Genomic DNA, 288,358 nt, shown 5'->3' on the forward strand with positions numbered 1-288,358 from the left:
GTTACAGGGTATACGTTTCCGTCGCCCCCCTTTACCTAAATACTCTTCGACTTGGGATGTTAATATCCTTCTGGATCTCTTTCTTTCTTGGGAGGATAATGAATTTTTGTCTCTTAAATTATTATCTTTCAAACTCACTGTCTTACTCTGCCTAATTTCTGTCAAACGCGTTTCGGATGTCAGGGCCTTAGACATCTCCCGTCGACAATACTCTCCAGAAGGAGTTATCTTTACGATTCATCGTCGCACTAAAACTAATTTACATTCTGTATCTTATCCAGCTTTTCCTCATCATCACAAACTCTGCGTGGTTAGGTGCCTTCGTTGTTATGAATCTAAAACGGCACTTTTGAGATCAGAATCTTCTTCACAACTTCTAATATCTTTCTGTAAACCCCATAAACCGGTTTCTTCTTGTACTCTAGCCCGTTGGGTTAAGCTTACCATGGAAATGGCTGGCATTGACATTTCTAAATTTGGTCCACATTCTACCAGAGGAGCAGTTTCGACAAAATTGTTTCAATCCGGAGCTTCTCTCTCAGACATCCTTAAAGCGGCAAATTGGTCATCCGGGTCGACGTTTAAAACATTTTATTTTAAACCTGAATCTCACGTTTCTATGGTCTTATTATAGTTTGTTATCATATTAATGTTTTATGATTTGTATTGACATGTATACTTATACTCTTGTTTTATTTCAGCTTTAAACTAGCATAATACGAAGCGTCTTGTTTTTATATAAAATTTAAGATTTTCCTACCCTTGGTGAAGGAAAATATAGATTTTATTAAACACAAGACGCGAGTATTATCCCTCCCTTAAAACCCATCCCTATAATTCTTTATATTCTGTTTATATTCACAGCCTCCTAAGACCATCTTCTGGCGCGGAACCTGTTCCGGATTATTAAAGACTGCCTCCATACCTTGGTTTTTTCCTGCTGTTCCCGTTCTGATTTGAAGTTTTTCTATCCCATTTGGGACGGTTATGTTCACTGCAAAGAAGAGGAAGTGATGAAGGCGACAGTTATTGATATGTATTGTACTGTGTGCTGATTGGCTACGGTGGCATAGCACCATAGGCTACGCCATATACTACGTTTTCAAAGTTTTCTGTATACTTTTTCTTTTGCTGCTGAGTCAAGTAAAAGAGGTTTAAGCATAATACTCGCGTCTTGTGTATAATAAAATCTATATTTTCCTTCACCAAGGATAGGAAAATCTTCAATTTGTGGATGAAAATAACAAAACAATAACACGGACCCTCGGAATAAAGGACACTCAGGCACATCACACCAGTGATTACCTTCAGAAGTTAGTGGAGGGTGTTCTAGAAGATTTTGAAATTAAAAAGGAACAGATTTTATGTGTTGTGACAGATAACGCTTCTAACATGTTGAGCACAATTGAGAAGATGAACGCAAATGAAGAAGGTAACAAACAGATATTAGTTAGAGGAAGAAAGCTCTGCAAGTACTGGAGAAAGTTTAGAAACTGATGAGAATGCTGACTTTTTTTAGACAACTTTGTTGAAGAAGCATTGAAGCTTGCTACTATTTATCATATGCGATGTGCTGTTCATACACTGCAACTTGCCATAAGAGATGGATTAAAAGATCGCCATGCAGCTACACTAATTGGCAAATTACGGCAAGTAACTGTTGCAACCAGGGCCCCGAAAACAGATGCAATTTTGAAAAGACATGCAGGAAAAGGAGCCATTTTGGATCAAACAACTCGCTGGGGAAGCACTTTTTTAATGGTGAAGCGTTTGCTTGAACTTAAACACTACATAGATGAAATGGACAATGAAAATCTTGCATTAACTGAAAGCCAGTGGACACAAACAAAAGAGCTGGAGAACCTTCTTTCTCACCCCTTCACTGTCACCAAGAGGTTGCAATGTGACGATCTAACCCCGGGTAAATTCCTCTTGGAATGGAAGAGCCTGTTATATCGCCTGAACGAAAATGGAGGGTTAATAGCTGAGGGCATTGCATCTTCAATGATGAAAAGAGAGAGTCTTTTGCTGGAAAATGAAATCTTGTTAGCGGCTATTTATGTCGACCCAATGAGCCGACTTTTGTTGAACAGTGAACAGACTGCTACTGGGAAAAAGGCCCTCTATGATGTAGCAGTTGGCATGAAGGGATTATGACCTGAAATACCTTCACAGGAGGATGAAGTTCTTTTAAGCAATAGTGGTAACTCAGGATCATCTTCTTCAATGAAGAATTAGACTTTGATTCCTTCTTAGACAAAATGGAAGTTGCTAAAGGAAAGCGATGTCGCATAAGCATTACATAACCAGTAAATTCCAACAGGAGTTTTATAAAGCACTAAAAGAAGTTGAAAAGTATGATCACTCATCAAAACTTCCTGTTGAAGAAGCCATCCTTGTTTATCCAGAGATCGTTAGTAAAGTGGCCAGAATAGTTACTGCAATGCCACCCACCCAAGTCAGTGTCGAAAGATTATTTTCAGCCCTAAAAATAATAAAGTCTGACTTAAGAGCCTCTATGAAAGAGGATCTGGCAGAGGCAATTCTCTTCCTTAGAACTCTACATTGAATTGATTTGCATTATAACGACATTTCAAGATTAATATAAACCATTTCTTGGTTTTACAGATTTAGTTTTTTGGTTCATATAGATAAGCTTTGTTTTTGTTCTAAAACAACCAAATAATGTGGTTTGTATTTTTGAAATGGTAAAGTTCCTGTTCCTGATGTTTATGCCTGCTGCTACTATCAGCCACTTGATTAATAATATTAATTAAAAAAAAATAATAAAACTTTGTTGTTTTCATTGTGTTTGTCTTTTGCTTAAATTGTTCAATACAGTAGAGTGTTGGCTTCCCAGCCAGTAGTCCTGTGGTAATGACATGTATGTTGCCTTTCTTTCCTTCAAGGAATGTATAAAATACATTTGCATATTAATACAGAGGAGTCGGGGAGTCAGAAGTACAAAAAACTGAGGAGTCGGAACATTTATCTACCGACTCCACTGCCCTGGTATTAACTCCCTGTAGGCAGTAGCAGCCTCCTATAAGTAGGGGTTACTCTCTGTAGCTAGGTCCCATTATACATGGTAGCCCCCTTTATAATGTTTCAGTCCCCAGTATATAGTTGCAGCCCCCTATATGTAGTAGTAGAAGTCCCCACTTAAAGTAATAGCAGCCCCATTTAGGTAGTAGCAGCAGCCCCTCTAGGTAGTAGTAGTAGAAGCCCCATTTAGGTAGTAGTAGTAGCAGCTTCCTTTAGGCAGTAGAAGTAGCAGCCCACTTTAGGTAGGTAGTAGTAGCAGCAGCGCCTTTTAGGTTTACACATACACACATCTATCATACATAGACACATCATACAAACATCACACATACATAGACACATAATACATACATAATCATACAGACACACACATCATACAGTACATACATCTGTCTAGCTTACACACATCTATCATACATACACACATTATAAATTCACACATCCTACACATATAATACATACACAATCCTACATACACACATCATACATACATCCGTCTAGCTTATACACATAAATCATACATACACACATCTGTCTAGCTTACACACATTTATCATACATACACACATCATTATAATAACACATCATACATGTGGTCTCAAATGGCTGGAGGTGCTCAACCCCAAAAGCGGTTGTGCATTTATACTGGGGAGCAGATCCTGCCCTTGTAGTCCGTTGCTAGGGGCGATCCCCAGCATAAAAATGCATGCAGTGGAGGATGCCTGCAGCAAACTACAAGTGCCACAATAGAACCTACACCAGATAGACGGTGTGGATGTGTAACAATTAGAATAAAACAATACAGGAATAAGGGTGCACTACTGTGGTAGATGTATACAATGACATTGGCTATCCCTCATTACTGATGTTAAAATTGAGACATTCGCCAGTATATCCTTATATGAAGGACATACCAGAGCCCGCACACCAATGCCAAGGTTTCTCAAAATGGTACGGGACCTAACGCTAATCCTACCTGTGCGTGATAAGCAAAACAGGGGCCAGTGGGCAATTACGGCAGCATTCGGTCGACTCACAGCCTCCTCCCAGGTACCCTCCAGCGTGACTGAGCACACATACAATGGGAGGAGGGAGGCAAGCTGCAGCCCCACCTGAGTTGGCTAATATAGGTGCATGGCCTCACAGGTGCTACCCTAATGCTGCCTGGAAGATATTCAAGGCAAATTAACTATGGAGTTTACACACCTCCAAGTATAAAATTTAAAAAAAGAACAAAAAAGTGTTCTCAAATGGCTGGAGGTGCTCAACCCCAAATGCGGTTGTGCATTTATACTGGGGGAGCAGATCCTGCCCTTGTAGTCCGTTGCTAGGGGCGATCCCCAGCATAAAAATGCATACAATGGAGGATGCCTGCAGAGGACTACAAGTGCCACAATAGAATCCTACACCAGATAGACGGTGTGGATGTGTAACAATTAGAATAATACAATACAGGAATATGGGTGCACTACTGTGGTAGTTGTATACAATGACATTGGCTATCCCTCAACACTGATGTTAAAATTGAGACATTCGCCGGTATATCCTTATATGAAGGACATACCAGAGCCTGCACACCAATGCCAAGGTTTCTCAAAATGGCGCGGGACCTAACGCTAATCCTACCTGTGCGTTATAATCAAAACAGGGGCCAGTGGGCAATTACGGCAGCATTCGGTCGACTCGCAGCCTCCTCCCAGGTACCCTCCAGCGTGACTGAGCACACATACAATGGGAGGAGGGAGGCAAGCTGCAAGCCCCACCTGAGTTGGCTAATATAGGTGCATGGCCTCACATGCACCTATATTAGCGTTGGTGTGCGGGCTCCCGTATGTCCATCATATAAGGATATACTGGCGAATGTCTCAATTTTTACATCAGTGCTGAGGGATAGCCAATGTCATTGTTTACATCTACCACAGTAGTGCACCCATATTCCTGTATTGTAATATACACACACACATCATACAATCTCACACATCATACATATAACCGCCACCGCCCCCCCACATCATACATTTCATACATACACACATCATACATAGACACACATCACCGCCCCCACATCATACATTTCATACATACATACACACACAAACATCATACATACATACAATGCAAAAGAAAGAAATCACGGGGGCACTCACATTTCATACATACATATATACCCCTCATTCCTACACACATCATACAAACACACACTAATGAAAAAGCCCCTCCTCCAATAAAAATGTAAATCGTCCCTTTCCCCCCCAGAAAGTGTAAAAAAAAAAAAGTTAATAAACATATTTGGTATGACCGAGTGCGTAAATGTCCGAACTATCAAAATATGATGTTACTGATCCCGTACAGTGAACGGCGTACACGTAAAAAAATAAAATAAAAATTGTCAAGAATTGCTGCTTTTTTTTGTCACATAATATTCCAAATAAAATAAAAATAACGTTATTAAAAGTTGAGATGAGCGAATTTTTGAAAAATTCAATTTGATTAAAAACAGCTAATTCTGGCCTACAGAGAGGCTCAATAGCTAATTCTGGCCTACAGAGAGGCTCAATAGGGGTGTAGAACACTTTGCCTTGTCCTAACACGCATAGGGACTGTGCTGTGTTAGTGAAATAATACTGTTATTCAGTATGACAAGCAGATTACAGGCATCGCTATTAGAATCACTGACGCAGAGCGTCTGGATGTGGCAGTTTTTTCATGTAATTTTTATTTAATTTATTCTAATTTTTTGATTACCCATTCTGGTTAGCATCGAGCTGGCGGTCCGCCAGGCAAGATTCCACCTGTTCCAGCCCCTGCCTCTCAGCGCCCCGCTGACTGTGAAAGTGCGAATGTTTCATTTAATCAGTTATGGTTCATTGTTATCGCTCCAAGGTGTTTCATTGGATTCTTGTGATAATTCCACAGGTAATATGACGTCGACGACCAAAGGGCCTCAGTCTTGAAAAGATGACATCGATTTTTTTAAATGTAATATTTATATTAGATTCCAAAATTTTATGTCCCGGTGTTTACTTTGAACTAATACTGTATGACCACAAAACCCAATCTAACAAGGAGTCCCATGACAGCACAGTGACAGAGCATAGAGGTGGCAGCAGCACGAGGAGACCATAATCTGGCAAAATGACAGGAATTGGCGGCAGCAAGAGGTGACAATAGGGCTTCACAATCCCTAAGATTAAAAGATGAATTTTCTAATTTAAATTGAAGATTTATAGTAGCCAGTGCTACCATAATTTTTTTTAGGTAATGTCCCAGGTCCAGCAGCATCAGTAAACCATATAGTGGCTTAATGACACAGCCTGGAGCTGGCAGTAGCATGAGGAGACCATATAGTGGCTGAATGACACAGCGTGGAGGTGTTGGCAGCATGAGCAGACCATATAGTGGCTGAATGACACAGCCTGGAGCTGGCGGCAGCATGAGGAGACAATAGTGCTTCACAATCCCTAAGATTAAAAGATGAATTTTCAAATTTAACTTGAAGATTTATAGTAGCTAGTGCTACCATAAAAAAATTTTGGTAATGTCCCAGGCCCTGCAGCATCAGTAAACCATATAGTGGCTGAATGACACCGTTTGGAGCTGGCGGCAGCATGAGAAGACAACAGGGCTTCACAATCCCTAAGATTAACCCCTTAATGACTAAGGTCATTGTGGCCTTAACCCCTTAAAGGGTAGCTCCCACCATCACGATTTTTTTTTTCTGTCCCTGCCTATTGCCCTTCTATCCCTAACACCCTCCCTGCCTTTATTTAATTTTTTTACTATTTTTAAAATGGCATTTTGTCTGCCTGGTAGTGTGCAGACTACCAGGCAGACTTCCCCAGCAGGCACCACGTCACTGATGCCTGCTGGGGCCGGCACTTCCGCCCTTAGTTCTCTTAACAGGGTGCCTCCAGCTGTTTCACCACTACAACTCCCAGCATGCCCTGACATCTATTGGCTGTCAGGGCATGCTGGGAGTTGTAGTGGTAAAACAACTGGAGGCACCCAGGACAGGAGTTTCATGGGGGAAGGAGTGAGCCAGGAGCCGATGCGGGATGGACGGGTGCGGGGGAGCCTCTTCCTGCTGCTCGGTAAGTAACACCCAAACACCCCCCCCCCCCCCGCACCTTGCAGCAGTGCCCCCCATCCCCCCCCGTACCTTGCAGCAGCGCCCCCGGTACCTTGCAGCAGCGCCCCCCCTTCCCCCCTGCACCTTGCAGCAGCGCCACCGTACCTTGCAGCAGCACCCCACGTACCTTGCAGCAGCGCCCAGCGCCCCCCGCACCTTGCTGGAGCAGCCAACCCCCCGCGCCACCCGCACCTTGCAGCAGGGCCGTCGGCGAGTGCGGGAAGCCGATGCGCAGCCCTGGCTGTTACTGCGCATGCGCAAAATTTCGACTGATGCCCTGCAGGAATCAGTTGGAATTTTGCAGTGACGTCACTCCGCACTGCATTCGGCCACTAGGAGGGCGCCCCCTAGTGGCCGAATTTCAAATTGCTTTTAAAATGTTTTAAAAGCATTTTTTTTATTAAAAGTATATTAGAGATATGTTGTAGTACTTAAGTACTACAACATATCAAAAATAATTTTTCATGACAGTGCCCATTTAAGGACGCAGGGTTTTTCCGTTTTTGTATTTTAATTTTTTCCTCATCACCTTCTAAAAATCATAACGCTTTCAATTTTGCACATACAATTCCATATGATGGCTTATTTTTTGCGCCACCAATTCTACTTTGCAGTGACAGTCATTTTACCCAAAAATCCATGGCAAAACGGAAAAAAAATGTATCATGCGATAAAATTGAAGAAAAAATTTCATTTTGTAACTTTTGGGGGCTTCCGTCTCTATGCAGTGCATTTTTCGGTAAAAATAACACCTTATCTTTATTCTGTAGGTCCATACGGTTAAAATGATATCCTACTTATATAGGTTGGATATTGTCGTACTTCGGAAAAAAATCATAACTACATGCAGGAAAATTTATATTTAAAAAATTCTCATCTTCTAACCCCTATAACTTTTTTATTTTTCCGTGTACGGGCCGGTATGAGGACTAATTTTTTGCGCAGTGTTCTGAATACCATTTTTGTATTGATCAGACTTTTTAATCGCTTTTGATTCCAAAGTCCAAAATAGCTTATTTTTGGTCACTTTTTATATCATGAAAAGTGAATAACTTTTCATGATATAAAAAGTGACCAAAAATAAGCTATTTTGGACTTTGGAATTTTTTTGCGCGTACGCCATTGACCGTGCAATTTAATTAACTATATATTTTTATAGTTCGGACATTTCTGCACGCGGCGATACCACATATGTTTATTTTATTTACACAGTTTTCGGGTTAAATGACCTTTGTTAACTTTTTTTTTTTCACTTTTTTTTTGCAGTGCTATAGCTCCCACAGGGAGCTATAGCACTGCACACACTGATCTCTTATGCTGATCCCTACAAAGCCATAGCTTTGCATGGATCAGCGAGATAGGGGCTCGATTGCTCAAGCCTGTAGCTCAGGCTTGGAGCAATCAAACCCATATCAGATGTGGCGGAGACACGTAAGGGGATCTCCGCTCACGTCCTAGCTGATCAAATCGCGATGACACGGTGTGACCCCGTTTTAAACACCGGGACCGGGCGTAGGGTGTACAGGTATGCCCTGCGTCCTTAAGAGGTTAAGGACCAGAGCATTTTTTGCACATCTGACCACAGTCACTTTAAGCATTAAAAGGGGTATTCCAGGCAAAACCTTTTTTAATATATATCAACTGGCTCCGGAAAGTTAAACAGATTTGTAAATTACTTCTATTAAAATAATCTTAATCCTTCCAATAGTTATCAGCTTCTGAAGTTTTCTGTCTAACTGCTCAATGATGATGTCACGTCCCGGGAGCTGTGCATGATGGGAGAATATCCCCATAGGAACTGCACAGCTCCCGGGACGTGAGTCATCAGCGAGCAATTAGACAGAAAACAACAACTCAACTTCAGAAGCTAATAACTATTGGAAGGATTAAGATTTTTTAATAGAAGTAATTTACAAATCTGTTTAACTTTCCGGAGCCAGTTGATATATAAAAAAAAGTTTTGGCCTGGAATACCCCTTTAAACAGATTTACAAATCTGTTTAAAGGGGTATTCCAGGCCAAAACTTTTTTTTATATATCAACTGGCTCTGGAAAGTTAAACAGATTTGTAAATTACTTCTATTAAAAAATCTTAAAGGGGTACATATGCATCTATCATTAGGTAAGTATTGAGTCTTAGATATCCATATGTATGCATAAGTCCATATGGATATCTAAGACTCAATACTTACCTAATGATAGATGCATATGACCGGTTAACTGTGGATTCTTTGCCCAGTATCAGTAGTGATTATGCAAATCTTATCAGCTCGCGCATCTAGTTATGCGCAGCCGGAGACATATAGTGGCTATACAGCAACATTGAATTAAGCGCACGGTTTGTGCGAACTATAGCTAGATAGTATGCCATCGGAGGCGGAGACCATGAAGAACGGGTGAGTGGATGTTTACTAACAAGCGCCTAGCAACCACACAGGCGCAGTAGCATGTTGAGACGGAATCTTTTTCTAACAGTGGGCGCAGACTTACTTCGCACAGCGCGTCAGAAGGGGATCGCTGCCTCCAAAAGGTGAGCGATTCTGTCAATCATGGCTAGGTTTGTCCTGATTGGCAAATGATGGTGGATAGATACAATTGGATAGCATTGGGAATGATGTATCTCACACTGATTGGTCCTTGCTAAAACCCATCATCAGTTCAGTTGATGGATTGGTTCAGTAACCCTTGGTGTATACAATCCCCTTCCTGTGATGTCACAGGGGAGGTTTTAAAACCCCTAGAATCAGCGTTTTTTAACCAGTGCCCGCTTACCTCTTGATAAAGCTGGTGGTCCAGCGAAACATGTCGAGGGGGGCAGTGTGAAAGATTTTAATATAGGCAGCCATCTGTCCAAATATCCAGTTTAGTGGTGTTCTCCAGTCACCGTTATCTGGTGTAATCAACATCCAATACTGAACCAGTTGGTCATTTCACATTTATTAGGAAAGTGGATTACAGTGGCTCCTAGTATTTTAATATATAAATTGCGTGCGTACAATACAATAAAGATTGCACTTTTAACTCACGTCCTTAGGGTATATGGGAAGAATGGGTATTTTTTGGTTCATCTTTGGATGATCTATAGGAATTTATTGGATATTTTGACCCTCCATATACCGGTCTCTCTCCTCCTTTTCGGCCATGGAAGGTGGCAGCTACACCGGAGTGGAGCCGGAGGGGCCCCTGTGGTCCCTGGAGCCCCGGACTCCCCTCAGGCGGCTGCTGAAGAAGGACGTGCGGAGCCCCTTCCAGCTGCGCTTCTCCCTGCACCAGGCCCACCCCCAGCCCGGGGCTCTGCTGGCTGCCGCCACCCAGGACAGGAGCTTCATGGGGGAATGAGTGAGCCGGGAGCCGATGCGAGAGGGATGGGTGCGGGGGAGCCTCTTCCTGCCGCTCAGTGAGTTCCACCCGACCCCCCCCCCCCCCCCCGTACCTTGCAGCAGGGCCGTCGGCGAGTGCGGGGAGCCGATGCGCAGCCCTGGATGTTCCTGCGCATTTGCAAAATTATGACTGGTGCCCTGCCGGAATCAGTCGGAATTTTGCAGTGACGTCACTCCGCACTGCATTCTGCCACTAGGAGGGCGACCATAGTGGCCGAATTTCTAATTGCTTTTAAAATGTTTTAAAAGCATTTTTTTTCAATAAAAGTATATTAGAGATATGTTGTAGTACTTAAGTACTACAACATATCAAAAAAAAAAATTCATGACAGTGCCCATTTTTAGTGACAGTGGTCAGAATTGCAAAAAATGCTCTGGTCCTTAAAGGGGTACTCCGCACCCCTAGACATCTTATCCCTTATCCAAAGGATAGGGAATAAGATGTCAGATCGTGGGGGTCCCGCTGCTGGGGACCCCCGGGATCTCGGCTGCAGCACCCACTTGCACGTCCCGCCCCCTCAATGCAAGTCTATGGGAGGGGGAGTGACGGACCTCCCATAGACTTACATTGAGGGGGCGGGGCATGACATCACATGGGGCGGAGTCGTGACGTCACGCTCTGCCGCCATTGTGGTCGGGATCCGAAGCCTCCAGCATTGCTGGTGTGAGGTGGAAGCCGTACAGGTGGGTGCTGCAGCCGAGATCCCGGGGGTCCCTAGCAGCGGGACCCCCGCGATCTGACATCTTATACCCTATCCTTTGGATAAGGGATAAGATGTCTAGGGGTGCGGAGTACCCCTTTAAGGTCAAAATGGGCTCGGTCCCCAAGGGGTTAAAGGGGTATTCCAGGCCAAAACTTTTTTTTTATATATCAACTGGCTCCGGAAAGTTAAACAGATTTGTAAATTACTTCTATAAAAAAAATCTTAATCCTTCCAATAGTTATTAGCTTCTGAAGTTGAGTTATTGTTTTCTGTCTAACTGCTCTCTGATGACTCACGTCCCGGGAGCTGTGCAGTTCCTATGGGGATATTCTCCCATCATGCACAGCTCCCGGGACGTGACATCATCATTGAGCAGTTAGACAGAAAACTTCAGAAGCTGATAACTATTGGAAGGATTAAGATTTTTTAATAGAAGTAATTTACAAATCTGTTTAACTTTCCGGAGCCAGTTGATATATATAAAAAAAACGGTTTTGCCTGGAATACCCCTTTAATGTACAATACTAAAAATGTCTCAATTCAGGACTGTTATCTCGTAGTCAGTATGTATATATTCCAGTCCAAATCAATACTGAAATGTGTATTGTTAATACTAATTGTTTTTCCTTTCCACTGTGCACAGGGTTCTCTTGTGGCCAGAGAGAGCACCTGGTAAATCTAAATAGCTCCTTAAAGTAGATAGGGGATAAGATGTCTTAGGGCAGGAGTACCCCTTTAAGTGGAAGTTATCATGTCAGTACCTCAATATACAAAAAAAAAATCTATGTTTTGGGGAGAAGTAGCAAAAAGTTGATGGGCCCCGTAGCACAGGCATCTGGGTAGAAAGCATCTGGCAGCCCGATCCAAAATATGTCATATAAAAAAGGAAAATAGTGTGTCTATGGTTTCATATGTATTTTCAGTGTTCATAGGTTTAAAGTATCAGTAACAGTAATATAAGGGTTAAAGGACAACTGCAGCATTATTACACTTATCCCCTATCCACAGTATAAGGGATAAGTGATTGATTGCGGGGGGGGGGGGGGGTCCGATCGCTGGGATCCCCGCATTAGTGCTCAGTGAGAGCGCTAGTGCGCGTAGAGTCGACCTAGAGAGGTCGACGATTACGCCCCCTCCCCGTACAGTTCTATGGGAGAGGCACAAACGCTGCCTCCCCGCCTCTCCCATAGAACAACATGGAGGAGGTGTGTAGGCCGCGACGTCACGCTGTGGCCGGCACACCTCTCGCACGGGAGAGCAGTGGCCCGTGCAGGAGATCGCGGGGGTCCCAGCGCTCGGACCCCCGCGATCAGACACTTATCCCCTATCCTGTGGTTAGGGGATAAGTAGTATTTTGCCACAGATGTCCTTTTAAGTGTTGGTACACAGGTACAAATGACCCTTTGCAACAAACCGTTACAATAACCGTTACTTCCTTCATGACTTGGTTTACATTCTATTGTAAGGACATACAAATATTACATTTGCATTATTCTCTATGGGCATTCCATTCTGGTCCATTATTCTCTATGGGCATTCCATTCTGGTCCATTATTCTCTATGGGCATTCCATTCTGGTCCATTATTCTCTATGGGGATTCCATTCTGGTCCATTATTCTCTATGGGCATTCCATTCTGGTCCATTATTCTCTATGGGGATTCCATTCTGGTCCATTATTCTCTATGGGGATTCCGTTTTGGTCCATTATTCTCTATGGGCATTCCATTCTGGTCCATTATTCTCTATGGGCATTCCATTCTGGTCCATTATTCTCTATGGGCATTCCATTCTGGTCCATTATTCTCTATGGGGATTCCATTCTGGTCCATTATTCTCTATGGGCATTCCATTCTGGTCCATTATTCTCTATGGGGATTCCATTCTGGTCCATTATTCTCTATGGGGATTCCGTTTTGGTCCATTATTCTTTATGGGCATTCCATTCTAGTCCATTATTCTCTATGGGGATTCCATTCTGGTCCATTATTCTCTATGGGGATTCCGTTTTGGTCCATTATTCTCTATGGGCATTCCATTCTGGTCCATTATTCTCTATGGGCATTCCATTCTGGTCCATTATTCTCTATGGGCATTCCATTCTGGTCCATTATTCTCTATGGGCATTCCATTCTGGTCCATTATTCTCTATGGGCATTCCATTCTGGTCCATTATTCTCTAAGGGCATTCCATTCTGGTCCATTGTTCTCTATGGGGATTCCATTCTGGTCCATTATTCTCTATGGGGATTCCGTTTTGGTCCATTATTCTCTATGGGCATTCCATTCTGGTCCATTATTCTCTATGGGCGTTCCATTCTGGTCCATTATTCTCTATGGGCATTCCATTCTGGTCCATTATTCTCTATGGGCATTCCATTCTGGTCCATTATTCTCTATGGGCATTCCATTCTGGTCCATTATTCCCCATGGGCATTCCATTCTGGTCCATTATTCTCTATGGGCATTCCATTCTGGTCCATTATTCTCTATGGGCATTCCATTCTGGTCCATTATTCCCCACGGGCATTCCATTCTGGTCCATTATTCTCTATGGGCATTCCATTCTGGTCCATTATTCTCTATGGGCATTCCATTCTGGTCCATTATTCTCTATGGGCATTCCATTCTGGTCCATTATTCTCTATGGGCATTCCATTCTGGTCCATTATTCTCTATGGGCATTCCATTCTGGTCCATTATTCTCTATGGGCATTCCATTCTGGTCCATTATTCTCTATGGGCATTCCATTCTGGTCCATTATTCTCTATGGGCATTCCATTCTGGTCCATTATTCTCTATGGGCATTCCATTCTGGTCCATTATTCTCTATGGGGATTCCATTCTGGTCCATTATTCTCTATGGGCATTCCATTCTGGTCCATTATTCTCTATGGGCATTCCACTTCCCTGTTAAAGTCTATGGGCATTCCATTCTGGTCCATTATTCCCCATGGGCATTCCACTCTGGTCCATTATTCTCTATGGGCATTCCATTCTGGTCCATTATTCTCTATGGGCATTCCATTCTGGTCCATTATTCTCTATGGGCATTCCATTCTGGTCCATTATTCTCTATGGGCATTCCATTCTGGTCCATTATTCTCTAAGGGCATTCCATTCTGGTCCATTATTCTCTATGGGCATTCCATTCTGGTCCATTATTCTCTATGGGCATTCCATTCTGGTCCATTATTCCCCATGGGCATTCCATTCTGGTCCATTATTCTCTATGGGCATTCCATTCTGGTCCATTATTCTCTATGGGCATTCCATTCTGGTCCATTATTCCCCATGGGCATTCCATTCTGGTCCATTATTCTCTATGGGCATTCCATTCTGGTCCATTATTCTCTATGGGCATTCCATTCTGGTCCATTATTCTCTATGGGCATTCCATTCTGGTCCATTATTCTCTATGGGCATTCCATTCTGGTCCATTATTCTCTATGGGCATTCCATTCTGGTCCATTATTCTCTATGGGCATTCCATTCTGGTCCATTATTCTCTATGGGCATTCCATTCTGGTCCATTATTCTCTATGGGCATTCCATTCTGGTCCATTATTCTCTATGGGCATTCCATTCTGGTCCATTATTCTCTATGGGCATTCCATTCTGGTCCATTATTCTCTATGGGCATTCCATTCTGGTCCATTATTCTCTATGGACATTCCATTCTGGTCCATTATTCTCTATGGGGATTCCATTCTGGTCCATTATTCTCTATGGGCATTCCATTCTGGTCCATTATTCTCTATGGGGATTCCATTCTGGTCCATTATTCCCTATGGGCATTCCATTCTGGTCCATTATTCTCTATGGGCATTCCATTCTGGTCCATTATTCTCTATGGGGATTCCATTCTGGTCCATTATTCTCTATGGGCATTCCACTCTGGTCCATTATTCTCTATGGGCATTCCATTCTGGTCCATTATTCTCTATGGGCATTCCATTCTGGTCCATTATTCCCTATGGGCATTCCACTCTGGTCCATTATTCTCTATGGGCATTCCACTTTGGTCCATTATTCTCTATGGGCATTCCATTCTGGTCCATTATTCTCTATGGGCATTCCATTCTGGTCCATTATTCTCTATGGGGATTCCATTCTGGTCCATTATTCTCTATGGGGATTCCATTCTGGTCCATTATTCTCTATGGGCATTCCACTTCCCTGTTAAAGTCTATGGGCATTCCTCACTGGCATTCCTTTTGGTATGTCCCTTTCTCAGGTATCTGCACTGGAAGCCTTTCTCCCAGCCTCTACTACATAGACCAGAATCTCTGTTCCCACGTGAGTGCAGGACACATCTCTTTCCCCGCACCGTGCACACACAGCGGTAACTGCCGGCCACTTCCTGCAGCTGGTGAGCTCAGTGTTTCCTCATTTCCGAGCTCCGGCGCAGGCGCAGTACACAGGAGCACAGCTCCGACCCGCCGTGTGGGTGTACTCGGTGCAGGCACAGTCCTCTCTCCTCTGGCATCTCACTTCCTGTGCCTGCATCTTGCTGCTTTTTATCTGAACGCCGAGGACTGCCGTGCAGCATGGAGATATCGGAGAGCATGAACAAGAAGGTGAAGCTGAGCAGCAAGCTGCAGAGCTGGGTGAGTGTGTGTGGCGGCCGCAAAGGACTCTGGGTGTCTGCTAACTTGTCCTGTACTACGTACACGTCAGTGCTTTCCAAGCGGTGTGTCTCTAGCTGTTGCAAAAAAAACTACAACTCCCAGCATGCCCGGACAGCCGAAGGCTGTCCGGGCATGCTGGGAGTTGTAGTTTTGCAACAGGTAAAGACACTCTGCCTGAAAAACCCTGATGCACATCTATACAGAATGCAGCCAGGCAATGCCAAGCAGGGATCCCTCTCATACTGAATGATGGCTGCACACCAAAACTTCTTTGTGGCATTGAAAGTGAAGGGCACCTATGACTAGCTGAGTTCTGTAATCCATTGTTATAACTGCCTGGCCTCCAAACCTTGGACCTCCAGGTGCAAAACTACAATTCCCAGCATGCCCGGACAGCCAACGGCTGTCCGGGCATGCTGGAATTTGTAGTTTTGCAACTGCTGTAGGTCCACGATTTGGAGACCACTTGTTTAGGGAATGTTCACACTGAGGAAAAAATGTTCTCACGTAAATTTTGGAGCAGAAATGCTGAAAGGAAGCAAAACTGGCACAGAAATAGAAGAGCCCATTGACTTCATGGGATTTTATTAGCGGGTTCTGCCTGAAGTATGGCCGTGCCAATTCCTCCATGGTGAAATAGGATTCCCTGCGGATATTACACTGTGTAAGCAGACTTGAAATCCCATTTAAACGAATAGGAGTCTGATGTAAGGCGGAATCTAATGTGGAATATGTGTCAAATTCCTCCTGAGTGTGAACTAGCCCTTATACAGAGATGAGCGGCCCTATGTACAGTGGGTTTTGTTCATCTCTCCACCTAGAATGGATCTTGTTCCCTAGGGGAGCGCGACTGTGCCAGCCAATCATAAGCCTGACATCATCGATGAGTGGCGCATCGCAGCTATGGTGATTGGCCAAGCGTGCCGTCACTTGCATTTGTCCAGGAAGATGAGGGCAGGAGTGTGACCAGGATGCAGAAGTCAGACCCCCCCCGGGATCAAACACATATCCCCTATCTGTGGATAGAGGGGTAAGTGTCTAAAAAGTTCAGTTCCCTGGAGTAACCTTATAAATTCGCGCCTATCTGACTGATTCAGATGAGTAAGTCACCTAGCAATCTGGAAACCCTCTTAGGGTATGTTCACACGCACGAAAATTGGGCAGAATGTCCGTACGGAATATTCCGCACGGATGTTCTGCTGCCGCAAAATCCCTTTGATTTTAATGGGATTCTGGGCCACTGTTCGAACATCTGGCGTGGAAATTCAGACTCTGGCGTCTTCAGAAATGTTCTTTGTTCGGATTCCCCAAGGAAATGCATAGCTGTCTATGAGATGGTGCTTTCTGAGCGGTCCTAGCGCCCGCAGGCTTGTCAAATGTGCGCACATTTTTTTTCCACACCTGAACACAGCCTAAGGCAATGTTCACACCTCAGAATGTCTGCATGGAAAATCTCTGTGCAGACATTCCGCAGACGCTAGGACTGCAGTGGAATATGCCGTTTCATAGACGGCTAGAAGTGCAGAGTTCGCAGAAAGAATGAACAGGTTCATTCTTTCTGCGGACACGAAAATCGGAATTTCTGTGGCAGAAACATCTGGCGCGGACACTCTGCCGCGTGCAGTTCAACGGGACTCTGCTGCAGCGGAACATGGTGCAGAATTCCAATGCGGAATTTGGCACGGATATTTCAACGTGTGAACATGGCCTTAGGGTATGTGCACGTGCTCGTAACTCCCAGCTAAGAAATCCACTGCTAGTAGTTATGTTACCATTAACTTCAACAGATTTACGATAGTGGCAGATTGGTATATTGATGGCGGACCTATTAAAGTGAATGGTTGGGCAACTTGGAGCGGATTTCTGAGCTGCAAGTTAAGAGCATGTGAACATATCATAAGAGCTTATATATATATATATATATATATATATATATATATATATATATATATCAAATGAAGGCAGCGGCACTCGCAGAATGTGGGTGAATTATTCACCCACATTCTGCGAGTGCCGCTGCCTTCATTTGATATTTACCTGGGACTTGGGACCGAGTCAACCAGCGAGCACCATCCTGCACATCGTAGTGCTGCCCGTTTCTTTCTACTATAGATAGATAGATAGATAGATAGATAGCCAGGTCTTTACAATAGTTTGGAATCAATAGTTCTGGCCAACTTATTCTTTGGTTATATAGATAGATAGATAGATAGATAGATGCAAATAAAAAAAATTCAGTATCTTGTAATACCTTTTTTATTGGACTAACAGAATTTTGTAGAGCCAAGCTTTCGGGATTCCTCCTTTTATCAAGTCCAAAGCAAATCTCCGATTTGCTTTGGACTTGATAAAGGGAGGAATCCCGAAAGCTTGTCTCTACAAAATTCTGTTAGTCCAATAAAAAAGGTATTACAAGATACTGTAACATTTTTTGATTTGCATCTGCATTACTGGACTAATATGGCTACTCAAATTTACTAAGATATATATATATATATATATATATATATATATATATATATATACATATATACACACACACACACAAAATGTTGTTTAATCTAAAACCTAACAATCCCCATTAAAATCACTGGGGTCTTTCGGGCTCTGTTAGTATCATCATGTGGCGGATCCATGATGGAGACCTGTTGTCACCTTTGTCATGTTGTTGTTAATGGGATTTACACCAAGGTGACAACAGGAGGTAGACTATGTGCATATGCTGCTGCTCACCTGACACTATAAGAAATCGTGTCAACATTGTGTGGTCAATGACTTGTGTCTCTAACAAAAGCTTTGACACTCCGAGACCTCACATTAGTCTCAGCATTGTTTGATCTAGTTACTGAAATGTGGCATGGCTTGTTAGATGTGGCACTAGCACAATGTCTGATTTATCAATTTGTCGTAAGAGAAAAAGGAGTGAGAAAACTTAGGCTTTCCGGACTGCAAATGAAAATTTAGATTTTAGTCATTTTGGACACACATGACCATGTTAAGGCATGTCTACCTGGGCAATCATAGCCTAAAGCTGCTGTTTAGCACCCAGTGTAAAAGAGGAACGTACTGTAATGTAACGGAATTTTTAGTATCCCCCCCATTAATAAGTAGTGGCAATTATGTTGGGGAATTGCTTACCTGACTTCCTTCATAGGCTGCATTCACACTATGGTTTATGCCATACGAGATTGAATCCAGCTGGCAAATGTGCCAATCGGGCTCTCCCGTATCCCAGCCGGCCCCGCATCTTTCATTTGAATGAGCCAACTGAAGTCAGATAGTGACTCCGATCGTCTTATTTTTGCCCCGTATCCGGTTTTGTGACTGGACTGAAAACCAAGGTATGCTGCAGTTTTCAGTCCGGCCAGAAAACCAGATATGGGGCAAAAATGAGCCGACCGGGGTCGCTATCTGACTCGGGGGGGGCTTGATTAAAATGAATGAGATGGGGGCCGGCTGGGATATGGGAGAGCCCGATTTTCTCATCCCCCAGCCAGATCTGGTCCCCGTATGGACAAAATCTAGCGTAAACCCAGCCTTAGAAATTGAATTTGAACAAGCATCTTCGGCTATGTTCACACGTTGGAATTTCCGTGCAGAATTTGGACGGAGCTGTGTACCGATCAGCTGAGAGGACAGTGGGAGAGCCCTTACCTGCCTCATCGCCGTCTGATCGTTGCTCTGAAGCTCCAGTCAGCCAAGGCATGCTGGAGCAGCAGAGCACCGATAACACTGATCAGTTCTATCCTATGGAATATAGTCCCTATGGGGACTATAAAATGCAAAAAAAAAAAAAAAAAAAATTCATAAATACATAAATATGATTTAACCCCTTTTCCAATAAAAAAAAAGTAAACAAAAATAAACATGTGGTATCGCTGTGTGCATAAATGTCCAAACTATAAAAATATAGGAGATGTATCAAGCGCCATAGTAGATTTTTTTTTTTGCGTAAAAAAGTTGCATGTTCTTGCGCACATTCGACTTTTCTGTACATGCTGAGACTTTTTGATTTTTGCTTATTCCAAAGCACATTTCTGAATTCTGGTGACATAGTAATTTATTTTTATTTTTTTACATTGCAGTGGTCATGTATTAATCAAATGCGATAGTCGCTATTTATGAAGAAAAAAGTAGTATCTCCATTTCAAAGTTGCGTAAGTATTCCAGGTCCAACCTGGCTTACAGAAAGTGCATACGTCTGCAGAAAAGGACGTTAACACCCACTTTAACAACTGGCGTTCACGTAAAAAAATAGCAAAGTCCAAAATTACGTATATTTTTCAGTCACATTGTAAACTCTAAAAATGAAAATTTGTAAAAAGCAATCAAAACAAAAATGGTACCAATAAAAACTACAGATCATAGCGCAAAAAAATTGCCCTCTTAAATCCAGTATACGGAAAAATAAAAAAAAGTAATAAGGGTCGGAAGAGGACATTTTTAAACATGCTAATTTTTGTAAAAAAATTTATAATGTTTTAAAAGAAGTAAAACAAAATAAAACCTATATAAGTTGGGTATCATTTTAATCGTATGGACCTACAGAATTAATGATAAGGTGCATAGAATTGGAATTCTCCAAAAGTTACAAAATGGTGCTTTTTTATTTATTTATTTTTATCAATTTTGCCTGACAAAAAATTTTTTTGTTTCGCCATAGATTTTGTGGTAAAATGATTGATGTCGTTACAAAGTAAAATTGATGTCACAATTCTGGTTTTGTATTTTATAACTTTTACACCATTTACCGTAGGGGATTAATAATGTTATATTTGAATAGTTTGGACAATTGCACACTCGCCGATACCTTATATGTTTATTGTTATTATGTTTACGTGTTTTTAAATGAAAATGGGAAAAAAAATTAAATGCAGAGCCGTGGATGGGCAGCAAGGAGAGGTAAGCCCTCCAGCTACCTCCACAATAGATCCCGATGACCAACAACCCCCCCCCCCCCCCCCGTGATCACATTGCGGGGTGGGAGGGGGGGAGACAATCCACGCGACTAGACCACCAGGGATGGATTAAAGCTCCCTTCAGACGCCACTGTCAGGTTTGACAGTGGCGATCTAAAGGGTTAATAGCCGGCTGCGACGATCTCTGCATGCCGGCTATTAGCGGCGGCCCCCAGCTACAGGAATCAGTCCATACACTCTGGTTTATGGGCTCTGACACTGTGAGGGACATGTGCAACCCTAAATACGGTATAGGAAACAAAATCTGAAAGGAGGACAGACCTCAAGTTAAAGGGGTATTCTGGTGGAAAACTTTTATTTTTATTTTTTATTTTTCTTAAATCAACTGGTGCCAGAAAGTTAAATAGATTTGAAAATGCCTTCTATTAAAAAAATCTTAATCCTGCCAGTACTTATAAGCTGCTGAATACTACTGAGGAAATTCTTTTCTTTTTGGAACACAGAGCTCTCTGCTGACATCACGAGCACAGTGCTCTCTGCTGACATCTCTGTCCATTTTAAGAACTGTCCTGTGTAGGAGAAAATCCCCATAGCAAACATATGCTGCTCTGAAATGGACAGAGATGTCAGCAGGGAGCAGGCTTCTTTCACACTGTATGTTAGGCTCCGTTACAAACGGACGTTATTGACTTTATTTTTTTTTTTTACTTTGACATTAACGTTCATTATTGTAAAGGAGCCTAATGGGTGTAATAACGGGCACACCTGTTATTCCGCTGGAAGATAGATAGCGGGAGAAAAGGATGGCACAGGCACAATTCCCCCCCCCCCGCTATCTTTTGACGAGCAGTAGCAGGAACATTTTAACGTGTGAATGAAGCCTTACTAGGGAATGTAATAAGGTCATTGCTCTCTGTTTTATTACTGGGCAGATCATGGTTACCTGGCTCAGTGTGTCTGTTCTTCTTTATTGACCTTGAGTATTATAAAGAGCAGTGAGGCATGCCATGTTCTTTCTAGTTACTGCCTATTTGTCAGGTCAGTAGTCAGTTTGTACTTCTGAGCTATTTATGTGTCGTGAATAGTAAATGCATAACATTTCTATGAGTTCGATGCACCTGAGAACAGTGTTCCTGGAATGTGTGGCTGATGGGTAGGTGTGCATTGTTTTACTGCCATTGGCTGCTTTACGATTGTGGTATGTTTCTGTCTTTTAAATGCTTTTGCTTATTCCAACATAGTGACAGCACTGGCATCGTTGGTCCATGTTCACATTGGCGTCAGGGTTTCTGTTGATTATTTTAATTTTATTAAAATTTTATATTTTTTTCGTCACGTACAAAAAACACACAGAGAAAGTTTCTTGTCAATTCTATTTAGCTGGCATCAGTCACTGTTCTGTCTGTGAATAGTCTGCAAGGCTGTATGTGAGATCACATGTGGTTCCAACTAATGCTGGGCGGTATACCGGTTCATACCGAATACCGAATTTTTTGCCCCTGCACAATATGATTTTTTCCCATATCGCAATAACTGTTGGGCCCCTCCCCCCCCTTGAATGAATTAATTATCATCCGCAGCGCGCTGTCCCCACATCGGGGAACTAATCATATGTTACCCGCGGGCATTGTTGCCGTTGTTCTGCTTCTCTCCCCCCCCCCCCCCCCCCCCCAATGAATTATCAGCCCAGCACTGCACTGTCCCCCACATCAGGGAACTAATTATATGTAAACCCGCAAGCGCCGCTCTCTTTGTCCTCCTGTGAGTTGCTGTCGCTGGAAATCTGTACTGTACTACATATTCCTTGTGCCCGGGCTGCAAAAATAAACTTTAATTTACCTTCCTACATTCCCCCCGTTGCTCCGGTAACGGCCTCACACTGGGGATGGGAACGTCACAGAGCCGTCAGCCGATCACCAGCCAGCTCCTTACATGACAGTGCGCTCAGCCAATCACCGGCTGAGGCAGGACATCGGGGGAACGTAGGAAGGTGAGAACCGCCATAACTTACAAAAATACCGTGATACACATTTTTGGTCTTACCGCCCGGCTCTAGCTCCAACTATGCCCCTTATGCAAATGACAGCCCTTTACTACATCAGAACACAGAAGTCTAATGTATTGTATTATTTTGTCCCCCCAGTCCCAAGATAAAAATGTTTTTGTACCCCATATGACTGTCATTGAACCCGTCAGGTGGGCGTCCGCCCACTTGACGGGTTCAATGACAGTCATATGGGGTACAAAAACATTTATATCTTGGTAATGGGGGGAAAAAATAATACATTAAAAACCAATGCCAATATGCAGTAAATTGGGATTTATTCCCTGCTGCCAGCAAAACCTTTTTCTCCATGCACTTGTTTAAGCTGGAGCAAACCTTCACAGTGTCTGCTTGTCTGCAGCAGGTTGTGCACTATAGAAAAAAACGACTGCAAAGAGTCGACTGTCACTGGGAATAGATGTAAGATGGATCCTTTACTTCTGCTTTTCGTTGGTTTACTGCTTTGGCTGCCCATGGATATGGCTCAGGAGGTGCAGTGATTTACATATCTCCTCTGTAAAAAAAGAGACCTGCTTGTTCTTTATTAAAATACACAAAACATGCTACGAGAGAGCAGTATAACACCGCGCATCTCCAACTTCCTGTAGTCTTATATGGCGATGTATAATAAAGTGTCAGCATGCTATGGTTTTTATAGATCACTTCGCCATCTGGGTTGTGTTGTTCCCTGGAAAGTGAGTGAAGGGCAGTGTCGCACTTTTTAGTGAGCCCATCACAACCATTGACGTGTTGCAATTAAAAATCTGCACCGCAGGTTAAATTCTACTACAGATTTTTTTTCTGCATCACGTGGATGAGATTAGAGATGAGCGAACTTACAGTAAATTCGAGTCGTCACGAACTTCTCGGCTCGGCAGTTGATGACTTATCCTGCATAAATTAGTTCAGCTTTCAGGTGCTCCGGTGGGCTGGAAAAGGTGGATACAGTCCTAGGAAAGAGTCTCCTAGGACTGTATCCACCTTTTCCAGCCCACCGGAGCACCTGAAAGCTGAACTAATTTATGCAGGATAAGTCATCAATTGCCGAGCCGAGAAGTTCGTGACGAATCGAATTTACTGTAAGTTCGCTCATCTCTAGATGAGATTTATTAATATGTAAAAATGGATTCCAGACATGATGGGTTAACAGGATGCTTATCCTGCAGCATTTAATACATTGCGAATGTTCTATATGTAAATAGATCCTTAAAGGAGAAGGATCATGTAAGAAAACGTATCCCCTATCCGTAGGATAAGGGACAAATTTTAGATTGCGGGGGATCCGAGCGCTGGGGCCCCCTCGATCTCCTGTTTGGAGCCCTGGTGCTCCTTCACAGTGGTGTGTCACAACCCCCGCCTGAAGTGGGGTCTGCCACACCCCCTCCATATAGTTTTATTGGAGAATCGTTTGGCAATCTTTGGCTCTCCCATGGAGCTATATAGAGGGGGCGTGGCTGCCCCAGTTTCAGGCAGGGGTTGTGACGCGCCGCTGTATAGGAGAGCTGGGGCTCCAAACAGGAGATTGGGGGCCCCAGCGATTGGACCCCCCCCCCCCCCCGCAAGCTAAAACCTATCCCCTATCCTTTGGATAGGGGATAAGTTTTCTTACATGCCACAGAGCCACAAATAAAGAAGCTGCAGAGTTAAATAAGCCCTTTTGCTCCTCCTCACTATGAAAGTATGTAAATAAATACAGAAGCAGCTAAAGGTCGTCCGCTTACTTTTCTTTGTTTTTTGCTTTTTGCTGACAGATTTGATAACAGATCAGCTGGTTTTCAGTTGGGCATCCTTTATGGTTAAATGGGCACTCCAGTGGAAAACATATATATATATATATATATATATATATATATATATATATATATATATATATATATATTTTTTTTTTTTATCAACTGGTGCCAGAAAGTTAAGCAGATTTGTAAATTACTTCTATAAAACAATCTTTACCCTTCCAGTACTTTTTAGCATCTGTATGCTACAGAACAAATTCTTTTTTTTGGGGATTTTCTTTTCTGTCATGACCACAGTGCTCTCTGCTGAGATCAGTTTCTGATACAGGCATCAGGTGTCAGCAGAAAGCACTGTGGACAAGACAAAAAAGAAATTCAAAAAGAAAAGAGTTTCCTCTGTAGCATACAGCTGCTAAAATGTACTGGAAGGGTAAAAAAAATGTTTTAATAGAAGTAATTAACAAATCTGTATAACTATCTGGCACCAGTTTAGTACCCCTTTAACCATAAAGGATGCCCAACTGGAAACCAGCTGATCGGTTATCAAATCTGTCAGCACAAAAACAAAGAAAAGTAAGCGGACGTTTTAACGGGATAAATAAACCAGTAAATGGCATGTAATAGTCTCAGCAGAGGGAAATGATTTGCTAAGATCGTGAGATGCACCCTACTAATACAGAATGCACCTCCTGATAAAGTTCCTGCAGATCAAGAGGAAAGGGATAGGTACAAACTGCATTTGCTTTACTTATAAGAAGGGTGAAACGTATAAAATAACAGATGTTAAAAACAGATTTCCCTAAAAAACGGTTTTCACTTCTGGAGGTTTTTTGATGAGGTATTAGAGCACCTAATGCACCAACCTATTAGGGCTCAGGGACATGTCACAGCCTTTTGCATGGAGTTTTAAATCCATTTGCATTTACTTTAAGTTTAGTTTATATAACTCACAACAAAATCTGCACCAAAATGCAAACAATTTGGTGGCGATTTTCTGTTGCAGACTTTGGTTCCAAAATACTGAAAACTTTCCTCTGTGGAAAATCTGCAGCATTTATGTTGCCTGTGGCCATACCCTGGTGCAGTGTTTCCTAACCAGGGTGCTTCCAGCTGTTGCAAAACTACAACTCCCATCATGCCCGGACAGCCAAAGGCTGTCCGGGCATGCTGGGAGTTGTAGTTTTGCAACAGCTGGAAACACCCCGGTTGGGAAACACTGCCCTGATGCTTCATTTATGGAAGCTCAGCCCATAAGTGTAGTAGAAGCCCTCCATTCTCTTACCCAACTCCAATATCCAGCCATATTTTATACCTAATTCTCATTGAAATGACATTTTCTCTGCTGCACATACCTGGTTGGTTGAGTATACTTTAGGGTTATGTTCACACATGCACAGATTTGATGCGCAGGATTTTCTGCTGCAGATTTCACTGTAAACTGACTGTACGTACCCTAGTGCGTACCAGCAGCTGCACTGACACACCACATACAGTACATTTTATTCTGAGACTATGGCCCAGATTTATCTAAGAATGTCTACGGTAGAGCTATTTTCCCACGTTTATTTGGGTGATGGGTTTGACTAGCGTGCATCTTATTTATCAAGAAGGTGTAGCAGGATGATGAATTTTGCGCAGCTCTTCTGTGGTGTGAAAAGCTCTAACACATACACTTTTTCTAGACTTTTTCTTGTGAGGGAGGGAAGTAGACACTTTCCCGGGTCCTGAATTTGGCAGGTTAGGTGTTTTTATTTACTTTCGCAGAGCTGCCTGGACATTTTTACTTGCATTTTAGACGCTGCAATCAAATTTGATTGCGGTGTCTAAGGCCATGTTCACACTACGGAATTCTCGCAGGCTGAATTCCGCGAGTGGAGATTCCGCCGGGCGGCCGCCTCCGAAAGTACTTCGGCGCTAGGGCCGTGGGGCACTGAGCTGTCACCATTGAGGGCTATGCAGAGCTTGCGGAATCCGTGCAAAGAATGACCATGTTGCGTGGAACAATTTCAGCGGCGGAATTGTCCGCCGCGGAAATTCCGCAGTGTGAACGGGTCTCGTGGGGACCCATTCACACTAATGTTAAGTTCACACCGCTGAATTCCGCTCCCGGAGTTCCTCTTTTGGAATTCCGCCAGAATTCCATAGTGTGAACATGGCCTAAGGGGTTAATGCCAGGCATCATCGCTGATGCCTGGCATTAAAGATGGGTCCTGGTGGCAGACAGCCACCAGAACCATCCAGCTATGATCCGCGCTCAGCTCCTGAGCATGTGTCATAGAAGGGGAGTGGGACGCTGTCGTCCACAAGGGGTTAAAGGTTGAATTGTAGAAGGTAGAAGTGATTCTCACGCCTACTGGTAGTTGATGTAGCTTTGCGCCTAAAAAAGTACCTTTGCGCACAAAATAGCGACTTTTGATAAAAGTCGCAAATTATAAGTACGGGACCACTGCATGGTCAAAAAGAAAAAGTTCTACGGGTAGGCAGAAAGAGTAAAACTGTCTATATCAAAAGACGCATAAAAGTCTCAAAATATGCTGCTTGCGTCTGAACTGCGCCAAAACATAGAAAAATTTTTTTTCTCTAAAAGCAATGATAAATCTCCCCCTATATGTTGGGTACAAAGGCCTGCACCAGACTTGTTACTATAATAGCCTTCTAAGGCTAGGTTCAGACTACGGAATTTCCACCTGCAATTTTGCTTTGAAATTGCAGGCGGAAATTCCGCTTTCTAAAATGTATAGTGTAGTGAATGATTTTCCGTTCACAAATTCACACTTCGGAATTTGTGAAGCGGAAAATCCGCTTAGAAACTATTGGAGACTGCAGTGTCCGCGCGGTCCTAGTGCCGACTGATTCAGCTGGCGCTGGCCGCACTTTGAATCTCCGGGTGGAAATTTTCTGCCTGGAGATTCCGTAGTCTGAACCTAGCCTAACAGAGTGGATTTATTGTTATCTGAGCTGCTTGTGGGAAAAATGAGGAAGTTTTGTTTTATAATCTGTTTCTTACATTTTAAACATAAATACTTTTAGGAAGTGTATCCTTTTTAAATGCTCATCACATTCTCTTTTTGCATGTTTCCATACTTTTCTGATCTTCATAAGAAAATTCCATGTGAAACCAGAGTAAAGTAAGAGTACATAATGGCCCTCATTTACTTTTGTAAACCCGACATGTTTTGTCGGGTTGTGCGCCAGATTCTGTCGCATTGCGCCAGAAATTCTGTCTGCGCCAGATTTTACGCCAGAATTTGCACCAGAATTGAAAAAACCTCGACTAACTCTCCATTTTGCTAAGAAAAAAGGGCGTGGCCACCAGGGGAAGGGGGCGTGGTCACAAAAAAGGCGTGTTCCCGACAGTTTTACAAACAAAAAAAAAACCCCAACATATTTACTAAGGTTTCCACAGAAAATGTGGTGGATTTGAGCTGAGGAAAACCAGACAGATCAGAGCAGGTGTAAAAAAAGCAAAGTGTAGGGAAAGTGGAAAATGTAGGGAAACCTCAATAAATACCGTGGGAAATAAATTGTAGATTATTAAAACCCACAAAGAAACCTACACTCCACCCTTAGTAAATAAGGGCCAATGGCCCTTATTTACTAAGAGTGTTGTGTAGTTTTCTGTGTGGGTTTTAATTCCCTACAAATTATTTTCCATGGTGTTTACTAGGGTTTTCCAACATTTTCCACTTTCCCTACATTTGGCTTTTTTTTACACATGCTCTGACCTGTCGGGTTTTCCTCAGCTCAAATCCACCACATTTTCTGTGGAAACCTTAGTAAATATGTTGGGTTTTTGTGAAAATGTGGGAACATGCCCATTTTCCTGACAGACACTTCTTCGGGTTTTCTCATTAAGATGGAGAGTTGGTTCGGTTTTTATTTTCTGGCGCAGACACAATTTTCTGGCGCAATGCGCCGGAATCTGCCACACAACCAGACTAAACATGTTGGGTTTACAATAGTAAATAAGGGCCAATATGGCCTCCTACAAACCATTCCCAAAGTGTGTCGGTGTGATGTTCTCTGGACTCAAGTTTGGTTTCACTAAATCCTATTAAAAACCCACCCATCGTTCACCATACAAAAAGGGTCGAAGCCTCTCCATGTCTTGCCATATAGTGGTGGCCACAGCGGATTTACTTTAGTAGACACTGTTCCACGTGTCACATTTTATAAACATAGGTCACATATTGTTTTCTTCCTCCTTTAGGGTATGCAGCGGTCAACCAATGTTACCTACCAAGCTCACCATGTCAGCAGGAACAAGAGAGGACAAGTTCTCGGAACAAGAAGTGGTTTTCGGGGCTGCACAGTGTGGCTGACAGGTACGGAATCCATTTATTGGTTGTACACGCAAAAGGGGCAACATTGGACATCTCACTATGAATGAAAGGCTCTATTAAAAACCAACTAATGCATAAACCTACACTGGCACTTGTCAGAAACAATGAAATGATCAGTCTTAAATGGCTACATGTATATCTTTTTTTATAGCATCTTCTTTATTAGTGTATACTGTTAAGATCAGAATCTAATGATAAATTCAGAAGATTTTTTTAATACATCATCTAACAGTAAATGAAAAATATGCAATGCAGTAGTAGGGGAGATACCCAGTGCTGGGACTTGTAGTCCTAAAGATGGGTGCTGATCTCTAACCCACCTTACAACTTTGGTGGTATCAGCTGACCATGTAATGTGTGAAGCGGCCTCTCCATCCTTCCACAGCTGATGCCTCCCTGGTGAGGTGTCTGGCTGTGACTTCCTCACCTCTCGCCATAGAAAACACAGGTATGCTCAGGTCACTGATAGATGTTACCTAGATTAATGTAGAGATTGGTGCAATATTACAAGTAACACTATGGGTACTGTGAGAGCTGCCTAGAATGTAATTTGAGTGTCATGTAAGAAAATATAAAATGTTTTTATTTTCTAGGAAATAAGGCTATTTATAGCATTATTCCTTTCAGTTCTGTATTCTATTGGATTTAAATGTATTTTCTTAGAAAAGAAAAAATCAGACATGTGGCAATATTTTTTTTATTAATAATTGTAAAATATTTAGTGTTTTATTCAGCCTTTTTTTAATGTTCTCTGTTCCCAGGTCTTTCTGGTGCTGGAAAGACAACTGTCAGCATGGCATTGGAGGAGTATTTGGTGTGTCACGGCATTCCTTGCTATACTTTAGATGGAGACAACATTCGGCATGGACTCAGCAAAAATCTTGGCTTCTCCCAGGAAGACAGAGAAGAAAATATTCGCCGCATTGCAGAAGTTGCCAAGCTGTTTGCTGATGCTGGCCTTGTTTGCATTGCTAGTTTCATATCTCCGTATGCCAAGGTGAATGTATCTTAGATATAAGTATTTTTTGCCTAAAAAAAAAAAAACTATCCGGTGCATGATGTTCCTGTCAAGAAGTGATATACCGTATTTATCGGGGTATACCACGCACCGGCCTATAACACGCACCCTCATTTTACCAAGGATATTTGGGTAAAAAAGTTTTTTACCCAAATATCCTTGGTAAAATGAGGGTGCGTGTGTGTGCATGCGTATACCCCGATACACCCCCAGGAAAGGCAGGGGGGTAGAGGCTGTCGCTGCCCGCTTCTCTCCCCCTGCCTTTCCTGGGGTCTAGAGCCCTGCTGCCGCCGCTTCTCTCCCGCTGGCTACCTGCGCCGCTGCCCGTTCTCTCCCCCTGACTAGCGGTGCCCCTGCCCGTTCTCTCCCCCTGACTAGCGGTGCCCCTGCCCGTTCTCCCCCCCTGACTATCGGTGCCGGCACCCCATTGCCGGCGCCGATAGCCAGGGGGAGAGAAGCTGCGCCGGCAATGGGGCAGCGGCGCCGACGGACAGGGGGGGAGAAGGGGCAGCGGCACCCATTGCCGGCGCCGCTGCCCCGTGCGCCGTGCAGCGCATAGCAATGACGCAGGGGACGCACACCGGAGGCCTGAAGCAGTGCGGACCCGACCCCGGTAACAGGTAATTATACAACCTGGGATGGAGGAGGCAACGGGGCAGCTGCGCCGGCAATGGGTGCCGCTGCCCCTTCTCTCCCCCTGTCTGTCAGCGCCGCTGCACCATTGCCACCGATAGCCAGGGGGAGAGAACGGGTAGCGGCACCGATAGCCAGAGGGAGAGAAGGGCCGGCAGCAGGGCTCTAGACCCCAGGGCAGGCAGGGGCAGAGAATCGGGCAGCGGTGGCGGTCTCTGTACCTGCAAAGCCGCTGCAGTTCATTGATTTAAAGCGCCCACTTTAAATCATTGAACTACAGCGGCTTATCGGCGTATAACATGCAGGTAGACTTAAGGCTAAAAATTTTAGCCTAAAAAGTGCGTGTCATACGCCGATAAATACGGTGAATAAAAATCCCCAGTTCATAGCCATGGTCCTCAGATGCTTAAAAGCAAGTCTTGAAGCTGTGGTTGGTAATTTTGGGGAGTTAGTAATCTACTGTGATAATACAGAAGGGCCTAAATATTCACTGTAATAAAAATACTTTGACAGTAAAATAAAACATTTTCCATAAAATTTTAAAACCATACATGTGGCTTGGAACCACAGGACCTTTTTTACTAGGTCCATTATTTATGTATCCCCTCACTATATTGGTGCTAAATTTTAAAACCATGTAAACACATTGGAAAGGTCTGTTGTAAATGCCTATCTTGTGTGTTTTTTTTTTTTTTTTTTTTTTTAAATATCAGTTACTCAAACGGTTCCTGTGAAATCACAGTTGGCGGTATACTATTGGAGAGTTTATTGATGTATACCTCTTCTGAAAGGCTGTAACAAAGCCCACTCTATAGGCATATAGTAAGATATGTCACTAATAGATCCCATTGTGAAGAAAAATAAAGATTCTGAACAGTCTGTGTTTACCTTTTCTATGGAATAGTTTGGGTAAATGCTGGCAACTGACACCACATTTCCCATGTCTTTTAGACCCTTTTAGGCACTATTCAGATGTGGGGGTGTGGCTTTGGTAAAAGGAGGATAGCTTAAACTGTGCCTCTAATGCAATGGGCAATTTTCAGTAAAATTAATTTACTGATTTTTGCTCATTTGGAGCTAAAATTGCAGTGCAACAGCCATAATAAATAAGAGGCATTGAACAGCTCCACATGCATCCCCCTCCTCGTTCAACTTGCCATCTTCTGTAGGGTAATAAAGAAAACAAATATCCCAATAGACTATGGTAAAACGCTGATGCTTCAGTCTAGCACTTTAGTCCGTAGTCCTGATTTGAATGGTTATCAAAGAGAAGCCTGAAGTGTCCTCATTATTTATACGCTCCAAAATTGAGACTTAACATTTAATAGATATTGTTTAAAATATACTCCAAATTGTCATCAGCCACAAATGTGTGCACAAAATAGCATAAATGATAATCAAAGAAAGATTAAATAGAAGGTTCCACGTTACCCTCAGCAAGATGAATCAAGGAAATTTGGACTAAATGACACAATGTATGCACAAAATAGCAGAAATGATAATCAAAGAAAGATAAAATAGAAGGTTCCACGTTACCCTCAGCAAGATGAATCAAGGAAATTTGGACTAAATATGACACAATGTATGCAGTCCTAAAATTAAATGTCATGGCCCCCCACTGTTTGTTTATTGATCTCACAACGCCCAACGCATTTCCCCACCCCTATTCATCAGAGGAATGAAAATAAGCAGGAGAGGTAATACAATTTCATGTAGATAATGTGGCTTAGATACTAAACACAGAAAAAAAAAAAAAAAGTGTGATACAACAGGTCCTATCTGGACCACTCACTCAGTTCCCACCAAGGCTGATAGATAGCCAGAAAGCTTCAAGGTTTACTGGATGGTAGATGCTCCCTAGTGAGAGCATCGGGGTTGCTTTTTTTTTCCCCTTCATATATGTTTATTGTGTAGAATTTTTCTTACAAAAAGTAAAATTATTTTCTGTGCAAGATACTAGTACTATTTAGCAAGACAGAATTTTACATTCATGGGTTTTATATTTATTATTTTATAAATTTTTATTTTCTAGGAAGCCTTTCACAGTAACTAAGCAGTCTATAGAAAAAAAAAAAAAACAAAGCAGCCTGCGCAACATTACTGATGACTATTTACCATTACTGTCTTTTTACAAGTGTTCATTTTTGATATTATACTTTTAATTAAAAGCATAACAGCCCTTGCTATATTTGTTTTTGTTTTTTAAGCAAAATAGGATTTTATATTCTCTATACATTTCAAGTACTATCTGGTACTTCTAAAGCCTGCAACACCATATTAACTCTCTTGCATATTTTGACCTTTTTTAGGATCGTAACAATGCCCGGCAAATTCATGAGGCTGCTAGTCTGCCGTTTTATGAAGTGTTTGTGGATGCCCCTTTGTATGTCTGTGAACAGCGAGATGTCAAAGGCCTGTATAAAATGGCAAGAGCTGGGGAAATCAAAGGTAAAGCTTCATCTGGAAATCCTCCAGATTCCTCTGCCAAGATGGGATAGCATAAGGAACTCTAGAAATTAGCCATTTTTTGGTTTCAGGCTATTATTCATAAAATAAAACTTCTTTCTTCTTCCCTTTTCTTTTCTCCTTTTAAACCAGGATCAATTTATGTACCAATATATTATCTCAGGTGCTCTTCAGAATTTGTGCGAATCTTTTTCTGGTCAGTGGAAATAATGCATTACTTTGTGTCCACATGGGAAGTGTGGGTGTCAGAAATTCCTGTAATGACTGTATAAGAACCCTCACGCAATAAAGGGCTAGGGGCAATTGTCATATCCTGTGTTTACTTACAGTTTAGATCATACTGTATGTAAACTGCAACTGTGCAGGTATACTGCATTATCCTTGCCATACTGTCGGTAGTATTCTGGAGCTGCATTCACAATTCTGTAGAATTCCTGATGGATTAGTATCTGTACTGAACATTTTGTACAATAAATGTTTGTAAAAAAAACTGTGCTCTCCTGTAATATCCTATATTACATTCAGTTAGATCAGTGGTTCTTAACCTGCGTTCGATCGAACCCCAGGGGTTCTGTGAGTCAGTCCCGGGCGTTCAGCGGGGGAGGTCACAACAGGACAAGCAAACCAAGCAGAGCCGGTGTTTGCCTGTCCTGGCAATACCCCCCCCCCCCCAATCACTATTAATGCAGGGCTGCAGGGAGTTAAGTTTAAAAACGCAGGGCCGCCGGGGCATAGCGCACGCCGGGACGTCAGTGACGTCCCGTGCGTGCTGCCATGGAAACTAGGGCGCCGAGGACCGGAGGATAGAGAAGGAGGCAGACGCGCGCTGGCCAGCTTGGTAAGTGACCAGCGGCACGTCATCTTCAGTGCTCCGACTACTGCTATAGCTGGAGCGGTGGTCGGAGCACTGAAGTGGGCAGTACACAGGCATACAGCCTCCAGCCATACACTGTATATGGCTGGAGGCTGTATGTCTGTAGGGGAACACTGTGTACATCAGTGGTCTTCAACCTGTGGACCTCCAGATGTTGCAAAACTACAGCTCCCAGCATGCCCGGACAGCCGTTGGCTGTCCGGGCATGCTGGGAGTTGTAGTTTTGCAACATCTGGAGGTCCGCAGGTTGAAGACCACTGCCTGCCTAATGTGGGGGGAACACTGCCTGCCTAATGTGGGGGGAACACTGCCTGCCTAATGTGGGGGGAACACTGCCTGCCTAATGTGGGGGGAACACTGCCTGCCTAATGTGGGGGGAACACTGCCTGCCTAATGTGGGGGGGGGGGGGGGAGAAACACTGCCTGCCTAATGTGGGGGGGAACACTGCCTGCCTAATGTGGGGGGGAACACTGCCTGCCTAATGTGGGGGGGAACACTGCCTGCCTAATGTGGGGGGGAACACTGCCTGCCTAATGTGGGGGGGAACACTGCCTGCCTAATGTGGGGGGGAACACTGCCTGCCTAATGTGGGGGGGGGGGACACTGCCTGCCTAATGTGGGGGGGGGGGAACACTGCCTGCCTAATGTGGGGGGGGAACACTGCCTGCCTAATGTGGGGGGGGGGAACACTGCCTGCCTAATGTGGGGGGAACACTGCCTGCCTAATGTGGGGGGGAACACTGCCTGCCTAATGTGGGGGGGGGGGGGGGGGAACACTGCCTGCCTAATGTGGGGGGGAACACTGCCTGCCTAATGTGGGGGGGAACACTGCCTGCCTAATGTGGGGGGAACACTGCCATTGTTGCGAAAATGACATGAGAGTGGCACTTACCAAGGTAAAGCCGCGCATTTCTGAACTGGTCTCTGAAAGATAACAGCAGAAGTCACACTGATTTGCAGTAAATATTCATTAGGTTTTTGTGTGAAAATCATGTTTTCATGGTTTTGTTCTTTGTTCTTAATGGTTTTGTTCATTTTGTGCACCTATGTATAAATATTTACCTCCTATGTTTTGAATTTGAAAAAATCCTATTTTATTTTTCCAATTAAGAGGGGGGGGTTCAGTGAATGCGCATATGAAACTGGTGGGGTTCAGTACCTCCAACAAGGTTAAGAACCACTGAGTTAGACTATTAGGCATGTTTATTGACATGCTTAAAATATAAATAGCTGTCTCCATATTTCACCTCGCCTTTAAAATAAAGTATACCCACTTCTCCCCCACACTGGCAGCCTCACTTACCCCATTACCACCCCTCCTAGACCGGCAGGAGCACAGTAATGCTGGAAGTGGGAGAGTTAGAAGCTCCTTATAAGATTATTTTTGAATTTACCTGCATTTCACACTTGGTTTCCCGACAACCACTAGAATGCAAGTTGCAGGATTTCTGCACTCATAGTCACTGATAATACTGCACTCATGGTCACTCCACTGATAATACAGGGCTGATATTGTGAGTGCAGTTCCTGCTTTGTGCTGGTGTGCGATCAGTTAACAACCAGCATCCTGCATCACACATTTGAAGAAAAGGTTGTCTTTCTGATATAACCTAGTTTGTCTGTTCTTTTTATCATTTCAATAAATATAATAAAAAATCTGAAAGTATGGGGCCTGTCAGGATGTGAGCTTTATGAGCAGTTCCCTGCATTTTTTCTTATCTGTAGCCTGCCCTTTTTATTTTGCAGTATATTGCCTTGTTAGGTACCTGCAATTGTACTTTACCACAGGCTAAATATGCTAGTTTAGATAAGATGATGTGGGTGCATATCTCTTGTTCAGGACCAGATGCTTCAGTCAGCTTTCTCTTCATTCACTTTTAGGTTTTACCGGAATTGATGCTGAATATGAGAAGCCTGAATCACCGGAGTTGGTCTTAAAAACAGATTCTTGTGACGTAAATGACTGCATCCAACAAGTTGTCGAGCTATTGCAAGAAATGGTAAAGAAATACTTAGAAAGTAATAGAAATAATCTATTTGCCTCTTATCCTATTTGATGTCGAAATTTTTTAGAGGGAATTATATTAACTGGTGTGCAACTGCAAATTTGTGTGCACAGTGTGTCTTTTATTTATTCATTTACTTTGTGTTCACTGACTTGCGCTAAAAGGAGGTATGGAAGTGTATATATGTGCGTTTCCCATTGACGTCCATGTTAAAAAAAAAAAAAAAAAAAAGTATGCAGTTGCAGTATGGTTTTTAAACCGGAGACAAAAACGTGGTCAACCACGGTTTTGACTCCGGTTTAAAAACCGTACTGCAACCACATACGTTTTTTTTAACATGGACGTCGATGGGAAACGCACATGTATACAATTCCATACGGGAAACCGTATACGGTTTTAACTTTGCACATGTGCATTTGCATCCTAAAGTCCCCACCCAACACCCCTCCCATTAAAAATGGACATAATTATCAAAAACAGACGGAACGGCCAGACATTCCTTAGTCAGCAAAATCTTATAAGGTTTTGGTGGTCTCATATGATCTTGCTGACTAGGGGCCACCTGGCCATGCCAGTGAGTGGATTTACTTTAGACTGGTGTTTCATACCAGGGTCTTATGTAAAAGGCTGTGCCATGTCAGCTGAGCTGGATTTATTAAGTCACATGCCTCCTGATAAATCTTGCCCATCTAGGGCTGGCCATCTAGCAGCCTCAGAAATTCACGCCAGCTTAGACCTAGTGTAGATTTTAACTATTAAAGGCAACCTGTACCCTGTGTAACGAGTGGCGAAACATAATAGAGGGTAATATCTTGTGTTCTACCATGCCTGGATATCCGCTGGTACATCTATATATATATGGAGGAAACTGCTTTTATAAATGTCACATGTACTATGTAAATGAGGCTTAAGTAGTCCGCTTGGCGTGCAGCTGCTGAAGTAGTCATGGCTCCCTGGGTTGTAATCACGCCTATTTAGACTCAAATAATGCCTAGGTATGATTGAGCAGCTCAGTCAGGGGCTGATGTCATTGCCCACAGGTAGGCTGTCAGCCATATCTGGATAGTCGTGATTTCTGCCCAGGGTACCGTGACTACTTCAGTTTTATTTACATATTGCGTGTGACATTTATGTAAGTTGTTTTTCTCCCCATTTACAGACGTGGTAGCAGACATCCAGCCATGGTAGAGTGTATAATGTTAATCTCTATTCGTTATATAGGTTTAAACTTAATCAAAAATTTGTTGCACAAGGATGATCACGCTCTCCTTAAAGTGAAGCCCCACCCACTAATGAAGTGCAGCGCAGAGCTGGAAAATAGCAATATTTTCATGCAGTGACTTTTTTCCGCTCTGCACCTGCTGCAGCCTATGATGAATTTACCTCTGTGTATATAATATATGAGCTCTGTGACATGACTGGTCTCATTGGTGTGGTGAGTTTGTGATTTTATTTTGTTTTTTTTAACCCTCTCTCTGGTAAGTTGTATATGCTTCCTTTGTAGTATGGAAAGAGTACTTGCAATTGTGCATCTTATGGTTCTTGCCTATTTTGAAACACAACTATTTATAGGTACAATAGTAGAAGGTTTGGCCGCTCTAGTGAACCATCTGATCACTTTACAATATCCTACCTATCTATCTGATATGTACAACCTTGTATGACGTCTAGAGATATTTTAATTTATATATTATTTGTAACAGTTTGGGGTAAAATCCACAACATGGATGTCTGTACACCTATATTGAAGGTCTAAACACCTGGTGCAAAGGAGACCCTGCCAGACATTTTCTATTAATCTCTACCCTCTGGGCACAACCTACCAAGGGATTAACTCCACTGTAAAAAAAAAAAAAAAACTACCACATTAATTTAATTTACTCTTGCTAGGTGACACTATTCCTAATTTAGATCTGCAATAAAGACTATAGGACCTAGGCACCACTGTAGCTACAATCTTCGGACCCACTGTGTCCAATCTGGCTGCGTATCAATACTAAATAACTTGATTGAGTGTTCATGTGAACAACCATGCAGACAGTGGAAGAAATGGAGCACTCACCCGATTACTTGCTTGAATAACTTGATGCTTTATTACATATTCGGATACATTCGTGCTGGGGAGCGGACAGAAGTGGTGGTGTGGTGTGGGGGGGGGGGTAGGTGGGCTTACACCACTGCTCCTCTCCGCTTCCCTGCACAAATGTATCTGAATATGTAATAAAGCATCAAGTTATTCAAGCAAGTAACCAGGTAAGTGCTCAGTTTCTTCTACTGTCTGCATTGTTGAGGACTATAGGATAGTTTGACCTCATAATCATTCCATATATCACTTCCCTGTCCTACAGAGCAAGACAGTACTGTTTTTAGTGAGAAAGTTAGCCTTATTCCCATCCAAAAAAGTATTCCGTAGAAAACTAAAAAAAAGGTAGGTACTGCTATTTACTTTTTTTTTTTTTTGTACTTCTTTGCGCACCGATTGCAGTATCTGGACTGTATTGTGGGTCCACTGCGTATGTGTATTTTTTTTTTATGGTCCCTCATACCCTAGGTAATTGGGATAGTGCAAGACTTGGACATGTATTACATACTCCTGAAAAAATAGAGAAATGGAGGAGCACTGTTAAAGGACTAATAGTTCAAAAGGATTCCTGATCCTTGATAGGTGCACAGCTTCAGGACCAGACCAGGTCCAGAATCAAGCAGGCAAATCTTCAGGAAGAAGCTGCACTCCACATATCCATAAGTGAATGACGGTAGTGCGTTTGTTGCAATGTTGTGGCTCAACAATAGAACCTTTCTCATACATAATGCAAATCACAGCATTTAAATACAATTAGCCCTCAATTACATATGCAAATGAATGAGGGGTGTATACATACAAAAATCCACTGTGTATGTTTTTATTGCCCCTCATACCCTAGGTAAGACTTAAACATTTATTTTATACTGCTGATGCTGATGCTGCATGTGACATTTTTAGCAGAATCTGTTAAACACTATGTTGTAGTTGTTCTTTTTCAGTGATTGTAAATGTGCAAGGAAAGCTCAGTGTATACCAGCCACAGTAAAGTGTTGAAAGGACCAGGACGTAGCCTATATTTAAATTAACATGTGTGGAGCGCATGCTCTAGGGGTGGGCTATGTAGTTGTAATTTCATGAGTGATACGATTATAGTGATATAAAGGTGTGGGGAAAATAACTCTAGCCCTCCCTACTAGGTTTTGTTTACTTGACTGGAGTGATGCTGTCATCCATGGAGCAAGCACTGGCCTCAGCAATATACTGCTTGGGGCTACCATATGGAAAACCCTCAAGTGTTCATTAGAAAAGCATTTTCATTGATGCCAATAAACAGCCCAATAGTGAGACAAAAGGAGTAACATGGTAAACGCACAGTGATGGTTGTGAAATCAGTTAATATGACAAGTTTGGGCTCATGTACGCAACTGTACTAAAGCTCTTAACAACCTTCTTGTGCAGTCCCTTCCACCAATAGATGTCTTCCTGACTTCACACACAGGCTTACAGGGTTTATTTTCTGGTAAATTCCATGAATTTGACATCATAAAAATCAGATTTTTCTTTGTCAAGCTTTGTAATACAGAGACTAACAAAGATGACATATAGCACACACTAAGGGTGCATTCACACCACGTTTTGTACATACGGGTGCCGGATCCGGTGGGGGGAGGGGCAAACCGGGCGCTCCCGTACCCCTGACGGATCAGCCCGTGACTCCATTTACTTAAATAGTCCGACCGGAGTCAAACGGTGACGTAGGATAAGTAAATGGAGTCATGGGTTTATGCGGCTTGGGTACGGGAGCGCCCGGTTTGCCCCTTTTTATTAGCTGTGGGATCTTTGTTGCTCCCTGCTCACTTTTGTGACCACATGACAGCTAAATCAGACCTTTTTTTGCCTAGAGAACTCACATAGAAATACACTACCACCCAGTGGTCCAAGGTGGTCCTTTCTACTTTGTGATCCCTGCTTTTGTCAGGAATTGGATTACTTTTATTTGATCAACAAGGAGAGTCCTGTAAAACAATATCTTACCACATTTTTAGTCAATACAAGGACTTGGCAGACCTTAGTTCCTAAGCTCTAATGTTAATATGTAGACCCATAAAGCTTCCTCTGCTGCAAATAATTGATGAACCATAAAAGTGTCAGCTGAATTCTCCTGCACCTCATCACCAGATGGCTAATAAAGGCAATGGGAATCTCATTCAGCCCTGTTTAGCCCCCTTTCTGGTACATATGTAAAGGAACTGCTGCTCTTTTCTCCACTAACAAAAGCTTCATATTAAAATCAGAAAATGTTGACAAAATGTGGCTTTCAAAGCAATCTTGAAGTTTTAAATGCACCTAAAAACGCACACACACACGGTAGGGCCAGGAGGTAATTCACAGATGTTCTCTTCCCCGTACTGTACATGTTGTGTTCTAGACAGTTCTGGCAAAGTATTTAAAAAAAAAAAAAGCTTGTATTTGACTTTAAAATGACAGTTTCCAGAAATAACATATAGTGTGTGTATGTGTGTGTGTATATATATATATATATATATATATATGTATGTGTGTGTGTGTGTGTGTATATATATATATATATATATATATATATATATATATATATATATACACATTTTTCAAGAAAATGAAGTATTTCTCACAGAAAAGGATTGCAGTAACACGTGTTTAGCTTTACACATGTGTATTCCCTTTGGGTGTATTGGAACTAAACCAAAAAGAGGAGGAAAAAAGCAAATTGGACATAATGTCACACCAAACTCCAAAAATGGGCTGGATAAAATTATTGGCACCCTTTCAAAATTGTGGAAAAATAAGATTGTTTCAAGCATGTGATGCTCACCTGAGGCAAGTAACAGGTGTGGGCAATATAAAAATAATACCTGAATGCAGATAAAAGGAGAGAAGTTCACTTAGTATTTGCATTGTGTGTGTGTGCCACACTAAGCATGGATAACAGAAAGAAGAGAAGAGAACTGTCTGAGGACTTGAGAAGCAAAATTGTGGAAAAATATGAACAATCTCAAGGTTACAAGTCCATCTCCAGAGATCTAGATTTGCCTTTGTCCACAGTGTGCAACCTAATCAAGAAGTTTGCGACCCATGGCACTGTAGCTAATCTCCCTGTGCGTGGATAGAAGAGAAAAATTGATGAAAGGTGTCAACACAGGATAGTCCGGATGGTGCATAAGCAGCCCCAAAAGTTCCAAAGATATTTAACACCTTAAGGACGCAGCCCCTTTTCACCTTAAGGACTGAGCCCTTTTTCGCAATTCTGACCACCGTCGCTTTACGAATTAATAACTTGAAAATGCTTTTACCGAATATTCTGATTCTGAGAGTTTTTTTGTGACATATTCTACTTTATTTTGGTGGTAAATTTTCGGCGTTACTTGCATCCTTTTTTGGTGAAAAATCCCAAAATTTCATGAAAATTTAGAAAATTTAGCATTTTTCTTACTTTGAAGCTCTCTACTTGTAAGGAAAATGGATATTCCAAATACATTTTATTTTTATTGACAAATACAATATGTCCACTTTATGTTGGCATCATAAAATGGACATATTTTTGATTTTCAAAAATGTCATGAAAATTGCAAAATCTGAAGGGACAGATGTTACAGAACTACAACTCCCAGCATGCCTGGGCAGTCTAGGAGAGTTGTAGTTTGGCAACATCTGGAGGGCTGCCATTTGGGCACCACTGTAACAGTGGTCTCCAAACTGTGACCATCCAGATGTTGCAAAACTACAACTCCCAGCATGCCCAGACAGCCGTTGGCTGCCACAGTAAAGTGGTTGTGGTTGCCACAGTAAAGATCACTTTACTTTCACTTTCATTCCCCCCCCCCCAGCGTGGTTTCCCTACCTGAGCCAGGATCCAGCAGTCTCCAGCGACGATCCGGGGTCCCCAGGCATCTTCTCCTCCAGGTACCGGCTTCCATCTTCTGTCCACGTTCCCCTCGACATCCAGGGGTGGGCAGAACGGGGGGTTGCCATGGTCCTGCCACTGTCCTGCCCTACCATTGGTCAGAATCAGTTCTGACCAATGGCAGGGGATAGGAGGAGATCGCAGCACTGCGACCTCGCTCCTATCCCTCAGGATGATCAGGGCTGTCACTGACAGCTCCATTCATCATCCCTATTTTCCGGGTGATCGGGTCACCAGAGCCTCGATCAGCCCGAAATAGCAGAAAATCGCATGTCTAAATTGACATGCGATTTTCTGCGGTCGCTGACATGGGGGGTCTCAGGACCCCCTGGGCGATGTGCCGGGATGCCTGCTGAATGATTTCAGCAGGCATTCCGGTCCGGTCCCCAACCGGCTAGCGGCGAGGACCAGAATTCCCACGGGCGTCCAGCATTCCAGCTGAGAGGTGTAAGAAGCTTATTGATAGTTATAGGAAGTGACTGATTTCAGCTATTTTTTCCAAAGGGTGTGCAACCAAATATGAAGTTAAGGGTGCCAACAATTTTGTCCAGACCATTTTTGGAGTTTGGTGTGACATTATGTCCAATTTGCTTTTTTTTCCTCCCTTTTTTGGTTTAGTTCCAATACACACAAAGGGAATAAACATGTGTATAGCAAAACATGTGCTACTGCAATCCTTTTCTGTGAGAAACACTTAATTTTCTTGAAAAATTTCAGGGGTGCCAACATTTATGGCTAAGACTGTACGTGTGTGTGTGTGTGTGTGTGTGTGTGTATATATATAACTTTAGATGGTTGTGTTGGCCGGTTTTTATTTAGTTTCAATTAATCATTGTCTTAGTCCTGGCCAGCGCCATAACAAGCTTTTTCTTAGAAGTGAAAGTGTAGAAAGTGTACAAGGAACCCTGTGATTGGTAATAAAGTTATCCACCATTATCCACCGGGATTCCTTAGCCAATAAGCTTACACTGTAATCTATTTTGGGGTATGATTTTCTTCTGCAGAGCTGTTTCTCTGCATGTAAGAGAACATCCGCATGTATTGATATGTGTGCATTAAATCTGTCTGCTAATCAACACGGCTGCAGTTGACTGATCACAGGGAGAAATTGATCCTAACAGTGGAGTCCCCATATATTGGACCTTTTTCTTCAAGATTCTAGTTTTGATGGGGCCAAGACAACTACCTTCCTTCTGTCATATTTCTCAACTCATACCTGAACACCTTTCCACAGTGAGGCATCGTGTGTGTTTCTGAAAGAGGCCACTGCTAGGAGGGAATACCATTGCAATGAAGGACTGTACTTAGTCTGTAACATCATTTATGTAGGTGGTACATAGATGTCATAGTAAAGCAGGGTTCAACAGTTCTGTTACTGGAAGATGCAGCTCCCCAGTGCAAAAACTGTAACAGGGCCCCCAGCTGTAATGCTTCAGTTATATCACTGGTTTATTCCTATAGGAAAGGATGTCCTTATGCATGTGTCTTTACAGAGAAAGAGGTTCTACGTTTGCTGTCTAAAGTGAAGACAAATAAGTCACAGGGGCCTGATGGGATACACCCAAAATTATTAAAAGAGCTTAGTGGTGAGCTAGCAAAACCGTTAACAGATTTATTTAACCAATCCCTGGTAACAGGAGTCGTCCCGGAAGATTCAAAATTAGCAAATGTCCTGCCCATTCACAAGAAAGGTAGTAGGGAGGAATCAAGCAACTATAGGCCAGTAAGTCTGACATCAATAGTGGGGAAATTAATGGAAACCCTACTAAAGGATAGGATTGTGGAACATCTAAAATCCCATGGATTGCAAGATGAAAAACATGGGTTTACTTCAGGGAGATCATGTCAAACAAATCTTATTGATTTTTTTTTTTTGACTCTGTGACTAAAATAATAGATGGTGGAGGGGCAGTAGACATCACATATCTAGATGACACTGTCCCACATAGAAGACTTATCAATAAACTACAGTCATTGAGCTTGGACTCCCATATTGTTGAGTGCATTAGGCAGTGGCTGAGTGAGAGACAACAGAGGGTTATAGTCGATGGAGAATATTCAGAGCAAGGTCTTGTCACCAGTGAGGACCTCAGGGATCTGTACTGGGACCAATATTGTTTAATATCTTCATTAGTGATATCGCAAAAGGTCTTGATGGTAAGGTCTGTCTTTTTGCTGATGACACAAAGATATGTAACAGGGTTGATGTTCCTGGAGGGATATGCCAAATGGAAAAGAATTTAGGAAAACTAGAAGAATGGTCAGAACTCTGGCAACTGAAATTTAATGGGGATAAGTGCAAGATAATGCACCTGGGGTGTAAAAACCCAAGGGCAGAATATAGAATATCTGACATCGTCCTAACCTCAGTATCTGAAGAGAGGGATTTAGGAGTAATTATTTCAGAAGACTGAAAGGTAGGAAGACATTGTAATAGAGCAGCAGGAAACACTAGCAGAATGCTTGGATGTATAGGGAGAGGTATAAGCAGTAGAAAGACGGAAGTGCTCATGCCGCTGTACAGAACATTGGTGAGGCCTCACTTGGAGTATTGTGCGCAGTACTGGAGGCCGTATCTACTGAAGGATATAGATACTCTAGAGAGAGTTCAAAGAAGAGCTACTAAAACTAGTACATGGATTGCAGGATAAAACTTACCAGGAAAGGTTAAAGGACCTTAACATGTATAGCTTGGAAGAAAGAATGGACAGAGGGGATATGATAGAGACTTTTAAATACATGAAGGGAATCAACACAGGAAAGGATATTTAAAAGAAGAAAAACTACCACAAGAGGACATAGTTTTAAATTAGAGGGGCAAAGGTTTAAAAGTAATATCAGGAAGTATTACTTTACTGAGAGAGTAGTGGATGCATGGAATAGCCTTCCTGCAGAAGGGGTCGCTGCAAATACAGTGAAGGAGTTTAAACATGCATGGGATAAGCATAAGGCTATCCTTCATATAAGATAGGACCAGGGACTATTCATAGTATTCAGATTATTGGGCAGACTAGATGGGCCAAATGGTTCTAATCTGCCGACACATTCTATGTTTCTTATGGGCCTGGATTCAACTGCTCCCTCTATAGTTACTGCCCTGTTCCTTAGTATAAGTTGGCTTCCTGTCAATTCACTATAAGCTTTAGCCTGCAGCCTGCCTAAATGTCTTATATGTGTATTACCTACATAACATTGAAAAGCGTGATAGAGCTCTGGTCCATAGGGTGTGAATTTTGACCTGTAATGTTTACATCAGGAATAGTGATACATTTGTATGGGAACCCAGCTTAACCCCCCCCTTGAATTTTTTGTTGAACATTGCTGAGATCATTCTACTACCTGATCAAGCCACCTTCTTCTGGTGCTCACATACCCATATTAGATACTTTGGACGGTGGACACAGGACGGCATGGACAGTGATCAGTCTTTGGCTACACAGCAAGTTGCAGTGGGCTCTGTTTTCTGATACCTTTCTATCAGCATTATTCTCTTCAGTAGTTTGTGCTACAGTAGCTCCTCTGTGGGATTAGACCAGACAGAATAGCCTTTGGTTCCCACACTTACCAGTTTGGTAGGTACTAAGCACAGCATACCTGGAACACCCCACAAGACCTGCTGTTCAGAGCTGCTCTGACCCAGTCACAAATCATTGTCAGGTTATGGAGTTATCCAGGTTCGCAAAGGGCCATAGCACTCAGCAAGCACTGCAGCCTCTTAAGGGTTTACCTAGCCTGTAAGGTCACACTATTTTAAAACGGTGGTAGAAGGTATTGCACAGTTTTCTCACTTAAGAGAATGGGAAAACACAATAAATTAGATAACGATCAATTTTTCAAGCTTGGATAATATATGGAAAGTTCTTTGCTTATGGGAAATTCTTTAACCCTTATTCAAGAATGGTATCACTCTGCTGGCCCTGAACAATAACACCAACATCAAGCAATTTTTTTTTATTTCTGTAAGTGCAAATCTTATGTTGTCCACTAGGTGTCATATTCAAGCTGCATTAGTTACATTAAGAATGTTGTAGAAAACTTAGGTTTCCATTTGCATAAGTATTTGATTTTAGTATTTACAAGACCAAAAATTGTGTAATCTCTGTGGACTACTACCATTTTAAATTTAAGTGGTTTTCCCAAAAAGTGATGGCATATTATTAATACTGGCTTTCTAAAAGATGAGTATAATTGTAGATGAAAATGAAACAGCAGAGCTATTTAGCACACCATTTAGACTGCTTTTTTCGTCTAAATTTTTCACATGAAAAGTCGAATACTGGCCCGACATTTCATTTACCAGATTTAAAGGAAAACTGTCACATATTTTCTCCCGCACTATCCACATGTACTGGTGGATAGTGCGGGAGACGCTGATTAAAACGAGCCCTACCTTGGTCTGATCCGCTCCGCCGTTCGCCCGCAATTGTAGTTTTAATCTCTGTGTATATCTGGCTGTAACTGGCAAAGGCGGTGCTTCTGCGGGCTGAGACTGACGTCAGCGCCGCTCATGACTACTCATCCCTCCCTCTGGTTAGGAGCGGTGAAGAGAGGGAGAACAGGAGGGATGAATATTCATGAGCGGCGCTGATGTCAGTGTACGTTAGCCCGCACAAGCACCACCTTTGCCAGTTACAGCCGGATATACACAGAGATTAAAACTACAAGTGCGGGCGAACGGCAGCGCGGATCAGACCAAGGTAGGGCTCATTTTAATCAGTGTCTCCCGCACTATCCACCAGTACATGTGGATAGTGCTGGAGAAAATATGTGACAGTTTTCCTTTAAATTTCATTACCATAAAGTATTCTTTTTTTAGAACACTTTGTGCAGCGGTCACTGATTTATCACAAAAAATGTTGCATGGGCCAGATTTAGAAATTATCACAGGGCAGGTCAACCCTGCCTTAGAACTATCGAAATGGCTCTATGCAACAATTGTATTAAAGCGGTACTCCGGTGCTTAGACATCTTATCCCCTATCCAAAGGATAGGGGATAAGATGCCTGATCGCGGGAGTCCCGCAGCTGGGGACCCCACGTCACACGCCGTCTGCCCTGTGGTCGCCGGTAATCAGACCCGGAGCGGAAACGCTCCGGGGACTGATTACTAATGGAGTGCCGCGTGCAAGATCACGGGGGTCCCCAGCGGCGGGACTCCCGCGATCAGGCATTTTATCCCCTATCCTTTTGGATAGGGGATAAGATGTTTAAGCACCGGAGAACCCCTTTAAGGTCCGTGCTACACTTTATACAATCTTCGCACGGCCGCCACATCTCTGCGACATTTAACAAGACTTAAGTAGAACAGTTCTGGGGTGAGTCATCAAAGTCTGTGTGCCATTTGATAAATTTGACAATTGACAAAAAGAGGGGCATTTATCAAATCTGTACTTTCTTCTGTATTGGCTTCCTTGCTGAAAAGTTGTAGAATTGGTGCCGGACGTGCGACAATTGTATTAAATGTCGTACAACCCTTAATACAATTGTCGCATAGTTATATAGGGCAGGGTTGAATTGCCCTGTGCTAACTTCTAAATTGGGACTTTGAGGTAAACAGTCCTCAAAAAGTCGCACAGGGCCAACCTGCTACCTTTTCCTGGGGTAAATTTAGACGAAAAAGCTGTCTAAACAGATGAATAAATTCCCCTCAAAGACTCCGGTCCCGTGGTTATATTACTTTAGACTCTCTTTGGGTGTTCTTACAAATTATGAATTCTTTAATTTGTAAAATATGTAAATATGCATCAGCAAAGAAAGGAATGACAAGCAGTACTGATTTCTGAAAAGAAGTTGTACTGGAATAGCATGCTTAGTTTCTGGATGTTGTTGATGCTAATAGTGTGATTAATCTAGCATTTCACTCAATGGTTTTTACCATAATGATGGCAATAATATTATTTCCCAATTACCCCAGTCCTGATGTAAAGAAAGTGGACTCTAGGTCTTGACACTCATGTAGAAGTGCTTGATAATAAAGCTGAGTAAGGCTCTTTGTACACAGCAGTCAAGTCTTCTGTTGGTGGTACACACTTATTATGTAGAACACCTATAGAAGGCTCAGACATATGTCACTGTAAAGCAATGTTTCCCAACCAGGGTCTCCAGCTGTTGCATTTGTAGCTGTTGCAACAGCTAGAGGCACTCTGGTTGGGAAACACTGCACCAAAGACACAGTGCCGTACGTCACCCTAAGTGTTCCATTGTAAAACCTATACTGTAGTGTTTTTTCTTTGTCAAGGCTCTATGACTAGCGAAGTTTAACTTTAGTGATACAGTACAGGTGGAAAAAGTTGTACAGATGCATGTGCCCTTTCCTTTGTCTGTTGTATGGGACCCTATAGATACATAAGGTATATGCCAGGAGCTTTTCTTTATGGATATATTACAGATATGGCTTAGACATGGTGTGCACTGAGCATTACATACACACGTGATTGTTTTGTTCTCCAATTTGTACTTAGTAATACTAATAAAGTCATACTAATTAACTTTAAGATAAGACACTAATGAAATATATCTATATATAAAACTCAACGTATGTATGTTCCAGCATCACGTCAAAACGGCTAAACATATTAACATGAAACTTGGCACACATGTTACTTATATGTCAACAACAAACATAGGATAGGTGATTTAACCCTTACTCACCCCCATTTGCCAGGGGCGGGTTTTTGTTTAATGTCCCATACAAGTCTATGGGAAATATGTTACTGCATAACTTCCAAACGGCTGGAGATATTTCGATAATACTTGGTCACATGTTACTTATATGTCCACTTAAAATATAGGATAGTTAATTTAACCCTTAACTACCCCCATTTGTGAGGGATGGGTTTTTTGTTTAAAGTCCCATGCAAATCAACGGGAAATGTATGTTACCACATAACTTCCGTACGGCTGGAGATATTTCAATACCTGGTACACATATTACGGGTCGGGGTAGTATGTCGGGATATGGGGTTTGGATATGACAACAATATATGAGGACGGGATATGAAGCCAAAAGCTTCCTCCTTTGTTTATTTTCCTCCCTAACAAGGATTAGGAAGGAAAAACCGGGCAACGGCGGGTACTCCACTAGTATATGTATGTATGTGTGTGTGTGTGTGTGTGTGTGTGTATATGTGTGTGTATATATGTGTATATATATATATATATATATATATATATATATATATATATTATATACACATCCTTAAAAATGTAGACTGTGGTATTCAAAGTATGTATATGTATATATATATATATATATATATATATATATATATATATATATATATATACACACATCCTTAAAAATATAGACTGTGGTATTCAAAGTAAGCTCCTGCTCCAAATGACCCCACACATTCCATAGCTCTGGACAACTTCCCCTGAGGAACAAATGGGGTCATTTGGAGCAAGTGCTTACTTTGAATACCACAGTCCACATTTTTTACGATCCATTATTGGTATCTACTGTTTTGTATGGGCCCTTTTTTTTGCTATATTTATTATGACACATTCCTAGGCACCAGTCACTTTTTAATATTATGTGCATTATTCATTTATGCTGTTTATAGGTTTTGTGAACACCAGGAATTGTTTACTACTATTTCATTGCCATACATACAGTAGTATGTTTATGGTGCACTGTGGATTTTGATCACTTGTACCAGCTTATTGTGCTCCTGGATGCATTTGCATTGTACGGCAGTCCTGTTGTAATTGATGCATAATATTCTTCAGGTATTGTATGGCTGCCTCACCAATTCTACTTTCTTGCCTGTACTGTCTCTCTATTGCTGATGTCAGGTAGGGCAGGAGATTAAAGGGGTACTCTGCCCCTAGACATTTTATCCCCTATCCAAAGGATAGGGTATAAGATGTCTGATCGCATGGGTCCCGCCGCTGGGGACCCCTGCGATCTCTCCTGCAGCACCCCCATTTCTCAACTGCACAGAGCGAGGATTGCTCTGTGGTGCAATGCAGGGGACGGAGTATCGTGACGTCAAGCCCTACCCCCTCAATGCAAGTCTATAGGAAATGGTGGGATGGCTGCCACACCCCCTCCCATAGACTTACATTGAGGGGATGTGACGTCAAGAGGGGTGGAGCCGTCACAATACTCGGCCCTGTCATCAGCTACAGAGCCATCCTTGCTCTGTGTAGCTGAGAAACAGGGGTGCTGCAGGAGAGATCTCGGGGGTCCCCAGTGGCGGGACCCCCGCAATCAGACATCTTATCCCCTATCCTTTGGATAGGGAATAAGATGTCTAGGGGCGGCTAACCCCTTTAATATTAAAGCTTTACATTAATTTTAGTGAAATAAATTGCACTCATAACATAGCCCATATGTTGATATAGAAAAAAGCAGCATTTAACGTAGCCCACTTCCCCCCCCCCCCCCCCAAAGTGGAGAATCCTTTTTCTCTCTCTTGGTCTCTGTCAGATTAGTTTCCTGGATCGCTCACTCTAATGTAATTCAAGTCTTACGGCTATTGATACTATCACTTGTAAGGCATCCAAACTTTCCTTTTCCCTTGACTTTGCCATAACTACACAACTTGGCAGTCCCAATCTATCTACCTTTGCACTGAAAAAAAAAAAAATTTATGCTGAGACATCTGATTTATGTCAAATGCTATTAAAGGTTTTAGCGGATCATACAACTGAATAACCTTTCCGAATTTTGACGTGCACGCAGAACATCACTGCTGCTCAAGCAAATGCCAATTGGGTTCCTAGAAGGCATTTTGAAGCTATTCTTCAGTATGTACCAGTGGTCACCAAATTGTGGACTTTCAGCTGTTGCAAAACTACAACTCCCGGGATGCCCGGACAGCCAATGGCTGTCCAGGCATCCTGGGAGTTGTAGTTTTGCAACAGCTGGAAGGCTGCTGTTGCATACCATGCCAACAAATATATAGATAGAATTGTTTAAATGTCACATGCCAGATGAACTGTAGTAGCTAATGACTACAAAGTGCTGCAAAGGTGAGGTGGGCTGGATAGGTGTGCTGATCAGCATTGTGGGAGATATAGATCAGCAGCTGTTTTGGAGAAGGTGGCCTATCTCTGTGCTAAAGACCAATTATGCACTTCTCAAAGAAGCTCCACGGAAAAAGTCTGCTTTTTATCAAAGAACAGCAAGCACTCTACAAAGTGCTTGTTCTCCTCCAGAGCGTTTGATGTACGGGGGTGCAGCAGTGTTGTATCTGGAATTTTTAACTCATCCCTTGTACTAATCATTTTCAGTTTCCAATTACAAGCAGCATATTTGGCCGAATCCAGGGTATACCTCATTGGTGCCGGGGCGTGTTGCTTTTCTTTTATGACAACAATTTCCAACCTTTTCATGCCTAATATTTATTGTGCGCTAAAGCAGCACTTGTATTTTTCTAACCAGAGTAATACTGTAATTGACTTCCTTAATCACAGTGAATCACTTTCTAATGTATTTGTTTCCTCAGCTGTCTGGTGTCAAAGTATACGCTTATGTATTTCCAGCACGTTTTAAGGGATATCACACCCAAAACACACAATGAGAATTTTAAGGCTATGTTCAAACATTTTGCCAATGCTGCCGCCCTGGCCAGAGGTTATAGCCGTCGGGATTTAGTGGAATCCCATTCTTATACAATAGTTGAGAACATGCGTGCTTTTCAAGTTGTGTGGTTTTTGTTCTCCTTTTGTTTTTCCCTGCACATGTAATAGATTTAAATTGTACTTGTCATTTGCAAAAACTCTTTATATAAATGTAGATAATACCATTATATGTATATGAGTAATATACATTGGTTGAAAAATATGTATATTTTTGGGTGAAAAAATGCTGTCTCTGCAGCTATTGCCTGTGTGTCTCTGAGGAGACCAAATACAGGAAGTGAGGGCGAGCCATGTAGGGCCCCTCAGGCTCCTAGCTTGTCAATCATCCTGCTGTGTGAACAGGGAGCATGTCACAGAGCCTCAGTGCACAGAGCCCTGCTAGTCCTCTGTACAGAGCCCTGCTTGCCCTCTGTGCACAGAGCCCTGCTTGCCCTCGGTGCGCAGAGCCCTGCTTGCCCTCGGTGCGCAGAGCCCTGCTTGCCCTCGGTGCGCAGAGCCCTGCTTGCCCTCGGTGCGCAGAGCCCTGCTTGCCCTCGGTGCGCAGAGCCCTGCTTGCCCTCGGTGCGCAGAGCCCTGCTTGCCCTCGGTGCGCAGAGCCCTGCTTGCCCTCGGTGCGCAGAGCCCTGCTTGCCCTCGGTGCGCAGAGCCCTGCTTGCCCTCGGTGCGCAGAGCCCTGCTTGCCCTCGGTGCGCAGAGCCCTGCTTGCCCTCGGTGCGCAGAGCCCTGCTTGCCCTCGGTGCGCAGAGCCCTGCTTGCCCTCGGTGCGCAGAGCCCTGCTTGCCCTCGGTGCGCAGAGCCCTGCTTGCCCTCGGTGCGCAGAGCCCTGCTTGCCCTCGGTGCGCAGAGCCCTGCTTGCCCTCGGTGCGCAGAGCCCTGCTTGCCCTCGGTGCGCAGAGCCCTGCTTGCCCTCGGTGCGCAGAGCCCTGCTTGCCCTCGGTGCGCAGAGCCCTGCTTGCCCTCGGTGCGCAGAGCCCTGCTTGCCCTCGGTGCGCAGAGCCCTGCTGGCCCTCGGTGCGCAGAGACCTGCTTTTCTGCCCACACTTTTTGTATTTGTTCTCCTCACAGAGACGCAAAGGCAATAGCTGCAGGGACAAAAATATACACTTTTTAACTACTGTATGATACAAATATACATATGTTATTTTCTACATTATATAAAAAGTTTTCGCTTACGACAGGTACACTTTAACCCCTTTAAGGACCCAGGGCGTATGGGTACGCCCTGGCTCCCTGGTACTTAAGCACCCAGGGCGTACCTGTACGCCCGTGGGAATTTCCTGGGAACTGGACCGGGATGACTGCTGATATCTATCAGCAGACATCCCATGCAAATGCCCAGGGGGGGTCCTGAGCAGTGGTCTCTAAACTGTAGCCCTCCAGATGTTGCAAAAGTACAACTCCCAGCATGCCTAGACTGGCGTTTGCTGTCTGGGCATGCTGGGATTTGTAGTTTTACAACTGCTGGAGGGCTACCGTTTTTAGATCACTGTGCAATGTTTTCTAAACCGTGTCCCTCTAAATCTTGCAAAACTACAAATCCCAGCATGCACGAACAGCAAACGACTGTCTTGCCATGCTGAGAGTTGTAGTTGTGTACCTCCAGCTATTGTATAACTACATCTCCCAGCATGCCCTTCGGCGATTAGTACATGCTGGGAGTTGTAGTTTTGCAACAGCTAGAGGCACACTGGTTGGAAAATACTGAGTTAGATAACAGAACTTAACTGAAGGTTTTCCAACCAGTGTGCCTCCAGCTGTTGCAAAAGTACAACTCCCAGCATGCACGGTTTGTCAGTGCATGTTGGGAGTCATAGATTTGCAACAGCTGGAGGTTTGCCCCCTCCCATGTGAATGTACAGGGTACATTCACATGGGCGGGTTTACAGTAATTTTACTGCTTCAAGTTTGAGCTGCGGCAGATTTTCCGCCGCAGCACAAACTACTAGCTGGAAACTCACCGTAAACCTCCGCCAGTACAAATGTACCCTAAAAACACAACACTACACTAACACATAATAAAGGGTAAAACATTACATATACAACCCTTTACACTGCCCCCCCCCCCCCCAATAAAAATGAAAAACGTATCGTACTGTAGTTTTTCCAAAACGGAGCCTCCAGCTGTTGCAAAACAACAACTCCCAAACTCCCAGCCTATGCAATCCCTAATTGAGTCTGCAAATGCGCATGGTGCTCTCTCACTTTGGAGCCCTGTTTGTATTTCAAGGAAACAGTTTAGGGCCACATATGGGGTGTTTCTTGGGAGAAATTACACTACAAATTTTGGGGGGCTTTTTCTGCTTTTATCCCTTATGAAAAGGAAAAGTTGGGGTCTACACCAGCCTGTTAGTGTAAAAAAAAGAAAAGAAAAAAATTTATACTAACATGCTGTTGTTACCCCATACTTTTTATTTTCACAAGAGGTAAAAGAAAAAAAGACCCCCAAAATTTGTAACACAATTTCTCCTGAGTATGGAAATACCCCATATGTGAGCATAAAATGCTCGGTGGGCACACAACAGGGCTCAGGAGTGAGAGCACACTATTTACATTTGCTGCCTAAATTGGTGATTTGCACAGGGGATGGCTGATTTTACAGCGGTTCTGACATAAACGCAAAAGAGAAAATACCCACATGTGACCCCATTTTGGAAACTACACCCCTCACGGAACGTAACAAGGGGTATAGTGAGCCTTAACACCCCACAGGTGTTTGACGAATTTTCGTTAAATTTGTATAAGAAGAAAAAAAAAATTAAAATGTTGGTGTTACCCTACATTTTTCATTTTCACAAGGGAAAATAGGAAAAAAGCCAAATTAGTAACCCCATATCTTCTGAGTAATGTGGATGTAAAGTGCTCTGCGGGCAAACTACAATGCTCAGAAGAGAGGGAGCGCCATCGGGCTTTTGGCGAGAAAATTTGTCCGGAATTGAGGGCCACGTGTGTTTACAAAGCCCCCATAGTGCCAGAACAATGGACCCCCCCCCCACAGATCCCCCCACATGTGACCCCATTTTGGAAACTACACCCCTCACGGAATGTTATAAGGGTTACAGTGAGCATTTACGCCCCACAGGTGTCTGACAGATTTTTGGAACAGTGGTCTGTGAAAAGGAAAAATTTAATTTTTCATTTGCTCAGCTCAATGTTTCAAAGATCTGTCAAACGCCAGTGGGGTGTAAATGATCACTGCACCCCTTATTAAATTCTGTGAGGGGTGTAGTTTCCAAAATGGGGTAACATGTGGGGGGTTCCACTGTTCTGGCACCACGGGGGGCTTTGTAAACGCACAAGGCCCTCGACTTCTATTCCAACCAAATTCTCTCTCCAAAAGCTCAATGGCGCTCCTTCTCTCCTGAGCATTTTAGTGCGCCAGCAAAGCACTTGACATCCACACATGGTGTATTTCCATACTCAGAAGAAATGGGGTTACAAATTATTATTTTTTTTGGGGGGTGGGGGGCATTTTCTCCTATTACCTCTTGTAAAAATGTAACATTTGGAGGAAAAACTACATTTTAGTGGAACAAATAAAGTTTTCATTTACACATCCGACTTTAACAAAAAGCCGTCCCCCTGTTACATTTTTTTTTTTTTTTTTTTTCTGTTCTGGTACCATAGGGGCTTCCTAAATGTGACATGCCCCCCAAACCATTTCAGCTAAATTTGCTTTCCAATAGCCAAATGTGACTCCTTCTCTTGTGCACTTGACGTCCACACATGGAACATTTTCATACTCAGAAGAGATGGGGTTACAAATTTTGGGGGACATTTTCTCCTATTACCCCTTGTAAAAATGTCAAATTTGGGGAAAACCAGCATTTTAGTGAAAAAAATTCATTTACACATCCAACTTTAACGAAAAGTCGTCAAACACCTGTGGGGTGTTAAGGGTCTCTGGACCCCTTTTTTTTTTTTTTTTGTTCTTCCGGCACCATAGGGGCTTCCTAAATGTGACATGCCCCCCCAAAAACCATTTCAGAAAAACTCTCTCTCCAAAATCCCATTGTCCCTCCTCCTGAGCCCTCTAGTGCACCCACAGAACACTTGACATACACATATGAGGTATTTCCTTACTCTTACATGTAAGAGTAAGTACTTCCTTACATAAAGTAGACATATTGTATGTGTGAATCAATATATAATTTATTTGGGATGTCCATTTTCCTTATAAGCAGAGAGTTTCAAAGTAAAAAAAAACGCTACATTTTTAAATTCTTCATGAAATTTTGGAATTTTTCACCAAGAAATTATGCAAGTATCGACATAATTTTACCACTAACATAAAGTAGAATATGTCACGAAAAAAAATCTCTGAATCAGGATGAAGAATAAAAGCATCCCAGAGTTATTAATACTTAAAGTGACAGTGGTCAGATGTGCAAAAAAATGGCCGAGTCCTTAAGGGGTTAAAGGGAAACAATTATTATTATTATTATTTTCAAGTCAACTGTTTCCAGAAAATGTAACAGATTTGTAAATGACTTCTATTAAAAAATCTTAATCCATCCAGTATCAGAGCTGCTGTATGCTCCACATGAAGTTGAGTTGTTCTTTTCTGTCTGGCCGCAGTGCTCTCTGCTGACACATCTGTCCATGTTAGGAACTTTCCAGAGTAGGAGCAAATCCCCATAGCAAACTTCTTCTGCTTCAGACAGTTCCTGACATGGACAGAGGTGTCAGCAGAGAGCACTGTTGTCAGACTGAAAAGAACTATACAACTTCCTCTGCAGTATAACAGCAGCTGATAAGTAGTAGAAGGATTAAGATTTTTTAATAGAAGTAATTTACAAATCTGTTTTAACGTTCTGGCACCAGTTGTTTTGAAAAAAAAAAAAAAATCACTGGACATGCCCTAGATATAATGTTTACAAATGATTAGCGCCTGCAGTGCTGTACAAAGATTGTTCTTAGATTTTGTCCTCCTAGTGGCTTACAATATATTTTATACTCAGATCTATCTCTATTGGGCAAACACAAAAAGCACTGATAGGGTATAGGCCGCATACATATATATATGTATGTGGACACCTCACCATGACATTTAAATGATCTTGATGAACATCTCATTACAAACCTACCTATACCATTAATATAGAGAACCCCCTCCCCTTGTGTTTTTTATCCTTCAGAAAAAAAAAAATTGTGCTTCCACACTGTTGGATCAAATGATCTGTTGTACAGTTTGTGTTCCAGTTCATCCCAAAACTGTTGAATGGGTGAAGGACAGGGCTGTGTGGAAGAAATGAAATGGCATGCACAAAGCCATGAGCATGGGCCCTTCCTAAACTGTTGCCACAAAGTTGACAGTATACAATTACAATAAGGGCCTAAGCTTTACAGGAAATAAGGGGTCTAGGCCAATCCCTAATAAACTGCCCTAGATCATTGTTACTACTTCACCAATTCTTACAGTAGGTGCTTTCTGGTAGGTAAAGTTCTCCGAGCATCCACCAAATGCAGACTTGTCTATCAAACTCCCAAGTGGTGAAATGTAATTCCTTACTCCAGAAAACACATTTCAGGGGTGTGGAAATTTAATTAAAAAAAACTACTTGTCCAAAGGACTAAATCTGAGCAAAATCTACTTGTCCTTCATGGCGATCTACTTGTCCTGGCCAATTTTTGCTTTTACACTCTCGTTTTTTCTTCCTCGCCCTATAATAGCCATAACTACCTACTATAATGATACCTTTTAATTTTTCAATAACATATTCTCCGAAGCAAAATATATATATGTAATCGGTGAAGTGAAATTGAAATAGTAAAAGATAATTTAGCAAATTTGGTGGTTTTCTTTTCTACGCCATTTACCTTGCAGTTGAGCGAACATGTTGTTTTGATACTTTAGGCCGGCCTCATTACAGCAATACCAGATTTGTATAGTTTCAGTCATGTTTGACTAATTTAAAAAAAATTCAGAACATTTTCGAATTTTTTTTATTTCCATTTTTTGACCCATGTAGCTGTGTTTATTATTATTTTTTTTTTACATTTACGTCATTTACCGTATGGGATACAAAATGTTATATTTTAATAGTTCGTACAATTATGCATGCAGCGATAATAAATGTTGATTATTATTATGTTTACATGTTTTATATTGGAAAAGGGGGTAATTTGAACTTTTAGCATGGAAGGGGTTAATGTGTCTTAAACTTTTATCAAAACTTTTTTTTTTTTACACTTTATTAGACTTTTAGGAGGAATCATTAGATTCCTCATACAGATCAATAGAGTTCTATTGAACTCCATTGATCTGTGTGCTCTGCACTCCATTGATAGAGCCTAGTCCAGCCAGGCTCTATCAATGACAGAGCCACGGGACAGCAGAGAACAGAGTTTATCCGTCTGGCTACCTCTATAATTGATTGCCCCCTTGCGATCGCGTTGGGGGGGGGGGGATGATCCACCCCACTAGCCCACCAGGGAGCATTCACATGTCCCTTTGGACGCCACTGTCAGCTTTGACAGTGGCGATCTAAAGTGTTAGTAGCCAGCCGCAGTGGCCACTGGCTACTGAGAACAGCCAGGGGCTGCAGAGTGTAGAGCGGGAACGAGTCGGGAGCCTGCTCCATGCACTCCTCTGAGCGCCGTCGTGCTTGTCAGGTCCCCAGCCCTGCTTGCCCGAAGCCGGGCTAAGGGCCGGAAAAATTCACCTGCCAAGCGCCCGGGACTGCATATCCTGGGTGTCTGAATTCCACATCCCTGCATTTCTACTGCTCCTTAGTCCAGTAGTGGTGTGTTTTACACCACTCCATCTAATACTTGGCATTGGGCATGCTGACATTATGCTTGCGTAGCTGCTCAGTAATGAAAGCCCATTTAATGAGGCTCCTTCTATACTGTTCTGCTGCTGCAGTTGGAACCCTGTAGTAAGTGATACAAAAGGGATTTTTTTCATTAACAAATGCATCTGAGATTTCCGCAATACTTTGAGTTTTTCATGATCTACTCCATCGTAGCTGAACTGTTGCTACTTCTAGATGCTTCAGCTGCATAACAGTACTAGCACTTACAGCTGACCGGGTCAGACCTAGCAGAGTAATGTATAACCCATACTATGAATGCTCATCTGTGAAGATTGGATGACTGAGTGCTTCATGTTATTAGGTGTGGTTATGGTTGCATTTGGTGTGACTCAAGCACCATATAGTGTATGTTACTGTGGGCCAGATTGTTGTTATAAAACCCTGGAACCTAAGACAAATAGTGAAACCCACAAGACCCTCCCCAAATAGTGCAAACAATAGAGTGTATCATCCTTAGATTCCACTTGTTTATGTTGAAACATTCCCTTTTCCCTTTCAGACTTTGAGAATGTGCACATTGCAACTTAATTTATTTGTGTCAGGTCTTTTTCCAGTGTTTTCATTCTTTTCTCTGTGCAGGCATCTGGCTGCCTTTTCTCTACTTTAAGTGTGCATGCTAAACCTCTCCAAGATGGTGCAGAATCTCCACTGCTAAACTCGGTAGACCCAGAATATTTTTTCAGTCCAGTACATTATGAATTTCCCCTGGAGTCCTCTTCAGGTTCATTGGCCGGGCACTGTAAAAATCTGTGTTCTTCCCATGATCTTAGCCACGGGCTCTGTCCAGAAAATATATTCACCTAAACCCACAGAACACTTGTTCTTATTATTTTTTCCTCAAGAAATATTAAACTCTAGAGCCAGAAAAAAAAACACTGTGAACTTTGATATTACATGTTGTTTTACCTCCCTTTCTTGATAAGTTCAATGCAATCGTTTAACAGATGAATATACTAATTTATTTCATGTTTCTTTCTTCAAATAGGATATAGTGCCGGTAGACGCGTCTTATGAAGTCAAGGAGTTGTATGTTCCTGAGAACAAACTTCAGCTGGCAAAGACGGATGCTGAAACCTTGCCGGCATTGAAAATAAATAAGGTGAATAGAGATTTCTGTAAACATATATTAAACTAAGTAATGGAACGGAAACCTGATTTTGGGAAAGGGTCGGGGGGACAAATGCAAGTGTGAACTGAACCTAAATATCTCTTATTCTCTTCCAATTATTTACATACAGGAAATATGTATAAGAGTGTAGGCAGTAGCAGTCTAGTCAGAATTAGGCCATGTTCACACACACATAGTAAGATCAGCAGTTTTTTTTCTTTGCAGCTGTCCATTTTTTTTGTTGCACATCTATTTTTTTCAGATGTAAAAGGCCACCGCTGTTTTTATTTTTTTATTTTTTTTATACCATGTGTGAACTTGGCCTTAAATAGAATAAAATGTTCAAAGTGTCTTATCTGTTTAGTGCCATGTATTATTTGAGGCTAAAACTACACTGTAATGACTGTTGGCCATATTTTTACCTGGAGGTGTTTAAACCTAAAGGTTTTGTACTTGTTCTTTCATGCCCATGTGTAAAAATGTTTTATATGCAGATGTCAATATATGTGGCTATGCTTGTCATATTGTATGATCACAGAATTTCTGCACTTCCTGAGCAGATTAAAAACACATTGAAAAACACCTAAAACTCCAGACATCTGCTTTTTATTTACCCCTACTGAGTCATTGTTAAATATGATAACAAGTGCCAGAAAAATGCAGCCTGTTGCACACTTATAGGAATACCACGGATGCAACTGCTCATGGATGAATCGATAAATATCTAGATTCTAAACATCTAGAATGCTGTAAAGATTTTTTTTTTACATGTTTAAGGTCTTAAGGACTAACTTTCTCAACAAAAATAATATGGCTTTTAACATTGTAATAGGATAAAACATTGTGAAATGTAATTACCAAATATGTAAAATAAACTTGTAAAATGTAAAACAGATTATTTTGTTTATTTGTATATACATATATAGATGTTACATTTTGTACTTGTCTTATTTAATGTTTGTTTGGTTCACTTGTACAGGTTGATATGCAATGGGTTCAGGTACTGGCGGAAGGCTGGGCAACACCTCTTAATGGCTTTATGAGAGAAAGGGAATACTTACAATGCCTTCACTTTGATTGTTTGTTAGATGGTAAGCAAATCCCTCTTTTAGCATTTATGGCTTTACTTATAAGGCGGTGGACACCTTTGCACTGAAATTTTTTATTGTTCATTTGTTCCCTGAATGCAAAATGAAGCAACTTTGTAAATAGTCTTCATTTAAAATTTCTAACCATTTAGCAGCTACATGGAGAAATATAAGATCAATCAGTCAGACAGACTTTTTGCCCTCTCACTATTAGAAAAAGCAGCAAGGTGTAGATGGTTATACACCAGCTCAGATTGCGCAAACAAAAGCTAATTTGCAAGGTAAAATAATATGGACTGTATAGAAGTTTAGAAAGAAAATAGAACGTGCAGCAAACTCTTTAAGAGAAACTAAGCGAAATCTTTAATAAAGACTAATGAGGAAAATTTTTATTGGAGTTAAGGACAAATGGAGTGTAAAAAGTGTTTTTGTGAGGTGTCCATAGCCTCCACTAGCTTTTACAGTTGTGTGCCTAGTTTAAAGGGAAACTGACAGCTGGTTCACCCACACCAAACCCAGTACACAGGCTTATAGTACAGGTGAACTGGAATTAAATAATGTATCCCTTACCTGGATTGGCGCTGCCGTTCTGGCAATACGCGCTGGATTAGCCTCCGTTGCTAATATGTAAATAGCCAGATTCGCAATGGAAACGGGATCCAGCATACCCAGCATCCCTTTCTCCTTTCCCTCTACACTGATATACCTGCCCACCTCATAAATTTACATGAGACTCTCTTTGCTTATGTGAGAGCAAGGTGGACAGGCATATCTGAGCAGAGTAGATGAAGGCAGGGAACTCTGTATGCTGGTCCCCACCTCCATTGCGCAAAACTGTCCATTTACAATTTGGCAATGGAGGCTAATACCGGGTGTATCTCTGGTACTGCGGCACTTAACTGGGTAAGTAATTTATTATTTTAATCCAGACTAGTTGCACTATAACCCTTAGAGGAGTGCCTCTAAGTCTTGCTGCAGCATGTACCAAACTTGTCTTTTCTCCCTCCTCCACTGTCAGGTGACTGTCAACACAATGTTCTCTTACTAGAACAATAATCTCAGAAAAGTATTAAACGGCAAATACTTTCTTAAATGCTTAAATAGCAGTCACTCGGTCTCTAGAGCTCCACCTTGCTCTGGAACAAATAATTATAGCATATATTACAGAGAATCCTACACTGCATAGAAATGAAAAGAGGATCTCACAGACCTGATCAGTCGCAACTTTTTCAATTATTTTCAAGTTGCATGTTTTTCATTAACATTACAGCATGTTAGTTCATTCAGAGTACGGAGCTATTGCACCCATGTCCATAGTCGGACCTGACGCTACGTTTTGGGGTGGTGCCCTTAATCATGTGCACAGGTGAGAGGACTTTAATACCTACTACAAAACATACTGGTATAAAATGGTTAATACAAGTTTTCTTCACGCTCCATTTTAAACCCGTTTTATAAATACACAATAGGCTAGGTAAAAGGTATTATTAAACGATAAATACACTCATAGAAAAACTCTAAACTTGCATGATTTGTTCAATCCTTTCGGCCCCATTGAATCTAACGTGTTTATCCAGTAAATTTTCCTCAGTAAACGCCATCTATTTTGGTCTTCGTTCACATTCACCGGTATCTCTTCCAAAATTAACCATCTAAGATCAGTCACATTATGATGAAATTGGGCAAAATGCTGTGCCACGGAGGTTTCCTCATGATTTGAGTCTGCATTGTGTTGTTTTTTTTACAGAATTTACTGATCATATTTTTATGTTCCGTTGTTCTGGTTTGCCTGACGTAAACTTTACCGCACGGACATTTTAACATGTAGATCACATTGCAGCTCAGACATGTATGAAACCCTTTTAGTTTTATCTTTGTTCCTTTCATTGCATGGTACACACTATGGCCGGCATTTCTCATTGTAGGTGTAAGTGAAGCATTTTTCTAAATCTTTTTTTTTTTTTTTGTGTGCTGGTAATGTGTAGGAGCACCAGATTTATTAAATGGTCACAGAACATTTGATAAATGTTGTGCAGGTCACATTTTCAGAAATTTCTCTCTTCACATACACCAAAAAGCTAAGCTAAGTCTGGGCTGGTGTAGTGTTAGAGACTTTTCAAATGGCTTTGCACCTTTTCACAAAAAGGTGCAGTTCATAAAACCCTTCCATATCGTGTATTGCCAAAATCAGTGGATTACAACCCAAAATCAGCAAAAATGTGTAAACCAAAAGGCGTAGGTACAAAAAAACCAGTCTAAAGACAATGATAAATGTCGGCCTATCTCCTCGCAGGATTGCATTACAGTTGACGCACCCCAAGCATGGAAAGGTTCACATTTTTTAGAAGCCAAAAAAGTTTGTCTTGAAGTTTTTTTTTTAAAACGATATCACTGTGAATTAATTTATCACCTATAGAGGGACCATTTTTATACGTGAACATCGGATTCTCTTTAAACAAACCTCCATACTTGGGATCCGCCATCATTATTTTCCAATACTTACTTATTCACTGTTCGTTTTATTAACCTAGAATGTTTGTCATAGGTCGAGATATACATGGTGCGGTTTTCAATGCGTTTTTTGTTTTCTCCTTTTTAAGTAGAGTTTCTCTTGTTTTGCCATCTACTTCTTTCACTGCTTTGTCTAATTTGTTTTTAGTATACCCTCTGAGAATTTTTTACAATTTGTTCTTGTTTTATAAGCTATTTCTGTATTGCATATTCTTTTTGCTCTAATAAGTTGACTTTTTGGCAATCCATTAAATGTTGTAGGGACAAGAAAGCTGTTTTTATGTAGTATATTACGGTATTTCTATCTGTATAGAGACCTGTTTCAAAACCACAATCATTTTTTTTTTTTTTTTAACCTCTACATCTAGACATTGTATAGTAGGATGATAATTCAATGTGAATTTAATAGTCTCATGTTGTGTGTTCCATAGGCTTGGAGAAAAAATTCTTCCCCGAATCTAAAGTAGTTTTTACACATAACATATTCCAACAAATGCATAAAAAAATAAATTTTCTGGCTACTTAACGAGACTTTTCTAGTTTCTCACACAAGACTTGCCTTCCTGTTGTGGGATATTTGTATATAAACTCTGCAAATCTAATGTGCAGAGAAAAGTGACATTTTCTGTTTTTATTTTTTCTAATCTAGATGAAAAAGTCCCTGTATCTTTAACGCCTTAAGGACCGGGCTTTTTCCGTTTTTTCATTTTCAATTTTTCCTCCTTAACTTAAAAAAATCATAACTCTTTAACATTTTCACCTAAAATTCTATATGATGGATTATTTCTTGCGTCACTAATTCTACTTTGTAATGACATTAGTCATTTTACCCAAAAATCTACGGTGAAACGGGAAAAAAAATCAATGTGCGACAAAATTGATGAAAAAACACTATTTTGTAAGTTTTGGGGGCTTCCGTTTTTACGCAGTACATTTTTTGACAAAAATGATACCTTATCTTTATTTTGTAGGTCCATACGGTTAAAATTATACCCTACTTATATAGGTTTGATTTTGTTGTACTTCTGGAAAAAATCATGAATACATGCAGGAAAATTAATACGTTTAAAATGGTCATCTTCTGACCCCTATAACTTTTTTATTTTTCCGTCTTCAGGGTGCTATGAGGGCTAATTTTTTTGCGCCGTGATCTGAAGTTTTTAGCGGTACCATTTTTGCTCTGATCAGTCTTTTTGATCACTTTTTATGAACTTTTTTGTGGTATAAAAAGTGATCAAAAATGCGCTATTTTGGACTTTGGAATTTTTTTGCGCGTACACCATTGAACATGCGGTTTAAAAAGCAGTATATTTTTATAATTCGGACATTTCCGCACGTAGCGATACCACATATGTTTATTTTTATTTACACTGTTTTTTTTTTATTCTTGGAAATGCCGGGTGATTCAAACTTTTATTAGGGGAAGGGATAATTGAAAGGGTTGATCATTTTTTTTTACACTTTTCTTATGCAATATTATAGCTCCCATAAGGGGCTATAACATTGCATTAACTGATCTTTTACACTCATTGATCCATCTCCATAGGAATGGATCAATCAGTGTTTTCGGCGATTGAATGCTCAAGCCTGGATCTCAGGCCTGAAGCATTCAATCGGCGATCGGACTGCAGGAAGGAAGGTAAGAGACCTTCCTCCTGTGCTACAGCTGTTCAGGATGTCGCGATTATACCGCGGCGATCCCGAACAGCTCCCTGAGCTAACCTGCACTTTTTACTTTCACTTTTAGCCGCGTGGCTCAGCTTTGAGCGCGCGGCTAAAGGGTTAATAGCGTGCGGCACCGCGATATATGGCAATATATGACACGTACATTAAAGTGAAGGGGGTTGGGGGGGAATGTCTCTCACTATTTGGGGGGTTGTGGAATAGCAGTCAGTCCTGTGCTTAGATGTGTGTGGGGGGGAGGTGTCAGCTCATCTTGTCTGTTTTCATGAAATTTCACCATAGTAGGAATGGTAAAAAAAAAAAATTTTTTAATGGATGTTAATTGAATAAAAAAAAAAAAAAAAAAATAGGAAGGAGGGGACTAGTAGACTAAAATGATTAACTGGAATACCCCTTTAACTATTTGGGGTACTTTACGTAACTAATGTTCATCTTTTGAAGTATACTGAAGTCTGCAGACTGTTCTTGCATAAACCAATCTATAAATTTGAAGTCATAATCCTTTTAAATGTCCAATGGCCTTAACAGACGAGAGAACCACATAGGAAAGATATAAATGTGCCCCTATTATGATGCATGGGTTTGGCAGGGGTTTATTTTCTTTCCCCAACTTACCCTATCATTAACCCTTTACCAGGCTTGACAAGAATCTAGGAGCCAGTAAAAGAAAAAGTTAGGAGCCAGGATGCAGCACGCAATGGCATGTCATGCAACAGGATGTTATGTGACATTATATGATCAGTCATTAATGTCTCCTTAGCTTTCCCTGTGTCACTGTCATTCATGTCCCCTCATTTCCTCCCCCCTGTGTGTCTTAGTCATTAGTGTTTATTAATCCCTCCCCTTTGTCGCAGTCATTACTGTCCCCTAATGTTCCCCTTTGTGTGTCAGTTATTTATGTCCCCTCATCTCCTCCTGTGTGTCAGTTATTACTGTCCCCCCTTCTCTTGCTGTCAAACACCTGTAAAACCAGAGCGCCAACCACTGGCAGAATGGGTGATCAGCACAGAAACATAGGTGGAGGTGAAAACCTGGGCGCCGCCATGAAATTCTTAGTCGCCATGGATTTGTCGCCCTGCGTTGGACCAAATTTTCCCTCCATTTTTCGCAGTTTTGAGAGTCTAGAGCATGTTCTCAACATCCAGTTGAGTCCTCCACAAAGGCCCTAAAAGGCATTCTTGTTAAGCTTCTATGACCTTGTTGATGGTTGAATGCCACATTTTTGTTTCTTAACCTAAATAAATAAAATCTTTTTTTTTTTATTATTATTTAATTTAGAAAAGTTACAGTGTGACATGAATACAACTTTTCTGGTGCTTAAGGCTAACTGTAGAGTATTTAAGGATTAGGGTGAGTAGATCAAATAGCTTTGCAGCAGTGTTGGGGGGTGTCAAACACCTTTTTAACTCCCCTTTTTAGCATTAGAAGTATGTTGGGATTGCCTGTAACCTATGATGTGACATGTGGTGCTCCATTACTCGCACATACATCCCTTCTCACTGAGGACTGCTTTCAATAATTGAAATCTAAAGGGATTGACCACAAACCAGGAGGAGTGGGAAGTGTAATATTCTATTTATTCCGAGACTGTTTGAAGTTAAAGTGTGAAAGACTTTCTGGATGGGCTGATAGCTGTCTCCTGAAAAATGCTATATGTAATCTGTGTGTCTGCAGACTGTAGAGTATGACTGCATGGCTTTGCTCGCACATGTGTTTTATGACATTTGTCTGCATATTTAGACAGATAAATGGCAACATTGCACATTGGAATAGCTCTTATTGCTGCACTGTTCTCTATAAATATGTTTTGTACATTTACTGAACTTACAGGGTGTAACCCTGAATTACAGAATATTGAATTCCAGCACATACCAATAGGTGAGAATACGTCTGGTTTTCATTGCTTTGAGCTGTTACAAAACTGCAACTCCCAGCATGCCCGGACAACCTGAGTAATAGTTGAGCAACAGCTGGAGGCACCCTATTTGGGAAAACACTGATATAGGGCATGTCATCATGTTTACTTTATTATTGTTCTATATAAAAAAAACAAAGAAAAATAATTTTTTTCAAATTACAGAAACGCTTTGATTTTCCATTTTTCTTCTCAGTCTCAGATATATCACTATTGGGCCTCCTGCACACCAGAATATTACAGGTCCATGCCACTTTTCAAGGGTAGGGTCACACGTTCCGTCTGCTGCATATTTTAGGGTCACACATTCCGTCTGCTGCATATTTTCCTACCCAGTGAAATAAGAGGGTAGTAAAATACACAGCTGATTTTGCTACCCATTGACTTCAGTGGGTGGGAAAATACACAGCAGCAAATATTCAGCAAAATACAACACGTCTGACCCTTCCCTTTAAGAAGGTCTGTAACTCTTAACTCTCTTGCCTATTCTTGAGATCAGGTGTGACAAGACACCGGTTCATGCAGGGCGGTGCAGTTGCTCGGGTAACTATACAATGCCCTATGAATTCCATTTCTTATTGTCAGGGCTTATGTATGGAAGTCACTGTGTATAATATGGTGACCTCACTACCTAGCTTAAGCCTGAGTCTAACCTCATGTTTGTCTACTTTAGGAGTTTACACTCTTTTATTTAATAAACAGGAAAAGAGGGGGTGATTTATTATTGGAAGCTTTTAAAATGTTTTTTTCTTTACACCTTTTTTTTTATTCCACCAAGGGGGCTTTTTTAAGCAATCATTAGTTTGCTTATACTAATCCATGCAAGGCTAATCATTTGTGACACGGGGTGCCGATCAGTCCTGTCAGTTTACTCTCTGCATGCAGAGGTTTAACTGCCGAGATTTGACTGAAGTCTGATGCTGGCAGTTATAGGCAGCTGTCAGATATATATTACAGCCCAGTTGTTTATTTACCATTTTTGTCAAAATAATATAAATTCAATGTTTATGTTTAAAATCTTACAAAGTCATACATCTTTGTCGAACAAAAAATAAAAGTTTCACTGCCATTCTGGCAGTGAAACTTTTATTTTTTGTTCGACAAAGATGTATGACTTTGCAAGATTTTTAAACATTTAATTTATATTATTAAAGAGAAAAAAAAAAAAAGATTTGTCTTAGGCCCATGTTGGCCTGACTCCATATTAACACTGAGTCTCTGAGGCTAGCCTGAAGCTCACAGACCAATAAGATAAGTGTTGGCTATTCCCACTTGATAAACCAATGTATATGACGCCAGCTGAACTGTTACCTGGGGAAATTTTTTTTTTATCTTAACAAGATTGATCCTAGAGATAAATGCAGCCAGAGGTTTCTAGTAGAAGCTTATCAATCTCTTCACATTGGCTGCTCCAAATATATGTATGTATTGGGGAGCTATATGTCATGAGCATTTTACTGACCCCTGTCTGATGAGTGAAGTGATGTAACATGCTCTTGGTTTTCTTTTGTGCCCTTATTCAGGAATTTTTTGATAAGCCCAATTCCTATCATGTTTTCTGGATATGTCACCAGTATAGTTGAGAATACGGGCAAAAGGGTATTTGAAAAGTATACTGAGGTGTACCCATTGACTTTAATAGACTGAATGTGGTCTACTAACTCTTGCGTTTAGGCATTGATGGGTGTTTATGTATTGACAAATGTCAGGAGACCTATAGTAAAGCACCGCTTGTGATTCCCATTAATGTCATGCTGCGCTGTGCTTTGTTTTACACACATTGTCTTGTATGTATGAATTACCCTATGAGCAGTCTCTATTTTGTTCTGTGGCATTGGCAACAGTATATTTTTACTCCCCACTTTCTCTTGAATTTTCTCCATTCATTTCTCTGGCTTTACAGTCACATCAAAAGAAGAGTGTAATCCTTGTAAAAAAAAAAGCTTTACAGTAAAAGTAAATGAGGTCAGATGCGAAGAGCTCACCCCATCATACTGATTTTATTTGTACACAGTAAAACTCTCCAGACACTTCATCCCTCCCCCAGACTCCCCCTGATTCTTTGACATGACACATTACTTAAGTTTAGTATGTGTCATACTGTGATATCAAAGCACTGAAAAAAATAGGAACAGTAGTGTCAGACCTTGTGACAAGCAGTCTGCAAAGTTCAGCTGGTTTTACCATGGTGTAAAGCTTCCCTTCCCAAAATCAAGTTTAAGTGATCAGTAATTTGTTTTAAATGGGTATTCCGGGCAAAAACATTTTATCCCCATCAAAAGGATAGGGGATAAGATGTCTGATCGCGGGGGGCCCGCTGCTGAGACCCCCTGCGATCTCCCTGCAGAACTCTCTTTCTATGCGGGTGCTGAATCTCCAGTTTCGGAAACCTCCGGGTTTCCGGGACTGGGGACGTGACGTCACACCCCCTCCATTTATGTCTATAGAAAGGGGCGTGGCGGAGGGAGATCGCGGGGGGTCCTAGCAGCGGGCCCCCCGCGATCAGAAATCTTATCCCCTATCCTTTTGATAGGGGATAAAATGTTTTTGCCCGGAATACCCCTTTAATGTTTTTTTCTTTATGCTCACCTGATTTGTCTGCATCTTTTCTTGGAACAGACAGTTCTAGCTGTTCCTACATTATTATAGTTATACAAATGAATGCATTCGACTTATTTGTGTTTTCACACATTCATTATTTTCCCACAGGGGGTGTCATCAACCTATCTGTGCCCGTTGTGCTGACAGCAACCAATGAGGACAAGCAAAGACTTGATGGCTGCACAGCTTTTGCACTGGTTTATGAAGGAAAGCGAGTGGCCATTTTACGTCATCCTGAATTTTATGAGCACAGGAAAGAGGAGCGTTGTGCCAGGCAATGGGGGACTACCTGCAAGGAGCACCCATATATTAAGGTCTGATTGACATCATATTGAACTTGAATTTACTTTTATTGATTAAACTCTGAAAGGAAACTATTTGTTGCTTACTGACCTAATACAAAAGGCTTCATTGATATGAACAAAATGGCTTGAATATTTTGAGAACATTTGAAATTTTACTGACGCTCTGCACTTACCCACCATCATAAAGCAACATTACACTGTAGTAATATTATAATTGTGCTCTAAACACTATGTAAAATACATTATTATAGTTTGTTTGTAGGTGATCTTGTTTCCAACATGACAAAGCAGTGTAGGGTTCCATAGCTGACAGACACTATCCCTGAGGAAAAAGCCTTGGAGAGGAAATATGGATCTGAGGCACCATTGTACATGTGCTGTGATGTTGCACGCTTATCTTATATGGATGTCTCAATAGACTTGACTGGCATCTACTGTCCGGAGCAATCCTGCAGAACTTGGGTTATTCACACTGCTCAGTCATATTGGAAACAATTTCACATACTCTCATGCAGCCGTAATTGAGACACATTGAAACGGACGCTTGTGGACTTATTGTATCTTAAGAACAATGTCTGCTGCACAATTAGGTTACTTTACCAGCAGAGGGTGCCCTTGTTGCATTTTTCATGCAGCTTTCGCAACTAAATTGATGACAAGGGACTATATTTATTTCAACAAATTGATCTTACTGGATTAGGTCAGAACATTAGCTACTGACCAGCATACTTCTAAAGCAAGAGATGTCTGACCACAGCCTTCTAAAACCTTAGAGCCTACTCATGAATCACATTTGAGATTGTTTGAGATCTTACAATAGAAAACACATTCCTAATGGAATTAGGAATGGGAAGATCTTAATGGTATTGTATTAGGTAGCATAACTGAACTACAAAATATCCATATTCAGAAAGTCCCGGTTTACTCCTTCCAGCAAAATGACATACCTGGTATATTGTTATGCCGACTAGAGTGTATAAATAAAGTGCGCTCACAAGCTGAACATGCTTCATACCCAGTGAGTACCAGATGCTATAGCCTTAGTAAACAGAAAGTATTATCAGTATATCAGTTGTAAAATAAAACCAGAACTATATAAATTGGGAAACATTGTAATCATATGGACTCACAGAATACAGATGTCAGTTTTACTGTAACTTGCTTGGCATAAAAACAAGCCCACACCCACCAAATGTTACAAAATAACTTTTTATCTTCCCAAATTTCACCCCACAAATAATAATTTTTTTTTGTTTCATGGTATATTTAATTGTTAAATGAACGGTATGATTAGAAAGTACTATAATACTCACAAAAAATAAGCCCTCTATATAATGCCTCTGGTGCCCTGCTCCTGTAAGCAGCATCACCCCGCACTAACCTGCTGGAACTGCAGTTTATTGCAGGTGACGCTGATCACAATGGTGTTCTCTGTATGTGACGAGGTTGCTGAGATATAACTGGAAATAGTCATGTGTAAATGAGGTCCTTTGGTGCCCTAGCCCCTTTGTGCTCTCATAACCCTGCCTGGCTGATACCTAAACACTCCATGCTGAGATCCTGTATCTTGGCATGGCCAGATCAGTGCATCCTTGCGCATGTGCCATTTTCATACTACACCCGGAAGCATAAGCAGCAAACGCATAAGAGTCAAAAAAGCAGCCATGGTTTACAAAGTAAGTAGCTTCTGTTGTCTACACCACAAAATGTTCTACTTTTTTCTCTGGTACTTTCTCTAAAAGTCTACTAATGCTGCCTAACATGGCAAAAGACAACTTAGCTTGTGAATGATGGCTTTTGAAGCAGATGCACACACAAATTCCGGGTTTAGTGTGGAAGCAGTGCATGTTTAGGGATGCTCTGGGCTGCTGGCATGCTGCTGGGGGTGTTATGAAGATTTAAAAAGAGGGTGTTATTTAGGAACCAGCTGAACAGGAGGACAAGTACATGCAAAGACATGGGAACTCACCCAGTGCACCAAAGGACATAATTTATATAAGACTATTTTTTCCTATAACTACGCCATGTACAATGATACCAAAAACACCCTTGTGATCAGCGACACCTCCACTAATCTTAACCCCTTAGGGACTTGTTTTTGCTTTTTCCTCCTTCCTTTCAAAAAATCATAACTCTATCAATTTTGCACCTACAGACCCATATAAGGGCTTGTTTTTTGCGTCACCAATTGTACTTTGCAATTACATCACTTATTTTATAATATAACCTTTGGCGAAACAAAAAAAAAAATTTTGTGAGGTGAAATTAAAAAAAAATGTAACTCTTGGGGCTCTCGTTTCTATGCAGTGTAATATTTGGTAAAAATGACACTTTATCTTTATTCTGTAGGGCCATACAGTTACAAGGATACCCAATTTTTGTAGGTTTTATTTTAATACTTTTAAAAAAAATTATAAACTACATGCACCAAAATTTGTATGTTTAAAATTGGCATCTTATGACCCCTTTAACTTTTTATTTTTCCATGTATGGGGCGATATGAGGGCTCATTTTTTGCGCCGTCATCTGTAGTTTTTATAGGTACCATTTTTGTTTTGAGTGGGACTTTTCGATCGCTTTTTATTAATATTTTTGTGGTAAATGAAGTGACCAAAAATGCACAATTTTGGACTTTGGTATTTTTTTACATGTACGCCATCGACCTTGTGGTTTAGCTAACCTAATATTTTAATAGTTCAGACATTTACGCACACGGCGGTACCACATATGTTTATTTTTATTCTTTATTTTATTTAAAAAATGGGAAAAGTGGGGCGATTTTAACAGTGAAGGGGTTAATGAAATTTTATTTTAAAGTTACACTTTTTTTTTTTTTGCCTAAAACATGCAATCTTCTGATTGCATATACTGATCAGTGCTCTGCCATTGCAAAGCACTGATCAGTGTAACCGGCCAGAGGTGGGACTTGCATCTAGGGAACATTTTATGGCATAATGTGGGGATATATACAATAACAAACAGCCAACAAATACCATAAAATAATTCATATATTATTGGTTACTAGTTTTTTTGTTTTTGTTTTTTGGGCCGTGAAATGGACATTACAGTAAAGCTTTTGCTCAACTTACACTGTTTATAAAATATTTTACATTTTCTATTCTAATTTTTCCTTTTTGTCTGGGCCTCACCTTGACTGGTTGGCCTTGTATATATTTTTAATTTTTTTTATTTCATTAGATACTTTGGAGAAACATATATACAACAGGCCCCACTGACTTCACATTTTCGGCTATTTTGGAGTACATTTAACAAAATCTCTTTATTCAGATATATACCTGTGGTGTATCTATGTCATGCCTCTAGCCTTTAATAGGTCACATACAGTCTATTAGTAACTACCATATTTTCCAGCGTATAAGACTACTTTTTAACCCTGTAAAATGTTCTCAAAAGTCGGGGGTCATCTTATACGCCAGGTGCTGCAGTTGGCCGGGATGCCCGGGATATGGATTTACTTCCCCCGTCACACTGGGGACATCCCTGTGTCCCGAAAGATCTTTTCGGGACACAAGGATGTCCCAGTTACCTTCCGGCCCCACGTTAACTTTAAAAACACAGGGGCTGCCAGAAGGTAGCACATGCAGGGATGTCACTGACATCCCGTGCATGCGCCCATAGCAGGAGCGGAGCAGCGAGGACGCGCGGGCATGGTAACTTACCAGCACGTCATCGTCGGTGCAACGACGACCGCTCCTTCGGTCCCGGGACCTACTGCTATGGCCTATAGGCCTTAGGCCGGAGGAGCAGAACTACAACCTAATGTGGAGGAACTATACTGCCAACCTAATGTGGAGAAACTACAACCTAATGTGGGGGAACTATACTTCCAACCTAATGTGGGGGAACTACAACCTAATGTGGGAGAACTATGCTGCCAACCTAATGTGGGGGAACTATACTGCCAACCTAATGTGAGGCGAACTACAACCTAATGTGGGAGAACTATGCTGACAACCTAATGTGGGGGGAACTATGCTGCCTACCTCATGTGGGGGAACAATGGTAAGGTACCGTATCGCGGTAGAGGGGTAGTCTTATACGGCGAGTATATCCCAAACTCTGTGTTTTAACTGTAAAAGTTGGGGTTCGTCTTATACGCCAGAAAATACGGTACTGTTTTTTAAACTTGAACATTTTGTGTATAGAACTTAAAATACTTCATGACTAAGCCTTTGCGTCCTGCAAACAAATAATACATTAAGCAGACCAAAATATACTCACTACACCTGGCCCAATAAATACTGGGTGCACCATAGTATATTACAGAATACCTTCTTGAAGTTATCCTAACAAAGTTGCCCCAAAACATATCAGTAGGACCTGCTAAGAATAGATGGCAGGTATTATTTTGTTAACTTGAATTGCCTGTGAATTGGTAACAGACAGTTACCTCCAGCTGGCTACCAATGTATCGTGTCCACCGTGGTGTGAGCAGCTCTAGGGCCAACAGTTCTTTAGTAGCAAAGTGAGATACCGTGCACAGAGAGAGAAGAGAATAATTCTTGGGCATATTCTTGGAGATTTCATTGGAAACCTGTTAATGTAAATGAAATGGCCACCAGCACAAACTTCACTTTTGTTTTTAGCAGTATGTATGTTCTATTTTATACAAAGTAATGCCTCCATTCTCCCTTTTAGTTGATTTTCATGAATGAATTTTCTTAATATATGATATTTGTTGGTTTGCTGCAGATGGTGATGGAGAGTGGAGAATGGTTGGTGGGTGGAGACCTGCAAGTCCTCGACCACATTTATTGGGGTGATGGATTAGATCAGTACAGGCTCACACCAGCTGAACTTAAGCAAAAGTTTAAAGATCTGAATGCGGGTAGGTTTATTGTCTTTTTCCCCTCTTATTTTACAGTGCCAAGTAAAGGACATAACATGTTTAACATTATGTGTTATCCCTTATACTTTTGACTGCAACAATAAAATACATAATGACCTCTAATGATACCCTTAGACTGAGAACTGTTTATGTTTTATATTTTATTAATCATTATTTTATGTCTATGTGGCCACTCGGACAAACAAAAATGTTTCCTATGTCTTTGCTATATTTCCATTGCTTTAATTAAGGCTATGAGAAAAAAAAAAAACCTTTTGCGTTGGCCTAGAGATATATTAAAAATGATTGATCACGAGAACAAACTGAGGGAAGTGCATGCTTAGTGCATTTTCTCCTGTCTTTCGGGTGACCAGGTTGGACTTATAATATAGGTTTATAGGACCATCCAAGTCTTATAGACACAGAGCAGAGAGAGAAGCCACTCATTCTCATGGTTGGTTGGGGAATGAACACACCTTCTTTTGAAATGTAATTTTTTTATATTGACAGTTATACTTTAAGCATATTTTACATGATATAACATGTATGAGATGACCCAGAAATGGAGGAAAGCCTCAGTGAAGGTATAAAATAACTGTAATTACACAATATAGCATAGATAGAATCTTTAGCAATGCAGTATTCCATCAGATGCCGATGAGGAATGCTTTTGAGACAGGTTTCTTACCACTATTGTAAAACGGGACTCGTCCTCTTGGTGGTATCATACTGCTACTCTTCCTTTTTACTTTTTTTTTTATTTATTTTTTTATGTGCTTCGATCAGCTTTACCATGATGTGCAGCAGAAAAACCTCTTTAAAGTTTTGAGATGATTTTCCAACTTTCACACTTCTTGAAAATGTCTCCTTTACTGTTCACAAAGCTTTACTAGTCCTTTTACGCAAGACTGTTTTCCCTCGCCATAACGGCTGCCTGTACTTAATTACTTTCAGAGGAGAACACATGTCCTTTATGTGAAATGGGAATTACAATTCACTGAATATAGATATTTTATGAAAACTTATAGTTACATTTATAGTACGTTTCGAAGTTATAGTGTGAAACAAGAAATTCATAATACCTTATTATTGAGATTCTGCTTCTAGGTTCCATTTTAGAGGTGGGTATGAAAACTGAATAAAGGTATCCATACACTAAAATCTGCTGAACCTGCCGCCTTTGGCGGGTTTGGCTGACAAGCTTAGGCTTTGTTCACACTGCATTTGTGTTTATGTGTAACACATACATTTTATTTTCCTTAAGGAGGGTAAAAAGGTATACCCTAACTGTTGCTCAAAAGAGATGCTGCTGTTTGCACCACGTGACCCTATTCTTGGAGGTATAAGCCAGTGGCTGAGCTGACTGCCTGGCTTACACCTTCCCTCCCAAAACTGTTTGGCTGTTGCTTACCCCTCCCCAGAGTTGCCTGGCTGCAGCCTCCCCCTCCCAATAAAAGAAATATGAACGTTCAGCCATCCAGGGCGTTTATGTGTATGGGAAGATCTGAAGAATTAACTGTTCTGCCGACGGTTATTAAAAATATATATCCACCTTAACCCCTTAAGGACCAAACCATTTTCACCTTAAAGGGGTATTCCATGCAAAAACTTTTTTTTATATATCAACTGGCTCCGGAAAGTTAAACAGATTTGTAAATTATTTCTATTAAAAAATCTTAAAGGGGTACTCCGGTGAAAACCTTTTTTCTTTTAAATCAACTGGTGGCAGAAAGTTAAACATATTTTTAATTACTTCTATTACAAAATCTTAATCCTTCCTGTACTTATTAGCTGCTGAATACTACCAGAGGAAATTCTTTTCTTTTGGAATGCTCTCTGATGACATCACGAGCACAGTTCTCTCTACTGACATTATTATAATAATAGTAACGCTTTATTTATTGTTGTCCTTAGTGGGATTTGAACCCAAGTCCCAAGCACTGCAAGGCAGCAGTGCTAACCACTGAGCCACCATGCTGCCCTTAGCATACATCTGCTATGCATCTGCTATGCATGGTTGCTAAAATGGACAGAGATGTCAGCAGAGAGCACTTTGCTCGTGATGTCATCAGGGTTCCAAAAAGAAAGGAATTTCCTCTGTAGCATTCAGCAGCTAATAAGTACAGGAAGGATTAAGATTTTTTAATAGAAGTAATTTACAAATGTTTAACTTTCTGCCACCAGTTGATTTAAAAGAAAAAAGGTTTTCACCGGAGTACCCCTTTAATCCTTCCAATAGTTATTAGCTTCTGAAGTTTTCTGTCTTAACTGCTCATTGATGATGTCACGTTCCGGGACGTGAGTCATCAGAGAGCAGTCAGACAGAAAACAACTCAACTTCAGAAGCTAATAAATATTGGAAGGATTAAGATTTTTTAATCAAAGTAATTTACAAATCTGTTTAACTTTCCGGAGCCAGTTGATATATTAAAAAAAAGGTTTTGGCCTGGAATACCCCTTTAAGGACCAGGACAATTTTATTTTTGCTTTTTCGTTTTTTCCTCTCCTTCTAAAATCCATAACTCTTTTATATTTCTATCTACAGACCCATATAAGGGCTTGTTTTTTGCGTGACCAATTGTTCTTTGTAATGAAACCTCTCATTATACCATAAAATGTACGACGAACCCCCCAAATTTCTTTTTAGGGAGGAAATTTAAATGAAAACCACAATTTTGCATATTTTGGAGGGTTTTGTTTTAACACAGTACACTTTATGGTAAAAATGACACGTGTTCTTTATTCTGTGGATCAATAAGATTAAAATGATACCCGTGGCTAGGGTCTTTTATATTTTTGTACCGCTTAAAAAAAAAATCTAAAACTTTTTGTGCAAAATCAGTAATCTAAAATCACCCTATTTTGACCACCTATAACTTTTTCATGTTTCCATATATAGGGCGGTATGAGGGCTCATTTTTGCGCCGTCATCTGTACTTTTTATTGATACCACATTTGCATACATAAAACTTAGGTCATTTTTTATTAATTTTTTTTTCTCTTTTACATTTACGCCATTCACCGTACGGGATCATTAACATTATATTTTGATAGTTTGGATATTTACGCAGGCGGCGATACCAAATATGTTTATAAAAAAAAAAAACGCATTTTGGGGGTAAAATGGGAAAACGGACAATTTAAATTTTTTATTGGGGGGAGGGGATGTTTGACTTTAGATTTTTACATTTTTCAACTTTTTTTTAACACTTTTTATGTCCCCATAGGGGACGATCTATAGCAATCATTTGATTGCTAATACTGTTCAGTGCTATGCATAGGACATAGCACCGATCAGTATTATCGGTCATCTTCTGCTCTGGTCTGCTCAATCTCAGACCAGAGCAGAAGACACCGGGAGACGACCGGAGCCAGGTGAGGGGACCTCCGGCCGCCACCCTGGATGATCGGATAGCCGCAGATGCTGGGATCTGTATTGATCACGGCATCTGAGGGGTTAATGGCGATCGCGGATGTCGGCCATTACGGGCGGTCACCACCTGCTGCTAGCAGCCGGAACCTGCCGTGTATGATGCGAGCACCGTTCCGATGCTCGCGGTCATACACAGGACGTAAATGTACGTCCTGGTGTGGGAAGTACCGCCAAGCCAGGACGTACATTTACGTCCGTGGTTGTTAAGGAGCTAAAGGGTGTTCCGAGTTGTATTATTGTTCAAAAAATGTGCCCTGTCTGGTGCATTACATGAAAACCCTAACTTCCTTTTTCCCGCCGCCATCCACATCTCTTCTTCTGTTTGGAGCCGACATATGCACACTCAGCCTATCAGTGACACAGCAGGCATTGCACATACAGATCCTAAACAGAAGAACCATTCTGTAACAGGACCAGCTCCAAAAGAATGGTGAGGGTGAGAGTGTGGAAATTAAAGGGGTACTCCACCTCTAAACATCTTATACCCCTATTCAAAGGATTGGGGATAAGAAGTATGATCATGGGGGGTCTCCGGGCCGGCACAGCGGTGTTCCGAACACGGAAACTTGGAGCTTCCATGTTTGTGATGTCACACCACGTCCCGTCCATTCATGTCTCCGAAAGTGGGTGATACATAGGCAGTGCACTGGATGACTGTGGTGCCACATGGGATCACAGGGGACATCTTATCCCCTATCCTTTGGGAAGGGGATGAGATGCTTTGGAGGGATTACCCTTTTAACCCCTTCTCGACCTATGACATACCTGTACGTCATGAGTGGGAAGGTGTTCCCGACCCATGACATACAGGTACGTCATGAACATTTTTGCCGCTAATCGCGGCATCCCGCAGCGCCCGGTAAGATGGTGGTTATCACTGATAGCCAGCCATCTTACCATGCGACCACAGGGGGTTTCATCCCCCAACCCCCCAGCGATCGCTGCTATCAGCTAGTCAAATCTGACTAGCTGATAGCAGCGTTTCGCTATGAGAATACTTAGCAGCGCGGTGTGTGAGTCCGAATCACGGGGATCTGGACACACACCGCTCTAAGTGTCCCTTTCCCATCCCCCGGCGTCACTTACCCGGCCATACGGTGTCCCGAGCGGTCCCGGCGCGAGCGGCGTCCTCCAGGCGGTCCCGGCGGTGAGTTTCCGGCAGCAGGGCGGCATCTTCATTGGCAGCAGTGAGATCACCGTAAAGCGATCTCACTGCTGCCTCTGGGAGTTTCAAAACTGCAACTCCAAGCATGCCCAGACAGCCTTTGGCTGTACAATTTTTCCATTTGCACAGTCCACTGTTTCAAATATCTGTCAAATGCCAGTGGGGTGTAAATGCTCACTGCACCCCTTATTAAATTCCATGAGGGGTGTAGTTTCCAAAATGGGGTCACATGTGGGGGGTCCACTATTCTGGCACCATAGGGGCTTCCTAAATGGGACATGCCCCCCAAAAACCTTTTCAGAAAAACTCACTCTCCAAAATCCCATTGTCGCTCCTTCCCTTCTGAGCCCTCTACTGCGCCTGACGAACACTTGACATACACATATGAGGTATTTCCTTACTCGAGAGAAATTGGGTTACAAATTTTAGGGTGATTTCTCTCCTTTTACCCCTTGTAAAAATTAAAAAATTGGGTCTACAAGAACATGCGAGTGTAAAAAATGAAGATTTAGAATTTTCTCCTTCACTTTGCTGCTATTCCTGTGAAACACCTAAAGGGTTAAAACACTTACTGAGTGTCATTTTGAATACTTTGGGGGGTGCAGTTTTTATAATGGGGTAATTTATAATGTATTTCTAACATGAAGACCCTTAAAATCCACTTCCAACCTGAACTGGTCCCTGAAAAAGTAAGATTTTGAAAATCTTGAGAAAAATTGGAAAATTGCTGCGGAACTTTGAAGCCCTCTGGTGTCTTCCAAAAGTAAAAACATGTCAACTTTATGATGCAAACATAAAGTAGACATGTTGTATTTGTGAATCAATATGTAATTTATTTGGAATATCCATTTTCCTTACAAGCAGAGACTTACAAAGTTAGAAAAATGCAACATTTTCTAAATGTTCATGAAATTTTGAGATTTTTTTACGAAGAAAGGATGCAAATATCAGTGAAATTTTACCTATAACATAAAGTAGAATATGTCACGAAAAAACTGTCTCGGAATCAGAATGATAAGTTAAAGCATCCCAGAGTTATTAATGTTTAAAGTAACAGTGGTCAGATTTTCAAAAAATGCCCAGGTCCTGAAGGTGAAAATGGGCTGGGTCATGAAGGGGTTAAATTGTACCTGTCGTTAACAAAATATTTTGATATAATGTAGATTATACCATTATATTTATATTTGTAATATACATTGATTAAAAATGTTGTATACTTTTGGGTGAAAATGTGCTGTCCCTGCAACTATTGCCTGTGTCTCTCTGTACAGAGACAAAATACAGGAAGTGAGGGCAGGCTCCTGGCTTGTCTATCATCCTGTGTGTCATAGAGCCTCACTACACAGAGCCCTGCCTGTCCTCAGTGCGCAGAGCCCCTGCCTGTCCTCGGTGCGCAGAGCCCCTGCATATCCTTGATGCGCAGAGCCCCTGCCTGTCCACCTACACTTCCTATTTGGACTCCTCACAGACAATAGCTGTAGGGACACAAATATACAAATTTTTAACCAATGTATGTTACAAATATACATATAATGGTATTATCTAAAAAAAAAATTAAAAAGCTTTTAAAAACAGGTACACTTTAACCTCTTAAGGACCCAGGGCGTACGGGGACGTCCCCGCACCCTGGGCCTTAAGGACCCAGGACGTCCCCGTACGTCCTGGCGTTTTCCGGTCTCTGCCGCTCGCCGGGCAGAGATCGGAACTGGATGCCTGCTGAAATCCTTCAGCAGGCATCCAGGGCAAACGCCGAGGGGGGCCATGTAGGCCCCCCATGTCGGCGATCGTCGCAAATCGCAAGGGAAATCGCCCTTGCGATCTGCGGCGATACCGGGCTGATCGGGTCTCTGGGACCCGACCGCCCGGTAATTTCGCATGATCCCGACTGTCACAGACAGCCAGGACCATGCTAAAGAATAGGAGCGAGGTGGCAAGCCTGCCACCTCCTCCTATTCCCTGCGATCTGTCGGTTAGTTAACTGACCAATCGCAGGAGGGGGGGGCGGTTACTTCCTCCCGTCCTGCCCGGCCCCTGAAAGTCCGGAGAGGACGGGAGGAAGACCGAAGGACGCTGCGGGGGACGGGGGAGTGCTGGGGACCGGCCCTGGTACTTACCTCGTCCCTGAAGACCCGGATCCCGGCGAGGAAGATGGCGGCGGCGGCGACAGGTGAGTAGATCTTCAGCCGCGGTCGGGCCCTTTACAGCAATGCACGTCGCCGTAAAGCGACATGCATTGCTGTAATAGGACCCTGTAAACTACAACTCCCAGCATGCCCAGACAGCCCTTGGCGTCTGGGCATGCTGGGAGTTGCAGTTTTGCAACATCTGGAGGTCCACAGTTTTTGGACCACTGTGCCCTTCCAGATGTTGCAAAACTACACATCCTCAGCATGCCCTTACTGTCCAGGCATGCTGGGAGTTGTAGTTCTGTAACATCTGGCCCTTCAGATGTTGCAGAACTACAACTCCCAGCATGCCTGGACAGTTTTGGCATACTGGGGGTTGTAGTTTTGCAACATCTGGAAGGGCACAGATTGGGAACCACTGTATTAGTGGTCTGCAAACTGTAGTCCTCCAGATGTTGCAAAACTACAACTCCAAGCATGCTGGGAGTTGTAGTTCGGCAACATCTGGCTCTAAAGAGGTTGCCGAACTACTACTCCCAGCATGCCTGAGAATGTTTTGGAGTTGTGGTGTTGAAACAGCTGGAGGCACACTGTTGGGAAACATTGTTTCCTAACTCAGTGTTTCCCAACCCGTGTGCCTCCAGCTGTTGCAAAACCACAACTCCCAAACATTCTCAGGCATGCTGGGAGTAGTAGTTTTGCAACAGCTGGAGGTCCCCCCCCTGTGAATGTACAGGGTACATTCACATGGGCAGGGGGCTTACAGTGAGTATCGGGATGCAAGTTTGCAATGCAGCAAATTTTGCGCGGCAGCTCAAGCTCGCTGTAATCCCCTGCCCGTGTGACTGTACCCTAAAAACACTACACTACACTTACACAAAATAAAATAAAAAGTAAAAAACACTACATATACACATACCCCTACACAGCCCCCCTCCCCTCCCCAATAAAAATGAAAGCGTCTGGTACACCACTGTTTTCAAAATGGAGCCTCCAGCTGTTGCAAAACAACAACTCCCAGTATTGCCGGACAGCCGTTGACTGTCCAGGCATGCTGGGAGTTTTGCAACAGCTGGAGGCACCCTGTTTGGGAATCACTGGTGTAGAATACCCCTATGTCCACCCCTATGCAAATCCCTAATTCAGGCCTCAAATGCACATGGCGCTCTCACTTTGGAGCCCTGTCGTATTTCAAGGCAACAGTTTAGGGACACATATGGGGTATCGCCGTACTCGGGAGAAATTGACTAACAAATCTTGGGGGTCTTTTTCTCCTTTCACCCCTTATGAAAAGGGGAAGTTGGGGTCTACACCAGCATGTTAGTGTAAAAAAAATAAACTTTTTACACTAACATGCTGGTGTTGCCCTATACTTTTCATTTTGACAAGAGGTAAAGGGGAAAAAAGCCCACCAAAATTTGTAACGCAATTTCTCCCGAGTACGGATATACCCCATATGTGGGCGCAAACTGCTCTGGGGGCGCACAACAAGGCCCAGAAGGGAGAGTGCGCCATGTACATTTGAGGCGATTTGCACAGGGGTGGCTGATTGTTACAGCGGTTTTGACAAACGCAAAAAAAAAAAAAACCACATGTGAACCCATTTCGGAAACTACACCCCTCACGGAATGTAATGAGGGGTGCAGTGAGAATTTACACCCCACAGGTGTCTGACAGATCTTTGGAAGAGTGGGCTGTGCAAATTAAAAATGTTGTACAGCCCACTGTTCCAAAGATATAACAGACACCAGTGGGGGGTAAATGCTCACTTTACGCCTTTTTACGTTCCTCAAGGGGTCTAGTTTCCAAAATGGCATGCCATGTGGGGGTTATTTTGCTGTCCTGGCACCATAGGGGCTTCCTAAATGCGACATGCCCCTCGAGCAAAATTTGCTCTCAAAAAGCCAAATATGACTCCTTCTCTTCTGAGCATTGTAGTTCGCCCGTAGTGCACTTCAGGTCAACTTATGGGGTACCTCCATACTCAGAAGAGATGGGGTTACAAATTTTGGGGGGTATTTTCTGCTACTAACCCTTGCAAAAATGTGAAATTTGGGGGTGGAAACACACCTTTTAGTGAAATTTTATTTTTATTTTTTTACATATGCAAAAGTCGTGAAACTCCTGTGGGGTATTAAGGCTCACTTTATTCCTTGTTACGTACCTCAAGGGGTCTAGTTTCCAAAATGGTATGCCATGTGGGGGATTTTTGCTGTTCTGGCACCATAGGGGCTTCCTAAATGCAACATGCCCCCCAAAAACCATTTCAAAAAAACGTACTCTCCAAAATCCCCTCGTCGCTCCTTCGCTTCTGAGCCCTCTACTGCGCCCGCCGAACACTTTACATAGACATATGAGGTATGTGCTTACTCAAGAGAAATTGGGCTACAAATATAAGTATACATTTTCTCCTTTTACCCCTTGTAAAAATTCAAAAATTGGGTCTACAAGAACATGCGAGTGTAAAAAATGGAGATTGTGAATTTTCTCCTTCACTTTGCTGCTATTCCTGTGAAACACCTAAAGGGTTAATACGCGGACTGAATGTCATTTTGAATACTTTGGGGGGTGCAGTTTTATAATGGGGTCATTTGTGGGGGTATTTCTAATATGAAGACCCTTCAAATCCACTTCAAACCTGAACTGGTTCATGAAAAATTGTGAGTTTGGAAATTTTGTGAAAAATTGGAAAATTGCTGCGGAACTTTGAAGCCCTCTGGTGTCTTCCAAAAGTAAAAACACGTCAATTTTAATGATGCAAACATAAAGTAGACATATTGTATATGTGAATAAAAAAAAAAAATTATTTGGAATATCCATTTTCCTTACAAGCAGAGAGCTTCAAAGTTAGAAAAATGCAAAATTTTCAAATTTTTCATAAAATTTTGGGATTTTTCACCAAGAAAGGATGCAAGTTACCATAAAATTTTACCACTATGTTAAAGTAGAATATGTCACGAAAAAACAATCTCGGAATCAGAATGATAACTAAAAGCATTTCCAGAGTTATAAATGTTTAAAGTGACAGTGGTCAGATGTGCAAAAAATGGCCGGGTCCTGAGGTGTAAAATGGCTGGGTCCTTAAGGGGTTAAGTATAGGGTTATTTTATGTTATGCATCAGATTAAAAATTTAAGGTTGGCTATTCAAACACTATTTGTTTGTAGCATTTATAGGAAAAGCTATAACTGTTAAGCTGTAGATTTTAACCTATGACCTTTTGGAGCCATTTTAATATCAGGGATGTGGAAATTCTATCGCCCGACGGCCGGGACAAGTAGTTTTGGGCGCCGGGCAGGTGAATTGTTTATAGATTTAGCCCTGTATCGGGCTAGCAGGGACAGACTGACATCCTCCTTATTTTTCTTTACTGCCGATGTGAGGCGCAGGAGCGGATGCAAGTCTACACCTCACAACGGCACTCAGAGTGTATGGAGGGGGCGGCGGCCCCCAGCTGACCGCAGAGCCCGAGGTCGCACGTTCGCATTACATAATTGAGCCACGCCCCCTTATCTAATCCTCCCGGAGGATGGAGGACGCAGCTACACATAACACAAGACGGGGAGAGAAAGGATGTCCACAGCTCGGCACACAGCTCCTCCCCTCCCCCGCACACAGCTCTATCCCTCCCCCAGCTCTTTCTTCACAGGACCTAATCCACCACGGGGAGGTTGCATGTTTGCACGGGGAAAACACAGAGCGAGCGGGGGGGGGGGGGGGGGGGGTGGGGGGCGGAGGGGAGAGAGGAGAGGACGTCCGGTGTGAGGGAGATTTTCAAACCCATGTAACCTCACACCGGCCGGGGACTACAACTCTGATGTCTACTCATGGCTGCTCAGGTGAGGGAGGGCAGAGAATGCAGGCGGCAGAAAGGGTGGTTGTATATGTAGGGGTGTGAGTGTATGTGTGATGTGTGTATGATGTCTGTGTGATGTGTATGTAATGGATAATGTGTGTATGATGTCTGTCTGTGTGATGTGTATGTAATGTATAATGTCTGTGTGTGATGTGTATGTAATGTATAATGTGTGTATAATGTCTGTGTGATGTGTGTAAGATGTCTGTGTGTGTGTGATGTGTATGTAATGTATTGTGTGTATAATGTCTGTGTGTGATGTGTGTATGTAATGGATAATGTGTGTATAATGTCTGTGTGATGTGTATGTAATGTATAATTTGTGTATAATGTCTGTGTGATGTGTATGTAATGGGATAATGTGGTGTATGATGTCTGTCTGTGTGATGTGTATGTAATGTATAATGTCTGTGTGTGATGTGCTATGTAATGTATAATGTGTGTATAATGTCTGTGTGATGTGTGTAAGATGTCTGTGTGTGTGTGTGATGTGTATGTAATGTATGTGTGTATAATGTCTGTGTGTGATGTGTGTATGTAATGGATAATGTGTGTATGATGTCTGTCTGTGTGATGTGTGTATGTAATGTGTAATGTGTGTATGATGTCTGTGTGTGATGTGTATGTAATGTATGATGTGTGTATAATGTCTGTGTGTGATGTGTATTTAATGTATACTGTGTGTATGATGTCTGTCTGTGATGTGTATGTAATGGATAATGGGGGAGATTTATCAAAACCTGTGCAAAGGAAAAGTTGTCCAGTTGCCCATAGCAACCAATCAGATCACTTCTTTCATTTTTCACAGGCCTTCATGAAAATGAAAGAAGCGATCTGATTGGTTGCTATGGGCAACTGGGCAAGTTTTCCTCTGTACAGGTTTTGATAAATCTCCCCCCAATGTGTGTATGATGTCTGTGTGTGATGTGTATGTAATGTATAATGTGTGTATAATGTCTGTGTGTGATGTGTATGTAATGTATACTGTGTGTATGATGTCTGTGTGTGTGATGTGTATGTAATGTATACTGTGTGTATGATGTCTGTGTGTGATGTGTATGTAATGTATAATGTCTGTGTGTGATGTGTATGTAATGGATAATGTGTGTATGATGTCTGTGTGTGTGATGTGTAAGTAATGTATACTGTGTATGATGTCTGTCTGTGTGATGTGTATGTAATGGATAATGTGTGTATGATGTCTGTGTGTGATGTGCATGTAATGGATAATGTGTGTATGATGTCTGTCTGTGTGATGTGTATGTAATGGATAATGTGTATATGATGTCTATGTTTGATGTGTATGTAATGGATAATGTGTGTATGATGTCTATGTGTGATGTGTATGTAATGGATAATGTGTGTATGATGTCTCTGTGTGATGTGTATGATGTCTGTGTGATGTGTATGTAATGTATACTGTGTGTATGATGTCTGTGTGTGTGATGTGTATGTAATGTATAATGTGTAATGTCTGTGTGTGTGTGTATGTAATGTATAATGTGTAATGTCTGTGTGTGATGTGTATGTAATGGATAATGTGTGTATGATGCCTGTCTGTGTGATGTGTATGTAATGTATACTGTGTGTGATGTCTGTGTGTGTGTGATGTGTATGTAATGTATAATGTGTGTATGATGTCTGTCTGTGTGTGATGTGTGTATGTCTATGTGTGTATAATGTCTGTGTGATGTGTATGTAATGTATACTTTGTGTATGATGTCTGTCTGTGTGATGTGTATGTAATGTATGTGTGTAATGTCTGTAGGTGATGTGTATGTAATGTATAATGTGTGTATAATGTCTGTGTGTGATGTGTACGTAATGTATAATGTGTGTATAATGTCTGTGTGTGATGTGTATGTAATGTATACTGTGTGTATGATGTCTGTCTGTGTGATGTGTATGTAATGTATAATGTCTGTCTGTGTGATGTGTATGTAATGTATGTGTGTATAATGTATGTAGGTGATATGTATGTAATGTATAATGTGTGTATAATGTCTGTGTGATGTGTATGTAATGTATAATGTGTGTATAATGTCTGTGTGTGATGTGTATGTAATGGATGTGTATGTAATGTATACTGTGTGTATGATGTCTGTGTATGTGATGTGTATGTAATGTATACTGTGTGTGTGATGTGTATGTAATGTATACTGTGTGTGTGTGATGTGTATGTAATGTATACTGTGTGTGATGTCTGTGTGTGTGTGATGTGTATGTAATGTATACTGTGTGTATGATGTCTGTCTGTGTGATGTGTATGTAATGGATAATGTGTGTATGATGTCTGTCTGTGTGATGTGTATGTAATGGATAATGTGTGTATGATGTCTGTCTGTGTGATGTGTGTATGTAATGGATAATGTGTGTATGATGTCTGTCTAAGTGTGATGTGTGTATGTATGTGATGTATGATGTGGGGTGGGCAGCGGTGTATGTATGATGTGTGTGTATATGTATAGTGTGATTGTATGTGTGATGTGTGTATGATGTCTGTGTGATGTGTGTATGTAATATATGATGTGGGGGGGGGGGGGCAGTGGCGGGTGTATGTATTATGTGTGTATATGTGTATGATGTATCTGTGATGTATGTATGTAATGTATGATGTGGGGGGGGGGGGGCACTGCCGCCGCCAGTTGTGCCATCTAATTTTATTTATTTTTAGTGGCTTCTGGTCACCCGCTCTAAATTGCACCCCCAGAATCCCACCTCCTTCATACTCACCCGCCAACCAAGAGCCCCACGGATGCATGCAAACACGCCCAAACCAAAACTACAACTTCCAGCATGTTGCACCGTAACCTAAACTGTAGAACTATAAAGTATAACATGCTGGGAGTTGTAGTTTTGGTTTGGTTTGGGTCAGCTGCAGAGCCATAGGGTGTATCAGGGCATGCTGGGTGTTGTAGTTACTAACTGTAATTCCCAGTATTCCCTGACACAGACTATGGCTCTGCAGCTGACACGGACCAAAACTACAACTCCCAGCATGTTACACAATAACCTTAACTGTAATACTATACAGTACAACATGCTGCAACACCCACACAACCATAGGCTGTATCAGGGCATGCTGGGAGTTGTAGTTATCTAGTAACTAAATGCAACTTCCAGCATTTTCTGACACAAAATGCACCACATAAACTGGAGAAGCAGAACATCCCCCAGTAACACATAAGTCCCTATTGAGACTGAAAAATAGTGATTAAAATATTTTGAAAAGTGCGTATACATGTGAATAAGCCCCTTTCCTAATAAAAGTTTCCAATTTTCTTTAAATAAAAATAATGTACACAAATAAACATACCGTATATACTCGAGTATAAGCCGAGTTTTTCAGCACGATTTTTCGTGCTGAAAACACCCCCCTCGGCTTATACTCGAGTGAACTCCCCCACCCGCAGTGGTCTTCAACCTGCGGACCTCCAGAGGTTTCAAAACTACAACTCCCAGCAAGCCCGGGCAGCCATCGGCTGTCCGGGCTTGCTGGGAGTTGTAGTTTTGAAACCTCCGGAGGTCCGCAGGTTGAAGACCACTGCGGCCTTCAACATCATCCAGCCCCCTCTCACCCCCTTTAGTTCTGAGTACTCACCTCCGCTCGGCGCTGGTCCGGTCCTGCAGGACTGTCCGGTGAGGAGGTGGTCCGGTGGGATACTGGTTCCGGGCTGCTATCTTCACCGGGGAGGCCTCTTCTAAGCGCTTCGGGCCCGGCCTCAGAATAGTCACGTTGCCGTGACAACGACGCAGAGGTGCGTTCATTGCCAACGTACTTCTGCGTCATTGTCAAGGCAACGCCTCTATTCCGGGCCGGAAGCGCGGAGAAGAGGCGCCCCCGGTGAAGATAGCAGCCCGGACCACCTCCTCACCGGACCACCTCCTCACCGGACGGTCCTGCAGGACCGGACCAGCGCCGAGCGGAGGTGAGTACTCAGAACTAAAGGGGGTGAGAGGGGGGCTGGATGATGTTGAAGGCCGCAGTGGTCTTCAACCTGCGGACCTCCGGAGGTTTCAAAACTACAACTCCCAGCAAGCCCGGACAGCCAATATATATATATATTCTCCCTGTTCTCCAAATTATAATGCAAATTATATATATTTTTTTTACCTAAATAATTGATGTAAATAACCGTCGGCATAATTCTCATGTTATCAACTATTAACCCCTTAAGGACGCAGGACGTAAATGTACGTCCTGGTGAGGTGGTACTTAACGCACCAGGACGTACATTTACGTCCTAAGCATAACCGCGGGCATCGGAGCGATGCCCGTGTCATGCGCGGCTGATCCCGGCTGCTGATCGCAGCCAGGGACCCGCCGGCAATGGCCGACGCCCGCGATCTCGCGGGCGTCCGCCATTAACCCCTCAGGTGCCGGGATCAATACAGATCCCGGCATCTGCGGGAGTTCGCGATTTAAATGAACGATCGGATCGCCCGCAGCGCTGCTGCGGGGATCCAATCATTCATAACGCCTCACCTTCCTCCGTGCGGCTCCCGGCGTCTCCTGCTCTGGTCTGTGATCGAGCAGACCAGAGCAGAAGATGACCGATAATACTGATCTGTTCTATGTCCTATACATAGAACAGATCAGTATTAGCAATCATGGTATTGCTATGAATAGTCCCCTATGGGGACTATTCAAGTGTAAAAAAAAATGTAAAAGTAAAAGTAAAAAAAAAGTGAAAAATCCCCTCCCCCAATAAAAAAGTAAAACGTCCGTTTTTTCCTATTTTACCCCCAAAAAGCGTAAAAAACATTTTTTATAGACATATTTGGTATCGCCGCGTGCGTAAATGTCCGAACTATTAAAATAAAATGTTAATGATCCCGTACGGTGAACGGCGTGAACGAAAAAAATTTTAAAAAAAGTCCAAAATTCCTACTTTTTTAATACATTTTATTAAAAAAAAATTATAAAAAGTGTATTAAAAGTTTTTTATATGCAAATGTGGTATCAAAAAAAAGTACAGATCATGGCGCAAAAAATGAGCCCCCATACCGCTGCTTATACAGAAAAATAAAAAAGTTAGAGGTCATCAAAATAAAGGGATTATAAACATACTAATTTGGTTAAAAAGTTTGTGATTTTTTTTAAGCGCAACAATAATATAAAAGTATATAATAATGGGTATCATTTTAATCGTATTGACCCTAAGAATAAAGAACACGTCATTTTTACCATAAATTGTACGGCGTGAAAACAAAACCTTCCAAAATTAGCAAAATTGCGTTTTTCATTTTAATTTCCCCACAAAAATAGTGTTTTTTGGTTGCGCCATACATTTTATGATATAATGAGTGATGTCTTTACAAAGGACAACTGGTCACGCAAAAAACAAGCCCTCATACTAGTCTGTGGATGAAAATATAAAAGAGTTATGATTTTTAGAAGGCGAGGAGGAAAAAATGAAAACGTAAAAATTAAATTGTCTGAGTCCTTAAGGCCAAAATGGGCTGAGTCCTTAAGAGGTTAAAGGGGTACTCCACTGGAAAACATTTTATTTTAAATCAACTGGTGCCAGAAAGTTAAACAGATTTGTAAATTACTTCTATTAAAAATCCTAATCCTTCCAGTACTTTTTAGATGATGAGGAAATTTTTAGAGGAAATTATTTTATTTTTTAATTTCCTTTCTGTCTGACTACATACTCTCTGCTGACACCTCTGTCCATGTCAGGAACTGTCCAGAGCAAGACAGGTTTGCTATGGGGATTTGCTCCTACATGCTCTCTGCTGACACCTCTGACAATTCCTAAAATGGACAGTTTTTGGACAGTTTCTGCTTTACAAATCTGTTTGCAAGATGTCAGAATAGCCTCCCAGAGCTGCTGTTTGGATGTAAACTGCCTCCCACCCTCATAGATCTTTTGCTTGGGGATGCTCCAAAGGTTCTCAATAGGATTGAGGTCAGGGGAGGATGGAGGCCACGCCATGACTTTCTCTCCTTTTATCCCCATAACAGCCATTGATGCAGAGGTATTCTTTGCAGCATGAGATGGTGCATTGTCATGCATGAAGATGATTTTATTACGGAAAGTATAGTTCTTCCTTCTGTCAGAAACTCCACATTCTTTGCAGAGGTCATTTTTACACCTTTGGGGACCCTAAAGGGGCCGACCAGCTCTCTTCCCATGATTCCGGCCCAAAACATGACTCCGCCACTGCCCTGCTGACATTGCAGCCTTGTTGGAACAGGGTGGCCGTCCAAGCATCAATCTTGACAATCCAGGGTTGTAGGGCACTCCTCAGTGAACAGGACTGTTTGAAAATTAGTCTTCATTTATTTTTCTGCCAAATGCAGCTCTTTCTGCTTGTGAGCATTGGTTAGTGGTGGCCAAATAGAAGGTTTATGCTCAGTTGCAAGACTCTATAGGACTATACACCTTAATGTCCGTGGGTCTCCAGAGGCACCAGCAGCTTCAAATATCTGTTTGCTGCTATGTAATGGTATTTTAGCAGCTGCTCCCTTGATCCGATGCATGGATCTGGCAGAAATCTTCATCATTGTGCCTTTATCTGCACAAACCTGTCTGTGCTCTGAATCAACCACAAATCTCATAATAGTGTGATGATCATGCTTAAAGGAAAACTGTAAGCTCCCCCCCCCCCCCCCCCCCCCGCACTTACCAGTGGAACTGGCTGGTAGTGCGGGGGACGCTGATCAGTTTGATGCTTACAGTGCCCGGATCCGCCACGCTGTTTGGCCGTAATCTTCTATTTTTGGTATATGCTAATGAGGTGCTAACTGGCACCGGCCTGGCTGGCACCCTGACATCAGTGCCGCCTGCCACAGCGCCGTCCAGCTCATCAATATTCCTCCCCTCTCTCGGCCTCTCCCTCATCTCCCCGATTTGTAATGAAGAGAGAGGGGAGGAATATTGATGAGCTGGGCGGTGCTGTGGCCAGCGGCGCTGATGTCAGAGTACCAGATAGCACCTCATTAGCATATCCCAAAAATAGAAGATTAGGGCCGAACGGCGCGGCGGATCCGGGCACAGTAGGCATCAAACTGATCAGCGTCCCCCGAACTACCAGCCAGTACCGCTGGTTAGTGCGGGGGAAGAAAGCTGACCGTTTTCTTTTAAGTTTTTGTGAAATATCTAATGTTTTCATACCTCATCCAATGTGTTGAACTATTTCACTCTTTTTGGCAGCAGAGAGATCCTTTTTCTTCCCCATATTGCTTGAAAATGGTGCTCTGCTTAATAATGTGGAACACCCACCTTTAGTAGTTTTTCTTTAAATTGGGCTCACCTGGCAATCTAATTATCACAGGTGTCTGAGATTGTTCTCAGTGATCATAAGAGCCCTGAGACACCATGCCATCCATGAGTTAAACTGAAAAACTAAATATTGAATCTTTGTGACACTTAAATAGACTTTGCATAATAATTTGGAACAGGGTGTATATGTGTGTGTGTGTGTGTGTGTGTGTGTGTATATATATATATATATTTATTATTAGGGAATTGCATTATACTGTTATTTATGTAAATTTGCTCTTTCTGTATTTTGTTTGTGCTGCAGTATTAATGGGACAGAGCTATGTGCTGAACTGCAGTTTCCATGCCTCATGTACTACCGCTGAGCTCTTAAGTTTTGCAGTAACTAAACTATAATGTGCCATAAAGCTGGGCACCCCCTTTATTGTTTTTGGATTATGCATTGATTAGGACAGGTATTGTAATTTCCTTTACAACAAGCCCTCTTAATGCACATCAGTGGTGGAGAAGATGTGCTCTGCTATTTTAGGATAACATAGCAACAGAACTTTTGGGGACCTCGGGAAGGGCATTGAAGTAGGAGAACCCGGGCAGCTTTTAAAACTAAACTTTGTTAATGTATTTACCAATATAGTACTTCTAGCTAGTCTTTTTGTTCAGGTTTAGCTCTTCACCAATAGTGTGTTTTCTTGAAGTTAAAAAATGTTCCTGTAGTATATTGAACTATGGTACAGCTATCGGAAAACTTGAGTTGACCTTGCTGCTATAAATACTACTTCACTTTAGTGCATGGCTGTAAATGAAACCTTTTACCATATAATTAGGAATGTTCATTTCATTTTTGTCTTGCACCATGTTACCATTCGAATTCTGCCTTTTGTGCTTATGTTTCTAGTTTTGTTTATTATACCCAAAATATCTGTCAAGTCGATAATTTAGATGGCGCCTGTTTTTATTTATTTATTTATTTATTTTTTGCCAGCCTGGTATAAATTTTCTGGTTTGTAAATTCTACATGCGAGAATAAAATTAAATAATTTCATATGTCACTTTAGTTCCTGCTATCAGATTTTCAGCCCAAATCTCCAAGCTGTATTAATCCACAAACTCTGAAACACTTTTCAAGCTCCAGTTTCATGAAGCTTGTGTTTCCATTTATTTGTGGCTCAGGCTCATTAACAGAAAACCTCACCAAAAAATGAACAGTGTTTAGTCGTCTTTTTTTCTTTTCATTTGTCTGGTGGTTTCTTGTTAAAATTGCCTTTTTAGCAAATGTTTATGTAGTGTTACTGTGATTACATATTTCATACAATGCTGAATATTAGAATAGTTTTTTCCAAACCTATTCTGCATTTCAAAGATCAACATTTTCTTCTGCGGTACCTAAAACTACATATCCCATGAATCCCAATCATTGCTGCCTTGGTTTTGTGTAAGAACTATATACGGCAGTGAAGACAAAGTATCAGAGAACTGTAAGACTTTCATTTAATTATGCATCAGATATAATTGCTCTCTTCTTTTGGTAATACTTAAGATACATTAGATAAGAGGACCAGTGGAGGGGAACAGGTCTTTATTTATTCCCTCACGTTTACTAAATTATCTTTTATCCAGGCTCATGGTATTTCTCAATCTGTAATGTTGTTTTTATTCTGGGAAGATCTCTGTGCAGCACCCAGCATCCTGTGCTGCCCCCGAGACTGAGACAGTTCGTCACGGATATGCCCCCTAATGACAGGATGCCGGGTGCTGCACGGAGGTCGCAGGGGGTCCCAGCGATCAGACATCTTATCCCCTATCCTTTGGATAGGGGATAAGATGTCTAAGGCCGGAATACCCCTTAAAAAGGCTGCATAACCCCATTTGGGCTATGTGCGCACATGTTAATTTTACGGCTGCGAATGCTACAGCTGGAAAATTAAAGTGGTACTTTTTTTTTTTTTTTAAATGAACTGACGCCAGAAAGTTAAACAGATTTGTAAATTACTTCTATTAAAATAATCTTTACCCTTCCAGTACTTTTAAGCAGCTGTATGCTACAGAGGAAATGTTTTTTCTTTTTGAATTTCTTTTTTGTCTTGTCCACAGTGCTCTCTGCTGACACCTCTGTCCGTGTCAGGAACTGTCCAGAGCAGCATAGGTTTGCTATAGGGATTTTCTCTTGCTCTGGACAGTTCCTGGTACAGGCATCAGAAATTCAAAAAAGAAATTCAAAAAGAAAAGAATTTCATCTGTAGCATACAGTTGCTAAAAAGTACTGGAAGGGTAAAGATTTTTTTAATAGATGTTATTTACAAATCTGTTTAACTTTCTGGCACCAGTTGATTAAAAAAAAAAAAAAAAAATGTTTTCTACCGGACTATCCCTAGGTTTTTGTCCTTAATTTATGCAAAAATATAGCTGTATGTTGGTGTGTGTGTTTTTTTTGTTTGTTTTGTTTTTTGCTACAGACCAAAACTTGGCAAGAAATGCATCCCATAAAAATAACAGTATTTTACACCTTAAACATCTCAAAAATGTTGAAAGTCAGACTTTTTGTTTCCTTGTTTGAAAAGACTTTATTGAGCCATAAAAAAGGATGCAAAAACATCTGCACGTAACCAAAAGTAGCAAAAGATAGTTTGGGTTTTCCTATGTCATAACAAAATATTTTTATATTGTGTTGTTTATTTGTTTATTTATTTTTTTTTTTTTTAAATGAACGGTAAAACTTCCTATATAAAAATGAAAGTAAAATTGAATAAACACGTTGTTGCCTTTTTGACTAGCCTCTGCATTCAGAATATACATTTCTTTTTTCTTTAATTCCAACATTTTACAGTTTAGCTGTAAAATATGCAAAAGTGATTTTGAACATCTGATCTAATAAGTGCATATGTTTGTATGTGGTTTGCTTCTTAACCACTGCCAATCTTCATCACTTACTTTGTTAGGCTAGCTGTCCATTTTCATTAGCAGCTGTCTGTCCATTTACCTTATATTGTCACTCTTTAAGTGACAGATTTACATTACAATACCATACAGTCAAAAAAGTATAGAATTTTTAAACTGCTACAGTTGATATGTTTTATTCTGTCTCAACCCAGATCTGGAATGTTGGAAAGCACTAAATGCAGTTGTACTTGCGTGAGGGGACTGAATGCTACATCCCTTAAGGGGATATTTTTTTTCTATAAGGCACTTTACACTACTTATTTCTAAATCCATTTTGAACCTGTCTTTAAGTGATTTGGTATTTTTAAGGTGCAGTTTAAGATAAGTCTAAAAATTATGCACATGACTATAAGACCCAATTCAAACGGTGGAATGTCCATTTAGAAGAGTTCTGGGCAGGCATTATGCATGCTGGAAATTCAGAGGCGGAAACATCTACAGAAATGTTGTTGTGTGCCAGGTGCAGCAGAATCCTATTGAAAACAATTGGAGTCTTTAGCAATGGAATTTCCTAACTGAAATTTTCTGCCGGATCCGCTTGGAAATTCAACCTTGTGAATGGGATTTTAGAGTTCATTATATTTGTATAGAGCAGCAATATGGTACCCCTGCAACCATAGTATGCCACCACTTTGCACTTTACGCAGGGTAATATAAGTCAACTTACACAGTCATTATAGTTTCTAAGTTCTTAACCCTAATAGTGTCTGTATTTATAGGTCAGACAGTTATAAATTTTAGATTATATCTCTTCACCTGTTCAGTTTTTTTTTTCTCTGTATGGCTGCATTTATCATACAAAGCTATATGATATTCTGACTTACCTGTATCCTCTTAAGAACTACACCGTGAATTTCTCCCAAATGGGCGGAAAACCTATATAGATCCCAATTGAATATTCTCATTCAGAAGCAAAAGACACGCTATTTGAATGCAACAAATCTTCTCTCTTTATAGTCAATTCATTCAAATACAAGAATCGAAAAATATATAATCACCCAGTGAATATCGAAAAAGCCCGCACTGTGTAACCTGGAGACATAAACGACTTGTGCGGTTTCCATATACAGCTGCTTCAGCTCTATCTCTTATCCGGCCGTCTCCATTCCCAGAAGGTCTAGAAGGAACGTCTGCAACGTTGACAAAGGAGGCGTGTCCTCTGAAACGTTGCAGACGTTCCTTCCATACCTTCTGGGAATGAAGACTGCTAAAGCAGCGAGTGTGCTGAAGCAGCTGTATATGGATACCGGACAAGTCGTTTATGTCTCCAGGTTACACAGTGCGGGCTTTTTCGATATTCACTGGGTGATTATATATTTTTTGATTCTTGTATTTGAATGAATTGTTTATAAAGAGAGATTTGTTGCATTCAAATAGCTTGTGTCTTTTGCTCCTGAATGAGAATATACTGGTCTTTGAGCACCCAGCCACTACGCTGAACACCCTGATACCACCGGCCCTAGGTACCTTGTGGGAAGCCCAATTGAATATTCTACATTAGTGTAAAGATTGCATTTCTAATAATACATTATGAAAAATATTAAGATTTGAGGAGTGCTCGCCTGTGAAGGGAGACCTTTATCATAATACAGGGTGAGAGTTTTTTTCCTTTTACTAATGTAATTGGTAACTTGGCTTTCTCCATAATTTGTTGTCCTCTTAGTTAGATAAAAATGAGCCGCAGCGACCAAAGTAAAACACATTTTTTGCATTATGTTTAACCATTACATGCACATCTCAAAATGATCTTTTACTCTTTACAAGTTGGCGGGCAGTCAAAAGCATAGTGTAAAGAAACATATTTTTCTAATGTCTCCTGGACAACAGTCATGAGAGATCAAAGTGTTTCACATGAGTAATAATCCACCCCATTTCTCAGTGAATTGCAGTTTGGCACCTTTTGCATGACTAAATAGTTTTTTGCAGCATAGTAGTGTCCTCCAGGGTGAGGATACTTTACATGTATGAAGAGGATTTTCTTGTTTAGAAGTCCATTAACCCCTTAATGACCAAGCCCATTTTAACCTTGAGGACCAGGCCAATTTTATTTTTGCATTTTCGTTTTTTCCTCCTCGCCTTCTAAAATCCATAACTTTTATATTTCCATCTACAGACCCATACAAGGGCTAGTTTTTTGCGTGACCAATTGTACTTTAATGAAACCTCTCATTTTACCATAAAATGTACGGCAAACCCCCCAAAAAATAATTCCCATCGCCATGACAGCACCACCTGAGAGAGGGACTCCGCCCCTAGGGACAGGAAACCCTGGAGAATAAAAGGAAGTACTCTCCATCCTCTGTCCCTATGGGAAGCCTGGAGGAGCCCCGATCTCAAGTGGGGCTTTAGGAAATGGCTGAGGGATTTCTTTATGCTGGGCCCCTCGGTGTAAGAATCCCTTATGATCCCTGGTTGGGGATCTTAGCTAGGCTCACCTTCTATCCTCTGTTTTCAAATCTCCCGCTCTTCCCCCACTCTCCTCCGTCGGCAGCCCGTAGTTAACTTACAGATTTATTATGGACGCCGCCGCTGGTATGCGGGCGGTTTGCGCCGGGCTGCTGGCGGAGGATCCCGGCGTCTGAGCGCGGACAGCTGTGGAATGGCTGTGGCCCGTATGGGGGGGCGGGGATTAGCATCTTCACTGCTGGCAAGTGACGATGCGAGAGGAAGCTGGAGGTCAAAGGCGCTCAGGAGGCGGCAGTTTTAAAAGGAGACTCCTTTCTGCCATTCTTCCTCCTGCAGTGAGCTGGCCAGTCATTCATACCTGTCCAGCATTGGAGGGGGGGATTTTTTCCTGTGTTCCAGCATGAGTACCAGCGGTGACAACCCGAGGCGTACTCCATCTGACTTATCTGCAATGACGCCATCTTCGGTACCGGCGGTTTCTGAGTGAGTGTATTTTTTCTATGTTTACAAACTTCTTTGCTAAGTTGTGGTCTTTTTTGTTATTTTCAGCACGGTGATGATGCACCTAGGAAATATTCCAAAAAGACAAAAAATCATTAATGTAACATGTGTAAAGAAATACTACCTCCTGAATATGGGAAATCTTAATGTCAGTCTTGTATTAATAAGCTGATCACTTCGGAGGTTCCAGCCCTAGTTCCGTCTCTTCTGGCACAAATGCAGGATCTTATTAGAAAGGAGATCCAGTCATCCATTCAGAATTTAACAGCAGCTGCTGCTAATTCTGTAGTCACTGATTCTACACCTCTTCCCACTGCTTCAAATGTTATTACTACTCCAGTGGTCTTAAATCAGTCTGATTCTGAAGAGGGTATTATTGTGCCAGATGGGTCAGACTCAGGAGAGGAGTCAGAGTAAGACTCCTCAGGGAAAGCATTTTCTTCCTTTGAGGACACTTATCAATTAATGAAGGTTGTACGTTCCGCTGTAAGTATGGAAGAGCCCAAGGAACCAAGATCAGTTCTAGATATCATGTTTGAGGGTATTGATTCTAAAAAAGACAGAGTATTTCCTATACACAAGATTATCTCTAAAGTTATTCTTAAGGAATGGGGAAACCCTGACAAAAATACTTTTTCCCCTAATGCTCTAAAGAGAAAGTAGCCGTTTGCTGACACTGAAACTAAAACTTGGGATCATGCCCCAAAAATTGACGTGTCTATTTCTAAAATCTCTAGGAAGGGGTCTTCCCTTTGAAGTCCTTGGGACCCTTAAGGATCCAATGGATAAAAGAATGGACATGTTTCTTTAAAGAACATGGGACGCTTCAGAGGCAGCCTTGAAACAATGTAGCGGGACTTCTGTGGCCAGATCTGTCTTAATTTGGTTAGATCAGTTAGCCTCTAACATACAAAATAAAGTACCAAGGGAACAGCTCTTGTCTTCCATCCCCACTATCCGTAAGGGGGTAGCCTTCTTAGCTGACTCCACCACAGATGCTCTAAGTTTATCTTACCGTTCAGGGGCACTATCAAATTCAGCTAGAAGGGCATTATGGTTAAAATACTGGCCAGGTGAAGTATTCTCAAAAAATAAGTTATGTGCCATCCCATGTGAAGGAGAGAATTTGTTTAAATCTGTCCTTTCTGATATACTTGAGAAAGCAAATGATAGGAAGAAAGGATTTCCCTTGACTTTATCAGACATAACCAGTCCTTTCGTTCCAGGGGCGAGAGGTGGAGGCCAGAATAGAAGAAGGGGTCAGTCCCGGCGCTGGAAATTCTCCAAAAAGAATAGTGGCCTCGTGTTCAACCGGCCCCAGACCTCCTAAAAAAAAAACAGGGTCTCAATGACGGGATCCTGCGAGTGGGTGGCAGACTGCAAGGTTTCTTTCCAGCGTGGCAAAAAATAGCAGGCAGTTCCCAGGTTCTGGACATCATTCAGAACGGTCTTCTCTGGGAATTTTGCAGCCTTCCACCCACTTGCTTTGTCATAACCAAAAATCCTTTAGGGTCAATAGGTCAGATCTCATTACAACAAGAAGTCCTTCTGTTAATGGAAAAAGGGGTTCTAGTACAGGTACCGTCAGGTTAGGAGTGTCAGGGATTGTATTCCACACTATTCCTGGTGAAAAAATCCAACAACACCTTCGGGTAATTATAAATGGAAAGATTCAAAATGGAAACACTGAGATCAACTGTAAACCTGCTTACAAAAAATTGCTTCATGGCCTCACTGGACTTAAAGGGTGCCTACTTCCACGTACCCATACATCCGGACTTTCAAAAATACTTAAGAATTGCTGTGCACCTAGGCCCCAACCTATTGCATCTCCAATTTTGTGCCCTTCCCTTTGGGATCTCTAGCTCCATGGATCTTCACAAAAGTAATATCAGAGATGGCAGCACACATAAGGGAAGAGGAAGGAATGTTCATCCCATATCTGGACAATTTTCTCCTAGTGGAGGACTCTGCTTCAAAGGTACAGTCTCTTGTTTCTCGCACCTTACAAATTATAGAAAAACTGGGCTGGATAGAAAATTGGGAGAAGTCGTCTCCATCCCCAACCCAACAGAAAGTATTTTTGGGCATTATTTTGGATTCTATACAGGAAAAATCCTTCCTTCCCCAGAGTAAAATTTATAAAATTGTAAATTTTGTGGAAGAAGTTATGAGTTCCCCTCAGATTTTCATTAGGAAAGGAATGTCTTTATTAGGGTTAATATGTCACCTTGCCTGATGAAGCGCCTTGGCGCGATAACTGCTCATGGCCAGTCAATACCCCCACGTCTCCACAACTTGCCTCCCTGCACGCTGTATCCCACATGTTCTAATGAATATTAAAGAAGCTACCACAAGCAAGTCTGGGTGAGTGCTCCGTTCTTCTATTGTCTATTAGATGCACAGCCTTCTTTATTAGGTTTGTTTACAGCCTCATTTCCAGCTGTGCCCTGGGCTCCGTTTCATTCCTGCTGCCTTCAGGCTGAGCTTATAAAAGTTTGGAGTGGGTCACCTGAAGATCTTGATAGAAGTTTTATTTTGTGTCCTGAGACTCTGATGTCTCTCCTTTGGTGGCAGGATAGGAAAAACTTATTAAGTGGGTTAGATTGGAGAATTATGCACCCCACTATTGTTACAACTAATGCTAGTCCTTGGGGTTGGGGAGCTCCTTTTTGTCACCAAAATTTTCAGGGGCCCTGGGAATCTTCTTTACAGTGTCCTCTCATTATAAAGAATTACTGGCTGTCCTTCATGCCCTGCAGACAATTGGACACACTATCTCTCAGAAAGATGTTAAGATTCTTACAGATAATTCAACTGCTGTGGCCCTTATAAACAGACAGGGTACAATTAAGAGCCCTCATCTAATGTACCGTATATACTCGAGTATAAGCCGACCCGAGTATAAGCCGAGACCCCTAATTTCAACCCAAAATCCCAGGAAAAGTTATTGACTCGAGTATAAGCCTAGGGTGGGAAATACCTCATCCCCCCTGTCATCATCCAGACCCGTCATTAACATCCTCATCATCCCCTTGTCATCATCCCACACATCCCCCCTTCATCATCCCCTTGTCATCATCCCACACATCCCCTTATCATCCCACACATCCCCCCTTCATCATCCCCTTGTCATCATCCCACACATCCCCCCTTCATCATCCCCTTGTCATCATCCCACACATCCCCTTATCCCACACATCCCCCCTTCATCATCCCCTTGTCATCATCCCACACATCCCCTTGTCATCATCCCACACATCCCCTTATCATCCCACACATCCCCCCTTCATCATCCCCTTGTAATCATCCCACACCCCCCCCCTTCATCATCCCCACCCCCCTTCATCATCCCCACACCCCCCCCCCCTTCATCATCCTCTTCTCATCATTCGCCCTCAGTGGTCTTCAACCTGCGGACCTCCAGAGGTTTCAAAACTACAACTCCCAGCAAGCCCGGGCAGCCATCGGCTGTCCGGGCTTGCTGGGAGTTGTAGTTTTGAAACCTCCGGAGGTCCGCAGGTTGAAGACCACTGCGGCCTTCAACATGCGGACCTCCAGAGGTTTCAAAACTACAACTCCCAGCAAGCCCGGGCAGCCATCGGCTGTCCGGGCTTGCTGGGAGTTGTAGTTTTGAAACCTCCGGAGGTCCGCAGGTTGAAGACCACTGCGGCCTTCAACATCATCCAGCCCCCTCTCACCCCCTTTAGTTCTGAGTACTCACCTCCGCTCGGCGCTGGTCCGGTCCTGCAGGGCTGTCCGGTAAGGAGGTGGTCCGGTGAGGAGGTGGTCCGGGCTGCTATCTTCACCGGGGGCGCCTCTTCTCCGCGCTTCCGGCCCGGAATAGAGCCGTTGCCTAGACAACGACGCATCTGCGTCGTTGTCAAGGCAACGTGACTATTCTGAGGCCGGGCCCGAAGCGCTTAGAAGAGGCCTCCCCGGTGAAGATAGCAGCCCGAACCACCTCCTCACCGGACCACCTCCTTACCGGACAGCCCTGCAGGACCGGACCAGCGCCGAGCGGAGGTGAGTACTCAGAACTAAAGGGGGTGAGAGGGGCTGGATGATGTTGAAGGCCGCAGTGGTCTTCAACCTGCGGACCTCCGGAGGTTTCAAAACTACAACTCCCAGCAAGCCCGGACAGCCGATGGCTGCCCTGGCTTGCTGGGAGTTGTAGTTTTGAAACCTCTGGAGGTCCGCATGTTGAAGACCACTGCGGGTGGGGGAGTTCACTCGAGTATAAGCCGAGGGGGGTGTTTTCAGCACGAAAAATCGTGCTGAAAAACTCGGCTTATACTCGAGTATATACGGTATCTCTCTTCCCTATGCAGAAAAATACCTAGCATCAATATCAGCAGTTCATCTAAAGGGCTCCCTCAACACCATGGCAGACTATCTGAGCAGACATTGTCCCCATAAGGGAAAATGGCGCCTAAACAAGGACATATTCAGAAACATCTGTGTACTGTGGGGCTATCCTCAGATCTGTTTGCCACCAGAGAGAATCCCCAAGTAGAGCAGTTTCTCTCCCTGTCCCCCTCAGAGAACACTACAGCAGTGGATGCACTGTCCCAGTATTGGAAGTGGAGTCTGAGCTATGCCTTCCCTCCACTAGTATTAATACCGCGAGTTCTAAAAAAAATGATTCGGGAGGACAGGGCGAGGGTCATTCTCATAGCTCCGTTCTGGCCCCACAGGGCATGGTTTTCCTGCCTCCGGGAGAGGTCATTAACAGAACCTCACCAGAACAACCAGATCTTTTGTTTCAGGGTCCTATATTCCATCCAGGGGAATAGCCGATAGCTTATACTGGAATATCGGTATAAATTATCGGCTATCTGCCTGAAAGGTCGCAAATTATCGGTATCGGCCCTAAAAAATCGATCTCGGTCGATCTCTAGTAATTACTCACCGGTAATTCTGTTTTTACGAGCCATGACAGCACCACTGCATTCCCACCCCTTTTTTTCTATATAGTTTATTTCAAGGGTGCTTAGATCACTTGGGTGTAGCATATTAAAATGTATATATATATATTTTTTTTTATTCAGTTATTATTGTTCTTGTCATGACTGTTATTACTAACTAAGTAGGAAGGCTCTTCTAGGTCTCTGTAACTCACTGAGGATGGACAGGAGAGGACTTCCTTTTATTCTCCAGGGTTTCCTGTCCCTAGGGGCAGAGTCCCTCTCTCAGGTGGTGCTGTCATGGCTCGTGAAAACAGAATTACCGATGAGTAATTACCGACTTTTTAGGGAGACAATTTAAATGAAAACCAAAATTTTGCACATTTTGGAGGGTTTCATTTTCACACTGTACACTTTATGGTAAAAATGACATGTATTCTTTATTCTGTGCATCAATACGATTAAAATGATACCCATGGCTAGATACTTTTATATTTTTGTACCGCTTTAAAAAAAATCCACCTGTAACTTTTTAATTTTTCCATATATAGGGCGGTATGAGGGCTAATTTTTTGCACTGTCATCTGTACCTTTTATCGATACTACATTTGCATATATAACATTTTAGATAATTTTTTTTATAATTTTTTGAGGGAACAAAACGTTATATTTGATAGTTCGGACATTTATGCACCCGGCGATACCAAATATGTTTATAAAAAATGTTTACTCTTTTTGGGGGTAAAATGGGAAAAACTGACCATTTTTATTGGGGGAGGGGATTTTCACCTTTTTTAAAAACTTTTTTTTACCCATTTTTAAACTTTTTTTTTTAAACACTTTTTATGTCCCCATAGGGGACTATCTATAGCATTGATGGCGAACCTTTTTGAGCCCGAGTGCCCAAACCGTAATGCACGCCAACTTTTTTCCCTGAAAGTGCCAGCACAGCAATTAAATCAGAATATTGAGGTTTAAGTTTAGAAAATACAATTCATACAGTTACCATAACTAATTGACGGCTGTGTGTTTGTCTGTGGGGTGCTGTGTGTGTGTGTGGGGTGCTGTGTGTGTGTGTGGGGGGGGTGCTGTGTGTGTGGTGCTGTGTGTGTGTGTGTGGGGTGCTGTGTGTTTGTCTGTGGGATGCTGTGTATGTTTGAGGTGCTGTGTGTTTGAGGGGTGCTGTGTGTCTGAGGTGCTGTGTGAGGGGTGCTTTGTGTGGGGTGATGTGTGTTTGAGGGGTGCTGTGTGTTTGTCTGTGGGGTGCTGTGTGTTTGTCTGTGGGGTGCTGTGTGTTTGTCTGTGGGGTGCTGTGTGTTTGTCTGTGGGGTGCTGTATGTTGGTCTGTGGGGTGCTGTGTGTGTGAGCGGTGCTGTGTGTGTGTGTTTGAAGGGGGGTTTGGTGTGAACTGTTGTGTGTGTGTTTGAGGGGTGCTGTGTGTGTGAGCTGTTGTGTGTGTGTTTGAGGGGTGCTGTGTGTGTGAGCTGTTGTGTGTGTGTGTGTGAGGGGTGCTTTGTGTGGGGTGATGTTTGTGGGGTGCTGTGTATTTGAGGCGTGCTGTGTGTCTGAGGTGCTGTGTGAAGGGTGCTTTGTGTGGGGTGATGTCTGTGGGGTGCTGTATGTTTGTCTGTGGGATGCTGTGTGTGTGAGCAGCTGTGTGTCTGAGGGGTGCTGTGTGTGTCTGAGGGGTGCTGTGTGTGGGGGTGCTGTCTGTGGGGGTGCTGTCTGTTTGTCTGTGGGGTGCGGTGTGTGTGTGTTTGAGGGGTGCTGTGTTTGTCTGTGGGGTGCTGTGTGTGTTTGAGGGGTGCTGTGTGGGGAGCCTGGGGACTGCACTGTCGCATCCATCTGCACATGAACTTTATAAACTGTAAATGCCCAAGATATGAGTCTCCACCTGACAGTACAAGTAAAGCCTGGGCAATAATATACATGTCACACAGCTGAGGCAGGCACCGCCATACGGCATGCGGGGGGGGGGGTTGTTGGCGGGCACTGAACACAGAAGCACACAGTATCGACACAAGCCAACAAACAGCTCCAGCACAGGATTCGCTCTGAGAACTGTTACTTCCTAGCGGTCAGCCCCAGCACTTACTGCTCACAGCTCGGTCAGCCAGTCCCTCATGCCCGTACATGTTGCTCACCCCCTGAGCCCTGGACTCTGTTTACCGGTGTCTGTCCGGAGGGTGACCGCCTACTTCCCTCCGCCCGGTACCACAGCAACCACCACTGTTGGGAGCAGCGAGAGAGGGGGGATGATGTTGGAGCGCTGTGTAACGGCTGGGGGCGCTAGAGAGCTGGTGTGAGGTGGAAAGTTGCGACCCATGCAGACTTGTGAAGGCAGAGGACGCAGGTCTGCACGGGAGAAAGAAGCCACGCCCCCCTCTTTTCCTCCCCCCGGAGGACGCGGATCTTCATGGCAGAAAGAAGGCAGGGCAGGCAGGACGGCTTCTCATCTCCCCTCCCCCTGCTCTGCCTTTGGAGGATGCATCATCCCCAGTTTGTGTCCACAGAGGGGGCTTGGCGTGCCACCTTCGGCACGCGTGCCATAGGTTCGCCATCACTGATCTATAGCAATCATTTGATTGCTAATACTGTTCAGTGCTATGCATAGGGCATAGCACTGATCAGTATTATCGCTGATCTTCTGCTCGATCTCAGACCAGAGCAGAAGACCCCCGGAGACGGCCGGAGGCAGGTGAGGGGACCTCCATCCTCCATTACAGATGATCGGATCCTTGCGGCAGCGCTGCAGGCGATCCAATCATCTACTTTAACATGCGCATTGCCGGCCATTACCGGCGGGTCCCCGGCTGCTGCTAGAAACTGCTGTGTATGACGCGAGCACCGCTCCGATGCTCGCGGTCATACACAGGACTTAAATGTAGGTCCTGGTGCGCTAAGTACCGCCACACCAGGACGTACATTTACGTCCGTGGTCGTTAAGGGGTACAACATTCTATAACCCAGTGTTAAATAAGATATTTCTAGTACTGAATAACTGCTCATATCAACTTTAGGTTATGTTCATGTATCTCTCTTACAAGTGGATAGCTCCTGACCCATACACAAAATTGGGGAGATTTATCAAAACCTGTCCAGAGGAAAAGTTTCTTTCATTTTTGAAAAGGCCTCTGAAAAATGAAAGAGGCAATCTGATTGGTTGCTATGGGCAATTCAGTAACTCTTCTTCTGGACAGGTTTTGATACATCTCCCCCAATGTGTCTATGGGGTCCTGTTTACACAATTTTTTTTCAACTCTTGTTGATCCAGATTTTTTGTTTTTTTTTGGGAAGAAATGTATTCCCTAAGAGAAGGAAAATTGTCTGCTACCTACCTCTATGGAGGATTTTGCTTTTCTCTGGATCACCAATGTAGAATAATATGCTGAACTCTATGAATGTACAGAATGATTTATAATTTACTGGAAAAATGATGTTCCTGTGTTATACAAACGTTTTTCCATACTTTGAGATTTAAAAAATCATTTTGTTTCCGTTTTGGCCACGGATTAGCCCTATTGATATATGTCTTGCATTTCTGATGGCTTTCAGCAAGGAATACATGCAGTAATATGTTATCTATTCTGGTATATTAGAAAAGGGCATAAAGATATAAACATTGGATGTGTTAATTCATATCAAACTAATGTTCAGACTAAAGGATAGCTTTAATTATTGAAAATGATGTCCATTAGGAGCAGTGAAGGCCAAAACATTTTGGGGAAGAAAAAGAGTAGAGCATAACCATTGTGTGTGAATAAAACAATTTGCGCATATATTGTGGGTCACACACTGCTTGAGTGCTTTGGCGAGTAATATGTGCCAAAATGCAGAAAACCACTATGTGAACCTAAATGTTCTTCTTGGGTCTGAGCATTTTTTTTGTTCTCTGGTTATTTATGGTAGTTCTGGTGTGGCTTTTTATATCTCAAAACTCTGAAGTTACTTGTCCACTCTTGATTTACATCATGTCGGATATCCCCAGTAAGTTGTTTTTTTGTTTTTTCTTTTGTGCTATTAGATGCAGTCTTTGCCTTCCAGCTGCGTAACCCTGTTCACAATGGGCATGCACTACTGATGCAGGATACTCACAAGCAGCTGCTGGAACGGGGCTACCGACGACCAGTGCTTTTGCTTCACCCACTGGGAGGTTGGACAAAAGATGATGATGTACCCTTGATGTGGCGTATGAAGCAGCATGCTGCTGTCCTTGAAGAAGGTGTACTTGACCCAGAGACCACAGTGGTAGCCATCTTCCCATCACCAATGATGTATGCTGGTCCAACAGAGGTGAGTAATCATTGTCTCCATGCTTACATATATATCTTACTTGTCCCCTCTCTTCAAAGAATAGGAAAACCTCGTATTTTCATTATTGTCCTTTTGTTAGCAGTAACATGTTATAAAAAGTATGCATATTTTTTCTGGAAGGAGTGGTTTTAGGTTGTTCACTTTTACACTTGGATGTTATTCATTATCGCAACTGTAATTAAAAAAATAATAATAATAAAATATTCCTGCTGTCATTCATTGCCTTGATACTCTTAGATCTGACTCCCAACTTCTATTTTTTGTGAAGATTCCCCTGAACTCTGCATTGTTATACAGTTAGCACCTGTGTGCAATACAAATGCCTCTAACATCTACAAAACAATATTTGATGTTGTGGTAGCTACGTATCTAAGTTTAGATGGTGCAAATGGCCCTACACCACATAACCCTTTGTTCTTTTGCTTGGTTTGGTGATGGTTTAATATCGATTATGGCTTTATAGGTATCTCTTAGGATTACCTTTTTGGAGGTACCTTTTTAGTACCTTAAAGGAGTACTCCGATGCACCACCAAAAAAAAAAATGCCACAATGTAGCCCATTAACTGTAGCCCATTAACTTACCTGCCCAACGACCCCTCAATCTTGTTAAACGGCCCAGCCATTCTCCTGTTACGGCCGCCCGAAGTTCCTGGCCCACGCTGGGAAAAACTACATCTCCCAGCATGCCCGCTCCTGACATCCAGCCAGCTCCTGCCCTCCCCCTGATTGGGTGACAGCGCTTAGGTGGGCGTTTGCTGAGCTGAGCCTATGGCAGCTCAGCTCGGCGCATAAATGAATAAATTAAGTTGGGGTGAGTAGCCGACTCTGGGCTGGGAGGCCGGCACAGCCCGCAGTGACTCATGGGATCGATGAGTCACCGGGCAAAGATGGCGCAGAATCGTGAAAAAAAGGCAGTCGAGCGTCATCAAAGGCACCAGCTTCTAGCCTGATGGAAAACCGAGGAGAAGTCCGGGAAGAAGCCGATATGGACAAGGTGAGTACATTACAATGTAATATAACTTTTATTCATGCTTCTTTTCACAGGTAAAAGTTTTGCGTCGGAGTACTCCTTTAATATATGGCGGTTGCATTCTGACAATAAAGCAGGCTCTGGAGCTTATTGCTTATAAAAGTTACCTAGAGGGACTTAAATGAAAAAAAAAATGAACTAAAAAAAGTTTTTAAATATATAAAAAGTTCATCCCTTAATAAAAACTCATGTCACCCCCCCCCCCTTCCTATTTTTTTTTTAAATAAATATATTTATTTTTTGTTTTGATTTTTAATTATTTAATTGATATTGTTTTGTGCAGAAATATCTCACCCATTAAAATATAACTTTATTGATCCTGCACTGTATATAAAGAGAAAAAAAAGCCAGAATTGCTGATTATTGGTCACATTGGGGGATATTTATAAAAACCTGTGCTAGAGAAAAGTTGACCAGTTGCCCATAGCAGACAATCAGATTGCTTCTTTCATTTTTAGAAAAGGCTGACCAGTTGTGGTCAGCCTTTCCTTAGCATGGATTTTGATAAACCTCCCCCATTAGGTATAAGGAAAAAATATGGCTTTTGGTAGAAAAATAAGAGTTGTGGATCTTACAAGGCGAGGAGGAAAAAAATTAAATGCAAAAACTGACCTGGTTATTTAATGGGTGAAAGTTAAAACATAAATAGTTTTCCTTGTTTCCCTTAAGAACCTTAAGGGTACATTCACACGTACGCAGGGATTTGATGCGCTGGATTTTCTGCTGCAGATTTCAATGTAAACTAAATGACTGAGCAAAGCCTCTAATCTGCAGTTACAAATCCTGCACATCAAATCTGCACAGGATCCTGTACGTGTGAACGTACCCAAAAGGGATACTCCAGTGGAAAACAAACACGGACAGAAGTGTCAGCAGAGAGCAATGTGGTCAGACTGAAAAGAACAATACAACTTCCTTTGTAGTATACAGCAGCTAAAAAGTACTGGAAGGATTAAGATTTATAAATAGAAGTAGTTTACAAATCTGTTTAACTTCCTGGCACCTGCTGATTAAAAAAAAAAAAAAAACTTACACTGAGAGTGTACCCCTATAAGTATCTCCGTAGAGTATATGTTGGAATGTGTATGTATGATGGTACAAGTGACTACACTTTGTGTGTTGTGTTAAATGGTGGGTGGGTTGGTGTTGCTGGGTGTGTGGACTATTTGTGTTTTTTGCTCAATCGGTAGCCTGATTGAGTAGCGACTGTGAGTTTAAGCTTAAAGTGTACCTGTCAGATCCCACAAAAAAAAATATCCTGACCTTGTAAATCAAAATGTTTGCCTTTATCACCTATATTTATTATAATAATACCTCTTTTCATTATCTTACAGTGTTAGAATTCCTCTCAGGGGAAAGAGACGTTTCCCTCCCTTTTGGTGGTGGTGGGAGGTGATTGGTGTGTCTGATCATGCAGTCTTGTCCATGACTCATGGACATGCTGATGCTGCTGCAGCACTGTTTAGTATCCCAGTAGGTATGGGGACCCCTAGTGGTGGGGTTTTCAGGGGCAGTTTTCCTAATGAAATATTCTCAAATTTTTAAACGACCATATTACAAAAGGTCTTTTATCAGTAACAATATATAAAAAGTTTTTATCAGTAACAACACATAAAAAGTTTTTGCATCTGATAGTGCCCATCCAAAGCATTACGGTCATAAGAAACAACTTTTGACATGTTGATTAGATATATCAAAAGGTGTTGATTGCATCGGGTCTCACTTCTGAGACCCACTGTGACCGGGAGGCAGAAGTAGGACCCAGTGCGATCAACAAATTTTGACATATCTTAGCAAAATGTCAAAAGTTGGTTTTCACGATAGTAACACTTTAAGGTTTAGCTTATATTGTCACAGAAGACATCATAAAGAGTTACTTTTGTGGTACTTTTCTTTCTGTTATTTAGCAATCATCATTATGACTAGTAACTTTTCTTGTAGCTGTCTTACAGAAATGAACAGTAACACCTGAGCATCTGCTTTTTCCCACTCACTTTATAGCTCCACAGCCATTGCCAGTTAAAGGCAAAGATTTTCTTGTAGTTCGAAAGCCGTTAGATCCTAAATTTCCCTGCGTCATCTTTGGAGAAAAGTAATGAAAAACAAAATCCCTCAATACTAGCTGTTTTTTCCAATGACTTCAGACAAAGTCTTGCCAACATAGTCTCTTTTGCCAAAAAATAACAATAATATAAAACCCATCCCTCGCTTTAATCATTTTCTTTGGGTCATAGAGAAGACATTATACCATTTTTCTATAAAAGTAAATTATTTGCAGGCCTTTTTCTTGACTTTTGTGTTAAACAATACTGCATAGCTAAGCTAAAATACTGTATTTTATCCTGATGGTAGATTTAAGAGAAATTAGTTTAATAGGATAATATATGTTGGGCACTTTTATCTTTGTCCCATCACAGTTGTTTATGAAGCTTTAAGAATTCATAACAAAGGCAGTCAAGATAGATTAATACCCGCAATATCTTATCTGCAGCCCTTGAATAGGCTACAGATTATTCGTAGCCATTAATAGCTTTCTCTGTTGTGATGGTCTCTGAAGACCACCACCAAAAAGTTTTCAGATCCTTGCAATGTATTCACATTGCTTGTTAAACTCTGATTGAGAGGCTGAATCTAATGTTCTTCCCTGAACAATCGCATGTGTCTTCCAGTGATGCTTTCATTTTACCACATTTATTACATTGAACTGAAACAGGAGTCAGAAGTACTCATAGGCTACAGGCTTCCCCTCCACCGATTGACCACTTTCCCCCAATTATTGCACATAGGAAGCTGCTGTCAGTCAGTTAGCTTGTGAATATATCGGGCACCTGCCTCACACTCCACTGAAATCAGTCTCGCTACCTTATGTTGGGAAGGTAACATAAACTGGTTGACACGATCCCTTTAATTCAATATGACCAATGCCACTTCCTAGCAAAACAGGCAAAAATCAAAAAGTGGAACATAGTTCTGGTTACCCTTTCTGAAGGTCATTCTAATCCTACAAAAAAACTATCGCCAAACAAAATGTATATGCTACCCAAACCAATACATATCTCCTATATAAGCAATGGTAGACTGAGACAGAAGTATCAATCAATTATATACTTTATTGAGATCACAAAAAAGACACTTGTAAAAACACATAAAAAAAAGGCACAAAACACACAAGACAAAAAGAATTCCCACAGGTAAAATGGCAGAAACTTCTGGGTGGAGAAAGGATAACTTTCCTCCCGGGATGCCAGTTAAAGTGTTGTAAAGTGCAGTGCAAATCATATAGGCATAACAGGCAAATGTTCTAGCAGGGTATATAATTGCAAAAAAGATCCCGACAGTGAAAAAGTGCTGCAGTATATGTAAACATGCAAATAAAGTGCATTTATCAAGTAACCGGATCTATTGCACATACCCTAAGTAGCCCTCAGTATATCCGTACCTATAGAGTATACAGTCAAATACATGTAATGACTGGCAAAAACAATGCCCCCTACTGTAACCAAAAATGTCCCCCCAGAGCTGCACAAGATACCTGTGAGTCACATAGAAAGTTACCCTAATGTGCGTTTGGCGTTCCGCTTGATCACAGGGTCAGGGCCTTTCTGAAGGTCAGCCTAATTTTAAGCCCCCATCACAGTGTATGGCATGTGGCGGACTTGATTTCTTATAATTTTCTAAATAGTTTTTCCTTTGTATCAGTCAACAAATTTCCACCAGCTTTTATATTTTCCATCATTCTCATTCCCCAATCACTTTAAATTCTGCATTTTTGTTCTAGCTGTGAGCAGAAGTAACATTTTATAGACTGTGTGCATTTCTGGCCAAAGAAATAGGCGTTCCTGAGGTTTACATCTATGGAACATACTGCACCACTTGGATTAGAATTCTGATGTGATTTATTTATATTGCATTGATACGATTTTTTGGCAATAGGAAGCTGGGCAAAATGTTTATACAGGCTAAATGAATTGTCTTCAGAGAAATGATTCTCAAGCCAAACTGGGAGGATCTTTAATTTGAACACAATAGGCGTTAACAAGCTAAATATTAGGGCGAGTTTTCTAGCCAAGTTACAAAATAAACAAAAGTGCCATAAAAGCCTTTAAGCTCTTCTGTTTCCCTTTTTTATATGATTACTTGATGGTCAAACAAATGTATTACACTCATATATTTATCTGTATAGTAAACTTTTTTTTTCTTTTGTATTATTGTCCATTTATACACAGTTCCAAGTAAGGTATTTTGGTGTGGTTATCATTATGTAGGTATTGCTATTCCTTGTTCTGTAATCTATTATTTAGTATTTTTTTGAAACAGAGATGGACATATTTCAGGTCTAGATAGGGGTAACAATGATATTGGATAGACACAAGATGTCTACAACATCTGATCTATGCAGTGATCTTTGAGCTGCATCCAACAGCAGTGCACCTCCCTCTGGGGCCCTTGATGGTTTATTATAGTACATCATTGTAGGTTTAATCTCAGAGAACTGTCTAGAGTGAGTACAATTGTCTTGACCTCCACATCTGTAAAAAGTATTAAGTCGGTAAAGCTGGCTTTACATATAAGAAAAGGGTTGTCCACAGTGTAGCTGATCAATCAAACTTTAGATTTTTTTTTTTTTTTTTTTTTTTCTTATGCACATGATCAACCTGCCAGACTAAAATGGCAGATCAGGGTCTTGCACAAAAAGGTAAATCATAGTTGATGTTTGCTATTTAGTTTGCATCTATTTCTTTTTATTTATTTATTTTTTTCAGTCTCTAGCTGTTAACAGGAATGTTTTAATTCACTCACAGTAAACAAAATGTAAGTAAGAAAGACAGTAAGCAGAAATGGACAGACAGAGAGGTAGACTGACTGATATCTGTTTCTTAGGTGATTGCTTTTTGCAAAGTTATAAAATCATGTTTTCCATCTGAGACCGTGTTTTGGAGGTCGTGCTAAGCTGCAGCATGCATGCCTCCTCCCCACTCACTCCTCCCTGGGGGAGGGAGGTGTGTATTTTGCAGCTTAGCACAGCCTCTGCAAGACTTGAACTGAGAAGGAAAACATTTTATAAATTTTATCTCCTCTGTCTGTAGCTCTGTGTTTTAGAGCTGATAGAACCCCTTTAAAAGGGTTTTCCCATTTGATAAAGTTGTCACTTAGCCCCATGATAGAAGATAACTAGATGATCAGGTGTTGGAATATGATCTTGATACAGGGACCGCAGTCTCCTGGCAGAATGGAGTGGCAAGTAACCGACGTTCCATTTAATCCTCTGTTCCAGTCAGTAGGGGATACCTTTCTCAGGTGGTAGAGTTCCCATAAAATTGTTTTCTGTACAGTCCCTGTTGTGGATTACTGGAACGATTAGTGATAATTTTTTTGTTTAGTTAATGACCCCCCCCCCCCATTGTTAATATTTATAGTTAGCAGTTTTCATTATTCATGTAAATGCACATTGCACTTCTTACTGTCTTTCAAAATACAGGTCCAGTGGCACTGCAGAGCTCGCATGGTGGCAGGAGCTAATTTCTATATTGTCGGGAGAGACCCTGCCGGAATGCCACATCCAGCTACTGGAAAGGATCTGTATGAGCCTACACATGGAGCCAAAGTACTTACCATGGCTCCCGGTTTGATCTCTCTGGAAATTGTCCCATTCCGTGTGGCTGCTTATAACAAGAAGAAAAAGTGCATGGACTACTTCGATTCTGCTCAGTAAGTTACTATCTGTACATAAAACACACATATAACAGTGAATGATAGAGATCAGTCAATCATGTCTATCTAAATCTATCTCAACCATGTCTATCCTAATAATCTGCATAAGGCATGAATAATATCTGCTAAAATGCTGACCATTGAACTCTCCCCTTTGCTTCTTGTAGGAGAGTACATATGAAATATTCCAGCCAAGTTGGTTTATATTTTCAACTGATCAACTTAAACACCAAAACTTTTTTTTACCAAAAATTCAATGAGCTGTGAAGGTTAGCTTCTTTGATCCTGCAATAGCTTTTATGCTTGCTTCCAGCTGATCTTCATGAAAGTGCAACATTAGAGAAAAATTGTGGGTACAGTGTCCAATCACTATGTCTTAAAGCTTTAAAGGGGTACTCCACCCCTAGACATCTTATCCCCTATCTAAAGGATAGGGGATAAGATGTCTGATGGCGGGGGTCCCGCCGCTGGGGACCCCTGCAATATAGCATGCGGCACCCACCTGTTTCTGGTCCGGAAGAGCTGGAGGGTCTGGGTCCCGACTCGGGAATGGCAGTTCGTGACGTGACGACTCCGCCCCTGTGGGACGTCATTCCCCGTCCCCTCAATGCAAGTCTATGGGAGGGGGCGTGACGGCAGGCATGCTGGGAGTTGTAGTTTTGAAACCTCTGGAGGGTCCGCAGGTTGAAGACCACTGCGGCCTTCGTCATCATCGAGACCCCCTATAGTTTTCTACTCGCCTCCCCTCTGTGGGAAGGAAGGGTGAGCTGGTCTGGGCCATCTATGCTGCAGGGACCATCCAGTGGGGAGGGTTAGTCGCTCCGGGCTGTCCGTTTTCACCGGGAGGCCCTCTTCTCCGCTCCGGGCCAGCCCCAGACTAGTGATGTTGCCTTGATGATGACGCACGGACGTCCCTGTGCGTCGTCATCAAGGCAACATCACTAGTCCGGAGCGGAGAAAAGAGCCTCACTGTGAAGATGGACAGCCCGGAATGACTAACCCTCCCCACCGGACGGCCCCTGCAGCATAGATGGCCCAGACCAGCTCACCCTTCCTTCCCACCGAGGGGAGGTGAGTAGAAAACTAAAGGGGGGGGGGGGGGGGTCTGGATGATGACAAAGGCCGCAGTGGTCTTAAACCTGTGGACCTCCAGATGTTTCAAAACTACAACTCCCAGCATGGCTGTCCGGGCATGATGGGAGTTGTAGTTTTGCAACATCTGGAGGTCCGCAGGTTGAAGACCACTGAGAAGGGATTGACAGGCGGAGAGTTCACTCGAGTATAAGTCGAGGGGGGCATTTTCAGCACGAAAAATCGTGCTGAAAAACTCTGCCTATACTCGAGTATATACGGTATATTATTGTCACATACAGCCAATGCTCTTCTAAGACTTGGAATAAACACCCTATACACCCTATACGGACAACACTAATTTTATGGGAGAACTGCAAGTCCTTTTTACTATTAATTGTTATATCGATACTACTCTGAGTGTGTCACAAAGGGCTCTGTGACCACACTTTAAGGCTAGTTGTGATGATATATATATTTAATCAATAAATCATGTTACATAAAACTTCATAATCATCTAACTTTGAGCACTGTACAGTGGTCCCTCAAGTTACAATATTAATTGGTTCCAGGACGACCATTGTATGTTGAAACCATTGTATGTTAAGACCAAAACTCTATGGAAACCTGGTAATTCCAAAAATAGGAAAAAGTGAGTATTAAAGAAAAATAAGTAGATCACTAATATAGATAAAGCAAATTCTTACATATAAAAGTAAGAAAGATCTGCTGGGAGCTGTAAATCGCGGTCTATGTCAGTGTTTCCCAAGCAGGGAGCCTCCAGCTGTTGCAAAACTACAACTCCCAGCATGCCCGGACAGCCAAAGGCTGTCCGGCCATGCTGGGAGTTGTAGTTTTGCAACAGGTGGGGGCACCCTGCTTGGGAAACACTAATCTATATAGAGGATAGGAGCTTCTTCAGGGTCCTGTACAGTACACAATGTCCTAAAAAAGTAACATGAGGTCGCCCTCACCTGGTATCCAAATGAGCAGCTAACCGTGGAACAGGTAAATAGTAAAGAACATGTAATACCTCCCTGTACAGTAGGGGGCGCTACCAGACACCAGTCAGTGCATACACTTCAGTAATACAGGTGTTTTACCGGTAAAATGCCCATTCTGATTGGTCAGATCTTCCAGCCATTGACGCGTTTCACAGATCTGGACTGTCCGTACCATTTTATCAACTTAAATGGTCCAGAAAAGACCATTGTATGTTGAAACTATTGTATGTTGAGGCCATTGTAAGTTGAGGGATCACTGTATTTGGTTTCCATTTACTCATGAGTGTCAATTTTAAAATATTCAATTTTTATTTATCATTTTTATAGGACAATCTATTATTCATCCTATCACTTAATTATATACATATATATACCCTTGAGGCCTGGAATACCATTTATTTTCTATTTATTCTTTATACTCCTGGGGTGTTGGAGCCCTTTTCCAGTAATCTCTGTTATATAGGAACCCAATCCATAGTTTACCTACCTAAAGATTTAACAGGTCAGTGATACAGTGGTACCAATCTTTTGTATAACTGCAAGGATTTAGGCTTTAAAGACTACAACACTGTGTTCTCTAGATTTATTAATTTCTCCTTGTGTAGTTTCTTTAATTGATCTATCAGGGTCATATTGCCATTTTACCAATTGTAGTGTATTCTAACATATACCATGTTTTTAGGATCTTTATAATTTACTACGCCTTGACGTCCTGGTACTTAAGGACCCAGGGCATATCCATACGCCCGTGGGAATTTCTGTCCCCGCCGCGCGCCGGGCGGGGACCGGGCCGGGGTGACTGCTGATATCAATCAGCAGGCACCCCGTGCAAATGCCCAGGGGGGTCATCAGACCCCCCCCACAACCCCACCTAATCCATTGTATGTTGAAACTATTGTATGTTGAGGCCATTGTAAGTTGAGGGATCACTGTATTTGGTTTCCATTTACTCATGAGTGTCAATTTTAAAATATTCAATTTTTATTTATCATTTTTATAGGACAATCTATTATTCATCCTATCACTTAATTATATACATATATATACCCTTGAGGCCTGGAATACCATTTATTTTCTATTTATTCTTTATACTCCTGGGGTGTTGGAGCCCTTTTCCAGTAATCTCTGTTATATAGGAACCCAATCCATAGTTTACCTACCTAAAGATTTAACAGGTCAGTGATACAGTGGTACCAATCTTTTGTATAACTGCAAGGATTTAGGCTTTAAAGACTACAACACTGTGTTCTCTAGATTTATTAATTTCTCCTTGTGTAGTTTCTTTAATTGATCTATCAGGGTCATATTGCCATTTTACCAATTGTAGTGTATTCTAACATATACCATGTTTTTAGGATCTTTATAATTTACTACGCCTTGACGTCCTGGTACTTAAGGACCCAGGGCATATCCATACGCCCGTGGGAATTTCTGTCCCCGCCGCGCGCCGGGCGGGGACCGGGCCGGGGTGACTGCTGATATCAATCAGCAGGCACCCCGTGCAAATGCCCAGGGGGGTCATCAGACCCCCCCCACATCCCCACCTAATCCCCCCCCCCCCCCCCCCGTCGGCGATCAGCGCAAATCGCAAGTGAATTCACACTTGCGATTTGCGCTGATTCCGGGTCATACGGGTCTATTGTGACCCGGTATAGAAGGGGGATCGCGGTTGTCTAAGACACCCACGATCCCCCGGTAGGCATAGGAGTGAGGTGGCAGGGTTGCCACCCCTCCTATCCCTGCTATTGGTCTGCTATTGATCGTCAGAGGCGACGACCAATAGCAGACCGGGGGTGGGGGGGGTTAACTTTCGTTTTCCCCGTCCTGCCCACCCACAATAGGCGGGGCAGAACGGGGAACCGAAGGGGACCGGGCGCCGACGTCCACTTACCCGTCCGGAGGCTGCGGCGACGTTGATCGGCGGGCGGCGTCACGTGCGTCTGAAGAGACAGGCTGCCGGGATCCTACGGAAGCCGGTAAGTAGATCTGGAGGGCTACAGTCTGAGTCTGTGGTCTCTAACTGTAGCCCTCCAGATGTTGCAAAACTACAACTCCCAGCATGCCCATACAGCTGTTTGGGCATGCTGGAATATGTAGTTTTGCAACAGCTGGAGGGCTGCAGTTTGAGACCACTATACAGTGGTCTCTAAACTATATCCCTCCAGATGTTGCAAAACTACAACTCCTAGCATGCCCACATAGCTGTTTGTTGTCTGGACATGCTGGGAGTTGTAGTTTTGCAACATCTGGAGGTCCACAGTTTGGAGATCACTGTGCAGTGGTCTAAAAACTGTAGCTCTCCAGATGTTGCAAAACTGCAATTCCCAGCATGCCCAGAAAGCAAACAGCTGTTTCGTCATGCTGGGAGTTGTAGTTGGGTACCTCCAGCTGTTGCATAACTACATTTCCCAGCATGCCCTTCGGTGATTAGTACATGCTGGGAGTTGTAGTTTTGCAACAGCTGGAGGCACACTGGTTGGAAAATATTGAGTTAGGTAACAGAACCTAACTGAAGGTTTTCCAACCAGTGTGCCTCCAGCTGTTGCAAAACTACAACTCCCAGCATGCACGGTCTGTCAGTACATGCTGGGAGTTGTAGTTTTGAAACAGCTGGAGGTTTGCCCCCCCATGTGAACGTACAGGGTACATTCACATAGACAGTAAATTTCCTGCTTGAAGTTTGGGCTGCAGCAAATTTTTTGCCGCAGTGCAAACTCCTAGCGGGAAATTCACCGTAACCCGCCAGTGTGAATGTACCCTAAAAACACTACACTACACTACCACCTAATAAAGGGTAAAACACTACATATACACCCCTTACACTGTCCCCCCCCCCCCCCCCCCCCATAAACAATTTAAAACGTCTTGTACGGCGGGGTTTCCAAAACGGAGCCTCCAGCTGTTGCAAAACAACAACTCCCAGCATTTCTGGACAGCCACTGACTGTCCAGGCATGCTGGGAGTTTAGCAACAGCTGGAGGCACCCTATTTGGGAATCACTGGCGTAGAATACCCCTATGTCCACCCCTATGCAATCCCTAATTTAGTCCTCAAATGCGCATGTTGCTCTCTTACTTCGGAGCCCTGTCGTATTTCAAGGAAACAGTTTAGGGCCACATATGGGGTATCTCCGTACTTGGGAGAAATTACACTACAAATTTTGGGGGGCTTTTTTTCCTTTTACCGCTTGTGAAAAGGAAAAGTTGGGGGCTACACCAGCCTGTTAGTGTAAAAAAATAAAAAAATTTACACTAACATGCTGGTGTTGCCCCATACTTTTTATTTCCACAAGCGGTAAAAGGAAAAAAAGACCCCCAAAATTTGTAACGCAATTTCTCCTGAGTACAGAAATACCCCAGATGTGGGCGTAAAATGCTCTGCGGGTACACAACAAGGCTCAGGAGTGAGAGCGCACCATGTATATTTGAGGCCTAAATTGGTGATTTGCACAGGGGTGGCTGATTTTACAGCGGTTCTGACAAACGCAAAAAAAAATAAATACCCACATGTGACCCCATTTTGGAAACTACACCCCTCACCGAACGTGACAAGGGGTATAGTGAGCCTGAACACCCCACAGGTGTTTGACGAATTTTCATTAAAGTTGGATGGGAAAATGAAAAAAATTATATTTTTTCACTAAAATGCTGGTGTTACCCTAAATTTTTCATTTTCACATCGGAAAATAGGAAAAAAGCCCCCCCAAATTTGTAAACCCATCTCTTCTGAGTAAGAACATACCCCATATGTGAATTTAAAGTGCTCTGCGGGCGAACTACAATGCTCAGAAGAGAAGGAGCGCCATTGGGATTTTGTAGAGAAAATTTGTCCGGAATTGAAGGCCACATGTGTTTACAAAGCCCCCATAGTGCCAGAACAATGGACCCCCGACACATGTGACCCCATTTTGGAAACTACACCCCTCACGTAATGTAATAAGGGGTACATTGAGAATTTACGCCCCACAGGTGTCTGACAGATTTTTGGAACAGTGGTCCGTAAAAATGAAAAATTAAATTTTTAATTTGCACAGCCCACTGTTCCAAAGATCTGTGGGGTGTAAATACTCACTGCACCCCTTATTAAATTCTGTGAGGGGTGTAGTTTCCAAAATGGGGTCACATGTGGGGGGTTCCACTGTTCTGGCACCACGGGGGGCTTTGTAAACGCACATGGCCTCTGACTACCATTCCAAACTAATTCTCTTTCCAAAAGCTCAATGGCGCTCCTCCTCTTCTGAGCATTGTAGTTCGCCAGCAGAGCATTTTACGTCCTAAAATGGGGTATTTCCATACTCAGAAGAAATGGGGTTACACATTTTGGGGGTCATTTTCTCCTATTACCCCTTGTAAATATGTAAAATTTAGGGGAAAAACTGCATTTTAGTAAAAAAAAAAAAATTTTTCATTTACACATCCAACTTTAACGAAAAGTCGTCAAACACCTGTGGGGTGTAAAGGCTCAGCGGACCCCTTGTTACGTTCCTTGAGGGGTGTAGTTTCCAAAATAGTATGCCATGTGGGTATTTTTTGCTGTTCTGGCACCACAGGGGCTTCCTAAATGCGACATGCCCCCAAAAAAACATTTCAGCAAAAGTTGCTTTCAAAAAGCCAAATGTGACTCCTTCTCTTCTGAGCATTGTAGTTTGCCCGCAAAGCATTTTACGGCCTAACATGGGGTATTTCCATACTCAGAAGAGATGGGGTTACAAATTTGGGGGGCATTTTCTCCCATTACCCTTTGTAAAAATGGTAAATTTGGGGGAAAAACTGCACTTTAGTGAAAACATTTTTTTTTTTCATTTACACATCCGACTTTAACGAAAAGTCGTCAAACACCTGTGGGGTTTTAAGGCTCACTGGACTCCTTGTTACGTGCCTTGAGGGGTCTAGTTTCCAAAATGGTATGCCATGTTGGGGTTTTCTGCTGTTCTGGCACCATAGGGGCTTCCTAAATGTGACATGCCCCCCAAAAACCATTTCAGCAAAATTCCCTCTCCAAAATCCTATTGTCGCTCCTTCCCTTCTGAGCCCTCTACTGCGCCCGCCGAACACTTGACATCCACATAGGAGGTATTTCCATACTCGAGAGAAATTGGGTTACAAATTTTGGGGGGATTTTTCATCTATTACCCCTTGTAAAAATTCAAAAACTGGGTCTACAAGAACATGCGAGTGTAAAAAATGAAGATTTTGAATTTTCTCCTTCACTTTGCTGCTATTCCTGTGAAACACCTAAAGGGTTAACACACTTACTGAATGTCATTTTGAATACTTTGAGGGGTGCAGTTTTTATAATGGTGTCATTTGAGGGGTATTTCTAATATAAAGGCCATTCAAATCCACTTCAAAACTGAACTGGTCCCTGAAAAATTCCGATTTTGAAAATTTTGTGAAAAATTGGAAAATTGCTGCTGAACTTTGAAGCCCTCTGATGTCTTCCAAAAGTAAAAACACGTCAATTTTATGATGCAAACATAAAGTAGACTTATTGTATATGTGAATCAATGTATAATTTATTTGGAATATCCATTTTTCTTACAAGCAGTGAGCTTCAAAGTTATAAAAAATGCAAAATTTTCAATTTTTTCATCAAATTTTGGAATTTTTCTCCAAGAAATTATGCAAGTATCGACAAAATTTTACCACTAACATAAAGTAGAATATGTCACGAAAAAACTATCTCGGAATCAGAATGAAAGGTAAAAGCATTCCAGAGTTATTAATGCTTGAAGTGACAGTGGTCAGATGTTCAAAAAATGGCCGGGTCCTTAAGGTGTAAAATGGCTTGGTCCTTAACCCCTTAAGGACTCAGCCCATTTTGGCCTTAAGGACTCAGACAATTTAATTTTTACGTTTTCATTTTTTCCTCCTCGCCTTCTAAAAATCATAACTCTTTTATATTTTCATCCACAGACTAGTATGAGGGCTTGTTTTTTGCGCGACCAGTTGTCCTTTGTAATGACATCACTCATTATATCATAAAATGTATGGCGCAACCAAAAAACACTATTTTTGTGAGGAAATTAAAACGAAAAACGCAATTTTGCTAATTTTGGAAGGTTTTGTTTTCACGCCGTACAATTTATGGTAAAAATGACGTGTGTTCTTTATTCTGAGGGTCAATACGATTAAAATGATACCCATTATTATATACTTTTATATTCTTGTTGCGCTTAAAAAAAATCACAAACTTTTTAACCAAATTAGTACGTTTATAATCCCTTTATTTTGATGACCTCTAACTTTTTTATTTTTCCGTATAAGTGGCGGTATGGGGGCTCATTTTTTGCGCCATGATCTGTACTTTTTTTTCATACCACATTTGCATATAAAAAACTTTTAATATATTTTTTATAATTTTTTTTAAATAAAATGTATTAAAAAAGTAGGAATTTTGGACTTTTTTTAATTTTTTTTCGTTCACGCCGTTCACCGTACGGGATCATTAACATTTTATTTTAATAGTTCGGACATTTACGCATGCGGCGATACCAAATATGTCTATAAAAAATGTTTTTTACGCTTTTTGGGGGTAAAATAGGAAAAAACGGACGTTTTACTTTTTTATTGGGGGAAGGGATTTTTCACTTTTTTTTAACTTTTACTTTAACATTTTTTTACATTTTTTTTTACACTTAAATAGTCCCCATAGGGGACTATTCATAGCAATACCATGATTGCTAATACTGATCTGTTCTATGTATAGGACATAGAACAGATCAGTATTATCGGTCATCTCCTGCTCTGGTCTGCTCGATCACAGACCAGAGCAGGAGACGCCGGGAGCCGCACGGAGGAAGGAGAGGGGACCTCCGTGCGGCGTTATGAATGATCGGATCCCCGCAGCAGCGCTGCGGGCGATCCGATCGTTCATTTAAATCGCGAACTGCCGCAGATGCCGGCACCTGAGGGGTTAATGGCGGACGCCCGCGAGATCGCGGGCGTCGGCCATTGCCGGCGGGTCCCTGGCTGCGATCAGCAGCCGGGATCAGCCGCGCATGATACGGGCATCGCTCCGATGCCCGCGGTTATGCTTAAGACGTAAATGTACGTCCTGGTGCGTTAAGTACCACCTCACCAGGACGTACATTTACGTCCTGCGTCCTTAAGGGGTTAAGGTATATTTGGGCTGGGTCCTTAAGGGGTTAATCAGGAGGTTGATCTATACAGATTTAATAGATTGTTCATTCCTAACCTTTTTACTATAGGGGAAAAAACATGTAGGAACCTCTACAACTAAACTATCCATACTGTAAAAGCTGCAGCTATTGTGACCTTCTAACCAGGTTCCAGTAAACACCAGGGTTTGATTTGGTATAGAACATTAGATCCCAAACATTGCCTTTTACTGTTATACATTTTTTAGTTCAATATATATTTACTAAAGAATCAGCATTATGGACAACAATGTTGTCCTTTCACTTGTAACACAATATCGCTGTTTGTCATCAGATACCACACTAAACCAATGTACAAAGAATTGCGATGAAACCAAAGTGATGTTAAAGTTCTCCCACATAATGGAAGAAAAGTATCAAGAAAATTGCCTGTTATTTTGCATGCAGTGTCCTAAGCAATACATTCCATCCCTCAGCCTGTGGAATGAATAAGGCACACCCAGTGCTATTCCTGCTATCCCCTTACCTTAGCATAGTTGGCTTTACCATAAAAGCATGTTTGGGGCAATTTAGGCAAATGGATAGCAACATAATGCAGTTTGCAACCCTGATATTCCATATTTCCCTAGTAAATTATAATTGAAGCTACAGAAGACATTCCAGAAATGTTGTGTGGTGACAGATATATTATGGGGAAGAATGAGGTAACAGCAGAACTGATCTGGCTTCCATTTTCTTTAATCTAAAAAGCCTTTACACAATCATCCAGCAATATAGCCTTTCATGTGGGAGAGCCTATTTCCAGTTCATGTGGTCAGACCACCATTACTGAGTTTCGGACGGCATTCCATGCTACTCCCATTGTTTGAGTGATATTATAGTCTTGTTTCAGGAATTTTTTTTTTTTTTTGCGCCCACGTTAAACAGGTGCTTTAGCTACTTCTTACATGATTGTGTTTGTCTGAGAGCCGACGGACTCCACTAGGATTACAGAGACTTAGTACTGTATTTGCCCGAGCTTCTTGGTAACTTGATTATAAGGAGATAGAACAGAAAGGCAATGTGAAATTGGAAATTTGCTGGGTCTGTTAGGGCTGTCTGCTATGTCATTATAAGTTACTGTTTTCTAAAAAAATAAAAAATAAAAAAAAGTACAGCTTTCAGGTAAGCTCACTTTTGGATCCCCTTTAAACCATACCTGTTTTAATAGCACATTCCTTGATATGTGTTATGGCAGATGGTTCCAGCTTGTAAAAGCGCAATCTCAAAAGTAGAATAGTGAAATGAGGGATGTCTCCAGTGTAGTGCTGTCAATTGTCTCTGGATAGAGAGAGGCTGTTGAAATATGCTTATGAGTTCTCTGTATCATGTATTGCTTCTGTATCCTATGTACAATGCCAGAAAGACAATAATAGGGAGCTTAATTTGCTGTTGCTATCTGGCAAACCTCTGCCACTAGAAAAGGAACCAATATGAGTAATAGGTCAGGTAATGGCTGATAATGAATGTCCATCAAACAATGCTTTCAGGTTCTTTAACTATACGAATGCTGAGACAGCCCATAGAAGACATTATTAAAATGCTCATTGGTCTGCATACGGGTACAGTAATCCTTTGTGCCCTTTCCAATTTGATGCTTATTAGAAGCGGGTGGCATGCACCCCTGTGTTTCCAGGATATAGGAGTAGGTTCTTTTTTTTTTTTTTTTTTGGCCTACTGTTCTTATGGGTTTCATAACCCACAGTAATAGTAAATATGCCCTTGCCCATGGCTTTTAAAATTTGAGCTGTAGTGCCATTACAAATCTTTTTACCATGTATAATACTAACAGGCAACTCAACTATTGAATTGTTAGCCGATGGAAAGGCAGGTGAGCAAAAGAAAATTGTGGTCTTTTCGTTAATCTTCCTGTCCTCAGTGCACAGAGCCCTGCCTGTCCTCAGTGCACAGAGCCCTGCCTGTCCTCAGTGCACAGAGCCCTGCCTGTCCTCAGTGCACAGAGCCCTGCCTGTCCTCAGTGCACAGAGCCCTGCCTGTCCTCAGTGCACAGAGCCCTGCCTGTCCTCAGTGCACAGAGCCCTGCCTGTCCTCAGTGCACAGAGCCCTGCCTGTCCTCAGTGCACAGAGCCCTGCCTGTCCTCAGGGCACAGAGCCCTGCCTGTCCTCAGGGCACAGAGGCCTGCCTGTCCTCAGGGCACAGAGGCCTGCCTGTCCTCAGGGCACAGAGGCCTGCCTGTCCTCAGGGCACAGAGGCCTGCCTGTCCTCAGGGCACAGAGCCCTGCCTGTCCTCAGGGCACAGAGCCCTGCCTGTCCTCAGGGCACAGAGGCCTGCCTGTCCTCAGGGCACAGAGGCCTGCCTGTCCTCAGGGCACAGAGGCCTGCCTGTCCTCAGGGCACACTTCCTGTATTTGGACTCCTCACAGAGATACACAGACAGTAGATGTAGGGACAAAAATATACCCATTTTATTACAAATACACATATAATGGTAATATCATTATATAACAAGTTTTTGTACACTTTAAGCAATTCCAAACCACTGGGAGTTTTCATCATGGGCAGAGTCCAGGCTGCCCAAAGGCTTCAAATGAGACAGTAAACAAGATTGAAAGCCGTATTATACCGTAATTCTAGAAAAGCAGCCAGGCTGAATAGTATGGAACTACAGATGCCACTATTCACGGTATGATGTATCTTACGAAAACCTTTGCATTTGAACATTTGTAATGTATAGACAAAACATGGATAAATGGTGAGTGTTTTCATGTAAAAAAAAAATGTGTGTTATGTTCTCTGTTACACATGCTATAATTTTGCACTATCCTGTTTGACTCGCCCTGTATACTGAAATGTGCCCATTGGTTTTGCATCACTTATGGGCACCCTTAGTGTAATTTACGGTAAGTATACAAGTATTCTTGTTTTTAATGTTTATTATGTTGCAGAGTTCCACTTATTTACCCTTATGTCATTTCAAAATCCATTCTAATGTAATGTTTATGTTCATTGCTGTCTATAGTACATATATTTTTTTTGTTTAATGTTTACAGCGCTGAAGACTATGAATTTATTTCTGGAACTCGAATGCGCAGACTGGCTCGAGAAGGGCAAAATCCACCTGATGGTTTCATGGCACCAAAGGCCTGGACTGTGCTGAAAGAATACTATAAATCTTTAGAAAAAGCTTAAGTTGATCTAGCATTTTTCATACTATACTTTACATGGACCACAATAATGCTTTTCTTGGTTGTGGCTTCCGCCATTTGTTCTACTTTAACGTATGCTTTGCTTTTTGTTTGCTATCCGGTTCAATCAAGTGTGAAATAGTTTGCAGTCAGCAAGCCTCCTTTCTAATGCCGAACACTATCATTGTGTGTGATCTTACATCTTTAGTTACACTAACTTAACACTGAGTCGCTGGCGACTAATATATTAACGCATGGATGTTCCTTATTTACTTGAAGAATGTCCTAAAAGAATGGTCCAATTAAACCCGCTTTTCCATTATTCTTTTAAAAATTTCTTGACAATTTGTAGACTCTCAGCTTTAAAGCTTTAACTCATGATGCTACATAAAGTATTTGTTACACATTTTATATGTTTATCATGTAGGCAGTACACATTCACTGTTACAGTTTGTATTAAGATCAGACATTACACACACATTAATAATCTGTACTATATTACAAATATGCATGTGAGCTTCATAGAGATCAATGGCCCATGTATGAACAGAGTACAGCACAATATTGTTCAGTTACACTATGGAGGACGTCCAAAAGCTAATTCACCATTAATAAATGCATTCAGATGGAATCACAGACTTTTTCATGTAGCTCCTTCTAATGCACTCCTGAACCTGGCTGTATAGATGCCTTGAAGCTATACATTGTATAACCAAATGTACAAACCATACATAGTCAAGGCATAATGGACAGTATAGATCTATACATATTTCAGTAAGTTGACCAATAAAGTGCCAGGTGTAGTTATGTATGTGTAGCTCCACAATTATTGCAGCATTTGTGGATTGCATAACAAAGAGGTACACCGCAACCAACATGACTTTCAGTATTGTATGATCCTTGACTTTGCTTAATGGCACATATGGAAGTGTAGCCAGAGAGTACATTTACAGTTATTTTATACAAGCAACTATCAACCCATTGTGCTTACTGTGCAGAGAACCACGTATGGCTGTACATTGCAGGCAAATTGAACTCTCCTATTACAGTGGATATTGTCTTCAAACATTGCAGGCAGTATGAATCAAAGGGGTACTCCAGTGAAACTCCAGTTAAACAGATTTGTATATTACTATAAAATCTTTGTTAAATTACTATAAAAAAAAAAAAATCTTAATCCTTCCAGTACTTATTAGCTGCTGAAATTCTTTTCTTTTAAGATTTCTTTCCTGTCTGTCCACAGTGCTCTCTGCTGACACCTCTGTCCATGTCAGGCACTGTCCTGAGCAGGATATGTTTGCTATGGGGATTTTCTTCTGCTCCGGACAGTTCCTCACACGGACAGAGGTGCCAGCAGAGAGCACTGTGGACAGACAGAAAAGAAATCCAAAAAGAAAATAATTTCCTCTGAAGTATACAGCCACTAAAAAGTACTGGAAGGATTAATATTTTTTAATAGAAGTAATTTACAAATCTGTTTAACTTTCTGGCACTAGTTGATTTAAAAAAAGGTTTCCACCAGAGTACCCCTTTAATGACCATGGAAGTGTATACTCGTCCATGTGCAATTAACGGAGTATGGCACGGGTTCCCGACTCGAGCCCGCATCATACTGACCAGCCCCCAGCTGACTCCTGTAGCTGGGGGCCGACGTTAATAGCTGACATGCGGCGCTCGCCGTGGCCGGCTATTGACCCTTTAGATCGCCGCTGTCAAAGCTGGAAGCGGTGTTTAAAGGTGCCTTTATCCAGTCCCTAGTAGTCCAGTGGAGTGGATTGACCCCAACCCCCCCCCCCCCCCCCCCACCACAGCGCGATCGCGGGGGGCGATCCACTGCTGAGGTAGCCGGAAGGCTGCTGCTGCGACTCTGACAATGATAAAGCCTGGCAGGACTGGGCTTTATCAATCGAGCGCAGAGCAGACAGATCAAAGTGATTTTATGGAACCACATTGATCTGTATGAGGATTCATAGGATTCCTCCTAAAAGTCTCCTAAGTGGACTAAAAGTGTAAAAAAATAAAAATAAAAAAATTAAAAAAAGTTTAAAAACACACATTAACCCTTTCCTTATTAAAAGTTAAAACCACCCCCTTTTCCTAAATTCCATATAAAAAGATATATAAACATAATAAAAATAAACATGTGGCATCGCCACGTGCGTAAATGTCTGAACTATAAAAATATATTTTTAATTAAACCGCACGATCAATGGCGTACGCGCAAAAAAAATCCAAATTACAAAATAACGTATTTTGGTCACTTTTTATACCATAAAAAAAGGAATAAAAAGCAATCAATAAGCCCAATTAAAACTTCAGATCACGGCGCTAAATATGAGCCCTCATATAGTTCCGTACATGGAAAAATAAAAAAGTTATAGGGGTCAGAAGAGGATCATTTTAAATGTATTAATTTTCGTTCATGTACCGTAGTTATGATTTTTTTCAAAAGTATGACAAAATCAAACCTACATAAGTAGGGTATCATTTTAATAGTATGGACCTACAGAATAAAGATAAAGTGTATTTTTTACCGAAAAATGCACTGCGTAAAAACGGAAGCCCCCAAAAATTACAAAATGGCGTTTTTCCTTCAATTTTGTCGCACAATGATTTGTTTTTCCGTTTCAACGTACATTTTTGGGTAAAATGACTGATGTCATTACAAAGTAGAATTGGTGGCCCAAAAAATAAGCCACCATAAGGATTTTTAGGTGCTAAATTGAAAGGGTTATGATTTTTAAAAGGTAAGGAGGAAAAAACGAAAGACGCTTGGTCCTTAAGGGGTTAAAGCTGCTTTTATGCCAGATGTACCATATATGCCAGGATATCTACAGGTGTATACAGTAAATGTATGCATGAACCCCCATTACTTTTCCCTATAGCAGGGCCCAGTAAAAAAAAATTTTAAACATGGAAATCTATATATGATTGATGCCACTAAGTGAAATCCATCATAGCTATGTGGTATTGGTAAACATTATGAATTACCCAAAAGTATACCTCCAATGGACTCTACTCAATGCTGTTGAAAGAGAGTATCCACTCTAATGAGACCTTTTATATTTTGCTTGTCGTCTTTGCCTGAGGGTGCAAGTACTCTGCAGCAAGCCATACACTTCTCGCTTCTACTCTTCAGGCATGCCGTGGTTATTGTCTCTACATACATACCAGATATATATAGATACCATATATGTTAAGTTGGTACGCCATTCACTGTATTTTCTCAAGGTGGCGCAGGTCAATGAAATTGTGTTTTATTTTGAAATGTTAAATATTTTCTATACTGTAGTTTGGGCTGTCAAACAACTATTTTATTGTATACAGTTAGGCATTTCTGAACCCCATCCTTACTTTTCGGTTTCTAATGACTATGTATTTCTCCGAACATTCACTGTTTTACTCTTTAGTGGCAGCTGTTGCTTTATCATTCTTTTACCAAAACTACTTCAGATTTATTTATTTCATGCTTATGAACACAGATAGGAAACGCTTTGTTTCAGCTTAAAGCGAGACAATTTGATCAGAATATTTTCCTTTTAACTTCCATTAAGGCATTTATCTGTTAACTGGGCACTGTCATTAAATTTTTAAATTTTTCTTTGCATATGATACAGCAGGTAAAATAAATAAGATTTGTAATGTAGTTTCATACACAGGCAGCGAGTGAGTGCTATTCACTGCCCATGGCCAGACTGAACTTCCTAAATTTGGTCTGGCAGGAGACCAAAAGTCTGAGCAGAAGGAATGCGGTCTGGACCAGAAGGGAGACCCATAGTGGCCAGATTAATAAGGCCATGAAAGTGACATAAAAATGCTTTTTTTTACAGGGAGTAAATTACAAATCTTATTTATTTTACCTGCTGTATCATATGCAAAATAAAAAAATATTTAATGACCGTGCCATTTAAGTATTTTTGCAGTTCTTCTTTTTTAAATACTTTTTTCTTTTAAAGCGTCTTCTCTATTTTTTTTGTCTAGTTTTTAAGCTTATTGCCCATTTCCGTACTGTTTTAATAAAATTGTGCACATGCTATTGATTTCTGAATTAAATGTTTATTTACTGTAGAAGTTTTTTTATTTAATAGCAAATGAAGCCTGTCTGCGGTATAAGTAAAGAAATATCATGCTTCTGTTAAGAGTAGTCTGGGTATAAAAACGAAAGTGGGGTACAATCTTTTGATCAGTACCAGCAGTTACTCTTAGCATCTCTCTCAGCCTGGAGGACCTTACATCATATGTACATTATACATATGGCTTAGCATTGCAAGTGAATTATCCAAATCTTTATGCACAGGGACAGTGGTCTTGTCTTCAAAAAGCAACTCAATCAATAGGTAGCAATAACATGTATATTTAAATTACAAGACATCACGCCAAGAATACATACAAGGTGTCTCTCATCAAATCCAGAAGCCAACCTCTGTGCACCTAAAAGCACGAGAAAGTGCTATTGTAGCCGGAAATGTTTGCCTGTGATATTATTTTGTTTTACATGTGGCATGTATGCATGGAGTATTGAACTCTGGCTCATGCTGTTCATAAATGTTTAGACTGTTTACGGCTAAAACAACTAATAAACAATGAATTGATCATGAAAATAGTTGGTCGATTAGTTGGTCAGGCAGTTTACAAAGTTTACACATACAGAGCGATTACTATATACATATCTAATGAGTTTGTGTGTGTATGTATATAATCTATATGCAATGGTGGTCTTGTCTGCTCCTTGATCTTAGAGTATTAGACTTCATGTAACAAGCCAGACTTGCAATATTTGCAGAATAGGTGAAGATCATGTGGGCTGGGCCCCCTCTTCCCTGAACAGATGCTGGGCACACTTGGATGCCATTGGACAACCAGGCAATGTGCTTTCCCCTCTTTTCGTACTATAAAGACGGGGGGGCGGTTGATAAATATACCTTATCATAAAAGATGAAAGAAAGAAAATTATATTTTAAAAATTAGTTTAAAAAAAAAACAAAAAAAAATCGCTGCCACTTTCCCAACACACTCTCTCCCAACACAGACTCTCCCAACACACAATGCATCCTTGATCCATTACACACAAACGCACACAAAAGACTACCTGTCTGGCTGATTCCTCCCCCCAATAATAACTTCTGCTCACCCTTTAGGAAATGGTCCCCTCATGAACTCCCTCCCATTCTTTGATACAGATCCTGCATTAACCTCCTATCTAATCTATTACTGATCTTCTTCACTATTGTGTTTTTTTTTTTTGTTTTTTTTGGATAAGATATCAAGATTATTTTAATGAAATCAAGTAATTGATTATATTTTCCATTCCTTTCCTTTCTTTAATTTTTCAATGAGTTTAATTGCAAACAAGTAAACATTTAAAAAAACAGTATTCTGAGATATAAGCCTTTTCCAGCATGATGGATCATATTGTCACAAAAATGATAACATTTGGGTCCTTGGCCAGAAAACTCCTTAGTTATTTTTCCTTTTTTTTTTTTAAAAGCAGTACAATAGCAGATCACATTACACGATATTAATATAAAGAACAAGTTTACAATAATAAGTAAACCAAAAAACATAAAAAGCTAGAACCCAAAACTAAGTGGGTGAGTAGAAAGAAAAAAACAACTTCTTGCAATATCTAGTTAACACATGGTTATAATTAGAATTTTGCAAATGAATAGCTTCTGCCTAGGATAGATGGAATGCACATTAGCATTAGTAATACTAAATGTGAAGTCAGAATAATTTTTCGTACGATAATTGTGTTATTATCGTTAATTGTGTTAAATAGAACTGTTTAAACAGTGCCAGGATTAAAGGGGTACTCCGGTGATTAGACATCTTATCCCCTATCCAAAGGATGGGGACCCCCGGGATCTTGCACACAGCACCCCGTTTGTAATCAGTGCCCGGAGCATGTTCGCTCCGGGTCTGATTACTGTCAATCACGGAGCCGGCGGCGTGTGACATCACGCCTCCTCCCCCGTGTGACCTCACGCTCTGCCCCTTAATGCAAGTCTATGGGAGGGGGCATGACAGCTATCACGCCCCCTCCCGTAGGCGTGCATTGAGGGGCGGAGCATGACGTTACGCGGAGGCGTGACATCACACGCCGTCGGCCCTGTGGTCGCGGTTATCAGACCCAGAGCGAACACGCTCCAGGGACTGATTACAAACGGGGTGCTGCGTGCAAGATCCCGGGGGTCCCCAGTGGCGGGACTTCCGCGATCAGGCATCTTATCCTCTATCCTTTGGATAGGGGATAAGATGTTAAGATGTCTTAGCACCGGAGTACCCCTTTAAAGAGTATGCAATAGGATTCCTTGCTGACCACATAGCCACCAACAGTTGCAAGAACATGTAGGGTAGATTTTATGTGAGTATAAATGGTGTTTAATACCAGTGTAAACTTGTGTTGGAAATTTGCATCCCAACTCCAGTTCCCATGCATAATTCGAGCCAGTGTGTTGAAAAACAAACTGATTTTCCATGAGGCCTTAAATAGGCTTAACCCCATAAGGAAATCATCACACTTTTAATTTTGCCCCTACAAACACGTATAAAGGATTATTTTTTGAACCACCAATTGTACTTTATAATGGCATCATTCATTTCACCATAAAATTTACGGCAAAATCCGAAAAAAAAATTTGGTGGGGCAAAATTTGAAAAAAAACAAAATTTTGTAACTTTTTGGGGCTTCCGATTCTGTGCACTTTTCGTTTAAAGATATGACACCATATCTTTAGTCCATATGGCTACAAGGAGACCTAATTTATATATACATTATATATTTCCAAATAAAGGGATGTATGAGGGCTCATTTTTTGTGCCGTGATCTGAATTTTTTATCGGTACCATTTTGACTTGATGGGACTTTTTGATCGCTTGTTATGCATTTTTTTTTAGGGTATACAAAGTGACCAAAAATATGCAATTTTGAACTTAATTAACATAACATTTTTATAGTTCTGACATTTACAGACGCGGTGATACCACATGTTTATTTTTATTTACTTTTTTTTTTTTTTGAAAAGGGGGGAGATTCAAACTTTTATTAGGGACGGGATTAAATCACATTTATTAACTATTTTTTTACACTTTGTTTTTGCAATGTTATACCCCTCATAGGGGACTAGTACATGCAATCGTTGGATTGCATACACTGTTCAATGCTATGCCATAGCATAGCATTGATCATTATCGGTGCTCTGCTGCTCCAGTCTGGATCTCAGGCATGGAGCAGCAGAGCGATGATCGGATAGCGGGAAGCAAGGTAAGCCTTCCACTGTCCTCTAAGCTGTTCGGGATGCCGCAATTTCACCGTGGCGGTCCCGAACAGCCCACTGAGCTAACCGGCAACAGTTTTCTCCCGTTTTTGACGCCGCAATCAACTTTGAAGGATTAATAACAGACATCAGCCCGATATACTTCACATATCGGGAGCCGGTGCAGGATGTAAATATACGTCCTACGTCATTAACCCCTTAAGGACTGAGCCCTTTTTCACCTTAAGGACTAATTTTTTGCAATTCTGACCACTGTCACTTTAAACATTAATAACTCTGGAATTCTTTTAGTTATCAATCTGATTCCGAGATTGTTTTTTTCGTGACATATTCTAATTTAACTTAGTGGTAAAATTTTGTGGTAACTTGCATCCTTTCTTGGTGAAAAATCCCAAAATTTGATGAAAAATTTGAAAATTTTGCATTTTTCGAACTTTGAAGCTCTCTGCTTGTAAGGAAAATGGATATTCCAAATAATTTTTTTTTATTCCCATATACAATATGTCTACTTTATGTTTACATCATAAAATTGATGAGTTTTTACTTTTGGAAGACACCAGAGGGCTTCAAAGTTCCGCAGCAATTTTCCAATTTTTCACAAAATTTTTAAACTCTCTTTTTTTCAGGGACCAGTTCAGGTTTGAAGTGGATTTGAAGGGCCTTCATATTAGAAATACCCCATAAAAGACCCCATTATAAAAACTGCACCCCCCAAAGTATTCAAAATGACATTCAGTCAGCGTTTTAACCCTTTAGGTGTTTCACAGGAATAGCAGCAAAGTGAAGGAGAAAATTCACAATCTTCATTTTTTACACTCGCATGTTTTTGTAGACCCAATTTTTGAATTTTTGCAAGGGGTAAAAAGGAGAAAATTTTTACTTGTATTTGAAACCCAATTTCTCTCGAGTAAGCATATACCTCATATGTCTATGTTAATTGTTCGGCGGGCGCAGTAGAGGGCTCAGAAGGGAAGGAGCGACAAATGGTTTTTGGGGGGCATGTCACATTTAGGAAGCCCCTATGGTGCCAGAACAGCAAAAAAAAACACATGGCATACCATTTTGGAAACTAGACCCCTCGGGGAACATAACAAGGGGTAAAGTAAACCTTAATACCCCACAGGTGATTCACAACTTTTGCATACGTAAAAAAAAAAAAAAAAAATTCACTAAAATGCTTGGTTTCCCAAAAGTTTTACATTTTTAAAAAGGGTAATAGCAGAAAATACCCCCCAAAATTTGAAGCCCAATTTCTCCCGATTCAGAAAACGCCCCATATGGGGGTGAAAAGTGCTCTGCTGGCGCACTACAGGTCTCAGTAGAGAAGGAGTCACATTTGGCTTTTTTGAAGGAAATTTTGCTCTGGGGGCATGCCACATTTAGGAAGCCCCTATGGTGCCAGGACAGCAAAAAAAAACACATGGCATACCATTTTGGAAACTAGACCCCTTGGGGAACGTAAAAAGGGGTAAAGTGAATCTTAATACCCCAAAGGGGTTTCACAACTTTTGCATATGTAAAAAAAATAAAAAATTTACCTAAAATGCTTGGTTTCCCCAAAAATTTTCATTTTTACAAAGGGTTAAAGCAGAAAATACCCCCCAAAATTTGAAGCCCAATTTCTCCCGATTCAGAAAACACCCCATATGGGGGTGAAAAGTGCTCTGCTGGCGCACTACAGGTCTCAGAAGAGAAGGAGTCACATTTGGCTTTTTTGAAGGAAATTTTGCTCTGGGGGCATGCCGCATTTAGGAAGCCCTATGGTGCCAGGACAGCAAAAAAAAACCACATGGCATACCATTTTGGAAACTAGACCCCTTGGGGAACGTAAAAAGGGGTAAAGTGAACCTTAATACCCCAAAGGGGTTTCACAACTTTTGCATATGTAAAAAAAAAAAAATTACCTAAAATGCTTGGTTTCCCCAAAAATTTACATTTTTACAAAGGGTTAAAGCAGAAAATACCCCCCAAAATTTGAAGCCCAATTTCTCCCGATTCAGAAAACAATTTTGGAAACTAGACCCCTCGGGGAACGTAACAAGGGGTTAAGTGAACCTTAATACCCCACAGGTGTTTCACGACTTTTGCATATGTAAAAAAAATATTTTTTTTTTTACCTTAAATGCCTCTTTTCCCAAAAATTTTACATTTTTAAAAAGGGTAAAAGCAGAAAATACCCCCCAAAATTTGTAACACAATTTCTCCCGAGTACGGCGATACCCCATATGTGACCCTAAACTGTTGCCTTGAAATACGACAGGGCTCCAAAGTGAGAGCGCCATGCGCATTTGAGGCCTAAATTAGGGACTTGCATAGGGGTGGATATAGGGGTATTCTACGCCAGTGATTCCCAAACAGGGTGCCTCCAGCTGTTGTAAAACTCCCAGCATGCCTGGACAGTCAGTGGCTATCTGGCAATACTGGGAGTAGTTGTTTTGCAACAGCTGGAGGCTCCGTTTTGGAAACAGTGGCGTACCAGACGTTTTTCATTTTTATTGGGGAGGGGGGCTGTGTAGGGGTATGTGTATATGTAGTGATTTTTACTTATTATTTTATTGTGTGTTAGTGTAGTGTTTTTAGGGTACAGTCACACGGGCAGGGGGTTCACAGTAGTTTCACGCTGGCAGTTTGAGCCGCAGCTCAAACTTGCAGCCGGATACTTACTGTAATCCTCCGCCCATGTGAGTGTACCCTGTACGTTCACATTCGGGGGGGGGGGGGGGGATTTTGGGGGGAGAACATCCAGCTGTTGCAAAACTACAACTCCCAGCATGTACGGTCTATCAGTGCATGCTGGGAGTTGTAGTTTTGCAACCGCTGGAGGCTCCGTTTTGGAAACAGTGGCGTACAAGACATTTTTCATTTTTATTGGGGAGGGGGGTTGTATAGGGGTATGTGTATACGTAGTGTTTTTTACTTTTTATTGTGTGTTAGTTTAGTGTTTTTAGGGTACAGTCGCACGGGCGGGGGGTTCACAGTAGTTTCTCGCTGGCAGTTTGAGCTGCGACAGAAAATTTGCCGCAGCTCAAACTTGCAGCCGGATACTTGCTGTAATCCTCCGCCCATGTGAGTGTACCCTGTACGTTCACATTGGGGGGGGGGGGGGGGACATCCAGCTGTTGCAAAACTACAACTCCCAGCATGTACGGTCTATCAGTGCATGCTGGGAGTTGTAGTTTTGCAACAGCTGGAGGCACACTGGTTGTGAAACACAGAGTTTGGTAACAAACTCAGTGTTTTGCAACCAGTGTGCCTTCAGCTGTTGCAAAAGCTACAACCCCCAGCATGTACGGACAGCGGAAGGGCATGCTGGGTCTTGTAGTTATGCAACAGCTGGAGGCATACTACTTTGGCTGGGGATGCTGGGGACTGTAGTTATGCAACAGCTGGAGACACACTGGTTTTCTACATAACTCAGTGTGCCTTCAGCTGTTGCAAAACTACAACTCCCAGCAGTCACCGACAGCCAACGGGCATGCTGGGAGTTGTAGTTATGCAACCAGCAGATGCACTACTACAACTCCCAGCATGCACTTTAGCTGTTGGTGCAAGCTGGGAGTTGTAGTTACACAACAGCTGAAGGTACACTTTTCCATAGAAAAAATGTGCCTCCAGCTGTTGCAAAACTACAAGTCCCAGCATGCCCATAAGGGCATGCTGGGAGTTGTGGTGGTCTGCCTCCTGCTGTTGCATAACTACAGCTCCCAGCATGCCCTTTTTGCATGCTGGAAGCTGTTGCTAAGCAACAGCAGGAGGCGGTCACTCACCTCCAACGATCCTCGCCGCACAGGTCAGTCCCTCGTCGCCGCGGCCATCGCTCCTGGGGCCCCGATCCCAACATTGACGCCGGGGATCGGGGTCCCCAGCACCTGGGGTGCACGTCCCGCACCCGCTCACGTCCTCCCGAAGAGGGGCGGAGCGGGTTGCGGGAGTGACACCCGCAGCAGGCGCCTTGATTGGTCGGCCGGTAATCCGGCCGACGAATCAGGGCGATCGTGAGGTGGCACCAGTGCCACCTCACCCCTGCAGGCTCTGGCTGTTCGGGGCCGTCTCCGACGGCCCCGAACAGCCTGTAATACCGGGTCACTGGAGACCCGATTGACCCGGAATCTGCCGCAGATCGCTGGACTGAATTGTCCAGCTATGCCCCGATGCCTGCTGAACGATTTCAGCAGGCATCGGGCACCGGCTCCCCTCCGGCTAGCGGCGGGGGTCCGGGATTTGACAGGACGTACTCAAACGTCCTGAGTCCTTAAGGACTCGGAAAAGGGGCCGTTTGAGTACGTCCTGCGTCCTTAAGGGGTTAAAGGGGTGGTCCAATAAAAAGACAACTTATCCCCTAACCCAGTGGTCGGACCCCCCGCGATCTGCTGAACGAGACCTGGCTCTCTTGGAGGAGTGTGTGCTGTAAACTGCACACGCTTCATGTATTCTCTATGGGGGACATTTATCATTGTTTGCTTTGGTAAGCAAGTTCTAAAGTCATTTTTTTTTCCTTTTGCTTATATGCTACATATTTATCATACTATCACAGGGAGTTGATACATTTGGAGCACATAAGCAAAACAAAAATGTTGCAGCTGAGACTTGTGAGGCTTTTTTGCAACTTTTTAACTTCTCACATACGGGAGTTTTGTACTCCATGTCAGACCTGGAGTAGGCTTGCAACTTTTTGTAAGGGGTTTGCAATGTTTTTTTGCCTATGTGTGACTTTCGCACATCACAAATTGCAAAGTGAAAACTTAAATTTGCTTAGGGAAGGCTGTTTGTAACTTTTTGCTTACCCACAAAAGTCACACAAAAAAAGTGCTTAGGTGCATGTGAGACTTTTTGTGCGACACTTGTCAGCAAAAAATAAAAATAAAAAGGCTCTAAATACCTTGATAAATGTCCCCCTATGAGAGCACCAAAGGGCTGTACTCAGGCAACTCCAGAGCTCCCATAGATAATAGACAAGAAAAAGAGGTGACGAATAACCAAAAATTGGAACATTACTAAAATTCAAAAATACACTGTTCAAAAAAAATAAAGGGAACACTTAAACAACACAATGTAACTCCCGAGTCAATTACACTTCTGTAACTTCACACTGTCCACTCAGGAAGCAACACTGACTATCAATTTCACATGCTGTTGTGCAAAGGGAACAGAAAACAGGTGGAAATTGTAGGTAAATAGCAAGACTCCCCCAATAAAGGAGTGATTTTGCAGGTGGTGACCACAGATCACTTCTCAGTTGCTATGCTTCCTGGCTGATGTTTTGGTCACTTTTGAATGCTGATGGTGCTTTCACTCTAGTGGTAGCATGAGACTAAGTCTACAACCCACACAAGTGGCTCAGGTAGTGCAGCTCATCCAGGATGGCACATTAATGACAGTTGTGGCAGGAAGGTACGCTGTGTCTGTCAGCGTAGTGCCCAGAGCATGGAGGCGCTACCAGGAGACAGGCCAGTACATCAGAAGATATGGAGGAGGCTGTAGGAGGGCAAAAACCCAGCAGCAGATCTGCTACTTCCACCTTTGTGCAAGGAGGAGCACTGCCAGAGCCCTCCAAAATAACCTCCAGCAGGCCACAAATGTGCATTTGTCCACTCAAATAGTCAGAAACAGACTCTGAGGCTGGTATGAGGGCCTGACGTCCACAGGTTGGGGTTGTGCTTACAGCCAAACACTGTGCAGAACGTTTGGCATTTGCCAGAGAACACCAAGATTGGCAAATTCGCCACTGGTGCCATTGCTCTTCACACATGAAAGCAGATCGCAGGTCCACACTGAGCACGTGACAGACATGACAGTCTGGAAATGCCGTGGAGAACATTCTGCTGCCTGCAACATCCTCCAGCATGACCGGGGTGGCGGTGGGTTAGTTATGGTATGGGGTGGCATTTCTTTGGAGGGCTGCACAGCCCTTTATGTGCTTTCCAGGGGTAGCCGGACTGCCATTAGGTACCGAGATGAGATCCTCAGAACCCTTGTTAGACCATATACTGGTGCAGTTGGCTTTGGGTTCCTCCTAATGCAAGACAATGCCAGACATCATGTGGCTGGAGTGTGTCTGCAGTTCCTGCAAGAGGAAGGCATTGATGCTATGGACTGGCCCGCCTGTTCCCCAGACCAGAATCTGATTGAGCACATCTGGAACATCATGTCTTGCTCCATCCACCAATGCCACATTGTACCACAGACTGTCCAGGAGTTGGTGGATGCTTCAGTCCAGGTCTGGGAGGACATCCCTCAGGAGAACTTCCGCCACCTCATCAGGCGCATGCCCAGGCGTTGTAGGGAGGTCATACGGGCATGTGGAGGCCACACACTGAGCCTCATTTTGACTTGTTTTAAGGACATTACATCAAAGTTGGATGAGCCTGTAGTGTGGTATTCCACTTTGATTTTGATTGTGACTCCATATCCAGACCTCCATGGGTTGATAAATTTGATTTCCATTGATAATTTTTGTGTGATTTTGTTGTCAGCACATTCAACTATGTAAAGAAGAAAGTAATTTAATGCAATTAGTTCATTTAGGATGTGTTATCTTAGTGTTCTCTTTATTTATTTTTTTGAGCAGTGTAGTAAAGCATAGGGTTTTAGACATAATAATGTTCAATCTGCAGTCAGTGAGTATCGTATGACTAATTCCAACAAAGCTTCAACTGGGCAACAACAGTAACAATATAAAAACAGTATATATCTGGTAGGCCTAAACCACCTACCTGTGTTTAGTCATCAACGAATATGATACTTAAGGCCTAGAATTATTCCATGAATATGTAGAAAGAAAGCTACAGACAGAACAAAAAAATTAGAGATACAGGACATGGATGGGCAAAGTGCGAAAGAGATAGCGGAGTCTAGGCAGTAATCATCTTAAAAGCTGCTACTCTTTCCAACCATGACGCCTCAACCTTACTGTAGTCTACAAGGTCTTGTAGCTTTCTAAGAAAAGGAAGGTATTACGAAAGGAAGTACTAAGATGTGTTTGAGTCAGTAAGAGAGAAATTTTCTCTGACTTCCAATCCAAGGAATACTGAAGGCTGAGAGAGTGAAGAGTCTTAGGAGTGATGTTTAATGGCAAAGCTTGAGATTTTTGCTAATTAAGATTATAATAGGTCATAGATCCAAACTTCGCCAGTACACTCAATACTGTTCCTCAAGATTGCATATGGTTAGACAAAGTTAAGATAATATGGGTACAATGAAACTACATGGTCAACTTCACCAATCCTGAGCCCACTAATAGAAGGTTGTTTGCTACAGTCTACATCAATGACAGTCTAGATCAATGACTCCAAAGACAATATAAAAACTTATGGTGACAAAGGACACCCTTGGCAAAAACATAACATACTGCCCATTGGTAAAAGCCTGAGCCAAAGTCTTTGAGTATAAGGCTCTAATCACCAGCATAATGGATCCTCCAAAACCCATTTTTTTGCAGTGCCAAAAAGGTGTACGACTAGTAAATGCGGTTGAACGCCTTCTAAGCATCCAACACCAGAAAGATCGCTGGAATAGAATGGCATTCTCTGTGGTGTAGGATATTCAATATCCTGCTGCTATTGTCTGACCCTTGCCACCTTCTCACAAATCTAGTCTGATCCCCTGACATTTAATTAGGAAGTACAGGGGCTATGTGGTTAGCTAAAACCTTGTCATAAATCTTTGTCATCATTTAGCAGCGAGATGGGGAGGAAAAATTGAGGGACATCTGAGACGGCACATTTAGAGGGGTAATGGGTGCATTTAAGAGCTCTTTCTGGGGAAAGGGAAATGCTAGATAAGGTTTCTATATCTCCTGGAGTAGTCTGAGCAGTATCTTGTTCTGACAGCTAATTTTTTACTCTGGCAAAGAAATCCCTGAACCAACGGACTATATCAGGGGTTATGAGTTTGCCCTTTTTATCTTGGGTCCATTAAAAAGGAATCTTAAATTTAGAGGACAAGTCTTATGCCCGACAGTACAGTATCTTCATTGGAGAGCCAAAGATTGACGAACGGCTCTCCCAGAGAGATATATGGAGGGGGCATGGTGGCCCCTGCTTCATGCATAGGGCGTGATGCACCGCGATCTTAAACTTATCCCCTATCCTGCGGATAGGGGATACATTTTTCTGTACTGTTGGGCATGAGACTTTAAGGTGATGGGCTTTCAACTGGGAAGCTAATAATTTCCCTGATCCATTGCTGTAAGCATATTATTTAGAAGATGATCTGCTCCATAACTCCTCCGTTGCCAAGACTTGTAAAGAGTTTCCAAGGATTACATTTTTTGGAGAAGGTCATCCATTTTAACTAGTCTCTCTTTCTTAAGCCAGTGGGTTAGACAGATATCATACAGATCTACTTAATGCAAAAGATAAACCAACACCAGGGAACGCCATCTAGAGGAGGCGGTAGTGTCCTAGAAGGGATCAAATAACATGTTAAAATCTTTGCAGATAGTAAAACAGCCTTGTTTGTCTTTATCTTTTTCAACACATTTCTGAAATATGTACACTAAGCCTTGTTAAGTGCCTACAAACAAGCAATAGTATGGAGGACATTATTATAGCGAGAATTACACAGTGACCTTTGTCATCCACAATCTGCTCTAGGATCTGTACAGCCAAAGAATTCTTTATAGCTACAAGGACCCCTCTGAATTTTTTTTTTTTGATATAATGAGTGAATAACATAAGGGTACAAAGGGTGTTTGACACAGTAAGCATCATTGCTAACTTCATGGGTTTCTTGAGCACAGAAGAAATCACATCCCAAGTTCCCAGCTCTCTTACATACGCTGTTGAGGCCTCTCACATAAAGTGATGCAATAGTTAATTTCATTGCAAACAGTAACTGCTGTTTAGTAGAGTATTGAAAGGAGCACATATCAGGAATACACATCATGCATGTAGCCTGTAGAAAATATGCCACCCAGAACAAACAGAAAACAAAAAAAGAGAAGAAAAACAAAGAAAACCTGCAATAAGGTGCAGATCAATATTTGATCATAGGGTATCATAGTCCACTAGTGGTAGATGGGTCAAGCAGGAGGACACCTGTCAAATGAGCGCAAGCTGACACAACACCTTAAGGTAACCACTACCTGCCAGTGAGGTGAAACGTGTAGGTGATCTACATTGAGAAGTGAAAGAAGTTGCTTCCAGGATCTTCCAGTTGAGGTTCAGCTTCATAACTTTCTCTACCATTTTCACAGTGTATGCTACCTTGTCATGAGTGACATATCCCCAACCATACAGCATTTTATGATCCTGCAAAGCAGAAGTAAATGGAGACAAAAGTCTGCATTGTTAAAGCGTTTCTACAACAGATCCGTGTACGGTTGCAGAAATTTGAATTTTTTCAGCACAGTGATATTTTTCCTAGATGTTATTATAAGATAGTCCTTCACATGAAAGTAGTGGAGGTGAGTTAGGATTTCCCTAGGGACCTCAACAGAAAAATGCTTAGGGTGAAGGCTGAAAGTATATCATCAGGAGCAGCAGAAGCTCCCTTATTCACCTCTGCAGTATCTTCAGTCCACTGGAGCCTTAAGCGCTGCTTTACAGGCCTGCCGGATAATTGTGATGCAGGGACCGAGCATACCATGCATGCAGGTTGCTAGCTGAGAAGTTGAAGGCTGGGTTGTCACCAGGTGAAAAGACACTGAGGAGCTTGGCGTGTCATAATGGCTTTGCAATGCTGCATGCAGGGAGCCTAAGTAGGATGAGGAAGGCATGTAGGCACCATCTTGTGCAGAAACTGCATCAGGCAAGCAGTAGTAGTTGGTAAGTTTACTGACTGTCACTGTCACCTTTCCCTGACTTTTCATCCTGGGAGATATCAGGGCACAATCTGAGATGTTTTAGTGCAGTTCAAGCAGGGTGCACATGCCAGGAGTTGTTTTAGCAGGAGCCCAAAGCTCAAGCGGCCACCTACCTTAGCAGCCAAGCTACACCCCCTAATTCCCTAGGTCTTAAAGGAAATCTGTCACCAGTGTCACCTACACTAACCTGTCGGTACCAACAGATGACAACAGTACTTGCCTTGTCCCGTTCCATGGGGGGGGGATCTCCGGTAATCTTGTCCGTTAAGCTTCAGCTCGAGCCCGACTTGGGGCATGGGCAGAGCTTAGTGACGTCACCGCTGCTGCGAGACCCAGCAGAGAGCAGCAGCGGCTTGGTCCATGGGTGGAGCTTAGTGATGTCACCTCTGCTGGATCCCGCACCAACAGGTTAGTGCAGCTGACACTGGTGACAGATTTCCTTTAATCCTGTTGAAAACCTGTGATCAATCTTCAAAGTGTGTGGACGAACAAACACCAAGACTCCAAGCACTGATAAGGATACAATGTGTTGTCATCAGTCAGGATTTGGGCCCAGAAGCTGGTATCCAGCATGCCAAGGTGAATTGCAGAAGTCTTTAACCCCTTAAGGACGCAGGACGTAAATGTACGTCCTGGTGAGGTGGTACTTAACGCACCAGGACATACATTTACGTCCTGTGCATAACCGCGGGCATCGGAGCGATGCCCGTGTCATGCGCGGCTGATCCCGGCTGCTGATCGCAGCCAGGGACCCGCCGGCGATCTCGCGGGCATCCGCCATTAACCCCTCAGATGCTGGGATCAATACAGATCCCGGCATCTGCGGCAGTGCGCGATTTGAATGAATGATCGGATCGCCCGCAGCGCTGCTGCGGGGATCCGATCATTCATAACGCCACACGGAGGTCCCCTCTCCTGCCTCCGTCCGGCTCCCGGCGTCTCCTGCTCTGGTCTGTGATCGAGCAGACCAGAGCAGAAGATCACCGAAAACACTGATCTGTTCTATGTCCTATACATAGAACAGATCAGTATTAGCAATCATGGTATTGCTATGAATAGTCCCCTATGGGGACTATTCAAGTGTAAAAAAAAATGTAAAAAAATGTAAAAGTAAAAGTAAAAAAAAAGTGAAAAATCCCCTCCCCCAATAAAAAAGTAAAACGTCAGTTTTTTCCTATTTTACCCCCAAAAAGCGTAAAATTTTTTTTTTAGAGACATATTTGGTATCGCCGCGTGTGTAAATGTCCTAATTATTAAAATAAAATGTTAATGATCCCGTACGGTGAACGGCGTGAACGAAAAAAAAAAAAAAAGTCCAAAATTCCTACTTTTTTAATACATTTTATTTTAAAAAAAATTATAAAAAATGTATTAAAAGTTTTTTATATGCACATGTGGTATCAAAAAAAAGTACAGATCATGGCTCAAAAAATGAGCCCCCACACCGCCGCTTATATGGAAAAATAAAAAAGTTAGAGGTCATCAAAATAAAGGGATTATAAACGTACTAATTTGGTTAAAAAGTTTGTGATTTTTTTTAAGCGCAACAATAATATAAAAGTATTTAATAATGGGTATCATTTTAATCGTATTGACCCTCAGAATAAAGAACACACATCATTTTTACCATAAATTGTACGGCGTGAAAATTAAACCTTCCAAAATTAGCTAAATTGCGTTTTTTTGTTTTAATTTCCCCACAAAAATAGTGTTTTTTGGTTGCGCCATACATTTTATGATATAATGAGTGATGTCATTACAAAGGACAACTGGTCGCGCAAAAAACAAGCCCTCATACTAGTCTGTGGATGAAAATATAAAAGAGTTATGATTTTTAGAAGGCGAGGAGAAAAAAATGAAAACGTAAAAATGTAATTGTCTGTGTCCTTAAGGCCAAAATGGGCTGAGTCCTTAAGGGGTTAAAAAGAAGGGTCAACACTGCAAATGTTGAGTCTTCACATAAACATGATTTATTTGTCAATAAAAGTTTAAAAACTTATGAAATGCTTACTATTGTACTTAAGTAACCATAGAAATAGCCGCTGAAGCTGCAAACTTTGTAAAATTCAAATTTGTATATATATCTGTATATATTATTTTGGAAAACACCTTGCAAGTAAACCTTGGTATACTTACATACAGTGATCAGACAAATGTATAGCTTAAAAAGATATATGTTCATTAATGTCACCAGTTGATTTGAAAACAGTTATTTTTCTCCGGAGTAGGGAACCTACCGCCTCAGAGGGAACCTACCATCTTGGCTGTGCTGCTGTCACCGGGGGACAGCATAATATAGCTGCAGATTCTGTTTACAATGGTCTGTCAATTATGCAGTATTGTAGAGAGGTTTAGGAGAATCGGCAATCAATAGCTGGCATAGAATAGTCATGGTTGTTCATTGGCTGTTTCTGGTCCCATCCACAAATGATTTGCACATATTTCCCTCTGGACAATAATAGGTAGAGCTTTAAAACGTTACAGCATAGGTGACAGCTGAAAACAGCATGTCTGTTACTATATCAAGTGGTTCTCAGTAAGAGTAGCATAACCAAGAGAAAAGGTTTCCTTTAGTAGACAAAGCCTAAGGGTCCAATAATAGATTGGCACTGTAATGTATTCCAGGGACTATAAATAAATTGTCCCATTCAGTTTTCTTTGTTATTAGCAAAGTGTATTTCTAGCCATGGCTGGAAGTTGTGACTTCCATTCGCCTTTGTATATGAAGCTTGTTGATAATACAACCTACTTATTGAGGTCCAGTACTCTGTTCTTGTTCCAGCAGTCATAGTATTACTTGGTGTGGGATTGTATGTAATAATGGATTATCAATCACAGGAGAGAATTTCCTGCCATAAAAATGATTACAGATTCCTTCCCACACATAGCTTTGAACAATATCTGCTATACATGAAAGGTCAGAAAAGCAAATGCTATTGGTGTTTCTCTATGGCCCTTTAGTTTCTTTGCTTGTTGCAACCTGTGCCTATTTGTTTGTTTAACCTTTTTTTGGCAAACAATTCAGTTGTTAAAAGTAACAGTGAAAACAAGACTCACTGAAATACATTGTTTAACAAGAACAATAGAAATGTTTTTTAATAATAAGCAAAGATTTGATACAATGAATTGTTGTATTTAAATTGAGAAGACTGGAGACCGGAGAAGTGGTATACCTCAAATATTCAAATGTAAAAACCTAGTCTAAATAAGTGAGATCTACAAAAGCATACCACTCCAGCAGACCTGTCAACGTAAAATCCGGGGTGTAAATAAGCCCAAGACTAGATAGAGCTGGTCATCATGATTCTGGGCATACCTTTTTTTTTTTTTTACTCTATATAGTCCTTTCCAGATTGAAGCCTTATTCTTAATATGAAAAATAGGCTCAAAAACCCAGAGAGTTCCACACCACACTTAAAGGGGTACTCCGGCGCTAAGACATCTTATCCCCTATCCAAAGGATAGGGGATAAGATGCCTGATCGTGGGGAGTCCAACCGCTGGGGACCCCCGTGATCTTGCATGTGTCTCCAAACTGTGCCACTTCAGATGTTGCAAAACTACAACTCCCAGCATGCCCAGACAGTCAGTGCATGCTGAAAGTTGTAGTTTTGCAACATCTGGAGGACCACAGTTTAGAGACCACTACACAGCCTTCTCCTCCGCACTTTCCGGCCGCCGCTCCTCCTGCTGCAGCCGCTGCTCCGTGGATGCCGCTGATGCCGCCTCCGATGTTCCCCCCTCTCCGCCCGTGTTCCCCCGCTCTGTACCGACTTCCGATCGGTGGGCAGAGTGGGGGAAATGAACTCTAACCCCCCCGCCCCCCCTCCTGCCATTGGTGGTCAGCCTGACCGACCAATGGCAGGGGATAGGAGGGGGTGGCAACACTGCTACCTCGCTCCTATCCTTTAGGCTGGTCGGAGCTGGCTCTGACAGCTCCGATCAGTCTTATTTTCCGGGAGATCGGGTGACTGGTGCCCGGATCGCGGCAAATCGCAGGTCTGAATTGACCTGCGATTTGCTGCGATGACTGATATGGGGGGGGGGGGTCTCAGGACCCCCCTAGGCATTGCCACGGGATGCCTGCTGATAGATATCAGCAGTCTTCCCGGTCTGATCACCGCCCGGCGAGCGGCAGTGATCGGAAATGCCGAGGACGTATGGATACGCCCTCCATCCTTAAGTGATGGAACGCGAGGGCGTAGCCCTTCGTCCCCAAGGAGTTAAACTCCATTTAGTGCGGTCCAGGCTCCAGGGCATCTGAAATGGTGGATCCACATGTGAGGACATGGGGCAAGGAATCCTGGGAAGGCAGGAACAAGGGTAGGCGGGTTGACCCTGAATCACATGCAGCCTATCAGCAGCCAGCCACCCCTGTGATGTCATAGCCCTATATAATCGGCAGCCATCTTGGGGCCAGTTACTTCAGCCTTTTATTGCAGAGAGAGAGAGAAAGGGACACAGCACTGTGTGTTGCACAAAAAAGCATATTTCCAGCAGCGATTCACCTCCCAGTCACATCAGCGTTCTATTACAGAGAGGGACAGAGAGCAGTGTGTTGCACAGAAAAGCTTTTTTACAGCAGCAATTCACCTCAAGCCCAAATCCAGCCTAGAAGCACTGATAGAGAAGGGAGTGAGATTGAGAGAGAGAGTGCAATTTTGGTTGTAGTACACAGCGACTGTGTGCTGCAGCACTGGTATATACTGCTGGTGTTATACACAAATAATGTTTTAAGCGTACTCGAGCGCATTGTCCTCTCCTCATAAGTGCATACCACATACGTACATCTAAGTGGTGTACTATTTTGTTCCTGTTAAAGTCTTAAGGGCCTAGATACTGTGAAAGGCCAGCCAAAAATACACACCGGCTGGTGTTGTAGACAAATACTGTTTCAAGCGTACAGGAGCGCATTGTCCTCAGAGTTCCCCTCACTCAGGTTTATGGAATGGACTGTTGCAGAAATGTCTACAACTTTAACTGCCCCCCTTTTAAATCCACCCTTGATGACCATGTCACATATAATACTACCTCTTTTTTTTTGTAGCACTTTTATCACAGATTTGAGTGTTTATTGAAGTTTGTGTTTTTTGCACTTGCATGTTCTGCAATCAGGGCTGTAGCTCTGATGAGGAGAGTGTGGTGATCACCTCAGGTGCGCTGTTGCAAGGGGACGTAAAGGGGGTCCAGCACACATTATACTGAGGCATTGATTCTCAACCGGGGTGCCAGGACACTCTGGTGGGAAATATGGCGCAAAATGTTTTCATTTTTCGGCCCAGGCCTGCGTACCTGTGAGTCATAGGCGTGCAGGCTAGGAAGGAGGGAAGGTGTGCAGTGCTGGAATGGGTGACGCTGCAGCTCCAATCCTCGTGTATCCTCCTTCTCCTGTGGAGCAGCTCCATACTCTGAATTCTCCCTTGTCCCTCAGCAGAATGATGTGGATGGAAGGAAGGAGCACGGGCAGCGCTGACAGAGGCCTAATCCGCTTCAGGTAGCGCACCCCCACCCTTCTTTCACTCCTCTACACCTCTCTGTCATCGCTCGTAACCTCTCTGTAACCCCTGGACACCCCTCTGTTATCCTGTACACCCTTCTGACACCCCTCTACAGCCTTCTGTCACCCTCTAATCCCCTGTACACCCCACGGTTACCCCGTGTACCTCTTGATCAAAACGTGAAAGCCCACTCGCCATGTCAAGGCCACCTAGAGGGCTGGGAGAATACTAGAAGGAAAACCATATGCAGTCTCCTGCTGAATAAAATTGCCTTTGCTGAATGAGTGGAGTGGAGTGCTGGCTATGAAAGAGGGGAAATTCAGCAGGAGACTGCATTTGGGTTTCCTCCTGGTATTCTCCCAGTACCATGGCAGGGAGCATATGATAGGTGTTCACACTGGTGTGGTGCACTGTGGAGGCCATTGTTGCTGTGATGCTTTGTCTCTAAGGTGGTGTGGCCCGGAGCCGGAGACTTGATCAAGCAGCAGTGGGGCTGCCTGGCCTCTGGGTCATTCCCCTGTTGGCCTGGTGTCACGATGGCAGTCGTCGCCGCCCGGCGCTATGCCAGTGTTAGTTTAAGGACCGACTCTTATCAGGTGGCCTAGACGTAGCAAGTTGGCTTGCACATTTTGACCAAAAGGTACATTAATAACCTGTTCGTTTTTGAAATGATGCTGAGAAGCAAATAGATCATAGTACAAATTGTGGATGTACAGCCATGTTTCTGTTTTGCATACATTTCCTCCAGAAGGGAAGAAAACTTTAGTGCCACCTATACTCAATCCTTGAAGAATTTGTAACCCTGACTCTGGTTATCAGCCAAACCAGGAAAGCCCATTTGTAGATACCAGTTTCAAGTTGTTGCTTCCCATCAGTACAGTATAGGGTTATGGTTGTCTGGCAGCTTTACAAATGATATTGCTCTCCTTTATTTTTCTCCTTTTGGTTTCATTTAAAATGATAAATAGATGCAAGATTCAGATATATAGAAGGCAAGGGACATATTTATATAACTTATTTTCTCTGCTGTCCTACTTGCACATCACAAATCATGGTTTCACCCATACTTGGGAAAAAATTATGAAGGATTGTTCTTTGTATTACAATAATGACACAAGACATACCATTGCCTTTCCTGACAATTTAAAATAAATATAATGTCTTCAAAAACATCAGTTTCAGAAAGATCAAAGATGGAACAGTGAAAACAGAGCATGTGTCATTCTGATTGCGCTATAATCGTTGGAGGAAGTTTTGGTTTGCATTACCTAGATAGCATGTAATCTTGGAATGTTCCAACAGGAACAGATATACTGTGTTCTGGGCTATGAGCCAATCAATCATAAAGGGAATGATAATATATATGGGGGATGGGATACAAGATAAATATGTGACCGAATCAAGACGTTTGGGTGTCTAACTCTGTCTGACCTCTAGGTGCTTTGTTATGTGGCTTATTATCTCCAAATAAATATTAAAAAATAAACTAACTTGCTTAAAATACAGTTATACTAAAAGTAACCTAGTTTGTTTAAAATGCAGTTTAATCTGCAGGAACTGTGTTATAGAGCAAGGGGAGCTGAGCAGCTTGTTGATGTTGTATAGCTAGGATAATATTAGCAATTTGCACATGCACAAATTTTGTAATGGACAATAGAGGACAGATGTTTACAAATGATTTAAACAACTGAATATTCATTGTCTTGTCTACAAATGCCAACAGTACCTAAGACCCCATTAGGAGTTTGACTGTGTCATTGATGGCATTAGCCACTGTGTATGGTGTGGAAAATTGGATATTAAAATACCCTACCATCATGAAATTAGCTCTATATCATGCTCAGACCTCAAATGTCAAGGAGGCATTGTCGAGCTGCAGTGGCATGCATATTCCATCCCCTCCCCTCCCCTCCCTTTCTTGACTGCTTGGCATACAGGGCTCGAAGATGGAAGCTGAGGCCTGTACATCATGTAGGATAGGGAGAGGTGTGCATACTGCAGCTTCATCCCACCTTCTTGACACGTTAAGATTTGAGCATAATATAACACTGACAGATTCCCTTTAAAAAGGGGAGTGGCTCCCCAAAAAAGACTTCCACGAATGTTAATTTCAATAATTTTTATTAGGTTAGATTTATATGCACATACAAGAAATCCCATTTAAGCACTTCATACCCCAACCACAAAAATACACACAGAAACACAAAATAGAAATAAAACAATACTATATCAGGTGTCTAAAATGTCTGATTCTATATTTCTGCTAGATACTATTTAACTCTTTCCTATCCCTCATTTTTATACAATACACCAATGATCTTCACTTATTCCTCCTCTTCTGTAACACTGAATATCTGCCATTACCTTAGGGATTCACCCATTCACAGTTTAATGTGTTGTTAATCCCATTGTGATTATAGATGAGCAAACTTTGAAAAAAATTTGATTCTGCCAATTCGCCGAATTGGGAGCTCAGACCTCTTTCTGCAACTCCGTCTGGCACACACCCCTACTCTGCTGCGACCTCTGCCTGCGCCTGATTAATTTAGGCCTCTGCCACTCCTCTGTGAACGTCCTGGCACTACTCTGCCTGACATACTTATTGCGTATATGAGGGGAGTACAATACGCTTTACTATGCTTAAAACATTATTTGTCTAGAACAGCAGCAGGTGTATACTATTGGCTGTCCTTTCACAGTATCTAGGCACTTGAGAGGTTAACAGGTACAAAATAGTACACTACTTACAGTCATGGGCGTAAATGTTTGCACCCCTGAAATGAAGTATTTCTCACAGAAAGGTATTGCAGTAACATATGTTTTGCTATACACATGTTTATTCCCTTTGAGTGTCTTGGAACTAAACCAAAAATGGGAGGAAAAAGAGCAAATTGGACATAATGTCACACCAAACTCCAAAAATGGTCTGGACAAAATTATTGGCACCCTTTCAAAATTGTGGAAAAATCAGATTGTTTCAAGCAAGTGATGCTCCTTTATACTCACCTGGGGCAAGTAATAGGTGTGGGCAATATAAAAATCACACCTGAAAGCAGATAAAAAGGAGAGAAGTTCACTTAATATTTGCATTGTGTGTCTGTGTATGCCAGACTATGGATGGACAATAGAAAGAGAGGAGAACTGTCTGAGGACTTGAGAACCAAAATTGTGTAAAAATATCCATAATTTCAAGGTTACAAGTCCATCTCCAGAGATCTAGATTTGCCTTTGTGCGCAACATTATCGAGAAGTTTGCAACCCATGGCAGTGTAGCTAATCTCCCTGGGCGTGGAAGGAAGAGAAAAATTGATGAAAGGTGTCAACGCAGGATAGTCCAGATTGTGGATAAGCAGCCCCAAACAAGTTCCAAAGATATTTAAGCTGTCCTGCAGGCTCAGGGAGCATCGGTGTCAGCGCGAACTATCTGTTAACATTTAAATGAAACGCTATGACAGGAGACCCAGGAGGGGACCCCACTGCTGACACAGAGACATACAAAAGCAAGACTACATTTTGCCAAAATGAACTGGAGTAAGCCAAAATTCTTCTGGGAAAACTTCATGTGGACAGATGAGATCAAGATAGAGTTTTTTTGGTAAAGCACATCATTCTACTGTTTAACGAAAACGGATTGAGGTACCTACAGTGAAATATGGTGGAGGTTCAATGATGTTTTGGGGTTGTTTTGCTGCCCCTGGCACTGGGTGCAAGGCATCATGAACTCTAAGAATTACCAACGGATTTTGGGTCGCACTGTACAGCCCAGTGTGAGAAAGCTGGGTTTTCGTCCGAGATCTTGGGTCTTCCAGCAGGACAATGACCCCAAACATACGTCAAAAAGCACCCATAAATGGATGGCAAAGCGCTGGAGAGTTCTGAAGTGGCCAGCAATGAGACCAGATCTGAATCCCATTGAACACCTGTGGAGAGATCTTAAAATTGCTGTTGGGAAAAGGCGCCTTCCAATAAGAGAGACCTGGAGCAGTTTGCAAAGGAAGAGTGGTCCAAGATTCCGGCTGAGAGGTGTAAGAAGCTTAATGATGGTTATAGGAAGTGACTGATTTCAGTTATTTTTTCCAAAGGGTGTGCAACCAAATATTAAGTTAAGGGTGACAATAATTTTGTCTGGTCCATTTTTGGAGTATGGTGTGACATTATGTCCAATTTGCTTTTTTTCCTCCCTTTTTTGGTTTAGTTCCAATACACACAAAGGGAATAAACATGTGTAGAGCAAAACATGTGTTACTGCAATTATTTTCTGTGAGAAATACTTCATTTTCTTAAAAAATTTAAGGGGTGCCAACATTTACGGCCATGACCAGGGCTGCCATCAGAGATTTCGGGGCCCCTTACACAGGTTAAGGCCTGGGCCCCCTTCCCCCTAGTGGCCTGTCCCTGAGTCTGCCCCCAGCAACACCTCCTCAAACCCCCACACCTCCCCATTTATTTTTCCAATTATGTATTTCTAATTAGATTACAGCAGAGGGCAGTGCAGTAAAACACTGTGCTGCAAAGTATGTAACTGCACTGCACTCTGCTATAATCAAATATATACTATTCTGATTACTGTAAAACTGCCCTAAAAATGTGTGAATATTCCCACCTACTGGGGGAGATTTATGAAAACCTGTGAGAGGAAAAGTGGAGAAGTTGTCCATAGCAACCAATCAGGTGGCTTCTTTAATTTTTAAGAAAACCTTTGAAAAATCTGTTGCTATGGGCAACTGCATCACTTTTCCCTCTCTACAGGTTCTGATAAATCTCCCCCACTGACCATACAGAGGTAGAATCCAGAAAGCGTCTGCGGACAGTATAGGTGATTACAATGACAGGACTCCCAGGCGACGTCTTCTCTAATCTGAGTCGTTCAAGTTTCCATTCCTTCTCCATCTGGTCTGGACCTCCATGAAGACTTCTCCCAGCTCTGACTTGTCTCTGCAGAACCTGATGGACACACATTTTAGGCTCCTTTCGAAAGCACCATCCCCACCTCTATACAAACTCCACATCAATATTGCCTAACATAGTAATAGGGGAGATTTATCAAAACCTGTGCAAAGGAAAAGTTGCCCAGTTGCCCATAGCAACCAATCAGATCGCTTCTTTCATTTTGCAGAGGCCTTGTTAAAAATTAAAGAAGCGAGCTGATTGGTTGCAACTTTTCTTCTGGACAGGTTTTGATAAATCTCTCCCATAGTGTCCACTTTGTGCCCCACATACACAGATACAGCCCCCACACATGTGCGCACGGCTCCTATACACATCCCCTCCCACACACACATACACAGCCCCCACATACACACATACACTGCCCTTATGCACACATAGGGTTGCCACCTTTTTAAAAAAAATCCCATGGTAATTTGCATAATTAATTATATGTGCGTGACATCACAGGAAGCTACACACATGCCCATACATGTTGCAACACGTAATGGTACAGAGGAATCAGAAGGGGATTACAATGGCACTGGAGGGGATCAGAGGGGGCAATAGAAATGGCATGGGGGGGGGGGGGGGGTTGAAATGACACAGGGTGGATCAGAAGTTGGGATTGAAATGAGGATTCAGGTCAATTAAAATGGCACAGAGGGATCAGGCGCTACCTGTTCAGCATCTGGGGCCGCAGCCACTTAGTGCAATGAGCGGCGGCGGCTGCTACTGCATCCGGGCCGGGGCTAGTTTTATTCTAGCGGCAAATTAAAAATACTGACTGGGTGGCAACCCTACATACACCCCCCCATACAAAGCCCGCACAACTACACACACAGTCCCTACATACATACACGGCCCCTCACACACAGCTCCCATATACAGCCCCATAACACATGCACTGCCCCATAACACATGCACTGCCCCCATATACACACATACACTGCCCAATAACACATACACTGCCCCATATACACTGCCCCATAACACATACACTGCCCCATAACACATATACTGCCCCATAACGCATACACTGCCCCATAACACATGCACTGCCCCATAACACATACACTGCCCCCATATACACACATACACTGCCCAATAACACATACACTGCCCCCATATACACTGCCCCATATACATATACACTGCCCCATATACACTGCCCCATAACACATACACTTCCTCATAACACATACACAGACCCCATATACACATACACTGCCCCATAACACATACACTGCCCCATATACACATACATAGCCCCATAACACAGCCCCATATACACATACACAGCCCCATATACACATACACAGCCCCATATACACATATACTGCCCCATAACACATACACTGCCCCCATATACACTGCCCAATAACACATACACTGCCCCCATATACACTGCCCCATAACACATACACTGCCCCCATATACACTGCCCCATAACACATACACTGCCCCATAACACATGCACTGCCCCCATATACACACATACACTGCCCCATAACACATACACTGCCCCATAACACATACACTGTCCCATAAACACATACATAGCCCCATAACACAGCCCCATATACACATACACAGCCCCATATACACATACACTGCCCCATAACACATACACTGCCCCATATACACATACACAGCCCCATATATACAGCCCCTTATACACATACACTGCCCCATAACACATACACAGCCCTTATACACTGCCCTTATACACATACACTGCCCCATAACACATACACTGCCCCCATATACACACATACACTGCTCCATAACACATACACTGCCCCATAACACATACACTGCCCCATAATACATACACTGCCCTTATACACATAGACTGCCCCCATATACACACATACACTGCCCCATAACACATACACAGCCCTTATACACATACACTGCCCCATAACACATACACAGCCCTTATACACATACACTGCCTCCATACACATGCATTTGCCCCTACCTTTGTGCAGTGTAGCAGGCTGCTCCGCTCCTATATTGCGGGTGCCGGGTAGGGAGAGGAGGAACACGTGGGCCGACGTCACTGGCCTGCTGGTTACTAACGGCCGAGTGCAGGCACGTCCCATACCAGCTGCAGTGTCAGTGTGCTGCCCTCCGCATGGCGCTCCCTCTCCCTCCAGCCCCCGATCCGGACCACAGTAGCAGACAGTGCAGGGCTGATCGGGCCTCAGTAATAAAAAAAAATGACTGCCTGTGCAGAGTCCAGTCAGTCAGTCAGTGTATAGTGACGCCCCCAGCTCGCCGATTCGGGAAAAAAATGAAAAATAAAATAAACGGTATTGAGTCAGGCGGGCCCCCCTGGGGGTCCGGGCCCCTTACTGCCCTGGCCATGACTGTAGATGTATGTATGTGGTATGCACTTATGAGTGCAGAAAAATGTGCTACAGTACACTTAAAAAATGTGTTGGAGTAAAACACCAGCCAGTGATTACTTTTGGCTTTCTTTTCACAGTATGTAGGCACGCGAGCGGTCGCAGCTCTGCCCTGTCAGTCCCCAGCGGTGACATATCTTCAGTGTTACGAGGAGGAACTAAAGATCCTCCCCGTGTTGCACAACAGGGAGTTCCTGGGGCGCAGCCATATTGGAGATTCTGGTTGCTGCCTCCAGCTGCACTGTTCCCAGTCAAGCACCCGCTGCAGTGCAGATTCTGCATATACTAACGATCATCATTAGCAAGTCTCCGGTACCGGTGGCGAGTTGCATTAACCCCTTAGTGCCCAGCAGCATTACTGGGTACCTGCCAAATAGTGGGGGAGCGCCGTCCAGAGTGTTCCCGTCAGTCAAGACTAAGCTGCTGCAGCACCTCATTAAGCATCTTAAAGTGGCGGCATACTCAAAAGGTCTACAAGATGTCAGCACTCAACTCTCCAGATGAACCAGGTGACAGTGCCCCTTCATCTCCAGCAGCTGGATCAGCTACTGCCCCAGAGGACAGAATGCTGCCAGTCCTGCCTGCAGTCCACATCAACAACCTGGGTGTTCCTGCGTCAGCACCGGTATTCATGGGGAACCCTGTCCTCCCTACCTACAATGGAGACCCCTTCGCCCTGAGGGACTTCAAGGAAAGGATCCAGAGTCTGTTTGTGTTTTACCCTTTCCCTCCTAATCAACAGGTGCCATTGCTCACAGGACAAATACAGGAGTCAGCACTACAGGAAGTCTTCACCTTGCCAGCCTCCAAGAGGGCAACGGTAGAGCAGATGTTTGAAGGCCTGTACCAGGTATTTGAGTCGCATTCTCTGTCAGAGGTATGTCTCCGGCTGTATGAAAGGCGACAGAAGCCGGTGAGACCTTGAGAGCGTATTCCGTAGCCCTACAGAATGACCTAGAGACTGTCCAAAAACTAGATGGTATAACTCCCGAGCAGGGCAACAAGGTGTTAATGGACAGATTTATCGATGAGGCTCATAAGTGGGAAAAAGCCCAGTTGAGAATGCTAGCAGTTCAAAACCCCAGTCTGTCCTTCCCCGCTTTTCAAAGACTGGCTATTAAAATAAAAGAATCCAGGACTGAGTTGGAGGAAGTTTGTAACCCGGTCCAAGAGCCACTAGGGGTGGTAGCTAGGCCCATACCATCACCACCCCCCACCCCAGTGTCAGCTATTTTGCCAGTCACCACAGTCTCTGACCTACAAAGTGTTAAGCAGGACATTGAGCAGTTGAGTAAAGCTGTGAAGGAGCTTGCCACCCGGGCCGCTCTCCTTGATCATCCGCCCAATAAAGGCACTTTTGTGCTTACTGCAATAAGTCAGGACATTGGAAAATGCAGTGTTGGGATTCAAACAGATTTCCCCTGAGGTTGCGGATTGGCCCTCAGGAAAACAGTCACGAGGTCCAAACCCCCAACGACCTAAGTCAGGACTCGCACTTTATGTCGCCTCCTGCATGTAAAATTTGTGGTAGAAGGTGTACAGTTGGAGGCTCTGATAGATACAGTGTCACAAGTGTCTACTATACCTAAAAATGTTTTCTATAAGTATTAGGATGCCAGTTTATTGTGTGAGCCTGATGATGTTAATTTCAGAGTAGTTGCAGGTAATGGGCAATATTGGGAGCCAACCATTCAGTTAGGAGAGCATGTACTTAGAAGACAGGGAGTGATTGTAACTAATGTGTCAGATAGGAGATCTGCTGAGTTTATATTGGGGATGAAAATTATGAAAAACTGTTTAGCTGAAGTAGTAGATTCCTTGCATGCCTCTCTCCCCTACATGTCTCCTCTAGGCCAGCAGACTGCGCAACACCACTTGAAAGTTCTCCAGGCGGAGCAGAAGTTTGCCAACAGGCAAGGTGAAATCTGCAGAGTGCGAGTACAAGACATCAGGTCAGTGACCTTGCAACCTAACACAAGACCATCATCTGGTGCCGTTTACATCCTGGAGTAAGGAACAAGGATTATCAAGCCCTGCTAGAGCCTATGCAGCTGAAAGATCATCCCCTTGTCCGAGCTGTGAGAAGCCTTGTCACAGTTACCAACGGGAGAGTCCCAGTCCGGTTAGTTAAACTGTCTAATGCTGCTATTGTGTTACCTAAATAGACCACAGTCACCCAGCTGTATCTCACAGAGTCAAGGGACATCCTAACAGAATGCAAGGTGGCCCAACAGCATGCGGCCCAAGTGGCTGAAGGATCCGGTGCAAGTACTTCTGAGCCCTGGTGGGCGCAACTCCAAGTAGGAGATGATACTACCCCAAGGGATCAAGTCAAGGGAGTCATCTATGTCAATTCGGGTAGAAAAACAGACATGGTGCACATCTACAATCTTGTATAATGATCTGATTGCTTCTCAGCATAATATCAAAAACTAACAGGTTGTTAGTATACATTTTTGATCAAAAAGTACAAGCCCACTTGCCACGTCAAGGCCACCTATCCAGAGTGGGTCCCTAACGTCCCTAGCATAAAATGGCGCAGCACCGGGCGGCGACCGCCACCGCCGCGACACCAATGCCCACAGGGGGGAACGACCCACCGGCAGAGCGGCCCCAATGCCACTCAAACCAGTCTATTGGCCGCACCCCACCGCAGACACGGCGCCACGGCAGCAACGGACACCGCACAGCACCACACCAGTGTGAACAAGGATGTAATAGCTCACTTACCATGCTCTCCCAGTCAGACTGGGAGGCTGCTAGGAAAGAAATGACCCATGTGTAGCTAACTACTACTTATATAGGGTTGGGGTGAGGGGGTGGGGAAGAGTGCAGCACATGTTCAAACAGTCATCAATGTCACCAAACGGTACCACAAGGCTTTTAGTAAATATCCCACAGACTTTGGACATACGACTATGATCCAACACAGAATCCTCACCAGCGACAGTCCACCTATTAACCTGTTAAGCATCAAGGGTGTACCTGTACGCCCTGAGTCCGCTCCTTTTCTATAACGCGGGGCCACGGCGTGGCCCCCTCGTCATAGCGGGTTGGCACTCGTGGCTAATAGCTATTAGTCCTTTAGATGTGGTGTATAAAGTTGATCTCCGCATCTACAGTGAAACTTAACTACCCCCGGCTAGCTCAGTGGGCTGTTCGGGACCGCCGCGGTGAAATTGCGGTGTCCCAAACAGCTGTAGGACACAAGGAGGGTCCTTAAATTTTTATCAAAGAGTAGATAAAGGGGGGGGGGAGGTGCCTAAAACTTAACTTTTAATATCCAAAAATAAGATACACTAAAATAAATTCAGTGCACAAAGGACCACAACCAAATCAAAATAAACATAGCCATACATTTCTTAGGGATAATATATATGTGGTCAGAAGTGGGGTACCTTTGGGAAATGGCAGCCCCTATCTATACCCCTCATACCGCAGTGATGATGGCCTCCGGTACCTATAAATAAAAAACACGAGAGTAGAGGGCTATAAATCACACATATCTCCAGATTCCTTCTTATAGACATAATGTATCTTGTCACACTCACGGCCATAGGAGATCAAATACCTGTAAAAGAAAATTCCCCTTCACTTTGATTGTTCAATGGTACCTAGGGAAAAAGAAGCCACCGCAAACAATGCTGCTTGGCGGCTTACTCCCGATTACACTGACAGAAAGTCTCCACCGAGGAGCGCTTACCCGCAGTGGTGGGGAGCTGTGTGTTACTAACAGCTACTCAGCGCTCACACTCGTGGAGCTGGCATCTGACATCATATCCTGCCACCGGTCCACTACGTCAGTATGTGACGTCACGCTGTAACGTCACAGGGGTGCAAAGGGATTTCCCTGTATGTAGTGCGAAAGTTATGGCCGGATTTCTGCGCATGCGCACATCCTGCGCACAATGCGATAGTCGCTGTTAGATCGCTGCGGTCCCGCTGCTGGGGACCCCGGGGATCGCCACTGCGACACCCCGCCATCATTACTGCACAGAGCGAGTTCGCTCTGTGCGTAATGACGGGCGATACAGGGGCCGGAGCAGCATGACGTCATGGCTCCGCCCCTCATGACATCACGGCCCGTCCCCTTAATGCAAGTCTATGGCAGGGGGCGTGATGACCGCCACGCCCCCTCCCATAGACTTGTATTGACGGGGCGGGCCGTGACGTCACGAGGGGCGGAGCCGTGACATAACGATGCTTCGGCCCCTGTATTGCCCGTCATTACGTGCAGAGCGATCTCGCTCTGCGCAGTAATGATAGCGGGGTGCTGCAGCAGTGATCCCCGGGGTCCCCAGCAGCGGGACCCCGGCGATCTGACATATTATCCCCTATCCTTTGGATAGGGGATAAGATGTCTAGGGGCGGAGTACCCCTTTAAGGACTGAGTCCTTTTTCGTAATTCTGACCACTGTCACTTTAAGCATTAATAACTGATTGCTGAGATGCTTTTACCGATTATTCTGATTCTGAATAACATATTCTACTTTATGTTAGTGGTAAATTTTCGGCGTTACTTGCATCCTTTCTTGGTGAAAAATCCCAAAATTTCATGAAAATGTAGCATTTTTCTAAATCTGCTTCTAAGGAAAATTGATATTCCAAATACATTTTATATTGATTCACAAATACAATATGTCTACTTTATGTTGGCATCATAAAATGGACATATTTGTACTTTTTGAAAAAATTAGAGGGCTTCAAAGTATAGCAGAAATTTTCATGAAAATTGCTAAATCTGAAGGGACAGATGTTACAGAACTACAACTCCCAGCATTCCTGGGCAGTCCAGGCATGCTGAGAGTTGTAGTTTGGCAACATCTGAAGGGCTACCGTTTGGGCACCACTGTAATTCCCCCCCGATCCCCCTGTGCCATTTCAACCCCCCCGAACTTCCTGTGCCATCTAAATTTCTATCATCCCTGTGCCGTTTCAATCCACTCTCTGATCCCCTGTACCATTTCAAACCCCCCATCCCCCTGTGCCAATTGAATTCCCCCGATCCCCCTGTGCCATTTCAACCCCCCCCCCCTGAACTTCTTGTGCCATTTCAAATCCCAACCCCGCCCCCCCCCCTCTTATCATCCCTGTGCCATTTCAATCCACTCTCTGATCCCCTGTGCCATTTCAACAACCCCTCCCCCATCCCCCCTTTGCCGGGGGGATTGAAATGGTACATGAGGCAGTGAATTGAAATGGCAAAAAAGCTGAATCTAACACATTTGTCCTGTAGATGCCGAAGAGAAGCGTTTTGGCTGGAAAAAAAAATGAAATGGCAGTTTGAGCTGGATGAAGAAGAAATAGAAAGAGGACGACGCTGATCAGAAAAGACATGACCTGTGAGTCCCTAGATGTAACTGTAATCACTTATATGGTATACAATTCTGTGTACAGCTAATATATATATATATATATATATATATATATATATATATATATATACATCACTATATGGTCACTATATTGGGGGGGGGGGGGGGGAAGTGAGGTAGTTGGGGAATCCTGGTCTGTATATAGTGGATTTTATTTAATAACAGTATAGTGGAATTATCCAGTCACTAGTTGCTTTGTGATGTAATGGTCCTTGTGTGACGGTATTATGTGTCCCTTATATAGGTGTATTATTGGTAATATTTATCTAGGTATATTGGTATTGTTGGTCTCAATTTGCCCGATTTGGTCAGGTTACAATAATGTAAGGTAATTTTTCTGTGCTAGACCAGACAGCCAGAAAGGACTGACAATGTGAGCAGTGTTACTATGTGCCCCCCCATCCACTACCCTAGTTACCTTACACTGAGGCTGTCTACTGCCCCAGTTGTTCTTCTTCCTCACTCCTGCAGCCGCTCACCACCAGTGAAAGGGGCAGAGTCAAGTAGCTAGAGCATGCCTGCCACAGTTCTTCAGGGCTCCTTCTGTGCGCTGTACAGGAGCACACAATACAGGAGCAGTTGGCTAAGCTGCCTCATGCTAGAGTGGCCCTGGACTGAAGTACTTGCGCGGGTGGGGGCCAGAGCGAGGCCCCCACCAGTGTGAGGCCTTAGGCAGCGGCCAATATCGCCTAATGCAAGGGCCGCTTCTGATTGGGACCATCGCTGTCTCGAGACGTTTTGAACCATTTGAGAAAACTGAACAGAAAGACACAAAAGGGGTAATAAATGGCAAATATGTACTAAGGAAGCACTTGATCCTTTTGCCTGTTTGTAATTTTTCTTACATCCCTTTAGTGATCAGATGACCCAGTTAAATCAAACCAGCTAGATTTTTTGGACTGCAATTGCTCTCCCACCAGGGATTTGAAAAGGAAGAAAGCAGAAGGTGTTTTCTTCAAGGTGTCCCTATCCCAAATGGCATCCTGAATTCTCATATAGACTGGTGTGATGTGTCAGTGCTCTAGCCTTTCTCAAGGTACAAGACTGTACAGAAGGTCTCTTCCTCATTATACCACCAGCAGTAAGTTGCATGTGACCTGCTGTGGCCCCAGTACAGCTTGGAAGCCGGCACCCTGTGCGACTACATGAATTGCGCATAGCTAAGACCAGCCATGTTTATGTGGATGCTATATTGTAAATATTTTACTTATATGAGGTATTTTGAAAACGTATAATTGTTTCATCATTAAAAACAACATCTTAAAAGGAACATAAAATAATATCTTTAAAGAATTTCTCAATCCTAAAGTGAACATTTTCCAAAATTCAGCTGTTTTCCTCCAAACCTGTCAACATCTATTGATTCAAGAAAACCAGGAAACGTATGTCATGGAGCTGCTGTGTGGTCTCCTGGTCTGCTTTCTTATATTACAAACCTTCATATTTACATCTGCATGTTCCTTAGGCTGTTCTCCCTTGATATCCCTTTTAGTTGTTTTTGGTGCCTTCACATTGTTACACCCCTTATGTTTAGTAAGGTGCTGACAGGAGAGAACCTAGATATTTCAAGAACAATGGAAATATCTTTATTAAGATACCGATCCTAATAAAAACATCTACTAAATTAAGATGCCTCAAATGTATTAAGCAGCACCTGTCTGAATACTTTTGGCCCATATATTAGGTTCTTTGCACTACACATAGAAACTTCTATAATTTGTGGCAGTTTTCTAGGGTACATTATTGCAAATGTGTTGAGCCATGGATTCTTCCCGTGGCTCCTGCCAAGCTTAAGTGCAGGGAGTAAAATCTATATCAAAACTATAGCGAAAATGGGACTGGTGCTAAAAATGTGAACTTTTGTATGCCGGATAAATTCTATACATCTCAGGATATGTTGAGTTTACGGAGATGTTTAAAAAGGACACATCAATATTTGCATCTGGAGTTCTTGGTTGAAGTACGGTAGCTAGGGCTCAATATAATATCTGCATGTTAATCTTTTTAATATACCTTTGATGCAGTATTACAGGATGACAATATTAAACAAGATAGGTTCCCATTGTAAAACACAAAATATGCAAACATTGTATTGTTGGATTATGACCGTTATGTCTGTCCCATCAGACTGCTGGTCTTGCTGCTCTGTACGAAATGAGACAGACCTGGCTCTCTACTTCTCTTTCTGTAGCCAAGAGATATTTCTGATGTCTGCATCTTTGTATATAGTAATGCTCATATTTGTTGTTGTCCTGCTGAGTGCTGTCTAGTCTTTATAGGTATGTTGCCAAAAATGTAGATTGTTTCCTATGGTTATATAGTGGAGGTTGCAATTTTTCTTGTACATACACCAGTCAGTTCCAGAATGTCTCAGCAGAGCAGGGAGAGCTCATCATTACGGTAAGTAAATATAGGTGGTTGGGTGGACCGGAGACCTGTTCTGACACCTTCGCCTGAATAAGCTTTGAGTACTCATGGCCCTGAAGCAGGTTTACATTTTACCCTTCTATGCTTCTTTACAGGAGCCATTATCTTAAGATAATTGACTTAATGTTATGATCAGTGCATGTGTATTATAAACAGTATTGTTGACTGTAGTATGGCATGGCTTCCACATGGCATTGCATTAACCCCTTAGGGACTCAGCGTTTTTCCATTTTTGCATTTTCATTTTTTCCTAATCACCTTCTAAAAATCATAACGCTTTCAATTTTGCACATAAAATTCCATACCAAAAAATCCACGGTGAAACAGAAAAAAAATTAATTGTGCAACAAAATTGAAGAAAAAATTTCATTTTGATACTTTTGGGGGCTTCCGTTTCTATGCAGTGCATTTATTGGTAAAAATTACACCTTATCTTTATTCTATAGGTCCATACGGTTAAAATGATGCCCTACTTATATAGGTTTGATTTTGTCGTACTTCGGAAAAAAATCATAACTACATGCAGGAAAATGGATACGTTTAAAATTGTCATCTTCTGACCCCTATAACTTTTTTATTTTTCTGCGTACGGGGTGGTATGAGGGCTGATTTTTTGTGCCGTGTTCTGAAGTTTTTATCATTGATCAGGCTTTTTGATCGCTTTTTATTCATTTTTTTATTATATAAAAAGTGACCAAAATACGCTATTTTGGACTTTGGAATTTTCATGTAGGTCTAGTGAGAAATTGCTGCTGTATATTTTCTTGCTTATTTCCTAAGAAATAAAATCATCAGCACTTTGATGTGACCAGCTGTTAAATCCTCCTGTTCTTACTCCTGTACTCTGCCCAGCACTTCTGGATACCATGTCTAGTACCTGTTGTTCTACTGTCCTGCATTTAAGTCCTATGCCCACACCTGCAAAGTCCTGTGTCTATATTCCAGCCTTAGGTTGGGTTCACATTTTGTTCATATGGGGACCAGATCCGGCTGGGGGATGGGAAAACCGGGCACTCCCAGTTTTTCCCGGACCCGGCCCCCATCTCATTTATTTGAATGAGCGGACGGGAGTCACCCGACCGCAGCATACCACGGTTTTCAGTCCAGCCAGAAAAATGGATACGGGGTAAAAATGATCCGACCAGAGTCACTTTCTGACTCCGTTCGGATAGGGGTTGAGACCCGGGACACGGGAGCGCCTGGTTTTCCCATCCCCCAGCCGTATCCTGTCCCCGTATGGACAAAACGCAGTGTGAATGCAACCTTAGGGTGCGTTCACACTGAGTAATTGGAGAGAAATTCTCGCGTAAAAATTCTGCCGTGGAATTTCCGTTTTTTTCATGCAGATTTTACACAGATTTTCCGTGCGAACTATAGGAGGAAACTGTTTTTTTTTTTGCTAGCCTACAACCACCAATTAGAAGTTCCCTTTTTTTATGTGTGGAACTTCAGTGCAAATTCAGCGCAAAAACGATGCTGGGCGGAAATTTCGATTGGATTCTGGACTTTGATTATTGGACTTGTATTGTATTCTGCTCACGGATTCCGCTTGAAGAATGAACATGTTCTTTCTTCAAGCGGAAAGGAATTCCGCATCGGAAGCGGAATTTCCACAGTATGAACAGGAAAGCGTAAAACACATTGCAGTCAATGGGAAGAGGAGATGTTGCTTAATTTGGAGTGGAGAGTAATTATCGAGTAAATTCCTCTTGAATTACTCTGTGTGAACGCACCCTTACTCTGTCCTCCATCCACGCCTACCAGCCCTGTAACTACACCTTCAAGTTCCGAGACCACTCCTGCCAGCGGTGTGTCTACGTTTCTGCCCTTGTCTGGTACTTGTTGTTTTACAGCCCTGAGTCAATGGCAGTTGCTAAGAACAGTCATTGGCTGAACATCATCAGGAAAGCAGGGAGAGTGCAACATCCAAGTGAAGTAAACAGAAGCAGTAAGGACCAGAGCAGTGGCAATGGGCCCCAAAACAGTAGATGGTATAGAGTATATCATTATTGTAACCAGAGGAAGCTGCAACTTTTTTTTATTTATACACAATAATTTCCATCTAAATATCTCTAAGATTATATGAAATATAACTGTGTCCAAATTTGTGACTAGATAGATGAATATAGATGTGTGTATGTATGGTACACTAATATTTATATAATGTGAATTCAGGTAGAAAAAGACATGGTCGCACATCCACAATATGTATTTTGATCTACTTGCTTCTCCGCATAAATTCAAAAACTAACAGGTTGTTAGTATACATTTTGATCAAAAAGTACAAGCCCACTCGCCAAGTCAAGGCCACCTATTTAGAGTGGGTCCCTAATGTCCTTAGCATAAAATGGCGTGGCACTGGGCGGCGACCACCACCGCCGCAACTCCAGTGCCCAGAGGGGGAATGACCCACTGGCAGAGTGGCCCCAATGCCACTCAAACCAGTCTCAGGGCCGCGCTCCCCACAGATACGGTGCCATGGCAGAAACGGACACCACACAGCACCCCACCAGTGTGAACAGGGTGTAAAAGCTCACTTACCATGTGCTCCCAGTCAAACTGGGAGGCTGCTAGAAAAGAAAAGGCCCTTGTGTAGCTAAAAGCTACTTTATATAGGGTTGAGCTGAGGGGGTGGGGCGGAGTGCGGACCAATAAAAAAAGAAGGGATAGAAAACACAATGTGAATTCAGGTAGAGAAAGACATGGTCGCACATCCACAATATGTATTTTGAACTACTTGCTTCTCAGCATAAATTCAACAACTAACAGGTTGTTAGTATACATTTTGATCAAAAAGTTCAAGTCCACTTGCCACGTCAAGGCCACCTATTGGATTCCCATTGTGTTTCTATCCACTCCTTTTTTTTTTTTTTTTTCACTTGTGTCTGCACTCTGCCCCACCCCCTCAGCCCAACCCTATATTAAGTAGCAGGTCGCTACACAGGGCCTCTCCATTTCTAGCAGCCTCCCAGTCTGACTGGGAGCACATGGAAAGTGAGCTTTTGCACCTTGTTCACACTGGTGTGGTGCTGTGCAGCATCCATTGCTGCCATGTCTGTGGGGAGGCGCGGCCCTGAGACTGGTTTGAGTGGCATTGGGGCTGCTCTGCCAGTGGGTCGTCCCCCCTGTGGGCACTGGTGTCTCCGCGGTGGTGGGCGCCACCCAGTGCTACACCATTTTATGCTAGGGACGTTAGGGACCCACTCTAAATAGGTGGCCTTGATGTGGCGAGTGGGCTTGTACTTTTTGATCAAAATGTATACTAACAACCTGTTAGTTTTTGAATTTATGCTGAGAAGCAAGTAGATCAAAATACAGATTGTAGATGTGCGACTGTCTGGTTTCTCTACCTGGATTCACTATATATATATATATATATATATATATATATATATATATAGTCCACACATGAACTTGAGCGTCATAAAATTCATCAGTATCAAGTCTGAGTAGAGGAGGCTTAATAGCTGGAGGCATTTGGTAAACAGAAAAAGGTGAATAGAAGCAGTAAATATATTTTTAGCGAATAATAAAATACCTTTAGAACACATGCTGACCTGATGTTACTGGAATGCTATTCCTTTCATACAGTAATAAATCTAATCCAAACCATTGGATATAACAAATAAACTGAACACGAAGGTATGTTGCCAAGATTGGATTTAAATTGCTATTAAACTTGAGAACCTGGACATATTTTCATAATTTATTTGTTTTAAAGAGCTCTCTCAAAGTTCATGCTACCTTTAATCTAATGGAAAACAGCAATTATGATGTCTATAAAAAAAAATTCTCAAAAAGTCTTATGGTGCGTTTTTTTTTGTATGTATATAAAACATATCAAATGAATAATGAAAAGTTAAGCAGCATAGTATAAGTTATGGACAGGGTTCAGCATGGGTACTCTGGCTGACCTGCGGCTACGTAGCCCCATATGCAGAAAACAGTGATGTGTTCTGACACCTTTTTCTCATAGCCAGTAGCTCTTCTGTGGCAATGGATCAGATAGACTAGCTTCCGTTCTCCATGCACCCCACTTTGTCACTGGTTAACCTTTTGGTCTTCCATTGACAATTTTTGGTAGATACTAACCACTGCATAGAAGAAACACCCGAAAAGACATGCTGTTTCGGAGATGCTCTAACCCAGTTGTCTATCCCTTGCGAAAGTAGGTCAGATCCTTAAATTTGTTACCTTTTATGCTTCTAAAACATTAAAGGAAAACTGTCATATGTTTTGTCCCGCACTATCCACGGGTACCTGTGGATAGTGCGGGTGACGCTGAACATTTTGAGTTCTACCTTGCCCGGATCCGCTGCGCCCTTTGCCCCTTATAGCTGGTTTTCGGTATATTCAAATTAGCTGCTAACTGGCACCCACAGCACAGCTGGTTAATGAATATTCATACGTTTTCTTTCACTCTCTGTCTCATCTCGGCCGAGTCCTGGACGATACTGCGCATGCACCCTTACTCCAGCCCTGCTCCGGACAAATGAAGCAATGCTGAAGACCGCTTCCTGGTATAGTAGGAAATCCCGCGCATGCGCAGTATCATCCAGGACACAGCCGAGATGAGACAGAGAGTGTAAGACAATGTATGAATATGAATATTCATTAGCCAGCGGTTCATTATATGCTGTTTACTCTGTATAGATGTTGGGGACTGCCACTGCAGTTTTTGAGGCAAAGCCAGAAGTGGATCCAGCAGGAATGAAAAGTATAAATCCTTCCATTTCCCATTCATTTTAATACACTTCTTTGAGGCTTTGCCTCAAAAACTGCAATGGTTTTCCAAAAAATGTCACTTGGAAATCCAGCATTCCTTTCTAACTTCCCTCAGACACATGCATACTTGCTTTGGCTGAGCATACCTGTGTTTTTAATGGGAGGAGAGGGAAAAACACTGGCAGACATCTCTGATTGCAGCTTATCTCAAGTGAAAACAAAGGATCAGGGAGGGATTTTTAAGCCCTACATGACTGATCCTTATTACCAATCAGGAGAGAGTCTGCACACCCCCATACACATTAGATAGTTGGCCAGTCCCAATGACATTTGTTAGGTTTGCCCAACTTTGCTGTTATGTTTATGGGCTTCTTAACGCCCAAGATATGAGTTATTAATCATCAGGTCAAAAACAGATCCAGCTTTTTTTGCTATGTCATTTATCATTTTGGTTTAAGTTTGCACATGCTAATTTGCCTCAAGCTGGTTTTACTTTTGCTTTATTTATAACTTTGGCACATAGCAGCTCATCCAGTATATTTGGCTCATTTTAGAAGAGAGAAAACAATTAGTTTACACCAAGTATTTGTACTTGAAATGTGCCAAATATATGAACAAACTTACATAGCACTTTCATAAATTTGTCTAAATATTTTTGTTTCACATAACCACGCCCATTTCTCAGCTGTTGCAACCAAAGTGTCAAGTCTTTTGCACACAATACAATACATGAAATGCAAATAAAATGGACCACATAAAAGGCACAAGTCAAAGTAAACTTTAACTACAATTTATATAAACAGCCAATGAGAAATCAGTTGTTTGAAACTTTGTTATGAGTATCTAATGGACATTTCTATTAGTGCTATCATTTTATATATGTTGCAAGAATAAAATGCAAGTTTAAATCTAACTTTATCAGTATTCTGAATGTAATTGTCAGATAAGTAACATTTACATTTAATGATGCCAATAAGGCCAGGTGCATACTACAGAATTCTGGATGAACATTCCGTGCACAGCAGGTGCCAACTAAATCAAAGAGTGCTAGGACCGCTTGAACATGTTCTATCTTCATAGACAGCAATGTATTTCTGAGCAGATTCCACTGAAAGATTAACATGGTCAGTCCAGAATTTTATTCTCTGGTGTGGAATTTTCTGCTGCGGAATTGAAGTCAATGGGAGGCTGCTGCAACAGAATTTGGGAGTGGAATTCCGTAGTGTAAATGTAGCCTAAAACAACTGCAATCTTTAGGTATGCTCAATTTTGATCAAACGTCAGTACAGGTAGCTTAAAGGGAACCTGCCATAAATTTCATGCAGCCTAAAGTCTTTGGGGTGGTCCCCAGTGACTTTAGTCTGCCTTGTCGGCCTTGATTGATAGATCTATCTATATACCTCAACAGATCAAATGGGACTGAAAGGGCAGGGAGAAGCTGCTGGGGGACACCCAGATGACTTTTGGTTTGGGCAGAATGAAAGTCAAGACAGGTTCCCTTTAAAGGGGTACTCCACCCCTAGACATCTTATCCCCTATCCAAAGGATAGGGGAAAAGATGTCTGATGGCAGATGTCTGATGGCAGATGTCTGATGGCTGTCACGCCCCCTCCCATAGACTTGCATTGAGGGGGCGGACGTGACGTCACATGGGGGTGGAGTGGTGACGTCACGATCTTCGGTTCTCGTGGTCGGGATGGTATTAGCCTGAGGGCCTCCAGCGGTTCCGGAAGCCGTTACAGGTGGGTGCCGCATGGTAGAATGCGGGGGTCCCCAGTGGCGGGACCCCCACCATCAGACATCTTATCCCCTATCCTTTGGATAGGGGAAAAGATGTCTAGGGGTGGATTACCCCTTTAAGAACATTTACTTTTGATAGAAATGATGAATGAAGCATGATCAGAAATTAAGTAGATGGATACAATCACTAAGCAAACAAGAAAATGACATTGTGGAAAAACAATATCTCTATAATGATTGGGAATATAAATAGACACTAAGGGGAGATATATTAAACCTTGTGCAGGAGAAGAAGAATGGAGCAGCTGTCCATGGCAACCAATAAGATTTAAGCTTCTGAAAAATAAAAGCTGGAGTCTGATTGGTTGCTTGTTCCTTTGCACAAGATTTGATAAATTTCCCCTTTAATTCTGTTGACATTAATAAGGAACTGTTCTCAGATGGTTTGCACTTTTCTGGAAAAAAATGCATGAAACATGCATGAAAAACGAAATTGTATTGGTTTGCCAAAATTAAATTAATTAATAATTAGTCAACAAAGTATATGTGTTTATCTACTCGGTCCCCCACCCTGACCACATGTCTGTATATGTAGTTAATGAATCGACACAATAGTGTGGCCCATAATACAACATGGCCCAAAAGGTCCAGTACAAAACAAAGAAAACTACTATATATATATATATATATATATATATATACACATATACATACATATATGTAAACCTTACTTTGGTAAGAATCAATTGTCATCAGTGCCTATTTTTATAAAATGATCTATTAGATTATATTGGTGTTACGTCCTGCATGTCAAATGCCAAAGTTTACAATGAAGTTAAAGATGGAGACTGTAGATGAGACCGGGCCCATAGAATTGTTTCCTCTGGTGGGCTGAAGCAACCCCTATCCTGACACTGCATGGAACTCATCAGCTTTTAGTATCATTTTGATCTTCTCCATTAGTTTATACAGCTTGGTTATGTCACTTAAGCATTGTTTTGATATACCTCTGTTTCACACATAAATCAATGTCTTTGCCTTGAACCTTTTGTCGTAGATCATTCACAACTGATTACAATTACTTGTGTAGTAGGAGATCCCTTTATATATTGCACTGTGCTGAGTGAGTCTCCACGGCTGGAATTTTAAACTATTGCACTTTTAGGAAATCCAAAGGTTAACTCATTGAGATGCCTCATTTCACATAGAAAAATAACAATTTTAATCTAGATCAGATTAACCATAACCATAAAGGCAAGTAAGCCCATCTTTATATGTTTGAGCTATGGTATGAGGATATTTTTTTTTTTTTATAGCAATAGGCTTAAAACACAGAGACCTAATATTTTCACAGCTAAACAGTTAAAGGGGGTTATCCACCATAAGGTGATTTTAGTAATTACCTGCCAGACAGTAATAGCCATGCTTAGGAAGGATCTGTGCTTGTCTTGGAACTAAATGGCTATGTTCTGAGATTACCATAAAGCTGGGGCTATCTTTTTGTGAACTGGCTATTTTCTGTTGGAGTTCGTTCTCTCAAACTACAAGTCCTACAATTCGTTATTTGTAAGTGTGAAGTCACTTTTCTTCCTCCCTCACATAAGCTACCCCACCCATTGAAATACATCTGTGCTCCCTTCCATGCAATAGACCAGTGTTTTCTGACCAGGGTGCCTTGAAGTTGTTGCAAAACTACAATTCTTGCAGAATGATCTTCCTCCCACCTAGAGGTGGCTCCACCCATTGAAGAAAAGACAGGCTCCCGCTGAACACTAGTGATCTCGGGCCACACAGCAACCTGGAAAATCTGAGACGACACTCATTTTGTATGCTGTTAAGAATAAAATCACAGAAGAATTGTGAAGCCCCTATGAAACACAGGTACAGACACTGTATTAGAAACTATACTATCTTAACAGCCCCTGTAGCAAAGTCGAATAGTCGAATAAAAAAAATCCTGGAATACCCCTTTAAACATATTAAAATTAAGGTTGATATACTTTATCCACACTAATACAGTATAAGTAAAATACCTATTTTTATTGTCTCCAAGTCAATTTTTCTTAAGGTCTCAACATGATTGCCCTTTCCATGGCACATATGTTATGGCCTCCTGTCAAAATGAATGCTGATAGATGCTTGTATATACAGGCACAGGCCCCATTGACTTCAATGGCCCGAACATAGCTAGTGGCACTTCATCATTTCCCAAACATATAAGTGCTGCTTACGCAAGAACTATGGCATCCCTACTGTTTCCCATGCACATCATTCATATAAATGGGATTGTGCCCAGTAATAAAAAGGCTTCTGTGCTCACATCATACTTCTTCAATCAGCTGATCGGTGGGAGGGTGCCATGACTCCCACCCCACTGCTCTGATATTGATGTCCTATTCTAAGAATAGGCCACCAATATTTAAGTCCTGGAAAAAATCCTTTTAGCCCTATATGAAATGTTTCAGTGACCATTTAAAGGAAATCTGTCACCAGCATTACCTGCACTAACCTGTCGGTACCAACAGGTAGTGCAGGTGACACTGGTGACAATGGTACTTACCTTGTCCATTTCCGTGGTGGGGATCTCCTGTAATTTCTTCTGTTAGCTGCGCTCCGGGCACCCGGCTTGGGGCACAGATGGAGCTTACTGACGTCACCTCTGCTGTTCTCTCACAGAGAGACCCAGCAGAGAACAGCAGCGGCTTGGGGCATGGATGGAGCTTAGTGATGTCACAGCTGCTGCTCTCTGCTGGTTTCCGCTGTGAGAGAACAGCAGCGGTGACATCAGTACGCTCTGCCTGTGCCTGAAGCCGGGTACCTGGAGCGGAGCTAATGGAAGAGATTACACGGAATGGGACTAGGTAAGTACCGTTGTCACCAGTGTCACCTGCACTACCTGTCAGTACCAACAGATTAGTGCAGGTTACATTGGTGACAGATTTCCTTCAAGCAAAATAGATTTTGATAGCTGGTGCATGCAACCAATAATATTCTCTGACTGAAGTGACTCAACATAAACGTAAATACAATAGAATACAATCATAGCTCTTTTATATTTTCATCCACAGACTAGTATGAGGGCTTGTTTTTTGCGCGACCAGTTGTCCGTTGTAATACCATAAAATGTATGGCGCAACCAAAAAAATACTATTTGTGTGGTGAAATTAAAAAGAAAACCACAATTTTGCTAATTTTGGAAGGTTTTGTTTTCACGCTGTACAATTTACGGTAAAAATGACGTGTTCTTTATTCTTTGGGTCAATACGATTAAAATGATACCCATGATAATATACTTTTCTATTACTGTTGCGCTTAAAAAAAATCGCAAACTTTTTAACAAATTTAGTACGTTTAAAATCCCCCTATTTTGAAGACCTATAACTTTTTCATTTTTCTGTATAAGCGGCGGTATGAGGGCTCATTTTTTGCGCCATGATCTGTACTTTTTATTGATACCATATTTGCTTATATAAAACTTTGAATCAATTTTTTATAAAAAAAATGTTGCAGTAAAATGTTATAAAAAAGCAGCTATTTTGGAAATATTTTTTTTTACGTTCACGCCGTTCTCCGTACAGTATCATTAACATTTTATTTTAATAGTTCAGATATTTACGCAAGCAGCGATACCAAATATGTATATTAAATATTCTTTTAACAATTTTTGGGGGTGAAATAGGGAAAATGGGACAATTTGCGTTTTTATTGGGGGAGGTTTTTTTCCCCATTTTTTTTGCTTTATATTTTAACTTTTTTTAACTTTTATTTTTACACTTTCATAGTCCCAATAGGGAACTATTTATAGCAATCATTCGATTGCTAATACTGTTTGGTGCTATGTATAGGACACAGTACTGATCAGGGTTATCGGTCATCTTCTGTTCTGGTCTGCGGGAAGGCAGCTCAGAGCAGAAGACTCCCGGAAGGCAGCGGAGGCAGGTGAGGGGAACTCCATCTGCCGTGCTGGATGATCGGATCGCCGCGGCAGCGCTGCAGGCGATCCGATCATCCATTTTAATGACTGCGATGCTGCAGATGCCGTGATCTGTATTGATCACATCATCTGAGGGGTTAATGGCGGACATCCGCGGAATCGCTGATGTCCGCCATTACGGGCGGGTCCCTGGCTGCGATCAACAGCCGGGACCTGCCGCGCATGATCCTGGCATCGCTCCGATGCTCGTGGTTATGCTTAGGAAGTAAATGTATGTCCTGGTACGTTAAGTACCACCTCACCGGGACGTACATTTACGTCCTGCGTCGTTAAGGGGTAAAACGGGTACTTCGGTGGAAAATAGTTTTTTTTCAAATCAACTGGTGCCAGAAAGTTTAACAGATTTGTAAATGACTTCTGTTAAAAAATCTTAATCCTTCCAGTACTTGTCAGCTGTTGTATCCTCCAGAGGAAGTTGTGTAGTTCTTTTCAGTCTGACCACAGTGCTCTCTGCTGACCCCTCTGTCCATGTCAGGAACTGTCCAGAGCAGGATAGGTTTGCTATGGGGATTTGCTCCTACTCTGAACAGTTCCTGACACAAAGGTGTCAGCAGAGAGCACTGTAGTCAGGCAGAAAAGAACAACTCAACTTCCTCTGTAATATACAGCAGCTGATAAATACTGGAAGAATTAGGATTTTTTAAATAGAAGTAATTTACAAATCTCTTTAACTTTCTGGAGTCAGTTGATATGAAACAAATTGTTTTCCACTGGAGTACCCCTTTAAGGCCCCTGACCAGATTATGGTCCATGGGGATCTATAACACGCTGTAATAAATATTGACTAGTGAGCTCATGTGCACCCAATAAACTGTTCCCTCAGGGGTCTGATCAAAGAGGAAGATGAAGTCTTGATATACATTATCATAATATGGATGCCAGAACCCTCTCAGACAGTCACGTTGTAAGAGAGCATCTACCTAAAGGGAATCATTTTATGTGAACTCTCATGGGCCCCTTTAGGCTTATTTATTTCTTATGGCGACTTATATATACCCTTACATCACATGCTCTGCCAGATGACAGATGCCCTTTAAACACTCTTAAAAATAAGTACATTGAGATATTTAAAAATATGCTTCTCTCACTTTGAAATATCAATAAAAATAAAATCTACGTTTCACATTCAAAGAAAAACACCTGTAAAGTTACTTTTATACAGCTACATGTGCGCAATAAAATGTAGGGAACATATTCCAAAGGCCTGTCCTTGATTTACAGGTTTCTTTTAATGTTCTTGAAGTCGAAATTTGTCACAGTAATCCAGGAGATATTCACATAGGATCCACTACTGTATCATTTATTAAGACGTATACATTTCATATCAGTTTATGCTTCCTGGTTAAGATGGCCGCTGTTCCCAGCTAGGCACAAGTAACAATTATTTATACTAATACTGTATACAGGCAATAGAGACAAGGCTTCATGCATCCTCAGTCTTTTCAGGTTAATATACTCTGTGGTACAGTCATTTTTTCTATGGACACATGTGGAAGTAATAACAGAAAGCCTGTTTCTACCTAAAATTGCTACAATCTGTCCTGTATATAAATGACCCTGCGCTTCCCTCAAATCATTCCACTCCCTCTGATGTTTCCTGAACTTATTTTCCCTTTATTTTCCTTTTTTGAAAATTTGGACTGACCTATTATGGCCAAAAGAATAAGTAAAACTATCACAATGCATTTACATGAGCAGATGTGTTTTATTCATTGCATAATTGGCACAATTGTTATAATATCTTCACTGAACTCAATGGAATATAAAAGAAAACTATAATAAATTTACAGTTAATATATAAACAATGTAAATGTAATATACTTAAGTGGCTTGTTCCAGATTACAAAAAAAACCAAAATAGCACTCACGGCTGTGCCTGTTAATGTAGCTCATTCATATTTAAGTGAATTTAGTAAAGTTGCAAAAACAGACCTTTTCCTAAATCTTAATGTTTTATATTGCTTGTACTTTATGGCAGTATTAGTAAGTTTCCTTTTAATGAGACTATTTTGAGTAGACGATCATATTTGGGTTTATGGTGGTGATATCATCTATATTTACATCTGTAAAAATGTTTAAGTTATGCATTTGTGTAAATGAAATGCACTTTATGTATTTATTTTTATGTCAACTCTTAAAACAAGTTATAAAATGTTCAAGAATATATTGAGAGACACAAAGAGACCATAAGCTAAAATCTAGTTAATATAGAGAAAGATATGAACTTGGTTGGCCACAATGCTTAGATAAGCCCCTACCATAAACACATACATCCACATCCAGTGTGTGCAAAGGAAACATTACCTACACCATCAAAGGCATACTCTGGCTGTAAGCCTTTGTACAGAAACATGTACATACCTCCCTACGCTCCCCCACTGCATTACTATCACTGCTTCCAGTACTGGCACGTTCCTCTTCCTAGTGCTGGGGGTCAATCCATCACAGTGCCGATCAACCAATTGTCAGGATTCGGCAGGCTGGAGGTGGATCCTCTATGTCAGAGAGGGATTGGCGTGGACCGTGTCGGTGGACTGGTTCTAAGTTGCTACTGGTTTTCACCAGAGCCCGCCGCAAAGCGGGATGGACTTGCAGCGGCGGTAGCAACCAGGTCGTATCCACCGGCAACGGCTCAACCTCTCTGATTGCTGAGATATGCGCAGTACAAGGGATTAGACAAGAGCAGGGTCGGACGTAGCAGAAGGTCAGGGCAGGCAGCAAGGATCGTAGTCAGGGGCAACGGCAAGGAGGTCTGGAACACAGGCTAGGAACACACAAGGAACGCTTTCACTGGCACAATGGCAACAAGATCCGGCAAGGAAGTGCAGGGGAAGTGAGGTAATATAGGGAAGTGCACAGGTGAAGACACTAATTAAAACCCATGCGCCAATCAGTGGCGCACCGGCCCTTTAAATCGCAAAGACCCGCCGCGCGCGCGCCCTAGGGAGCGGGGCCGCGCACGCCGGGGCAACACAGATGGGGAGCGAGTCTGGTAAGCGGGTCGGGATGCGCATCTCGAATCGCATCCCGGCTGGGAACATTATCGCAGCGCACCCGGTCAGCGGGTCTGACCGGGGCGCTGCAAACAGGAGAACGCTGTGAGCGCTCCGGGGAGGAGCGGGGACCCGGAGCGCTCGGCGTAACACCAATCACAGGCTGAGGAGAGACACCGCTGTAACACTTCAATGCATTGACACCCAGTACCACGAAGGAGCTCCGCTTAGACCAGGCTGGGGGTCAATGAGTCACAGTACCACTCTGACTATAACTGGCTGCAGCAGTGTCCCACCTCAGCTAGTCTCAGGAAGAAAAAAAGGATAAAAAAGGGGATACGCGCCCCTAGTGTAATATGTCAAGGGTAAATAACAGTGCGATGATAAGGGATTTTACACTCACCATATAGGGTTGTGCTAAGAGCACAACACCTCAGTAGATGTCTGGTTTTATATGATGCTCCGATCTGCAGCTGTAGGTTGTCCGCAATCAGGGACACTGGTCCGGTGGAAAATGCTTGGAAAAGTAAAATTCAAGTTCTCAGGTGCTGATCAGATGCAGTAGGTAAGTATGGACCCAAGGTTATTGTCCACAAAGCTGATTTATTAGCACAAACGTAACTAGTGTTGAGCAGCATAAGCCATATTCGAATTCGCGATATTTCGTGAATATATGGACGAATATTCGTCATATATTCGCTATATATTCGTAATATTCGCGTTATATTTTCGCATATGCGAAAATTAGCGAATGCGAAAATTTGCATATGCTACAATTAGCATAAATGAAAAATCGCATGTGCGCAAAAATTAGCATATGCGAAAATGTGCATAATCGAAAATTCGCATATGCGAACATTAGCATATGCTAATTTTCCCATATGCGAAAATTCGTACACCAGTCTCACACAGTAGTATTAGAGCCTTCTTTAGACTGCTGGAAGCAGAGAGGGATGATCACTGTGATGTGTACTGTGAAAAAAAAATAAAAATAAAAAAAATTTGTAATTACGAATATATAGTGCTATATTGCCGAATATTTGCGAATTCGCGAATAAAATTCGCATTTCGAATATTCGCGAGCAACACTAAACGAAATGGACCCTTCGTCAGACAGATGCACCTGTCTAACGAAGGGTCCATAAGGAACTGGCTGTGTATTCAGATACATTATTTGGAGAACTAGTATTGTATTCAGTTGAAATCTACTTGACTGTGCCCCGCCTGTTCATCAGAATCATTCTTAACATCTACTTATTTACCTTTCTGTTGATAAGTTGTTTATGTCCACAGGATCCCTTTTCACTTCAAGACGCCATTCTCAGTTTACCCTGAACACAAGACAATCTCACAATGTTGTCAGTTTTTAAAACCTTGCTCCAGGCTAGTCTAGTACAGATGACCATGCTTCATGTAAACTTGGTCAGGTCACTTGATCTTTCCAATCTAATGGGGATTTTCACTGAAACTGATCCACAGAGCACTTTCTCACTTGATTTTATGCTGCACCTATGTGACTAATATCAATACAGAGAAGCTTCAATTGTAAGAGAGCAGGTGTACACTGTATTTAGTGTATACTGCAACAATTGTTAGGCTAGCTTTACAGATATCCAGAGTTCGGCTCCTGTGAAACCAAATGAAAATTGACACAACTAATGCACCAACTGATGCCAGAAGTAAATCAGTTGGCATCAGTTGTGCATCATCCGGCGCCCATTGTTTGTGATCGTCGAATGGGTGAACGTAGCATGATGCGTTCCCTTGCCTGTGCCGGTCTGGCGAGTCCGATCATCCGGTGTTTATACTGAGATGCCAGATGATTGTGAACGGTCCCATTCAAATGAATGGGATCTGTTCTGGCTTCATGTACCCTCTGGCGCAGCTTTTCCATTGCCGGAGAGAACTGACAACTGTCGCCTGACATATGTAGAGGATGCCACATGAAACTGTACAGTGTACAGCTGATGCATCCAAGCCATATATCCAAGATATACATTGGGAGACTTTCCTGGCGCATACACAAAACATACACTGCTTGTTCACAATATGTATTTTATTGTCTTTTGTGCTTTTGTCTGTTAGTAAAAACCCAATAAAGTTTTTGTTAGAAAAATTATATATAGACATTTTGTTATTATTATAAATAAAGGCACAATAATATTGCTACTATTGTAAAAACATATGTCTTAAGATTTGTGCTTGGCATGAAAAGTACACATATAAATACTTGACACTTGTCTCTGAGAAAATACCACTGTATACACACACTACTTTATATATACAGTGAAAATATATAATGTGTAATTGAAATCTCCCAAGAGTCAATATAACTTACTAAATATTAAAAAAAAAAACTAGTAAAGGGCAGCAGAGGAAACATAAAAACGCAGGAGATTGGAAATAAACTAACAGAAAATAGCCTGGAAATAATAATAGCATATAACAATACAAGTCCCCCCTCCCCCTTCATAACTGGTTATTATAGTGATTTTATCTAAATCTGTCTTGCTGAGATTTTTATATTCAATGTGCATTTACTGAAATAGTTAACCATTAGGGATGAGCGAATCGAATCTGTCGAATCTGAATTTGTTACGAATTTCAGGAAAAATTTGATTTGCAATGGAAGCGAATATCACCGCGATTCTATTGTGCAAATCTCTTCATTAAACTCCATTTAGTACAGTCCAGGCTCCAGGGCATCTAAAATGGTGGATCCACATGTGAGGACATGGGGAAGGAATCCTGGGAAGGCGGGAACAAGGGTCGGCAGGATGACCCTGAATCACATGCAGCATACAGCCCCATATAATCGGCAGCCATATTGCGGTCACTTTAGCCGTTTAATGCAGAGAGAGAGAGAAAGGGACAGATAGCAGTGTGTGTTGCACAGAAAAGCTTTTTTTCCAGCAGCGATCCACCTTCTAGTCAAATTAGCGTTCTGTTGCACAGAGGGAGAAACAGAGAACAGTGTGTGTTCCACAGAAAAGCATTCTTACTGCAGCAATTCACCTACAGCATTCTATTACAGCGAGGGACAGAGAGCAGTGTGTTGCACAGAACAGCAGCGATTCAGCTCAAGCACAAATCCTGCCTAGAAGCACTGATAGGGAAAGGAGTGAGATTGAGAGAGTGAGAGTGCAATTTTGGTTGTAGTACACAGCAAATGTGTGCTGCAGCACTAGTGTGTACTGCTGGATTTGTGCACAAATACTTTTTTAAGCGTACTGGAGAGCATTGTCCTCCCCTCATAAGTGCATACCACATACGTACATCTAAGTGGTATACTATTTTGTTCCTGTTAAAGTCTCAAGGGCCTAGATCAGTGATTCCCAATGGGGGGAGGGGGGGGGGGGCATGGGGGTGCCGCAGGATTTTGCTGTGAATTAAACATTTTTTTTTTTTAAATGTCCTGCCCCGGCCTGCATGCCTATCACTCACGGCGCCACAATGGGGAAGGGAAGCCTGCTTGCACACTGCGCACACAGCATCCCTGTCACCCATGTTCACCCTCCATTGTCCACCATTCTGACCACACCACTCCATCACCGATGTCCACTCCCTATTCACCCCTCTGTCCCTTTGTCACCCCTGTCCTACCCTCTGTTACCACCTTGTCACTCCTGTCCACCCCTTTCACCCCCTATGCCCCCTTGTCACCCATGTTCACTCTTCTACACCCATCTGTCACCCATGTACACCCCTACACCCCTCTTTCACCCCCTATACCCCTCTGTCACCCATGTACACTCCTCTACATCCCACTTCCAGCTCCAAGTAGTAAATGTGTTAAGATTTTTAAGTAGAAGAAAATTACAAATCTGGATACATTTTTTTGAAACCAACTGGTGGCAAAACATTATTCTCGGAGTTCCCCTCACTCAGGTTTATGGAACGGACTGTTGCAGAAATTTCTACAACTTAAACTGCCCCCCTTTTAAATCCACTCTTGATGATCTTGTCACATATAATACTACCTCTTTTTGATAGCACTTTTATCACAGATTTTAGTGTTTTTTGTACATTGTATTTTTTGCACTTGCATGTTCTGTAATCAGGGCTGTAGCTCCGATGAGGCGAGTGAGGCCTCAGGTGTGCTGTTGCAAGGGGGCGCAAAAAGGGGGGTCCAGCACACATTACACTGAGGCATTGATTCTCAACCAGGGTGCCATGACACTCTAATGGGAAATATGGTACTAACATTTTTGGATTTTCTGCCCAGGCCTGCGCACCTGTGAGTCACAGACGTGCAGGCTAGGCGGGAGGGAAGGCGTGCAGTGCTGGGATGGGTGATGCTGCAGCTCCAATCCTCATGTATCCTCCCTCTCCAAGTGCAATCCAATATGGTCCAGCTCGCTCCACCAGTACACCCCCGACACGGATCCGCACCCAGCCCAGTGCACACAAATCCAGTCAAAAAAGAAACAATCCAGCATGGGTGAATAGAAAATCCAGATTTTATTGACTCACGGTAAAAGCAGTACAGGCAACCAGCAGATCAGACGCGTTTCAGGCGCATGCGCCCTTCGTCAGTGATGTCAGTGATGTGAATCCTCCCTCTCCCTCTCAGCTCTGGACTCTGGATTCTCCCTGGTCCCTCAGCAGAATGATGTGGATGGAGGGAAGGAGCAGAGGCAGAGCTGACAGAGGCCTACTCAGCTTCAGGTAGTGCACCCCCATCCTTCTTTTTCTCCTTTACACCTCTGTGTAACCCCTGGAAACCCCTCTGTTATCCCGTACACCCCTCTGTCACTCCTCTACAACCTTCTGTCACCCCTCTAAACCCCTCTGTCACCCCTGTACACCCCTCTGTCACTCCTGTATGCCCCTCTGTCACCCATGTACACCCCTCTACACCCCTGCCTTCCATGTACACCCTTCTGTCACTGTATGAGGTAATGCAGGAGGCATTGTGTGTGTTTGTGGGGGAGGGGGCTGGAGGCATTTGAGTGAGGCTGGAAACATTGGGGGAGATTTATCAAGACCTATGCAAAGGAAAAGTTGCCCAGTTGCCCATAGCAACCAATCAAATCTCTTATTTCATGTTGCAAAGGCCATGTTCAAAATGAAAGAAGCAAGCTGATTGGTTGCTATGGGCAACTGGGCAACTTTTCCTCTGCACAGGTTTTGATAAATTTCCCCCCCTGTGCATTGTGGGAACGCTGGTGGCATTGTGTTTGGAGGAGGCTGAAGTTATTTGTAGGGAAAAGGGGAGGATAGTGCTGGAATAGTGCAGAGCCTAATACTAATATGTTTGTGTTGCAGGTTCCATGATGTCCTGTGCCAGATGGGGAAGAAAAATAAAGAGAATGAGTGATTATTTGGTAAGGGTGTTCTGCAAAAATTTTTTTTCCAAGGGGTGCTCCAAGCCAAAAGCACAATTTTCTGTTCTTGCCTCAGGAGCAAAAATAGCTAGCTACAGCTCTGTCTGTAATGCACATCACATCATGTAACAATGTTTAGCACTTATCTGCTCACTGTTATGAGAGCCTTGTAGTTAGCAGACTTTGTTTAAAGATGTTTAATAATTTATGAAAAGTGACTTGTAAATTTAATAAATAATCATAATTTATTGTGCGTTGTGGGAAGGCTGGTGGCATTATGTTTGGAGGAGGCTGGAGTCATTTGTAGGGAAAAGGGGAGGATAATGCTGGATAAGTGCAGAACCTAATACTAATATGTTTGTGTTGCAGGTTCTGCCCAAGAGTTTTGGTTGGAACAGAATATCATGATGTCCTGTGCCAGATGGGGAAGAAGAAAAGAAGAGAATGACTCTGATCAGTGAATATGTCATTTGGGAGTCGCTGCATAAAACTGTACTGTAATCTGCATAAGAAACATAATAAAAAAATTATTCGGTATGGGTGTCCCGCTAATTTTCTGTTCTGACCTCAGGAGCAAAAAGAGCTAGCTGCAGCTCTGTCTGTAATGCACATCATGTAACAATGTTTAGCACTAATCTGATCACCACTACATTCTCATGGCATGAAGGACATTTCCAAAAGAATCTTCATGTCATACTGAATAACAGTATTGTTTCACTAACCCAGCACACTTCCTATGCATGTTACAGCAAGGCAAAGTGTTCTACACCCCTATTGAGGCTCTCTGTAGGTCAGAAATAGCCATTTTTAATAGCGATTTGCCGCAAATAAATTCGGAACGAAACACATTTTTTGGGAAAATTCGCCAAATCGGACGAGTCTAATACATTGAAGGAAATTCATCAAAACTAGTACAGTGAACAGTTTTGTTGCCCTTTCTAGAACTCCCTACAGTGATCCCTCAACATACGATGGTAATTCGTTCCAAATGAACCATCGTTACTTAAATCCATCTTATGTTGAGGGATCCGTGCAATAATAATATAGAAAGTTATACTCACTACTCACATATCCCTATCGCTGCCCTGGATCGTCGCTGTCATCACGTCCCTGGGGTGTCCCTGCCACTACGGACCGTCACTGCTTCCCTGGATCATCGCTCTCCATCACCGTTATCACGTCGCTGTGCACGCTGCTCCTATTGGATGACGGGATAGCGTGCGCTGCAATGTGATGAACACGAAGGAGAGCGAGGGCCATGCAGCAGAGCATGAAGAGGACAGTCCGGAATGTCGGAGACAGGTGAGTGACACTCACCAGAGAACAGGGGGCACATTAAACGGCTATCCGGCAGCAGCTGAAGCAGTCTGCGCTGCCTGATAGCCACTTATATGATGGCCCCGACATATAAATGCATCGTATGTTGATGCTGCCTTGGTATGTCGGGGCCATCGTAGGTTGGGGGATCACTGTATAATTGTTTTATGTCTTTCGGATTTGGCAATCGCATTAAAGAGTACTGCAGTGTTAGACACTTATCCAATTATCTATAAATATCTGATCACTGGGGAGGGGGGGGGGGGAGGGAATTGGGTCTGACCGCTGGGACCCTCCGCGATTTTCTGTATGTGGACCCGGCATTGCCGCGGCTCTGCGTGGATAATGCATGTAGGGGTTAAGTGTTCGGCCGCTGGTACCCCCAGGATCTCTGGCTCGGCACCCCGGTTCTCTGAGCCTCAGCTGTCGTGCCCCCTCCCATAGACATGAATCAAGGGGACGTGACGTCACAACCATGGCTGCCTGAAACTGGCATCCTGAACATAAATGTTCAGAATGGCTGGTGCCGGGCCTGAGATCATGGAGAGTCCCAGTAGCTGGAACCCCCACGATTAGACATCTTATTCCCTAGGCGTGTCTAGGGGGAGTACCCCTTTAATCTTTGAAGAAGATAAGACGCAAGAAGATGAGCAGAAAAAAATGTTCATGTAGAATTTAGTTGGCACCTGTACACATAGTCAGGATATAGGCATTCCGGCAATAAACCACCATGCGTGGCCGCCCAGTGTAACATGAAGTACACTTCAAGTAGTTTAAATAAACAGTATAGATCCATGGCACTCCTCTGCTGACTCTGCTGCATCTTTATTAAGGCTCCATAGCAGAATATTTCATGGGACAGCACATGACAATGGCTGTTTCTCATAATCAGACTCTTCCACAAGGCTTTCTGGGGAATTCACACATGACACGTTTATTACCTCCTACAGACAATCAATACATGGCAACATATGTAACAACAACAACAACAAAAGATGATAGAGGCTAGGTGGATACTCAGCACTAATGCGGTGAGCCCTTCCTGGAGTTAAAGGGGTTGTCCACAGTAAGACAAAAACTATTTTTACTTTTCTCACTCGCTCTCTCTTAGCCTTAGCACAAGGTCTCCACCACATTTCACTTCCCAGAGCTTCAGATGGCACTTAACATTAACGCTCAACGAATTAACAACTGGGGTAGAACATTGCTGCAGACAGGGATTGGCTGAGTGGCAATTTGAGGTACAGCTTCGGGAAGTGCAGCATGGTGCAGACTCGGTGCTGCTACCCGAGGGAGGTGAGTAGAAGTTGTTCTTGTTTCATAAGTCAGTGTGGGCACTAATGCAAATAAATTACGTAAAAATTTTCAGTGGATCACTTGTTTTATGATAAAAAATGATCTACTATCCAAGCACAACAATCTTAGGGGTGCATTTAGGTGTGTATTTTTGTGAATTTCAGGGGGTCCCAGTTTGTAATATAAGACATTTCCGGGGGCTCAGAGCTATTCCTTTTAGGTACAATGTGGCAGTGGGCACAGGGTGTGGAGCTGTTGTGGCACTATGAGGAGCTAATATTCACATAGAAACTGAGGATCATCTGTTAGGACCAAAAATGCTGTACCAGCAGGGTAAGGTATTGGATTCAGTACTGGACTGGTGCAACAATTATTGAGCCCCCTAACTCATGAAGTGTCCCTTTTACCATAGGAGTGCTAATGGTTCATGGTTTAGGGGACACAAATTCTTGACTTGCCCTGAGTGCTGGCAGCCCATGCCACATAGTAGTCTTATTTGCTATTGTTAAGGGCTGACCATAAGAAGGCAAAGAGACCCCCTCCCCTCCTTAAAGACTATGGCATTGCAAGCATTCTATAGTTACATACTCAGAATAGCTCAGATGGGCATGCGGCTCCCTGGTGCGGCGATCCTACGGAAGCCAGTGAGTTGTTTCCTAGCAACATCTGGAAGGCTACAGTTTGGAGACCACTATACAGTGGTCTCTATACTGTAGCCCCCCAGATGTTGCAAAACTACAACTCCCAGGATGCCCAAACAGCTGTCTCGGCATGCTGGGAGTTGTAGTTATGTACCTCCAGCTGTTGCATGACTACATCTCCCAGCATGCCCTTCGGTGATCAGTACATGCTGGGAGTTGTAGTTTTGCAACAACTGGAGGCACACTGGTTGGAAAATACTGAGTTAGGTAACAGAACCTAACTGAAGGTTTTCCAACCAGTGTGCCTCCAGCTGTTGCAAAAGTACAACTCCCAGCATGCACAGTCTGTCAGTGCATGCTGGGAGTTGTAGTTTTGAAACAGCTGGAAGTTTGCACCCCCCCATGTGTATGTACAGGGCGCATTCACACGGGTGGGTTTACAGTGAGTTTCCTGATTCAAGTATGAGCTGCGGCAAATTGTCGGCTGCAGCGCAATCTCCTAGCAGGAAACTCACCTTAAACCCCCGCCAGTGTGAATGTACCCTAAAAACACTACACTAAAACATAATAAAGGGTAAAACACTACATATACACCTTCTTACACTGTCCCCCCAATAAAAATGAAAAACGTATCATACGGCAGTGTTTCCAAAACGGAGCCTCCAGGTGTTGCAACACAACTCCCAGCATTTCAGGACAGACACAGACTGTCCAGGCATGCTGGGAGTTTAGCAACAGCTGGAGGCACCCTGTTTGGGAATCACTGGCCTAGAATACCCCTATGTCCACCCCTATGCAATCCCTCATTTAGTCCTCAAATGCGCATGGCGCTCTCACTTCGGAGCCCTGTCGTATTTCAAGGAAACCGTTTAGGGCCACATATGGGGTATTTCCATACTCCGGAGAAATTGCACTACAAATTTTGGGGGTCTTTTTCTCATTTTACCCCTTATGAAAAGGAAAGTTGTGGTCTACACCAGTCTGTTAGTGTAAAAAAAAAATTACACTAACATGCTGGTGTTGCCCCATACTTTTTATTTTCACAAGAGGTAAAAAGAAAAATAGACCCCCAAACTTTGTAAGGCAATTTATCCTGAGTATGGAAATACCCCATATGTGGGCGTAAAATGCTCTGAGGACGCACAACAAGGCTCAGGAGTTAGAGCGCAATATGTACATTTGAGGCCTAAATTGGTGATTTGCACAGGGGTGGCTGATTTACAACGGTTCTGACATAAATGCAAAAAAAAAAAATACCCAATTGTGACGCCATTTTGGATACTACACCCCTCACTGAACATAAAAAGGGGTATAGTGAGCCTTTACACCCCACAGGTGTTTGACGAATTTTTGTTAAAGTTGGATTGGGAAAATGAAAAAAATATTTTTTTAACTAAAATGCTGGTGATACCCTAAATTTTTCATTTTCACAAGGGAAAATAGGAAAATAGCCCCCCAATATTTTTAACCCCATTTCTTCTGAGTAAGAACATACCCCATATGTGGATGTAAAGTGCTCTGCGGGTGCACTACAATGCTCAGAAGAGAAGGAGCACCATTGGGCTTTTGGAGAGAAGTCTGTAATTTAAGGCTATGTGTGTTTACAAAGCCCCCATGGTGCCAGAACAATGCATCCCCCCACATGTGACCCCATTTTGGAAACTACACCCCTCACATAATGTAATAAGGGGTGCAGTAAGCATTCACGCCCCACAGGTGTCTGACAGATTTTTGGATTTTTCATTTGCACAGCCCCCTGTTCCAAAGATCTGTCAAATGCCAGTGGGGTATAAATGCTCACTGCACCCCTCATTAAATTCTGTGAGGGGTGTAGTTTCCAAAATGGGGTCACATGTGGGGGGGGGGTCCACTGTTCTGACACCACGGGGGGCTTTGTAAATGCACATGACCCCTGACTTCCATTTCAACGAAATTCTCTCTCCAAAAACTCAATGGTGCTCCTCCTCTTCTGAGAATTGTAGTGTACCAGCAGAGCACTTGAGGTCCATACGTGGGTATTTTAAAATTTGGGGGAAAAGCCATCATTTTAGTGAAAAAAAATATTTATTCTTAATTTACACATCCGACTTTAACAAAAAGTCATCAAACACGTGGGGTGTTAAGGCTCACTGGACCCCTTGTTATGTGCCTTGAGGGGTGTAGTTGCCATAATAGTATGCCATTTGTTTTTTTTTGTTTTTTTCTGTTCTGGCACCAAACGGGCTTTTTAAATGCGACATGCCCCGAAAAATCATTTCAGCAAAATTCAGTCTCCAAAATCCCATTGTCGCTATTTCCCTTCTGAGCCCTCTACTGCGTCTGCAGAACACTTTACATCCACATATGAGGTATTTCCTTGCTCGAGAGAAATGGGGTTACAAAAAATTTGGGCTTTTTTTTTTTCTATTACCCCTTATAAACATTCAAGAACTGGGTCTACTAGAACATGCAAGTGTAAAAAATGAAGATTTTGAATTTTCTCCTTCACTTTGCTGCTATTCCTGTGAAACACCTAAAGGGTTAACAAACTTTCTGAATGTCATTTTGAATACTTTGAGGGGTGCAGTTTCTATAATGGGGTCATTTATGTGGTATTTCTAATATGAAGGCCCTTCAAATCCACTTCAAAGCTGAACTGGTCCCTGAAAAATTTCGATTTTGAAAATTTTGTAAAAAATGTGAAAATTGCTGCTGAACTTTAAACCCCTCTGATGTCTTCCAAAAGTAAAAACATGTTAACTGTATGATGCCAACATAAAGTAGAAATATTGTTAATGGGAATCAAAATGTATTTGGTATGTACATTTTCCTTACAAACAGAGAGCTTCAAAGTTAGAAAAATGCTACATTTTCAAATTTTTTATAAAATTTTGGAATTTTTCACTAAGAAATGATGCAAGTATCGATGAAAATTTACCACTATGTTAAAGTAGAATATGTCACGAAAAAACAATCTCGAAATGAAATTCATTAGTAAAAGCATCTCAGAGTGATTAATGCTTAAAGTGACAGTGGTCAGATGTGCAAAAAAATGCTCTGGTCCGTAAGGTGAAAAAGGGCTTGGTCCTTAAGGGGTTAAGTTCAACCATGGGATAGGAAGAGGCAAAAGGGAAAGGACATGAGTACATTTTAGAACTTAGTGTTTCCCTATTGATCCAGTGATGGTAATACCCATAAAGCATAAATAAATCTGCCCTAAAGAGAAAAAACTATTTTGCAAGTGATTGGATCAATGTTTATATCAAGGGTTAATTATTCACATAAGCTTCTTATGGCAACAACGTTTGACCATATATTTCTTTAATGTTACTAATATACCTGTACATGGTGATCATGTTCCTGTTAAGATTTCTCTTCTCAAGACTAAATGAATGTAATTCTTGAACTATTTCTTCATAACTAAGATCCTACATTCCTTTTATCAGTTTGACTGTTCCTCTTTGAACCTTTCCAACTTAAGGGCATTCTTTGAACTGGTGCCCAGAACTGAACAGCATATTCCAGATGAGGCTGTATCAATGATTTGCCTGTGGTAATCTTTTCCTGTCAATACCTCTTTTTATTCATGACAATATCCTGATGGCCTTATGGTCTATAAGTACACCAAGATTGTGCCCTCCAAGTTACTCATCCGATTTTACTGATCCTAGGACATACGATGCATGCAGGTTATTAGTACAAAGATGCATAACTTCACATTTATCTACATTGAACTTCATTTAATCACCAAAAAAAGGATACATATAAAATTAATAGACATTGAAAAAGTCCAGTGGTACCAAGCCATAAATAAATACCCTACTAGAAATGAAAACCAGAAAAGAGGACCATAAAGTAAAAGATATATATATATATACTTTATTTAATAGATAAACAATCTAAAAAAACTAGTAAAAATTGTTACGCCGAGCGCTCCGGGTCCCCGCTCCTCCCCGGAGCGCTCGCTACACTCTCCTCACTGCAGCGCTCCGGTCAGATCCACTGACCCGGGGCGCTGCGATACCGCCTCCAGCCGGGATGCGATTCGCGATGCGGGTAGCGCCCGCTCGCGATGCGCACCCCGGCTCCCGTACCTGACTCGCTCTCCGTCGGTCCTGTCCCGGCGCGCGCGGCCCCGCTCCTTAGGGCGCGCGCGCGCCGGGTCTTTGCGATTTAAAGGGCCACTGCGCCGCTGATTGGCGCAGTGGTTCCAATTAGTCTGATCACCTGTGCACTTCCCTATATCACCTCACTTCCCCTGCACTTCCTTGCCGGATCTTGTTGCCATCGTGCCAGTGAAAGCGTTTCCTTGTGTGTTCCTAGCCTGTGTTCCAGACCTCCTGCCGTTGCCCCTGACTACGATCCTTGCTGCCTGCCCCGACCTTCTGCTACGTCCGACCTTGCTTCTGTCTACTCCCTTGTACCGCGCCTATCTTCAGCAGCCAGAGAGGTGAGCCGTTGCTAGTGGATACGACCTGGTCACTACCGCCGCAGCAAGACTGTTACGCTGAGCGCTCCGGGTCCCCGCTCCTCCCCGGAGCGCTCGCTACACTCTTCCCGCTGCAGCGCTCCGGTCAGATCCACTGACCCGGGGCGCTGCGATTCCGCTTCCAGCCGGGGTGCGATTCGCGATGCGGGTAGCGCCCGCTCGCGATGCGCACCCCGGCTCCCGTACCTGACTCGCTCTCCCTCGGTCCTGTCCCGGCGCGCGCGGCCCCGCTCCCTAGGGCGCGCGCGCGCCGGGTCTTTGCGATTTAAAGGGCCACTGCGCCGCTGATTGGCGCAGTGATTCCAATTAGTGTCTTCACCTGTGCACTTCCCTATATCACCTCACTTCCCCTGCACTTCCTTGCCGGATCTTGTTGCCATTGTGCCAGTGAAAGCGTTTCCTTGTGTGTTCCTAGCCTGTGTTCCAGACCTCCTGCCGTTGCCCCTGACTACGATCCTTGCTGCCTGCCCCGACCTTCTGCTACGTCCGACCTTGCTTCTGTCTACTCCCTTGTACCGCGCCTATCTTCAGCAGCCAGAGAGGTGAGCCGTTGCTAGTGGATACGACCTGGTCACTACCGCCGCAGCAAGACCATCCCGCTTTGCGGCGGGCTCTGGTGAAAACCAGTAGTGGCTTAGAACCGATCCACTAGCACGGTCCACGCCAATCCCTCTCTGGCACAGAGGATCCACTACCTGCCAGCCGGCATCGTGACAGTAGATCCGGCCATGGATCCCGCTGAAGTTCCTCTGCCAGTTGTCGCTGACCTTACCACGGTGGTCGCCCAGCAGTCACAACAGATAGCGCAACAAGGCCAACAGCTGTCTCAACTGACCGTGATGCTACAGCAGCTACTACCACAGCTTCAGCAATCATCTCCTCCGCCAGCTCCTGCACCTCCTCCGCAGCGAGTGGCCGCTCCTGGTCTACGCCTATCCTTGCCGGATAAATTTGATGGGGACTCTAAGTTTTGCCGTGGCTTTCTTTCCCAATGTTCCCTGCATCTGGAGATGATGTCGGACCTGTTTCCCACTGAAAGGTCTAAGGTGGCTTTCGTAGTCAGCCTTCTCTCTGGAAAAGCCCTGTCTTGGGCCACACCGCTCTGGGACCACAATGACCCCGTCACTGCCTCTGTACACTCCTTCTTCTCGGAAATCCGAAGTGTCTTTGAGGAACCTGCCCGAGCCTCTTCTGCTGAGACTGCCCTGTTGAACCTGGTCCAGGGTAATTCTTCCGTTGGCGAGTATGCCGTACAATTCCGTACTCTTGCTTCAGAATTATCCTGGAATAATGAGGCCCTCTGCGTGACCTTTAAAAAAGGCCTATCCAGCAACATTAAAGATGTTCTGGCCGCACGAGAAATTCCTGCTAATCTACATGAACTTATTCACCTAGCCACTCGCATTGACATGCGTTTTTCCGAAAGGCGTCAGGAGCTCCGCCAAGATATGGACTCTGTTCGCACGAGGCGTTTCTTCTCCTCGGCTCCTCTCTCCTCTGGTCCCCTGCAATCTGTTCCTGTGCCTCCCGCCGTGGAGGCTATGCAGGTCGACCGGTCTCGCCTGACACCTCAAGAGAGGACACAACGCCGCATGGAGAACCTCTGCCTGTACTGTGCTAGTACCGAACACTTCCTGAGGGATTGTCCTATCCGTCCTCCCCGCCTGGAAAGACGTACGCTGACTCCGCACAAAGGTGAGACAGTCCTTGATGTCTACTCTGCTTCTCCACGTCTTACTGTGCCTGTGCGGATGTCTGCCTCTGCCTTCTCCTTCTCTACTGTGGCCTTCTTGGACTCTGGATCTGCAGGAAATTTTATTTTGGCCTCTCTTGTCAACAGGTTCAACATCCCAGTGACCAGTCTCGCCAGACCCCTTTACATCAATTGTGTAAACAATGAAAGATTGGACTGTACCATACGTTTCCGCACGGAGCCCCTTCTTATGAGCATCGGATCTCATCACGAGAGGATTGAACTTTTGGTCCTCCCCAATTGCACCTCGGAAATTCTCCTTGGACTTCCTTGGCTTCAACTTCATTCCCCAACCCTGGATTGGTCCACTGGGGAGATCAAGAGTTGGGGGCCCTCTTGTTCCAAGGACTGTCTAAAACCGGTTCCCAGTAACCCTTGCCGTGACTCTGTGGTTCCTCCAGTAACCGGTCTCCCTAAGGCCTATATGGACTTCGCGGATGTTTTCTGCAAAAAACAAGCTGAGACTCTACCTCCTCACAGGCCTTATGATTGTCCTATCGACCTCCTCCCGGGCACTACTCCACCCCGGGGCAGAATTTATCCTCTCTCTGCCCCAGAGACTCTTGCCATGTCGGAATACGTCCAGGAAAATTTAAAAAAGGGCTTTATCCGTAAATCCTCCTCTCCTGCCGGAGCCGGATTTTTCTTTGTGTCCAAAAAAGATGGCTCCCTACGTCCTTGCATTGACTACCGCGGTCTTAATAAAATCACGGTTAAGAACCGCTACCCCCTACCCCTCATCTCTGAACTCTTTGATCGCCTCCAAGGTGCCCGCATCTTTACTAAATTGGACTTAAGAGGCGCCTATAACCTCATCCGCATCAGAGAGGGGGATGAGTGGAAAACGGCATTTAACACCAGGGATGGACACTTTGAGTATCTGGTCATGCCCTTTGGCCTGTGCAACGCCCCTGCTGTCTTCCAAGACTTTGTTAATGAAATTTTTCGTGATCTGTTATACTCCTGTGTTGTTGTATATCTGGACGATATCCTAATTTTTTCTGCCAATCTAGAAGAACACCGCCAGCATGTCCGTATGGTTCTTCAGAGACTTCGTGACAATCAACTCTATGCCAAAATTGAGAAATGTCTGTTTGAATGCCAATCTCTTCCTTTTCTAGGATATTTGGTCTCTGGCCAGGGACTACAAATGGATCCAGACAAACTCTCTGCCGTCTTAGATTGGCCACGCCCCTCTGGACTCCGTGCTATCCAACGCTTTTTGGGGTTCGCCAATTATTACAGGCAATTTATTCCACATTTTTCTACCGTTGTGGCTCCTATCGTGGCTTTAACCAAAAAAAATGCCGATCCCAAGTCTTGGCCTCCTCAAGCGGAAGACGCCTTTAAACGACTCAAGTCTGCCTTTTCTTCGGCTCCCGTGCTCTCCAGACCTGACCCTTCCAAACCCTTCCTATTGGAGGTTGATGCCTCTTCAGTGGGAGCTGGAGCTGTTCTTCTACAAAAAAATTCTTCCGGGCATGCTGTCACTTGTGGTTTTTTTTCTAGGACCTTCTCTCCGGCGGAGAGGAACTACTCCATCGGGGATCGAGAGCTTCTAGCCATTAAATTAGCACTTGAGGAATGGAGGCATCTGCTGGAGGGATCAAGATTTCCAGTTATTATTTACACCGACCACAAGAACCTCTCCTACCTCCAGTCTGCCCAACGGCTGAATCCTCGCCAGGCCCGGTGGTCTCTGTTCTTTGCCCGATTTAATTTTGAGATTCACTTTCGTCCTGCCGATAAGAACATTAGGGCCGATGCTCTCTCTCGTTCCTCGGATGCCTCAGAAGTTGAACTCTCTCCGCAACACATCATTCCACCTGACTGCCTGATCTCCACTTCTCCTGCCTCCATCAGACAAACTCCTCCAGGAAAGACCTTTGTTTCTCCACGCCAACGCCTCGGAATCCTCAAATGGGGTCACTCCTCCCATCTCGCAGGTCATGTGGGCATCAAGAAATCTGTGCAACTCATCTCCCGCTTCTATTGGTGGCCGACTCTGGAGACGGATTTTGTGGACTTTGTGCGAGCCTGCACTATCTGTGCCCGGGATAAGACTCCTCGCCAGAAGCCCGCTGGTTTTCTTCATCCCCTGCCTGTCCCCGAACAGCCTTGGTCTCTGATTGGTATGGATTTTATTACTGATTTACCCCCTTCCCGTGGCAACACTGTTATTTGGGTGGTCGTTGATCGATTCTCCAAAATGGCACATTTCATCCCTCTTCCTGGTCTTCCTTCAGCGCCTCAGTTGGCTAAACAATTTTTTGTACACATTTTTCGTCTTCACGGGTTGCCTACGCAGATCGTCTCGGATAGAGGCGTCCAATTCGTGTCTAAATTCTGGAGGGCTCTCTGTAAACAACTCAAGATTAAATTAAATTTTTCTTCTGCATATCATCCCCAGTCCAATGGACAAGTAGAAAGAATTAACCAGGTCTTGGGTGATTATTTGCGACATTTTGTTTCCTCCCGCCAGGATGACTGGGCAGATCTCCTTCCATGGGCCGAATTCTCGTACAACTTCAGAGTCTCTGAATCTTCCTCCAAATCCCCATTTTTCGTGGTGTACGGCCGTCACCCTCTTCCCCCCCTCCCTACCCCCTTGCCCTCTGGTCTGCCCGCTGTGGATGAAATTTCTCGTGACCTTTCCACCATATGGAGAGAGACCCAAAATTCTCTCTTACAGGCTTCATCACGCATGAAGAAGTTCGCGGATAAGAAAAGAAGAGCTCCTCCCGTTTTTTCCCCTGGAGACAAGGTATGGCTCTCCGCTAAATATGTCCGCTTCCATGTCCCTAGCTACAAGTTGGGACCACGCTATCTTGGTCCTTTCAAAATTTTGTGTCAAATTAATCCTGTCTCTTACAAACTTCTTCTTCCTCCGTCTCTTCGTATCCCTAATGCCTTTCACGTCTCTCTTCTTAAACCACTCATCCTCAACCGTTTTTCTCCCAAATCTGTTCCTCCCACTCCTGTTTCCGGCTCCTCGGACATCTTTTCTGTCAAAGAAATCTTAGCTTCTAAAAAGGTCAGAGGGAAAACTTTTTTTTTAGTGGACTGGGAGGGTTGTGGTCCTGAAGAGAGATCCTGGGAACCTGAGGACAACATCCTAGACAAAAGTCTGCTCCTCAGGTTCTCAGGCTCTAAGAAGAGGGGGAGACCCAAGGGGGGGGGTACTGTTACGCTGAGCGCTCCGGGTCCCCGCTCCTCCCCGGAGCGCTCGCTACACTCTTCCCGCTGCAGCGCTCCGGTCAGATCCACTGACCCGGGGCGCTGCGATTCCGCTTCCAGCCAGGGTGCGATTCGCGATGCGGGTAGCGCCCGCTCGCGATGCGCACCCCGGCTCCCGTACCTGACTCGCTCTCCCTCGGTCCTGTCCCGGCGCGCGCGGCCCCGCTCCCTAGGGCGCGCGCGCGCCGGGTCTTTGCGATTTAAAGGGCCACTGCGCCGCTGATTGGCGCAGTGATTCCAATTAGTGTCTTCACCTGTGCACTTCCCTATATCACCTCACTTCCCCTGCACTTCCTTGCCGGATCTTGTTGCCATTGTGCCAGTGAAAGCGTTTCCTTGTGTGTTCCTAGCCTGTGTTCCAGACCTCCTGCCGTTGCCCCTGACTACGATCCTTGCTGCCTGCCCCGACCTTCTGCTACGTCCGACCTTGCTTCTGTCTACTCCCTTGTACCGCGCCTATCTTCAGCAGCCAGAGAGGTGAGCCGTTGCTAGTGGATACGACCTGGTCACTACCGCCGCAGCAAGACCATCCCGCTTTGCGGCGGGCTCTGGTGAAAACCAGTAGTGGCTTAGAACCGATCCACTAGCACGGTCCACGCCAATCCCTCTCTGGCACAGAGGATCCACTACCTGCCAGCCGGCATCGTGACAAAGACCATCCCGCTTTGCGGCGGGCTCTGGTGAAAACCAGTAGTGACTTAGAACCGATCCACTAGCACGGTCCACGCCAATCCCTCTCCGGCACAGAGGATCCACTACCTGCCAGCCGGCATCGTGACAGTAGATCCGGCCATGGATCCCGCTGAAGTTCCTCTGCCAGTTGTCGCTGACCTCACCACGGTGGTCGCCCAGCAGTCACAACAGATAGCGCAACAAGGCCAACAGCTGTCTCAACTGACCGTTATGCTACAGCAGTTACTACCACAGCTTCAGCAATCATCTCCTCCGCCAGCTCCTGCACCTCCTCCGCAGCGAGTGGCCGCTTCTGGTCTACGCCTATCCTTGCCGGATAAATTTGATGGGGACTCTAAGTTTTGCCGTGGCTTTCTTTCCCAATGTTCCCTGCACTTGGAGATGATGTCGGACCAGTTTCCCACTGAAAGGTCTAAAGTGGCTTTCGTAGTCAGCCTTCTGTCTGGAAAAGCCCTGTCTTGGGCCACACCGCTCTGGGACCGCAATGACCCCGTCACTGCCTCTGTACACTCCTTCTTCTCGGAAATCCGAAGTGTCTTTGAGGAACCTGCCCGAGCCTCTTCTGCTGAGACTGCCCTGTTGAACCTGGTCCAGGGTAATTCTTCCGTTGGCGAGTATGCCGTACAATTCCGTACTCTTGCTTCAGAATTATCCTGGAATAATGAGGCCCTCTGCGCGACCTTTAAAAAAGGCCTATCCAGCAACATTAAAGATGTTCTGGCCGCACGAGAAATCCCTGCTAATCTACATGAACTCATTCACCTAGCCACTCGCATTGACATGCGTTTTTCCGAAAGGCGTCAGGAGCTCCGCCAGGATATGGACTCTGTTCGCACGAGGCGTTTCTTCTCCTCGGCTCCTCTCTCCTCTGGTCCCCTGCAATCCGTTCCTGTGCCTCCCGCCGTGGAGGCTATGCAGGTCGACCGGTCTCGCCTGACACCTCAAGAGAGGACACGACGCCGCATGGAGAATCTCTGCCTGTACTGTGCTAGTACCGAACACTTCCTGAGGGATTGTCCTATCCGTCCTCCCCGCCTGGAAAGACGTACGCTGACTCCGCACAAAGGTGAGACAGTCCTTGATGTCTACTCTGCTTCTCCACGTCTTACTGTGCCTGTGCGGATGTCTGCCTCTGCCTTCTCCTTCTCTACTATGGCCTTCTTGGACTCTGGATCTGCAGGAAATTTTATTTTGGCCTCTCTCGTCAACAGGTTCAACATCCCAGTGACCAGTCTCGCCAGACCCCTCTACATCAATTGTGTAAACAATGAAAGATTGGACTGTACCATACGTTTCCGCACGGAGCCCCTTCTAATGTGCATCGGATCTCATCACGAGAGGATTGAACTTTTGGTCCTCCCCAATTGCACTTCTGAAATTCTCCTTGGACTTCCCTGGCTTCAACTTCATTCCCCAACCCTGGATTGGTCCACTGGGGAGATCAAGAGTTGGGGGCCCTCTTGTTCCAAGGACTGTCTAAAACCGGTTCCCAGTAACCCTTGCCGTGACTCTGTGGTTCCTCCAGTAACCGGTCTCCCTAAGGCCTATATGGACTTTGCGGATGTTTTTTGCAAAAAACAAGCTGAGACTCTACCTCCTCACAGGCATTATGATTGTCCTATCGACCTCCTCCCGGGTACTACTCCACCTCGGGGCAGAATTTATCCTCTGTCCGCCCCAGAGACTCTTGCCATGTCTGAATACGTCCAGGAAAATTTAAAAAAGGGCTTTATCCGTAAATCCTCCTCTCCTGCCGGAGCCGGATTTTTCTTTGTGTCCAAAAAAGATGGCTCCCTACGTCCTTGCATTGACTACCGCGGTCTTAATAAAATCACGGTTAAGAACCGCTACCCCCTACCCCTCATCTCTGAACTCTTTGATCGCCTCCAAGGTGCCCACATCTTTACCAAACTGGACTTAAGAGGTGCTTATAATCTCATCCGCATCAGAGAGGGGGATGAATGGAAAACGGCATTTAACACCAGAGATGGACACTTTGAGTATCTGGTCATGCCCTTTGGCCTGTGCAACGCCCCTGCCGTCTTCCAAGACTTTGTTAATGAAATTTTTCGTGATCTTTTATACTCCTGTGTTGTTGCATATCTGGACGATATCCTGATTTTTTCTGCCAATCTAGAAGAACACCGCCAGCATGTCCGTATGGTTCTTCAGAGACTTCGTGACAATCAACTCTATGCCAAAATTGAGAAATGTCTGTTTGAATGCCAATTTCTTCCTTTTCTAGGATACTTGGTCTCTGGCCAGGGACTACAAATGGATCCAGACAAACTCTCTGCCGTCTTAGATTGGCCACGCCCCTCCGGACTCCGTGCTATCCAACGCTTTTTGGGGTTCGCCAATTATTACAGGCAATTTATTCCACATTTTTCTACCGTTGTGGCTCCTATCGTGGCTTTAACCAAAAAAAATGCCGATCCCAAGTCTTGGCCTCCTCAAGCGGAAGACGCCTTTAAACGGCTCAAGTCTGCCTTTTCTTCGGCTCCCGTGCTCTCCAGACCTGACCCTTCCAAACCCTTCCTATTGGAGGTTGATGCCTCCTCAGTGGGAGCTGGAGCTGTTCTTCTACAAAAAAATTCTTCCGGGCATGCTGTCACTTGTGGTTTTTTTTCTAGGACCTTCTCTCCGGCGGAGAGAAACTACTCCATCGGGGATCGAGAGCTTCTAGCCATCAAATTAGCACTTGAGGAATGGAGGCATCTGCTGGAGGGATCAAGATTTCCAGTTATTATTTACACCGATCACAAGAACCTCTCCTACCTCCAGTCTGCCCAACGGCTGAATCCTCGCCAGGCCCGGTGGTCTCTGTTCTTTGCCCGATTTAATTTTGAAATTCACTTTCGGCCTGCCGATAAGAACATTAGGGCCGATGCTCTCTCTCGTTCCTCGGATGCTTCGGAAGTTGAACTCTCTCCGCAACACATCATTCCTCCTGACTGCCTGATTTCCACTTCTCCAGCCTCCATCAGGCAAACTCCTCCAGGAAAGACCTTTGTTTCTCCACGCCAACGCCTCGGAATCCTCAAATGGGGTCACTCCTCCCATCTCGCAGGTCATGTGGGCATCAAGAAATCTGTGCAACTCATCTCTCGCTTCTATTGGTGGCCGACTCTGGAGACGGATGTTGTGGACTTTGTGCGAGCCTGCACTATCTGTGCCCGGGATAAGACTCCTCGCCAGAAGCCCGCTGGTTTTCTTCATCCCCTGCCTGTCCCCGAACAGCCTTGGTCTCTGATTGGTATGGATTTTATTACTGATTTACCCCCTTCCCGTGGCAACACTGTTATTTGGGTGGTCGTTGATCGATTCTCCAAAATGGCACATTTCATCCCTCTTCCTGGTCTTCCTTCAGCGCCTCAGTTGGCTAAACAATTTTTTGTACACATTTTTCGTCTTCACGGGTTGCCTACGCAGATCGTCTCGGATAGAGGCGTCCAATTCGTGTCTAAATTCTGGAGGGCTCTCTGTAAACAACTCAAGATTAAATTAAATTTTTCTTCTGCATATCATCCTCAATCCAATGGACAAGTAGAAAGAATTAACCAGGTCTTGGGTGATTATTTACGACATTTTGTTTCCTCCCGCCAGGATGACTGGGCAGATCTCCTTCCATGGGCCGAATTCTCGTATAACTTCAGAGTCTCTGAATCTTCCTCCAAATCCCCATTTTTCGTGGTGTACGGCCGTCACCCTCTTCCCCCCCTCCCTACCCCCTTGCCCTCTGGTCTGCCCGCTGTGGATGAAATTTCTCGTGACCTTTCCATCATATGGAGAGAGACCCAAAATTCTCTCTTACAGGCTTCATCACGCATGAAGAAGTTCGCGGATAAGAAAAGAAGAGCTCCTCCCATTTTTTCCCCTGGAGACAAGGTATGGCTCTCCGCTAAATATGTCCGCTTCCGTGTCCCTAGCTACAAGTTGGGACCACGCTAACTTGGTCCTTTCAAAATTTTGTGCCAGATTAATCCTGTCTCTTACAAACTTCTTCTTCCTCCTTCTCTTCGTATTCCTAATGCCTTTCACGTTTCTCTTCTTAAACCACTCATCATCAACCGTTTCTCTCCCAAATCTGTTCCTCCCACTCCTGTTTCCGGCTCCTCGGACATCTTCTCCGTCAAAGAGATTCTGGCATCCAAAAAGGTCAGAGGGAAAACCTTTTTTTTAGTGGATTGGGAGGGTTGTGGTCCAGAAGAGAGATCCTGGGAACCTGAGGACAATATCCTAGACAAAAGTCTGCTCCTCAGGTTCTCAGGCTCTAAGAAGAGGGGGAGACCCAAGGGGGGGGTACTGTTACGCCGAGCGCTCCGGGTCCCCGCTCCTCCCCGGAGCGCTCGCTACACTCTCCTCACTGCAGCGCTCCGGTCAGATCCACTGACCCGGGGCGCTGCGATACCGCCTCCAGCCGGGATGCGATTCGCGATGCGGGTAGCGCCCGCTCGCGATGCGCACCCCGGCTCCCGTACCTGACTCGCTCTCCGTCGGTCCTGTCCCGGCGCGCGCGGCCCCGCTCCTTAGGGCGCGCGCGCGCCGGGTCTTTGCGATTTAAAGGGCCACTGCGCCGCTGATTGGCGCAGTGGTTCCAATTAGTCTGATCACCTGTGCACTTCCCTATATCACCTCACTTCCCCTGCACTTCCTTGCCGGATCTTGTTGCCATCGTGCCAGTGAAAGCGTTTCCTTGTGTGTTCCTAGCCTGTGTTCCAGACCTCCTGCCGTTGCCCCTGACTACGATCCTTGCTGCCTGCCCCGACCTTCTGCTACGTCCGACCTTGCTTCTGTCTACTCCCTTGTACCGCGCCTATCTTCAGCAGCCAGAGAGGTGAGCCGTTGCTAGTGGATACGACCTGGTCACTACCGCCGCAGCAAGACCATCCCGCTTTGCGGCGGGCTCTGGTGAAAACCAGTAGTGACTTAGAACCGATCCACTAGCACGGTCCACGCCAATCCCTCTCCGGCACAGAGGATCCACTACCTGCCAGCCGGCATCGTGACAAAAATGCACAGGACACAGACAGAAAAAGTGGGAGCTGTGGAGGGAGGGAAGAAACAATGTATATGTAGGGGCAAAGAGACCAATACAAAAGTATCTAAGTATATGTGCAATAATAAAAATATGTAATCGCTTATTGTAGCATAAGGTGACTAATGCACAGTAATATACAGATTAAAGTCAAAAGTTAAATGCTCCAGCTGGATAAAAAGATGAGTACACAGTCATCTGTATATGTCAGTAATCATAAGAGGTATACATCCAGCCCATATATGTAGAAAATAATGCCACAGGTATAAAATCCCAAGTAACCCACGCGTTTCGCTGCACAGTCTTTGTCCAGGAGTCAAAGGACTGAGGTAAATCATTCTGAAAATTAACCTTGTAGTGATGAGGATAATGGAGGAAGTGGTGACCAGGTCAACAAGATACATAAAAAGAAAGAGATTTTTAATCCAATAAACACAAATTATTATTGAGTTGGTATGTTTATAATTTCTGATTATCAGGGCGGGCACCACTAGGGCCACATGTTAGGAGTGAATGTATTCTGTGTGGTATTCTGCCAAAATAATGTACATGTTCATACTTTTGGCAGAATAGAAAATACAGAATTTCCACTGTAGAGATTCTGCAGTGTGAATGGTGCAGCAAAATCCTATTGAAAACAATAGAATTCCACTTGAAAATTCCATTGTGTGAACACACCTTTATGCGGACAACTACAGTACACAGCACTATCACTACTACTGCAATGAAATAAACCAGTGGTTTGATGTAAGCTGAATTTAATACACGAAAAAGAAACATGAGCCCCAAATTGATGGCAATAAAAAAGTACAACTTGTCCCCCACAGAAAAAAATAAAAAATGAAATAATAGTGATGTCAATAGTAAAAAAAAAAAAATCACTTGGAAGCAGAAATTGTAAAAAAAAAAAATCCTGTCTCTTAAGGCCCAAATGATGCTGGTGGCAGGAGATGCAAAAGTGTTATAAAACTAATTAAAGATAGGAGAAAAAATATGTTTACAAAATAAATAAATAAAAACTGAAAAAATTATAGAAAAAATATATAAAAACAATACAATGGTCAATTTCCCTACATTTTGCAATAACCTCCAACAAGAAACTATGTGGATTTTTAACCAACACTTTCGGTAGGGTAAACCTTAGGCCATGAACCTTTTTCTCAAACCCTGATTCAAATTGTAAGATCTATGGCTGACATTTATCATTGTCTTTAGACCATTTTTTGTGTCTACAAAAGGCTCAAAAAGGTGCAAGCAGGTTTTTTTTTGCGCCTTTTGGTTTACACATTTCTGCTGATTTTGAGTTGCAATCCACTGATTTTGGCAATACACATGATAATGAAGGGTTTTATGAACTGCGCCTTTTTGTGAAAAGGCACAAAAAAGGCACAAAGTCACTGAAAAGTCTCTAAAACTACACCAGCCCAGACTTAGCTTTTTGGAAGAGTAAAATTTCAGAAACTGTAACCTGCACAAAATTTATCAAATGCTCTGGAACCATGTAGTGTTACCAGCACACAAAAAAAAGGTGCGGAAAAAGGCTTCACTTACACCTACAATGAAAAATGCCGGCCTATGTGTTTTAATCTCGATTTTCTGGTCCATGCCAGACCAGAAAAGAGTGTAGGTTTCACGAAAATAAATCCCCCTGATTTGCACACTCAGATTTTGTTGCCACAAATTCACCAACGCAAGATGTCAGTGCTATTGGTGAGAACCTTGTAGAGATGCTCACGTTGCACAAGTCTGTGTGCTAAGCTTGATGCGTTTCAGGAAATTCAGCCTTGTAAACAGTGCAGCAGAATCCTATTGAAATCAATGGGACTCTGCTGCAGCGGAATTTTCAAGCGGAATATTCCCACAGAATTCCACTCGGAAATTCCGCCATGGGAACATAACCTAATGGCTGTACTTTGACTTTATATGCTTGTAATAATTACATGTTAATCTATTTTTGCAGCACAATAAAGCCATTTAAAACAAACAGAAAAAAATAGCCCAATTATGTGACAGGTATTATCAATAAGATCATAGCAATGCTGAAAAGATACAGATGATGAATCATTCTTTTGCCCTAACAGCAAATTTTAAACAAAGACAAAATCCCATTTCATATTATTAATGATATTTTTTAAGGTTTCTTACAAAAAAAGATATCACAGATTCTACATGCACACATATTTGTGTCTTAATGATCCCAGCTGCAGCAGCTGGATACGGGAAAATTATGTATTTCTTGCTGTGCTGAAGCGACAAACACCTGAAATAATATCGAAAGTGAGAAAAAGTTCACAAAAGACTGAAACATTCTAAATAAGATGTCCTCTTCACAGTTGTTAAAAATGCGACTGAACAATTAGAAAATCATTTTCATTTTACATACAGTAAAATACTGTATACAAAAATGTGAATTTCTTCACAATAGTTTAAAGCTACCTTAACTTTTCTATACAGCCATGATTTTAGTAAATGCAGATGGCAAAGAACAGGTTTTATCTGTTTTCTGTTGCAATTTTTATCATCATATACCGTATATACTCGCGTATAAGCCGAGTTTTTCAGCACGATTTTTCGTGCTGAAAACGCCCCCCTCAGCTTTTACTCGAGTGAACTCTCCGCCTGTCAATCTCTTCATCAGTGGTCTTCAACCTGCGGACCTCCAGATGTTGCAAAACTACAACTCCCAGCATGCCCGGACAGCCATCGGCTGTCCGGGCATGCTGGGTGTTGTAGTTTTGAAACCTCTGGAGGTCCGCAGGTTGAAGACCACTGCGGCCTTCGTCATCAACCAGCCCCCCCTTTTTGTTTTGTACTCACCTCCCCTCGGCGGGAAGTTAGGGTGAGCTGGTCCGGGCCATCTATACTACAGGGACCGTCTGGTGGGGATGGTTAGTCGTTGCGGGCTGTCCATTTTCACCGGGGGGCCTCTTCTCCACATTTCGGGCTAGTGACGTTGCCTTGATGACGCAGCACAGGGACGTTCATGCGCAACATCCCTGTGTGTCGTCGTCAAGGCAACGTCACTAGTCCGGGCCCGAAGCGCAGAGAAGAGGACCCCCCCGGTGAAAATGGACAGCCCACCACGACTAACCATCCCCACCAGACGGTCCCTGTAGCATAGATGGCCCGGACCAGCTCACCCTAACTTCCCGCCGAGGGGAGGTGAGTACAAAACAAAAGGGGGGGGGGGGGGGGGGGCTGGATGATGACGAAGGCCGCAGTGGTCTTCAACCTGCGTCTTCCAGAGGTTTCAAAACTACAACTCCCAGCATGCCAGGACAGCCATCGGCAACATCTGGAGGTCCGCAGGTTGAAGACCACTGATGAAGGGATTGACAGGTAGTGATGATGAAGGGGGGGGATGATGACGAAGGCCGCAGTGGTCTTCAACCTGCGGACCTCCAGAGGTTTCAAAACTCTGCAGGTTGAAGACCACTGATAAAGGGATTGACAGGCGGTGATGATGACGGGGGTCTGGATGATTACATGGGGGGATGATGTATTTCCCACCCTAGGCTTATAGTCGAGTCAATAACTTTTCCTGGGTTTTTGGGATAAAATTAGGGGCCTCGGCTTACATTCGGGTCGGCTTATACTCGAGTTTATACGGTACAGTACATCAGTAAGGCTAAGTTAAAAAGTGGCAGAATTTTATCAAGGTGGAGCTTAATGCAAATCCAAAGCAATTCTGCAGATTTTTTTTTGCAGTGGCTTGTGCTGTACATTCACTGTATATGATATAAAATACCAGTCAATGATCATTTTATATGTTTTATTATGACAGGAACCAGTTCAAAATGGGATGTCAGCTCCTAGCAGATTAAGCCCAATCCACTCCCTTCTACAAGTAATACTGCTATATAGTGCACAAAATACTCCAAAATATCCATGCAGTACTAAAATAACGTTCCTAGTGAAAATCTGCAGCAATTTTGCAACATAAAAGGCCTGCTGGGGATTTGAAAACCAGTAGCATGTCCTAAATTCCATGTCATTTTTTCTTTTGTTACATATACTGTCCCTCATTTACTAACAGCATTCCAACTCTTTTTGTTGGGTTGTGCTCCTAAATTCTATGTAAATTCTAAATGTTGCGACAGAAAAAAACACGAGAGAATCAGGAACACTCAGAGTAAAAAGTAAACTACAAAGTGGGTGCGGTTTTTGGGAAAAGAGGCGTGTCCCCTACATTTCATCAAAAATCCCTCGTCTTTTCTGAAAACCACTCTGAAAATCATGTTAATTTTCTGTGAAAGGTGTAAGGTCGGAACAGCAAAAAACACAACAAAACCTACAGTCCACTCTTAGTAAGTCAGGGCCACTGTATTTGGAATTTTAAGCAAATATGAACATAGCCGTATGTACATGGCAATTAATGTACCCTTTCTCTGGTGGTGGTGGTGCATTCGTGGGTTCCTCCTAAAATCTGTCAGAACTCTTTCTGTGTGAATATGACTGAAGACTATATCTGTATGAATTATTTTTTTCACAATTGTGTAGCATTTTAAGTTCCAGCTCCATGAAGGAGTTTTGTCTTGGTCAGAAAAGAATAAAGCTGAGCATGGATCCCTCTGCATACACTAATTTATTCAATGACCTATGGTTGGTCTTACTGCTGTGTCTCTCAACAGAAGTTTCCTGTACATACAATACATACCTGGTATTGTGCTACAAAATTGGTTAGTAAAAAGTACAAGCATTTGCACTACAGTAAGCCAGTCTGTGTAGACCTTCCAAGGTAGAGTACAAACTAATTGGACTGTATCCTGTCTGCAACTGCACTTACATTAGTGAGTGTAAAAAGTAACATAAACGTGTGGAAAAACTTACTAGAAACTTTTAATTCAGTAAATCTCTGACAGTGACGAAATATCCATTCATCTGCTCTAAAGACTGAAACATTAGCACTTTGTACTTTGGGGAAAACTCATTTGACTGTTGAGTTCACAGGAGACCACCAGGTTACCACCCTGCCACGTGACACTTCTATCTGCTACCACACTTGGGCATTAGGTGCAGTACTAGCCTTCTGCATTAGGTAGGATTTTGGTCTATTGAATTAGGCGGAGAGCTAGTCTTGTGTACTGTGTTGAAGTGCGTAGATTGACTGGAATAGTAGTGGGTGGATTACATTAGATTAAATTGAAAATAGTGTGGCCCCCAGGTAAAAGAGATTGTATATCTGTATAGCTAAGAGTAAAGATGATTTACTACTCAACTATAAGATAACTGTAGGAAGTGGCTTGGGACAGTGTTGGCTTGGAAGACATACAACTCAAGTCAAGTCAAGTCACACCACGACCTTTCCCTGCTCGCACCTATACAGTTTGCCCACTTTGCTGTCTAACTGACTGCCTTCTCAACAACCCTTTACATAATTACCTAGTTACTTTAGGCTGGAAAAAGACATTTGTTAAATTTGGTTTAGCCTTTTACCCTTTTACCCTGAATCACTGATCCAGAGGAAGGCATAACCCCCATGAAGTAAAAGCCAATTTCCCTCATTTTACAGAGAAAAATGTATTTCTGACTCCAAATCTGGCAAACAAAATAAACCCCTGGATCAACAATCATTCTTCAGACTCTTTTATTTAGTTGACTATGACCACTTCCTCTGCTCGTACAGTAAAGAAATCCTGTCTGTGTTGGTGTAGAAACCTTCCTTCCTCCAGATGTAGCGGATGCCCCATTCTTATAGTTACAGTCCTAGGTATAAATAGTTTTTGATGCACCCTATGATTTTATTTGCCTTGGCAGCTGCTGCCTGACACTGGTCCCTACAATTAAATTTACTGTCGATTAAAATTCTGCATAAACCCAGCCTGGATTTTTTCTCTCCATGTGTATAACCTTTTATTTATTAGTATTGAACCTCATCTGCCACTTCTTTTCCCAATCCTCCAACCTATCTAGCTCTATCTGGCATCCCAACTTAGTCCAAATGTCCCACAAGTGAGGAACAGATATTTTATGTTTTAAAATTAGCTTATCTATATCTATTCACTAAGTTCACAATAAATGTGCATTAATCACAATTACCTTGGGCACACCCTACATTTTACCCCAAATTTAATAGATGCCACACTTGGCTTCTCTGTGCCTTTATTCCCTGGTGGATAATACAGGTACATGTCATGTATGTTGTCAGCCCTTCAGGTAGGGCTAATAAGAGCCCATTTACACCACAGGCTGCAAATGTACAAGCACAGTAATATGCATATGAGTAGGCATGTTAAATACTGTAGCTCATCACTATACAGCTGCCACATCCCAGCACAGGACATCTTCTGCTGGAGGGCCGGCTCACTGTCAGATACTTGGCATAGTTTATATCTGCTTAAATTAATCTCCACGTTCTGCAGGTGATCAGGCATCTAGGCCTATTTTACGGAAAGTCTAAGGACATGCATTTCATCTCCCATACTAGTTGCCAAAGTACTTGACCATTGTCAAACGTAGAGTGTGACACATAAAGAGGTATCTCTGAGCTGCAAAAAGTTGCTGGGGCCCAATCTTGATTTGATAAGTCACTGTCAGCCTGCATGTTGTGCTCTCTAAGTTGCTCCTCGTCTTTAATTTCTCCCTAGGTCAGGGGCCACTACAACTCTGCCAACTCATCTTCTTCCTCTTGGTCATTTTGTCAGTACCACCACTGAGAGACAAAGGGTACCATGCTCCCAACTTAATAGTGATGACTACACCAAGTTTTAAGGCCACCATATGATTAGTAGTGATGAGTGGCATAGGCCATATTTCGCAAATATATGGATGAATATTTGTCCTATATTTGCGAATTCGCGAATATTTGTCCTATATTCGCATATTCGTTATGTTCGTTTTTTCATGAGCAAATTCGTAATGAAATTCGCATAGTGCACATGCGAGATTATATCTGTCACATAAAAGGAGGGAGGGATCAGTGTCAATATTTGCCGATATTCGCAAATATTTGCCGATATTCGCATATTTGCAAAAAACAAACCAGCAAAGAAAAAAACGGATATTCGTCATTACGAATATATATCACTATATTCTAAATATTCGTGAAATTCGCATTTCAAATATTTGCGCTCAACACTAATCACAAGGGGTGAACCCTTGGGAAGGCAGGGTAGTTTTGCAGTGATTACTCCACTTCATGACACGAAGTCAAAACTCTCACTACTCGGAGGCAACTAACTTGGTGGCTTTCAGAAATTACGCAGTACAAAACTGTTAATAGTTTTCAAGTAGAGGCGTATTCGTTTTCATACAATTGAGTAACCAGTGTGTTGTCTTGTGGTTGTAGCACAGTCCTTTACACTTACAGTCTGTCTTAGTATTGAAAGTCTTTCTTACAATATGGTCTGTTTCCTGTCATGTGTTTCCTGTCATGTGTTTCCTTGCTCAAGGCCACTGCTCATTCCTCTTCAGTTTCTTTTACAGCTGCAAATCCAGCAGTCTCAGCCATTCTGCCAGCTCCACCTTGCTCCTAGCAGGTCCCCTTGGAGATCCTACAATCTTTAGTGTCTGTGTGATGTCTCTGCAATACTACAGCAGTTATCCTACTATTAACCCTACTTCCTGTATTTCATCCTAGTCTCTTCGTTACTAGTAAAGGACTGAGCCTAACAACAGATAGTTAACAGCAGATTCCAGGGAAGTGAGAAACCTAGTGGCCAAGAATTTAGAGCTATATCACTGGGATAAGGAGTCATTGTTCTTAAATAAAGTGGTTTACAAATATTAGGGATGAGCGAATCAAATCTGCCAAATCCAAATTCATTACGAATTTTAGGAAAAATTTAATTTGCAACTAATGCGAATATCGACACTATTCGATCGCGCGGATCGCTTCATTAAACTCTGTTTAGTGCGGTCCAGGCTCCAGGCCATCTAAAATGGCGGATCCACATGTGAGGACATGGGGCAAGGAATCCTGGGAAGGCAGGAACAAGGTAGAGTTGGCGGCTTGACCCTGAATCACATGCAGCATGCAGCCTATCAGCAGCCAGCCACCCGTGTGTTGTGACAGCCCTATATAATCGGCAGCCATCTTGCGGCCAGTCACTTCAGCCTTTTATTGCAGAGAGAGATAGGGACAGAGAGCAGTGTGTGTTGCATAGAAAAGTTTTTTTTTACAGCAGTGATTCACCTCAAGCCCAAATCCAGCGACTGTGTGCTGCAGCACTGGTGTGTACAACAACTGAAAAACTAATAGTAGCCAGCCAGTTAGGGTGAGCAGAGCACTAAAATCATATTGTCCTCTATTAAGTGTAACCTGTGAGTACATCTAAGTGGTCTACCATTTTGTTCCTGTTAAAGTCTTAAGGGCCTAGATACTGTGAAAGACCAGGCAAAAGTACACACCTGCTGATGTTGTAGACAAATACTGTTTTAAGCGTACTGGAGCACATTGTCCTCCCCCTATAAGTGCATACCCCATTCGTACATCTAAGTGGTGTACCATTTTGTACCTGCTAAAGTATTAAGGGCCTAGATACTGTGAAAGGCCAGGCAAAAGCACACACCTGCTAGTGTTGTAGACAAATATTGTTTCAAGCGCACTGGAGTGCATTGTTGCACGTGAGGCAGCAGCTGAGCCAGCAAAAACGGCAGCATAGTTGGCAGTCAGCATGGTGGCAAAAGTGGAAAGTCTGGAACCAAACATGCCCGGGGTTCGTGGCAGCCTACCTTCCCAGGAGGTAGTGGAACGGGGATTCCTGAAGTCGGAGGCAGTAGCAGTCTATCAGTGCGGACTGTTGGTGGGAAAATCAGCTACTTGGCGGTGTGGCAGTTTTTCATCAAGCATCCGGAGGATGTTAACCTGGCCACATGCAAGATGTGTTGGCAGAAGCTGAAGCGTGGCCAGGGTCCCAATGTTGGCACCACGGCCCTGCGTCAACATATGCAGAGTCACCATGAAGCGGCCTGGGGTGGCTCCGATTTGGTGGTCCAGCCTGCTGCATCACCCAGTGGCACGCTGCTCCCTGTTTCAGCCAGCCAAGGCTCCACCACCTCAGCTTAAGGGAGCTGTGTATCATACCCATCTTCTGTCACTCCAGATGCTCCTGCTCCTCCTACTTCGAGCCAGTCATTCCGGCAGCAATCCATCGGCGAAGCCATGTCCAAGAGACAACAGTATGCGCCTGTGATAGATGTACAGTGACCCCCCGACCTACGATGGCCCCGACATATGATGAAATCGACATAAGATGGCCTCTCAGAGGCCATCGCATGTCGATGTCAGCATCGACATACGATGCTTTTTTATGTCGGGGCCATCGCATTAAGTGCTATCCGGCAGCGCCAAATGCTTAAGCTGCTGCCGGATAGCAGCTTAATGTTCCCCGTGTGGTGCGGTAAGTATTACTTACCCCTCCACGATGCTCCGGGGTGCCCTCCGGGTCCAGCGCTGGTCTTCCGGTGTCTTCTCGGCCCTCTCCGATTACGTCAAGACGCTGCTGCGCACGCCATCCAATAGGAATGGCGTACGCAGCAGCGTAATGACCTCGCTACGCAGGCCCAGTAAGGCCTTGCGGAAGACAGCAGAGGACCGGAGAGGACAGCAGAGGACCGGAGAAGACAGCGGAGAGCCCAGCGGAGAGCCCAGCGGAGGCCCGGGATCACCATCGGGAGCGGTGGGGACACCATCTCGAGCGGCGGGGACAGGTGAGTACAGCTTCCTATACTTTACAGTGCACGAATCCCTCAACATACGATGGATTCGACAAACGATGGCTCGTTTGGAACGAATTACCATCGTATGTTGAGGGACCACTGTATATGTGTGTATATATAAATTTTATATACTGTATATGTAAAATGCCCATTTAGGATGAGGACTCAATGCTTCGCTGTTACTTGTCCACCCCTCCCCCATATGCTCTCTCCCATCTCGCCCCCACGATCGTGTAGAGGAAGCTGCTGGCCACGAGGACAATGCTACTCCCCCATCTGCTCTTTCCTGTCTCACCCCTCCCATCGTGTGGAGACTCAGAAGAAAGAAGCCTGCCAACCTGTTCAGGAAAGGCATAGTAGGGGGGTGGGAACTTATGTTAATTACAAAGGTAATATAAGCTTGAACGATTTGAAATAAAGCTCTTTGACGAGCACACAGAACGCAGAAGCATTTGAAAAAGACAATGGCTCCGTTTGATTTACTTCGGTATATAGATTCTGTATACGGATTTGTCTGGGAGTAAGATAGCTACAAGAGCACTGATAAAATCCATGTCACGCCCACTCATCCAACGGCGCAGAAGCTGAATGTGCTCCTGTCCAAGTTGCTGGTGCTGCAGTCCCTGCCTTTTCACGTGGTGGTCTCTGCACCTTTCAGAGAACTGAAGACTTGTGCTGAGCCGAGGTGGAGAATCCCAAGCCATCATTTATTTGCGAAGAAGGCAGTACCAGCCCTGCACTATTTTGTGGAACAGAAGGTGGGCCTGTCAGTGTGTACCAAAGTGCACGGCAGCACCGACGTGTGGAGCTGTAACTACGGTCAGGGACAAAACATGTCCTTTACGGCCCAGTGGGTAAATGTGGCTCCTGCACAGCCACAACAGCAACTTGGACAGGTCACGCCACTTCCGCCTCCACGCTCTCAGGCTGTTGGTCCTGTTGTGACAGTGTGCGACTCCACCTCCTCTTCCTCCACCGGGTCCTCAGCCTCCACTGCACGGACAAGTCTCAGTGCCCCTTCCGCATATCATGTGCACGGCGGTGTCAGACTGTTCTTCACATGGTTTTGGTTTTGGTTTTGGCAAAAAGAGTCACAAAGGGGAGGAACTGCTAAAAGTAATTCATCAAGAAAATGAATCATGGCTTACTCCACGAAATCTGGAAATGGGAACCATGGTGACCGACAACGGGAAGAACATCTTGTCTGCACTGCGACAAGGAAGCCTTCACCGATTTCTTGATGATCCAAGTGGATAGGGGCCCTGCCCTGTGTAACTTCACTGTCAACCAGTGGCAGATCATAGGTGACACCTGCCATTTGCTCAGGCCCTTTGAGGAAGCCATATTATTAGTCAGTCGCCAGGTTTACGGCATGAACAACGTCATTCCACTGCTTCATCTACTACAACAATTGTTGGAAACAATGACTTGTCAGGGCACTGGAGACGTGGCACCTGCATCTCATGGCCACATGAGCCCTGTGGGGGCTGAACTGGAGAAGGAGGGGGAGGAGCACAGCGGAGCACAGTTTAAGTTTCGCGAAATGGGCGTTTTTTCTAGTCATCTGACAGGAGAGGAGGATCAGGAGCAGCTAGAAGAGCTAGAGGGTTATGAGGAAGGCGAGACAGGGGACCAGACACACCGTGGCAGTATGCAGTGGAGATGGAGGCAGGGAGTCCCTCCGAGTCACTTGCACAAATGGCCCGATGCATGCTCACTTGTTTGCGTAGTGACTGCCGAATTGTCACCATTTGGCAGCAGGATGACTTCTGGCTCTCCACCTTATTGGACCCTCCCTACTGGCACAAAATGGGGGCCTTTTTTACACCCACTGAGGACAAACTGACCTACTACAGAGACATCCTATGTAGTCAGTTGGCCAATGCCTATCTGCGCCATCGTCCATCTTCTCGCAGGTCTGACTCGGGAGGACCTCTGCGCTCACCTTCCACTGCCATAGCTGCTGGGGAGGGGTGAAGTGGCAGGAGCAGTACCAGCTCCATTAGCAGCAGCCTGAGTCTACAGTCGCTGATGAGTAGCTTTCTTCACCCGCATAGTGAAGCAACTTATCAGCAGCAGGTAGACCTGGAGCAGGACCTGAACCAGCAGGTGGTGGAATGCCTTGACATGACCCTGCCAACACACTTTGAAGATCTGCTGGACTTCTGGGCAGCCAAACTTGATTTGTGGCCGCAACTAGCAGAGTTTGCCCTGGAAAAGCTGTCCTGCCCGGCCAGTAGTGTGCCATCAGAGTGGGTGTTTAGTGTGGCGGGGGCCATAGTAACCAAAAGAAAAACTCGTCTGCCCACGAAAAATGTGAGGAGACTGACCTTTGTGAAGATGAATCAGGCATGGATCAGCCAGGATTTCCACCCACCAATGCCTGGTGCATCAGACTAGATTGTCCATGATGCCACACCAACACTTCACAAATATGGATAGTGCTAATCATATTTAAGGCTCTGCTCCCCAGTTACAGACATTCCTCCGCATCAGACCACAAGTAAGTATTGAGGATATGCATTACGTAAAACTTAACTGAAACATTCTTAGGATAAAATATATGTACCCAAATTTTTTTTTAAATCAAACAAAAGGAAAGGTGTGCAAAAAACACCATGTGCCACCTACACCGCCAAGTATTGATGTGATGCAAAGACCTCTAAAAGGTGGAAGGGAACAAAGTATGGTCCATTGTAACCGGTGGGGGCAAAAACTTCCCCTGTAAGGCCCTACTCTTGTCCTATTAATTCCTTTCTTGGCAAGTGTTACTCACACTAAAAAGGGCAGCCCCACACAGGAACCTCTCCCTATTTCCACCTACAAACACTGCCATTTTCCAGGGTTTTTAGGTGGAAATAGAGAAAGTTTCCTGTGTGGGGCTGCTCTTTTTAGGGTGAGTAACACTTACCAAGAAGGGAATTAATAGGGTGAGAGTAGGGCCTTACATGGGAAGTTTTTACCCCCACCTGCTACAATGGACAATATGTTGTTCCCTTCCACCTTTTTGAGGAAAGTGTTAATCGTCTTAAATAGGACAGCCCCACACAGGAAGCAATCTCTGCTTCCATCTAAAAACCATGGGAAATGGCAGTGTTTGTAGGTGGAAATGGGGAGAGGTTCCTGTGTGGGGCTGCCCTTTTTAGGGCAAGTAACACTTGCCAAGAAGGGAATTAATAGGGCGAGAGTAGGGCCTTACAGGGGAAGATTCTACCCCCACCTGCTACAATGGACAGTACGTTGTTCCCTTCCACCTTTTTGAGGAAAGTGTTACTTGTCTTAAAAAGGGCGGCACACACAGGAACCAATCTCTATTTCCACCTAAAAACCCTGGGCAATGGCAGTGTTTGTAGGTGGAAATAGGGAGAGGTTCCTGTGTGGGGCCACCCTTTTTAGGGCGAGTAATACTTGCCAAGAAGGGAATTAATAATGCGAGAGTAGGGCCTTACAGGGGAAGTTTTTACCCCCACCGAATACAATGGATCATACATTGTTCCCTTCCACCTTTTAGAGGTCTTCACATCACATCAATACTTGGTGGTATAAGTGGCAAATGGTGTTTTTTGCACACCTTTCCTTTTGTTTGATTTAAAAAAAAAAATAATTTTGGGTCCATATATTTTATCCTAAGCAAGTTTTACGTAATGCATATCCCCAATACTTACTTATGCACACTAACACTTTTACAAAAGAGACCCTTTTCTTCTGCCTATCTGCCTTAGCTACTATTCTGACCCTGCCACCCGCCTGATGCCACACATCTGATGCCAAGTTCTCCTTTTTTCACCCACCTTCATCACCGGGTACTGGAGTTGCCACCCACCACACCACTATGTCACTGGGTCCCTTTCAGGACTCCTCATTCTGCCACCATATGTTCTCTTCATGCTGATGCCAGCTCCAGGCTGTCTCATTCTGCCACCATTTGTTCTTTTCATGCTGATGCCAGCTGTGTTATTCAGCCACTATATGGTCTCCTCATGCTGCCGCCCACTCCAGACTGTGTCATTCAGCCACTACATGGTCTCCTCATGCTGCCGCCACCTCCACGCTGTGTCATCCGGGCACTATATGGTCTCCTCATACTACAGTCACCTACACGCTGGGTCATTCAGCCACTATATGGCCTCCTCATGCTGCCGCCAAGTCCACACTGTGTTACTCAGCCACTATATGTTCTCCTTGTGCTGCCACCACCTCCCTGCTGTGTCATTCAGCCACTATATGGTCTCCTCATGCTGCCGCCACCTCCACGCTGGGTCATTCAATCACTATATGGTCTCCTCATGCCGCCGCCACCTCGATGCTGTGTCATTCAGGCACTATATGGTCTCCTCATGCTGCCGCCACCTCCATGCTGGGTCATTCAGCCACTATATGGTCTCTTTATGCTGCTGCCAACTCCAGGCTGTGTCATTCAACCACTATATGTTCTCCTCATGCTGCCACCACCTCCACGGTGTGTCATTCAGCCACTTTATGGTCTCCTCATGCTGCCGCCACCTCAACACCGTGTCATTCAGGCACTATATGGTCTCCTCATGCTGCCACCACTTCCACGCTGGGTCATTCAGCCACTATATGGTCTCCTTATACTGCTGCCAACTCCAGGCTGTGTCATTCAGACACTATATGGTCTCCTCATGCTGCCGCCACCTCAACGCTGTGTCATTCAGGCACTATATGGTCTCCTCATGCTGCCGCCACCTCCATGCTGGGTCATTCAGCCACTATATGGTCTCTTTATGCTGCTGCCAACTCCAGGCTATGTCATTCAACCACTATATGTTCTCCTCATGCTGCCGTCACCGCCATGCTGTGTCATTCAGCCAATATATGGTCTCCTCATGCTGCCGCCACCTCCACACTGTGTCATTCAGCCATTATATGGTCTCCTCATGCTGCCACCACCTCCACGGTGTGTCATTCAGCCAATATATGGTCTCCTCATGCTGCCGCCACCTTAACGCTGTGTCATTCAGGCACTAAATGGTATCCTCATGCTGCCGCCACTTCCACGCTGGGTCATTCAGCCACTATATGGTCTCCTTATACTGCTGCCAACTCCAGGCTGTGTCATTCAGCCATTATATGGTCTCCTCATGCTGCCACCACCCCCATGGTGTGTCATTCAGCCACTATATGGTCTCCTCATGCTGCCGCCACCTCAACGCTGTGTCATTCAGGCACTATATGGTCTCCTGATGCTGCCACTACTTCCACGCTGGGTCATTTAGCCACTATATGGTCTCCTTATACTGCTTCCAACTCCAGGCTGTGTCATTCAGCCACTATATGGTCTCCTCATGCTGCCGCCACCTCAACGCTGTGTCATTCAGGCACTATATGGTCTCCTCATGCTGCCGCCACCTCTATGCTGGGTCATTCAGCCACTATATGGTCTCTTTATGCTGCTGCCAACTTCAGGCTGTGTCATTCAACCACTATATGTTCTCCTCATGCTGTCGTCACCTCCATGCTGGGTCATTCAGCCAATATATTGTCACGATTCGGCAGGCTGGAGGTGGATCCTCTGTGCCAGAGAGGGATTGGCGTGGACCGTGTCGGTGGACCGGTTCTAAGTTGCTACTGGTATTCACCAGAGCCCGCCGCAAAGCAGGATGGTCTTGCAGCGGCGGTAGCAACCAGGTCGTATCCACTGGCAACGGCTCAACCTCTCTGACTGCTGAGATAAGCGCGGTACAAGGGAGTAGACAAGAGCATGGTCAGACGTAGCAGAAGGTCGGGTCAGGCGGCAAGGTTCGTAGTCAATGGTGATAGCAGAAGGTCAGGAACACAGTAGTGGTAAACACAGAGTAGCTTTCTCTAGACACAAGGCAACAAGATCCGGCAAGGAAGTGCAGAGGAAGTGAGGTCATATAGCCAGGGAGCAGGTGGAAACTAATTAGGGTGATTGGGCCAGGCACCATCATTGGTGCACTGGCCCTTTAAATCTCAGAGAGCTGGCGCACGCGCGCCCTAGAGAGCGGAGCCGCGCATGCCAGAGCATGACAGCCGGGGACCGGGACAGGTGAGTGACTTGGGATGCGATTCGCGAGCGGGCGCGTCCCGCTATGCGAATCGCATCCCCGCCGGCAATGTCAGTGCAGCGCTCCCGGTCAGCGGGTCTGACCGGGGCGCTGCAGGGAGAGAAACGCCGCGAGCGCTTCGGGGAGTAGCAGGGACCCGGAGCGCTCAGCGTAACAGTACCCCCCCTTAGGTCTCCCCCTCTTTTTGTCGGGATGTCGCTCCACATAGGACGAGGACATTGGGAGCGATTGTAGAGTCTCCTTCTGGGGGACAGTGAAGTCCTGGGTATGCTCATGCACGGCAGACAGTTCAGAAGGAGTGGGAATGGGGAGGGGGTCAGAGGGTGAGGCTTGGCACGGGGCAGAGTGTCACCAGGACGGGGGCTATGAGGAGGCACGGCACAGTCCTGATAGGCCTTGGGGAGATCAGCCACAGGAGGAGACACTGAGGCTCGACAGACGGGGCTGGGAGCAGAAGTGAGGCATTTCTTGAGGCAAGCAGGACCCCAATTCTTGATCTCCCCGGTGTTCCAGTCAAGGGTGGGAGAATGATGCTGGAGCCATGGCAGACCGAGGAGGACTTCAGAGGTGCAGTTGGGCAAAACCAAAAATTCAATTTTCTCGAGATGCGGTCCAATGTTCATAAGCAGGGGCTCTGTGCGGTAACGCACAGTGCAGTGCAACTTGACTCCGTTGACCGAAGAAATGTAGAGCGGCTTGATGAGACGGGTCACCGGGATGCAGTACCTATCAAGCAAAGAGGCCAGAATAAAATTTCCAGAAGAATCAGAGTCCAAGACGGCCACGGCAGAGAAGGAGGAGTTGGCAGAAGGAGAAATCCGTACGGGCACAGTGAGACATGGAGAAGCAGACTCCGTACCCAGAGACGCCAGACCCACGTGAGCTGGTTGCGTGCGTGCATTTTCCAGACGTGGAGGACGAATAGGGCAATCCACCAAGAAATGTTCGGTACTAGCGCAGTACAGACATAGATTTTTATCCCTACGGCGAGACATCTCTTCATGAGTCAGGCGAGACCGATCCACTTGCATAGGCTCCTCGGCAGGAGGCACAGGGGTAGATTGCAAGGGATACCGTGAGAGAGGTGCCCAGGGATTAAGGTCTTTTTCCTGGCGGAGTTCCTGGTGTCTTTCAGAAAAACGCATGTCAATGCGGGTGGCCAAATGGATAAGTTCATGCAGGTTGGCAGGAATCTCTCGTGCGGCCAGCACATCTTTGATGTTACTGGATAGGCCTTTTTTAAAGGTCGCGCAGAGAGCCTCGTTGTTCCAAGATAATTCGGAAGCGAGAGTACGAAATCGGATGGCGTACTCGCCTACTGAAGAATTACCCTGGACCAGGTTCAGCAGGGCAGTCTCGGCAGAAGAAGCTCGGGCTGGTTCCTCGAAGACACTACGAACCTCAGAGAAGAAGGAGTGTACCGTGGCGGTGACAGGATCATCGCAGTCCCAGAGCGGTGTAGCCCAAGACAAAGCCTTCCCAGACAGGAGACTAACCACGAAAGCCACCTTCGACCATTCTGTAGGAAATTGGTCCGACAACATCTCCAAATGTAGGGAACATTGTGACAGAAAACCACGGCAGAGTCTAGAGTCCCCATCAAATTTGTCCGGCAGGGACAAGCGGAGGTTAGGAGCGGCCACTCGCTGAGGAGGAGGTGCAGGAGATGGTGGCTGCTGTTGCAGCTGCTTTAGCTGCGACTGAAATTGCTGTACCATGGTGGACACTTGCGACAGCTGGTGACTTAGATGGGCGATCTGTCGGGATTGCTGGGCGACCACCGCGGTGAGGTCAGCGACAACTGGCAGGGGGACCTCAGCGGGATCCATGGCCGGATCTACAGTCACGATTCGGCAGGCTGGAGGTGGATCCTCTGTGCCAGAGAGGGATTGGCGTGGACCGTGTCGGTGGACCGGTTCTAAGTTGCTACTGGTATTCACCAGAGCCCGCCGCAAAGCGGGATGGTCTTGCAGCGGCGGTAGCAACCAGGTCGTATCCACTGGCAACGGCTCAACCCTCTGACTGCTGAGATAAGCGCGGTACAAGGGAGTAGACAAGAGCAAGGTCAGACGTAGCAGAAGGTCGGGGCAGGCGGCAAGGTTCGTAGTCAATGGTGATAGCAGAAGGTCAGGAACACAGTAGTGGTAAACACATAGTAGCTTTCTCTAGGCACAAGGCAACAAGATCCGGCAAGGAAGTGCAGGGGAAGTGAGGTCATATAGCCAGGGAGCAGGTGGAAACTAATTAGGGTGATTGGGCCAGGCACCATCATTGGTGCACTGGCCCTTTAAATCTCAGAGAGCTGGCGCGCGCGTGCCCTAGAGAGCGGAGCCGCGCGCGCCAGAGCATGACAGCCGGGGACCGGGACAGGTGAGTGACTTGGGATGCGATTCGCGAGCGGGCGCGTCCCGCTATGCGAATCGCATCCCCGCCGGCAATGTCAGTGCAGCGCTCCCGGTCAGCGGGTCTGACCGGGGCGCTGCAGGGAGAGAAACGCCGCGAGCGCTTCGGGGAGGAGCAGGGACCTGGAGCGCTCGGCGTAACATATATGGTCTCCTCATGCTGCCACCACCTCCACGGTGTGTCATTCAGCCACTATATGGTCTCCTCATGCTGCCGCCACCTCAACGCTGTGTCATTCAGGCACTATATGGTCTCCTCATGCTGCCGCCACTTCCACGCTGGGTCATTCAGCCACTATATGGTCTCCTTATACTGCTGCCAACTCCAGGCTGTGTCATTCAGCCACTATATGTTCTCTTCATGCTGCGGTCACCTCCACGCTTGGTCATTCCGCCACTATATGATCTCCTCATGCTGCCGCCAACTCCACGCTGTGTCATTCAGCCACTATATGGTCTCCTCATACTGATGCCACCTCCAGGCTCTGTAATTATGCCTCTCTGCGACAGAAATTCTATTAGTGACGCCTCTGATCTGCATGTCATACTGAATAACAGTATTATTTCCCTAACCCAGCACACACCCTATGCGTGTTACAGCAAGGCAAAGTATTCTAGACCCCTATTGAGGCTCTCTGTAGGCCATAAATCGCCATTTTTATTAGCTATTCGCCGCGAATAAATTCAGACCAAAACTAATTTTGGGGGAAAATTCTGCTAATCAGCCGAATCGAAATTTTCTAAAAATGTGCTCATCTCTAACAAATGTGTTAGAAATCATGTGGGCTATTACATGGAGGGAAATCATTTGAAATGAAAATGACCATTTTAGGGTGCTGGACTTTGGGCAGCTTTAGCGCATTAATCTTTATAATTTGGCTATAGTTTACCTTTTAATGAAAGTAAATAACATTTCCGAAATACATTATGTTTTCAAAAGATTTTCAACATATACAGTTTCACTAAATATTTACGTCATCATCTGCCTGCTGACAAAAAAAGACCAAAAGTTAAAATATAGCTCTTTATAAAGTTTCATTGTTTACTCATATTTTACCACAAAAGAGGAATGACTAAGTTGTGTACTTACAGCTAATTATACACCCGTACAAAGCAATCATTCAGAGGTTTTAAAATATGTCTAGAACATATCTTCAGGTAATCTGCTTAATATGAGAACATCTTGCTAAGATATTTCTTAACAGAATAACAAAGCAATGCTATGGCCATAACAGTGAGATCAACTTTCAAAAAGTTTACAAATAACGTGATGGAATCTTCAAAGCAAAACAATTATAAAACACAGACAAACAATGAATGTAAGCACATACAAGAATGCAAAAACAACCGCTAAAAACCCTCTAGGGCTCTGCTGTGAAACTACCATCCTCAGTAAGTATATACCCTTACATGGCCTGGTTACGTCATTGCACAGCAGCCGTTCTTATAGATGTGTTTTATTTAATGTCTAAGAAACACTAACTTCAGCATATTTCCTTGTAAGGGTGCTGAGAAGGCTTTTGAGGACATTGGTGAACAATACATTAATTCAGTTTATCTATGTTCTTCTTGAAAATAACAGAAGAGTCAGCAGAGAGCATGGAATGAGGCCAGAGAGAACTGGAGCCAGCTATGTGTATGCAGAATTGGGCAGTTTGTGGATTATTGATAATCAGTTCTGTATTGCTGGATCATGTAAAGAAAATCACCTTGCCAATACTATGAACAGCACAATAAAGTGGTCATGTTATTTAGTTGTGACATGCCATCACATTACCCTTGACAGTAAACATGGTCCTGCTGGTCCATTTTCTTTTTTGCATTACTGGTAATACTAGCTGAATGTCTGAAATGACAAGCACTGCACTTGACAGTACCGCCTACTGCATATGCAGTTCTTCAAAGCCTATGTTTACACGGTCATCGGAATCCTTCTTTGATAGTTCTGTCAGATCTGACAAAACAAATACTATGAGGCACCCCCCGATTGCTGTCAACAAAATAAAAATCATGATGAAACGCTGACAGTTGCCATTATATGTATATGGGCTTTATTTGGTGTTGTTGGCAAATATAACATACCTGCCACAGTGTAATGACTAAGTGGAAGCCACAATGCATATGTGAATAACAACTCACATCTTAGAAAAACCTATTGAGTTTCATAATGAGACTAACCAGTAGCTTACATTAAGATCAGAAGGGATAACAGTGCCCCTTATCTAAATGTTAGCTTTCCAGATCATTTTTTAAAATATATGCACGAACAGGGTCAGTTCAGATGTATGTAGGCCTTTGGATAACCAAGCCATCTTGGACCCTCAATCTACCCCATTTAGATTTCCACCAATGGCTGCCTGAACAAGGTTGGGTTTTATGTCCTGGTAATTCTAAAACCTAAAAGTCTTAACAATTAGAAAAACATAATAAACTATTTATCAGTGATCAGTGGCTGAATTATGTATTGGAAATGACTTTGTATTCGAAATAATATTAGATATATTAATTTCTATTTTGTCTGTAGAGCAAATTATAGTTTGAGTGAAATATCTATTATCATATACAGTGGTCCCTCAACATACGATGGTAATTCATTCCAAACGACCCATCGTTTGTCGAATCCATCGTATGTTGAGGTATCCGTGCAATGTAAAGTATAGGAAGCTGTACTCACCTGTCCCCGTCGCTCCTGACCAGGTCCTCACCGCTCCCGATGCTGTCCCAGGGGCTCCCGATGCTGTCCCGCTGCTCCGGTGTCTTCTTCGGGATCCTCCGGTGTCTTGCGCATCTTCTGCAGGGTCCGGGCCTCGCTTTCAGGTGACGTTATAACGCTGCTGTGCCGGCGCGGCGTGCATAGTGACGTAATAATGACGCCGGAAAGCAAGGCCCGGACCCTGGAGAAGATGCGCAAGACACCGGAGGATCGCGAAGTGGGCCCGGAGCATCGGGAATAGGTAAGTGAACCTGCTGGGGCACATTACACTGCTATCCGACAGCAGCTTAAGCATTTTGCGCTGTCGGATAGCAGTTAATGCGATGGCCCCGACATATAAAAGCATCGTATGTCGATGCTGACATCGACATGCGATGGCCTCTGAGAGGCCATCGTATGTCGATTTTATCATATGTGAGGGCCATCGTAGGTCGGGGGGTTATTGTATAAGAATGCTTCTTCTGTCTCGGCAGGGTTAACTGGTGTCAAGTTTCTTGTTTTTAACTGTATAGTATTTAGAGGTATTCAAGTCTGCCTGATCCATTCCTGGCTGCCTGTGAAAGAACATACAGGGAAATTTATCAAAACTTGTGCAAAGGAACAGTTGCCCAGTTGCCCATTGCAACCAATCAGATTGCTTCCTTCATTTTGCCGAGGCCTTGTTAAAAATGAAAAAAGTGAGTTGATTGGTTGCTATGGGCAACTGGGCAACTTTTCCTCTGAACAGGTTTTGCTAAATCTCCCCCATTGTTTCTGAAGCTAGCTTCCCTATTCTGCTTTCTGCATTCCTCTTGATTTCTTGGTATTTTGTGACCCCGTTTTTTTTTCAGGATACTCTTGTTTTGCATCTTGGCCATATTTGTTCTCTTGGTTCCGACTTGGCGTGTTGACTATACTTGTAGTTTGTATGTTTTAACCACGAATAAAAGCTTGAAGTGTTCTACAAAGTCCATAGTGAGTGCTTTATCGATTTTCTTTATGCACATATCCTCGTCTTCATGGTTTTAAATCTGTCAGTTAGGGCGGATATGCAATAGGAAGGGGCAGGGGTTTAGGGCGAGTGCAGGACTTCACCTTTTTCCTGCCCAAACATGACAGTGATTTACAAGTTTCCAAACAATCTTAAAACTAGTCAGTGTATATAAAGATAAGATTTCATGCCAACGGTAGTTATTGTTTTCCATTGCATGACTGGGAAATCTTACTGGCACTCATAGGGACATATAGTGACATCAATGGATTGTTTCCAGACTAGGAACACTTAAAGGACATTTTTTTTGCCAACAGATGTAAATATCAATTTGACCAATATCTTCAAGGGTGCCAAAAATTCTAGGGTTTAATATATGTCTCCCAGAGAAATACCTAAAAAAAAAAAAAGAAGTATTTAGAGTGTGTAGTAATCATCAGCTATTAAACAGCTTTTATTCAGCTTCTTCCCTTGTACACCTCTGGGAAAACTGATTGGGCATTGAAATTTAAAGGGGTTGTCTGACTAATAATTAGGTCTTATATTTGATGGCCTTTCCTTTATGTAAACCAGACAATGCAACTATATAAGCAACAGGAAATAAATAAACAAGATGTTTCTGCAAATACCTCACATAAAGTTTAAGTTAAAAACGATTTCTAAAGCCATGTACATACCATAAACCCTAATTATTCATACATTTATGTTTACACAATGTTTTCCTATATCTAGCCCATAATGGTTAATGTTTAAAAATCCAGAAATGTGTTAAATAAGGACAAGATGGGTTGATAATGGCTGTGAATATTTCTGTCCAGCAGTGTCTAAGCCTCAAGAGAATGGGTGCAGTAATGTTTCATGTCATATGTGTAGAGGGCTGGGACTTGTTGTTCCAGAAGTGACATCATTCTGAGTTTAGAAAGCATTGAGTTATAAGCTGTGACTCCTTCAGACAGAAAAAGGTCAAAAGGGAAACAACAACCAGCCACTAAATACCTAAAATTCATGGCAAAGATGCAGGAAAATAATAACTAATGGATAGATGTGAGAGATAAAAATGAGTAAAACTTGTGGGGAAAAGATACAAATACAAGTTTAGGAAACAGCCAGCTTGATAGCAAAATTAGATTTGTGTATCCTATAGGAAGCAAAGGCAGACATAGAAAACTTTGCTTCTTGTCCCAGGAAGATTGTTTACTGACTATTCCCTCATTGGGGCTACTGATGTCAAATGCAGATGGATATATTTGTATCACAGATAAGAAAAATATAAATAAAGAGATGGATTTTATTATATTTGCCATCAAGCATAACAAATCAGAAAAGGACGCTATTAGTATAAATACACTAAGACTAAGGCTCCTTGGGGGTATGTGCCATGCACTCGACTTTCATGCTGCAACATGAAGTGTATTTTATATTCCCATTTTTATTAAGACTGGTATTCCATTTGGCAGCTTTCTGGAAAACGTGGAATCTAGCTGTTAAACCCCCTAGATATAGAACATGTAAAGAGTAAAAAGGGTGGGCGCTCCATCCATTACCCTTCTGTCAATTTCAGAGCTGTGATTGTAAGGCTGGGTTGAGACTATGTAATCTTGCCAGAGATTCCAATGACAACTGGTGCTAGGACAGTGTGCCTACAGATGGCAATGTATTCTAACCAATATTCTTTTCATGGATGAATCTGAGCAGCATAAAACTCTGCTGCTGAAATTTCGTTGTGTGCACTGTGTAGAGGAATCTCATTGACAGCAATGGGTTTCTGCTGTATCTGAATTTCTGAGCAGGATTTCAAAGCGAAATTCATCTTGGAGATTCTGTAGTGTGTACCTAGCCTTAGAACTGGAGAAAGGTCTGAGGCATGTCCAGTCATAATGCCTGTCAGTAATTTGATAGGTATGCCCCGAATTATTATTATCATATTTTTGGTCAGAATGGGCCGCTGTAGAGTTAAAAAAAGTTTAAAGGAACGCTGTCAGATATTTTCTCCTGCACTATCCACAGGTACTGTTGGAAAGTGCGGGAGACGCTGATTCCAATGAGCCCTACCTTGCCCGGATCCGCCTGGCAGTTGCCCGCAATTGTACTTTTATTCTATGTGGAAATCTTGTTGTAACTGGCACGGGCGGGGCTTCTGCAGCTAACTGGCACTGACATCAGCACCACTTATGAATATTCATCCCCCTCCCTCTAGTTCTCCCTCTCTTCGCCGCTCCTAACTGGAGGGAGGGGGGATGAATATTTATAAGCGGCACTGATGTCAGTGCCAGTTAGCTGCAGAAGCCCCGCCTGTGCCAGTTACAACAAGATTTCCACATAGAATGAAAGTACAATTTCGGGCGAACGGCCGCGCGGATACGGGCAAGGTAGGGCTTGTTGGAATCAGCGTCACCCGCACTATCAGTACCTGTGGATAGTGCGGGAGAAAAGATCTGACAGTTTTCCTTTAATGAGGTAATGAAAAAAGTAATGATAAAAAACCTGCACATAATTAAAAGTAATGAAAAAAAACTTGCACAATTTACTCTAGTAACTAAATCTTCCATCAGTAATACATGCAAGGTCACTCCCATAACTGTTACATTGGTACAATAAATGTAAGATATATTGTATATATCGACTGGTTAATAGCATAAAACCCTCAAACCAATAATGGCAAAGCTTCCTTTTTTTTTGCATTTCTTTTCAAAAAAATTAAAAATGAGAATTACTATCACAATTTACAGTATATTGTATTTTTTTGTCACTGATAGGCCAGAGCTATGGCTCATTTACATGGTCCATGTTACATCCTCTGGTTGAGCCAGCTTGTTTTTCTGTGATATATGTCTATAGCGGTATTCTGAATACTGGAATTTATTATATTTTGCTAGGGCTGCAATAAAATGCAAATTCTCACTTACCTGACTTCCTTAAGGCTCCTTCTGAGACATTTTTTGGTCCCCTTGTTGATCACTCTGGCTTTTTCCAAGATGGGCTCCTCTTGCTCAGCCAATCACTTCCTGCAGTGGTGCCCCACCATCTCGGAAGTAGCTGCCAGATCAATCAGCGGGTGAACAGAAGATGTCACAGGGTGAGCCGGGAGGGGGCAAGAAAGGTGAGTTCTGTATGTGCTTGTCTAAATTTTCATTGCAGCCCAAGAAAAATCTAAAAAAACGTATCCAGAATCCCCCTTCAAAGCTTTAAGGACACAGTCCATGACACAGCAAATTTCCTTTATTGCATTGTTTTTTTCTCCTTGCTATCAAGAGACATAACTCTTTTTTTCCACCTACAGACCAATAGGAGGTCTTGTTTTTTGCATGACCAATTGTAATGACACTTTTCGTTTTATCAGAAAAAGTATGGCGCAACAAAAAAATATATTATTTGCATTATTTGTGCTTCATTTTTACACAGCAGCAACACTGCCGAGCCCCCCCCAAAGACCCTGCAATCTGTCACCTGAGGTGAGATGCTCATCTTGCCTCATGGCAAATGCAGACTTGTACATAAAGTTTTTAGCATTTAGGAGTGCATGACTCCTAAATGTAAGTGGCAGTTTGGGCTTTAAAGGGACATTCCCATCTATGTAACCATGTCTCCATGAGTAGAGCATGGCAGTTCCTGTGTAAAGTTGACAAGCTCCTGAGCACACATCTGGCTGCTTGTTCAGGCTCATCTCAGCCCATTCATGTCTGACATGTGCAGGAAAAGTCCTTTAGCTTGGGAGCTGTCAAACACAGAAGCAAATGACTTGTCTTTGATCCCAGCCTGTCAACCAGCAACTCCAGAAGTGTAATCTGGACAGCAGTAGCAGAGAAAGGTAATAGGCTAGATGAGAATACCCCTTTAACCTTGGCGCATGATCCATGACTTGGGCTTTTACAAATGTTGCCAATACAGTGATAAGTGTAAAAAGCATGTAATGGACTGATTTCTGGTAACTTAATAGCTTGCCTTATAGAGCCTAGTACTATCGTTTTAAGTTCTTTAAATGTTTTCTGTTGTGCGTTTACATAAATCTTATAACCCCATTCTTTCTTCTAACTGTCTTCAGAGTAAGCAAACACTTTTGCTTTTAATTTAATAGAATTGTGAAATAAAACAAATACAGGAGAATAGTCTCCAGCTTCTTCCAGCTATACTTTGGCAGAATGTTTTTTTGGATGCAATACTTTGGCCTTTACCTAGGCTAAACTGACTATTGTTGATATTATCCCAATATTTCACATGAGATGTGACATTCCCATAAATACAGCAGAAGAAATAAGACCGGAGTGCATTTGTTAGATGCAGAGGACATTGATTTCTCTGTATGCTGAAGTCCATTACAATTTATTTAACATTTATTTTTATACAATGGCTGTGCCATTGAATTTGTGACACAGTAAGTCTTGGCCTTTAGTATCACTCCATCCAGCTGAGTGAAATATTTTCTTGTATTAACTAGCATTGTGACCTATTGTAATGCATACACTACTTAGGCTAGTGCTAAACTAAAGCTCTATGGTCATTAAGCTGTACAGGTGGCAAAGCTTTGCGGTACAAGTCAGTATGATGGATAATCACTAGAATAAAAAGCCAAGTAATTACACTACTCCTAGAGTGTGTTTTGCAAATTGCTGAGTTTAATAAATGGACCCCATGGAATAAAGTTGGGTGATGAGGGCGACCTCTGCTTTGTAAAGAAACAAAGTTGAGACATTAAGAAAAGCAGCTGCGCTGTGAAAAGAGCCATCTCATTGAGAGAGGTAGGAAAGGAATAATCTGTTCTTGAAGGGCCTTCATAGGCTAACGTGTTTTGTAAATTGAGATAGGAGAATGGAGAACATTCTGTTACTTCCATACCCCAGCCTTGGAAAACACTAAAAGGAATTCAACAAATGGTTTTAAAAAACCCGAGTGACTTAATGGATAATTTAAAATGTCCCATTTATCATAAATCACTATGGAATAATTACTTATATTTACCATATGGTGGGAATCATTAAAGACACAGGACCTGTTTCCAACTGTCTCTGACTACCTCAACTTGAATTTATGTGCTGATGTGCACTGATGCTGTTTGCTTTTAACCCCCAGAGCACCCATGACGTAAATATACAAGTGACCTGGGACATTTGCGCCATTAACTTGAAGTGAGTGCAGGAGCGGCGCTCGCTTCATGCACAGCGGGTACCAGCTGCTATCAGCAGCTGGAACTTTGCTGCTACTGGTGGACAACAGCGATCCAGCTGATGTCTGTCATTAATCCAATATTGATCACTACACCTAACGCAGTTGCAAGCTATGCGAGACTCATTGGACCACCCGCAGAGATATTGCATGGGTCCAAAGAGTCAGGATGGCAAACTATACAAGTAGATCGCCAGTACTATGGCAATGCATAGCACTGAACAGTAATAGCAATCAAAAGATTATTATAAATTAGTCCCCTGTGCAAACTTTTTACATAATGTAGATAATACCATTATAGGGTATATTTGTAATATACATTGGTTAAAAAAATTGTATATTTTTAGGATGAAAAAAATGCTGTCCCTGCAGCTATAGCCTCTGCAGTAACAAAAAACAAAAAAATGTGGGCAGGACAACTTTTTCTTCTTTTACCCCTTATGAAAAGGAAAAGTTGGGGTCTACACCAGCCTGTTTGTGTAAAAAAAATATTTTACACTAACATGCTGGTGTTGCCACATACTTTTTATTTTAACAAGAGGTAAAAGGAAAAAAGACCCCCAAAATTTGTAACACAATTTCTCCTGTGTACGGAAATACCCCATATGTGGGCGTAAAATACTCTGCGGACGCACAACAAGGCTCAGTAGTGAGAGTGCACTATGTATTTTGAGGCCTAAATTGGTGATTTGCACAGGGGTGGCTGATTTTACAGCGGTTCTGACATAAACGCAAAAAAAAAAAATACCGACATGTGACCCCATTTTGGAAACTACACCCCTCACGGAATGTAACAATTTTTTGTTAAAGTTGGATGGGAAAATTACAAAAATGTTTTTTTTTATTAAAATGCTGGTGTTACCCTAAATTTTTCATTTTCACAAGGGAAAATAGGAAAAAAGCCCCCCAAAATTTGTAACCTCATTTCTTCTGAGTAAGAACATACTCCATATGTGGATGTAAAGTGCTCTGCAGGTGAACTACAATGCTCAGAAGAGAAGGAGCGCCATTGGGCTCTTAAAGAGAAAATTTGTCTGGAATAGAAGGCCACGTGTGTTAACAAAGCCATCATAGTGCCATAACAATGGACCCCCCTATGTGACTCAATTTTGAAAACTACACCCCTCACATAATTTATTAAGGGGTGCAGTGAGCATTCATGCCCCACAGGTGTCTGACAGATTTTTGGAACAGTGGTCCGTGAAAATGAAAAATGTAATTTTTCATTTGCACAGCCCACTGTTTCAAAGATCTGTCAAATGCCATATGGGGTGTAAATGCTCACTGCATCCCTTATTATATTCTCTGAGGGGTGTAGTTTCCAAAGTGGGGTCACATGTGGGGGCTTTGTAAACGCACATGGCCACTGACTTCCATTCCAAACAAATTCTCTCTCCAAAAGCTCAATGGCGCTCCTCCTCTTCTGAGCATTGTAGTGTGCCAGCAGAGCACTTGATGTCCACACATGGGTTATTTCCATACTCAGAAGAAATGGGGTTACAAATTTTGTGGGGCATTTTCTCCTATTACCCTTTGTAAAAATGTAAAATTTGGGAAAAACCTGCATTTTAGTGACGACCAATCCACTTGATGTGTTTCCCTCTTTATGCACTGAAGCTGGCACGTTCCCTGAGTTTTTTCCAGCAAGATGGTGCACCACCACATTATGGGTGTCAGGTCCGAGCATTCCTAGATGAACAGTTTCCTGGAAAGTGGATTGGTCGTCGTGGGCCAGTTGAATGGCCCCAAGGTCTCCTGATCTGACCCCCTTAGACTTTTATCTTTGGGGTCATCTGAAAGCAATTGTCTATGCTGTGAAGATACATGATGTGCAGTACCTGAAACTACGGATACTGGAAGCCTGTGCTAGTATTTCACCTCCGGTGTTGCTATCAGTGTGTGAAGAGTGGGAGAGGGTTGCATTGACAATCCAACACAATGAACACATTTTATAAGTGGTCAGAAACTTGTAAATGAAAAGAATAAAGTTATGTTAAAACCAAGCACATCATTGTTTTTCTTGTGAAATTCCAAATAAGTTTGATGTGTCACATGACCCTCTTCCTATTGAAAAAACAAAAGTTGGATTCAAAATGACCGATTTCAAAATGGCCACCATGGTCACCACCCATCTTGAAAAGTTTCCCCCCTCACATATACTAATGTACCACAAACAGGAAGTTAATATCAGCAACCATTCCCATTTTATTAAGGTCTATCCACATAAATGGCCCACACTGTATATATCATAATATGAGAATAGTATATTTTCTTTAAATTAATATTGTTATTGTTCTATGTATGTACTTTAAAATGTTATTGTGGCTTTAAAATTGTTAGCAGCAACCCCCATGTGACCTTGTGAGCCAATGAGAAAAAAGCTCCCTCTGTATAGTGAGGTACAGGGGAGTTAGTCAGTCTAGTGCTTGACATTGTTCACTAAAGAACCATTCAGACTCTTGAGCAACAGCCAAGCTCAGGTGTGCTGAGTCGTGTGTCCTGAGCAGTGGCCTACTTCAGTTTATTCCTGGTGTCCTACAAGTGTCACTCGCTCCTGTACATTGTTTATTTCTGGTGCTGTGACTGCAACGATCAGCTTATCAGCAGGAGCTTTAAGTATTGGCACCCCACGATCAACTATTGATGGGCTTCCCTGTGGATAATCCATAAATAGTTTTAGGCCAGAAAACCTCTTTAGGTTTCGTCAAAAGTTAACAACCTCTAGAAGTGTTTCTTGTGGGTGCTCCTTAGAGACATGTTCGTTGAATGTGTAAGAGCCAAAAGTGGAGAAAAGGAGACAGGAGGACACTGTACTTATACAGTACAATACTCTTTTGTGTAAGTGGACAGCCATGAAAACCCATGCTTGCCATATCGGCCAGAACAGGTCAACACAGGACATTTGCTAGAAGTTACTACATTATTCCCTAATAATAGCCTATGCTGCACTATATGGGCAAAACACTTTTCTCTTTAGATGCATTCCAAACAATGTGTTCTTCTTTATGGCATTTCTGCATCTTTTGAGCAGTGAGTGTTTTTTTCCCCCCCTAAAAGCAGCATGTTCTTCGTATAGTTTTTTCTTATATATGCCAGGAAAAAGTAACAGATTTAATTGATCAAAAAAAATGTCAAAAAATGCGTGTAGAAAAAGGCTTACAATTTAACAAAAAAAGCTAAAAAAATTTGAGTAAATGAGTTTCTGCAAAAACTTTAGCAAATGACATCTGGGGTGTCAGTCAGTAGAGGGTCATAAAACAATTTTGCTCATAAATATAATTAATAAAAAAGTAACACGATATAATAAGCAACAATCACACTAAGTTCTCCACTGATTTGCTATAAAGTAATTAAGTTACATTTCCCTTTCCTTTTCTTAGTGAACATCTCAAAGACTTTCATTTTCCATTGTTTACAAGAAAGCGCCAAGACTGAGATTGAGTTTAAGAAAGTAAAATCACAAACACAAACAGTAGAAAGTAAACCAAATCAATCATTAAACCGAGCCCATCAAATGGAACCCCCATAGTAAACTAAGTCTCCATACAGTGCACATTCCCATCATGTAATGTATGCTTGTTCTGCTAAAAACCATGGGACATGCTTTGTAAGAAGATGTTTTACACCTAAGGGACTGAAACGAGAGTCAGTAATTGTCTGTTACATAATATCTTGTGAAGGGAAATGTAGAAGTGCTGTGAGGTCAAGTATTTGTTATAATGCAAATGAAATTTAATATTCTTATGCTTATTTTATTGATTGTTTGGGGAAAACATAGAAATTATTGTTTGTATTGTATGTCTTCATAGTATCACCAACTTTTTGCAATACTATCCAAAGGCTTAAATCTCTGGAGGGGCCACCACTTCTATTTTCCCGTATAACTAAGTTCTCTATTAACAAAATGTCATTTATGTAAGTGTAAATTAAACTTGGTTCCTTGTCTACTTCTCTCCTTACTTCCCTTTGTAAGTACATAAAAGAGATGGAATGCAATGCGGTGGTGGCCTCTATTGTAAAAAATGGCATAGCAATAGAAGCAGTCTTTATTCTGTTGAAGATGTTTCCTGCCAAAAGTCATATATATCCTGACAAAGTCCATATCACTAAAAATAACATATAGTCATCAATGTTCACCTAACAGATTCTCTGACGCTTGGTACACCTGGCCCCAGTAAATTGCATTATAAGTCAGCACACTTTTCCATACCGGTGCCTCCTCTCCAGATTTAGGGTTCCCATTGCCTATCCTGTCTGCCCCCCCACATCCAGACAGAGGCTGATCAAAATGGTGGATGGTATTTTGAAAACAGTAAATCTTATAGTGTCCCTCTGTTTCTGAAACTCCTGTACAAGTGAATGTAAGTTGTGTAAACTGCAACTCCCAAGTTATTAAAGCAAAATAGCCTTCTGTGCCATTTCTAAGGGATTTCAGGATGCAGTGGAACACGGAAAACTATGTTGATTCTGTTTCGCCCAAGCACCTGTCTGTTTGGTCTTTGTCTGGATGTGGCATTCAGTGACTTAGCAGGCAGGATGGGAGTTGAATGATCCTGTTCTGAAGAAGGGGTCCCAGAGATGGAATCTTCATCTATCAGATATGAATAGAATATACAAATTAGCATGCTATTAATGTTTAAGAGGATAATAACCCCTTAACCCCTTAAGGACCCGGGCTTTTTCAGTTTTTTCATTTTCAATTTTTCCTCCTTAACTTTAAAAAATCATAACTCTTAAAAATTTTCACCTAAAATTATATATAATGGCTTAATTTTTGTGTCACTAATTCTACTTTGTAATGACATTAGTAATTTTACCCAAAAATCTACGGTGAAACGGGAAAAAAAAATCAATGTGCGACAAAATTGATGAAAAAATACTATTTTGTAAGTTTTGGGGGCTTCTGTTTTTACGCAGTACATTTTTGTCAAAAATGATACCTTATCTTTATTCTGTAGGTCTATACAGTTAAATTGATACCCTACTTGTATAGATTTGTATCACTTCCGAAAAAAATCATGAATACATGCAGGAAAATTTATACGTTTAAAATGGTCATATTCTGACCCCTATAACTTTTTTATTTTTCTGTGTTCAGGGCGCTTTGAGGACTCATTTTTTGCACCGTCATCTGAAGTTTTTAGCGTTACCATTTTTGGTCTGATAAGACTTTTTTATCACTTTTTATTCACTTTTTTGTGGTATAAAAAGTGATCAAAAATGCGCTATTTTGGACTTTTGAATTTTTTTGCGCGTACGCAATTGAACGAGCGGTTAAAAAAGCGGTATATTTTTATAATTTGGACATTTCCACACGCGGCGATACCACATATGTGTATTTTTATTATTATTTACATAATGTTTTTTTTATTTTTATAAATGCCGGGTGATTCAAACTTTTATTAGGGGAAGGGATAATTGAAAGGGTTAATGATTTTTTTTACACTTTTCTTATGCAATATTATAGCTCCTATAGGGGGCTATAACATTGCATTAACTGATCTTTTACACTGATTGATCCATCTCCATAGGAATGAATCAATCAGTGTTTTCGGCGATTGAATGCTCAAGCCTGGATCTCAGGCTTGAAGCATTCATTCGGCGATCGGACAGCACATGAGAAGGTAAGAAGACCTCCTCCTGTGCTACAGCTGTTCGGGATGCCGCGATTATACCGCGGCGATCCCGAACAGCTCCCTGAGCTAACCGGCACATTTTACTTTCGTTTTTGGCGCGCGGCTCAGCTTTGAGCGCGCGGCTAAAGGGTTAATAGCGTGCGGCACAGCGATCAGTGCCGCGCGCTATTAGAGGCGGGTCCCGGCTTCACTATGACGCCGGGCCCACCACGATATGATGCGGGGTCACCGTGTGACCCCGCGTTATATCGCAGGACCGGGACCCAGAACGTACCCATACGCCCTGGGTCCTTAAGAGGTTAAGATCACTTTCCTACTTGCATATTATGGTCAGTATTTGTATGTCAAAAACAGCAGTTGGCCCTAAGCAAGAAAGAGGTGTAAATATATGGTTTTCCTAGTTTAGATTTCACCCCTTTTTAAAACTGATGAAAAATACTTACCAAGTACTTTCTTGTAAACATGGCCTTAAGGACCTTAAAGGAAATCTTTTAGCTCTGTGTCATCCTCAGTGCTCAAGTGTTGTAAGTCCTTTACATCAATAGGTCTATACATAAAGGCTACATGGAAGGTATTCTTTCAAAGAAAGTGACTCCTCCTTTTCCTTCATACCCACAATGCTAATTTCTGCCGACCTTGATCTCCCCCCTAAGACAACCTATTATCTCAGGGTTGGGATTGATCACAGATCCATTATCCAAGTACAAAGATTGGCTTCTGCAGAAGGTTCCATTACTAGTGAAGGATATGAATCAATTCCTGTCCAGGTTGTATGACTTGTCTTGGCCAAAGATGTTTACTGGCATCAGTTGATATAGAAAGTTTGTATACAAACAATTCACAGAGGTAAGGAGTAGAGAGTATCAAGAATTTGTTAGCATCCACAAATAATCTGTGATTCATTCACCTTCGTTCTCTACAGCAACTCTTTTCTATGTAATAATGAATGCTTCACACAAATTAGGGGCATGGCCATGGGCACCCTCGTGGTTGCGTATTTTAAAATATTTTCGTCACAGTATTTGAGATTTATGTTTACTGAGAAGAATCCGTTCCTGAGACACGTCAAGTGCTATCTTAGGTTTGTAGACGATGTCATCATTGCATTGGGATGGCACTAAAATGAGGTTTCAAGAATTTGTTAACTATTTAAACACAGTTAACAACAGGAAAATTTATACTGCACATTTAGAGTTTTTGGATGCTCACAGTGCAGTTTTCTTCTTCACTTCAACAGCTATCATCCCGATCATGTAAAAACTGCTGTTCCATATAAGCAGCTTCTTTCCCATATGATGGATCAATAATTGGGATGAGAGTTTCAAGACTAGCTGCAAGAGGATATCCTTAAACAATTCTGGATAAAACACTGGAAAGAACTTTCAAACAAGATAGAAGTCTTTCTTCTCCACACTAATTTCTTCTCCACACTAACCGTTAACCAGATATGTGGACATACACTACACCTCACCCCTGAACTAGTTCTTCCATGGGCCCCCTCAATAGAGTTTCACCCCTGTGTCACCTAGCTGGGGACACAAATTATTACAACAAAACTACTCATTCCCTTACTATGGCAATCACCACCCCCCCCCTCCAAATCCCAGTGGACTGACAAAGTAGATCAACAATGTTTGGAAAACAATGTATTTCTAATCAAATGGTACCAGAAAGTCAAACAGATTTGTAAATTACTTCTATTAAATAATCTTAATCCTTCCAGTACTTATCAGCTGCTGTATGCTCCAGAGAAAGTTGAGTAGTTCTTTTCAGTCTGACCACAGTGCTTTCTGCTGACACCTCTGTCCATGTCAGGAACTGTCCAGATCAGGAGAGGTTTGCTATGGGGATTTGCTTCTACTCTTAACAGTTCCTGACACAGACAGAGATGTCAGCAGAAAGCACTGTGGTCAAACAGAAAAGAACAACTCAACTTCCTCTGTAGTATACAATAGCTAATAAGTACTGGAAGGGTTAACATTTTTTTATAGAAGTAATTTACAAATCTGTTTAACTTCCTGGAGCGAGTTAATATGAAAGAACATGTTTTTACATCGGAGTACCTCTTTAAGGAGTTGGTTTGATGGCACAATTGCAGACATGATTAATTTCTTACTAGATGGGCAACCTTGTATCACTAAGTTCTCATAAAAGAGGCATTTGCAGCTCCTGTACTTCTCTACAGATGACCTGACTTAGACTATTAAAAGAAAATAGGGCTATATCTGCCCAAGAGTGATTATAGTTCTATAGAAAAAACACAGCAGAGCTCCTCATAGCGCAATATGATTGAGCACAAATGGAAAGTTGAAATAGGTGAGAGAGAGCCCTTTGTGGGTCACCGCTTACCTGGGCCTGTTGTGGGGATAGACACAACAGCCGATACAACATTGAAAAGCCATACACACAATGCTATGGCATTTCAGGTCATATAAAAAACCCTTCATCAGATGTACAAATGGCAGAATGAGCAGCATACACAAGGCCAGTCTGACCAGTCTGGCCATGTGTATGCTGCTCATTCTTCCATCTAGCCAGACTGGCGACGTGTATGTTGCTCATTCTTCCATCTGACCACACTGGCCATGTGTATGCTGCTCATTCTTATATCTGGCCAGACTGGCCATGTATATGCTGCTCATTCTTCCATCTGGCCAGACTGGCCATGTGTAAACTGCTCATTCTTCCATAGGGCCAGACTGGCCATGTGTATGCTGCTCATTCTTCCATCTGGCCAGACTGGCCATGTGTATGCTGCTCATTCTTCCATCAGGCCAGACTGGCCATGTGTATGCTGCTCATTCTTCCATCTGGCCAGACTGGCCATGTGTATGCTGCTCATTCTTCCATCTGGCCAGACTGGCCATGTGTATGCTGCTCATTTTTCCATATGGCCAGACTGGCCATGTGTATGCTGCTCATTCTGCCATTTGTACATCTGACGAAGAGGTGTTTTATGTCCTGAAACTCCATAGCATTATGTGTATGGCTTTTTTAATGTTGTATCGGAATAAAGTGAAGCTATTGCCAATTACTACCAGCACGAGTATTACTTTCTCTATGGAATTGTTTTCTGCGCCTGAAGTCCGGGTATTTTTCTTCTCCGTATATCTACCATATCTGCGCAAGAGCTAGAGAATGCTGCCCATCGTTCTTCTACTATGGACTTTGCTTTTTGACTACTACAAGTTTGATAGGAGAAAGCACGCCAATTGTGTGCAGAGACCAGTTAGCCAGGACAGTGTATTTGCTCCAAAAGAAATAATTAACCCATGGAAGCTAGATATTTGGTGCTGAACTGTGCAATGCCAAACACTGTGTTTTCCAGAGTTCAATTACTCTAAACATCATTTTTAATAACTTCTCTGAGCAGTGGGGTTTTCCTGAGCTCAAATCCACCACATTTTCTGTGGAAACGTTAGTAAATATTAAGGGATTTTTCAAAAATGTCAGGGACACGCCCCCTTTTTACCGACCACATCCCTTTTCCCAGAGACCAGGCACCGTTTTCAGGTTTTCTGAGTAAAATGGAAAGTTGGTTGGGTTTATAAAATTTTGGTGCAAATTCCGGCGCAAATTCCTGGTGCACAACCCGACAAGACAGGTTGGGTTTACAATAGTAAATCAGGTCCAACGCATGGAGTGGCGGGGCTTATGTGTGACTTACTGCTTCATTCTGAGGTAAGACTTGTGTACCAGTTCTTGAGAAAGCAGAGGTTTTAGTGGCTGGACTATGATCAGATGTTTCCTGTTGATAGGGCATAAGTATTGTAAATTGGCATACCCCTTGGACTGTCCTCTGTATTTTTCTGCTGTGTAGGTCTGATGCTACAGAACATTACTGTTACATGGAATTCCTAATGCTTCAGATTCAGAACAAGAAAGATGGCTCCAGCTCTGAAATGTCCTGCTTGGCTACATAACAATGGCATGGCCTGTCTGTGCAAGAATGGAATTGGTATGGGCTTATGTTAAGACAATTTTATGGGAAATGTTTCAGTATAATCTGTGAATTCTCCCCACAGCATATGAAGTATTATTTTACCTACAAGCTGATACCAGTTCACGCTGAAGGGACATCACTTAAATCCTTTAATCCACCTCCAAGAGGAGAATTATCTAAATCCAAAAGGGATAAGAAAGGAATAAGTGCAAGTGCCCTTCTGCAACTACTGGACCATTAGTGGGCCTCCAACTTGAGCCAGTGCTGCATGACTTCCATGCCATGAACCTCACTGCTCTACACATTGTGATAGGGCATTGTATTTATAGCACATAGAACTGTGAATAGCCTGCTGGACTGTTTCCTACCATGGTGCGTCAACGTGTTAGGAACCTTTTGCAGCAGAATAATAATTTATACTGTTTCCCATGTTATATTACAAGCTAGAAGGGTGAATTCAGTCTTAACACTCCGAGAGACTCTAAACCTGTGTTCAAGTTGCAAGGGGATTAATACCTCGTCCCATGTGCAATGAGGAAAAAACTGTGTTGTAAACTACCTTTTTTGTGCTGTACAATGACTGTATGTTGTTAACTGCTTACACAGTTCAAGTTCACACGTTTTTGGCTACAATTATTTGCACCTCCATCACAGGCATGTCACATCTGCAACCAGACACTACATTTATAGGAGTGCCTCAGGGTCATTGACTGTTTCCACAAATGTGGCCACCCATTGACAAAAGGTTGGTGTGATCACACAGAGGGTATACAGGAACCAGTTATTACCCTCCAGTTACTGAGATCCAAAAACTACATCTACCAGCTGGTCCCTACATAACATCTTCCAGTGTTCATAGAACCTCACTGTAAAGTTTCCAATAGACAAGCAAAGCTACAGTATATAATGAAAAAAGCTGTGGTTTCTCACCCTAAATGTTATCACTTCATATTTCAATAACTCATTAAACAACATAAGAAATATTACTTAAAAATCAGAAAATGATTCAATGTTGTAGTTCTTGATACAGAGAGTATATAGATATGGTCATTTCTTCTGTTATGTGAAGTGGCTGTAAAACACATGGGACTTGTTGAATAGTTTCAAGTGTAAGTGATATGTTAGAATATGAAGCAAAATTATACTTCTGCTCAGATTTCGGTGCCTCCAGAGACAGAGAACATTCACATCTGCAATGTGGTATCTATAGGCTAGAAAGTGGTCACATCCTACACTAGACGAATGTCTGAGACTCTTGTTAGCCGCAGCAAGATAATTTTGCCAAATTAATCAAATGAAAGAATAAACTTTTATTACTCACTAGTCACTGAACCTTAGCGTTCTTCCAAAAACACAAGTTAAATGATTTTCAGCACAATTTGCTTGTAATGCATTTTGACTGTTCCCTTGTTTGCATTTTAGCTATAAGTGTTGACAGATTCGATTAGAAAAAGCTATGTATGTGCTCATAAGAAACATATAACATATGATACTTGTCATTAAAACTTTGGATTTTAGAAAAGCTTTTAAGATATCATCCCATTAATAAATCAAGAATGAAGAAAAAAAAATGACCTATAATTAATAGAAGCAAAGTGGGCTGAAAAGACCCATTAATATGGACCTGATAAAATATCTTATGTTAACATATAGTTATGCTGTCAGCCAGGATGAGGTTCCATCACACATAAAACAGAGAAGTCACATTACAATTAACAAAGTTTTTCTGGGCCATTGACATGAAACAGCTGTTTCTGAAGAACCTGTGAATACAAGGGGATACTAAGTGAAGACAACATCCACTGGTTCACGACCAGAGTTTTCATGGACTGGCACGCTGCCCGAGGATTCTAGTATACTAATCACATTGTAACAACACTCACTTCTGGGTATCACATCTGTTAAGTGAGCTGTTCAATTCGGAATAGGAACCTGCTGGGAGAAACTTATACCTGTAGTAAATTTGTGCATTATTCCGCCTGCCTGCTGCCTACATGTTATGTTGAAAACTTGCTTGGAAAACAATTTGGATTCCAGGATTCCCTATGAATATTTGCTGAGTTAAAGATGGTGTCAAATAGGGCTTCCTGCCAGACCACAGTCATGGCTAGCCAGCTGTTCTGGCAATATATTCTCTTCCATCGTATGCAAATAGTCATTAAATGGTTCATTTTGCATTTAGAGCCTTCATTGAGAAACACATACACTGAGCAGATGTATTGCCTATCATATGTATGCCTACATATTATGTATAAAACTTACTTGAAAAACAATTATGGATTCAGACATCCCTATGCATAGTTGTAGAGTTAAATTAAAAGTTTTCCAACGTTGTTATGAATATTCTCTTGGCCTAAAGTAGAACCATTTAATGGGCCTTGCTTAAAGGGGTTATCCAAAGATTAAAAGTTATCCCCTGTCCACATGATAGGGAATTGCTACATATTTGCTACAGCTCCAACCACTGGAACCCCTACACATCATAAAATCGATTCACTTCCCCTGAGTTTATTCTATATGGGGCCCCTTAAAGGGGTATTCCGCCCCTGGCATCTTATCCCCTATCCAAAGGATAGGGGATAAGATGTTAGATCGCCGTGGTCCCGCTGCTGGGGACCCCGGGGATTGCCGCTGCGGCACCCCACCATCATTACTGCACAGAGCGAGTTCGCCCTGTGCGTAATGACGGGCGATACAGGGGCCGGAGCAACGTGACGTCATGGCTCCGCCCCTCATGACATCACGGCCCGTCCCCTTAATGCAAGTCTATGGCAGGGGGCGTGACGACCACCACGCCCCCTTCCCATAGACTTGTATTGACGGGGGTGGGCCGTGACGTCACGAGGGGCGGGCCGTGATGTCACGAGGGGCGGAGCCGCGATGTAACAATGCTCCGGCCCCTGTATTGCCCGTCATTACGTGCAGAGCGATCTCGCTCTTCACAGTAATGATAGCGGGGTGCTGCAGCAGCGATCCCTGGGGTCCCCAGCAGCGGGATCCCGGTGATCTGACATCTTATTCCCTATCCTTTGGATAGGGGATAAGATGTCTAGGGGCGGAATACCCCTTTAATGTTGAACTCTGCAATGTTTGAAAGCCTTACAGAGAATGAATTCAGTGGTGGCTAAGCATGTGCACTGCCACTGAATTAGTTTGGGGGACCATGGACCTCCAAAAATGCAAGACTTCAGCTCACCACAGCTGCATGTTTAATGTCCCTACATCTTGGAGCATGGTCTGGCAGAGCAAGTCAAATCCAAAATCCAAAAGAAGAGACATACCAGCTTACGTGGTAAAGGTCCAAAGAACTTTATTTAGTTCAAAAACAAAAACAATAAAAGCCATAGTGATACATAGAAATGAATAACATATTCTAAACGCCATATTCTGAATCATAGGCTTGATTTCTTATCAACACAAGATTTCACAGAAATCTCTGAATTTTTTTTCCCATATCCCAAAGAATTCAGGCATTACTGGAAACGAGTACCTAATAAAGAGGCTACATATTGCACAGTAATACTCCATCCTCCAGTGTAAGGGACTGGTGGCCAGATAATGGTGTCACAATGATAATCACAAGCTATTATGAATACAAACTCAACTTTAGAAATACATCATCAGGTAAGAAGATATATTCTGTAGTATATTAGGATTATTCCCAGGTATAAACTTGTGCATTCATGGGCTCAACAAAAAACTAGCACTAGAAAGCAATAGTGACTTCTAGACCTCTTAACTTAGTGTGTTCTTAAGAAACTTTTGTAAAAAAGAATTCCTTAACTTATTTTTTTTCAGAAAAGAAACTTCTGTAGAAGACGTAACAAGACATATGGGAATTAAAAATGTGTATTGTAATATACAGTAGGGACAAACATCTTAAACCTCTGGCAGGAGAGTCGATCTTTTGGCAGTTTGTTGAAGAGATGTCACTGCATAGACGGACTAACATAAAATAGCTAGTATATACAAACAAATATCTTTTCTGATATTCACTTCTCATAGAAGACCAGCTGTTTCCCCCACCTACTGTTTCCCTCCTCTTGTAGATTCGTAAGCCCTTACAGGCAAGGCCCTCTTTCCCTCTGTATCACATTTATTCTACCTGCATTTGTGTCATCATTTTTTTTACCTTTATACAATGTACAGCGTCCTGGAACCATGGTGCTAAAAATTAATAATAATGATAATAATAATCAGCTTCAAAGCCAAAAAACTTAATTGAAGGGTCCTCATCAGGAATGCTTTAGAAAAGTTTTATTTACCACATATGGGACTTATTTGGTAAATAAAACTTTTCTGAAGCATTTTATCTGCTGTTCCTCTGCTATGGAATTTACAATCTTGCATGTGGACAGAGCAACACATGGGGGGCACAGACTTTTTTGTAGGTGGAAGGTGGGTTGGGTATGGGCACAAATAATTCTGATTCATTCATTCTCTATGGACTGTTGATAATAATAATTGTGAAATCTAGATGTACATGGCATGTTTGCATTTCTTTCAATGGGATGAGATCTTTCTACAACATAGAAATCAACTGTAATATGGTGCAGGTACTGTAAGCCACATTAAACCACAAAGCCATGGAAATAGAGGATGTATGTTGGTTGTGCAAATTCTGTTTACAGCAGCCTCTTGTTGGTTACAATAGGATTCTCCTGTATAGTTCACACATGGATCCGACAACAAGAATTGGATTTCACCGGAAGATTGAGCATGTTCAGTTTTTTGTCTGAATCTGGCAGCAGCCGCCTGAGAAGATCATTTTTCAATGGGACTGCACCAAACTGCCGCGCACATACTGTAAGTGCCGATTTTGGGGCACTGTGAATGGAACGGATCCACTGTGGCATTTCAGCAAGGAAACATGCCCTACATTTACTGATAAAATATTAAATTCTATAAATCTTTACATTGTTTGTTTTATAATAAAACAGTCAAATAACAGGAAGCCTTCATTTTTGGTGACATGTAATATGTTGCAGTGAGAAAATTGAAACATACTGAAAATGCATATTTCAAAACTCTGATTTATTGTTAAATTAATGAAAGCCATGGAAATAGCAATGCTCAACTCATCAGAGACTACAAATCTGCTGTATACAGCTCATAAAGAAAGCCTATGAGACTTATACATCCGCTGTTATTATAATTTAGCATTATTATACATTCTAATGAACTCAGAGAACAATAAAATATTGGATCCAGTTGTATTTATTTGTGACCCCACAATGAATTGTATTTAAGGACTGTGCCAAACCCTCACACTTGAGAGACTTTGTCCCAAAGTTCTGCCTCATTTGCTTTAACCCCCTGGGAGGACTAGATCATTTTTTTTTACTCATGCTGCTTGAGTGGACATAGTTCATTGAGGTTAGACGAACGTCCAATAAGTGTTCCCCTGGGACTATGGAAAATACAAATAATGAGTAACATCAAATTTACTGCTGTTCTATAGAATAACTGGCAACAATACTCACAGTAGGAAGACACTATGAGATGACGTCTTCAATCCACAAAGTTATATTTGAGAGAGAAATGAAAATAATGTTTGGTCTATGGAGGAATGAGCCAAGGTAGTATTACTGAAATATCAGTTTCTTCTTGCTGATCCATACCAGGATTGTCTGGTCGACATGAAAGAAATACTAGAAATGATAAACAAGCCAATTTGATCAATGCTAAGGATTACAAATTATTATTGCAAGATTTACCTTATCTACTTTTGGGAAGTGGTACAACACTATCACTTACTAAGTTTTACTTGAAGTTTTACTAAAGTACTAGGGGTTCACCTGATCTACAAAGTTTGATTAAAAGAAATCATTGATGAATGGCACCCCAAAGAGTAATGTACAGAGGCACTGCTGAGCAACGAGAGGACACAACCCAGCAGAGAAATGGAAAAGCCACTTTGTTTCAGGTCAGTGTAACATCACTGGAAGAAAGACATGTCTAGTTAGCAGGGAAGTGCCCAGTATGGCTATTTAAAACATAGAATTTGAAAAGAATTTGAAAAGAGGAAAGTCTTGATTGTATCTTTGGGGCAAAATCTCAATTTCTTGCACTAACATTTTCTTGTAGCCCCATTTTTCCATTTTTAAAAGGGGTAAAAGAAGGAAAAGCCCCCCCCTCCTTATTTGTACCCCAATTTCTCTTGAGTATCTAAATGCCTCATATGTGGATGTAACATGCTCTGTGGGTGAACTAGGGGGCTCAGAAGAGAAGGAGCGACATTGGGCTTTTGGAGAGAGAATTTTGCTGAAATGGCTTTTGGGGGCCTTGTCACATTTAGGAAGCCCTCATGGTGCCAAAAGAGCTTAAAAAAACCCCACAAAGCACACTATTTGCGAAACTACGTTCCTCAAGGAATGTAACAAGGGGTATAGTGAGCCTTAACACCCCACAGGTGTTTGACAAATTTTTGTTAAAGTTGGACACGAAAATGCTTGTTACCCCAAATTTTTCATTTTCACAAGGGGTAATAGGTTAAAAAGCACCAAAATTTGTAACCCGATTTTTTCAGAGTATGGAAATACCCCATATGTGGACATAAAATGCTCTGCACACACACTACAATGCTCAGAAGAGAAGGAGCAAAATTTGGCTTTTGGAGAGAGAATTTTGCTGAAATGGTTTTTGGTGGCCTTGTCGCATTTAGAAAGCCCCCATGGTGCCAGAACAGAAAAAACAAACAAAAAAAAAAACACATGGCACACTATTTAAGGAAACTGCACCCTCAAGCAAAGTAACAAGGGGTACAGTGAGCCTTAACACCCTACAGGTGTTTGACAAATTTTCGTTTAAGTTGGACGTAAAAATGAAATTTTTTTTTACTTAAAATTTTCATTTTCACAAGTGGTAATAAAAGAAAGGCCTCCAAAATTTCTTTGGAGTATGGAAATACCCCATATGTGGATGTAAAGTGCTCTGCGAATGCACTACAGGGCTCAGAAGTGAAGGAGCGCCATTGGGCTTTTGGAGAGAGAATTTGACTAGTCAGGGGCCACGTGTGTTTACAAAGCCCCATGTTGCCAGAACAGTGGACCCCCAACATGTGACCCCCATTTTGGAAACTACACCCCTCAAGTAATGTCATAAGGGGTGCAGTGATTAAACCCCACTGGCGTTTGACAGATTTTTGGAACAGTAGGCTGTGCAAATTAAAAATAAAATATTTCATTTTCATGGACCACTTTTGCGGTTATGCCAGAAACACTGCAACTATCAGCCACCCCTGTGCAAATCACCAATTTAGGCCTCAAATGTACATGGTGCTCTCCCACTCCTGAGCCCTGTTGTGCACCCGCAGAGCCTTTTACGTCCACATATGGGGTATTTTCGTTTTTGGGAGAAATTTACACACTTTGAAGGGTCTTTTTCTCTCATAAAAATATGGGACAACACCAGCATGTTAGTGTAAAAAATTTAATTGTTGTTGTTGTTTTGCAACAGCTGGAGGCTCCGTTTTGGTAACAGTGCTGAACAGGTGTTCATCCTGTCGTCGCTGCTGGTAAGTTGAACGTTGCCGCCGCCACCACACACTAGCAGCACTTTCTCTCCCCCTCTGGACTAGGGGCTGAGCAGGTGCCATCAATGGCACTGCCCAGCAGTCGCCGTGATTTGCCAGCTGGTCCCGGCTGACGAATTATGGCGATTGTGAGGTAGCACCAGTGCTACCTCACTCCTGCTGGGCAAGGGTGATTGTTGCTGTCTTGGACAGCACAAATCACCCTTATTTTCTGGGTCACCAGTGACCTGATTGGCCCAGAATATTTGTGATCAGCTGGTCAGAATTGACCGGCGAATCACGACAAATGCCGTCAAGGGAGTGTGTCCAAAACACAGAGAAACAAGCACGCTTTATCATTATAGTTTTTGTCTTTGTCAAATTCGATTTCTGATTTGGGCTAAAAATGCTGACCAAAATATTGAAGAATATGCTGACCAAAATACCAGGAGTGAACCCTGCTTTAGTTAGCAAATATTATATTAGTCAGAACAATGAATAAAAATGCATTCCATGAAGGAATTATCAGCGATAGTATTACTGCAACACATGAATTTCAAGCAACCCTCTAATTGTAAATGCTGGGTGGGTCTGGTCAACAATTTAATACAGTATATATTCATATACTCTAAATTGTAAAAATGACAGAGCCATTGCCTTTAACTTTGTTGGAAGACAAGAAGAAACAGTAATGTAATTAGAATAATTTCTGCAAAGAAATAGTATTCATGTTAAGAGCATCTGAATGTAATCTGTCTAATTTTAGAATTAGCCTTCATATGTAGACTCAAATCTCAATATCTCCACAGTCATATTTGTTCTAAGACTATTAATGACATTCTAATGATAAGAATATTTAGATCCTTACTAGACAGGGCACAGAGTGGCTGCAAAGGGTATGTTTTAAAGTACCTATGATGCTAACCTCTGCAGCAAGGTGCTATAGGAGGATTGAGCACAGTCTACCTTACATATAACAGGTAATTGTTAGGGTTTACAGTACTTAGGGCCACCCCTCCCAGTAAATGAGCACTGATCATGTTGATCGACGTTTGTTCATAGAGTCTATTCACAGCTTTAATGCTCTGCAAGGAGGGGTGCACAAATGATCATTCACGTGGCCCTTCGCTGCTATCAGCTATTAGGTGCACATCCCCTTGTAACACTCACGTTTCTGAAGACAGGAACTCCAGTGTATGTGGATCCTCTGGACCTGTGGGGCAGATGACTCGGATCGTACCAGGGAGCGGAGTCTAAGGTGATGCTGGTTTTGACCAGAGCCCGCCGCAAAGCGGGATGGGCTTGCAGCTGCAGGTGACACCCAGGTCGCAACCCCTGGCACGACTCGACCACACAGGCGGCTGAGGAGATGTGAGGCACAGGAGGGATAAGGCAATTCATAGTCCGGATAGCAGAAGGTCAGGGCAGGCGGCACAGTAGCATAGTCAGGACATAGCAGGAGTTCAGTAGGCAGGCGGCAGAGGAGCAAGGTCAAATCACAAGAGCCGGAGATCTGGTACACGGCAAGGCAATACAATGGAATGCTTTCCCTAGGGCACAAGGCAACAAAGATCCGGCAGAGAACTGAGGAGGGTGGAGGAATTTATAAATAAGCCACTGGTGGATTACAGTAATGAGTGTACTGACCCTTTAAATCTTAAAGATCCGGTGCGCGCACGCCCTAAGGGACGGGGACACGTGCTCCTGAGCAGAGAGGCATGTCCCGCGATGTGAGTCCCATCCCCGTCGGCAGCAGAAGGCAAGGGGACCATGCGCTCATGGCCAGCGTGTGAGGCCAGAGTGCATACCCCTATTGCATGGGGTGGTGTGTGGCTGGTCCTATTACATAGGATCATATTGGCCAGTTTAGCCAGTAACTGATCTTTGTAATAGGAACTAAGAATCTTTGTGATCAGCCTAAGGGACAAAATAACTAATGCACTTGACAACCTCTTAAAATGGCCTGTCTTTTGGAATATGATATATTTATTAAAATTAGAAATCCTGACTGGTTTCACTGGTTTGGGGGTGAAAAACATTAAAAAGAGAGAACATGTTAGGATATTCTTTCTTTCTTTTTTCTTTCTTTCTCTCTCTCTCTCTGTCTCATTTAGAGAAAAGCCGCACATGATTAATACATAAACACTGCAAAGTCAAAGGGCAAAATTGTTCACGTAAGTCTTTTTTTACACACCAAAAGTCATGTAAAATGCTTGATAAATTCTCCACCATTGTCTAAAACCTGCCCTGCATTCCTTTGTGATGACATCAATGTAATTATAATTTCTGTGTATGTTACCTAACTTTGGTCATTATTCGTGTGCAGTTACATCACTATATTTATTATTCCTGTTTAGAGATATCACTGTGTGGGATATCATTGTATGCATTATCCATTGTCCTTGGACATTCATGATTATCCATTATTAACTGTTAGAATTATTTTTGAACAATGACATCACTTCATGCATTTTCAGGTGCGTATCTATATGACATGCAGAGGTTGCAGTTGCTCCTGGGAATTAGTGCCTGAGGGTGTCCAACAGATCATCCGCCACATAGAGGATACAATATCGTAAATTGCATTTACAGTTGGGACGCCAAGTTACTAAATTTGTTTTGAGGCCAAGTTATACCTGTGTGTATGGAATTTGAAAGAACTTAAGATGTGTAGTCATGGAATATCTGAAAAGACAACAATGTAAGGAAACTACATATTGACATACATTCTATGAAAAGAAGGGAAGGGTGGTATTAGGCAAAAGATTACAGACTACTATGGACAAATTGTATAAACAACTAGCTGCCCGTTTTTTTCTTCCTAATCCTTGTGGGGGAGGGAAAGCAACAAAGGAGGAAGCTTTTGTCCTCATATGCCGTCCTTAAATCCTTACCCCATATCCCCTCCTCATATCCCGACAACAAATCCTCTCCTCAAAGTTTGTCCTCATATCTTGACAGTATATCCCGTTCTCATATCCCATCCTCATATCCCGACCCCCCATCCCCTCCTCATATTCCGACCTCATATCCTGTCCTCATATTTTGTCCTCTCATCTCTACCTCATATCCCGTTCTCATATCCCATATCCATATCTCCTCCTCATATTCCGACCCCAAATCTCCTGCTCATATTCTGACCTCATATCCTGTCTCATATTTTGTCCTCATATCCCGTTCCCATGTCCCAACCTTATATCCCAACCTCATATCCCGTCCTCATATCCCATCCCCGTATCCCATTCCCATTTCCGGTCCCCATATCTAATGTCCATTTCTAATACTCATATGCTGTCCTCAGGTGGGGCTGAGTTATGATAAAGCTGAAAATAAAAGGGGTGTGACTTAAAGGGTGAGCGTGTCTTTGCAAGAGGGGACATGGTATGTGGGGGTGGGTTGCTTGCCAGCCGGACTCACGCATTCACCAGGAGATGCAGAGTGGAGCTTGTGGATTAAGGCACCAGAAGTCCTTTATACTTGTGTGTAACTTGAAACAAAAACCCCTTCACATATGGGGGATAGGTTAGGGGTTAATTTAACTATTATATATTTTTATTTGTCATATATGTAACATGTGACCAAGTATTATCGAAATATCCTACACTGCTCAAAAAAATTAAGGGAACACTTAAACAACACAATATAACTCCATGTCAATCACACTTCTGTGAAATCACACTTCTGTGAAATCACACTGTCCACTCAGGAAGCAACACTGATTGGCAATCAATTTCACATGCTGTTGTGCGAATGGAACAGGCAACACGTGGAAATGGCACCAGGTGAACATCAATGCGAGTTGAGGCAAGAAGGTTTGCTGTGTCGGTCAGCATAGTGTCCAGAGCATGGAGGCGGTACCAGGAGGCAGGCTAGTACATCAGGAGACGTGGAGGAGGGCAACAACCCAGCAGCAGGACCGCTACCTCTGCCTTTTTGCAAGGAGGAGCAGGAAGAACACTGTCAGAGCCCTGCAAAATGACCTCCAGCAGCCACAAATGTGCATGTGTCCACTCAAACGGTCAGAAACAGACTCCATGAGGGTGGTATCGGGGCCCGACATCCACAGGTGGGGGTTGTGATTATAGTCCAACACTGTGCAGCACGTTTGGCATTTGCCAGAGAACACCAAGATTGACAAATTCGCCACTGGCGCCCTGTGCTCTTCACATATGAAAGCAGGTTCACACTGAGCACATGTGACAGACATGACAGAGTCTGGAGATGCTGTGGAGTACATTCTACTGCCTGCAACACCTCCAGCATGACTGGATTGGCAGTGGGTCAGTAATGGTGTGGGGTGGCATTACTTTGGAGGGCTGCACAGCCCTCCATGTGCTTGCCAGAGGTAGCCTGACTGCCATTAGGTACCCAGATGAGATCCTCAGACCCCTTGTGAGACCATATGCTGGTGCGGTTGGCCCTGGGTTCCTCCTAATGCAAGACAATGCTAGACCTCATGTGGCTGGGGTGTGTCAGCAGTTCCTGCAAGAGGAAAGGAAGGCATTAATGCTATGGACTGGCCCGTTCCTTCCCCAGATCTGAATCCGATTGAGCACATCTGGGACATCTTGTATCGCTCCATCCACCAACGCCACATTGCATCACAGACTGTCCAGGAGTTGGCGACACCTCATCAGGTGCATGGGAAGGTGTTGTAGGGAGGTCATACGGGCACGTGGAGGCCACACACACTACTGAGCCTCATTTTGACTTGTTTTAAGGACATTACATCAAAGTTGGATCAGCCTGTAGTGTGGTTTTCCATTTTGATTTTGAGTGTGATTCCATATCCAGACCTCCATGGGTTGATAAATTTGATTTCCATTGATAATTTTTGTGTGATTTTGTGGTCAGCACATTCAACTATGTAAAGACGAAAGTATTTCATACGATTAGTTCATTCATTCAGATCTGGGATGTGTTATCTTAGTGTTCTCTTAATTTTTTTGAGCAGTGTATATTTTTATTGCACATATAAGTAGCATGTGACCGAGTATTATCGAAATATCGCCAGCTGTTTGTAAGTTATGCATATATTTCCCATTGACTTGTATGGGACTTTAAATAAAAACTCAGACTCGCAAATGGGGGTGGGTAAGGGTTAAATTACCTATCCTATGTTTGTTTTTTGTTAATATCTTTAGCCATTTGGAAGTGATGCTGGAACATACACATACATACACACATACATACATCTAGAACTAAAGACAGATAGTCCGGCACTGCCAATGCAAAATCCGGCATAAAACTGAACAGTAAAAGGAAGTCCTTAATAGCTGTGTGATACATGGGGCTCTGACATCCAGCAACTTCAACAGATCAATTAAAGATAGAAATAGTCAGCACTCACCATCATTCTTTAGTTTCTTCATTATTCAAACATAATACCCACATCTTGCAAAGGGGGTAGATGCAAACGGGGGGTACCACAAAGGCAACAACAGCCGTTTCACACTTCTTAGTGCTTCATCTGCCCTCATTATTGAATTGTGTATTAAAAGATCAGACTGAGATGCTTCTCAATAAAATGGAGAAAAAACTTATTGTAACACAGGATCTGATAAAAGCTAACAAAAGAGATAAGTTTATTAGAGATAAAAGAGACTATTAGAGTGATCAAAATTTTACCTGGCATTCTAAGATACATCAGAGCAAATATAAAAAGAAAAAACGTTCTATGAACAAGACGAAAGCGAGACCAGATAGAGATGCTACCAGTACCAATTCAGACACCAGCATACTAGGTGATACAGTGATAGGAGCTACTGCAGTATCTCAAGTGAACCAGCATATCCCTTTGGGAAAAGGAGTACAAGAAGAGGTCGTGAGAAGAAAAAGTATGCCTATAGACCAGGAAAAGAGGAAGATGGTACCTTGGAAAACCTGGACTAATTAATCTGACAGACACTTACCTGGATAATGACTGTATGTTCCTCCTATCTAAAGGTCTCAATTGTGTCCAAATTGAGATAGATATATCAAAAGCTATTAGAGACATTAATCTGTTTAACCCCTTAAGGACGCAGGGTTTTTCCATTTTTGCACTTTCTTTTTCCTCATCACCTTCTAAAAATCATAAAGCTTTCAATTTTGCACATACAGACCCATATGCTTCTTTTTTGCGCCACCAATTGTACTTTATAATGACGTCAATCATTTCACCACAAAATTTACGGTGAAACCAGAAAAAAAATATTTGTGGGGCAAAATTGAAAAAAAAACACGCAATTTTTTTTACTTTTTGGGGCTTCCGATTCTATGCAGTGGGTAAAAATGACACCATGTCTTTATTCTGTAGGTCCATATGGTTACAAGGATATCTAATTTCTGTAGGTTTATTTTATTTTACTACTTTAAAAACAACTATAACCAATTTTATATGCAAGTTTACACCATTGTCTGTGCAGTTTAATTAACATTATATTTTAATAGTTCAGACATTTACGCATGCGGCGATACCACATATGTTTATTTTTATTATGGTTACATATTTTTATATGGAATTTGGGAAAAGAAGGGTGAGTCAAACTTTTAATATGGAAGGGGTTAATGGGTGTTTTATTCAACTTTTTTTTTTTTTTACACTTTAAGGGACTTTTAGTAGGAATAGATTCCTCATACAGATCAATGTGGTTCCATAGAACCACATTGATCTGTGTGCTCTGCGCTCAATTAATAAAGCCTGGTCCTGCCAGGCTTTATCATTCTCAGCGGAGCAGCAGCCACAGGACATGTGGTATGCCCCCTGGCCACCTCAGAAGGGAATCGCCCCCCCCCCCCCCCACGATCGCCCTGAAGTGGGGGGGGGGGGCGGCCGGTATGACGCAGGCTCGAGTCGGGAGCCCGCGCCATACACCGCTTGCACTTTTTAGGACGAGCCGGCTCGTCCTTAGACGGCAAACAGTTACATTTTTTTCTAATAAACCCCCTATGAAGCATAATGTGAAAGAGGGAGAAATGCAATCTGTAGTGGGACCTTTAGGTTTTGTTATTGCTCCAGAGCTATCTGAGCTAGCTCAGAAGTGATTCATTAGGGTTATAGATTGAACTTGATGGACTCTAGTTTTTTTTTAACCTTATGAACTGTGTTACTATGAAATAGAGAGGTTGTGTATTGAAATGATGGCTCAGGATTTTGAGGATGTTCAAAAAGAAAGGATAGTTAGAGCAACTTATCTGAGATTTACAAAAAGGCTCCACTTGCGCAGGGAGGGAACCTGGACCTGGTCAGCCAAGCCGTAATTAGAGATGTAAAAGCAGTTTTGTATCCAGACACTACCATTAACCTTAACCCTTCCTAGATTAATGCTCTAAAAAAAAATTGAAAAAGATGGATCACATAATGGTCACTAAATCAGACAAGTTGGGGGGGGGGGGGGGAGGGGGCAGTGTCGCCATACTGTCTGTAGATTATTATAATGAAGAAGCTGAGAGGCAATTATCGGACAGAGATACTTATACTCCCCTTGTGACTGATCCTACACACAAAATTCTGGACCGTTTAAAGTCCTTTCTCTGTAAGCAGGTGGAAAAAGTTATGTTATCCGTAAAGAGTGCTGAAAAACTTATTCCAGAATGTCCAAAACCAGCTAAGTGAGCCGACGCCCCGGCAGACCCATAGTCGCGGGATCAGCTCGGCGACTGAGCACCATTCCCCCTATATAGATTGGTTGCACAGGCCACTTTTACAGGACATACCGTCCTATGTTATGGACACTGGCCATTTTTTACAGGTCTTGGATGAAATTCAGTGGCAGGAAGATTGGAGCCTAGGTACAGTGGACATGGAGAGCCTATACACCCGCATCCCCCAAGATGCGGGCGTACAAAGGCGGTACACAATTTTCTCCAGTGTACTGAAAAAACAGACAATTTTATTATGTTTGTCTGTGAAGCCCTCAGATTTATTCTCTCCAACAGTGCACTCACCTTCAATGAACAGTGGTACAGACAGGACACTGGGACCCCGATGCATAAGACATGTATGAGATAAGACATGTATTCTCTCTCAGTAATCCATTTTTGCAATACATTAAAGCGGTTATCCAATGAACGGAATAAAAAAAAAAAAAACTCAGATCAGCTTAGGACATTAACCATGCATCTATTATTCTACTTTGACCTATCTCCTGTACGTGGCTCTAATACACCTTTCTGCCCTCCTACTTGTTCCATTCCCCGCATGCTGTCTTTAAACTACAGGTCCCATCATCCTTTGCAGCTGCTCTGTGCTCACTTCCTCCTAACTGTCATTTTCTACGCCAGTCCCTTGGCCCCAACCCTCAGAGCGTTATTAAGCAACCATTCCCATCCTGCTTCCATCTTCTGTACTATATAGCAAGGATTCACAAAATCTGTTGCAAAACTACAACTCCCAGCATTCCCAAAAAGTCAAAGTCCATCTGTAAACCCCCTCACTTCCGCAGAGATATATTTCTTCTGTGCAGTTACTTCTGGGGGTATGGCTTACATGGACTCAGAAACAGCATAAAGGTCAAGGGTGGGGGCCAGAGGCAGTTGGGGGAAGAAAGCAGAGACAGAGTGGATGCAGGATGGCTAATTTTCCTGCATTTTGCACATTTTGTGCCTCATATAACTCTGCAATGGAGTATAACAACTTGCTTAAGAAGTTATATTTATCATTACTATATAATTATATTTTATTTAACTGAACTACCCCTTTAAGACATACATACGCTTTGTACATGATATTCTACTAGTCTGGTCCGGGGATGAGTTGCAATTTTCTGAATTTATTTAATATTTAAAAACATGTAATACATTAAACATGAAATTTACCAGTAATTATGGAGGAGATTCAGTAGAATTTTTGGATGTCAGATTGATAATCAGAAATAACATGCTCAAGTGAAGGGTACAGAAAAGATGTGGCCAGAAATACTCTTCTTCATTACGAGAGCTCACACCCTGCATCAGTGAAGAAAGGTATCCCGTACAGGAAATTTACTAGACTTAGGAGAATAAACACAGAGGAGAGCTTGTATGTGAAACAGGCAGAAGAACTATCCGTAAAATATCCAAAACAGCTAATAGAATCTAGCAAACAGAAAGCTAATCTAATGGTAAGAAAGGAAGCTTTAAAGGGGTACTCTGCCCCTAGACATCTTATCCCCTATCCAAAAGATAGGGGATAAAATGTCAGATCGCCGGGGTCCCGCTGCTGGGGACCCCCGGGATCTCCGCTGCGGTACCCCGCTATCATTAATGCACAGAGCATGCTCGCTCTATGCGTAATGACGAGCAATACAGGGGCCGGAGCATTGTTACGTCATGGCTCCACCCCCTTGTGACGTCATGGTCCACCCCCTCAATACAAGTCTATGGGAGGGGACGTGGAGGCCATCACGCCCCCTTTCATAGACTTGCATTAAGAGGGTGGGCTGTGATGTCATGATAGCGGGGTGCTGCAGCAGAGATCCTGGGGGTCCCCAGCAGCGGGACCCTGGCGATCTGACATCTTATCCCCTATCCTTTGGATAGGGGATAAGATGTCTAAGGGCGGAGTACCCCTTTAAAGAAGAAACATAAAGAGAAGAATGAGAGTAGGTTCACTTTTACCTTTGCCAACTCGCTCATGAATTGTAAAATAGAGCAAGCTATAAGAAAGAATTGGTAGATTTTAAAATCAGATGAGGATCTAAAATCTATAGCCAAAAATCATACATTTGTAGCTTATAGGAAGAACATAACAATAGGGAATGTGTTAAAGAAAAAAGACACTGTAAAAGAAAAACCTCAGAAAAACTGGCTTAAAGAGTTAACACCAAAAGGGAATATAAAGTGCATGAATTGCAATTTCTGTATGTACAATATGGGCTGTAAATTCCTAAAAATGGGCGACGTGGAACATAAGGTTAAGGATTTGATCACGTGTCGCTCTAACCACATAGAATATGTAATTTTCTGTCCGTGTGGCTTTTTCTACATTGGGAAAACTATCAGACAACTCTTTACACAGATTAGGGAGCATTATTACTCTATCCGTACAGGCAGAGGAGCATCACAATTGATTTCCCATGTAGAGGAGTCACACAGAGGAAAACCTGAGGCGGTTCGCAGGTTTAGAAAGCGTCTTTAATGAACCAGGAGTGCAGCGTCAGAAAAAATTTGCTGCAGCAGGAATCAAAGTGGATAATGCTAGGACAAATGCTACTGGACCACTTGGTTTTAATGACAGGGCCAATATGAGCTTGTTTATTTAAATCTTTTTGCAGCTTTTTAGTGTGCGTATTTTTTAAGATCACGTGATGTGGTGAAAGAATGGTGATTGGGTTGGTCATATGTCCCGCCCACATAAATATACATGTTTGATCCAGTTACTATGAGGCCAGATGAAGCACTAAGAAGTGTGAAACGGCAGCTGTAGCCTTTGTGGTACCCCCCTGTTTGCATCTACCCCCTTTGCAATATGTGAGCATTATGTTTGAATAAAGAAGAAACTGAAGAATGATGGTGAGTGCCAACTATTTCTATCTTTCATTGACACTTACATACATACATACACACACACATTGAGTTATATATATATATATATATATATATATATATATATATATAAATACACATAGTCCAGCGATGAAAATAGTAGTGAAGGAGCACCATGAAGGGGCTTCAAGCCCTATAATATAAGTCTGCGGGTGCTCAGCCGGCTCCAACCTTGACCAAAGGTGCATCAAACAAGAATAGTCCAACAGGAAGCATAAAGCGGCACTCCAGCAATTTCAAGATAAAAAAGGTTCTTTTATTCACCCATAGTGCTACGTTTTGACCCTCTCAATGGAGAGGGTTGATAAAGACTCCATTGCGAGGGTCAAAACGCAGCACTATGGGTGAATAAAAGAACCTTTTTTATCTTGAAATTGCTGGAGTGCCGCTTTATGCTCCCTGTTGCACTATTCTTATATATATATATATATATATATATATATATATATATATATACACACACACACACACACACACATTACTGTACCATAAGCTCAGGTTTTACCTATAAAATTCATGTTCCTAGGATAACAAACTGAGTGGAGATTTCAAAATAGGGAATGCAGTACTGGTTGAAGAATGGTAAGGAACTTCTGTTTAAATTGAGCACTAGTTCTACTCTTACTTAACAATACTGTCCATGTAATACAGGCCCCCATTCACTTAAAGGGAATCTGTCATCAGTGACATCCACACTAACCTGTTGGTTCAGGCTTGTGGTGCAGATGACACGGATGAAAATTATACTTGCCTTTCTTCGCTCTGTGGTTCTGTTGGTCCAGTATACCTGTTGTTTAACATATGCTAATTAGCAGGCTAAAAAGCCTGCTTTGTCCTCCATCTGACCAGCCTCATGACTATTCTCTACCTTCCTTCAGCAATGGCAGTCCTAGACTTTGAAAGCACCTGGATTAGAAATCGCCCACCACTTATGTTCAGTAATCTAAAAATTATGCAGCCTCCAAAATAATCCTTGAAGAAAGATTGCTTACACCTGCTATATACACCTGCTGCAGTCTTTATACTGTGTGTATATATATATATATATATATATATATATATATATATACATATAGGTATGCCATGAATAATATGCAATAGTCAGTGATTATCCCAGGACCAAAAACAGGGGTTTTACTTGGAGATATATCCTGAAGTGATTTACAAAGATGATTGTTTTGCTGACTTTAAATATTTTCCATCTGGCGTAAAACCCCACGTGTACAGCTCATAAAACACATGTCATGCATTAGCTTCATTTTAGCAATCTCCTTAATGCTTGATGTTTTAGTTAAGCTTCTAAGAGTATGCAGAAAGGCTGTGAAAATGTCTATGTTTTAGATGAGCAGGCCATAGAGTAATCAAGCCTATTTTCACTTAAAAAAAAAAAAATCATAATAGTCCAATTTTACTAATTCTTAGTGCTACTTGTTTAGTTGCTGTTGTTGTATATTTACCACTAGATGTCACTACTGCAGCAATTTACTGTGCAAACTTTACATAACATGGGCAAAAGTATGGGGACACACCTTTTAATCGTTGAATTAAGGTGTTTCATTCAGTCACATTGTCTGTATAATGTCAAGTACCCAACCAAAACAGTCTGCCATTACTTACATTAGTGAGAATAGGTAATTCTAAAGAGCTCACTGAATTCCAGTGTCTTACCAAAATGAAATGCCCCCATTGCATCAAGTAAGTTCCTTAAATTTCTTCCCACCTAAGAACTTCCATTATCAGTTCTGAGTGGTATAATTAAAGGAGATGTCCGGTACGGACTATTCTTATTCCATCCTGCTCGGGCTGGAAAAAACAAAACAAAAAAACTTACACTTACCTTCCTACGTTCCCCGAGAGCTCCACAACAGTTGATTGGTCGGCTGGGCTGTCTGCTTCCTACTTTCTGTAGCCCGGGATGTCAAACGGTGCTTCAGCCTATCACCAGCCACAGCAATCTCCCGCCTCGGCTGGTGATAAGCGGAAGCGCCATGTGACTTCCCGGGCTAAAGGAAGTAGGCAGTAGCCCAGCAGACCAATCAGCTGTTGCGGAGCTCCGGGGGAATGTAGAAAGGTAAGTGAAAGTTTGTTTTCTCTTTTTTTGCACCCCGAGCAGATTGGAATAAGAATAGTCCGTTCCGGACATTTCCTTTAAAGGAGGACTCCAGTGAAAATTAACTTACCCACCACGATCAGCTACTAATCCCCTATCCAATGGAATGGGGATAAGTTAATTTTCACTGGAGTTCTCCTTTAAAGGAGATGTCCAGTACAAACTATTCTTATTCCATCCTGCCTGGGCTGCAGAAAAAGAGAAAATGAACTTTCACTTACCTTCCTACATTCCCCCGGAGCACCACAACAGCTGATCGGTCGGCTGGGCTGTCTGCTTCCTACTTCCTTTAGCCCGGGATGTCACACAGTGCTTCAGCTTATCACCAGCCGAGGTGGGACATTGCTGCGGCCGGTGATATGCTGAAGCGCCATGTGACGTTCCGGGCAAAAGGAAGTAGGAAGCAGACAGCCCAGCTGTTGCAGAGCTCCGGGGGAATGTAGGAAGGTAAGTAAAAGTTTGTTTTCTCTTTTTTTTGCAGCCCGGGCAGGATAGAATAAGAATAGTCCATACCGGACATCTCCTTTAAAGGAGGACTCCAGTGAAAATGTACTTATCCATAGGATAGGTAAGGAGGAAATAGTGTTGAGCGGCATAGGCCATATTCGAATTCGCGAATATTCGCGAATATATGGATGAATATTCGTCATATATTCGCGAATATTCGCATATTCGTTATATTCTCGTTTTATTTTCGCATATGCGTATATTCGGGTATGCGAAAATTAGCATATGTGAATATTAGCAAACATAAAATTAGCACACGCGAAAATTCGCATATGCGAAACTTAGCATATGCTAATTTTCGCATATGCGAAATTTTCGTACGCCATTCTCACACAGTAGTATTACAGCCTTCTGTACACCACACAAGCTGGAAGCAGAGAGGGGTGATCACTGTGATGTGTACTGTGAAGAAAAAAAAAAAAAAAAAAGAATATTCGTAATTACGAATATATAGCGCTATATTCGCGAAATTCGCGAATTCGCGAATATGCAATATTCGCGAATAATATTCGAATTGCGAATATTCGCGAGCAACACTAGGAGGAAAGGAGGACTCCAGTGAAAATGTACTTATCCATAGGATAGGTGATTAGGAACTGATCGTGGTGGGTATGACCACTGGGGCCCCCCCGATCTCTTAGACGGTACCCCTGCTCTCTGGCATGTGCTTCATTCATTTCTATGGGAGAGCCAAAAAAAAAAATGAGTACAGCTTTCGGGCATCATCGGCACTCCCATAGAATGGAGCGCATGCCGGCTGCAGCACGTGCTTCTCACTGAGTGCCGGGTCCTGTTCCGGTAATCGCAGGGGGGCCCAGCTGTCTGATCCCCCGCGATCAGCTACTTATCCCCTATCCTGTGGATTGGGAATAAGTTCATTTTTGCCAGAGATCTCATTTAAGAATTGGAAGTGTTTAGGAACCACAGCCACTTAGCCACGAAGAAGCAAAATACATAAAGTTACAAACTAGGGTTGCCAAGTGCTGAGGCACATAGTTCAAAAAAGTCTCCAATGCTCTGTAGACTCAATGGAGGAGATTTATCGAAACCTGTGTAGAGGAAGGGTGTTGTAGTTGCCCATAGAAACCAATCAGATTGCTTATTTAATTTTTATCGACCTGTGAGAAATGTGATCTGATTGGTTGTTATGGGCAACTGCACCACTTCACCTCTACAAAAGTTTTGATAAATCTCCCCCAATAACTGTGAAGTTTCTAACCTCATCTGGCATTAAAATCAGCACAAATACTGTGTACACAATGGCCCTCATTTACTTAGAAAATCGGGTTGTAAGTCTATGTTGCTTTCTTACCCGATTGCTTTTTTCCCCTGTATTTATTATTATTATGTCGCATCCTATTTGTCGCATGTGCGTCTTATTGGCTTGGTTTCCAACTCCTCTGAGTTGTTGGGAAAAAATCCACAACAATTGAACAAATTCGGGTTGGAAAGCTTTTTAAATACGTGGGAAAGCTCATAAATGTCGGGTTACACCCCTTTTTCGGGTTTGGGAGAATCCACATCGGGTCCGTCAGGAAAAAATTTCGCATTGTGTCGCAGACTGGCGCACGATGTCTGTGACATGTCGCAGACAAAGATGCGACAAAAAAACCCGACAAAACAAGTTGGGTTTAGAATAGTAAATGAGGGCCAATATGGAGTGGTGTAGAGCACATCTCGACTGGACGCAGCTGTAAGGTTAAAGCCTTTGAACTGTGTAATGTTCACATTGCTATTGTGCGCTGAATGTCCCAAAACAGGTCGGAGCACAACTGACACCACTGGGTCCTGACAGATCCTATTGACTTGAATGGTATCCGTGTGGTATCCGTAAGTGTACCGGAGAAAAGAAAAGTGCATAATGAAGCCTGATGGCAATGTGAAAGAGGCCTAATGTGTCCAACAATTCTTTTCTGGAGTTGGACCAAAGATTAAAGGGGTTGTCCCATGACTTAATATTAATTGATTAAATTTATATGGTACCCCCTGGTGCTATGGTACCCCCTGTTCTTATCATTTGAGCTCATGTGTCCAGAGCTCAAGCAAAACCTTTAGATCCTCTTGTACATAGGCAGCAAAGTGACACTTGTTATATACAGGCCAACCAATAAAAACAGACTCACTATGGATGTTTTGGCACTGGCACTGGACACGTGATGTTAACCTCTTAAGGACGCAGGGTTTTTCTCTTTTTGCACTTTATGTTTTCCTCATCACCTTCTAAAAATCATAACGCTTTCAATTTTGCACATACAGACCCATATGAGGGTTTTTGTGCCACAAATTGTACTTTATAATGACATTAATCATTTCACCACAAAATTTGCGGCAAAAGCAGAAAGAAAAAGTATTTGTGGGACAAAATTGTCAAAGGATACAAGGATACCTAATTCATATAGGTTTTATTTTATTTTACTACTTAAAAAAAAACGTATAACTACATGCACCAAAATTAGTATGCGTAAAATTGTCATCTTCTGACCTCTATAACAGAGATATATGAGGGCTAATTTTTTGCGCCATGATCTGAAGTTTTTATCGGTACCATTTTTGTTCAGATGGGACTTTTTGATTGCTTTTTAGAAATTCTTTAGGGATAGACAAAGTGACAAAAAAAATCCGCAATTTTGGACTTTGGATTTTTTTTTACGTCTACACCATTGACCATGCGGTTTAATTAAAATTATGTTTTTATAGTTCGGACATTTACACACGCGGCGATACCACATATGTTTATTTTTATTATGTTTACATATTTTTTTTATGGAATTTGGGAAAAGGTGGGTGATTCAAACTTTTAATATGAAAGGGGTTAATGGGTGATTTTTTAAACTTTTTATTTAACTTTTTTTTTCCACTGTTAGTCCCCCAGTAGATTCCTCTATTCCTCATAACTGCATACCACATACGTACATCTAAGTAGTGTACTATTTTGTACCTGTTAATCTGTCAAGGGCCTACATACTGTGAAAGGACAGACAAAAGTAATCACCAGCTGACGTTTTAGTCCAATACGTTTATTAAGCGTACTGTAGCACATTTTTTGCCCTCATAAGTGCATACCACATACTTACATCTAAGTAGTGTACTATTTTAAACCTGTTAATCTGTCAAGGGCCTATATGCTGTGAAAGTCCAGGCAAAAGTACTTACCGGCTTGTGTTGTACTCAGATACTTTTTTAAGTGTATCGTAGTGCATTTTTCTGCCCTCATAAGTGCATACCTCATACGTACATCTAAGTAGTGTGCTATTTTGTACCTGTTAATCTGTCAAGGGCCTACATACTGTGAAAGGACTGCCAAAAGTAATCACCGGCTGGTGTTTTACTCCAATATGTTTATTATGCGTACTGTAGCACATTTTTCTGCCCTCATAAGTGCATACCACATCCCTACATCTAAGTAGTGTACGATTTTGTACCTCTTAATCTGTCAAGGGCCTAGATACTGTGAAAGGATAGTCAAAAGTACACAACTGCTGCTGTTCTAGACAAATACTATTTTAAGTGTAGTGAAGCGTATTGTACTCCCTTCATATACTCCCCTCCCCTAAGTATGTCAGGCAGAGAAGTGCCAGGACGTGCACAGAGGAGTGGCATAGGCCTAAATTCATCAGGCAGAGCTCGCAGCAGACTAGGGGCGAGTGGCAGCAGGAGTCGCAGCGAAAGGCCTGAGCTACCGTTATCAGCTAGTGGTCATGTTTCGACCAGCAACCCATTTGCCGTCACCCATTGGTTAACACGGCCATCCACTTCATCACAAGTGACATCTGATACCCCCTGTCAACAGTCGGTGGGTTCCTCAGACACAACCCTCAGTTAGCATGGCCCTGGAGCAGTCCCTGTCCTCCCCTAAAGAAGTATCTTATGCTGTGGGTTCAGCTTCACCATTCAGTGAGGACGAGGTCAGCCAGCAGCTACTGCCCAGCCAAGAAGTGGAGGAGACATCTGCCGCTTCCCCTGCTAGGTGGGCAAGTAGTGATGAGGAGAGTGAAGTGGAAGGTGGTGTTGCCAGTTGTCCTGAAGCAGACACTGTTGAGGAACCTGAGGAGGACATCAGTGACGTGCAGACACTTTTTGAGGATGATGAAGCTGATCGTAATTGGGAGCCGAGTGCAGAAGGGGCTTCATCATCATCAGGAGAAGGGAGTTGCATGTTGCCCGTGAGGCAGCAGCTGAGCCAGCAAGGTGATAGCATGGTTGGCAGTCAGCATGGTGGCAGAAGTGGAAATTCTGGAGCCAAACGTGCCTGGGGGAGACCACCTGCTTCACAACAGCTTACCTTCCCGGGAGGTAGAGGAACGTGGGTTCCTGGAGATGGCGGCAGTAGTAGTCAATTAGTGCGAACTGTTGGTGGGAAAATCAGCTAATCGGTGGTGTGGCGGTTTTTCATCAAGCATCCGGAGGAGGTTCAAATAGCCACATGCAAGATATGTCAACAGAAGGTGAAGCGTGGCCAGGGTCCCAATGTTGGCACCACGGCCCTGCATCAACATATGCTTCGCCATGATAAAGTAGCCTGGGAGAACCATGGCTCCGATGTAGTGGTCCAGCCTGCTGCAACACCCAATGGCATGCCGCTCCCTCTTTCAGCCAGCCAAGGCTCCACCACCTCAGCCGAAGAGAGCTGTGTGTGAAACCCTCCTTCTGTCACTCCATATGCTCCTGCTCCTCCTACTTTTAGTCAGCCCATTCTGCCAACAATCCATTGGCAAAGCCATGTCCAAGAGACAACAGTATGCGCCCACTCATCCAACGGCGCAGAAGCTGAATGTGCTCCTGTCCAAGTTGCTGGTGCTGCAGTCCTTCCATTTTCAAGTGGTGGACTCTGCACCTTTCAGAGAACTGACGGCTTGTGCCGAGCCAAGGTGGAGAGTGCCAAGCCAACATTTCTTTGTGAAGAAGGCAGTGCCCGCCCTGCACAATTTTGTGGAAGAAAAGGTGGGCAAGTCCTTGACCCTGTCGGTGTGAACCAAAGTGCGCGGCAGCGCCGACGTCTGGAGCTTTAACTATGGTCAGGAACAATACATGTCCTTTCTGGCTCACTGGGTGAATGTGGTTCCTGCACAGCCACAACACCAACTTGGACAGGTCACGCCACTTCCTCTTCCATACCTTCATGCCATTGGTCCTGTGACAGTGTGCGACTCCGCCTCCTCATCCTCGACCATGTCCTCAGCCTGTTCCCAGAAAAGTCTCTGTGGCACTTCAGCATACCAGGTGTGCAGGGCATGGCAGCGTCACACTGTTCTTCACATGATTTGCCTTGGCGAACTAAGTCACACTGGAGGAACTGCTAAAAGTAATTCATAAAGAAATCGGAGCATGGCTTACTCCACGAAAACTGGAAATGGGAACCATGGTGACTGACAATGGGAAGAACATCTTGCATGCGCTGCGACTGGGAAGGCTGAGCCATGTGCCCTGCATGGAACAAGTGTTCAATCTGGTTATGAAGCAGTTCCTGAAGTGTTCCCCCCCATTTGCAAGACATCCTAACAGTGGGAAGGAAATTTTGCATGCAGTTCAGCCATTCATACACCGCAAAGCACACCCTCCTTGAGCTGCAGGATCAGAACGGTATCCCCCAACATAGTCTGATTTGTGAAGTTTCCACACGTTGGAATTCCACCCTCCATATGTTGGACTGACTGTATGAACAGAAAAAAACCATCACCAATTTCTTGATGATCCAAGCGGATAGGGATACTCCCCTGTGTAACTTCAATGTGAACCAGTGGCAGCTCATACGTGACACCTGCCGTTTGCTCAGGCCCTTTGAGGAAGCCACATTATTAGTAAGTCGCCAGGATTACGAGATGAACAAAATCATTCCACTGCTTCATTTCTTACAACACGTGTTGGAAATGATGGCTGGTCAGGGCACTGGAGACGTGGCACCTATATCTCACTGCCACATGAGCCCTTGGGGACGGAACTGAGGAGGAGGAGGGGAGGGGCACAGTGGAGCACAGTTTGGGTTTCACCAAATGTAATCTGAGAGGAGAGAAGGAGCAGGAGAAGCCAGAGGAGCTAGAGGGTTATGAGGAAGTTGAGACAGAGGACCCAGATATACAGTGGCAGTTTGCAGTGGAGATGGAGACAGGGAGTCCCTCTGAGTCACTTGCACAAATTGCACAATGCATGCTCACTTGCTTGCTTAGTGACAGCTGAATTGTCACCATTCAGCAGCAGAATGACTTCTGGATCTCCACCTTATTTGACCATCGCTACCGTCATAAAATAGGGGACTTTTTTACACCCACTGAGAGGGAGGACAAAGTGACCTACTACAGAGGCATCCTATGCAGTCAGTTGGCTGATGCCTTTCGGCACCATTGTCTATCCTCTCGCAGGTCTAAATCGGGGGGCCCCCTGCACTCACCTTCCACTGCCATGGCTGCTGGGGAGGGGTGGGTTGGCAGGAGCAGTACCAGCTCCATCAGCAGCAGCCTGAGTCTCCCTGATGAGTAGCTTTCTTCACTCGCATAGTGAAGCAACTCAGCAGCAGGTACACCTGGAGCAGGACCTGAACCAGCAGGTGGTGGCATACCTTGACATCCCCATGCCAATACACCTTGAAGATCCGCTGGACTTCTGGGCAGCCAAACTTGATTTGTGGCCACAACTAGCAAAGTTTGCCCTGGAAAAGCTGTCCTGCCCGGCCAGTAGTGTGCCATCAGACCGGGTGTTTAGTGCAGTGGAGGCCATAGTCACCCCAAGGGGAACTTGTCTGTCCACGAAAAATGTGGAGAGACTGACCTTTGTGAAGATGAATAAGGTATGGATCAGCCAGGATTTCCAACCACCAATGCCTGATGCATGAGAGTAGATTGACCATGGTGCCACACCAACACTTCACAAATATGGATAGTGCCAAACCGATTCAAGGCGCTGCTCCCCAGTTACAAACATTTCTCTGCATCAGACCTTTTTTCACCCACCTTCGCCACCCACCGCACCACTCTGTCACTGGATCACTTTCAGGACTTCTGATGCTGCGGCTGCCCCCTCCAGGCTGTCTCATTCAGCCACTATATGTTCTCTTCTCCTGCTTCAGCCTACTCCCGGCTGGGTTATTCAGCCACTATATGGTCTCCTCATGCTTCAGCCACCTCCAGGCTGTGTCATTCAGCCAATATATAGTTTAGTGATGCTGCTGGGCCCGGGCCAAAATTTTTTTTATGGTAGCACTAGCTTCCATAAATCTTCAATTTAAATTTCAAAATTCATCTTTTAATCTTAGGGATTGTGAAGCCCTACTGTCTACTCATTCTGCTGCCAGCTCCAGGCTCTGTCATTCAGCAACTATATGGTCTCCTCATACTGATGCCACCTCCAGGCTCTGTCATTGTGCTGCCACGTGACATGTGACTTCTCGTTAGATTTGGTCCTTTGTACCCACACACCGGGGGCCCGGGACACTAAAACTTGGGAGTTAAAATTTCAATTTCAAACTCCTCAATTTCAATTTCAAAATCTTAAATTTGTATTTAAAAATCTTAAATTTCACTTGTCTCACTTAGGCTAAGTTTCCACTTTTTTTTTTTGGGCCCCCATGGCGTCTTTTCATTGAATTGAAAATATCTTAGCTGTAAATCAATGAGAAATCACTAAATTCTTTTTCCACTTTGGGTTTTTCAGTTTCGTGTGTTTTTTTAAATCCTTTTGACATTTTTTAAAATCTTTTTTTTGCATTTTTCAGCTCCTTGGCGTTTTCACAGCATGTTGAACCTACGTTTTTTCCCCCCTGAAATCGTGGCGTTTATGGGAGTAAAACAAAGCCAAGAAAAACAGCATGTGAGTTTTAACTCTGGCATTTTTGCAGGCAGTTTTTATTCTTTTTGGACTTTAGCGATAGAAAAAAGTGATGGAGATACCTTTTTTTAATAAAATTTCGTAGAGTACCATTAAACAATAAAAATAATAAAAAAAATACAGTAGTGATGGAAAAATTTATTTTATTAGAAAATGTTGTTAAATTATTTTTTTTCTATCCCTACTGCATCCTTTGAACATGTCAATACCTATTATGTATGGATTTGAGCGTTTTTAATTTTTTGGGTTGATAATATAGGGTTTTATTGGCAAAGGGGCATTTATTAAATTTTTTACACTTAATACATTTTTTTAAAAACCTTTTATTTTTTTACTTTCACTTTTACATGTTATACTATGCTGCAGAACATCATTTACAGGTTATACTATGCTGCAGTACATCTGTACTGCAGCAAAGTATAACAGTCAGTACTACACTGACTAACAGCCTGTGTGATCCAGCCTATGGCTGGACCTCACAGGCTGCACTACTAGGCAGACAGGAGGGCATCAACTAGCCTCCTGCTGCCATGGCAACCAACAGGATCCCACAATCACATTGTGGGATTGCCATTATTGGACAGGGGGAGCCCTTTCAACCCCATATATTCCATGATCAGGACTGATTAAGGTATCTATGGGGTTAATGCTGCCGAGACCAGCGTGATCCCTATCTCGGCATCTGTGGCGGGACCCAGGCTGTGATTGACAACCGGGTCCCGCCGGCGATCTCCTGCAGCGCATCGCGCTATGAAGGAGATTGCTAGGACGTATGCATATGTCCAGTTGCGCTAACTAGTTAGCAACTTGGACGTTTGCATATGTCCCAGGGCGGGAAGGGGTTAACTACTTAAGCATACCACCGGTTTTTACTTTATGGACCGGGCCCAATTTATCAAATCTGGCATGTGTCTTTTTAAATTGTAATAACTGTTAAATGCTTTTACTGAGATGCCTGATGAAGCAGTCTATCTGTGAAACGCGTTGCATCATGGGTGAATAGACCTCATTTTGTTTTACCTGGTTGTCCTGCGCTCTCAATCCCGTCACCACATTGGAGTTCCTGTTTTTGCTGTAATTTACCGGACGTGGAGTAGCTGCATACGCCTCACTATCGATGCCTGTATCCATTGTTGCACTTGGCTGAGTGTAACCAGTTGCCGTAAGCGCTCTTTTACCTCGAGCCTAAATTGTGCACCAACGATATCACACCACGGAGCGCTGTCTATTTTCTATTTTAGTTTACCCGCAATGGGATTCTGAGTTTGCTTTTCCTTGACAGAGTGTACTTTTTATCAGGGGTATTTATTTTATTTACACTTTATTTATTTATTTATTTATTAAAAACTCTTAATTCTATGCTTTTTACTTTTTTCCTGTTATACTATGCTGCAGTTCATTTTTAGTGCAGCACAGCATAACTGTGAGTATTACACTGACATTCAGCCTGTGAGATCTAGCCTATGGCTGGACCTCACAGGCTGCCGTACTTGGCAGACAGGAGGCCATCAGCTGGCAACAATCGGGAACCCTCTCCTCCTGTCAATCAGTACTGACCACAGAATCTATGGGGTTAACACTGCCGAGACCAGCACGATCTTGGTCTCTGTAGCAGTGACGGGATCCTGGCTGTGATTGACAGCCAGGTCCAGCTGCTGATCTTCTGTGCTGCATTCTGGAGTGCAGGAGATCAGTTGGACATATACATGCATCTAATTGCGCAAACCTGTCGAAAGATAAGATCTATGTATATATCCTATAGCGGGAAGGAGTTGATATTTTAATAATTTTTTTTGCAACACAGCAGATATTAATAGAACATTTTTATATTTATTACCCCAAGTCTACAGTTTTTAGAAATATCCCATCTGTGGCCCTAGTGAGCTGCTTACAGAAAGGATAAGGCGTTTGTGTGTTATAAATGACATCTTTGTTCTGCATGTTAATTCAATTATGGTGATACTCAATTTAAAAATGTTTCCATGTTTTTCTTCCTTTTCCAAACAAAGTCACTTTTTTGTATTACCATATTTTGATATATCCACTTTTTTGCCGGCGAGGTGATCAAAATTTGCAAATGTAGCTTGTTTTCTATGTTTATTTGTTATGCCTTTACCATGCAGGATAAATAACATTATAGTAGATGTTGGTAATGTAAGGCTTGGGAAAGTGACATCTATTTTTTTTTCTTCTTTTTTTTTTTTGCACAATAATTATTTATTTGGTCTCCTCAGAGGACTTGAAACTGCATTCATCTGTATCTGCTGTATCTATGAATTATCTGCCCTATCTGCTACATACTATACCTGTCAGTATCACAGTGACAGTTCCCCTGTGTGACCCATACATGGACATATATTCCATACATTGGGCCTCCAGTTGTCATGGCTACCCCAGAACCTCACAATGGCATTGCATGTTCGCCAAAAAAGTGAAAGGTGGAGACCACTGTCAATCCTATAGATGCCGCAGTTAGTACTGACTGAAGCATGTATAGGGTTAAACTCCAAAGACAGCCACTCACAGTGGTCTTGGTAGTTGTTGCAGGAGAGTGTCTGTGTCTGACAAGCGGCTTCTGTTGCCCATTCCTTGCACTCTGCTTCTGAGTTCACAGGATTGGTATGACAATGTGCACATATATATGTATATATATATACGCCAGAGGGTGAAATGACAATGCATGAGGACAGGGTGAGTGTGCCTTATATGGACGAAAAGTAGAGGAGTGCTATCAATATACCTGATACCGCATATCATATGGACAACATTGCAAATAAGTTAATTTGGGTTTTGAAACCCTGCAAAGCTACTCTAAATATCAACAAAAAGTATACAATGACAAAAGATTTGCACACCCCGGTTCATACTAATATACAGCATATAATCTTCATTGGTATAGTCAATGAGCCAGACAAAACTATAAAAACACTTAAAAAACAAATTTTACACCATTGATAGAAGGCTATATAACCAGCAATATAATCCTTATAATAATGCATGATAAAAATACAATGTACCAGCTAGCATCTCAAAAAATGTATAATAGTTAATATTAATAGGTAATAGTAATAGTAATAATAGCAATAAATGTTAAACATCCAGGATCTTTATAAATATGACATTTACCCTCAATAAGGGCTATATGATGTGAACGTGAATACAAGATAAAATGCTATGTGGAAAAGAAGAGAAGAAAAATAAACCTCCCCTAATAGTACAAATGCATCCTGGTATCAAAAAAGCATATAAATAAGATCTTCCTATGCATATCTGCTATGTAGAAAAGAATCCAGAACATTATGTTACTCATCTTGTAACTCCCTTAAAGGGGTACTCCACTGTAAACATCTTATCTCCTATCCAAAGGATAGGGGGATAGGATGTTAGATCGTGGGGGTCCCCAGTGGCGGGACCCCATGATCTAACATCTTATCTCCTATGCTCGATTGCAGGCCTCTGTCATTCGGTGCACAGAGCGAACTGCATTACATGCTCAATGACTGGTGATGCCGGCCTCCATTCCCCCCTCCATTCACCTCTATGGGAAGAGGTTTGACGGCTATGTACAAGCCGCCACGTCCCCCTCCCATAGACATGAATGGAGGGGGCATGGTGTAAGGGATACGATAATTACAGTGGAATGCTCATTTAACTCTGTTCTAATGCTTAGCTGTTTGCATTCTTTTTTATACTTTTTACAAACCAGCTGGTATACCTAGAAACACAGCGACTTAACTTAATATTTTGAATGTTTGCTCAGGCTACTATCCCCATGAGCGAATTTTGAAAAATTTGATTTGGCCGATTAGCCGAATTTCCGAAAAAATTTGGTTCGGTATGAATTTATTTGCAGCAAATCACTATTAAAAACGGCAATTTCTGGTCTACAGAGAGCCTCAATAGGGGTATAGAACACTTTGCCTTGCTGTATCACTCATAGGGAGTGTGCTGTGTTAGTGAAATAATACTGTTATTCAGTATGACATGCAGATTAGAGGCGTCGCTATTAGAATCACCGTCACAGAATGGCGCAATGACAGAGCCTGGAGGTGGCATCGGTATGAGGAGACCATATAGTGCTTGAATGACACAGCATTAAGGTGGCGGCAGCATGAGGAGACCATATAGTACCTGAATGACCCAGACCCATAGTACTGCTAATGGGAACAGTCTTCCTGCTGTGGAAAAAGTGCAGGAACTCAGTTCCCATGCGTTCGTGCAGGACTTGAGCCCTGATCTGGCAAAATGACACAGCCTGGAGTTGGCGGCAGCAAGAGGAGACCGTATAGTGGCTGAATGACACAGCTTGGAGTTGGCGGCAGCAAGAGGAGACCATATAGTGGCTGAATGAGACAGCCTGGAGTTGGCGGCAGCATGAGGAGACCATATAGTGGCTGAATGACGCAGCCTGAAAGTGGCTTCTGCATGAGGAGAACATATGGTGACAATATGAGACAGCCTGGAGCTGGCATCAGTGTTAGTGTGCATAAGTAAGTATTGAGGATATGCATTACGTAAAACTTTACTTTTCATAATATTCTTAGGATATAATATATGTACACAACATTTTAATTTTTATTTAACAAAAGGAAAGATGTGCAAAAAACACCATGTGCCACCTACACCACCAAGTATGGATGTGATGCAATGACCTAAAAGGTGGAAGTGAACAACGTATGGTCCATTGTAACCAGTGGGGGTAAAAACTTCCCTGTTGGGCCCTACTCTGGCACTATTAATTCCCTTCTTGGCAAGTGTTATTCGCCCTAAAAAGGGCGGTCCCCCAACACAGGAATCACTCTCTATTTCCACCTACAAACACTGCCATTTCCCAGGGTTTTTAGGTGCAAATAGGGAGAGGTTCCTGTGTGGGGCCGCCCTTTTTAAAAGGAGTAACACTTTCCTCAAAAAGGTGGCAGGGAACAACGTATTGTTACGCCGAGCGCTCCGGGTCCCCGCTCCTCCCCGGAGCGCTCGCAACATCCTCGCAATCGCAGCGCCCCGGTCAGACCTGCTGACCGGGTGCGCTGCGATACCTCTCCCAGCCGGGATGCGATTCGCGATGCGGGTGGCGCCCGCTCGCGATGCGCACCCCGGCTCCCGTACCTGACTCGCTCTCCCTCGGTCCTGTCCCGGCGCGCGCGGCCCCGCTCCTTAGGGCGCGCGCGCGCCGGGTCTCTACGATTTAAAGGGCCACTGCGCCGCTGATTGGCGCAGTTGGCTTAATTAGTTCATTCACCTGTGCACTTCCCTATTTAACCTCACTTCCCCTTCCCTTCCTTGCCGGATCTTGTTGCCATCGTGCCAGTGAAAGCGTTTCCCAGTGTGTTCCTAGCCTGTGTTCCAGACCTCCTGCCGTTGCCCCTGACTACGATCCTTGCTGCCTGCCCCGACCTTCTGCTACGTCCGACCTTGCTCTTGTCTACTCCCTTGTACCGCGCCTATCTTCAGCAGTCAGAGAGGTTGAGCCGTTGCTAGTGGATACGACCTGGTTACTACCGCCGCAGCAAGACCATCCCGCTTTGCGGCGGGCTCTGGTGAACACCAGTAGTAACTTAGAACCGGTCCACTAGCACGGTCCATGCCAATCCCTCTCTGGCACAGAGGATCCACCTCCTGCCAGCCGGCATCGTGACAGTAGATCCGGCCATGGATCCCGCTGAAGTTCCTCTGCCAGTTGTCGCCGACCTCACCACGGTGGTCGCCCAGCAGTCACAACAGATAGCGCAACAAGGCCATCAGCTGTCTCAACTGACCGTGATGCTACAGCAGCTACTACCACAGCTTCAGCAATCATCTCCTCCGCCAGCTCCTGCACCTCCTCCGCAGCGAGTGGCCGCTTCCAGCCTACGACTATCCTTGCCGGATAAATTTGATGGGGACTCTAAGTTTTGCCGTGGCTTTCTTTTACAATGTTCCCTGCACTTGGAGATGATGTCGGACCAGTTTCCTACTGAAAGGTCTAAGGTGGCTTTCGTAGTCAGCCTTCTGTCTGGGAAAGCTCTGTCATGGGCCACACCGCTCTGGGACCGCAATGACCCCGTCACTGCCTCTGTACACTCCTTCTTCTCGGAAATTCGAAGTGTCTTTGAGGAACCTGCCCGAGCCTCTTCTGCTGAGACTGCCCTGCTGAACCTGGTCCAGGGTAATTCTTCCGTTGGCGAGTACGCCATACAATTCCGTACTCTTGCTTCCGAATTATCCTGGAATAATGAGGCCCTCTGCGCGACCTTTAAAAAAGGCCTATCCAGCAACATTAAAGATGTTCTGGCCGCACGAGAAATTCCTGCTAACCTGCATGAACTCATTCATCTAGCCACTCGCATTGACATGCGTTTTTCCTAAAGGTGTCAGGAGCTCCGCCAGGATATGGACTTTGTTCGCACATGGCGTTTTTTCTCCCCGGCTCCTCTCTCCTCTGGTCCCCTGCAATCCGTTCCTGTGCCTCCCGCCGTGGAGGCTATGCAAGTTGACCGGTCTCGCTTGACACCACAAGAGAGGATACGACGCCGCATGGAGAATCTTTGCCTGTACTGTGCCGGTACCGAACACTTCCTGAAGGATTGTCCTATCCGTCCTCCCCGCCTGGAAAGACGTACGCTGACTCCGCACGAAGGTGAGACAGTTCTTGATGTCAACTCTGCTTCTCCACGCCTTACTGTGCCTGTGCGGATATCTGCCTCTACCTTCTCCTTCTCCACTAAGGCCTTCTTGGATTCCGGATCTGCAGGAAACTTTATTTTGGCTTCTCTCATCAACAGGTTCAACATCCCAGTGACCAGTCTCGCCAGACCCCTCTACATCAATTGCGTTAACAATGAAAGATTGGACTGTGCCGTGCGTTACCGCACGGAACCCCTCCTAATGTGCATCGGACCTCATCACGAAAAAATTGAGTTTTTGGTCCTCTCCAATTGCACTTCCGAAATTCTTCTTGGACTACCATGGCTTCAACGCCATTCCCCAACCCTTGATTGGTCCACAGGAGAGATCAAGAGCTGGGGTACCTCTTGTTTCAAAGACTGCCTTAAACCGGTTCCCAGTACTCCCTGCCGTGACCCTGTGGTTCCCCCTGTAACCGGTCTCCCTAAGGCCTATATGGACTATGCTGACGTATTTTGCAAAAAACAAGCTGAGACTTTACCTCCTCACAGGCCTTATGACTGTCCTATTGACCTCCTCCCGGGCACTACTCCACCCCGGGGCAGAATTTATCCTCTGTCCGCCCCAGAGACTCTTGCTATGTCTGAATACATCCAGGAAAATTTAAAAAAGGGGTTTATCCGCAAATCCTCCTCTCCTGCCGGAGCTGGATTTTTCTTTGTGTCCAAGAAAGATGGCTCCCTACGTCCTTGCATTGACTACCGCGGACTTAATAAAATCACGGTAAAGAACCGCTACCCCCTACCTCTTATCTCTGAACTCTTTGATCGCCTCCAAGGTGCCCACATCTTTACCAAACTGGACTTAAGAGGTGCTTATAATCTCATCCGCATCAGGGAGGGGGACGAATGGAAAACTGCATTTAACACTAGAGATGGACACTTTGAGTATCTGGTCATGCCCTTTGGCCTGTGCAACGCCCCTGCCATCTTCCAAGACTTTGTTAATTAAATTTTTCGTGATCTCTTATATTCCTGTGTTGTTGTGTATCTGGACGATATTCTGATTTTTTCTGCCAACTTAGAAGAACACCGCCAGCATGTCCGCATGGTTCTTCAGAGACTTCGAGACAATCAACTTTATGCCAAAATGGAGAAATGTCTGTTTGAATGTCAATCTCTTCCTTTCCTAGGATACTTGGTCTCTGGCCAGGGACTACAAATGGACCCAGATAAACTCTCTGCCGTCTTAGATTGGCCACGCCCCTCCGGACTCCGTGCTATCCAAAGTTTTTTGGGGTTCGCCAATTATTACAGACAATTCATTCCACATTTTTCCACTATTGTGGCTCCTATCGTGGCTTTAACCAAGAAGAATGCCAATCCTAAGTCCTGGTCTCCCCAAGCGGAAGACGCATTTAAACAGCTCAAGTCTGCCTTTTCTTCTGCTCCCGTGCTCTCCAGACCTGACCCATCTAAACCCTTTCTATTGGAGGTTGATGCCTCCTCAGTGGGAGCTGGAGCGGTCCTTCTACAAAAAAATTCTTCCGGGCATGCTGTTACTTGTGGTTTTTTTTCTAGGACCTTCTCTCCGGCGGAGAGGAACTACTCCATCGGGGATCGAGAACTACTGGCCATTAAATTGGCACTTGAGGAATGGAGGCATCTGCTGGAGGGATCAAAATTTCCAGTTATCATTTTCACCGATCACAAGAATCTCTCCTATCTCCAGTCTGCCCAACGGCTGAATCCTCGCCAGGCCAGGTGGTCGTTGTTCTTTGCCCGTTTTAACTTTGAAATTCATTTTCGCCCTGCCGACAAGAACATTAGGGCCGATGCTCTCTCTCGTTCCTCGGATGCCTCGGAAGTAGAGGTCTCTCCGCAACACATCATTCCTCCTGACTGTCTGATCTCCTCTTCTCCAGCCTCCATCAGGCAAACTCCTCCAGGGAAGACCTTCGTTTCTCCATGCCAGCGTCTCGGGATTCTCAAATGGGGTCACTCCTCCCACCTCGCAGGCCATGCGGGCATCAAAAAGTCCTTGCAACTCATCTCTCGTTTCTATTGGTGGCCGACTCTGGAAACAGATGTTGTTGATTTTGTGCGGGCCTGTACTGTCTGTGCCCGGGATAAGACTCCTCGCCAGAAGCCTGCTGGTCTCCTTCACCCTCTGCCTGTCCCCGAACAGCCTTGGTCTCTGATTGGTATGGACTTTATTACAGACCTACCCCCATCCCGTGGCAACACTGTTGTTTGGGTGGTCGTTGATCGATTTTCCAAGATGGCACATTTTATTCCTCTTCCTGGTCTTCCTTCAGCGCCTCAGTTGGCAAAACAATTTTTTGTACACATTTTTCTTCTTCACGTTTTGCCCACGCAGATTGTCTCGGATAGAGGTGTCCAATTCGTGTCAAAATTCTGGAGGGCTCTCTGTAAACAACTCAAGATTAAATTAAACTTCTCTTCTGCTTATCATCCTCAATCCAATGGGCAAGTAGAAAGAATTAACCAGGTCCTGGGTGACTATTTACGGCATTTTGTTTCCTCCCGCCAGGATGACTGGGCAGATCTTCTACCTTGGGCCGAATTCTCGTACAACTTTAGAGTCTCTGAATCTTCTGCTAAATCCACATTTTTCGTGGTGTACGGCCGTCACCCTCTTCCCCCCCTCCTTATTCCCTTGTCCTCTGGTTTGCCCGCTGTAGATGAAGTGACTCGTGATCTTTCCACCATATGGAAAGAGACCCAAAATTCTCTTTTACAGGCTTCATCTCGCATGAAAAAGTTTGCCGATAAGAAAAGAAGAGCTCCCCCCATCTTTGCTCCCGGAGACAAGGTATGGCTCTCCGCTAAATATGTCCGCTTTCGTGTCCCCAGTTACAAACTGGGACCACGCTATCTTGGTCCTTTCAAAGTCTTGTGCCAGATTAATCCTGTCTCTTACAAACTCATTCTTCCTCCTTCTCTTCGTATTCCCAATGCCTTCCATGTCTCTCTCCTTAAACCACTCATCATCAACCGTTTCTCTCCCAAACTTGTTTCTCCCACTCCTGTTTCCGGTTCCTCTGACATCTTCTCCGTAAAGGAGATACTGGCCTCCAAGACGGTCAGAGGGAAAATTTTTTTTTTGGTAGATTGGGAGGGCTGTGGTCCTGAAGAGAGATCCTGGGAACCTGAGGACAACATCCTAGACAAAAGTCTGGTCCTCAGGTTCTCAGGCTCCAAGAGGAGGGGGAGACCCAAGGGGGGGGGGGGTACTGTTACGCCGAGCGCTCCGGGTCCCCGCTCCTCCCCGGAGTGCTCGCAACATCCTCGCAATCGCAGCGCCCCGGTCAGACCTGCTGACCGGGTGCGCTGCGATACCTCTCCCAGCCGGGATGCGATTCGCGATGCGGGTGGCGCCCGCTCGCGATGCGCACCCCGGCTCCCGTACCTGACTCGCTCTCCCTCGGTCCTGTCCCGGCGCGCGCGGCCCCGCTCCTTAGGGCGCGCGCGCGCCGGGTCTCTACGATTTAAAGGGCCACTGCGCCGCTGATTGGCGCAGTTGGCTTAATTAGTTCATTCACCTGTGCACTTCCCTATTTAACCTCACTTCCCCTTCCCTTCCTTGCCGGATCTTGTTGCCATCGTGCCAGTGAAAGCGTTTCCCAGTGTGTTCCTAGCCTGTGTTCCAGACCTCCTGCCATTGCCCCTGACTACGATCCTTGCTGCCTGCCCCGACCTTCTGCTACGTCCGACCTTGCTCTTGTCTACTCCCTTGTACCGCGCCTATCTTCAGCAGTCAGAGAGGTTGAGCCGTTGCTAGTGGATACGACCTGGTTACTACCGCCGCAGCAAGACCATCCCGCTTTGCGGCGGGCTCTGGTGAACACCAGTAGTAACTTAGAACCGGTCCACTAGCACGGTCCACGCCAATCCCTCTCTGGCACAGAGGATCCACCTCCTGCCAGCCGGCATCGTGACACGTATGGTCCATTGTAACAGGTAGGGGTAAAAACTTCCCCTGTAAGGCCCTACTCTGACCCTATTAATTCCCTTCTATGCAAGTGTTACTCGCCCTAAAAAGGGTGGCCCCACACAGGAAACTCTCTCTATTTGCACTTAAAAACAATGGGAAATGGCAGTGTTTGTAGGTGGAAAAAGGGAGACAAAGACATAGAAAGAAAGACGTCACTCACCACATGGGATGAACGGTGATTTATTTGTAAACCGGCAGGACACAACAGATCGGGAGAGAGGGACGCCAGGTGAGCATGAAATAGGGAGAGGTTCCTGTGTGGGGCCACCCTCTTTAGGGTGAGTAACACTTGACAAGAAGGGAATTAATAATGCGAGAAACCTGTTACAATGGACCATACGTTGTTCCCTTCCACCTTTTAGAGGTCTTTGCATAACATCAATACTTAGTGATGTAGGTGGCACATGGTGTTTTTTGCACCTTTCCTTTTCTTAGATATAAAAAAAATTGGGGTACATACATTTTATCTTAAGAAAAGTTAAGTTTCAGCTAATGCATATCCTCAATACTTATTTGTGGTCTGATGCAGAGGAATGCCTGTAACTGGGAAGCAGCACCTTAAATATGTCTTGCACTATCCATATATGTGAAGTGTTGGTGTGGCACCATGGTCAATCTGCTCTGATGCATCAGGCATTGGTGGGTGGAAATCCTGGCTGATCCATGCCTGATTCATCTTCCCAAAGATGAGTCTCTCCACATTTTTTGTGGACAGACGAGTTCTCCTTGGGGATACTATGGCCCCCACCACACTAAACACCCGCTCTGATGGCACACTACTGGCTGGGCAGTACAGCTTTTCCAGGGCAAACTCTGATAGTTGCGGCCACAAATCAAGTTTGGCTGCCCAGGAGCGAATCTTCAAAGTATGTTTGCAGGGTCATGTTAAGGTATGCTCCAACCTGCTGGTTCAGGACCTGCTCCAGGTCTACCTGCTATGCAAGAGAAGCTACTCATCAGCAAATGTAGACTGAGGCTGCTGATGGAGCTGGTACTGCTCCTGCCACCCCACCCCTCCCCAGCAGCCATGGCAGTGGAAGGTGAGCACAGATGGCCCCCTGAGTCAGACCTACGAGAGGATGGACGATGGCATTGGCCAACTGACTACGTAGGATGTCTATATATTAGGTCAGTTTGTCCTCCCTATCAGTGGGAGTAAAAAAGGCCCCCACTTTGTGCCAGTAGCGAGGGTCCAATAAGGTGGAGAGCCAAAAGTCATCCTGCTGCTGAATGGTGAAAATTTGGTGGTCACAACGCAAGCAAGTGAGCATGCATCGTGCTATTTGTGCACGTGACTAGGAGGGACTCCCTGCCTCCATCTCCACTGCACACTGCCATGGTGTGTCTGGGTCCTCTGTCTCACCTTCCTCATAACCCTCTAGCTCCTCTGGCTGCTCCTGCTCCTCCTCTCCTGTGTGATGACTAGAAAAACCGCCCATTTCGTGAAACCTAAACTGTGCTCAACTGTCCCCCTCCTCTTCCAGTTCAGCCCCCACAGGGCTCATGTGGCCGTGAGATGTAGGCACCACGTCTCCAGAGCCCTGACAAGCCATTGTTTCCAACACGTGTTGTAGGAAATGAAGCAGTGGAATTACGTCATTCATACCGTAATCCTGGCGACTGACTAATAATATGCCTCCCTCAAAGGGCCTGAGCAAACGTCAGATGTCACGTATGAGCTGCCACTGGTTTACATTAAAGTTACACAGGGGAGTCCCCCTATTCGCTTGGATCATCAAGAAATCGGTGATGGCTTTTCTCTGTTCGTATAGTTGGTCCAACATATGAAGGGTGGAATTCCAACTTGTGGAAACGTCGCAAATGAGACTATGTTGGGGGATACCGTTCTGACGCTGCAGCTCAAGGAGGGTGTGCTTTCCGGTGTACGAGTGGCTGAAGTGCATGCAAAGTTTCCTTCCCATTGTTAGCATGTCTTGCAGATCGGGGGAACTCTTCAGAAACCGCTTGGCAACCAGATTGAATACGTTTACCATGCAGGGCACATGGCTCAGCCTTCCTTGTCGAGGCGCAGACAAGATGTTCTTCCTGTTGTTGGTCACCATGGTTCCTATTTCCAATTTTTGTGGAGTAAGCTGTGATTCGATTTTCTGATGAATGAATTTTAGCAGTTCCTTACCTGTGTGACTCCGTTCGCTGAGGCAAACCATGTGAACAACAGCGTGACACCGCTGTGCCCTGCACACATGGTATGCTTGGGGGGGGGGCACTGAGACTTGTCCGTGCAGTGGAGGCTGAGGAAACGGTGGAGGATGAGGAGGCGGAGTCGCACACTGTCACAGGACCAACGGCCTGAGAGCGTGGAGGCGGAAGCAGCGTGACCTGTCCAAGTTGCTGTTGTGGCTGTGCAGGAACCACATTTACCCAGTGGGCCATAAAGGACATGTCTTGTCCCTGACCTTAGTTACAGCTCCACACGTCGGCGCTGCACTGCACTTTGGTACACACCGACAGGCTCAAGCGCTGGCCAACCGTCTGTTCAACAAAATTGTGCAGGGCTGGTTCTGCCTTTTTTCGCAAAGAAATGCGGCCTTGGGACTCTCCACCTCAGCTCAGCACAAGCCATAAGTTCTCGGAAAGGTGCAGAGTCTACCACTTTAAAAGGGAAGGACTGCAGCACCAGCAACTTGGACAGGAGCACATTCAGCTTCTGCGCCGTTGGATGAGTGGGTGCATACTGTTGTCTCTTGGACATTGCTTCGGCGATGGATTGCTGGCTGACTGACTCAAAGTAGGAGGAGCAGGAGTATCTGGAGTGACAGAAGATGGATATGGCAGACAGCTCCCTTTGGCTGAGGTGGTGGAGCCTTGGCTGGCTGAAACAGGGACCGGCGTGCCGCTGGGTGATGCAGCAGGCTGGACCACCGCATCGGAGCCACGGTTCTCCCAGACCACTTTATGGTGATGTTGCATATGTTGACGCAGGGCCGTGGTGCCAATATTGGGACCCTGGCCACGCTTCACCTTCTGCTTACACATCTTGCATGTGGCCATGTTAACATCCTTCAGTCCGCACTGATTGACTGCTACTGCCGCCGACTGCAGGATCCCCTGTTTCACTACCCCCCAAGAAGGTAGGCAGCAGTGAAGCAGGTGGTCTACCCCCGGCACGTTTGGCTCCAGACTTCCCATTTCTGCCACCATGCTGGCTGCCAACAATAGCGGAGGAAGTGGCGGATGTCTCCTCCACTTATTGGCTGGGCAGTAGCTGCTGACTGTCCTCTAGTAGATCGTCCTCACTAAATAGCAGAGCTGAACCCACAGCATACAATACTTCTGTGGGGGAGGGAACAGCATTGGATAGAGGCAGTGGGAGGACAGGGACTGCTCCCAGGCCATGCCAACTGAGGGTTGTGTCTGAGGAACCCACCGACTGTTGACTGGGGGTGCCAGATGCCACTTGTGATGACGTGGATGACCGAGTTAACCAATTGATGACAGCAGATGGGTTGCTGGTACAGAGACGACAAGTAGCTCAGCTCAGGCCTCTCGCTGTGACTCCTGTTGCCACTCGCCCCTAGTCTGCTGCGACCTCTGCCGGATGAATTTAGGCCTCTGCCACTCTTCTGCACGTCCTGGCACTTCTCTGCCTGATATACTTAGTGCGTATATGAGAGGAGAACAATACACTTCACTACGCTTAAAACTGCATTTGTCTACATCACTAGCAGGTGTGTACTTTTGGCTGGCCTTTCACAGTAAGTAGGCCCTTAAGATTTTAACAGGAACAAAATGGTACACCACGTAGATGTACATATGTGGTATGCACTTATGAGGGGAGTACAATACGCTCCACTACACTTAAAACAGTATTTGACTACAACACCAGCAGGTGTGTACTTTTGTCTGGCCTTTCACAGGAATTAGGCCCTTAAGACTTTAACAGAAACAAAATGGTACACCACGTAGATGTACATATGCGGTATGTACTTATGAAGGGAGTACAATACGCTCCACTGCACTTAAAACAGTATTTGTCCACAACACCAGAAGGTGTGTACTTTTGGCTGACCTTTCACAGTAAGTAGGCCCTTAAGATTTTAACAGGAACATAAATGTTATACCACGTAGATGTACATATGTGGTATGTGTTACGCCGAGCGCTCCGGGTCCCTGCTCCTCCCTGGAGCGCTCGCGGCGTTCTCCCTTCTGCAGCGCCCCGGTCAGACCCGCTGACCGAGAGCGCTGCACTGACATTCGCGATGGGGATGCGATTCGCATAGCGGGACGCGCCCGCTCGCGAATCGCATCCCTTACCCGTCCCGGTCTCCGGCTGTCATGTTCTGGCGTGCGCGGCTCCGCTCTCTAGGGCGCACGTGCGCCAGCGCTCTAAGATTTAAAGGGCCAGTGTACCAGTGATTAGTGCCTGGCCCAATCAGTCTAATTAGCTTCCACCTGCTCCCTGTGTATATTACCTCACTTCCCCTGCACTTACTTGCCGGATCTTGCTGCCTTGTGCCAGAGAAAGCGTTAGTGTTGTCCAAAGCCTGTGTTCCAGATCTTCTGCTATCCACATTGACTACGAACCTTGCCGCCTGCCCGACCTTCTGCTACGTCTGACCTTGCTTCTGTCTAGTCCTTCTGTCCCACGTCTTCTCAGCAGTCATCGAGGTTGAACCTTTGCCGATGGATACGACCTGGTTTCTACCGCCGCAGCAAGACCATCCCACATTGCAGCGGGCTCTGGTGAAAACCAGTAGCAACTCTAGAACCGGTCCACCGACACGGTCCACGCCAATCCCTCGCTGACACAGGGGATCCACATACAGCTAGCCGAATCATAACAGTATGCACTTATGAGGGGAGTACAATATGCTCCACTACACTTAAAACAGTATTTGTCTACAACAGCAGCAGATGTACTTTTGCCTGGCCTTTTATAGTAAGTAGGCCCTTAAGACTTTAACAGTAACAAAATCATACACACCTATGTACGCACAGGTTGCACTTAATAGAGGACAATACGCTCTGCCACGCAACTTGTATTAAGCACTAATAGCAGGTGATTATGGCTTTTAGTGCTCCGCTCACCCTAACTGTCTGGCTACTATTAGCTTTTCAGTTGTTGTACACACCAGTGCTGTAGCACACAGTGGCTGTGTAGTACACCCAAAATTGCACTTTCACTCTCAATCTCTCTCCCTTCTCTATCAGTGCTTCTATGCTGGAATTGGCCTTGAAGTGAATCGCTGCTGTAAAAATGCTTTTCTATGCAACACACACTGCTCTCTGTCCCTTTGTCTCTCTGCAATAAAACACTGATGTGACTGGGAGGTAGTGATGCTCGCGAATATTCACAATTCGAATTTTGTTCGCGAATATCGCATATTCGCGAATTCGCGAATATTCGCGAATATAGCACTATATATTCGAAATTACGAATATTTTTTTTTCACAGTACACATCACAGTGATCATCCCTCTCTGCTTCCAGCTTGTCTGGTCTAAAGAAGGCTCTAATACTACTGTATGAGACCGCCGGGCGAATATTCGCATATGCGAATATTCGCATATGCGAATATTCACGAATGTTGCTCCTTCCCTTCTGCTGCTTCTATCAAGTTACACTGGTATACTTGCTATAAAGTTAATAAATTTTCACATATGCAATTTTGACACTTCAGCGTTCTATTGCAGAGAGAGAGGGACAGAAAGCAGTGTGTATTGCACAGAAAATAATTTTTACAGCAGCAATTCACCTCCCAGTAGTGTTGAGCGGCATAGGCCATATTCGAATTCGCGAATATTCGCGAATATATGGACGAATATTCGTCATATATTCGCTAAATTCGCATATTCGTAATATTAGTGTTTTTTTTCCCTGCATATGCGTAAATTCGAATTTAGCGAATGTATGACAAATATTCGTCCATATATTAGCAAATATTCGCAAATTCGAATATGACCTATGCCACTCAACACTACTGGGAGGGGAATTGCTGCTGTAAAAATTATTTTCTGTGCAATACACACTGCTTTCTGTCCCTCTCTCTCTGCAATAAAACGCTGAAGTGACTGGCTGCAAGAGGGCTGTGACATCACAGGGGTGGCTAGCTGCTGATAGGCTGCATGCTGCATGTGATTCAGGGTCATCCTGCCTACACGTGTTCCCGCCTTCCCAGAGTTCCCTGCCCCATGTCCTGACATGTGGAGCCGCCATCTTAGATGCCCTGGAGCCTGGACTGCACTAAATGTATTTTTATGAAGTGATTCATGCAATAGAATCGTGGTGATATTCACATTTGTGTCAAAGCTAATTTTTCATGAAATTCGTAACGAATTCGGATTCATCAGATTTGCTTCGCTCATCCCTAATTCTTTCATTCAAAATTGTCCCAGCTATTGCTAGTGCTCTGCTAAAAATATACAGTAAGTTGTTCAGTGTAATGAGGTGTCACGAGGACAATACCAAGCTCTAAATAAACATTTGATAGAACTTTAATGTGCCATAAGGGACCCTCATGTTATCTTTGTGAACCTATTCCGACATTGTACAGTCTTAAGGTTATAAAGATTTTCATGAGGCACATAGCCAAAATCTAAGTTTTGCTAGAAATTGCAAGCTTATAGTATAAGATGCCTGAGGAGAACCTACTTTTAGCAGTATAGGAGAACACATACAAATAAAGCCATTCATACAAAGAAATAAGAAAGAACAGACAAAAACACACATGAAACACTGAGACTGACTGAAAGCAAAAAACTGCAGATTGTTTAACTTAAATCTAAAGTAAATGAAAGGATATATAAAGCAGACAGAGATCAGACCGAGGTATGCTCAAGAAAAGCCTAAAGCCAGGATTCAGAAAGATAAAATGGGCTACAAATTCCAATAGAGGAAAAAATCTAGGTCACATTTAATCATTGTGGCTGAAAATATAAATGACATCTACACTGTAACTTCCAACTCACCTCAAGCACAAGAGCCAGGGCCTCAGTTGAACGTGTTCTGTCCTTCTGTAACCATACTCTCCAACAATGCAGGTATCCATTCTTTCATGTGTTTGCCAGTAGCATATAAAGAAGAAAGGGGTCCCCATAGGGAAGAATAAAATTGTCCCCTATTTTTGTGCTGGGATTTGCCACCAAAGATAAAGAGGGAGATTTATCCAAACCTGTCCAGAGGAAAAGTTGCTGAGTTGCCCACAGCAACCAATCAGATCACTTCTTTTATTTTTCAGAGGGCTTTAAAAAAAAAAAAAATGAAAGAAGTGCCATGGGCAACTCAGATACTTTTCCTCTGGACAGGTTTTGATAAATCTCCCCCCTGGAGGTATAGCTGTAATTTTCCCACCAAGCTCTCTCCATAAGCCTAGGCCATTTCTTCTCCTGTTTCCCATATTGCAATTTCTCTGCAGGGGGCAATTAAAGAGGACCTGTGATTACCCCCAAAATGTAAATTGTTATGGTCATCGTGGTCATTATTAGCTGTTGGCGCTCTGATCATTCATCTTTTTATCTTTTTGATACACCCTTCCATTACTGGAAGGGTGTAGAGAATCAGTCAGATGGGGGTGAACTTATTTTAATAAAGGGAGTGAATATTAGGCGATGGGAGGGATTATTTTACACTGAGGGGTGCGTATGTCGAATAGACACCCCCTAACTATATAATCCAACACATTACTTTATATTCACTCTCGTTATAGGTTATCTGACTGATTCCCTGGACTGTCAGACAACCTATAAATCTACATTTCTAAGAAATTGGAAGACGTATCAAGAAATTGTAAACATGTTCATGATCAGGGCATGCTAAGCTATTTATTGATGCATTCTCATTTTCTTGTGTTGGCACAAATTTTCACCATCCAGTAACAAAAAGGTATGTGTACAAAGAGGGCTGGGATACCTTTCTCAAAGGACCCAAAATAGCTACATAGCTTCTTTTTTTTTTTTTTTATGGTATTACACATTCCTGAACTTCAAATTTTTGGACTATTCGGAAATATTACTTTACAGTTTGTAATCTAGCCCTAACTCCAGCACACACATACATAGAATATTGCTACATTAATGTTCATAAAATGTTTCATAACCATTAAAATACGTAACACACAATAATCAGACATGTCAACAAGTTTGTATAGTATACAAACCTGTATAGTATAACGTATCGTAATGCCTATATGCTTTTGACCATGAATTTGCACATACCTCTATGAAACAAGATCATAGAGATGTATCCAGGGAAATCTTCTTGAAGTGGTAGTGAAGCAGAAGCCTTCAAAGAGATTAGAGTTTTGCAGAGAGATCCTTGATGAGTCTTCTTCTCTCTGGCATAAATGAGAGATTAAAGGGGTACTCCGGTGGAAAACATTTTTTTTTTAAATCAACTGGTGCCAGAAAGTTAAACAGATTTATAAATTACTTCTATTAAAAATATTTACCCTTCCAGTACTTTTCAGCAGCTGTATGCTACACAGGAAATTCTTTTCTTTTTTAATTTCTTTTTTGTCTTGTCCAGAGTGCTCTCTGCTGACAGGAACTGTCAGGAACTGTCATGAGCAGGAGAAAATCCCCATTGCAAACCTATGCTGCTCTGGACAGTTCCTGACACGGACAGAGGTGTCAGCAGAGAGCACTGTGGACAAGACAAAAAAGAAATTCAAGAAAAGAATTTCCTCTGTAGCATACAGCTGCTAAAAAGTACTGGAAGGGTAAAGATTTTTTCATAGAAGTCAGTTACAAATCTGTTTAACTTTCTGGCACCATTTGATTTAAAAAAATAAAATAAATGTTTTCCACCGGAGTACCCCTTTAAGAAACTTGTAGAACTTTTATCCAAGCAGTATGGACAGAAACAGGACCAAGAAAAGTGACTGGGTTTAATCTAAGTAGGAGACATGTGGGCTAGGTGTAGCTATGCCTAGCAAACAGCAGAGCTAGGTAGTATACATGTGGCACTGACTTAGGCCAGGCCTCAACTGGTTCTAACAGGTTTTGGGTCTACCCCTTCTCTTGAAGGAGTGGTTGGACAAGGGACATCTCGTGTAACCATTGATTGGGAGGATCATGTAACCTATGCATCATCATTCTTCTGTGTACAGTAAATGCAGATGATTAACCCTCTATTCTCTAGGACCTCAGTGTATGCAATAAACATATTAAAATACAAATATATAAAAATACATTTACCATTAACTTTCCGATATTTCATACCCTTTTTATGCAATATGCAAAACATTTTACTCTCAGCCACACAACAACCTTCTTAGGATAGTAGCTGGACCATTTGTAATAAATAAATAACAATGAGTAAAATAGAAATATTTATTTAACTTTATAATGTAGTTTATGCCTTGACTTTTAGTTGGTCTTCATAAGGGAACACCTACTTTAATTAATAATATTGGTCTAACCTGCATGTCTTCCATATTGCGGGTAGTGGAGTAAGACCATTAGAGACTAAAAATTACAATACCATAGGAAATTTCCGGAAAAACAAACTGAACTTTTAAGGAATCTGATATGCAATTTAAATATGTGTTATTGTTTCCTTAGTTGGTCATAAAAGATCACTCCATTTTATGCTGGCTGCATGATTTTTTCACATGTTTTAATTTATGAAATGTTTTATGTGAGTTGACTCAGCGGGAAACTATAATACTACAAGGCTAACACTATCCAAATATCTTAAAGAATGACTGGATAAGTGAAGTACGGTCAAATGGGATCAAAAATTTACAGGGAGATTAACTGAGTATTAAAAGCAAAGTCACTGATGCCTTAGCAATGCTACATAGATTTCTAGCAGCAGTACAAGTCAAGCCTCAAGGCCTCTTTATGAGTCCTACAGTCCCACCATGTATCAGTTCCAGTTTTGTAAGTCTGGAAGGTTGCTATTACTGTTCCCAGTGGTAAAAATATATGAGAAATGGATAGGAGACAGTTTACCATATGTTTTAACAACTTTAATTCAGAATTATTTATGTACATTGACCAGAGCTGTAGCTTGGCTTTCTTTCACTCGGGGTAAAGGTTACATTTATTGCCTGTACACTATATCTAAATACAGTGACCCCCTCGACCTACGATGGCCCCGACATACGATAATTTCAACATGCGATGGCCTCTCAGAGGCCATCGCATTTTGAAGGCAGAATCACCATACGATGCTTTTGTATGTCGGGGCCATCGCATAAACGGCTATCCGGCAGCACTGACTGCTTCAGCTGCCATCGGATAGCCGTTTACGGTTTCCCGTGTGGTCCGCTGACGATCACTTACCTGTCCTCGGGGCTCCGACGCGTCCTCTTCGGGATCCCCTGCATCATCGGCGCTCTCCATCAACGTAATCACGTCGCTGCGCACGCCGTCCCGTCATCCAATAGGAGCGGCGTGCGTAGCGACGTGATGGCGGTGACGGAGAGCGCGGATGCCGGGGAAGCAGAGGCCTTGCCGGAACGTCGGGGACACCTCGGGGACGCGGCAACAGCAATGGACGGCGACATCCCAGGCAGCGGTAACGAGCGGTGACGGTCCGGAGCGGCGGGGACAGGTGAGTACAACTTCCTCTACCAGTGGTCTACAACCTGCAGACCTTCAGATGTTGCAAAACTACAACACCCAGCATGCTGGGTGTTGTAGTTTTGCAACATCTGGACGTCTGCAGGTTGTAGACCACTGTCCTATACTTTACATTGCACGGATCCCTCAACATGCGATGGTTTCAACAAACGATGGTCCGTTTGGAACTGATTACCATCGTATGTTGAGGGATCACTGTACCCTGGTTAAGAAAAAGCATTTTGTCAGCCAGTTCCGAGGGTACCTCCCCTACAGTAATACCCTGTGTTGACCATGTTAAGCTTACACCATTACCTTTACATCATATAAGTATGTATATCTGTGCTTGAGAAAGACAGTGTGAGGCTGTTGCAACGTTTTACCTATATAAACACTTCTCGGGATAGAAAATAAATGTAACTTTTTTCAACGTTTTACAATACGGTGTGCTGTAGTAATCCTATATGTGTATACAATTTTGAGTCTCTAACCATGTTGTTGATAAAAAATAACCAACAAGGGTTGTTGGAATCAAGTGAAACTTTGTTTTGTGGATGTGATGATGATACATGTAAATTATTACAATATTAGAGTAAAAGAATATAGGGGAGATTTATCAAGGGATTAAGATTACAAAAAGCTACAAAAGAGCGTATGAAAGTGAATTAGCATTTTTCACTTTGCAGTGGTCAGGGATTTATCAAGTGCGACAGTCGCACAAAAAGTCGCAACACCTCAAAAACTCCGTAAATGTAAGGCAGCTCAGACCTGGCTTACAAAACGGCTTTTGAGAGAAAATTTATATATTTCCCTCTGGCATCCGTGATCACAGCTCCAAAGGGAAATATGATATAACAACTGTACAAAGGAGTCCGGGCTGGTATCACTCTGCCACCGCTTGGGCTCCATCATATTTTCTCCCCGCTA

At 43.1% G+C, this 288,358-nt stretch overlaps 1 protein-coding gene across 1 annotated transcript; it reads left to right on the top strand.

The window, feature by feature from the left end:
- The first annotated feature begins 15,347 nt into the window (after positions 1-15,347).
- On the top strand, positions 15,348-130,394 carry PAPSS1 (3'-phosphoadenosine 5'-phosphosulfate synthase 1). Its single transcript, XM_056565948.1, has 12 exons — positions 15,348-15,865; positions 28,793-28,907; positions 29,687-29,922; positions 32,886-33,024; positions 35,799-35,917; positions 59,280-59,393; positions 60,382-60,493; positions 69,309-69,514; positions 74,219-74,354; positions 106,941-107,209; positions 113,741-113,970; positions 126,220-130,394. Exons 1-12 carry the CDS (start codon positions 15,806-15,808, stop codon positions 126,356-126,358), a joined length of 1,875 nt encoding a protein of 624 aa, XP_056421923.1. The 5' UTR covers positions 15,348-15,805; the 3' UTR covers positions 126,359-130,394.
- The last annotated feature ends 157,964 nt before the right edge of the window (positions 130,395-288,358 follow it).

This window comes from Hyla sarda, chromosome 1, assembly GCF_029499605.1.
Source record: "Hyla sarda isolate aHylSar1 chromosome 1, aHylSar1.hap1, whole genome shotgun sequence".
NCBI lineage: Eukaryota > Metazoa > Chordata > Amphibia > Anura > Hylidae > Hyla > Hyla sarda.

Excerpts from the sequence above, each read along its gene's own strand:
- PAPSS1 (XM_056565948.1), top strand. The coding sequence starts at position 15,806 with ATGGAGATATCGGAGAGCATGAACAAGAAGGTGAAGCTGAGCAGCAAG. Across the intron at positions 28,908-29,686 it reads CTGCACAGTGTGGCTGACAG|GTCTTTCTGGTGCTGGAAAG; the intron begins GTACGGAATCCA and ends CTCTGTTCCCAG. Across the intron at positions 59,394-60,381 it reads CGGCATTGAAAATAAATAAG|GTTGATATGCAATGGGTTCA; the intron begins GTGAATAGAGAT and ends TCACTTGTACAG.